Source organism: Mustela erminea, chromosome 7 (assembly GCF_009829155.1).
Source record: "Mustela erminea isolate mMusErm1 chromosome 7, mMusErm1.Pri, whole genome shotgun sequence".
NCBI classification, from domain to species: domain Eukaryota; kingdom Metazoa; phylum Chordata; class Mammalia; order Carnivora; family Mustelidae; genus Mustela; species Mustela erminea.
The window spans coordinates 14,986,948-15,219,929 of record NC_045620.1 but is presented as its reverse complement, the minus strand read 5'-3'; the positions used below and the strand labels follow the sequence as shown (position 1 = coordinate 15,219,929).

At 45.5% G+C, this 232,982-nt stretch overlaps 5 protein-coding genes and 1 long non-coding RNA gene across 13 annotated transcripts; 4 read left to right on the top strand and 2 right to left on the bottom strand.

Annotated features, from left to right (window-relative positions):
• The first annotated feature begins 49,539 nt into the window (after window positions 1–49,539).
• YWHAB (tyrosine 3-monooxygenase/tryptophan 5-monooxygenase activation protein beta) lies at window positions 49,540–70,796 on the top strand. Its single transcript, XM_032350566.1, has 6 exons — window positions 49,540–49,666; window positions 63,731–64,033; window positions 66,203–66,326; window positions 67,211–67,374; window positions 68,519–68,614; window positions 68,927–70,796. Exons 2-6 carry the CDS (start codon window positions 63,740–63,742, stop codon window positions 68,981–68,983), a joined length of 735 nt encoding a protein of 244 aa, XP_032206457.1. The 5' UTR covers window positions 49,540–49,666; window positions 63,731–63,739; the 3' UTR covers window positions 68,984–70,796.
• A 1,041-nt stretch (window positions 70,797–71,837) lies between these two features.
• On the top strand, window positions 71,838–92,026 carry PABPC1L (poly(A) binding protein cytoplasmic 1 like). The gene is made up of 15 exons (XM_032350564.1): window positions 71,838–72,604; window positions 74,316–74,509; window positions 75,891–76,006; window positions 78,117–78,256; window positions 78,466–78,560; window positions 81,354–81,491; window positions 81,813–81,908; window positions 86,036–86,302; window positions 87,047–87,131; window positions 87,760–87,888; window positions 88,429–88,532; window positions 89,578–89,671; window positions 90,893–91,023; window positions 91,475–91,549; window positions 91,932–92,026. The coding sequence occupies exons 1-14, from the start codon at window positions 72,412–72,414 to the stop codon at window positions 91,541–91,543; spliced, it is 1,851 nt and encodes a 616-aa protein (XP_032206455.1). The 5' UTR covers window positions 71,838–72,411; the 3' UTR covers window positions 91,544–91,549; window positions 91,932–92,026.
• Window positions 92,027–93,851: 1,825 nt separating this feature from the next.
• Window positions 93,852–110,196, bottom strand: TOMM34 (translocase of outer mitochondrial membrane 34). The gene is made up of 7 exons (XM_032350565.1): window positions 109,923–110,196; window positions 106,158–106,257; window positions 104,902–105,054; window positions 101,640–101,809; window positions 98,684–98,831; window positions 94,977–95,103; window positions 93,852–94,751 (listed from the first exon to the last, which is right to left on the bottom strand). Exons 1-7 carry the CDS (start codon window positions 110,047–110,049, stop codon window positions 94,647–94,649), a joined length of 930 nt encoding a protein of 309 aa, XP_032206456.1. The 5' UTR covers window positions 110,050–110,196; the 3' UTR covers window positions 93,852–94,646.
• A 9,191-nt stretch (window positions 110,197–119,387) lies between these two features.
• On the top strand, window positions 119,388–214,791 carry STK4 (serine/threonine kinase 4). Of its 5 annotated transcripts, XM_032350559.1 has the most exons (13): window positions 119,388–119,518; window positions 125,314–125,394; window positions 131,592–131,720; window positions 134,426–134,540; window positions 139,572–139,736; window positions 143,546–143,713; window positions 145,246–145,383; window positions 147,871–147,999; window positions 149,606–149,792; window positions 170,864–171,017; window positions 182,500–182,511; window positions 196,854–196,865; window positions 198,924–198,999. In XM_032350559.1, exons 1-13 carry the CDS (start codon window positions 119,484–119,486, stop codon window positions 198,982–198,984), a joined length of 1,386 nt encoding a protein of 461 aa, XP_032206450.1. In that variant the 5' UTR covers window positions 119,388–119,483; the 3' UTR covers window positions 198,985–198,999. The 5 variants fall into 5 exon arrangements, with proteins under 5 accessions (XP_032206450.1, XP_032206451.1, XP_032206449.1 ...); XM_032350560.1 differs by lacking the exon at window positions 198,924–198,999 and having other exon boundaries at window positions 196,854–196,926; XM_032350561.1 differs by lacking the exons at window positions 119,388–119,518; window positions 182,500–182,511; window positions 196,854–196,865; window positions 198,924–198,999 and adding exons at window positions 126,622–126,847; window positions 127,540–127,607; window positions 210,708–214,791 and having other exon boundaries at window positions 125,313–125,394; window positions 170,864–171,021.
• LOC116594913 lies at window positions 161,102–163,101 on the top strand. The gene is made up of 2 exons (XR_004287459.1): window positions 161,102–161,628; window positions 161,846–163,101. It is a non-coding gene; the product is annotated as an uncharacterized LOC116594913 (long non-coding RNA).
• A 7,615-nt stretch (window positions 214,792–222,406) lies between the features above and the next one.
• KCNS1 (potassium voltage-gated channel modifier subfamily S member 1) lies at window positions 222,407–232,450 on the bottom strand. Of its 4 annotated transcripts, none has more exons than XM_032350554.1 (5): window positions 231,683–232,450; window positions 230,699–230,793; window positions 228,411–229,439; window positions 225,791–225,928; window positions 222,407–225,637 (listed from the first exon to the last, which is right to left on the bottom strand). In XM_032350554.1, exons 3-5 carry the CDS (start codon window positions 229,434–229,436, stop codon window positions 225,458–225,460), a joined length of 1,344 nt encoding a protein of 447 aa, XP_032206445.1. In that variant the 5' UTR covers window positions 229,437–229,439; window positions 230,699–230,793; window positions 231,683–232,450; the 3' UTR covers window positions 222,407–225,457. The 4 variants fall into 4 exon arrangements, with proteins under 4 accessions (XP_032206445.1, XP_032206443.1, XP_032206444.1 ...); XM_032350552.1 differs by having other exon boundaries at window positions 222,407–225,928; window positions 231,683–231,878; window positions 232,123–232,450; XM_032350553.1 differs by having other exon boundaries at window positions 222,407–225,928; window positions 231,683–231,878; window positions 232,227–232,450.
• Window positions 232,451–232,982: the final 532 nt, after the last annotated feature.

Genomic DNA, 232,982 nt, shown 5'->3' with positions numbered 1-232,982 from the left:
GGGGCCCCTCCTCACCGCCCCTAGCCCGGCAGGTGTGCGCGCCCCATGGGAGGAGCGGGCGGAGCGGGTTGCGCCCTGGTCCCCGGGCCGTGCTCCCAGCTCTGTCCCGACCCCACACTCAGCCCTCAGACTCGCCCCGGATGCAGGCGTCCAGGCACCGACCGAGACAGGCCTCACCCGGGGACGCAGACAGGCTTAGAAGGGACACCCTCAGAGCGATCGGCGCGCGGCACTCAGCCTCCCACACAGAGACCCTCAGATTCCACGTGAACCCTCAGGGCAGCTCAAACAGACTCCCACACGAGTGCATTCTCTCTGCGAGACACTCTCAGACTCACAACACCCAGAGAGATGCACCCACAAAGTCACTCACTCATAGAGACACTTGCTGAATCTGTCCCCTGACAGTCTCCAGAGACCCACACAGGTGCCTACACCTGTGGACACCCTCAGATTCTCACACAAGATCCACAGAGGTAGATACACCCACACACTCACTCTGACTCTCAAGGAGACCTGCAGAGGCACTCAGAGTGAAAACCAAGGACCCCCCACACACACACACTGCGCCTCTCCCTGCCATACAGGGAGACCTTCAGATCCCACACAAACCCACAGAGAAGTTCAAACAGGCACGCACACACTCAAGCACCCACACCATTCATAGACATCCTAAAATTCACACAGAGACACACTCACACACTCCGATGACGCACTCTGAGATCTGCACACAGAGACACTCAGTGCCCCTGACATTGACTCCCTGAGCACTGATTCACTCATACACACAAATGCTAGCAAACACTGGCCAACTCCTACATGGTTACCTTCAGACCCAGGCCGAGAGAGTCACTCAAACACACTTCAGTGGGCACATGTGCTCACACCCAGACACAGACATACAGCCTCGGTCATTCCCAGTGCAGATCCATTCCCTCAGACGCACACACAATGAGACACACTCTGCCAGGATCACATGCTCACACAGACACACCCACATATCTGCCTCCAGGACCCACAATCTTCACACACACACACACACACACACACACACACGGTTTCAGACACTCAAAGCCCCCAGGATGAACACAATCACAGTCAGAAATCCAAACTCCATTCTCTAACCTAGGGCCTGAGGTCCCCATCTAGCCAACCCTCAGATGTCTAACCTCTGCCAGCTGCTCTCACACACTCTTTACAAAGCAGCCTGGGGAGATGGCAAGATCCCAGAGTTTCAATCCCAGCTGTGACACTACCCTTCTGTGTGGCCTAGAGCAAAGCCCTTCACCTCACTGATGTGTTCTGTCATCTGTATGTTGGGGAGACCCTCTATTTGGGATGGCTGTGAGGATTAACATAACACGTGCATTAGTTTTCTGTTGTTGCATAACAAAGTAAGAGGCTTGACAACATCCGTGTATTAGTGGACAGTCATGTAGGTGAGAAATCTTAGCAGTTTTGACAGAGTTTTTTCCTTGGGGCCTCACAATGTATCAGCCAGATGGGCTCTTGTCTGGAGGCTTTGCAGAAGAATCTGCTTGTGGGGCACCCACGTGACTCAGTAGGTTAAAGCCTCAGGTCATGATCCCAGGGTCCTGGGATTGAGCCCCACATGGGTTCTCTGCTCAGCGGGGAGCCTGCTTCCTGCCCCCCCCCACACACCTTGCCTGCATCTCTGCCTACTTGTGATTTCTGTGTGTCAAAAAAATAAATAAAACATTTAGGAAAAAAAAAGAACCTGTAAGCTCACTACAATTGTAATGTAAGGTCAGTAGCAGCCTGCAGTTTCTTGTAGCTGTGGGAAAAGGCCCCTGTTTCCTTGCTGGCCTTTTGCTGGGGAGTTGCTCTAGAGTTGCCCTTAACTCCTAGAAATGGCCCTCTGGTTCTTGCTTACAGCCTCCTCTTTCTTCAAGGTCAGTATCAGGATGTCAAAAACGGAAATCAGAGGGGGCTGCTCCTTTGCCAAACACCCTTCCGTGGTCTCATTTCACTTAGGGGTAAAAGTCCAAATTGGACATGGTCCTAAGTCCTTTGGCTCTGCTCCCTCTCTGGCCTACCTCTTACTACTCCTCTGGCTCACTCAGCTCCAGACCCACTGTCCTGACCTTGCTGTTCCCTCTGGCTGGAACACTTTTCCCTCCAGAGAGCTGTGTGGCTCATTGTCTCAGACCTGTGCTCAAACATCACTTTCTTTATAAAGTCCTCCCTCACCATCCTTTGTAAAGTAGCGATACCCCCCCCCCTGAAATGCCTAGTCCTCCTTACTCTGCCTTATTTTTCTCTCTAGCCTTTATCACTATCTGACATATCGTATGTATATGGCATTATACATATATTTTTTCGTGCTTATTTGCTTATTGTGTCTCTCTCTCCTACCCAGAGCCTAGAAGAATGCCTAGCAAAAAGCAGGTGCTCAGTAGATCCTTGATTGGATGAATACCTTCCCACCAAGCTGACGGATGAAGAACAGAGACTTTCAGAGGAGAAATGACACACTCAAGGTGACAGAGAGCAGGGAATGCCAGTGCTCCAGCCACTGCCCTGCTGGCCACTAAGACTGTAGCAGAAGGAAGACAGGCCAGAGGGAGAGCAGCACTCCGAGGCCTAGAGAAGGGACAGGACAACAGAGAGGCCAGGAAAGGCTGGCCTGGAGCTGGAGAAGAAGTCTCAGGGACCCATGAGGCATGTCTGTTTGACCAGCAGTGAGACACCCAGAAAACACACCTAAATGTTGAAAGTAGACATGTGTGCTGGTTCAGCCTGCAGACCCCGCTTGGAGGCTTAGATTCTAGCTTTTCCACTTATCATCTGAGTCGCTGTGGTGGTTTTAAAGCCTGTGTGTTCATCCTTTGACCGCTCTCCCACTGGACAGTAGGGTCTTTGTCCCCTCCACTTAAGTCTGGGTCAACCTTAGTGACTGGGTTGGAACCAGTAGAATGCAGTGAGTGGCATGCATGACTTCCAAAGCTAGGTCAGAAAGTTTCCTGCAGGGGCACCTGGGTGGCTCAGTGAGTTAAAGCCTCTGCCTTTGGCTCAGGTCATGATTCCAGGGTCCTGGGATTGAGCCCCGCATCGGGCTCTCTGCTTAACAGGGAGCCTGCTTCCTCCTCTCTCTCTCTGCCTGCTTCTCTGCCTACTTGTGATCTCTGTCTGTCAAATAAATAAAATCTTTAAAAAAAAAAAGAAAGAAAGAAAGAAAGTTTCCTGCAGTTTCTTCCTGGCTCACTTGGGTTGCACACTCTGGGAGAGGCCAGCGTCCACATAAGGACCTTGACTACCCTGAGTCACGCTTGCTAGAGAGGCCTCGGTGGGTCCAGCTGAGCCCCCAGATGACAGCCAACAACAATCTCCCAGGCTTGTGAGTGAGTGATCTCTGGTGTCTAACTTTGATGCGGCCCCAACGGACATCCAATGGCAGCTGCATGACGGACACACAAGCAGGAGCTGCTCTGCTGAGCCCTTCCCAAATTCCTGGGCCACAGCATAAATGGTGGTCGTTTGACACCCTAAGTCCGGGGATAATATTGTAGGCCATGATAGAATCATGACCTTGAGCGAGCAAATGAACTTCTTCCGGGCCTGTTTCTTCAGTTGTAAAATGGGGACAATGCCTCCCAGTGTGAGTGTCATCACAGAGTGAGTTATAAATGTGGAGTTCTTAGAACAGTGCCCAAACACAGTGCGTGTTCTGCAAGTGTGAGCTTGGGATCGGACAGCCCCATCTGTTAGAGGCAGACGTCCAGAGCTGGGAGGAATCGGAAAGGTCATCCAGTGCGTCCCTCTGCTGGGAGAGAGGGAAACTGAGGCCCAGAAAGTGCAAGGGACTCCCTAAACTGCATAGCCCATGGGTGCAGAGCTGTTGCCACAACAGACGTGTCCTGAGCTGGCCCATTGCTCTTCCTGCTGTGCTCCAGGTTGTGTCTCACCCGGCAAGAGAGGCAGGGGGCCCCTGGGGTGAATGCAGACAAAGCTGGCAGTGTCAAGGAGGAGAGGCAGCCAACGGAAACAGACTTGGCCTCTGGCCAGCAATATAGGCAGTGGACTCCTGGTGTGAATTCTCCTTTCTTGGTTAGCTCATGCCTAAAATTCCCCCAGTAAGGTTTGGCCCTGTAAGTTTAAATCTTTGATCCCTTGTAAATAGATCATTTTTCCCACAGGAAATCTTAAGTTGTCCACTACTCGTACCTGAGTATGAATCATGTGTTCTAAGAACAAGTTTGATGGTGGGAAGGCTCGAGATGGTGGGTGGGGGAAGTGGTGAGTCTGGAACAGGGAACAGTGGGGAGTCAGGAACAAACTGGTGGTGTGGGCTTCACAGCCCAGGGAAAGGGAGGGTGCCGAGGGCCAGACAGCTCAGTAGATCGGAGCTGAAGAAGGACTGCCTGCCTTGAGTTTAAGTGCCTATCCTTAGTTTAGCTGTGTGACCTTGGGCAAGTCCCCTCAGGGTTCCCATCAAAAAATGAGCATAATTCGCATTCACTTTGCCAAGTCATGGTGAAGATGGGATGTAAATTTACTGCCAGGCAGATCGTAGGTACTTAATAGACACATACATTGAGTAATTTGCAGGGTCCACCCAGTCTCGTCATTGTACTCAGCCCTAAATGCACACGGAGGAATAAAACAAACCCGGTCCCTGAATTCATGGCGCTTATAAACTGGCAACATTAAACATATAATTATGCCAATAATTATTTAATTATAACATGATATACTCGCTTTATTGTAATAATAATTTCAATTACAATTGTGATGAGAGTGTCATACAAGATAGATATTTATGTGCTTTATAGCGCATGTGTGTGCGTGTCTGCACCTGCAAGTGTGTGAGGGGGTAGGGCAGATCTAATCCTGCCTGAGGGAATCTGGGAAGACTTCCCTGGGGAGGTGGTGTTTAAGCTGAGAATGGCACCTATTCTGTGCCCAGCACTGTTCTTGGCCCTGAGAAGATAGACATATTTATTTGTATTTATATTTATCAGTAAATAAAATAAAGCCACTGCCCATACATGTGCATGTTCAAATAACCTCTGGGGCTTCTCTGGAAGGAATAGATTGGAGTCAGTTCAGAGGGATGCCTTCCTCCTTCTGTTCAGATAAGTCCTACTTTGAACCAAAAGACCACTGACTCTTTCCTCCCCAGGAGAGGCTGGGGAGGCTGAGCTGTGGAAAGGTGAAGTGGAGGACGGAGGGGCCCCCCCGGGGTCCTAAGTCTCCGGGCATTGGCAGGAGGCAACAAAGGACAAGGCTGAGGAGGAGCCAGAAAGGCTAACCCTGAGGAAGTTCCAGAGATGACCTGAGCCAGACTAAGAGATGGACTGGACTAGTGAAGACCAGGAAGGAAAAGGAAAGACAAGGACACTGCCCAGCTTCAAAGCATCAAGAGAAAACCACTCATGTGGATGGAACATCTCCAGTTTAATAGTTCTCTAAGACAAAGCATTTGACGGATGAGGTCCCTAGATTTTGCATATTTATCAAGACCCAGGTGAGTGCCTTTCTAGAAAAAGGAGTAAGTGGCTAGAATATAGCTAAACCTGACACGGCCTGGTTTGCAGCTTTGTCAGAGAGAGACTGATCCTGTCTGTGTTGGGGTGTGTGTGTGCGTGTGCTTGTGCGTGTATGTGTGTGTGCAAAATATCTCTGTGGGTGTGTGGGTGTGCTGGTGCATGTGTGTGTAAAACGTGTCTGTCTATGTGTGCATATCCCAGAAGAGATGGGCATTTCTGCATATCTGTGTCCTTGTCTGTGAATGACCTTGTCCCTAAACATGTCCTTGCAAGGTGTGTGTTCTTGTGTGAAGTGAGTCCAGGCCGGTCTTAAAGGTACCATGCATCCTGGGGCATGTGTGTGTGTGTGTGTGTGTGTGTGTGTGTAACCAGGTTGTGTGAGTTATACTTGTATATCATTGTAAGATTCTGTTCTTGTGCACTTGTATCTGCCTCTCTGCATCCTGGTTGGTCTGAGTTTAGCCTTGACTGGGCGTGAATGCTGCTTGTCCATGCAGACTGGTAGCTTGAGAGAGAATTTAGTATTTCCTTGACTTACTCCTTGTCTTCAAGTGGCTAATACATGATTAAGCTGAGAGGCCTAGAGATATTAAAATCGTTTATGTTATAACTCCAAGTCCCTAACCAATGACCTAACCGTTATTTCATTCTTCGATCCATCCAGCCACCTACCTATTCATCTCAACTGCACTGACATTTACTAGCTGTGTGGTTTTCTCTCTTAGGCAATTTACCAAATTTCTGTGTATCTCGGTTTTCTCACCTATAAAATGGGGATGAGGGGCGCCTGGGTGGCTCAGTGGGTTAAGCCGCTGCCTTCGGCTCAGGTCATGATCTCAGGGTCCTGGGATCGAGTCCCGCATCGGGCTCTCTGCTCAGCAGGGAGCCTGCTTCCCTCTCTCTCTCTCTCTGCCTACTTGTGATCTCTGTCTATCAAATAAATAAATAAAATCTTTAAAAAAAAAATAAAAAAATAAAATAAAATAAAATGGGGATGATACAAGTATCTACCTGAAAGGGCTGGGAGGGATGGGGTGAATGAAATGAGCTATTGCATATAAACACTTAGCACACTGCCGAGCACATAGTAGGTTTACTATATTAACTATCATCATCATCATCACTGCAGTGGCCAGTATATTTCAGCCAGTTCACAATAACACTTTGCTAAGGGCCACCCCTGAGCTAGAAATTGGTGAGTCCTTCCCTATAGCAGAAGCCATTAAGTGCCTCTACCACCAACTTCCTGTGTGACCTTGGATACAGCTTGTGCCCTCCTTGGACCCATGGAACGGATAGAGCATCCTCAGCATAGAATCTGCCTTACGGAGATTCTGAGCACACCTGTAATTTAAAAACTGCCAAGAGCTCTGACAGTTAGGTAGGATGGCAGTCCTGGGTCATCTGGAGGGCCAGACAGAGCTGGGACAAAGCTGAGACTTGTTACCACTGCACGGCTCAGTCTCCTGCTTTCTGCTGCTTCCTTCCTATGACTTCCAGGCTCTGTTCTCCCTCTGGAGAAGCATCTGGTGTGCTCCAGGGAGCAAGTGTGTAGTGGGAACAGGGAGCAGAGGGAGCAGGTACACACCTTCTTCCCTTCTTCACAAAGAGTATCTTCAGTTACTAGTTGGTGAGGAGTATTAATGATTTAAAAAAAGAGAGAAAAAAAAAAACTGGGTGTGATTTCTGATCCAATAAACCACGACTTCAGACAAGAGACAGAGAAAAACAAGAACAAAGGGCAGAAAGAGACAGAGACTAGAAAAGAGAGAGGGACAGAGTAACAGAGAGACGCAAGAACCAAAGAGGTAGAGGCAGAAGCAAGAGAGAGGGAGGAGATTGTGGGAGCCAGGAAGATAATGGGACAAAGTTGGGCTTTATTGCAGACCCGGATGGGCTGCCCCCAAGCAAGGCTTCACCTGTAGCAGCCCCAGAATGAAGGTGCTGCTGTTTTTCATGGGTCACCCTCCATCAGCGCATGCGTGCGCACACACACACACACACACACACACACCGGCACTCTGACCCACATTGGGTTGGGATGTAAGCAAGAAATAAAATCGTATTGTCTGAAGTTGTTGAGATTTCAAACGTGTCTGTTACAGCATTCGCCTTCCCAGCGGAACGCCTTCCCTACTGGTTGTTTGTACTTCAATGGGAAGGAGACTGAAGTTGAGGGTAATAGAGCCTTGTCTGAGCCATGGATCATGGGAGTGAAGAAAGCCAGGCTGCCCAGAGAAGCAGGGGAGCGAAAAAGAAGTCTGTGCAAATGAACAGAGCAAATCAAGCTGTGGGAATAGGGAGCAGGCGACCTCGATGCCTGATACTTCAGGTCCCGGTTCCATTCCTACATGAGGTCACCTGAAACCTACATGGTAGGTTACTCACCCAAATCCATCTTCCTGCCCCTTAAGTCACCTTCCACGACAAACCCCACATCTCTCTTGGCCCATGTTTGGTGTACGCTTAGGACCCAGTTCTGACCATTGTGAATCGAGTGAAATTTTGGGGGCAAGCAGCTACTTGGAAAGGTGCCTGCACTCTTGAAAAATAGGCGCGAGAGAGAAACATCACCTTTTCCATGGCTGGACATATTCTAATTGCAACCAAGAGGGAAGCTAAATTAGGACAAAGCTGCAACAGTGGACGGCAGAACAGGTGAAAAAACCCAGATCCTTAATGATGTCATTGAGCCACTGAATTAACCAACCTTGGAGCTGCCCTACTTAGTGGGTTGGTGTAAGTGTTAGCACATACATCTCATTATTGTTTAATGCATTTTTCTTTGGGCTTTTGGTTTTGTTTTTTATTTTTTGTGTTTAGTGGGGTTTTTGTGTGTGTGTGCTGTTGTTGTTGTTTTGGGTCACCAAAAGCATCCCATGGATATACATATCTGACTCTATTTCCTGCCAGTGATTCTTTTACATTCTCCTGCATCTCTTCAATGTTTTATTGGATACCAAGTAATCCCAGACTCAGCCAGAGCTTGTCCAAGCCACATCTAATTGTTGATTTTCTTTTTTTTTTAAGATTGTATTTATTTATTTGACAGAGATCACAAGTAGGCAGAGAGGCAGGCAGAGAGAGAGGGGGAAGCAGGCTTCCGGCCGAGCAGAGAGCCGGATGCGGGTCTCAATCCCAGGACCCTGAGATCATGACCTGAGCCGAAGGCAGAGGCTTTCCCACTGAGCCACCCAGGCGCCCCTGAATGTTGATTTTCTTGGCAGGTGTCTTTGTTTCTGATTGGCGGGAAAAGAGGCAGACAGGAAGGATGAATATGAGTGCAGGTCTTGAACCATGGGGGAAACGTGCGGGAGAGGAGTAAGGTAATGACAGCCATCTCCCCAGCCTTGTACCTGTGAACCACATCACAAAGCCCTTGGAGAGGATTTACGGAGCACTCCCTTTGAGCCCGACACCATTCTATGTCCTGGGGAGTACAGAAAACAATTCTCAAACAGACAAAATTTTCTGTCCTCATGAAACTGATATTCTAATGTGGAGAAACAGAGAATAAAGAAGAGAAATAAGAAAAAAAAAAACTATAGCATTTGGATGGCAGTAAGTCCTATTGAAAAAACGTCTATGAAATAGAGAAGGATAATTGGGACTGTCCAGAGTGGAACTGATAATGTCATGCAGGATGGCCAGCGAAGACATCATGAGAAAGTGACATTTGAGGAAAGTCATGAAAGAGTGACTCGTGCAGACAACTGGAGAAAGATTGTTCCAGGCAGAGGGAACAGAAGGTGCAAAATCCCTGTGCTGGGGAGTGTGCCTGCTGGCCTGAGGAGAAGGCAAGGAGGCCAGGGTGGCCGATGTGAATGAATGACAAGGAAGGTGGAACACACGTGGTCACGCGGGTACTAATGGACAGGAGAAGCAGGTGGTACCGGCCGTCCAGATTTATGCAATGATCATCAGCCACAGACATGATTATTTTTCTGCTATTCCTTAAACTGACTTAATTTTTGTTTAAATGCATTTATTTGAGTTGAAAATTTCATAACACTATATAAATGAAGAACCCAGTATCACTTGCCATAAATAGAAAGTAACCAGATAAGTAAATGGGACAAAACTGAAGCAACATTTAGTTATAGGGAGATACTCTAGCCTGCAGAAGGGTTGGGTCCGAAGCCAGAGATGTCTTTGATAAAAGACAGGTTGACGGTCTTAGAGAAGTGGTAAGACACAGCATCGCCGAGTAAAGACTTTGTCCATGAAACAGAGACTCTCTACGTTAGGTAGTGTGACACTGCCTAACATCATTTGTGTCCTGCTAGGCGGGATGATCAACTGTTCTGGTTTCCCTGGGATAGAGGGGTTGCCCAGGATGTTTTTTCAGGGCTATAACTGAGATGGCTCTGGACATCCTGTCCCCAGGGACTCCCATCCCATTCCTTAATCTCACACCCTCTTGTTTCAGCTTGCTGTTCTCTGGGTTACCCTTTTCGTGGGTCGACTCCAAGATGATCCTCGCGCCCTGGATCCATGCCCATGCACCGAGTACCCACGAATACCCTTGAGTGTGGATGCAACCTGTGAATTGCTTCCGACCTGTAACAGGAGACCAAAGCGATGAGATGTCACACCCATGATTAGATCACGTTCAGTGTGACATCCACAGTGCTGACATTGCCCTTCTCTCTCTCTTGCCCTTCTCCATTTGCATGCTTGATGAGGCAAGGGGTCATGTCAGGCAGGTCCAAGGGCAACCTCTGGCTAACAGCCCACTAAGAACAAAGGCCCTCAATCCAAAAGCCCAGAGGAACCAAATGTTGCCAGCAACCATGTGAGCTTGGGGCAGATGCTTCTTTCCTTGAGTCTGCAGATGAGACCACAGTCCAGGCCAACACCTAGACTGCAGCCTCCCAAGAGACTCTGAAGCAGAAAATCCAGCAGACCCTTGCCCAGACTCCTGACCCACAGAAACTAATAAACGTGTGTGTGTGTGTGTGTGTGTAAATCCTTATGTACATGGTAATTTGATACTTAGCAATTCATGACTAAGACATTCTTTCTGTCCCGTTGCTTCTCCAGCTCCTGCCCATTCGGATGGCTCATTTATGTACCCTTTAGACTTGAGGCTATGACATGCGACCCAGCTGGCTGCACCTAGCTGAGGCTGATAGAAGCTTGAACTTCCCCGTGGCAAACAGAGCTCCATACTTGGGGGATCTTCACTCCCAGCCTGACAAACAGGACAGTGATGGAGGATCAAGGCTGAAAGATGATGGAGTCCTGGCCACTGGGCATCTGAAGCCTGGCAAGCCGGCTGCAAGAGGTAGGTCTGGGTCAGAGTTGAGACTCTGCCCCTTGACCGCTCTCTCTGGGCCAAGCCCCTAGGCTGCAAGGTCCCTATAAGACACTGCCAGACCCTCTATTCTCTAGACTTTCTCCTTGCCCTCCCTGCTTCTAAGCTTCTTGCCTGTCTCCTAGTTTCCCATCCTGATAGTTTTATGCCTCGTTCTCTCTTCTCAACCTAGTTCCTTCCATTTGACAAATCATCTGGGTAGCCTGCTCAATTTTCAAATCAAAATACATGAATTTTATCACAAAAATAATTTTTGCACCTTTCAGGAAATTGTGGGAAGAAAACAAGAACAAAGGCAAAATTGAAAATCATTTTCATCATGCTACGCAGAGACAGCCACTTTTTAACCTGATGTGTTTTCTCCTTTCCCCGCACCTTGACCGTGTTTCATATAAAGTGCCTTTTTAATGGTCTAGTACTGTAAGTAGTTTCATGGCCTGTGATCTGTTTTTTTCCACTTAGCTTCCTATCACGAACATTTTCCCACAACCGTAAATATACCTCTATGCCACTCTTTTAAATTACTGAATAACATTTCATATGATTTAATGTTTTCGCTCTCATGTTGAAATTCAAAGAAATGCTCTTTGCAGTTCAGCTGTTGGACATACACTTAATAGCTTCTCTAGACGTGGACGCACAGGTTGAAATGATGCATGTTTTGGAAGCTTGTAATAAGTATTGACAAATCTCCCGGAACAATATTGGCCCACTCTTCACTCTCCAGAAGCATATGACATACTTCCTCATTCTCTCAAATGAGCTATTCTCTTTGTGATTTTTTTTTTTTTTTTTTTTTTTTGTGTTTGTTTTCACAGTCCCATGACTGCATAGCTCCCACTCCCCACCACCACTGGGCACCCACTTCACATGTCAGACGTGTAAGCATGGATAATCCACCCTCAAAACCTTTGTTTATATATATGTGTGTGTATCCCCAAACAATATACAATATTGCTTTGAGAGGCCATTTATAAAATCTCATGTAAAGGCTACTGTGCTACGTATTACATTCTACTGCCCCTTTTTGTTCAATCAATACGAGTGTTTTGTTCTTGTTTTTGTTTTTTACTGAGATCTGTGCTAACTTAGGTAACTCAAAGTCATTTCTTTTAACAAAGTCATTTCTTTTAATTGTTGTCTTTATTTTTGAGATTCACCTGCAGACTGATGGAACTTGTTGCCATCATGTTGCTGTTATAAACAACGCTGTGATGAACATCTCCATACCTGTCTCTCTATCTCTGCTAGAGTTTCTAAGCACAAGTGGGATTGTTGGGTCCCAAAGACACAGGGCTAGCTGTGTCTTTCCAACTCTTTTGACTATGACACATTGTAAGAAATACATTTTTTACATCAGAATCTGGTAAGGGTCTCTCCATGAACACAATTGAAACAAAAGATTAGTGAAATAGTGCTTATCCTTATCATAAGAAAAACATAAGAAAAACATTATTGTGTGTTTTATTCTACTTAACTCAATTTCCTTTTTTAAACATTGATCACAACTTACTAATCTAATTTTGTAACCTGTTAATGGCCCATGACTCACAGTTTGAAAAATAATGGAGTAAAATGTATTCAGTTTCATGAAATACTTGGAAATGACACTTTAGAGTGGCTATGCTAATTTACAATGCATTAGGTTCTCATCGCCTTCCATCCTGGCCAGCACTTGATTTTTTTTTCTTGCCAGTCTGATGAATCTAAAGTAGAATGTCACTGTTTTTATTTTTCTTTCTCTGATTTCTAGTAAGTTGTTTTTCTTCATATGTTTATTCACTACTTGTGTTCCTCAGAAAGTGAGTTTGCCTGTAAGAAAACTTGAGTTCCTCAGAAAGTGAGTTTGCTACTAAGTTTCCCTTATAATTGAGATTTTAATTTTTTTTATCATCTGTTGTTGTACATATGCTGCAAGTGCCTTTTCCCAGACTGTTAATCATTCATTAACTTCATGATGTTATTTATTGAACAGAAATCCATCAGTTATTTCCTTTATGCTTTTGCATCTTATTTAAGAAATGCTTTCCTAACTCAATACCATAAAGACTTGCCTTTCAATTTTTTATAGCTTCTTAAGCTATCTGAAATTTGTCTTTACGTAGTATGAGATATGATGTTATTTTTTTTCCCATACAGTGGAGTCACTTTCCTAACACCATTAAAATAATCCATCCTTTCCCCACTGATCTATGTTGCCCCCTCTATCACATACCAAATATCAACATGCATGGGTCTCTTTCTGGATTCTTCTCTTCTGTTCCATTGGTCTGTACTGCTTACACCACAAAAAATTAGACTTTATACTATATCTTAATATCTGGTAGGGTAAGATCCCCATCTTTGCTCTTTTTTTGAGACTACTTTGTCTTAGCTACTCATGGAAACTTATTCTTCCATGCAAATTTTAGAATTGGTTTATCCAATTTCTCTCTCCAAATATTTGTTAGAATTATATGTGTTGACACCATGACAATGCTATGCCTTTCTTTTCACAAACATATCTCTATTTATCCAAGAAATAAACCTCTCCTTTAGTGAGCTTTCTCTGACATGCTTGGCTAAGTTAATTTCTAGATAATTCATTTCCTCTCCTCTCGCTCTCTTTTTTAACATTCTCCATTTTAATAGATGGGAATAGTATCTTCTTTCAGGACAGCCAAGTTTTTTAGACACTTCCCTTCATGACCCTGTATCCTGGATCACCTCTTTGGCAAGGAATGACCCCAAAGATGCCCCCTACCAGGATCTGGTAGAACCAGGAAAGCAATCATCAGATGGTCAGTTGACAAGAGTTCAAATCTGCCAAAAGTGCTGTGCATCTCTGAGGCTTTGAAACAACCTTGCCTACAAAATGAGATGGAAGGAATTGTACTGACCTGGATTCCTTTCAAGGATACCAGTATGCTCATTTGAAAGGGATACTTAAACTGCTTGGGTATTGGGGGAGGGAAAAGGTGATTTGCACTGTTAAACTGCCTTCTAAGGAAGATGGGTCTGCTCAACTACAGGCCGCTAATCTCATCAAGCCAGTCATGCAAGTTTGGGGCAGAGCTGAATTGCTTGTTGCCACAAGGATTCTTCCTTCCCAGCTCTTTTCTTATGCTTCAACCAGCCTCCCTTCTAAGCAAATGTTGAGCAAACATGCATTTAAAGGGAAAAAGAGACACTGGATTATTAGCTTCTCTGGGCACTATCCATCTCAGGCTGGCAACTTATGGGATAGTGAGAGAGAAATGGGTCCTGGCAAGAATGAAGCAGAAGCCCAAACCTAAAGGGACCAGGACATCAGGTAGACAACCAAGGTAGGAACTTGGGAATGAGGAGCAGGGCCAAAGACCCAGCACAGTAACTGCAGCCCATCAAGGAAGAATAGGACTTCTTAAACCAGGTAACAGTCCAATTATTGAAACATCAGCACATATCCCAAGAAAAAAATAGCCAAAGACCTGAGCAGGCAAATCTCCAAATGAAGAAAAACAAAGGGCCAATATAAGAAAAGAAAATGGTCAATCTCACTAGAAAACAAAACAACAATAAGGGATTTCCCACACACACACACCCCTATCTGATTGGCGAGGTTTCTTTTTTGCTTTCTCCTTCCCTTTGTTTTTGCTTGCTCACTCCCTCTCTTCTTTATGGTGATACTGATTGTTGAGAGACTGTGGTGGAAGGGTGCCGTCCTGCGCAGCTGGTGGTTCTGTGAATTGGCACAGCTTCTCTGGAGGGCAATTTGGCAGACTGTGTGAAAAACCCTAAAGACAAGCACTCTTTGATCCAGCAATTCTACTTCTAGGAATTTCTCCTAAGGAAATAATTGGAAGTGAACACAAAGATGAATAATAGCAGCTTAACATTTACTGGATGTTCACTCGGTGCCAGGCAATATGTTAAGGTCTTTACATTTACCTCAATTAGACCTTGCAGTTGCATCCAATGAGATGGCTATTGCCATGTCCATGTCCATTTTCAGGTGGGGAAACTGAGGCTCAACAAGGGCTTATAAATTGCACAAATTTGAGCCTGCCAAGCAAGTGATAAGCTGGGGCTCAACCCCCAATCTCTTTAATTCTGAAACCCATGCTCTGAGCCACCACACTATCCTGCCCTCCAGAAAGCTGTATAAAAATGGTGTGCCACATAGCACTGTTTCGAATGGCAAAAATTTGGAAATAAACTTAATCGTGCAAAAACAGAAGGATAATTAAGTAAATTGTGTAGAATCATATGATGAAATAGTAGCCATTAAAAAGAAGTTCTGAAAAAATTATGACAGGGAAATACTCAAGATATACTAACCAAAAAATATGTAGAACATCTATGTACCATTTTAACTTTTAAAATGCCTCTATGCCATTTTTGTGACGTTCAAAAGTAGGAAAGACTAGAGTGTGGTGATCAAGATTGTGGGGGGGGGGGGTTGCCAATTAGGAAGTCTGCTAGGGTGCTGGAAATGTTCTGGATTGATTTGGGTTGGGGTCACATTTGTCTGTTCATACATAATATTTAACCCAGTTGTATAATTAAAATCTGTGTGCTTTATATAAGTTTATATAATCTTTGTTCCTCTAAAAAAGAAAAAAAATAAGTAAATGCATAGAAAAAGTCCTGAAGGAAAGGAATAGTGGTGGTTGTTGCTAAATATAATTTTCATTTTATTCTTTGTAATGCTCTCTATAGTTGACCCTTGAACAACACAGGTTTGAAGTGCATGGATCCACTTATACACATTTTTTTTTCAATAAACATAGTCTAGTATTGTAAATGTATTTTTTCTTTTTTATGGTTTTCTTAACACTTTCTTGTCTCTAGCTCACTTTATTGTAAGAATACAGCATACAATACATATAGCATGCAAAATATGTGTTAATTAACTATTTATGTTATCAAAAGGCTTCTGGTCAACAGTAGGCTGTTCATAAGTTTTGGGGAGTCCAAAGTTATACGTGATTTTCAATTGCTTGGGGTCACCAATGTCCAAGAGTCAATGGGTACTTTCTTCCCGTTCTTTTTATTTTATTTTATTTTATTCTATTTTATTTAATTATTTTGAGAGAGCAAATGAGCAGGAGAGGAGGCAAAGATAGAGGGAGAGAAAGAATTCAAGCAGATGCCACGCTGAGCACAGAGCTCAAGGTGGGGCTAGATCTCATGACCTGAGCCAAAATCAAGAGTTGAACACCCAACTGACTGAGCCACCCAGGCACCCCCTTTCCTTCCTTCCTTTCTTTCTTTCTTTCTTTCTTTCTCTCTTTCTTTCTTTCTTTTTCAACAATGTCTATATTAGTTTTACATTAGAAAAAAATAATGTCAAGTTCATCAGGAAAGCGTGCACTTGAGATCCAGTTGTGCCCAGACCTGGCACTCTGGGTGTGATCTGGAGTCCAGTCTTGTAGGCAGGACACCACAGTTCCAAGGACAGAGAGAATGGAGGAAGGAAGCTCAGTGCCCAGCCCTGCTTGGTAGGTGATGCTGAGAGAGAGGCTCTGAAGAGCCTGGGATGGACTCAAAGGAATACCCTGAAGACAAATCACTGTAGCTTCCAAAGGCTGCTGTGGTAGGTGCTGCAGAGAACCGTCCCAGTCACTGCAATGGCTCCTAGCTCCTGGGCTCCTCATTCTGCTGCCAGTCAGAGGCCCTGTTGCTCACTGGCGATGAGATCAGACCTCCAGGGAGCATGCTGGCTGTCAATCAGAAGCCTTTCCTGGCAGCAGTAAGCCATCTCTGCCTCCTCTCTCTTTTAAAGGGATAGATTCTGCCTGGGTAAGGGAGCTGGGTTTGGGCTCCTGTGACTCTCTCTTTCCATTTAGAGTCTGATTCCAGGGCAGTGGAGAAATGAGAGGGGGTGCAAGGCAGGTTTTTGTGGCTGCTTCCTAAGCCTCAGCTCATCCCTGACAATGAAATCCTGCCAACCAAGAAGTGGATAAAAATAAAGAATTTAGGTATAAAGAAGATTTGGTATATAAGATTACCTGTAAATATTAAATCTGCTTAAATATAGAACAAGAAAAAATAACTGTGAGAATTAGCAGCTCTTCCTTCCTTGCTAAGAAATATCAATTTTATTAGGTCTGTCAAATGTGTTTAGTAAAAAAAAAAAAAAAAAAAAAAAAAAATCCCACGTTTCCTAGCTTCTTCTGCAGCCAGGGTTGGCATATAATGCACTTGTGGCCAATGAGATACAGGCTAGGGATTTGCGGAAAGTTTTCTTGATAGAATCATTTTCTCCTTCTTTTAGTGGAATAAGGACATGGTGGCTGGAGCTGCAACAGCTCTTTTGTAATCATGAGGAAAACCCCAAGAGACTTATAGAGACTGCAATCCTGACATCCTTGAGGCCCTGAACCAGCGGCAACAACAACCGTCTAACTCTTCAGTACTTGTTTTTTTAAGCTACTGTTTGGTTTACTGTAACCCATGGCTAAAAGCATTCTTTAACTGTTTCACCCAACAATGTAAATATAATAACAAAGCTATACAAAATGGGAAGTTTGGGGAGAAGAGATGGGGAAAAGCGTTAACAGTGCTAATGTTTCACTGCAGGTAGTCAACTGAAATTGAAACATTTATCTAAAAACAATGATGACTGCAACCTCCTGATATTTTCTGGAGGAATCTTTGATGAGCTAATACTGCTTTTGGTGGAGAAAGAGCTATCTAAAGTTCAGTCTTTCATTTACAAAAATTCTGTTAAATCCCAGTCAAATAAATGATGCAAATGATGAAAGATATTTGAAATGTCTTGCAAAATTGAGGAAGAGTATTGTAATATGAAATGATTCTGATAAAATTATTCCTGATTATCTGTGTACATGCCTTGAAAGATGCTTGCACGACTTTCAGTTCATTTGAATTATGCAAATTTCAGGCTTTTTAGTTGTTTTTGTTTTTAGACTTTTAAATTTGAAATGACTGTAGATTTGCAAAAGAGTTGCAAAGACAGTGCAGAAAGTCCCAACTCATTTATTCTTCACTCAACTTGCCCTGACATTAACATCCTTACATAAGCATGGTGCATTTATCAAAATGAAATTAACTTGGTGAGAGGTAAGATGTGATTAACTCACTACAGACTTCATTAGGATTGTCCAATTTTTCCACTGATGTCCTTTTTCTGTTCCAGTTTCCAAATCGGATACCATATTGCATTCAGATGTCATGTTTCCTCAGGCTCCTCTGGCCTGTGACAGTTTCTCCGTCTTTCCTTGTCTTTCATAGTCTTGACACTTTCGAAGAGGAGTGGTCAAATATTTTGTAGAATATCCTCCATTTCGGTGAGCTTCATGTTTTCTTATTCTTAGACTGAGGTTGTAGGTTTGGGGGGAGAGCGATGTACTCTTCTTACTACATCACAACAGGGGCACATAATATCACATTCGTGATGTTGACCTTCATCACTTGACTTTCTCACTTTTTTCTTTGTACTTTTCCATATTGCTTTACCTGCTATAATAAGTATGTGAAACCAGTGAATCTGAAAGTACTTCATAAGCCGAAGAACTCCAAAAATGTGAGGGTTAAATTTTTTATTTGAAAGAGAGAATTGATGTCCAAGCCTTGGTGGGAAGAAGGAACTGGAGATAAGTATAGCTACATCATCAATGTTTAATTGGTCTGGAGGCTAGCCAGAGTGGCAGGGAAAGATAGAAATGACTTTAGGATTTATGTAACTGCTAGCAGAACAGAGAATTAGGGCCTCATCCAGATATTTATAATATAATATATTTCCCTTTCCCCTGTATCCCTGGGTAAGAGTGGAGGCCACCCCACTAGCCCAGTTGGAAATAACCTAAGAGAGGAGAGCTGATTCTGCTGGAAAGCAAGTGGATGTGGGAACTCACGCTGACTAAGCACCATCTCTGGTCCAGGGGCTTCACCTTATTCATTTCATCCTCACAATGCTGCTAGCTAAGTATGATGGTCATCTCCACATCATAGATGGGCATCTGAATTTTCAGATTAAGAGAAGTGAAGCAACTTGCCCAAAGCCGCACTGCCAGTTAACCATCAAATGTCTCCCAGGTAATTTACAGAGTGGGGATGGGAAAGCTGCTGTTTGAGTCGCGATCTCCTGTGAGCCTCATGTTTTCTCATTCTTAGACTGCACTATCTCTCTTCCATTTCACACAACCTGCTGGTGGGCAAGACTTGTGGTCAAGTCCAGGAATTCCAATCATGGGGAAAGATGATGAGCTATGGAGACTATCCACTATCCATGAGATTTTTTTCATCTTCTTCATAATCCCTCTGTCTCCTCAATGATCAGAGTCATCTGGCATGAATTCCGGGTTCAGGACCCCATTACCCTTTGAATGCTTTGGATAGCTACTCTCTCAAGTCAGATGGAACCAATAGCACAGGGTAGCTGGGACAGCCTTTCCCTGTGATGCATCCAGCTGCAAAGAGAAACAAAGGGGAGAAGGGGAAAAGGAAAAGAAAGGGGCCGGGGGGTGGAGAGAGAGAGAGAGAGAGAGAGAGAGAATGAATTGATTGCTTGGTTTGGTATTCCAGACTCTTCTTCCTGTCTGCCCTAAAACCAGCCCTAGCTTTGTTCCTCCTAAGGATAGATTTGAGCTAAGGAAGAATCCTGTTTTATTGAAACTGATTCAAGTTTAGTTTCTGCAACTTGAAACCAAAGTGTCCTGACAAGCACATTTGCCTTACTCCGGTTTCTGTTCACTCCTAGTATCATTGTGCCTGTGGTTTTTGCCAATCTGGGCCTCCAGATCTGTTTCAGGAGTGGCTGTGGCTACAGACTCTGGAGTCAGAAAGACTGGGGGGTAAGTTCTTGCACCAAAAAGCTATGTGGCCTTAGGCAAGGACTTTACCTCCCTGAGCTTGTTCAATCTGATAAAATGGGGTGATAGCATTCCTACAAGGGGTATCATAAGACTTACGCAAGATAATACATGCAAAGGGCTTAGCACAACACATACTTAGCTTAGCATTCAATAAATGGCAACTATGCTTATTAGCATTATTCAATTCTCCTTGCCAACTGACCCCAACTTACTGATTTCCGCATTCCATGAGATACCTGCAGACCTAAGCCATTTTTTCTCACCACATAATTCAGATGCCACTAGAAGCCTATGGATAAGTCCCCCAGGGGTAGGAGTCTACCTCCGCCCCTTACATTACACCTCAGAGCTGGCATTTCCAACAAAGTTTTGGAATTGTTTGATCAACCTATGCCCAGTGCCATGCCAGTAAATATTTCACAACTAGCATTCCAAAATAAACAATAACAAAAAATGTTTTGGCCAATTTCCATTGCGTGAATCCTCCTGCCATGTCTGATTCCAAGCTATCAATGCGATGTTGTTTGACACAGAGATGGGAAGAATGAGTGCAACTGACCCTCATGAGCTAGAGCTGTCCAGTCTATGCCTGGTGGAATTTTTCCAAGAAGGGGGTATGGACAGGGAAAGCATGCCAAAAGATGTCTCCTAGAATAATGGTTCAAGTGGAGGTAGTGTGTCTTAGTCTGGGTTCTCTGGAAGCAAGGTCTGACACGGGATTCTTGCTCAAGTGATTTAGAGGGAACACCTAGGTGGAGCCTTTGAGGGGCTAAGGAAAGCAGAATAGGACAGGAAGAAAGATTGGCCAAATTTTTTAAAAAGTGGTTTCCGCTCAAGTCTTGCCTCTGTCTCATTTCAAAGAGAGCTCAAGGAGCATGAACACTGGCAGTGGGTTATCCCAGCCTGCAGCAAGGGGGCAGGGACTTACACATCCAGTGATCCAGTGAGTCAAGTCATGGGGTGCAGGCTACCTTCAGGGGCGCAACTCCCCAGGCATTTCCTGGCCAAGCAGTTCCACTGGCTGGGGGGTATTCTCAGAAGGGAGTAGCCATGACCTGTGAGCAACCAACTCTCACAGCAGCTGAGAGATGAGTGTACCAGGCTGGAAAAGGGCATCTGGGCGGGGTCCCAGTATCATCTACTATGTATTGATAAGCATGCTGATCATTTTTACAGTGATGATGATGGAGATGGAAATACTAGAAGTGGTACTGCAGCTGGGGGTGGGCTACTGCCACTGCTGGCAACACTAAGCTTGATTGGGATGGGGGTGATGGTACGGATGGCAGTTGGTAGCATGGTGGTGGTGGCAGTAATGATGTTGATATCACAGTAATAGCAGCGGCACCTGGTTGCTTAGTCGGTTGGGCATCTGACTTTTAGTTTCGTCTCAGATCATGATCTCAGGGTCATGAGATCAAGCCCAGCTTCTCTCTCTCTCTCTCTCTCTCTCTCTCTGCCCTTCCCCCTGCTTGCTGTCATTCTTTCTTTCTCTCTCAAATTAATAAATAAATCTTAAAATAAAAAGAGTAATGGTAAATAGTGGTGTTATGGGGATTGGTGACTTGGTGGGGATGGTGGTGGTGGCAGCCATGTCGGTAATTGCGGGCATCCTGATGGCCAAGCTCCTGCAGGTGACAATGAATAAGGCAGAGGTGCTGGTTATTGGAAGGGACCAAGTATACTCAAATCCGTATTTCTTCAAAGCTTGTCTCTTTCTTTCATGCTTTGTATTTCTACAGTGGCCCTGGGGAACACAACTACTCAGAATTTCGTCTTGTCGAGACTGGTGAATGAAAACAAGACTGAGAAAGTCGAAATGCATTCATTTCACCAGTGATGTCCTGCTGTGTGTGTGTTTTGTCTTGTTTTGTTTTTTGACAGCGCACACATTCTCCAGGGCTGTGATTTATTCCGTTTGCCACTCTGTGTCGTGGTTCACTGTGAAATGCAGGGGCGTGGTGACTGCAGACTTCCCAACCCATCAAACCTATCAGCAGAGTTTACCACGCCAACGTTATACCAGGACGTCCTGGAGATCGCTAGAATGAATCCATCCTGCACTCAACGTGGGATGGTGGTTTTCAGCCAAAGAGCCTCACTTGCGAGGACGAGGGCAGAGTGACTGATGTGAGTAAGCAGGTCAGCGTGCTGGTGGGGAGTGTGTCAGGGGAAGAGTCTGCAAAGTGGAGGTCCTTTCATCTACCTCAGTGGCTGCCTGGATTTCTCTTCCTTCTCCTCCCTCCCTGGAGGGAGGCGGTGAGGCAGGAGGAGGTGCTCACTTTCCACTCCAAGCACCTATCATGTTATAGTTCCAACAAAGTAGCTCCCTACATAAGAGGTATTCTGGGACAAAGGTAGAGTTCATTCGCTCATTCATTCAATAAATATGTTTTTAGCATCAGCTACAAGCCAGGCACTCAGGGAGGTGCTGGGGATAGAGCATTTTGAAGGGGGTGGTCGACAAAAGTCCTTACCCACAAGAGTTTGTATTCCGGTAGATTATATACATCTCATTCTCATCACACACAGAGATGAGGAAATTGAGGGTTAAGAGTTGAATTGGTTTAACCAAAGGTCAGAGCTAAGATTTGAGCTAAGGTCAGCCAGCTCCCAAATGTGATCCCTCTTGAACCATTCTTTACTTCTATATTACCTGCAGTGATCTTTTTTTTTTTTTTTTTCCTGGTTTGGCACCCAACATCCTCTTGTCTATCTTCTAATACTTGAACCCTCTGGTTGTTTCCGGAAAACCACTTTTTCCAACAGCATCTAGAAAGAAGGTTGGTCAGGGCACCCTGCCCTCCTTAACTGCGGAGTGGGCTCGTGACTCAAGCTATGTCATCCCAGTGCTGGTTTCTGCTATCTAGACCTTCCAGAACTCTGGTTCATTTTGTGTTCAAGTTGCTTCTCTAGATTCGCCTGAAATTCTGTGAGCCATCCCATACTCATCCCCCAAACTATTTTTTTCTTCTCCAGCTCGACAGAATCCTTTTCTGTTGCATGCAATCCAATAATCAGACTGACACATGGTCACTTCACCCTCTGAGCCTCAGTTTGGACCTCAGGCAAGTTTTGTCATCTGCTAAGTAGGAGGTCTAATACCCACCTTGCAGGAGGCAGGAGGGAAGTTCTTGCCAACATCCCTGTTTTCTAGCACCTTCTTCAGACTCTAACCTGCTGGGGAAAGCTTCCCCATTCTTCACTGGGGCTGCCAGACATGCAGATGCTGCATACTCAGCAGAAGCAGAGCCTGAGCTATATTTGAACTTCCCTGAGAATACACAGACACAGCCTCCTGTGCTCTGGCTGGCCAAGGAGAGTGTAATTAACAGACTCTTCTTCAGAGCATGGACTGAACAGGTGATGGTTCAGCAAGTTCAGAATCACAGCCACGGCCAATTTCTTCTCCCCCAGGCCTATTTTTGAGTCACCCTAGGTACTTATGAAGGCCAAATGTCAGGACTACAGGGCAGAGGGGAGACTTTTCTTAGAGAACCTGTCAATTAGGATTACATGAAGTTGACAGAACAGGAATCTGATCAAATAAAGCTCTATTTTTTCTCATGTAACAAGGGACCTGGAGGTAGGCAATCCAGGCCAGTATGGAGGACTGATTACAAAGAAATCGGTAAGCATTGAAGCTTCTTCTGTCTTCCTTCTGAGCTGTCCTCGGCATGTGCCTCTCACCCTCATAGTCACAAGACGGCTGCTCCACTTCCAGAAACCTCACCTACATTCCAGACAGGAATGAAAACAAAGGCAGTGAGGAAAAAGCTTGTGCCTGCTGACTTTCCCTACCCTTTAGTATGAAGAAGACAATAGATTCCCAAAAGCCCCATCCAAATGTCCACATACATCTTATTGGTCAGAACTGGGTCAGGGGACCACCCTTAGCTGCAAGGGAGTGCGGGCAGGTATTTCTTTTTAACCGAGTGCATTTTATTCAAACAAAATTACAATTTTGTTCCTAAGTAAAAAGAGGAGACCAGACATAGGTTCAGCAGCTAGGAGTGTCTGTCACAGAAGGGGAGATACGGAATGGCTGTTTGTGAAGAATGTCTCTGAGGGGCCAAGCCGGAGGTTCTCAGAAACACAGGAGATGGACCAGGTTCTAGAACCTTCGAGTGGGAGGACAGAGAGAGCCATCATCCTCACTGTGACATAGAAAAAACCAGGCACTGCATAAATACATTATGTAAAGACAGTCTTGACTCTGAAACATGTGAAAGGTAGAGGGGCTTATCTGAAAGAGCCAAGCGTCCTGGTTTTAAATCTCAGCTCTCCTGGATACCAACTCTGTGACCTTGGGCAGGTCATTTTATCTCTGGACCTCTCAGTTTTCTCAACTATAAAATGGGGGGGGGGGATACCTTGCACAGTTTTTGTGCAGCTCCCCACATGTATAATTGTACATTGTAGGCATCTGACAAATGGGAGTTATTATTGGTCTAACTCCCTCATTTTCTAGATGGTGAAAATGAAACCCAGAGAGGGGAAACAAGATGACCTAAGTCACACAGCCAGCCAGAGGTAGAGATGAGACCAGGGCCCAGCTTTCTGACTTCTGACCTGGGCTATGTTCCATTTCACCACCGCTTTCCCAGTTTAAAAAAAAAAAAAAAAAACTATGAATTTTCACCAAAGTTTGGAATTAGGCCTGAATAGTGGAACAAAGTAGCTGGTTCAGAATTCGTCTTCTTCTTCTTCTTTTTTTAACTGAACAAAGTGCTTTCAGATACTTCAGATGCCAAAAGAGAAGCGGAAAAGGAACAGACATCCTGATATACTGCTTCTGGTGAATTCTAGTCTTCATTATTTTTATCGTGATGCGCATTCACTGAGCACACTAACTGCATGTGACCTAAAGCCTGAGTCCATCCCTAATGGCAAGAGCTAACATTGACTGAGCACCGGGTTAGCCTTTCTATCGCTGCTGTAACAAATGACCACATACCCACATGTAGTTCATCACTGAAGTCTCTGTTCCTTCAGCTCCTGTCCCACTGTGTTTTGACAGAGATTTTCTTGGACACCAGGAACTGAAAACAAAACAAAACAAAACAAAGCACACCTCTCAGAACTGGTGATGGCCAGAGAGGAGAGGGCTTGGGCGATGGGCACAATGGGCAACAGGGGTAGGAGGTACAGCGTTCCAGTTACGGGATGAGTCAGTCACAGGGATGAAAGGCACAGAAGAAGGAATATAGCCGAGGGTAGTGTAATAGTGTGTGGGGACCGATGGTGGCTACCCTTGCGAGCACAGGTTGAATCACTGTGTTATACACCTGAAGCAAATATCACATTGTGTGTCAACTACACTTCAATCACACACACACACACACACACACACACACACACACACACACACCGCTCAGTATGCACAGACTGGCTCTGTGCTGGGATTCTCCTCAGACACTTAGCTGGGCTGTTCACAACTCTCCCTCCAATGATTCCCCTATTTGCATGGAGCTGTTTTTAAGTTGCCTTTTTCTTCAGTCAGCATTCACTTGGTTGCTCCAAACCTTGACCGTTTTCCAGAGTTCTAACAAAGTTGGTTTTCTGCTTGTTTTTTCAGTGTTTTTCTGGAGGAGCTCGGAGCACCTTGTCTTAGCAGTGGCTTGGACTGCTGTCACCGAAACACCATAGAATGGGGGACTTAAAAACAACAGGGCTTTATTTCTTATAGTCCTGCGGGCTGGAAGTCCAAGGTCAGGTTCACCAGCACAGTCAGGTTCTGGTGAGGGCCCCCTTCTAGGCTGCAGACTGCCACCTTCCTGTTCTTAAAGGGCTCCACCCCCATGACTTCATCTCATCCTCCCAAAGGCTCCACCCCCAATACCATCACCGGTAAGGGATGGGTAAAATTTCAACACACAAGTTTTGGGAGGACAGGAACATTCAGTTCATAATATGCTTACCCTGCATTTCTTTTTTAAAGATTTGATTTCCTTATTTGAGAGACAGGATGAGAGAGAAAGAGTACAAGTGGGGGGTGGGGAGAGGGGGGGACAAGCAGACTCTTCACAGAGCAGGAAACCCAACTCTGGTCTTGATCCCAGGACCCTGAGGCCATGACCTGAGCCGGAAGCCGATGCTTAGCCAACTGAGCCACCCAGGTGCCCCACCATTTTGTTTTTTAAAGGCTTCCCTGCTGATTCTAATGCGTAGCCAAGGTTGACATCTATTACTCTGGGATCCTTGGCATCACTACTTTCAACAAGCTCCTCAGATGATTCTGGTGTAACCCATCAGAGCTTCGGGATCCTAAGATTAAATACACTCTGGATTGACCTCAGGAAGTCTACTTTCTCTCCCCTTCCTCCAGTTCCTGGGAGCGAGACAGGATGAAGAGGTCAGCTTTTGTGTGCACGCCCTTCCATCTGCCCACTGTAGCACTTGGTGCCCATGGAGACATCCCGGAGTGAGTTGTTGCATTTGGGGTTAGTGTGAAGAATTGTTCCCATTTGCTTCCCAAAGGACTCAGAAGGGAAATAAAGAAAGGAACCCAGGATGTGCCAGATTCCTGCCTCCAAGTATGACAGTTCAACTGAAGCTTGTCAGCAGATCTCTGTTGGGACTTAGCATGTGGGTCACCTCTACCCAAGCGAGAATCCCCCGGAAATCACTAAGATTTCAGGTCACAAGCTTTCAGGTCAATGCAGCCGAGAAGACGAAGGTCTCTCAGACCAGCTGAACTCCAGGGTTTGCCTCCTCACAGACATGAGGTCCTTGAAGAGTAGTAAGTCATTCTGGGATGATCAAGAGACTCCCCCCTCTTTTCACCATGTGTGATCACAAACCAGGCTTCCACCATCTGAGTCTCCATTTCCTTGTGTGGATGGTGAAAAGAATGACCTCTCTCAGTTCTTATTACTGCTGTAGAAGATAAAGGCAGGGGAAGAAACACAATCATAGTAAATGTGTAGCAAAGAATGAAATAATGATAAATATGAACTTTGACCCTATTTTTGTTAAAATTTACATACGTCTCTCTCTTTTTTTTTTTTAAAGACTTTATTTATTTATTCGACAGACAGAGATCACAAGTAGGCAGAGAGGCAGGCGGGGGCGGGGGGAGGTGTGGCAGGCTCCCCGCCAAGCAGAGAGCCTGATGCGGGGCTCAATCCCAGAACCCCGAGATCATGACCTGAGCAGAAGGCAGAGGCTTAACCCACTGAGCCACCCAGGCCCCCTCTATATGTTTGTGTGGGTGTGTATGTATATTCACATGTGTATGCGTATGGTGCTGTCTAGAACAATGTTCACGGAATAGAGAGTGGGATAGGAGGTCATTTTTGTTGCCCTCTTTGTACTTTTCTAACTTGCTTATCATGTGCGTATACCTGTTCTTACAAAAGAAAACAGAGCTTTGGTTCAAGAGAGCAGATTGAGTTCCTCTCCTTCTCTCTCCTCTCTCCAAATATCCCACTGAAATGACACAATAAGCATGTTAAAGTACTAATGAAAGCTATCAAAATAATAATAATAATAATTACTCTTAGAATTATGAGGTTTAAAATCTGGCAAAGAGTGCCTGGCGATTACTGCCTCCAACCCCCACCCCCTTACAGCCCTAAAGATTAGAAGATTAATGCAGACCTTCTTAACCCTTCTTGTGTCCTGGCCCTGCCCCCCAGCCTAGTGAAGCCCATGGATCTTTCCTCAGTGTCATATGCTTAAATGAATAAACTTCCATGCCTGGGAATACAAAGGAAATCATCTCTATCAAAAGGCAGTGATCAAAATATTTAAAAAACAAATCTGTCATATAGTAACATATGTGCTTCTATATTAGATTTAACAGTGTGTCTAATAACTACCATCATCTCAAAGCTGTGACGAGCATAACTGGTATTTTGAGATGACTTCAACAATAGCATTAGGAGAGAAAAATATCTGTTTCTATGGGCGAGGAAGTCACCGGAAGTGTTGAGACGACCACGGTCTGTTGCTCATGTAGGTAAGGGAAGAAAAGGCTGCATTGAAATTGAGCTTTGGGAAAGTCAAGATCGTGCTTCTCCTCCAGCATCACAGATCTTCAAATTTAATAGAATAATGTGTTCCCAGAGATCTTTGCTTAGAACCATTCATCTGTCTGTCTGATCTCTTTCTCATTTACATTTTTCCTCAAATGGACGAGGGTCCTTGGCAGTCAGCCCATATGGAGGCAGGGGACCCAGACTACGGTCGACTGGACGCTGTGCGATTGACTATTAGGAAGGCCCCCGCGTTATCTTTCAGTGCTTCCTCCTGAGCTGGTCAAATTCCCCAGAGACAGTTCTTCTAGTTTCTTTTTAGGAGCGCATAATTCTCCCTGCCAGCATTCTGGAATCTAGGTCAGGAAAGAAGCCTGTTAAGGAGAAGACTGGGGAGGGCACGTCAACCTTCCATATGTGAACTTTCGCTTAATCTCTCTGCTTTCAGGATGAGGCCCCACCGTCCAGCACACATGGTGTTCCCCGCCCCAGATACCCTCCAGTCACAGCCCAGGACCCTGAGGTCCAATACAACCACTCCTGCCATGGGCCACAAGTTAAATTTAAATGCATTAAAATAAATGGAAAAAAAATGTTCTGGTCTTCAGTTGTACCCGTCACCTTTCGAGGGCTCAGTAACCCCACGGAGCAAGTGGCCAGCTACTACTCACTGTCTTGGACAGTGCATGACATCTCTGTCCTTGCAGAAAGTTCCATCAAACAGTGTTGCCCTGGAGCTGGGGTGGGCATTTTTTTTTTCCTGTAAAGGGCCAGATAGTAAATATTTTTGGCTTTGCACGCCATATGGTCTCCTTCGCACCTCCGTAACGATGTCATTGTAGCCCGAGAGCCGCCGTAGACAATACACGGAACATACATTGGAACACATGGCCGCGTTCCCACCAAACTTTATTTATGAACACTGAAATCTGACTTTCATAGCATTTTCACGTGTCACCAAATGTTATTCTTGTTTTGAATTTTTGTAACCATTTGCAAAGATAAAACTATTCTTAGTACGGGCTGTACCTAGACAGGCAAGCCAGCTAGATTTAGTTGATGGGCCCTAGTCGTTGAACTCTGTCTTTGTGTATTGCCTTCGAAAATTAAAAAAAAAAAAATTCCTATAACTGTTTTTTTTAGTCGGTTTAAGGAGAAAGCAGAAGCTAAGGTGTTCAGTCTTTTTTACCTAGAAGTCCCAGTACTGTTCAGGGCCTGTCTTCTCCCAGTACCTTAGGATCTGTGAGCACAGAGCCCTAGCTCTCTCATTCTCATGTCCATCTGTCTGTTTGGTGCCATCTCGTTCGCTATTCTCCACCTAGTGTCTGGCACAGTGTTGGACATGCTAGTGGGCTCCTCATCAGTTGAATGGAATGATCAAATGCTTACCAAGCCGTCTTCTTTGTATAATTTGGGTTTTCACTTTGATCTGCCTTCACGGAAGAATGTGCTGGTCGTGCTGATGAGACTATTCTAGTCTGCTTGGCAATTATATTTCCTGTTATCACCAAGTACAATGACGTTCTGATTTTCCACATCGGTCCCGTGAGCTTGGTAAATGTAATTCTACCTCGGAGAGGAGACATCAGTTTCTAAGCCCATGTAGAATCAAACAAATCTTGGTTCCAGGAGTGTAAGTCTTAACTGAATTTGATAAGAAGACTTGTGAAGAGAGGGGAAGTAATCTGGCAGACATAAGTACTGGGAGGTTTTAAATGCGGGGCTGAAATTGCCTTCTCAGCAAGATAAGGGAGAGGAGGTTGCAGAATGTTAACACCGCCAAGGCCGTTAGAGGACAATATGCCAAGGGCGGTGTCGGAAACCAACTGGATGGGGCAAAAGTCACAGGTTAGATTAAAATTATATGTATCCCAGACTCCTAGAAGATAACCAGAGAAAAACTTAGGTCTGGTGATGCCTTTTTAGATGTAACAGCAAAGCCACGATCCACAAAGAGATCCTTGGTTAGCTGGACTTCATTAAAGTTGAACAGAGATAATCTGAAGAGAATGAGAAGACAAGCAACAGGTTGGGAGAAAATATTTGCAAGACACGACCGACGAAGGACTGGGATCCAAAATATGCAAAGAATCCTTAAAACTGAACAATAAAACAAACAATCTGATTAAAAATGTCAAAGACCCTACCAGACACCTCACTAAAGTTGATATATACATGACAAATAAGCACATGCAAATATGTTCCACACGGTACCTCATTAGGAAAATGCAAAATAAATGCAAGGAGATGCCACTACGTGACCATGACAAGGGACAAACTCCACAGAGTAGCGATGACACCAGATGTTGGTGAGGATGTGGAACGACAGGAATTCTGATTCAGTGTCTGGAGAAAAAGCCTCCCTTCGTACTTAGTGGCCTTCCAACTCCCAGTCTGCCCGACATCAGATCCCAGAACCATAAGCTATCTGGTTAATTGACTATATTTTACCTGTTTTTATGCCCTAAGTCCAAGAGAGGTAAGATGAATATGTGAGAATGCTTTGGGGCACAATGGGTCTTATAGATTTAACCAACACATACTAGGCATCTGTAATCTAGCACAATCTTTCAGTTGCATCTTCACTCTCAGTTTATAGCTGAGGAAACATGTCTCCCTCACAAGCATGAATGACTGGCTCCATTTATATAAAGTTTCAAAAACAAAAGGAGCTAATTGACAGTGTTAGAAGTATAGATAATCTCTGGGGATAGGGGTAGGTAGTAATTGGGAAGAGCACGAGGGGACGACTGCTGGTAAGAATCTATTTCTTGACTCGATCTTGTTCTCTGGCTGTGATAATTCATCCATTTGTACTCTTATGATTCATGCTTTTTTTGTTTGATATAATTACATAAATATGTATTAAATTTCTCATACATGATTGCTAAAATGAAAACTGATAGATGGTTGAAAATCAAAATTGAAGAAAGTCCTCTAGACATAGAACAAAAAGATGGAGATGGAGGGGCGCCTGGGTGGCTCAGTGGGTTAAAGCCTCTGCCTTCAGCTCAGGTCATGATCTCAGGGTCCTGGGATCGAGCCCCACATTGGGCTCTTTCCTCAGCAGGGAGCCTGCTTCCCCCTCTCTCTCTGCCTGCCTTTCCACCTACTTGTGATCTCTCTCTCTCTGTGTCAAATAAATAAAATCTTAAAAAAAAAAAAAAAAGACAGAGATGGAAGAGACAGAGAGAGTGGCACCTGGGTGGCTCAGTCAGCTAAGCGTCTTACTCTTGGTTTCAGCTCAGGTTGTGATCTCAGGGTCATGACGTTGAGCCCCACATCCAGCTCTGCACTAAGCATGAGCCTAATTACGATTCTCTCTCTGTCTCTCCCTCTGCCTCTGCCCATCCTTGCACTGCTCATGCACTCTTTTTCTCTCTAAAAAAAAAAAGAAAGAAAACATGAGGGAAAAGTTAAGAGACTGTGTCATATACAATACATTTTAAAGACTCTAAAAGTTTTTCATGGATTAAAAATATATTCATCTATGAAGAAAAAAGAACTCATAGAGTATTAGATTTCCCGTCGGAATGGGGCACCTGGGTGGCTCAGTCAGTTAAGTGGCTGACTCTTGATCTCAGGTCAGGTCTTGATCTCAGGGTCATGAGTTGGAGCCCCATGTTGGGCTCCACACTGGGCATGGAGCCTACTTAAAAAGAAGAAAAAAAAAAAAGGATTTCTCATCAGAAATGAAAAGCCAAATGTCCATAATGTAGTATCTTAGAAGTTCTGAGATTCTTAACCTAGAATTCCATTCCGGGCTAAATGTAATCAAGTAGGAGGGTAAATTACGACATTTTCAGACTTGCCAGGACAGAGGAAGTTTGTCTTTTTCTGTAATCTGTTTGTTTAAGGTATGGACAAAACGTGGAAGTCTTGGTTGTGTTTACAGGACAGAATATAATAATGTTCACTGCATCAGTTAGGACATGCTTGGTTATGCTGCAGTAACAACTAACCCCCAAACTCTCCAAGGCTTAGGATGACAAAGATTTACAACTCCCTCATACTACACTTCATCCCTTGGTAGGGGTGCTGTGGTCTCCTGGGACCCAGAGGAACGGAGGCTCTTCCGTGTAGAATGTTGCTAAGCATAGTGGTAGGCAAGAAAGCATGCATGTCTTCATGAAGGGATGGAACCCCCACGGCCATTAGACGCTCCAGCCTATGGGGACAAAGATCACCCCCTCCTACAACCCATGGGCCAGCACGAGTCTCATGGTTACACACAACTAAAAGGTGTTGGGGATCTTTTGAAGCTGGCAAGGCTGACAAAAGGTTGAAAATAGAAGGAAGGAGGAAAGATGGAGAAAAAATATTGCTCACGCTTCCCCTTAGGAAGGGGTGTCAAAAAGGATTGCCCACATGATGGAAGAACAAAATAGAGGTTATGTTATTGAATTTATGGGAAGAAATGAGAGCTACCATAAGTATATAAATATGAACAGTAGGAGAAAGCAGGGAGGATAAGAAAACTTTCCAGACAACAAATATTGTCTAATTATTATTCATATTTAGGGAGATCATCACTAGAGAATCAAAATGAGTAAAAGAGGTTGCCCCAAGGGAGGTGGGAGATGGGCACCAGAGTTCACTTTTCATGGGAAAGGGTCCTATGGTGTTTGACATCATCATATGTACAAAAGTATTCACAGGGCTCTCTAGAGAACCAAGGCGATACGTGTATCTGTACCTGTGGGTGTATAAGAGAGAGAGAGAGATTTATTGCAGGCTCCCACGCACATGATCTGACATCTGCAGGCTAGGAACCAGGAAAGCCAGCGGTGTAAGAGTCCAAAGGCTTGGGAACCCAGAGAGCAGATGGTGGACATCCCGGCCTAAGTCTGGAGAGCTGAGAACAGGAATGCCAGTGTCCAAGGGCAGGAGAAGATGGATGGCCCAGCTCAGGCAAAGAGAACAATGCACCCTCCCCCTCTGCCTTTTTATTCTATTCAGGCCCTCAACAGATTGAGTGGTGTGTCTCCCCACCCCCCCCAACTCCCCACTGGCAGGGTTGATTTTCTTTGCTTAGTCTCTGGATTCAAATGCTAATCACCTCCAGAGCCGCCCTCACAGACACACCCAGAAAGAACATTTTACCAGCTCTCTGGCCATCCCTCAGCCCGGTCAGGTTGACACAGAGAACTCACCACCACCATGAATTCCATTTTGTTTCAAAGAACATAGTCTTTGAGGTCGCGCATACAAACTTCACCACATTGGGCCACCTTCCTAGACTTCAGCTTCCGACTTTATAAAGTGGGGTGAAGCTTTTGTGTGAATTACATGAAATCATGTGTGGCAAGATTCCGGCACAGCGCCTGACATGCAGCACACACAGGTTAGACGGGCGACACATCATAGACCTCAGGTCCAGGCTGGTCCTGTGCACAAGAGATCTAGGTCCCGGTCCTGATGGAGAAGGTTCTGGGAGACCGTCCAACCCACCTGCTTCGGCAGGTTGGGCACGAGTGGCCTGCTCGTACCCACAGCTATACGAGAAGTCGGTCCACAGAACCAAGACTAGAATGGGCTCCTGTTTTCCAGCCCAGAGCCCCACTGGCCTCTCCTATGGTCTCTGAATCAGAACTGCGTTTGGCTCTGGACATAGAGAAGCATTTGGGAGGAATGGAATCATTTCCTCCTGGCAAATTGTTTCTTTTTATGTTGGCAAGTCCAAGGTGTTCTGGCAAAGGTCAGAAGTATTTATTTTCTTTAATACTGTGGGGATCAGAGTGAGGCACCGATGGGGCAAGCCAAAGCCGGAAAGGGAGAAAAGAGGGGTATTGCCAACTTTGAGAACTGAAAGAGTATCTTATCACAGGAAATGGCTTTTTGGGGGGGCACAGACGCAACTTGTGGTTTTCTATCAAAAACAGCAGAAAATACAAGGAGGGAAAAACTAAGAAATTGTTGAAAACAGATGATGTAGTTAAGGCTATCCTGCATCTGGTCCTGCCCACCTCCCCAGCTTCTCAACCCCTGCTCCCCACCCCATCGGACACCCGAACTTTGCCTGGTCCAGGGGCTCCTGTACTCCCCTGTGCCATTCCCTCCGACTGGATCGCCAGCCCCAGTTTCCTGGCCAGTTGGGCTCTTCCTCTAAGACTCAGATCAGGCATCTTCTCCTCCTCAAAGACCACAGCCCCCTCCAGCTGTTCTTCTGTGCACCCACCACACCCCATCTTGCCATCTTTAAACTTAACAAACTGCGTCAAAACTGCCCATACACCCAACTGTCTTTCCAATTGGATTGGAGATCACACACTGGACCCTCAGGCTCAGATCTGGCATTCTGACAATTACGTTTTACTTGGCTTGCATTCATTGCCAAAAATTAAAAATTAAGAGAATGCACACAAAAATTCCAATTTCTGTCTTCTCTTGACAAATTGGAAATCCAATAAGATGGTTACAGCTCTCCACCCTTGCAGCAGCAGGCCCATTTGGAGACAGCATGTCTCTCCTACTGTCTACTGTCTCTCCTTTAAAGCCTCATATCAAAGCCATTTGTCACACAACTCTTGCAATACTGTATTTTTTTTTATAGTGGATTAAAGAAGAAAGTAAAATATTTATTTTACCCATGTTCCTTCTTCACACCTCATACACTTCCCTCATTTCCATCACCAGGCTAGACCCTGTAGGTACCCTGGCTTTCTACCCTTGCACTATGAGCTCCTTGAAAACACACAAGATTCTTGTTCAGCCCTGTGGCTCCAATAGTAAGCACAGACCTGGACTCAGAGTTGATCTCCATAAACACTTGTTGGAATCATGAATGTAACTCTTGCTGTTAGAAGAGAATCCCCCTTAGTTATCCATTCAACAGATTTTACTGAGTTCATCTGTGTGTCCCTTTCCCTGACTTGGTATTCCCTTCACCTTCAGGGTCCTGGATCCTCTTGTAACCCCCAAATAACCAAATCCCTCTGTAGATTGCCGTTTGGGGTACCGCTAATAAAACTTTGTTCTTAGCGATTATATCCGAGAATATCATAAGAACCATTGATTGGTGGTGGTAGTATTATTGTTAGTAATAAATAGTTATCATTTAGTGAGGGCTCCCCGTGTAACCAGCCCACTTGATACATTTCTTCAATCAAGATTTCCAACAACCCTAAACCCTACGTGATGACCTTCAGGAAATCTCATTCCCCCACAGTTCTGGAGTGGGTGGGAGAAGGCTGAGCTGGGCAGCCTCTCTTTCCCAACCACAGATACAGACCTCATGGTTTCCAGGAGTATCTGTTGGCCTGTCTGCCTGGCTGATGGACCCACAAAATGACTCCAGTCTGCAACTCCTGAACCCAGGCTTGCTAACCCTCACCTCCCAAGCACATAGATGCCCCCTTTATGGATTCTTTCTTCCCAGCTGGCACTTTTAACCAGGCCTGGGACCAGTTGTTCTGCCTTCAGATCAATAGCCCTTGGAAAGGCCTGTGGGGGGTATGCAGAATCCCCCCCGGGGGCCCTGAAGAGGGACCACCGCCTCCTGACTCTGTTTCAGCGCTATTCTTCTTCTGCTTTATGAAAGCTGGCACCAGCCCGATACCAGTGCCTAAAACTTCTTTATTTGTCTCACAATGCAGCTTTCCAACAGCGGCTGGGAATTTTATTTCTTTTTGTTGTTGTTTGTTAGTCATTACGATGTTTTAGAAGAGATTTAAAGCTGCCCTTTGGCTGGAGTAAGTGCTCAGTAAGCATTTGTTGGGAAGGGATGAAAGAATAAACGACAGAACAGTCAGCACTTGGTAAATGGCTGATGAAAGAGAATCAAATGAGCTAATGCTTGGGAAACTGATGCATAATCCGGGAGTAGCGGAAACTGTAACAGAGCGGGACAGCACTGAAGGCTTGTCCGCTGGCGCCATCTTCTGGAAACGAGGTAGCACAACAGGTCCGTTTCTGTTTTAGTGGGACGCGGGGACACGGGCTTCTGGAAATGCGGGCAAGGAGCTGAGTAAACAGGTGGGGGGATACATTTTAGCAAACTCTAACATGCTCCAGATACCGTGCTAAGTGCTTTATATGCATTATTTCTCCTCATCCTCCGCTGTCACTGGAAGAGGCGGATACTACTATTATTGCATCTTTGGAGATTAAAAATCTGAGACTTACAGAGGCTTACAATGGATTCATAACGTCTGAAGCCATATTGCTAGTGGGTAATTTGAGATGAGACTCAAGCCCGACTCTGTGGGACTTCAGAGCCCATTGAGGGTGAGGTTCCCTGGGAATCAGACTCTAATGCGGTGGTGTGCAGGTAGAAAGCTTCCTGCGGAGTGCTCCCCGGAGCACAGGTGGGAGGGACAAGTCAAACTGCAATGCAGCTTTAACGGAGGCCTCAGCTGATGCCCACCCTGGGGGCAGGGGGAGGAGCATGGAGTGGGACGGCAAGGAGGCTGGACCTCGGGACTCCCACTTCGTTCAGTCATTGGAGTACTCGAGCTAGGTTGCACTCTTCAGCCAAGGGCAAATCCCCAAGAGGGACTCAGTTGAGCACTGTCAGCCGCCAATGCTCCCAGCAGCCGGGGGATTAAGTGCCTCAGACCGGATCGGGGGTCTGGGCAGCATGCCACAATCTCTACTACAGAGCCGGGCACCTTTTTTATCTGCAGTGCTGCTCAAATAAGGGGAACAGCTGGTAGACAGACAACGTCATTGACATGCAGAGCGGGAAAGGGATTGAAAGCACAGAAGTTCTGCCCACCATTCATTCAGTGAACCTGTGGCTCAGGCCATGCCTGCCATCCAGCTGCAAAAACCGGTATATTTTGATATTCATACATATATTTTGTATATTCATACAGAAATAATATATAAATTATTTCATGGGTTCCAAGCCATAAACAAAGAAGTAAAATGCAATGTTTGGCTAGCTGGGCAAGTGATCGGCGAAACATTTCTTGACATCCTCAAATAAGGAACAGAAGGATCCAGGGCCACAAACTGAGTAATGCATTAGAGTACCTGATTTATCTTTTGTTTTTATTTTTTAAAGATTTTATTTATTTGACAAAGCAGAAGCAGGGGGAACAGCAGAGGGAGAGGGAGAAACAGACTGACTTCCCGCTGAGCAAGGAGTCTGATGCGGGGCTCAACCCCAGGGCCCTGGGATCATGACCTGAGCGAAAGGCAGACACTTAACTGACTGAGTCACCCAGGCACCCCAGAGTACCTGATTAAAAAAAATAATAATCTCTTTGTGTCAGGGTGCCTAGATGGCTCAGTCGGTTGAGCATCTGCTTTCAGTTCAGGTCATGATCCCAGGGTCCTGGGATCCAGCTCCCTGCTCAGCAGAGAGTCTGCTTCTCCTGCCTTCTCTCTTTTGGTCTCTCTCAAATCCATAAAATCTTTTAAATAAATAAATAATCAATTTGTGGTAAATCAAATTGTAAAAAATATTTCAGTCTTCCCCCTATACGACCACCTCCATAGAGGGAGAGAGTTTTTGATGCTGTAGGCTGGTGGGCTCGGCTGTGCTTCTGCTTTAGCTTGGTGCAGAGCCCTGCACTATTGGCTCCCCTGCCCACTGACACTGAGCGTGGCCTTGTGACTTGCTTTTCCCAATGGGGTGTTAGCAGTTTTGACACAGGCAGACGCTCGAAATGTGTTTGCATGGTTGACCTTGCCCTTTTGTGCTTCTGCAATCCCAGAGAACATGGCCTGGCTAGCCTGCTAATCTAAAGAAGATGAGAGACACCTAGAGCGGAACTTGACCTCGTCTAGGGCTTGGAGCCAAGCCCAGGTTGGCCCCGCTGAGCACAGCCTAGATTAGTCAACCTGCAAAAGAATATGTGAAAATAAATGATGGTTGTGTTTCTGTCACTGAGTTTGGGGGTAGCTCATGATGCAGCCACGGCTGATTGGTATACATTCACAGAGTTGTAGAAGATAACACACATGGATGCGTCAAGAATAATTTCAACTCTATATGATCTTTCCTTAAGAACAGTCATTAGACCTTGATCTCCATGCAGGTTGAGACTCGTGCACTCAAACATGGAAAAACTGGGGCCAGACATTTTTCTTAACATCTGTGGCAGAGACCATTAATGTCTCCTGATACATGCCTCCCTCTCTTCTACAAGGCAGTGAGAAGTTCCGGCGCTCTCAAACCATTGGGAAACAGGACTATGAAAATCTGGCCAGGCTCCCTGGAAGGTGACACTAGTGTCTATTAGATATGGCCTTGAGGATTCTGGATAAGGCAGAGTTTCCCTGAGGGAAGAGCCAGAGGTCATGGAGGTCAGAGGACAGAGACACGCTTCCTAGAAAGTGGGAACAACTCACCTGCCACAGGAAGATAAGTATCCAATTCCTGGAATCTGAATAGTATTTAGAGATCATCTCCCTTGTGCCTAGGTACATGGTCCCCCAAATGAATGCTCACCTTCCCAACTTCCCTTATTGTCACGTATGGCCATGTAGCTGAGCATTGCCCAATAGGATATAAATCAGATAATCACAAGGCAGGTTCTAGAATCTTCATTAAGAGACAGCTGTGTTGCTTCCAATACCTCCACCATTCCCCCTGGTCTCTTCCTCTTTGCTGTCTGGTTTGGATGCAGATGTAATGGCAGGAGTTGGAGCAGCTACTTTAGAACATGAGGCAAACCTGGAAATAGCAGCTATGTAGAATGAAGCAACAATATTAAAGGTGCCTAAGTCCCAGAAGACTTCATGGCACAAATCAATGCCAAATTTCTTGTCTCCCAACTTTACAAGAGAGGGGAAATAAAAACTTCTAACTTGTTAAAGTCACTGGTATTTGCCATCTCTTTTATTTACAGACAAACCTAACCCTTATTGATACAACATCCAACTATTGGCAGTTCATAGTCCTAACATTTAACTAGAAGGAAAAAGATCTTTTCTTTGTTATAACTGTTAGTAGAAACAACAGCATTCTAAAAATTTATATCTGGAAGTGGTTCAATGTGCTGGAAAAAAAGACTTGATTGGAGAAGATCCAAGTTTTAAACCCAGCATGGTTGTTGATGAACTGTGTAATCTTAATTTTTTTAAAGATTTTATTTATTTATTTGACATACAGAGATCACAAGCAGGCAGAGAAGCAGGCAGAGAGAGAGGAAGGGAAGCAGGCCCCCTGCTGAGCAGAGAGCCCGATGCGGAACTCGATCCCAGGACCCTGAGATCATGACCCGAGAGACAAAGGCAGCGGCTTAACCCACTGAGCCACCCAGGCGCCCTAATCTTTTTTTTTTTTTTTTAAGATTTTATGTATGTATGTATGTATTTATTTATTTATTTATGAGAGAGAACATGAGCAGTGAGTGGGAGAGTAGAAGGAGAGGGAGAAGCAGGTCTCCCGTTGAGGAGGAAGCCCAAAGCAAGGCTTGATCTCAGAACCCTGGGATCATTACCTAAGCCTCAGTCAGACACTTAATTAACTGAGCCACCCAGGAGGCCCGAACTGTGTGATCTTTGTCATATTTTTTTCCATTGCTACAGTGAGAACAGTTGAAGAAGAAGCAGAATCATCCATAAACATGGGAAAAGATGCTCACCTTCACTAGTAATAAGAGAAATGAAAATTAAGATAAGCAGATACAATTTCACACCAATCAAATTGGCAAAATCAAAAAGCCTAATAATTCCAGGTGTTGCTGTAGATATGGAGAAAACAGAGATTTTCATACAGTGCCGGTGGAACTGTAACTTGGTACCATCAATGTAAATCAATGATTTATGGTAAAGCTGAAAAATGTGCATATATTATGATGATGTAGCAGCTCAACTTTTAAATATATACTCTAGAGACACTTTTGTGTTGTCCCATGAGATCCTCTAGTATGTTCATTGCAGTATTGAGGAAACAACCTATAATTTCAATGTGTGTTATGGAAATAAATTAGGTAAGAACATTGTAGTATATTCAGGCAATGGAGTACTATCACAACAGCGAAAAAAAATTTTAACTTTTATTTATTTGACAGACAGAGCACAAGCAGGCAAAGCAGCAGGCACAGCGAGAGCAGGAGGTAGAAGCAGCCTCCCCACTGAGCAAGGGGCCCAATGCAGGACTTGATCCCAGGACCCTGAGATCATGACTGGAGCTGAAGCCAGACACTTAACTGAGTCACCCAGGTGCCCCCACAACAGTGAATATTAACAGTGATATTAACCATATCTGTGAGTATGAGTATGTTTAGGTCTTGAAACCCTAAAGCAGAATGGTAAAAGCAAAGTACACAATGTTACTTATAACAAGATGGCATTCATATGAAAAATTTTAAACCCAGAAAGCAGTTCTACATAGTTGATAGATATATATGTATGTGGTAAAACTATTAAAATATGGTAGGAAAAAAATATATTATCAATTCCTGATAGTGGTTTCCCTAGGGGAAATGAACAGAGGAAGGATACGAAAATGATTTAAACTTTATTTATGATGTTCAGTTTCTTTACTATTTAAAATTAGAAACAAAACTGACAAGAGATATGTCTCATTACTGCCTTATGATTTTGTATGTTTAAACATTTGAATATATAAATGAAAATAAAAGAATTGGAATAGAATGATGTCTAAGGTCTCATTCAACCTTAAATTTATATGCACAAAACATACACAAAGCAAGGTATAGTATATAAAGAATGGGGTCCAAATCTCAGATCAGTTGGAGGTCTTTCAGGTATGAGTGACCAACACACACACACATATCACACCAACAACAAAACTGTCTGAAATAAAAGGTAATTCACTGGCTCATGTTACCAAATTGTCATGGGCAGCCTCAGGTGAGGCTTGATCCAGGACTTGAAAGATGCCACCAGATCCATTTGTCAGATCTTCTTGTCCACTGGCCCAGATATGATTACACAATTCCTGAAGCACTATCCAGGGAAGACAAGACAATCTGTGTCCCCGAATTATCAGCAGAAGTCCTTGCTAATAATTAGAGCAATGCAAATTAAAAACCCACTTTCTAAAAAATTAAGTAGGCTGTATGCCCAGGATGGGGCTTGAACTCACAAACCTGAGATCAAGAGTCTCATGCTCTACCAACGGAACCAGCCACGTACCCCCAAAATAGACTCTTAAGTATTGCTTTTTGCTTTATGATTTGGCAATTATGTCATTTCCTGTCCTGTGGGTTGGAGAGTGGGGTGGATATCTTCTATTTGGTTCTCCAGTTTGGCTATCTATTCTCCCCTCCTCCTCCGTGTCCTAGGGTAGGGGGCAGGCCTGTGTGGACTACAGCAACAGACTCCTTGGCCCTCAGTCCTCTGGTTCAGGTCAAGCCAGCAGGAGACCAGAGGGGAAAAGAGTGATTTGAGCCATTCACTCCCTAGGCTCCTTCCCTGCGGGGCCGTACTGGGCTGGCTTCACCATCCCATTCCACATGACTCTCCTCCTTGTTCTACTCCCTGCTCTCTCACCTTGCTCCTTCTGGCCCAGAGCTGGTGATAACTCCACTGTTACCAGCCCCGGGGCACTGCACTATTCTTTGTAAACAGTCTTTATTAAACTCTCTTTGGAATTCTCGTGTGAGTGTGCCGTATTAAGATTCAGAGAGAAAATTGGCACAGAATGTTCATGAGCCATTCCACTTCTCTCTACCCACCCTAGAGAAACACTTGCACATATGCCTAAGGGGCAAGTGCGAGAATATTTGCTACACCCTTGTTTGCAATAATAAAAAATTAGAAACAATTTGAACGTCTTCAAGTAGGGAAATAGCTAAATAAACTGTGGTACATTCATATTATGGCATATTATGCAGCTGTTCAAAAAGGAGATGGATCTATTTGCATAACATAGAAAGACTTCAAAGATACATTTTTGCATGCAGAAAGTAAGATTCAGTACCATCATAAGTTATATTAAAATGAAACCTATTTCTGGGGCGCCTGGGTGGCTCAGTGGGTCAAGCCTCTACCTTCAGCTCAGGTCATGGTCTCAGGGTCCTGGGATTGAGCCCCACATCGGGGCGTCTCTGCTCAGTGGGGAGCCTGCTTCTCCCCCTCTCTTTGCCTGTTTCTCTGCCTACTTGTGATCTCTCTCTCTGTCAAATAAATAAATAAAATCTTTTAAAAATGATACCTATTTCTATAGCTTTATGAATTCTATAAAACTACGGGGAAATGTTCGCTGCCTTTTCCTGTGGAAGGATTATAAATTTCCACCCCTATTGAAGTGGGACTCGGCCATATGATTTGCTTTGACCAAGGAAATGTGAGTGAAAATGTCGTGAGACATTCTAAGCGGAAGCTTTAAAAAGCTTCCACCGTTCTTTCTTTCTTTCTTTAAATAAGATTTTACTTATTTATTTGACAGACAGAAATCACTAGTAGGCAGAGAGGCAGGCAGAGAGAGAGGAGAAAGCAGGCTCCCCGCTGAGCAGAAAGCCTGATGTGGGGCTCGATCCCAGGACCCTGGGATAATCACCTGAGCTGAAGGCAGAGGCTTTAACCCACTGAGCCACCCAGAACTCCAGGTTTCTACCATTCTTTCTTTTCCCTCTGCCATGAGATTAGCACATCTTGGCCACTCCTTCAACCTATGTCCAGAGAAACAGCTGCAGCCAACCCAAGACAAACATGTAAGGATCAAGAAATAAATCTTTGTTCTTGTGAGGCACTGAGATTTTGACAACTTTTGTTATTGCGGCATAACCCTGACCTACCATGACTAATGAGCTCTGCCCTATAATTGCTACTTGGTTACTTTCGGGGGAGAGGGGATGGTGTTGGGGAGCAGGGATCACAGGGGACTCTTATTTTTAATCTTTAATATTTTAGTTTTCTTACAATGAAAGTATATCCATGTATCCCCATGTAACAAAAATACATTATTTAAAATGAATACAGCAGGTGTTTTCTTACTTAAAATTAAATGGTAAAAAATATCATTCTTAAAATACACACACAAACACCCAACAAATTAATGGTTCTTTTTGCCCAGCTGGTACTCTGAAGAAACAGACTGGAGGCGGAGAGCTCTGCGAACTTTCCAGGGCTAGAGGAAGTACTGGAGCATGACAATGCGTTGCCACTTTCTCTGCAGGTAGAAATCGGCAAAACCTCGACACACTGTGAAACTTCTTTCCAGTTCAGCTATCATGAAACTGAAATATAGACTAATAATTTTTTTTTTAGGTTAATGATGTCTGCCTTCTCAATGACCTCATTTATATGAGAGCAAAAGTATGTGACCAAAATTCAATTCAGCGAGCTTGGAGAATTCTGGTTTCTGATCATACTGATTGATGTAAGTCAGGATTCCAGCCTTTGTTCCATTGAAACAAAAAGCCAAAATGGTTGGATGGATAGCAAAGACCTCACTGAGTTGACCTGTTGTAGTCTACCCCACAATTTTGACTTCTTATTCGAGCCAGAAAACAACTCTCACGTCTTTGAACTATACTTTTTTTTTTTTTTAAGATTTTATTTATTCACTTGACAGATAGAGATCACAAGTAGGCAGAGAAGCAGGCAGAGAGAGAGGAGGAAGCAGGCTCCCCGCCAAGCAGAGAGCCCAATGCGGGGCTCAATCCCGGATCATGACCTGAGCCGAAGGCAGAGGCTTTAACCCACTGAGCCACCCAGGCGCCCCTGAACTCTACTTTTGTACCAAATATCAGTGGCCACACTCTCTGATCCAGTGCCCAGTCCCCAACTTCACGGGGTTAGGAAGCTATGGTGGCAGCAGCAGGAATGACCTTAACAATTCAAACCTTTCCATGGTGACTTTGGAACAAGAGTTTTCCCTTCCTTCCCTCCCCGAGTTGGCAATGCTAACTCTCTCAACCAGTCTACAAGCACCTAATTTCCTATATTAAATTCCTTTCTGCTTAAAATATCTAGAGTGATTTCTGCTTCTGTCTCCTACACAGAACTCTGACTAAATACAGGTGGGAAGATGATATTCAGAAAAGAGACCCAAACACACACACACACACACACGAAACATAAAAGGAGAAGGGGAAAAAACAGTAATATTAGACAATCATTCCAAAAGCTCAGATATGTGAATAATTGGGAGTTCTAGAAAGTGAAGACATAGAAAATAGCGAGAAGTAGGAAAGATATCTTCAAAGGAAGAATTCACAAAAATATCTCAGAGCTGAAGGAAATGGGTTTTCAAATGGAAAAAGATCTTTGAGAAACAATTAGACATTATTATATGCCTCTGGTATGATGTCATAGGAAATACACCATCTCACCTGTAACATATTCTTGCCAAAAACTGAACTGGAATCTAATACAAGATATTCAAGTCATGGTGTCACATTTTAAAAACATCACAAGGGTCCAATCAGCCAAATTCAAACTGTGAGAAATTCTGTAGGGTAATTTACGCAGTTTTTTCAACAAATCAATCATATTAAAAAGAGGAGGAGTAATTGTTATAGATTAAATGAGAATTAGGAATTAAATACAATTGGTAGAACTCGAATCCTGACTCAAGTGGGCCAATACAAAAAAAAAGTCATTTTTGAGAAAATTAGGGAAAATCAAACATGGACTGTGTTTTAATTTCCTTAAGTGTGATCACAAAATTGCGGTTATATCATTATTAGTTTTTAAATTCTCATCTGTTAGAGCTATATACTAAGGTATTTACAAATACAATGATAAAGTATCTGGGATTTGCTGTAAAATCCTCTTGCAAAAATGGATGAAGCGGGACACCGTTCGTTAAGTGTCTGCCTTTGGCTCAGGTCATGATCCCAGGCCCCATTGGGCTTCCTGCTCAGCAGGGTGCCTGCTTCTTCCTCTCCCACTCCCCCTGCTTGCATTCCCTCTCTCACTGTATCTCTCTCACTGTCAAATAAATAAATAAAATCTTTTAAAAAGAATGGATGAAAGGGTGCCTGGGTGGCTCAGTGGTTTAAAGTTTCTGACTTTGGGTCAGGCCATGATCCCAGGGTCCTGGGATCAAGCCCTACATCGGGCTCTCTGCTCAGCATGGAGCCTGCTTCCTCCTCTCTGCCTCTCCTTGCCTGCCTCTCCACCTACTTGTGATCTCTGTCTGTCAAATAAATAAATAAAATCTTAAAAAAAAAAAAAGAATGGATGAAGGATAGGGGCGCCTAGGTGGCTCAGTCAGTTAAGAATCTGATGATCTCAGGGTCATGAGATCAAGTCCTACACTGGGTATGGAGCCTGCTTTAAATTCTCTCCCTCTCTCCCTCTCCATCTGCTCCTCCCTGTGCATGTGCTCTCTCTCTCTTTCTCTATCTCTCTCTCTCTCTCTCAAAAAAAAAAAAAAAAAAAAAAAGGAATGAAGGATACATCTAAAATTAAAATAAAGCCGGGTGATGGATATGTGGACTTTACTATTCTACTTTTGTGTTTGAAAATTGTTGTCATAAAAAAAGTGAAAGAAAGAAAGAAAGGAAGAGGGGCACTGGGTGGCTCAGTGGGTTAAGCCTCTGCCTTCGGCTCAGGTCAGGATCTCAGGGTCCTGGGATCAAGCCCCGCATCCAGCTCTCTGCTCAACAGGGAGCCTACTTCCTCCTCTCTCTCTCTCTCTCTCTCTCTCTGCCTGCCTCTCTGCCTACTTATGATCTCTGTATGTCAAATAAATAAAATCTTTTTTAAAAAAAGAAAGAAAGGACGGAAGGAAGGAGGGATGGAGGAAATAAGGAAAGAAAAGGAAGGGAGGGGAAGGAAGGGGAAGGAATGAAGGAAACAAGGAAGAAAGGAAGACCACTGGGTGTCTCAAGGTTATTAACCATGAAATTTCAGAATAACAGGAACAACAAAAAAAAAAACTTTTAGAGAAACAAACGAGGTTCTCACCTTACACATCTATGTAAGAATGGTTGAAATAAAAAACAAAACGAAAACAACAAGACCTGATCGCACCACATGCTGACATGATAGGACGCATCAGGCACTATCTTTTGCTGCTGGTGGAAATTCAAAATGGTCCAGCTGCTTTGGAAGACAATTGACAATATTTTACAAAGCTCAACATAGTTTTAACATGTGATTTAGCAGTCATGCTCCTAGGTCTTCACCCAAATGAGCTGAAAGCTTCTGTCCCTAGAAAAACCTGCACACGGAGGTTTATAGCAGTTTTATTCATAATTGTCAGAAATGGAATCAACATTAAAACAATGGAATTTATTCTCACAGTTCTACAAGCTCAAAGTCTGAAATCCAGGTGTCAGGAGATCCTTCTACCCCAAGACTCCAGGTAGAGTCCTTTCCTGCCTCTTCCTAGTTTCAGGTGGTGGTTATGGGTCCTGGGTACTCCTTGGCTTGCGGCTGCCTCTGTCATCACATGCAGTGGCTGTTTCCCTTTTTTTTTTTTTTTTTTTTTTTTTTTTTTATGAGGCCATCAATCACATTGGATTAGAATCCACCCTAATGACTTCATCTTACCTAGATTACATCTGCAAAGGCTTTTCCAAATAAGGCCACGCTCACAGGTACCAGGGACTAGGACTTCAACATATCTTCTTGGAAGACGTGAGTCAATCCGTAACAGCAGGTGAACAGACAAACGGTGGTGCGTTAGTACAATGGAATATTATTCAGTGATTAAAAGAAATGAGTTATCAAGCTATAAAAAGACCCGAAGGAACCTTGAATCATGCTGCTTAGTGAAAGAATTCAGTCAGTAAAGGCTGCAGACTGTATGATTCCAATTACTTGACATCTGGAAAAGGCAAAACTAAAGTCAGTATAAAAGAGAAATGATTGCCAAGGATTGGGGTGAGGGCAGGGGGTGAGGGTTGAATTATTGAAAAATTTTTGTGTGTGTTTTTTCTTAAGATTTTATCTATTTATTTGACAGAGAGAGATCACAAGTAGGCAGAGAGGCAGGCAGAGAGAGAGAGAGAGAGAAGTAGGCTCCCTGCTGAACAGAGAGCCGGATGCGGGGCTCGATCCCAGGACTCTGGGATCATGACCTGAGCCGAAGGCAGAGGCTCCAACCCACCAAGCCACCCAGGCGCCCCTATGGGTTTGTTTTTTTTTTTTTTTTTAATCTTTTATTTTTTTGCTTTTAGCCTTAATGTTATTTAGAGAGAGCACAGGCCCCCTCGGGACAGGATGGAGGAAAACAACAGTGTAATTCTGCCTCCTGTTCAGCATCTTCTCTCTTTGCCCCACGAGATGGAAGGCACAGGGGAGATTTAAGACTGTGAAACTGTTCTGTATGATACTGTAATGGGAGATCCCGGACAGTATGCATTTGTCAAAATCCAATGAACTGTACAACAGAAAGAATGAATCCTGGGGCACCTGGGTTGCTGGGCAGGTTAAGCCTCTGATGATTTCGGCTCAGGTCATGATCTCAGGGTTGTGAGATCGAGCCCTGGGTTGGGCTCCACACTGAGTGGAACCTGCTTAAGAGTCTCTCTCTCTCTTTCATGCCCCCTCCTCACCCCCGCTCCTGCTCTCTTTAAAAAAAAGGGACCTAATATAAACTTGAGTTTAGTTTATAATAACGTATCAATATTGGTGCATCAATTCTGACTAATGTACAACACTAAACTAAGATGTTAATATTAAGGGAATCTCTGGGTGGGCAGAGATTAGGTATATGGGAACTCTCTGTTCTATCTCTTTAATTTTTCTATGAATCTAAAACTGCTTTAAAAAGCAGTCTCTTAATTTAAAACAAGCCCTTTATGGAATCTAAGGCTCAAGCATCTTCCCTTTCAGAAAGTCTTTCCTGCTCTCCCACCACATTCCCAAGATGGGTTGGGGCCCTTCCCCCAGGCTCCCATGATATATATTCTTATGTAGTATATATACATATATAATATATATATTCTTATGAATATATATATGGCACATATATTCTAATGGATGTGTCTGTAACATTGTATTTTAATATCTGTTTGTGTCTGTCAATTCATAGCTGTGGTTTGCTGACCTCTGGCCTAGAATACAGAGATGGCGAAAGCAGGTCATCGATGCAACCCGTTAGCAGACGCTCAGAGATGCCTGGCAAAGGGCACTTCTGTTCCCTCATTGTACTGATGCCATCATTTGGGTGTAATTATCATGAGCCCTCTGACCCACCAAGGCATTTTCTGGATGGGGACAAAAGGCACAGTCCAATTATGTTCAGTCTTTTTTTTTTTTTAAGATTTTATTTATTTATTTGACAGACAGAGATCACAAGTAGGCAAGAGACAGGCAGAGAGAGGGGGAAGCAGGCTCCCTGCTGAGCAGAGAGCCCAAGCTGATCCCAGGACCCTGAGATCATGACTTGAGTTGAAGACAGAGGCTTAACACACTGAGCCACCCAGGTGCCCCTGATTACATTTATGTCTTATTTCAACCTATGCAATCTCTAGTATTGATCTTTTGGTTTGCCAAAAATGGATCCCCATGGAGAAGTTTTTGCACTGGAAACCTCTGGGGTTCAAATCCTGTGGTTTTAATGTCAAATCCATGCTGTTTACGTTACACAACATTCTCTTTCACTCTTGCTTAAGTTAAGAGTGTAGGGGTCATTGGCACAAATGCCTATATGGCAGATAACTTGAAAAGCAGACTCAGGTCAGGAGGGGACCCTGGCACTTTACCAATCTGTGCCTGACCTAGAGTGGGCAGCCACTCCTTGGCTTCAGCCAGTTGTTGCCACACAGAAATGTGGACACAGTGTTGCCTGACAAGGCACTGATGCAGATTTCTGTTCACACAGAAATCGTTTGGTCTTTAAAAAGATGTTGGCAATGAACACAAATGGCTTAGAAATACTGGAGATGGCAGAGTGGGAGGGTAAGGCATCATCCAATGGAAATGGGGTTTTGTGATGGAGGGGAAATAGTAGGGAAAGGCAGAAGGAAGGTTAAGGGCAGCTTCTGGAGAACGTGGACTGTCCCACTCAGGGAGCTTATCACTTGTCTCCCAGGTCTGAGTAATCACCAAAGGATTTAAGCAAGAAAGGGAAGATAAGAATGACGTTTTTTTAAAGATCGCCTCGGCAGTTGATGGGGGGCAGGGCTAAGGGTAGGGTGATGACTTAGAAGTCTATCATTCAGCTAAGTAAGGGTAAAGGAGAGATGACAAAGGCCTGTTTACTTGATCTTTCTCCTACTAGATTACAAGGTCCAGGACAGCAGTGCCTTGTGCTTGCTGCGTCTCCAACACTATGCACAAATCCTGCTCCATAAATATCTGCTTAAAGAATGAAAGGGAGGGAGAGGAGATGAGAGACATTCTGGAAAACTGGGTGAGGGGCTGTAGAGGCCGGTTTCCGTTCCTTAAGCTTCCCCTAGGAGCCCTGGGAAGGGCGTGTCTCAAGGAAGGCACCAGAGACATAGGCTAAAAAAAAAAAAACAAAAAAATACTGACTTGGCTGGTTCGATTCCTGGCACTTCATGGGGCCTATCCTGTCCACAAAAGGAGAAAATGATGAGTGCCTCGAAGGGCTGAAGGGAAGATTAAGCAAAAACTGAAGGATGAGCAATTTCTGTGCTTCCCTAGGTCCAGTATTCCCAAAGCACACAGCCAAAGGGGATTGACCTCAGCCTCCGACCCGGTGGCGATTCCTTTTTGGGTGGGGAAGGAACCGATGACCCCGGCGTCTGTGGGGCCGGCCCTGTAGGGTTCTGAGCCCAAGCTGGGAGCGCAGCACCGGGGGCTCGGGCCGGCCCAAGCCCTCCCCTCGCCCAGTACCCCCGGTTCCCACACTCCCCCCCCAGCTCCACCCACTTTTCTCCCACAGCCTCTTTCCGCCCCCGCGCCCCCATTTCCGTCCCCCTCCGCCCGCCCCCTCCTCGCTCCCCGTCCGCAACGACCAGGTCTCCCCGCTCTTCCTCCTCCCTCCGTCAGCGCCCCTCTCGGGCGGCCGGGGCAACCCCGTGTCCCGCTCGTCCAATGAGGAGTCGGCGCAGGGGCGGGGCGGGGCCCGGGCCGGAGCGGAAGTGGTGACCGGAGCGGAAGTGGAGTTGCCGCCACCGCCGCCGCCGATTCCGGAGCCGGGGTAGCTGCTGCCGTCGCCGCCAGTGCAGCCGCCGCCGCTGCCGCCTGAGGAGTGGGCTTGGGAAGGAAGCGGTCACCGCGCTCGGAGCTTCGCTCACAAGCGTCTTTTCCTCCTGTTGCCCTCCCCCGGTGAGTGCGGCACGGGGTCCGCCCGGGGCCCCTGGGGGCCCAAGCGCGAAGCTTCCCCCAACCCCCATCGGCGGCGTCCGCCGTGGCGAAGCGGGCGACCCTGCGGGTGGAACCCGGGAGGTGGCGGCGCGCAGCTTCCTCGGCTCCGCGCGGCCGCCTGCGGCGCGGGCCCGGCCTGGCCGCGGCCCCTCCCTGTTTCCGGGGCCGGGCCCCTTAGCTCACGGAAAGGCCCAGGCAGCCCTTGCCGCCTGCGGCCCTTCCTTGCGGGCGGGGTGCGGCTCCCTAGGGGGCCGGAAGGGACCTTCAGCCGCGGACCCCCGACCCTCTCTCCCGACCTACCTTCGTGGCCCGCGCGACCCCTCCCTGCTCCTCGGGAGGCGAAAACCGACCCTTTAAGCTTTGTCACCCCTGCTCCTTGTTTTCTGGTTTCCAAAAATTAAAATTTAACCAAATACGGGCGAGTTTTCGAACCGCAGGGCTTCTGTTGACTCCCTCTGGATGGGTAAGGGGTTTAACCTTGGGAGAGAGCAGAGGGAAAACCCCCTCCCACTTTGCAGTAAAGCCATTTCATCATCGTTCCCTGGTTTGGGAGCCTAGCAGGACCCGAGATGCCTTGAGGAGCACAGGGTTGAGGTTTGAGTCAAGAAAATGCATTTGTTGGACCCGGTTACGGAGTCAGGCCCGATCCTCAGGAAAAACAGATCAGAGGCTGCAAATCGGGAGTGTTCTTCCACGGTATTTACCGTCATTTAATGCCTTTCTTTTGTGTCCTCACCCCAGCTCCCCCCATACTGTGTGTTAGCACGTTTTTAGGACTGAAATTTGCCTGGTGGCCTCCCTGGTGGTGGGGAAGGGATAGGATTGATTCGGGCCCTTTTTCTTCGGAGGATTGAGTACATCTTTGTCTGTTGCAAATGGAGAACTGCATGTAATTGGATTTTCGAAGGTGGCAGTATTGGTAAGACCATTTGCCAACCTTTCTGTAAAAATGCATGTCTCTTGTCCTTGTCTTCACTCCTTTTCTTGTTAGTAAGGCTAGATAGCATCTGACTCGGATTTTACTTGCCCTGAGTGGGAGACCGGATTTGGCAGGATAATGTTAGGAACATACAAAAATCAGGCGGCCACAGGATCCAAAAAGAAAGATGAAGCACTCTCAAGAATATGAAAATTGTCTCCATTTCTCACTGTGTCTCAGTTGTTCCTTTGAAACCACACATACAGGCAGTTTATAGAACTGGACACGTGGCTACCCAGCTTTTTGCATTTTCTCTTTGGAAATGTGTATGTATAAATAATGTTTGATATCCGATTTCCAGTGTCCCCTCTTTCCCAGTTAGGAATATCTCAGTCACCTCAGCCCTCATTTTTTAGGATCTGTTTCCTTAGCAGCATGCAGGAAGGGGGAAGGTGAAACCTGTCAGTTTTACTAGACCCAACTTAGAATTTTAGGTGTGGTCTTCCAAGTGGAAGAGTAATAATCCAGTAGCAACTGCTGAGTGATTTTCCTAACCTCCCTAACCTCAGTGAGATAAGAAACCATTCACCCACATTACAGATGAAGTCTTTATGAGAAATGAGGTAATTTGGCCTAGACCACACGCCTAGTTTTTAGATTGAATATCCTCATTCATCAGGAGCAAATATTTCTGGACTGTCAGCCCCTGGAGTATGGCTCCTACCCTATAATCTTCTGTACATTTCCCATCATGCAGTGCTTGTGTTACGTTGAAGCCATTTTAGAATTGGAGCTCTATAGATCAGGGAGGCAGCCTCCATAAAACCAGGCTGAGCAAATTCCCATGATGCTAGTTCCGGAGGCAGAGTCTCCAGAGATTTGAGCCACTGCGAAGAAAAGTGCCTTTTGCCCATTTGGCTGTGGATACAGAAACAAAGAGCACTGGACCTGGAGTCAGATAAATTTGATTCATTTCTTACCTGCAACGTTTTCTAACTGTGGGATATTTAGTATGTTACTTAGTCTCTGGTTCTTAGTTTCTCTATCTCCAGAGTTGTTTTGGGGGCCTTTTTACAAAGGGTAAACTGTTAAATGTAAGCTTTTGGTTTTGTTTTTTTAATCACAGAATTCACTATTAATGGCTTTCTTTTTTCCTCCAGCTGCATTCTGATGAGACCCATCCCTGCTTTGTATACATGTTGTTTTCAAAAACTGATATGTTATTGTAGAACTTTATTTTGTGTACCCCATGTCCAGTCTTTCTGAGCCTCTTTTCTCATCTGTACAATCCAGGTGGTAATAGTCTTTGTTGTGTTCTTCTGATAAACTGAAAAATCAAAATAAGCATTTGGGATATAGTAGGTGTTTAATATATGTTATTTGACCATATCCGTGAATATACAGAAAGACTAGGTACAGCATATATGCTATATAGTATAGACACATAGAATCTGTCTCTGTGATTTATTCACCAACTGAAGAGGTAGCATCAGGACAGTTAGTCTGTAATAATAGTAATAGCTATCACATTATCTGCTGTGTGTGAAGCTTTGTTCTCAGCCCTTTACACATACTAAAGCCTTCTTAACAGCCAGTGATAGGTAAGTACCGTTAGCCCCGTTTTACAGATGAGGAAACTGAGGCACAGAAGAGTTAAATAATTTTCCCAGGGGTACACACACCCACACACACACGTACACAGCACAAGGTATGTAAGTGCTGGAGCCAGGAATCAAACCCAGCAGTCTGGCTCTGGTGATAAGTTTCTACCGGTGGTGGAGCGTTTTTCTTGTGAACCCCATTTCGTCCTTAATTTTTCTTTACGTGTCTCCTATCAAAGTAAATGTGTTTCGACAGGGATTTTAGCTGTTTTTGAAGATATATATGTAATTTATTGAAGGAACTATATTCATTCTGGCCTGTGGGGATGATACTGCTGGTGTACATCAGGAAGCAAGCTGGTGAAAAACCCAGTGTTCTCACATTTACTTCATGTCAGGGAAACAGGTCATCAGTTACTTTGTGGCATTTTGATTTGTCTGATACTTGGTTCTTCATCTAACAGAATTTGATCAGGACTCCCATGACTAATTTTGGTTTATCATACTACTTTTTCTGTAGATTTTTAGATTTTCCATATTTTGTTGGGGAGGAAGAGAAGAGGAACTAGTAAATTAAAATTGTAAATTATAATGTCCTATTAGGGTACTTCTTCTTTCAATGGTATCAGACTGGGCCATTTTCCTTTAAGGAGTAAGGATACCCCAGAATGAACTAAGGTTTACTTGTAAAGGGACTTCCCATTCCTTGATTCCTACATATTTCTAGAGAGAAATACACCGTAGCAAGGGAACAAGAAATTCATTGGATAGAAGCAACTTTTAAGTATTACAACCATCTTGGTCTCTACATGAATATGGTTCTGGTCGTCATCTTTGTGTCATGAGGGAGAAACTCAACAGTTGGAGCTGGATTCTAAGGGAATTTTTCGAAGGGGAATACTTAAGGAAGAAAAAGACTAAAGTACTTTCTATTTTGGGATACATGTGCTAAAAGCCAAGTAAAGCTTACTGCTTTTTGGGCTAAAAGATCTTCTAATATAGGCACACTTACGTGTTTCTAATGTGTGCTTATAATGAGATGAGACTGATTGATGGTCTCAAGAAAACAAGTCATTCCCAGCAGGCTGTAGGTTAGAGAGATGACTTTTTTTTTTTTTTTTTTTTTTTGATACGGCCAGTCCTCTCTTATGTAAGTTTCTTCCTGTTAGTTTTATTTCATTGTTTTCCCCAAAAGACCCAGGAGTAAAAGTTACTTCTGAATGGCCTTGACCTGGACAGAGGTGACAATAAAGTAGATATGAGTCCTGGCCATTGTTACTGTTTGCCCACAAACCTCACCTTAAAGCTTGTTTGACAGTCTTTTGAGCTTTTTGGCATATGCTGTTTTTAAGTTAATTTTATTTTGATTTTTAAAGCTAGATAAATTAAGGCTGATCCCTGAAACCTCACTGTAATAACTCTGTATGGGTTTTGTTTTGTGGTGGTTTTTTTTTGAAAAATTGTCCATTCTCCCTTTTCCAAAAGTAAGCATTGAGAATCGTAGGTGATCTTTAGGAGTTAGTGCCACATAGAGGAAAGCATGTGTGCTCATTTTACCTATGGGACCCTGGGCAAGTTACTCTTGGAATCTATAAAAGGGCAGGGGTACCTACTTCATAGGATGTTTAGGATTAAAGGAGTTGATATTAAAGCCCTAGTGCTTTACATGTTTGGGTAAACTATAAATGATGAGTATTTTTATTACATTTACCAAGCCAGTTAGCTGATACCGTCTTTTGAACAAAAGAGGAGATGGACAGACAGTACTTCAAGGGCTTGTTGAAACTCTTTTTGAATCTCTAAATATAAAAATGGGTAGCTGAGAAACATTAGTCAAAAAGCATAGTGTTGTTTCCTGACTGGAGCTGGGGTGGCTCTATTCTAAAGTAGACTAAGGCAGAGGATAAATATAGTCTGTACTTTATAGGTCAGGTGTGGTCTACTTACTCTGTCCACATAGGAAATAACAGCCTTGTTCCCTTCTTTTAAAAAAAAAAGTGCACTGAGTGATCGAATAGTTATACTCAGCATGGCACCCATTGTGCCACACATTGGGTGCCCAAAGATAAAAGTCTGGGTTCCTACCATAAGCTCACAATCCAATGTGAGAGTCAATAAAGACATTTACAGTAAATTATGCTAAGTGCTACTTTAGAAATAGGCATAGGTAAGTTAACATGGGCCTTTTCTTCTACAAGTCTTTAAAGAAATCCATCTGGATTTAAAAGAAATGAGGTGTGTTGGAAGTGTCCTTTCAAGCCTGGCTGACGGCGTTTGTTAGACTTCGGTGTGGCTACTATTTGAGTGCTTACATTGTGTAGACACTGAAGTATTTTGCATCATGAACTAAGCTACTCTTTCCAAGAACCATATTAAATGAATGCCTATTTTGTGCATGAGAAAACAGACTCTCAGAGATCAGGTAGCCTGTGGCATTGGTGTGTGGTACTGGTAAATTGGGCTGGGTCACTCCATTGTATTGATGGGCTCCAAACTTTTGAACCCTATTCCCAAAATGGACCAGTGGAGCTGCGTTTATGGATCCGAACTAATGGATTGTCTGGGATTGATCATCAGATGCGAAGAGGTTAATTTATTGTCTTATCTGCTGTTGATTCACAGTGCGTGACCTTGGCATATCATTCAGTACCTCCATTTTTTAAAGTTTAATTTTGGCCAGTTGGACCTAAATTACAGTGATCCTCAGCAACTGACGTGGAAGAGGGAAGAGATTTTGAAATGAAACTGAACTTGCCCTCCACAGTTATGTGTTTGCTGGACATCAGCACTAACGATTTTGTATTTAGGACATGCTGTGTTTCATTTTCTATCAGAGACAGGCAAATGTTTGAATGGAGTTCAGTTTATGACAGGACTATGAAATTTGTGTGTAGAATGGCACACAGACATTTTTTAGAATGGGTGTTTTTCAGTGAGGAGATTTCTTTAAGAGCCAGGAGTACTTCACTTTTTCTGGGTAACACCCCCTAACCACCTGGCCCCACTGACATTCTCAGGTCCTTCCTGCTGTACCTCAGCATCTGTTTTTCCTTCAGCAGAGTGACTCCGGAACTCTAACTTTGGCCTTGTGGTGCTGTGAGTCCTCTGACTGAAATGGTACAACTGAACGCTAGTCAGAATTTACTGTCAGTTCCTTACCCCATGGAAGCTTGTAAAGATGCTCCAGTCAGTTTTCCCTCCAGATTCAGAACTCTGCTCATCTCTTTATTTACTTTGGCCTTTGATCTCTTCAGTTTCATCTAGAAAAACATAATGTGCTCTTTATTCATACATCGGTGTTTCTTGTCCCTACCTGGGGTATCGTTTTCCTCTCCTGGCAGAACCCCTGCAGCCCAGAAAACCAGTGAGGACCCAGCCACTTTTACACTAAACCCCTTCCCTCTAATTCTGGCTGGTTTCTTCAAGAAACTTTATAACCCTTGAGTATGTGCCGTCTCCAACTGGGGGAGTGTGAGCGCTCAGAGACAAGGACCACACTGTTCTAATTGTATTTCTTTTGAATTCCAAGAAAAGTCCCTGGACATACTGGTAGTGTGTTCATTTACAGTGATTTCAACACACATTAAATTATATGCATTACATTTTAATGAAGTAGTAAGTGTGTTGGAGCGCCTAGATGGCTCAATCAGTTGGGTGTCCTCTTGATTTCCGTTCAAGTCCTGGTTTCAGGGTCGTGAGATCCGGCCCTGTGTCAGGCTCCACACACTGAGCATGGAGTCCGCTTCAGATTGTCTCTCCCTGTCACCCCCCCGCACCCCTCCCCAAAACCCAAACCAAAACAAAAAGAGTAAGACTATGTCTACTGAGCCTTAACTCTGACCAGCACCACATTGCCATTTTTTTGTACATCCTCAATAGCTGCTAATGTTTCCTTTTAACATTTAAGGAAACTGAGGTTCAGAGAAGTTACTGTAAAAAAAAAAATGGCTTAATTTCTCTTTAGAAGCTGAGGTATGTATTATGTAGGGCTTTCCTAGAAACAAATTCCACTCCTGTGTGTTTCATAATAGAGGTTTAGTAATCCTCACACAGGATAGACAATGGAATCCTCAATTTTAAATTCCTAGGAAATTATCAAATTCAATTAAAGCTCAGTATTTCATAACTGAGCATGGGGCGCCTGGCTGGCTCAGTCAGCAGAGCATGCAACTTTTGATCTCAGGGTTGTGAGTTCAAACCCCACATTGGGTGTGGAGCCTACTTTAAAAAAAAAAAAAAACAAAAAGAACAAACAAACAAAAAGAATTAAGCCTCTTCTTTTCCTTGAAAACAAAACAGAGCTGAGAGTTCAGTACTTCTAAAGGCCACATTTCAGAAGGTCATTCTCTTACATTGCAAGGCTTCTTTTTTTTTTTTTTTTTTAAATATGGTTTAACAGTGGGTAGTCATTTCTATTTTTATTTTTTCCCTCTTATACTGGGTGTCTGCTTCTGGCCTCTATGAGATGACCTCTCAGTATCCTGAATCTGGATAAGAGAAATCCCTTGGGCAAAGAATTTTGGACTAGAGGGCCTTGGTGGATTCATACATACTCTTACTCTTGTTTCAGCTTTCACTGTCAGATTTGAGGTTTCATGTATTTGTAGGAAATCCTGTTATTTCAAGGGCACCCTTGGAATTACTTCTCATAATACTCTTTGGAGTGCTTTACGAAAATGAAATACTTTTGTACGTCTTTTTCTAATTCTTCCTGTTACATGTGTCTCATCAGCAGATCCATGATATTAAATCCCTTCTTTTGACAACCATGTAGTCTTGGCCCAGCGGTCCCTCTTTTTAACCCCTCCGTTATTAGATACTTAGATTGTTCCCAGTTTTTCACTCAGCAGTGCTGGTTTATTCCACACCTGCTTCCCGTTCTTCTAAAGGGCTGCATCCAGTGGCCTCGAGCAGACAGACACATGTTGTCACCCTGCAGCTGTGCTTGAGAGCTGTGCGGAGACCTGTCCTTGTCTTCCCGATCTGAGCCCAGCATGGGAACAAGTGGGCTCTGGTGTCTCTGTGCAGTTAGTGCCTGGCCTGATGGTGAAGCTGCTAGTCTCTTAAGGTTTTTGAGGAGGCAAATAAAAGCTCTCTTGCTGAGGTATTTTTGTGGTAGGACCATGGGTTGAAAGTCTTAGAAGAAAAGTAGGTCCTGATTATAAACCATCATTTCTTAATATTCAATTCAAGAAAATTCAGTTAGGAACTAATGGATAAAAGTGTTACAGTTACCATGGGTGTCAGGTTTGAGGCTGTTGAAGGGTGGAGTCTTATCTAGGAATGTTAACACTGTAACATTTTCACTTCCTGTAGGAGATGAATCTTGACCGCTTTCCTTCTCATGGGTTGTATACTAAATAAATAAGAATCCAAGCTCACATTGTGGATTGAAACAGTGATGTGGAGGTCCTGTGAGAGGAATAATAGTACTTCCATTTGGTTTGCACTGTGCATTTTTAAAAAAGATTTCCTTTAATTTTTAAAAAAGATTTCCTTTAATTTCTTGCATCTCCTCTTCCGAGCATGTCTCCTGAGGAGGATGCTGTATCGCCAGTGTACAGATTGGAAAGCTGAGGCTGAACAAGTTCACGTAGCTTTGTAGTTCACAACCCACTCTTAGACCTAGCCCTGCTGCCTTTTTTCCACCCCACTTACAGCTGCCCTGGCTTCTCTCTGCCCTCTCAGGACAGATTTGCTGAAAAAATTTACAGCCACTTGCCTGAGCATTAGTTTTATGCTTGGCCCAGGGTGAGACCTTAAATGAGAAACAAACGTGAAGGTTTCCTTTGAGGACATATCCACGTGGAACTGCCTGTAAAGGGACACTGCTCCTCATCTGTACCAGAAAACTGACGTGGTGTAGGCCCTGGACGGTGTGACAGGCTGCAATTGGGTTTGGGGCTCACAGGCCGGAACCTCAGTGGAGACTGGGGTAGCCCAGGAAGACTTTAGCCAGTTGGTTGGATAGAGTTTGCTTAGGCAGGAAGTAAATGGGAGAGCATTCTAAATGAAGGATCTAGAAAAGCAATTTCAGGGGTGTTTGAGCGTGCCACTTACGGAGTATTCAAGGATGTCCAGCCAGAGAGAAAGGTACCTTTAGGAGAGTGGCTGATGATAAAGCCTGACAGGTGTGGAGGAGCCAAAATCCTGTAGAAGGACTTTGAGGGCCAGGCAGAGTTTAGATGGAGCTGCCAAAAGAGAGTCATTCAAAGGGACGGAGTGAGGGTAAAGGCAGAACCAAGAGCCACTTTGTTTTTCTTGTTATTTTTTTTTAATTGAAGTATAGTTGATACACAATGGTAACATTAGTTACCATGCATATCATGGTAATCACAGTAACATGATTCATCAAGTCTGTGTTAATTTGTGCTCACCCAACTGTATCCCCAGCACTGTACTCTCCCACTGCCACTAACAGCAGTCCCTATGCTGTGCCTTTGACTGCGTAATTTTGATGTAGGGTGCAGGAGTACAAGGAATAAGGTGCAAACATGAGGATTTAATGTGCTTGTGAAAAAGAGGTGCTTTGAATTATTTGAGCAGAAAGAAGACGCTGCCAGATTTGCAGTTTTATTCTTTCATTTGGGGATCTGTTCATTCATTGAGCAGATGCTTGTTCATACTAATTATGTGCAAGGCACTGTGGGAGATCTGCCCTAAAGAGTTGATGGGGTGGGGCGCCTGGGTGGCTCAGTGGGTTAAGCCGCTGCCTTCGGCTCAGGTCATGATCTCAGGGTCCTGGGATCGAGTTCCGCATCGGGCTCTCTGCTCAGCAGGGAGCCTGCTTCCTCCTCTCTCTCTCTGCCTCTCTGCCTACTTGTAATCTCTCTCTGTCAAATAAATAAATAAAATCTTTAAAAAAAAAAAAGAGTTGATGGAGTGGCAAGGGACTTCAAGATATATACAGATAATTTTAGTACTGGAGAAATGTGATAGGACATTAAGAGAGGTATAGATGAAATGCTTCGTTGAGAGTACTCTCAGCTTGGAGCAGTGCTGTCCAATAGAAACAGCACAAACCGTGTGTAATGTAAAATTTTCTACATTTATTTTTTTTTTAATTTTCTACATTTAAAAAGTACAACGAAACAAGTGAAATTTATTTTATTTAATCGTTTTTTAAAAAACTTAACTCCATATATCCGAAATACTAAAGTTTCCACGTGTCACTATCTACATGTGACTGGTGGCTGTTAAATTAGACATCTCCAGCTTAGCGGTTTAAGAAGTCTTCATGAAGGGGATGGCTCTTGAGCCCTGCTCTGAAGAATTTTGTATGCTGAGTAAATGGGAGAGGACATTCCAGGCAGAGGGAGTGGCTTGGTGAGCAAAGACAAGGAGACAGAAAAGCAGACTCTTTAAGAAAACCATTTTGGCAAAAGCACAAATTGTGTGGAAGGCATGTTTGGGTGAAAGTCTAGGAAGATAGGGAAAATCTTGCAGGGAATCTGACTACTATCAGCAGGAGAGAACTTAAAAGAATTTTGAGCAGGAAGTGACTCGATCAGAGTTTTAAGAATGGGTCTGATCATAAAGACATGAAGGGGACTACAGGTAGTGGGTCTGGGAGAGAGTGAATGGGAGATTTCTTGCAGATGTAGAACTAGGAACAATTCCAGATGTCCCTTGTCTCCTGCCTTCCTCCAAACTGCTGGGTGTTGTGTAACCCATTTCCTGTTGAAATTGGTCTAGCTGCTTCAAAATCCGTGTTACATAAGTCAAAAGTTATGTAAGCAGGAGGCATCAGGACATTTAGCTGTGGATTTTGTTTGTTGTAGTTGTTTTGTGTGTGTGAGTGTGGAATTAATTATTTTTTAAACAGATGAATACATTTTTTAAGGCATGCATTTGGTCTTCCCATATCATGATGGCTCTCAGTGTCCAAGGGCTCTTTCCGTGATCTTGAAGAAGCTTAAAATAGTTGGCTCCCCAAACAGGTCACATTTGATTTTGAGAGAGATAGGGCATGTACCTTTGGGAGCTCCCAGGGAGTAGTAAGGATTCTTCAGAGAGGTGTGATTTAACTTGGAGCGTTTGGGAGGGGAGCTTAATCGGGGGCTGGGCTGGTAAGGCCAAAGAATTTCCGTGGCATCTTTAGCAGTGTTGATCCTTTATATTTCTCTGTTACTCTTTTATAATCCTGTATGGGATGGCTTAGTTCCGAATTTATTTTTGGCCAGGATTTTACTAATTGGAAGCTTTCCTGGTATAGTTGCACAGGTGCTGTTTGATGAACTTTGGAGTGGGCCACTGAGTGACTGTAACTTTGGATTTGTCTGCAGACCGGAACATTTTTGAAGTGAATTAAAGTTGACTTCTGCCTACTTCTCACTTTGAGGAACAGTGAAATAGGATTATCTGCTGGTGGAGGTTGTATCCTGACTGAAAGACTTGCAGTCAAGAAACTTAGACGTAGGGGTGCCTGGGTGGCTCAGTGGGTTAAGCCTCCGCCTTAGGCTCAGGACGTGATTTCAAGGTCCTGGGATCCAGCCCCACGTCTGGCTCTCTGTTCAGCTCTGCCTGTGTCTGCCTACTTGTGATCTCTCTCTCTCTCTTTCTCTCTCTCTCTCTGTCAAATAAATAAATAAAATCTTTTTTTTTTTTTTTAAGATTTTTTATTTTATTTTATTTTATTTGACGGAGAGATCACAAGTAGGCAGAGAGGCAGGCAGTGGGGGGCGGGAAGTAGGTTCCCTGCTGAGCAGAGAGCCCCATGTGGGGCTCGATCCCAGGACCCTGAGATCATGACCTGAGCCAAAGGGCCAAAGGCAGAGGCTTAACCCACTGAACCACCCAGATGCCCTAAATAAATAAAATCTTAAAAAAAAGAAGAAGAAGAAGAAGAAGAAGCAGAAACTTAGACATAAACTGAGAAGGTATAATTTGAAGCTGAAGAATGGTGTCCTTTTGATGTACCTTTTTTTTTTCTTTTTTTTTAAGATTTACTTTTTGATTTGCCAGAGAGAAAGAGAGCACAAGCAGGGGGAACAGCAGGCAGAGGGAGAAGCAGTCTCCCCCCATGAGCAAGGAGCCTGATGCAGGACTTGATCCCAGGACTCTGGGATCATGGCCTGAGCTGGAAGCAGACAGTTAATTGACTGAGCCACCCAGATGTCCCTTTTGGTATACTTTTATCAGTAGACTAGGAAGTGGTGTGGCAGCTAACAGCACCAACATCTCAGTAACTTCACCTCAACATTTCTTTTTTATACTGCCATGTCCAGTGCCACCCTGTAGGAGTCAGTGTAAACAGTCACTCGGGGACTCGGGCTGCAGGCCCTAGCACATCATCCGAGAGCACAGGGCCTTCTAGACAGCTGATGACGAAGAAGAGAGCCCGCGAATGACATACAGGCTTTGCAGTTTTCACCTGGAAGTGGCATCATTTCTGCTGTCTCATGAGACAGAACTCACCCTGGGATCCATCCTGGTTGCCTGGGGGCTGCCGGGAAACGTAGGAGAGCAAGTGGAATGTTTCGTCAGGATTATTATCTCTGTTACAGTCTCATTCCAATGACATGGTGAGGAAGGCGGGCAGATCAGGTAAGACTCACTTCACTGAGCGGAAGCTCAGAATTAGTGAGTCTTATGTAGAACACAGCTGGAGTAGGACTTAGATAATAAACTGTGGGAAGAAAAATAGTAGTTCTGAACTTAGGGAACCAGCTCCTTCTCAATTGTTTAAGTTGGGAGGGGCGGATCTTACCATTATGCTCCATTTAATAAAACATTTTCATGTGGTAGTGCCGTGTCTGTAGGATTCCACACTTGAAAATACAGAAATAACTTGAGGTAAAACACCATTTTGTGAGGAGGAGACAGTAAGTACTTCTTTTGCTATTTTAAAATTATTGTTTTCAGAGTTCTAAATTGTGATGCTGTGTATATTATAATGAAAGAATTTGGCTTTTTTGTTTTATTTTAAAATTTTATTTTTAAGTAATCTCTACACCCAACATGGGGCTCAAACTCATGACCCTGAGATCAAGAGTTATATGCACTGACTGATCCAGCCAGGTGCCCCTGTAAGAATTTGTTCTAAAAATACTGATACTTCTAGGGGCACCTGGGTGGCTCAGTGAGTTAAAGCCTCTGCCTTCGGCTCAGGTCACGATCCCAGGGTCCTGGGATTGAGCCCAGCATCGGGCTTTCTGCCCAGCGGGGAGCCTGCTTCCTCCTCTCTCTCTCTCTGCCTGCCTCTCTGACAACTTGTGATCTCTCTCTGTCAAATAAATAAATCTTTAAAAATAAAAATACTGATACTTCTAGTAGTATTTAACCTTATTACAGTTTAAGATAGTATGGTATTTTTACGCTGTGGCACAGATGGACATACCAAAATTTAAATGAACAGTCTATTGAACTTACTGGTTAACAAATTTTTTTAGTTACATTTTATCCAAAAATTACTGCATTCTCTGTAAATGGGGATTATTATAGTGGGGAACTGACTAAGGTGAGGTGAATAAGGAGTGTTTACTGATAGGTGTATAGAGGATTTGGTGAACTGAGGTTACTAAAATTTTTACTATTTCAGAAAAGATTGTAAATGAACTCAGTTATGGTTTGTAGTTCTGTTGCGCGTCTTGAACACACTCCCAGCTCTTGTGGCCTATACCATATAGATGATTAGCATCGGATAATTTGTACTTAATGCTCTAAACTTCTCAACACACCTTCACGTAGATTAGGTCATTTGTTCTCACCTCAGCCCCACGGAGAGTAGGTCATGTTCTTTCTTTCTTTCCAGTAAGGAAATTGAAGCTCTCAGAGGTTAAGTGATGTGACCACTTGTCAGTAGCAGAGCTGCGGCTAGAAAGAGCCAGATCTCCTTCCCTTCAGTTGATGCTCTTGTCTACAGGGTATCCTGCAAGTTAGCAAAATGCAGAAGATAGGACAAAAATGGCTTCTGCTTTTCAGGTTCCTACTGCTTGATGGGCACTGCCAGATGTAACATTTAAAGTCCTGTCTTTGCTTTAAGATTGAGGCAGTCCTCAGACTTGAGGTGTTTTTCCCAATACCGTGGGGGGAAAACTAGATTTGGTCAAAACCAGACAATTCTCGAAAGAAGTTAAGGAAGTGTATTTAGCATAAGCTTCTAGAGAGATAGTTCTCCAGCAGCCCGCGTGTGATGGGGAGGCCGATCAGACTCGCGGGGACAGGGAGGCTGGAGTCTGCGGTCTCTGAGCAGCGCTGCCGGACACGTCACTTGCCTTCTCTGAACTTCCACTTCTTCTCCTCCAGAAAGGGGGGAAGGGATTGTTGTGAACACATCTGCTCTTCAGGACTGTTGGGAAAATTAATTGGCAAAAAATTCAGCAAGGGACTGAGCCCTCTGAGTGCTCGTGTTCAGTACGGTGGAGTGTGTTTGCAAGTACACGTTTCGTATTTACATATGATTCTTGCCCGACGGGTTGGGAAAAGGTTCACACATGCATTTCCGGGGCCCTGAAGCCTGACACTTGCTTTCTCTCTCTCTCCTCCCGCTCACTCCTGTCCTAGGGAACGACCATGGATAAAAGTGAGCTGGTACAGAAGGCCAAACTTGCTGAGCAGGCCGAGCGCTATGACGACATGGCCGCAGCCATGAAGGCCGTCACAGAACAGGGGCACGAACTCTCCAACGAGGAGAGAAATCTGCTCTCTGTCGCCTACAAGAACGTGGTGGGCGCCCGCCGCTCCTCCTGGCGCGTCATCTCCAGCATTGAGCAGAAAACAGAGAGGAATGAGAAGAAGCAGCAGATGGGCAAAGAGTACCGGGAGAAGATCGAGGCCGAGCTGCAGGACATCTGCAATGACGTTCTGGTAAGAGGCCGGGGTTTCGGTTTCAAACAGCGATTTGCGAACAGTATTAATGTAACGCTCAAACGCAAACTCTCAAGCGGCTCATGAGAGAAAGGTGTCGGAATATGCTGGAAAGCTGCAATCAGTCGGAGCTGATTTGTAAGCCTGTGATGTGATGTGATTTTCCTCACTTCCTGTTTAATCAGAGGTTGCTCATCACGAATGGGGTGTTTTTCCTCTCCCTTCACAAAGACCTGTGACAAACAGGAGCATCCCTCCCTCTTTTCTTTAGAAATTCAGTCCACATTGGCAGGATCTCAGGTAGGTGCCGCCACAGATGGGCTGTTCTGTGTCTGAGCGGTGATGTCACCTCCAGCCGGGGAGGTGGGAGCCAAAAGCCCCGCTCTCATTCCCCCTCTCCCAGTCCTGTCCACACAGCGTAAGGTCCTGAAAGTTAGCCACATCTGTCCGTTGGGCCTGTGTCCGAAGCCAAATCAAAAATGGTTTGGGGATTGTCCTCTCCTGGGTTTTATACAAGCCTTAGTCAGATGATTGAGTCATAACTATTCTGCTCTGGCCACAGTCTGGGGTTGGACGGGAGGGGTGTGTATCCTAGAGCAAATCATGATCATATTGTCTTTCCCTCACATCCTGAGCCCACTGGGAACTTTCTTTTTCTTCCAGGTGAAATCAGGTAAAAATGAACGGTGAGGGCTGCTTTGAAGGGAAAAGGAATTCACACTTGTGGATCTACCTCCTCCCCTGCTGGCTGCCTCTCCGAGTTACTACCCATGACACCTTTCTTTTGAAAACCAGTACAAAGCTTGTCAGCCATCAGGCAGTATTCCTCCTCCCTAACCCATAAGGAGTTACACCCTGGCTGTCTGCAGAGAGTATTAAAATGACCACCGCCCCATGCGTCTTCTCACATCGGTTGACTAAGTCCCCTTCCAGCTAAGCTTTTGCATTGAGCTGCTCTTGTTAGACTCATGGTGTAAGAGTGTCATGGCTAAGTCTGTTGCCTGTCGGTAATTTGGGGGTTTGTTAATGGTGCACTAATTCCTGAATGTTAGGTACATCTGGTATTCAGATGAAGTATGGCATGCATTCCAAGGGCAAGAAAATTCCATAATTCCTGAAATGTAGACCAGCTTTTAAGAGCATCTGAAAGAATGTGAAGAAAAGCATGGTACTTACTGCCTCTTAACCAGTTTTTCAGGATGCCACATTCTAAAACAACTCTTCGAAAATATTGCTCTGTATACGAAGCTTGGACTCCTTCAGAACTGCTTTTGTTGTAAGCATAAATGTTTAAAGGAATTTATTCTTAATAATAGTATTAGCTACTTTTTGAGTGCTTACTGCGTGCCAGGCATCGTGTTAAGCACTTTATGTACTCTAGCTCATTTGTCCTCATACCCTAGAAGATGGCTATTGTGCTTCCCCATTGTATAGCTGGGAAAACTGAGGCTCAGGATGCTTAGAAATCATTTGTCCAGGGGCACAGATGGTAAGCAGCAGAGGAGGGACTTCTACCCAGGTCTGATTGATTTTCAACTTAGTTTTTGGCAGTTTTGCTCTGTTATTCACCTTTTTCCTCCCAAAAGGGAAAGATTGTTTTCTCTTTTTTTAAATTACAGAAGTAATACAGGTTCATTGTTTTTTTTTTTTTTTTTTTAAGGGGGGGTGACCAGGTAGAAGAGTATAAATCAGAAAGTAAAATTCATTTCTAATCCTGTCATGTAGATAATCATTATTAACATACCGATAAATATTCCTCAAGAGTTTTCCCTTATGTGTTTGTGTGTACACGTACATAGTTTAATACTAAAATAGGATTCATGTGGTACTTACGATCTTTTTGTTTCACTCAGACTTCTTTTGAGAATCTTTCCGTGTTATTGGTATAGTTCTGCATCATCATTTTTAAGGCCTTACGTGGCATCCCATTGTATGGCTGTACTTTAATCAACCCCTTGTGGATGGTCAAAAGTGATTTTTAACCGAAGAATACAGACATGTGCTGTTAGGACCTGGGCTAAAAACCACTTAAAAGCTTTGGATGCAAATTATGTTTTTTTTAATCGTCAAAATTATTTAGAAGTGGTAGTGTGTTGAATCTCAAACATAGTTTTAACATCTTATAAATAATATTTCCAGATTCTTAACAGAATGTGAATCATTTTTTAGGAGCTGTTGGACAAATATCTTATTCCCAATGCTACACAACCGGAAAGCAAGGTGTTCTACTTGAAAATGAAAGGCGATTATTTTAGATATCTTTCTGAGGTGGCATCTGGAGATAATAAACAAAGTAAGTAACTTTTTTTTTTTTTTTTAAAGGAATTTGACCAATAGTGGAGCCAGTCCTCCTCCTCAGTAATTTTAAACAGTTTTTACTTTGTTTACCATAGACACAAACATCATGGTACTGAGAATCTAAAAGACCACTAACATTATGCTGACCTGTGATGAGCAGGTCAGCATAAGGGGGGTTGACAAATCAATATATGTAAGGGGAAAGTGCAGAGGACATTAAAAGTGTGATGCAGTAGTCCATTTAAAGAAATCTTTTTCTTAAAAAAAAATAATAATAATAACCTTGAGGATTATTTGGTGTCTGTTCTTAGAAGTAAAACTTTAATATGTCTAATGGTATAAAACCACCATAGTAAATAGTGTTTTGTTTCTTTTGTCACATATGTGTTTTGTGATGGTGAGAACTACAGCTCTGCTTTACTAAGTACCTACTATGTGCCAAGTATTTTAGAGTCTCATTTATTCCTTATACAACTCTAGGAGTTCCAATGGGGATCTGCCTGTTATTCTAATGGGGAAACCAAGGCTCACAGAGGTTTTCACTTACTCTAAGCCCCACGTTTAGAGAGTAAGAGTTGGGAGTTCAGGTTTGAGTCTTCTGACTCTATATATAAAGTCCATAATTCCTCTACTGGAGCATATTGTTTCCTGTGTTCTGTCTCGTTAAAGGTTATTTCTGCTTTTCTCCAAAGCATTTAATGTGGTACTTGGCTTAGAGTAAACGTGTAACAAATGGTTGTTAATCAGATGGTGGAGACACTGACCCCTTGCTTGGTCGCTCCTCATTCCTGCTCGGTGGGGTGAATAACTGGATGGGGGTCCGGCATGTGATGCACCTGGGAGAGAACCTCGCCTTTAATGTCCTTATCTTTCTTGTAGCCACTGTGTCGAACTCCCAGCAGGCTTACCAGGAAGCGTTTGAAATTAGTAAGAAAGAAATGCAGCCTACACACCCAATTCGACTTGGCCTGGCACTGAATTTCTCAGTCTTCTACTATGAGATTCTAAACTCTCCTGAAAAGGCTTGCAGCCTGGCAAAAACGGTGAGAAAGTCCTTGTATGGTTTTTGATTGTAGTATAACACTGCCTGTGTGTGTGTGTGTGTGTGTGTGTGTGTGTGTGTGTGTGTACACGTACGTCTTTTTATTGCCTAAATGTAACAACTCACTGTGCTAGTCCTTCTGAAGATGTTCTGGAGATGGGAGTAGATCTTTTGTGACATAAATACAGACCTTTCACTTTTTGATTTCTTCTCAGCACCTCCTGCTGATTTTTGTTTTCGTTGTGTAATTACTGGCTTGGGCAGGTGGTTGTAGAAAATTCAGGGGGAAGGTAGTGTGTTGTTCCTTGTCAGGCTATGGGCTTTGTCAGCCTCTGTTACGTATTAAATTCCTTGTACCAAGATTTGAAGTTACAGCTGTGTTTATGAAAGAAAGCAGACCAGGTTTTCTTTGTGTGCTGGGCTACCTCTTGTCTTCTGTTAGTAACTCAGCCGCCTTTTCTACGTATTTTTTAGTCTTTCAACATGCACACTGTTACTTAAAATTCTTTTAATTTGGAAAAAGTACATGAAATGAATTATTTAAGGTCCATCACTTAATTGAATCAGATTTAGTGGTGTGAATGTCTGTTCTCTCTTTATTCCTTGTATCAGACCTTTTGAGTTTTAGTAAAGAAAGGAAAGGATTACTGGCAGGTAGGTTTGGCAATTAAAAAATAATATGGGGGCGCCTGGGTGGCTCAGTTGGTTAAAGCCTCTGCCTTTGGCGCAGGTCATGATCCCAGGGTCCTGGGATTGAGCCCCACATCGGGCTCTCTGCTCAGTGGGGAGCCTGCTTCCCTTCCTCTCTTTGCCCAGTTGTGATCTCTGTTTTTCAAATAAATAAAATCTTTAAAATAATAATAATAATAATAATAATATGGATTTGTGCTGGGTTGACAGTAATACCTGCTGTGTTACCACATGCAGTGAAGTTCTCGGGATTTTTTGTCTTTTTTGGTTGGTGCCTTACAACCATGCATTATCTGTTTGCGGAAACTATCAAACAAGGTCATTAATAATAGCCTCAGCTCCCCTAGAGCACTGTACAGGAAAAGAAAGTATGTACATTTGTTAACAGGGAAAAAATTGCGCTAAACTAGCTCCAGAGAACCTGTGACAACTCTGCTGATGGCTCTTTGTTGCAGGCATTCGATGAAGCAATTGCTGAGTTGGATACGCTGAACGAGGAGTCTTACAAAGATAGCACCCTGATCATGCAGCTGCTTAGGGACAATCTCACTGTAAGTACTGCTGGTTAACGATCCTGCTCTTGGAGGGCTTAGAGTCTTGTTCCTATCACCGAGCGAAGAATTCACTGTTGCCCAAGACTCCCTGAGGGGATTTGTACCCTGTAAGTAGAGTGAAATGTACTAAATTGTTAAGTTGGTTGTAAATGACTGCTAAAGTTTTGGCCTCTGCAGTCCTCATAGTCTGCAGTAATACAGTGATAATTTGAAGCAGTTAAGTGAGATAAGTTGGTCCAGACTGGGTCTACTTCTCTGAGTGAATTTTAGGAGCCTTGTTTTGATTAGAGCTCTGTTTTTCTCTTGCAGCTGTGGACGTCGGAAAACCAGGGAGATGAAGGAGATGCTGGGGAGGGAGAGAACTAATGTCTGTTGTGCTTCGTGATCTGTTCAGTGTCACTCTGTACCCTCCACATATATCCCTTTGTGCGATAAAAAAAAAAAAAAAAAAAAAAAGTCGTACGTCGACTTTCAATTTTTCACAGCCTCAGCCTAGCAAAATGGTCCATGGGATAAACAGCTGGTGTGTGTATCTAAAACTCAGATTGGTCACATAAATGCCACGGCATTCTGAAGTTTTGATTTTGATTAACATTGACAGGATTACTGTGTGCTGAATTTTTTTTTAAACTGAACACTGTGATTATGGGGTTTTGTAACTTAGCAGAACTCTTACTGGTAGAAAAACTAGACCTAAATTATGTGTAACTTTTTGGAAAGTTTAAACTGATAATCAAACTAGTCACGGAAATAACAGTTCCATTGTAAAGTTGTACAGAAAGTTATAGAGATTATATTGTGACGCTAGGACGCAGAGTGAGAGCCCTGTCCTGTGACAGCAACTCACAGTAGTTCTGCCTGTTTTGGGGGGAGTACAGACACTTGGCCAGTTTGAGCTGTTGCCACTCAAAAGTTCATGACTGCAGATGTCCACAGTGTCTTTCTCTCCGTAAACTCGAAGCCTAAAATGGAAACTCTTTGTGGCAGATAATTGGGTTTTGACACCGTGAAAAGGCCCAGTGCTCCTAGACCCCGTGACTAACACCCCTTTCCCACAGCCATCTTACTGATTTGCAACTTGGGCTCCAGTAGTGGAATCTGTTTTCCTTGTAACTAAGACCTAAAGAAGAGAAAAGCCGTGTATCTTATGAATGGCCTTATCTGTTTCCTGGGTAATACCTTTCAGAGTCATGTTCTGTAGTGATTGCCTTTCACTTAAGAAGTACTCAAGTCTTTGGGTGCTTCCTAGCTTGGGGCTTTTAAATTTTGAAATTGAGACATTCTTCCCACTGTCCTTTTTGACTGTTGACCTTGGTTTTTCTTTTCCCTCTTGAAGTGTCTGTCCTGCTTCTTTACATTTTTTTTCCTTTTCAGTTCTGTTGCTGTCTTCTGTTTGTTGTTGAACACCGTAGGGGCAGGGCGGGGGCCTGGAGGGGGTGAGCGAAGATGGCAAGCACTTTGGTCCGCAGGCCTCACTTCAGGGGAGTTGAGAAGAGCCAGCACATAGCTCTGGCTTCCTCTGATTTCTCAGCACGCTCGTTGCTCTTCAGTCAGACTGAGATCTGAGTCAAAAAAGTGTTTTTAAATACCCATGATTTCTCCCTGTGTTGCAGCCAGCCCTGATAATGCTTGTTAGTACCTGTCACCAGCTCTCCCAAGTGTGCTCCTTCAGCCAAGTTCACAGACCTGTTTGAACAAGACCCTATAATGCAGGGAAGTTGCATGAACACCACAGTGGGGAGAGTCCAGAATAGCCAGGCCTACCAGTCTCACAGTACCCCCTCTCCCTTGAACATTCCATGTAGCCATAGTGTCCGCCTGTTTGTCCATCTGCTGAAATGAGAAAAGAAACATTCATGCACTGATTTAAAACCCAAAAAAAGGAAAAAAAAAAAAAGAGAAAAAAGAAAAAAACGAAACAAAAAAAAACCCTCCCCCCTTTCTAGCTGAACAAAAATGTGCAGTTAATACTTGGCGCTTGAAAATGCAGTAGTGAATGTGGAACGAGCCTGTCTGTATATCTGGTAGCTCTTTCTTGCTTCGTTTTTCCTTACCAGTATTCTGCCTCACGTTTGCTTCTGTGACGGTTATATTGCCTAGCAAGCACTCCTGTGGTTGTGAAAATAGTATAGCAAAAAAAAAAAAAAAAAGAAAAGAAAAAAGAAAAATCCCCGGTTATTGATGTACTAGATTTGTGTATGTCTTTTAAACAGTTCTAGTTTCCACCTTAACACGGAATAATCAGGAAAAGTGTAAAAATTCAAAAGTGAAATAAAAAATTTTATCAGTTGCCTGTGAACTGATGTATGGCGCCATCTCTCTCACTACCAGAACTAGCTACCTCTTCTGGTCACACCCCCTCGTAGCTCTGCTCTAAAAGTAGGGAACATCTTTATTTCTCACCCTGTTTAGAACCAGAAGTCAGGGTGTTGTAAAGGAGGAGAAATTTAATAAAGAGCCACTCTCTGCCTATTACGGGACGCTTCTCCACCCTCCACGACAAACCATCCATGTGTTAGGTCCTCTTTTGTAGCTTCTAAGATTTGCTATGAAGTTATTTTACATCCCATTCAAAAAACACACACATACCCCCTTTTTTAAACCCTGAGGTGTAGCAAAGCCTGTGAGATGCTTGCGTAAGGCTGGGTCATTCCCAGGGTTCTACCAGACTATCCTCTGCCCTAACACTTTCTGAGTGCCTGCAGCACTGTTTGCTCATGGCATTTGCCCCTTTTCTAAAAACTTGCACCTCCCATTAGGAGAGGGGGAAAATGAGGGTATTTTTCAGCCCAAGATTACTCAGTCTGTGCCTGCTTGCTACTGTGCTGCACAACCAGACCCGTTCAGAGCTCTTCCGCCTGCCGAAACCACACTCAAGCAAAGGTCAGTGGGAACCAGGACAGTCCCTGTGAGGGGCAAGGGGAAATATGGCCCACAGAGCATCAGAGTTTTCTTTTAAATGCCCCCTCACCATGGGTAGGTTGAGGCCGCAAGCACAGCTTCAGGCCACTGTCTTGGCCTTGCACTGTCAGGTGCCTCCTGTCCCCGTAGAGTAACTGAGGCTTCCCGATGGAATTCTGGTGGAAGGGCTTAGTCAAAAGAAAGCTGGGGTGGGCTGGGTATGTCCTCTCCGGTCATGATCTCAGAGTTGTGGGATCGAGCCCTGCACTGGGCTCCACACACACTGGATCCTGCTTAGGATTCTCTCACTCCTTGCATCACTCTCAAAAAAAAAAAACAAAAAAATGGTGGGCCAGGAATATCCGGGAAGATGTTGGTGATATGAGAGTCCGTGTCAAGGAAGGCCTTGGTCACAAATTCTCAAGTGGAGCCTTCAGTCCCGTCATAAGGCTGGTTCCAGAGCGGGTGCTGGATTCTGGCTATCTTGAAAAGACGACTTTGAGGAGGCAAGGAACACAAGCTTTGAAAGTAGGTGTCTGGCCCGGGGTTCTCGTCTGTGAGACGCACAGAATTGCATCAGGTCCCTTCCAATCCCTGAGAAGAGTGCCGTCCGGGTTTTACTGAGAAGGGAAGTGGACCCAGAGACCCAGAAGGCAATGACCTTCGGGACTGGAACAAGCCCGGGTTGGGCTCTGACCCGCGTCCCTGCAGCCCGCCCACAGGCCTGGTGGAGGACGCGCTCCACCTGCAGAGGCGGGGTCCCAGAGCCCTCACCTGGGGCTATTGGGAGTGCTGAGGGGTCCCAGGTGGGACACGGGGCGGGGCGGGGCGAGGGCTAAAGGGAGGGGTGGCCACTCGGAGGAGAGGCCCACCGTGGCGCCTTGGCCAACGCCATGAACGCCAGCGGCCCTGGCTACCCGCTCGCCTCACTCTACGTGGGCGACCTGCACCCCGACGTGACCGAAGCCATGCTGTACGAGAAGTTCTCGCCTGCCGGCCCCATCCTGTCCATCCGCGTGTGCCGCGACGTGGCCACCCGCCGCTCGCTGGGCTATGCCTACATCAACTTCCAGCAGCCGGCCGACGGTGAGCCCCGGGGCAGGGGGGACAGACAGAGGCACAGACGCCGGGCCGACCAGCAGCAGCTCGGGCCCACGCTGGCAAATCTGGCTGCTCCCACGGCTCTTACTTTGCAGCCAGGGAAACGGAGGCCCAGAGATCCAGGGCGTTGGAAGGGGTGCTGCCCCTGAGACAGGAACAGGCAATCAGTGTGCGCCTACTGTGTGTCTTACTGGTGCTCCGTCTTACAGGGGACAAATATTAAGGCCGAATGAAAACAGCCAAGGGCTCTGGGGTTGGGCCGACCACGGACTGGAAAGCCCGCAGCTGTGTGACTTTGAGCAATCACTCAGCCATTCTGAGATTCGGTTGTCTGGGGAATGGGGATGGTACCTGCCTTTCCGCAGTGGTGGGGGGGATGAGAAAATCAAAGCACCTGGTGAGTTTGCAGGTGATGAGTGGGGAAGGCAGGAGCGCTGGGGCTTGGGCTCGCACCTTTCTCAGCTGCCCAGATCTGGTCTCCACTCCAGGCCCCAGACTGGATGTCTCAGAGCTGCGAGCACTGATTGGTTTGTTGGGCGGTTAGGACCGCACCGTTTGACGGTGGAGAGGATGAAGAGCGAGAGCACCAAGTTTTGCCAAAGTTCGGTCACCAGGGTGTGAACTTGAACAAGAGTTTACACTCCCCACCTCTCCATCTGTGAAAAGGGGTGATGGTTTATTCCCCAACAGCACAGAAGGAATGCACTGTGTCTGTGAATATTTCCAGTATCCTTTGGTGCGTGGTAAAAAACCCTAGGTGGGTGGGAAGGGTTCCTAAACGAGGGTTTGCTGGGGTGGTTCTGCCTGTTTCCCAGCAGGTGACTAAACTGGATTCCAGAGCGCCTTCTCCTTTGCTCTGCTTTCCCCACCCCTGCCTCTAACCTCTTCCTCCAAGCCCTGCGCGTTCTGGCCTTTCTGCCAGACTTCACAGATGAGCTAAATGGAGCTCTAGGGAAGAGAAAGGATGTTGCCTCTTTGCTGGGAGGGAACGGGCTGTCGTAGGGGTGGGATGATGGGCAGAGGCTGCTGTTTGCAGACACACTACCACTCCCCGAACTCCTGTTTTGGGCCAGGCCGAAAGTGTAAGGCCCCTGGCGTATCTTCTTCAATTTTCAACCTGTCCCAACTCCCTGGAGGCAGCTAGTGCCATCTCCCTTTGTTCGATGTGGGAAAAGGGTCATCATCTCATCATCCCCACTTTGCAGGTGAAGAAACCACCTCAGAGAGGTGTTCTCCCCCAGAGCCCTACGTCTCAGGATTGAGTCTCAGCTCTGCCCCTCCGTACCTCTGAGCTTTGGTTTCCCCTAACTGCTGCCAGTCTTTGTCTTATGGGCCCTCCTTTGCATTTTCATCTACTCCGTGTGCTTTTGAACACCGCGGTAGACCTTGCCCCACCACTGACCCTTCCCCTTTCTGAGCCTCAGTTTTCCCCTCTGTGAAGTGGGGCCAGGGATCCCGGCTCACGTGAGGAGCCGAACGAGACCCCAGCAGGAAGGGGGAGGAGCGCTGCGCACATTAATTCTTTCCGCGTATCTCCCTTCTTTCAAGTGAGACCCAGACAGTGATTCTTTTTTTTTGGTTTTTTTGGTTTTTTGTTTTTTCCTTTTTTGCTTCCAATGAAGTACCTTAGGGCTCAGGGAAAGAAATACCCTTACTTGCCCCCTTTTCTCCTCCTCCTCCCCCCACCCCCGTCCAGCGGAGCGGGCACTGGACACAATGAACTTTGAAGTGATCAAAGGCCAGCCCGTCCGCATCATGTGGTCGCAGCGAGACCCCGGACTCCGCAAGTCCGGCGTGGGCAACATCTTCATCAAGAACCTGGAGGACTCCATTGACAACAAAGCCTTATATGACACGTTCTCCACCTTTGGGAACATCCTCTCTTGCAAGGTGGGTGTGCGTCCTTCCAGGGGAGGGTCTGTCAAATACCCGTGTGGCAGAGGGATCCCAAGCAGTGCCCCCGCTTCACACCTTGCCGAGCTGTCAGCAACCGCCGTTCCTTTAGCTCGTAATTCTGCAGCTGGTGGTCTGGGCAGTTCTGCTCTTGGCCGGCTCCCTCACAGGCCCCCTGGAGGCTGACTGGCTCGGTCCTCCTTCCTGCCATCTTTCCTCCCCCAGCGGGCTAGCTCAGGCCATGCCTATGACAAGGGCGGCGTCTCCTGGCACACTGCGCAAAGCTCGCCAGGCCTCTTGAGATGTAAGCTTGGGACTGGCCCCCCTTTCCTTCCACTTCATTCTGTGGGCCAAAGCAAGTCACGAGACAAGTTCAAATGCAGAGAGTGAGGACAGTAGACTCGACAGGATGAAGGGCGTGGATACTGGAAGGCTGCTCCCTGAGGCCATCAGGGCGGTCAAGACTTGAGGCTTCCTCTGGGCTACAGAGGATTGGACAGAAAGCTGGATGGGACCTGGGCGAGTGTCTGAGGCCCAACAAGGACCCGTGGTGGCTGTGGACCAGGTTAGATGCAAGGCACACAGGGTGGGGCCTACACCAGGAGCTCGCAGGCTGGTTGGAGACGGTGAGACTTGTAGGAAAGCTGGAGATTGGGCTCTGTGGGGGAAAAGCACAGTGAGCCCTGCAGTCAGAGGCTGAGGCTAGAAACCCATACTACGTGGCTGCCCGGGAAAGGTTTCTGGAGCACGGCGGGAAGAGCACTAGACCCGTGTAGTCGGCCAGCTGCTGAGAAGCTAGCACAACATAGTCGGTCAGATCTTGGACTTCGGTGCTGTCTGGGGTTCAAAATCCAGCCTTTTCCACTTCCTGCCAATGTGACCTTGGGCCAGCTGTGTGACCTCTCCATACCTCGACTTCCTCTAAAAGAGGGCCTTAGTAGAACCTACCTCATAGGCTTGTCATGCACGTATTTTAAGTCTGATAATCTTCACGACATTGAAAGGACCCTGACGCCCTGTTCCCCATCTAAGTGGTAGCTCTCAAAATCAGAAACTTGGCCGCCTGGTGACCTTGGACTAGTCCTTCATTCCCATCTTCCCCAGTCAGGCAGAGGGGGCTCAGAGGTTAAGAATTGCCTGGAGGGGCTCTTAGAGCCAATAGGATAAGAGAAGCCTGTGATCCCCTTAGCAAGTGCTTAGCCCAGAGTGGGGCCCTGGTCTAAATGATTAAATCTGGAGGGAAGAGCAGGGGGCTGGAGTGGAACATGGAGGGACCCCGCCTGGGGCACAGAGCAAACACACAGGTAGTGGTTATTCGTTACCTTTGCCATTCTCTGTGGGGTGCCCCCCAACCCCATCCATCTCCTCTGTGGCCCAGGTAGTATGTGACGATCACGGCTCCCGAGGCTTTGGCTTTGTCCACTTTGAGACCCATGAGGCAGCGCAACAGGCCATCGCCACCATGAACGGGATGCTACTGAATGACCGCAAAGTGTGAGTGCTGGGATGTGGGGGACCGGAGGCTGCCCGTCACCGCCTCAGGGCACCGGACACTGAGCCGCAGCCAGAACTCTGCTGGCGGGGTGACCGCGGAAGGGTCCAGTCCCTCAGGAGCTCCCTCTCCCCAGGGAAGAACAGGGCTGCAGATGTTCCTAGAGGATTGCGCTGAATCCTAAGTGAGGGGATTTTGAAATTTCGGCGAGAACAGCTAATGGCCAGATCACCACTGGATTCAGTGATGTCTGGTTTCCAGCCTGCTCGGCATGGCTGTGAATTTTTTTTCTTAAAACGTCTGTGTTGTTTCATGGGGTTTTTGGACAGGAAGGGAGGTAGGCCCTTAGCGTGCCATCTTCTTACATGTCGGTTTGCCATCCTCCCATCCCCCGCCCTGCACCGCTGCCGTGGTGGCAGACCCCCAGCCTCACGGTGGGCAGGGCAGAGGGGAAGACGCTGGAGCGCATCTCCTTCCCTGGCTTGGATCCTGCCCACAGGACAACCAGCCCCACGCTCAGTGCCGTGGAGGGAAGCAGGCTCTGAGCTGGAAGATGCACTGAGTGTGGCTTTGTCCAGAGCGTCTGAGGGAGGCTCCCATCAGTGAAACCGAGCCTGGCGGGCTTTCCCCGGTTCTCAGAAGGACATGATCTTTGTTAGCTCCTGTTTGCCCAGGTTCACCTACTCTGTGTTCTGTAAGTTTTAATGCCAGCTACCATTTGGTTTGTGCTAAGTGTGCTATAGATGCCATGGAATTTTCTTACATTTTCTTTTTTTAAAAGATTTTATTTATTTATTTGTCAGAGAGCACAAGCAGTGGGGAGAGCGAGAAGCAGGCTCCCCTCTGAGCAAGGAGCCCGATGCGGGGCTCGATCCCAGGACCCTGGGATAGTGACCTGAGCCGCAGGCAGATATTTAACCCAATGAGCCACCCAGGCACCCCTCTTATGTCTTCTTCTTAACCTAGAATACTTTTCTGGAAGTGTTTTTACATGAACTTGGAAATTATAATTTTGAAAGTTAATATTTTCAGGGGTGCCTGGGTGGTTCAGTGGGTTAAAGCCTCTGCCTTCGGCTCAGGTCATGATCCTGGGGTCCTGGGATCAAGCCCCACATTGGGCTCTCCGCTCAGCAGGGAGCCTGCTTCCCCCTCTCTCTCTGCCTGCCATTCTACCTACTTGTGATCTCTGTCAAATGAATAAAATCTTAAAAAAAAAAGAAAATTAATATTTTCAGTCCGCCTCAATAGTAACCATGGCATGACCCATGTCTAGTTCTCTCACCACTGCTTCCCTAGTGCATCCGGTACCTGTTATATGAACAAATGCCTGTGACAAACAAATGCCTGTGATCGGAGCTTCATGCCAAGTTTTTTTTCTATTTTGTGTGGTTTTTAAAAAATATTTTATTTATTTCAGTGAGAGAGTGAAAGTGCACACAAGCAGTGGGGAGGGGGAGAGGGAGAGGGAGAAGCAGACTCCTTGCTGAGCAGGGAGCCTGACCTGGGAGTCAGTCCCAGGACCCTGGGTTCATGACCTGAGCCAAAGGCAGACGCTTAACCAACAGAGCCACCCAGGAGCCCTTGTTTGTTTGTTTGTTTTTAAAGTAATCTCTACACCCAACACGGGGCTCGAACTTACAGCCCTGAGACCAAGAGTCGCATGCTCCACGGACTGAGCCAGCCAGGCGCCCTTTATGCCCAGTGTTATAAAAGTGCATGCTGAGGCTCAGAGAGGTTGAGTAACTTGTCCAGGGTCACACCGCTAGGCAACTGCAGAGTGAGGATTGAGGTGCTCATCTGTTTGACTCTCCAGTTCACACTTGTTCTTCTCTCCCGCACACTCAGCTGCTTGGTGTATGGGAGGAGTTCCCTGTGCATTTGCCCCAAGAATGAACCCTTCTTAACCATATGCTAGAACGTTAATCTTGGCTGTTGGAAGTGGTCCAGCCTTGGCTGTAGTCCGTCTAAAGAGTATTGCCCTGCCCAGCCTCCTGAGGAGGGATATGGGGGCCTTGGACCTGGCAGCAATTGACGCAAGTGACCCAGGGTTGGTGGATTGAGGGGGTGGTGACTGAGGGCGGGCAGCTGCCTACCCCGTCAGTGTGTCCGCAGCTTCGTCGGCCACTTCAAGTCCCGACGGGAGCGGGAAGCAGAGCTGGGAGCGCGGGCCATGGAGTTCACCAACATTTATGTGAAGAACCTCCATGTGGATCTGGACGAGCAGGGCCTGCAAGACCTCTTCTCCCAGTTTGGTGGGCGTGTTCCCCAAGGGCATCAGGGATCACTTTGTCCTCTGTCCCCAGGTTGGGCTGGGAGGAGGGGCCTTTCCGGAGGCTTCCTGAGGAGTTGTGGGGGGTGCGGACGGCACTGAGTAGTCCAAAGCCACAAGGGGGGTGGGAAAGGGAGGGGAACATCCTGGGGCTTCCCAAACTCCCCTCTGAGCCAGGCTGGCCCTTCCCAGGGAAGATGCTGAGTGTGAAGGTGATGAAGGATGAGAGCGGCCACTCCCGAGGCTTCGGTTTTGTCAACTTTGAGAAGCATGAGGAAGCCCAGAAGGTAGGAGCCTCCCTGTGGCTCTGTTTCATGGAGGAGGCACCAAGCCAGCACTAGGAAGGAAGGAGATCAGGTACAGGGGGCTCCAGCTGCTGCGAAGGAGAAGGAAGTCCCTCCTCAGTCTGGACCCACAGCAGTCAGGGCTCTTCCTGCCTGTGACAAAGGCTGAAGGTTGTAGCCTCCTTTGGGTGCTTCCAAACCCTAAGGCCGACTGCTTTTCATAGGTTCTTGCCCACATGGGAGGTGGAGGGGCCTCTGAGATAGCCACTGCCCTCTTCTTGAATTGATGGTGGGACTGAGGCTGGGGAGGGGAAGTGCTAGGTGATTCCTTGCTCCCAGGTCTCTGCAAATGTGTTTCTCAAAATGTTTCCCTTCTCCTGCTCTTTCCGTTAGGGCTGTCCAGTAGAAATAGAATGGGGGCCACAAGTGAGATTTGAAATTTCCCAGCAGCCACATTTAAAAGGATAAAACAAACGAACAACAAATTGATTTTAATAATGTCCCCTTCAACTTAATATATTGAAATTATCACTCCAGTATATATTCAATATAAAAATTGAGATATTTTATGTTCCCCTTGTTTTGTATTTGTTCTTTGAAATCTGGTCCTCCCGGAAGGTGTGAACTCAGACTAGCCACAGTTCCAGTGCTCAGTAGCCACCTGTGGCTACTGACCGCCATATTGGACAGAGTGGCTTTAGACTACTCAATGCTTACTCTGTGGGTTTCTGCTTATTCTTTGCCTCCTCTGAGAAGCCTCTTCTATCCTTATGCTTCTGGTGAGGGGCCCCTTCTTCCTCTCTCCATCAATAACCCAGATCTCCATGTATAGAACTGTGGGTAGAGACTGAACCTTGTTTCACAGCGAAAACTCTGGCATTGCGCCTGCCAGTAAGTACCAGATACCCACAGGCTGAGCAAGTGAATGGAATGAGGTCACACCATGACAATGTTTTCCTATCTGGCTTCCCACCCTAACGCTCTTTCCCAGGCTGCTGCCTCATTAAGACCATTGGACATGGGGATCTCAGCTCATTGTGGATTCTGGCTAGAGAGATCAGGCCCAGTGCCATCTTGATGGCAGCCGTCTTTCCCTGAGCACTTACCATGGGCTGGGCACTGTGCTAAAGGCTGCATACACTCTCCTCTCTGCTCTACCGGCGTGGGTTCAACGGTTGCCACAAGGGTGTAGCTGGTGAGAGGCACCACTGGGATTAGAACGCGCCCCTCTGACTCTGAAGCTTTGTTCTTAAGTGAATGGCTCCTTTCAAAAGGGACCTCTTGTGCGTCCTTGTATAAACCCCTCCCTCTCTCTAGGCTTTGATTTTCTCAACTGTAAAAATGACACGTTGGAGCTTCAAGGATCCATAGACTCCAAAATCTTAGAGACTTTGGCAATGACTTTTGTACATTTTCTGTAGGCGTAAATTGTTTTGTTTTGTTTTTTTTTAACAGTGTTCATTTCAGGTGTGCAATATAGTTATTCAACAATTCCATACACACCATGATGTTTATAGTCACATTATCTACAATAGCCAAATTATGGAATCAGCCCAAGTGACCATCAGCTGACATGGATAAAAAAAGATGTGTGGGGTGTGTGTGTGTGTGTGTGTGTGTGTGTGTGTGTGTACTTATACACACTTAAAGACACAGTGGAATATTACCCATAAAAAATGAACTATTGTTCAATAGGTGATGGGAATCGAGGATTGCACCTGTATGGAAGTGTTGAATCACCATATGGTAGACCTGAAACTAATACTACACTGTGTTAACAGACCTATTTCACCCATTCTCCCCACCCTCTCATCTCTGCTAACCATCAGTTCTCTACAGTGAAGAGTCTGTTTCTTGGTTTGCCTCCCTCTTTTTTCCCCCTTGCTCATTTGTCTGGTTTCTTAAATTCCACATGAGTGAAATAATACGGTATTTGTCTTTCTCTGACTATTTTGCTTAGCATTATACTCTCTAGCTCCATCCGTGTCCTGGAAATGGCAAGCTTTCATTCTTTTTTATGGCTGAATAATATTCCAAAACTGTGGTCCTCAAAATAGTATAGTATTGGCACAAAAATAGAAGCACAGATCGATGGAACAGATTAGAAAACCCAGGTACTGACCTTTTAAGACTGATGTGGAACTAGCTGTTCTTGGGGCCTGAGAGTATGTTTACAAGGATTTGCATATTTGGGTGGGGAAGCAAAAGTCACTGTTGTGTGAAAATATTTTTTTTAAGGACTTTGTGTGTATAAGAGAGAGAGAGGGAGCACAAATGGAGAACAGGGGCAGAGGGAGAAGCAGACCCCCTGCTAAGCAGAGAGCCCAATATGGGGCTCGATCCCAGGACCCTGAGATCATGACCCAAGCCAAAGGCAGAGGCTTAACCCACGGAGCCACCAAGGCACCCCTATTTTTATTTATTTATATTTTTTCAAGATTTTATTTGCCAGAGAGAGTGAGAGCACAAGCAGGGGGAGCAACAGGTAGGGGGATAAGCAGGCTCCCTGCTGAGCAAGGAGGCCGATGAGGGACTCGATCCCAGGACCCTGGGATCATGACCCGAACTGAAGGCAGACACTTAACCGACTGAGACACCCAGGCACCCCCCAATTTTTAAAATCTATGTTTTCAAAAAGTGGATTCACTTTAAATGGCCTTTATCATGGTTCTACTAATTCTCAGCCAGCAAGGCTGGCCCAGCTGACAGGTGGCCCCCTTCAGGCCCAGATGCTGGGCCTGGAGGCAGGGCCTCATGGGGGTGGTTACCAGTTCCTCTGGCCCCTTCCCCGGCCAGGCAGTGATGGACATGAATGGGAAGGAGGTGAGCGGGCGGCTGCTGTACGTGGGCCGGGCCCAGAAGCGGCTGGAACGGCAGAATGAGCTGAAGCGCCGGTTTGAGCAGATGAAGCAGGACCGGCTGACCCGTTACCAGGTGACAGCCCCCTGGTGGCAGCTGCTGCTATGTGAGCGTGTCTGTGTGTGGAGGGCCCTGAATGGGAAGCCTTCCTCCAGCAATCCCGTGTCTGGGAACTGGGCTTCAGTGGTGGGGCGGGGGTGGGGGGTGGGGTAGCTGTAGCTTCCAGGGGATTGGCGTTCTTAGTGATTGGGGGGCATGGATGCCATGCAGGACTGGAAACAGGAGGCTGGGTGGCCAGGGCTTCTAGGCCCCCCATGGCTTATATTGGCCTCTGACACAGAGCAACCCGAGGCTTGGAGGGGAAGGGACACCCCCAGCAGTAACCTTTCTTTCTAGGGCGTGAATCTGTACGTTAAAAACCTGGATGACTCCATTGATGATGAGAAGCTGAGAAAAGAGTTCTCTCCCTATGGAGTGATCACCAGTGCTAAGGTGAGGACTGGGGGCACCTATAGGGGATGGAGAGCCTTCCCCTCCTGTCCTCCTGCTGCTTGCACACCCCTCCCTCCCTTGTGACTTCCAAGGAGTTGGTGCTGAGCCATTCCTTTTAGAGTTTGGGGGGCTATGTCTGATCCCCATTGGAGCTTGGTGGCCCTCTGCAACCTTGTCTTCTCTGGAGGGGAAGAGGATGTGAGTCCAGTCCCAGTCACATAGCTGGACTTATTGGGGTTCCCTGTAACCTTGGTTCATTCAAAAAGCATTAATTGAGTGCCTGCTATATGCCAGATTCTAGAAATTCACGTTTCAGAATTTCCATAGACTTTTGTTGTCTTCTGGATCTCAGTTTCCCCATTTGGAAAATGAGAGGGTTGGGCTACTTCATTCATCATTCATTGTTCCCCATTTACGGAGCACTTACCATGAGCCCAGCCCATTTAGCACCTGATATGTGATGACTGGCCATTCTACTCAGTAGCTCTGTGACCATGGGCTGATGTTTTCTGAACTTCATCTACACCATGAGACTGCTGGGTTCATTGGATGTTTCTGACCCCTGGCTTATTAAGCCCCCCTGGGGAGCTCTTACAGACAGACACCTGAGTCAGACAAATGGAAAGAAGATTTCACAGTAGGGCCTGGGCATCTTATTTTAAAGCTCCTCAGAGGACTTTGGATAACCCAGTGTTCATTCCTTCCATATTCCTCCTGTCTCACCAGGGCCTCTGGGAAGCCTGTAGTAATGAGTTCGATGTGATTCTTGCCCTTGAGTAGCTTCCAGTCAAGGGGGAAGTCAGATGCATCACCAACTCGCATCTCTTATAAGGTGTTTGTGGTGTGGGCTGGGAGTATTGGAGGCAGAGCTGTGGTACCTCAGGGGACCAGGAAGGAGGGCTTCCTCCTTCTGACAGTGGCAGAAGCATTTGGCTTGGCTGTAAGGAGGTAGGGACCTGCAGGGGGGAAGGAGGAACTTTCCAAAGACATCAGTGTGAGTGGTGAGGCTGGAGACCCACATATGTGATATGATGGTTGGGTTCTTGGGAAGTGGTCTAGAAGGTCTTTTGTCTGTTGAATCCAATTTCAATTTTTGAATTTTTTTTATTTTTAAAAAAGATTTTATTTGTCAGAGAGAGAGAGAGTACAAACAGGGGGAGGGGCAGGCAGAGGGAGAAGCAGGCTTCTGGGATCACGACCTGAGCCAAAGGCAGACGCTTGTTTAACTGACTGAGCCACCCAGGCATCCCCGTTGAATACAATTTTAAATGTCCTTCAGGAAGTCTGGTGTTTAGGGCAGAGGTTCTAAGAATTTTTGAGTTAAGGATCTTTGAAAAAATGTCAGAGCTATGAGACGTGTAAGTTAAGCATCAGTAAATTTGCTTACACATTATAAAAAAGCTATCTGCCCTCTTTCCCAGCAAACATGTACTTTGTGTAGTATGGTCTTTGAAAACTGGGATGTTCAAGTTAGTTAGAACTAGGTCTAAATCCCAGTCCTACGTTAACTAGCTGTAGAATCTGAGGGAAGTGACTCTGCCTTTTGGACTCTGTTTACCCATCTGTCAAATAGGAGCAACATTCCCTACCTCTCAAGGTGTCCTGAGCACTGAAGAGTCTGAGTGCAGAGCACCTGCCCCCAGTAAGCTGTGAAATAACGATCTGATTATTCACATGTCGTGTCTAATTTCCGGAGAATCACCGACCTCCGTGAGGACTTGCCGAGGGAAGGGATTTGTTTTTTGTTTTGTTTTGTTTTAAATGTCAATCCAGGCAAAGCTTTTTCTGCCTACAGTTTGAAGCCTACGTGGTGACATTTTTTTTTTAATATTTTATTTATTTGACAGACAGAAATCACAAGTAGGCAGAGAGGCAGGCAGAGAGAGAGAGGGGGAAGCAGGCTCCCCACTGAGCAGAGAGCCCGATGCGGGGCTCGATCCCAGGACCCTGGGATCATGACTGGAGCCGAAGGCAGTGGCTTAACCCACTGAGCCACCCAGGCGCTCCCCGAGGGAAGGGAATTGTAAAAATTTGGGCTGCTCCGAGTTGCGGCACTATCTTGTTCATTGACCCACTAGGTTAATAAAGTGGGGATTTTATGGACGTTTACATATTTCCATGATTTCGATTGTATATAAAATGCAATGATTATGAAAAGGAATTAAGGCCTGTAAAGTGCTAATGACACTACCACGTTTATAGTAAGCTGCATAAATGTATTTTATCATTCTTTACTATCTAACAGAAGTTCTTATTAACTTGTTAAGTGATACTTTTGTGCCAAGAAAATCTGGGTGATGAAAGCCTATGGATCCCTTCCGAGAATACCTTTTAGTGCATAAAAGAAAATTCAGAGCATTGCGGAAAACCAATTATATTGAAACAAAATTATCAAAACACGAAGGTGACCGTAGTAGGCGCTTTGTTATTGTACCCAACTATAAGATCTAGGGAGGCAACAGTTAGCATAGATGATATTTGAGGGCAGCAGCGATTAACAGGTTATGAAAATATTTTCTTTCTCTTTCTGACAAAATTCCAAGCACAGCCAAGGCTCCCCTATTTTTGTTGTCTGTATTCACAATAGGAGGGAACCCTAATGTGAGAAAGGAGAGGCCATTTTTTCCCCCCATCCGAGTTCACAGATCCCCCGGACTTCTGTCCATTGGCCTCCCTGGGCAGGGGGAGCGTCTGTGAACCCTCAGGCTCAGGCCCCCGTGTGGTTGGGTAGCGAAGTGCAGTTCGAACACCCATGATCTAGAACATACAGAACATGGACTCTAATAGAGAAGCAGATTTTAAAAGTATATCAGTTCAAGTCCAAATGTGTGAGCCAGGCCTGTGGTTTGACTCCAAAAAACATTACAAACCATACATGCAATGTGGATTGGATCCTGGAAGAGAAAAATAATATTTATTAGAAAAACTAGTGAAAGATGAATGAGATCCGCAGATCAGTTAATAGCATTGTGGTTAATAATTAATAGTACCATCCCAACGTTAACCTACACATGTACCCTGTTCACATCGGGGCAAGCTGGCTGAAAGATCGCCACTCCGTACTATTTTTGCAATTTTTCTGTGCATCTGAAGTTATTCCAAAACGTAAAAAAGTTATTTTAGTAACAAAGCTAAGAACCTCTTCCCCAGATTCCTAAAGAACTTGACTCAGTGCCTTGCAGAGGCAATGAACAATGATCAGAACGCTGCATTGGGTTTGAGTCCTGGATGATGTGTGTCCACAGGCTGGGTGACTCTGGATAAGTCACTCTCTTTTTTAAACTGTAATAAGGACTTTTATTTCTACCACAAAGAAAATAGAATAAGGCATCAAAAATACAGATCACTTTTGGGACGCCTGGGTGGCTCAGTTGGCTAAGCATCGGTCAGGTCATGATCCGAGGGTCCTGGGATCGAGCTGCACATAAAAAAAATATATATATATATATATATATATATATATATATAAAACTTTTATATTCCATACAAATCTGATTTTATTGGCCTTTCTAGGAAACTCTTAAGAACGTTTTATTCTTTCCCTGATTCCCACATGAACCAAAGAATTGTATGGGTCGTTTAAAAAAACCAAAGAGTAAGTTGAAAGGCAGATTTTCATCACAGGGGCATCTCACGACGTGTTTAAGATTGTGGCTCTGGCTAAAGAACCCTGTGCCCTGTTCTTAGATTTTTAAGCAATCCTCTTCCTTCATGGTAGCCCGTGTAATGTAAGTAGATTCCGTTTAAAGCAGCTTTCCTGCACAGCTTAGGAAGACCATTTCAAAAAGAAAATGTACAAATCCTGAAATGCGGCAGTTCCCACAGACTCTGGGGAGTGTCCTGTTAAACAGCGAGCAGCCCCCCATTAGCAAGTGACCTGGTCTCCGCCAAGTCACTCTCAAGCCCCACTTGGTCCCCTGTGAAGTGGGAGTGGAGGTCCCCTCCTCATCAGGTGCGGTACATGTGACCTGAGAAGGCACTTCCAGGATCTGGCATGTCATGGGCCTCAGTCAATGTCAGGGGGACAATTTCTCCTGGGCCCCTGGGGTGGGGGGAAGGAGAGGAGCGCAGCCTTCCGGAGTCTTCCTTCCCCAACCCCAGTAGACCTTGTCTTGTCTTGCTTTTAGGTGATGACAGAGGGTGGCCACAGCAAGGGGTTTGGCTTTGTGTGTTTTTCCTCTCCAGAAGAGGCGACCAAGGCCGTGACAGAGATGAACGGGCGCATCGTGGGCACCAAGCCGCTATACGTGGCACTGGCCCAGCGCAAAGAGGAGCGGAAAGCCATCCTCACCAACCAGTACATGCAGCGTCTCTCCACGGTGCGGGCCCTGGGCGGCCCCCTCCTGGGCTCCTTCCAGCAGCCCGCCAGCTACTTCCTGCCGGCCATGCCCCAGGTGACGACCTGCCCGCACCCCTTCCCTGACAGCCAGGTACAGCAGGAGGGCAGCTTCCCAGCTAGATGCGGGCTGTCCATGTGTTTTCTGCTGGAAACTCGGCAGGCAGGCTGTTCTAACCCCATCTGTGAGGGGTGGGTAAGCATGTTGCTGTCGAGCGGTTCTTCCCACCCACCCAGGGAGAGATTTGGGTTCTGCTCAGAGAGACTCTCTCTGGGCAACGAAGTTTGAGAAACAGTGCATTAAATAGAAAGGACCTAGCCTTCTATGCTGTACGACCCTGTACTATACACCTTACTCTCCCACTTAGCCTTTCCCCAGCTTAGCCGGTCCTGTCTCCCAGGCCACCCAGCAGCCTCTGCTGGAGGTGTGTGCTAAGGAGGGAGCTCACGGGACTTAGAGGAAGTGGAAATGTGCTGGCCGTTAGCAGCTACCAGGATGACATTCCAGCTCCTTATAGCAGTAGGTTTGGCTGGCACAGGTCCGAGGGGGTGTGTGACCATCTCATGCCATCCTTTGGGCCACCAGCTCTGGTCAGGGGCAAGGAGCGAACCTGACACCTTGCCCCGGAGGGTTCAGGGCTCACGGACAGCCTGAGCTGGGCAGCAGAGACATCGTCCCAGCTCGTGACTCCTCACTAGCCAGTCCCTGGATGGGGGCAGTGAAGTCCCTACAGGGGTGTCTGGGAGGGATGTGGTTTCTCACCTGCTGCCGACCCCTGACTGCCAGGCTTCTCCCTCACAGCCTCCAGCTCAGGCTGCGTACTACGCCTCCGGCCCCCCCATGCAGCCCTCCCCCAGGTGGACAGCCCAGCCTCCGAGACCGTCCTGTGAGTGACTCAGCCCCTGGTACCCTCAGCCAGGCCCGCAGGGGTGGGTCCTGTAGGGCAGTGTGGAACCCAGGGCTACAAACACAGGCTTTGGGGGCAAGCCTGGCTCTGCTACTCCCCCAGGTGTTAATTCGGTGGGTAATTCACTTCTAGTTTCCTCTTCTGAACAAGGCCTATATAAAGCACCATGCAGTGCTGAACTTGTAAATGACTTAGGGGTGTAGCCATCCTCTTCAATTAGCTCCCAAGAACGGTCTGATTTAGGGCCGTCACAGTGAACTCCTGGGGCTGTGTGGCTGATGGGTGGCCCCTCCCTAGGAGGGGAGCTCACCCTGATTTGACAGTGTCTTAGGGGCCCCATGGGTGTGATCATGATGGCTATGCCTCCTGGGGCCACTGGGGCCTCTGGGTAGAAACAAGATGGCTTTGTCATTGTAGATTTCCACACACACCCCTCCCCCGGAGTTCTGGGTCTGCCTGACTCAGTGAATTCACTCATCCTTTTGCTGAGAACGTTCTGGTTCCCCCTTCCCATTCTCTTCCTCACCCTGGAATCTTCAGGGTGCAGTGGGCCACTCGGATTGTCCTGCCCCGTCAACCTTTCTCTCCATGTTTTCTATGCCACAAGCCATCTACCCTCCAGGTGCCTCTGTGGTCCGGCCACCAGCCATGTTGCGGCGCCCCCCGGCCCAGGTCAGCGGTGTCAGGCAGGTCTCTACCCAGGTGCCACCCCTGGTGCCCCACGCCCAAAGAGTGGGTGAGTGTGGGCAGGGCCAATAGGAATGGGAGTGTGTGGAGGGCGGGGCAGGGGCTTGGTGCCAGGTTGGCACAGGTGGGGAGTCAGCACTGGCCTCCACGGCGACCTTGGCTGTGACACTGCCCTCTCCGAGAGTAGAGCTGACTTTGGAGGCTGTGCAGCGTAGGAGTTTGCGTGGGCCTTAGAATCCCACAGACCCAGGTCCTGGGGCCAGCTCACTCTGTGGCCTTGCTCGCTCTGGTTACCACCTCTTTAAAATAGGGATGAAAATAGCCCTTCCGGTTGGTCGCATGGGTCAATGAGATCACACAGGCCAGGGCTTAGCCTCAGATCAGAACGTTAGCAAGCATGCAGCAGCCGTGAACAAGGTTGTAGATGTGGGCTGTAAGGTGAGCCCCTCCGTTCCTTCATTCGGCAAATGTGTGTATATCTATGTGGCAGCCTCCTGGCAGACACGGGGCTACTACATGAACTTGTGTCTTTAGGCTTTGTGGCTTTAGATGGCTGTGAGGGCCTAACGCACCTGCTTATTCCTCATAGCCCACATTGGTACCCAGACCACAGGAGCCGGCGGGGCAGGATATTCTACGCCAAGTGGGTCTCTCCTGACACACAAATACTCTGCAGCAACACACAACCCTTGGGTAAGGCTGGCCTGTTTGCTCTCTTAGTTGGGGCTCCAGTGGGGGTTGGCTCAGAACCTTGGCTAAGGCATTGGAGGCATTGGCCCTCTCTGGGCCTTGATTTTTGTTTTTTGTTTTTTGTTTTCTTTTCTTGAATTGTGAAGTTTCATTTGCTAATGTGTATAAGAAACAGTCCCCCTGGGGCGCCTGGGTGGCTCAGTAAGTTGAAGCCTCTGCCTTTAGCTCAGGTCTTGGTCCCAGGGTCCTGGGATCGAGCCCCGCATTGGGCTCTCTCCTTGGCAGGGAGCCTGCCTCCCCCTCTCTCTCTGCCTGCCTCTCTGCCTATTTGTGATCTCTGTCTGTCAAATAAATAAATAATCTTAAAAAAAAAAAAAAGAAAGAAAGAAACACTCCCCCTTACTAACAGAAGGAGGAAAAGGTCCAAGATCACATTTGGTGTATTAATTATGATTTTCTCTGCCTGGGTTATTAGCCAAATTAACTTGGATTTCATTAATATTCAGTGTGGAGCAATAAGGAAAGCTCTTCTATAAATGGGATGTGATTAATCTACAGTATAACTGAATATATCTATTGTCATTGACTTAAAGAGCTGTGTGTATTTATCTCCCAAGTCCCAGACTTGGCATTAGCCTATCCTGTCTAGAATTTCAGTGTGTAGATATCGAAGTCTCTCTTGCAAAATGAACAGGTGTACTCTTTAAGTGGCAGAATGCTTTCAAAGTTGCCATGGTATGGGAGGATCAGGCGTATGCTGGGGATGTGGCTATGAAGCTGGGTGATAGTAAGTGTGTCATTTGGCACAAAGTGAATAGTCACGCTTTCCTTTGGCCTTCACAGGTTCCTGGCACTAAGGCATGCAAATTGGGGTGTGTCTGGCTCACTGTGCCCTTGTTAGGGACACTATCCCACCCAATGGTCCCTACTTTGCCACTTGCCCCCCAATCCAGAGCATTCCTGGAGGCCTGTGCTCCCAACAGTGTAAGTGCCATGAGGTCTTGCGCTCTGCGGTGGTTAAGGGACGTGTCCCCGGCACTGTGTTCAGGTGGAGGAGCCCGCTGTGCGCATCCTGGGACAGGAGCCCCTGACGGCATCCATGTTGGCCGCAGCACCGCTGCACGAGCAAAAGCAGATGATTGGTGAGTGGCTGGTCCCCCTACCCTGGAGGGGAAACAGCGGCCGAGGGGTGGCCAGCCTGTTGGGAAAAGCCCTGAGTGGAGGTCAGATGTGTAGACAAGGTCCAGTGTAGCTGCAGACCCCCCTGCTGGGTGACCTTGCTCAGGTCGCTTCTGTTCTCTCGGCCTCCCTGCTTTCTTGTCTCAAAACACGGGTCTAGGTTTCTTCAGCACCAGGCCCACAATGGGCTGGAGAGAGCCCAGCTGAGGGCAGATCAGGGGCCAGGAGCCCCAGGGTATGGTCTTGGGTTTCTGCTGGTGGGTGTCACAGCGCCTCACCTCTTCTGATTGGGAAGAGGCTGTGCCCACATGTCCGGCTCCCAGTGACCACTGCGGGGAGGCGGGAAATAAGTGTGCACGGGGCAAACACCTGTTCGCTGCTGGGCTGTGAGTTCCCTGTGCAGATCGTCCCCAGCCCACTGTCTGTGACAAGCCCTGCCAAAGGATGCCACTTGCTGTCGAACGAATGACCAGCTTGCTACTTACTGGGTGTCAGGTTCTTTCCTCCGTGGCCACCAAGATGTCCAGAACCTCTCTGAAGGCCCCCTTTGCCACCATCCTGTTGTTTGCTCAGCTCACCTGGGGTTCTGCCACTTCCCACTGGTCAAAGGAAATCCTCCACGGGCTTCATGGAGGCAGGAAGCTGTTAGCCGTTCCCTGTAGACCTCTTCACTTCCCTGGTGGGAAAACCTCTCCCACCCTAGCACCGCAGCACCCCAGCATAGCTAGACCCTCCACGCATTGCTGAGAGGGGTGCCTCACCACTAGTCCTGGGTCCTGTCACTAGGAGTGTCTGATGGTGGAAGGTGAATTTTTCTTGTGCATGTGGTCCCCCCTGTGCCCCCAAAAGTCCAGTCTGGCATTAGCATATCTTGTCTAGGATTTCAGTGTGTATACAGGAACTATTTCTTGCAAGATGAACAAGAGTAGTCTTTAAAGCCCAAGTCTGTGTCCAACCCTGTGTAGATGACTTCACCTAGAATATAAAATTTGATTCTTCAAATTAGCCTCCGAAGCAGGGTTTGCTCCGCATGCTTTAGAGTTGGAAAAGAGGCTCCCAGTGGGGCTAAGGGACGGGACGAGCCCCCAGATGCCTCACTGCTCTGTTCCACAATACCCACACCTCCCCCACCGCGCACCCCCCGCTCTTGGGCTGCCGGGATATCAGCCAGCTGTTCTGTACAGGTGAGCGTCTGTACCCCCTTATCTACGATACCCACACCCAGCTGGCCGGCAAGATCACGGGCATGCTACTGGAGATCGACAACTCGGAGCTGCTGCTCATGCTGGAGTCCCCAGAGTCCCTCAATGCCAAGGTGGTCTGGGCCCTGGGTGGCAGGGTGCCCTCCGAGGGCAGGAGGAGAGCTTATGACAAAGACTTCTCCTAGAAGAGCTAGCTACCAGGCGGGGGCTGGGACGGTTTCCCTTTTTGCTACTGCCAGCTTGCACTTGCTGAATCTTTGAGCAGGCAGGGAAAAGGGCTTAAGGGTTTGCTATTCCAGCTCTTGCCCATTAATTCTCTGCAGCTCCATGTGCGAGGTCTTGCAAGGTCTTGTGAGGTCTTGGTACAGAGAGCAGTGTTCTGACAGTCTTGGGTCACACACCTGTTTTGAGAAGGTGACCGTGGGTTTCCGCTTGCAAGCCCCAACGCTAGGAAGGCGGGGACTTCCAGTATCTAGCATGCTTGGGCACTGGGAGGCCAGGGCTCTCCCAGGACCCTGCTGGGCAGCTGCACTAACTGCCATCCCCCCGTCTCGTGTCCCATAGGTAGAAGAGGCTTTGGCAGTGCTGCAGGCACACCAGGCCACAGAGCTGACGACTGTGAATGTGCTCTGAGACCAGGTGGGTAGCTGGGGTGGGACAGACGGAGTCAGAAGCAGCTGAGCCCAAGAGAAGCTGGGAAAAACCAGTCAGGGATTGACTTGCAGAAGCTGTGTGGCTGGCTTTCTCTGAGGCACCGAGGAGTTTGGGGGAAGCTGTGATGATCAAAGCAAGAGGACAGACGGTGTGATATGAATGACTGTTGACCACTGGGCAAAAAGTACAGATGTCCTCTTGCCCGCTGTCCTGCCTGGCCTCCCTGGGAAGAGGCCGGGCTGTCCCTGGGCGTTGCCTGGCTTCACGCTCCTTGCTGGAAGGCCTGGCTTGGCCCGCTACCTTCTTAGTTGAAGGCCAGGAGTCTGCCAAATGTGAGAAACATTTATTCCTATCCTCTCATCCCCAGGAAATGGAATCCTGCCTCCCCCGGCTGACGAGAGAATGGCGTTCCCTGCTCTTGGCTCTCCGTCTCACTGAACCATAACTTCTTTTTTCTCCCTGGGGCTGTATGGGTACTTGAGCTCTGTATGTGGAATGAAGGCTGGACACCCCGCCAGCCTATCACTTTTTGCTTTGTGCATTAAAAGTGCTGCAAACTCTGTCTTGTCTAGAATAATGTTACACAATCCCTCAGTCAGCGGGAGGCCAGCGGCAGTTGGTGCTTCGGGAGGGTGGGGGGAACCTGCACTGCCAGGCACTCAGCCAAGTATCCGGAAACCTCCATGTGCGTCAGACGTGGGCACCTGCAGCTTGAATTCCTTGTCTCGGTGCTGTGTGAGGGCCGCAGCTGGGTGCGTTTTGAGTTGCTTCCAGATGGTCCTGCTCTGCCCCTGCCCCTTCTCTGGTGTACACACCTTCTCCTCCAGCACTTCGGGTGTCTGTTCCTTTCAGCCAATCCCAGCCCGGTCAAGCCCCCACGCTTTGCTCTGCCCCACCTCACTCAGGCACAAGGAGGCCTCCTGTGCCCACGTCTGGGCACATTATCATTATCACATACCATTATTCTAGAAAAAGCCCCCACAGAATTGCTTTTAGATACCTTCCCAAGTCCTGATTTTATCTTCTGTGTGTCCATTAGTAAACCAAGGTGCTTGCCTTCTAGACCCTGAGAAGAAAAAGTCAGTCACTTGTGAGGGGATGTTACCACTAAACCTGCCTCCCATCAGTTAAGATTCTTGCCTGAGAGGTGACAATAAAAGGGGCACAGCTCCCCGCTCTGGCCCCTTGGCCATGCGGCATATGGGTCTGTGACCCCTAGAATCTGCTTAGCTCAGAGGGCTGTGGCAGCTCACAGAGCTCCTCCTTCAGAGCTCAGAAGCAGTGTGCTACCAGCTGAATGGCACTCGGCACTCCTGTGACAGGAGCAAAGGGACAACGGTTTCCCTCTGCTCTTAGGGTCCTCAGACTCCGTGCTGCTCCATTAAGGGGAAAACACAGTGGGTGCCTGGGTGGCTCGGATGGTTGAGTTTGCCTTTGGGGGCGCTTGGGTGGCTCAGTGGGTTAAAGCCTCTGCCTTCAGCTCAGGTCATGATCCTAGGGTCCTGGGATCAAGCCCCACATGGGCTTTCTGCTCAGCAGGGAGTCTGCTTCCCTTCCTGTCTCTCTGTCTGCCTCTCTGCCTACTTGTGATCTCTGTCAAGTAAATAAATAATAAAAATCTTAAAAAAAAAAAAAAAAAAAGAGTTTGCCTTCGGCTCAAGTCATGATCTAGGATCCTGAGATGGAGTCTCACGTCATGTCAGGCTCCCTGCTCTCTGGGGAGTCTGCATCTCCCTCTGCCCTTCCTCCCACTTGTTCTCTCAAAATCTTAAAAAAAAAAAAAAAAAAAAAAAAGGCAGGGGGAACAATTTGACTAGGACACAGACTAGGAAAGTACTTTCTGGGCCCTGTCCTCGCCCTCTCCTCCCAGCTGGGGCCTATACAAATGTCTGTGGTGTCTGCTTGGCCTGCCTTACTGCTCTCCTCACCAGTTAAACTCCCACGTTAGAACTCAGTGCAAGCTTTACTTCCTCAGGGACCCCTTTCCCTCCCCAGGGTCTGGCGGGGAAAGTGCCAAGTGACGGTTCTAGAGCGCTTGCCTGGCTACAGTTTGTTCTGGGGATCTCTGGTGACGACTGTCCCTGCCCACCGGAGCCTCAGCCCTCTGAGAGTAGGGACATGGCTGGTCACTGATCTCCCCAGCACTGTACACAGAGCCTGACCCGTGCAGACACTCCAGGAAGTCTGTTCAACAAGTGTGCAAATGCTCAACACGCTATAGCTCTTTATTACTGCAAAGGTGCAGGCACAAAGCTGAAAAAGCACAAACATGAATACAGTAGGCATCTATGTACCAGAAAGATGTTTAATGCAATAGCTTGAATACGCAGTTCAACAAAATCAGTAGTTATGTTCAAATTAACTTCACGTTACAAAGAACCTAGAAGCTTGGAGGGGGCCACTGTTGAGGTCAAAAGAAGTCCCTGCCCAGAGTGGAAGGACCCGGACTTCAAGAAGGCCTTTCTCTCCATCCCACCTTCAGGAGCGGCCACACCTCCGGACTCTTAAAACCGCTTGGGCACCTCCCCGCAGGAGGCCGCGGCGCAGAGCTACGGACAAGGCCATCCGAGGGTCAGGATTCCGCGTCCTCACCAAAGCAGGGCCCAGCCAAAAGGCACTGGAGCTCAGAACACAGGGAACTCTGCCCGGGACAGGGCGGGGACGGCAGCCCTGGAGAACCAGCTCAACAGGCTGCTCTGGGTTCTAGTTTATCCCTCCTGCCACCACCCCCACCCTCCAACCCCCGAGCTCAGTTTGCTCAGATGAACCACAGTGAGACGGGTCTGGTGCAGCTAGAAGGGCAGCCGTGGGGAGCACGGCTGGGGCAGGGACAGAGCCAAGTGCTCTGCCAACTGTCCAAGGCAGGCGGGGAGTAGGGACCGTTCCAGCAAAACAACAACATCTGGGGTTTGTTTTTTTGTTTTACTACTCTGAGCTTAATTTGAACAAGCAAAGCCTCTTAAGGGGTGGGAAGCCGTCACCTCTGAGTCACATCCGAGCTCACTTGGGGGTATGCTGGGTCCCAGGAGCAGGCCTGGAGGAGGGAGCTCGGGCAGAGGTTTCCCGCTAACCTTCTGGGTCTTTAGTTTAAGCTCTGGTTAACTTCCTGCTGCAACTTCTGGGCAGGGCCGTTTCTCGGCTCAAGCTGCAGAAGACTGTTGATGTCTTCAAAGCTGGATTTGTAGTCCTGAGAGGAGAGAGCAGGGGGCGAGGACGGAGGCCCGACCGAGGCGGGCCGGAGCGGCCAGGGCGGAGGGTCTTGAACCCCAGCCTGAGGGCCTGCCCGGAGCCACCAGGGCTTCCCTGGATGGGGAGGGACGTGGCCCCCTCCCCCTCGCCCAGCCTACGCTCTGGAAGGGCCAACCCAGGCACTGGCGCCTCAGCGGGTGCCTTTCAGTCAGGCTTTTCTTACCTTGAGTGCCTTGTAGGCTTGCGCTCGTCTGTAGAAGGCCTTCACGTTCTTTCCATCCAGCCTGAGGGCTTCTGTGCAGTCCCTCACTGCTTCCTTGTACTGCTTCAGGGCCAAATGGCAGAGCGCTCTGATGGGAAAGGCCGACGGAGGTCTCAGCCCCTGCTTAGCACCCCCACCCCCAGCCGTAAGGTGGTCAGAGGGGTGATCTTGGAGTTGACGAACGGGGCTCTGAGCCGGTGGCCGCACAGCTTCCTCACCCTTGGGGGGAGGCTGGCCCCTCTCCATAGCGGGAACCCGCGGGTGCAGCGCGGGGTGGGATGGGGGTGGGGAGAGGCCCCCTGGGGAGCCCGGCTTGCGGCCCTCCGCGTCCTGACCGTGTGGCTCTACCCCTCAGGCCACCTCACGCTCCCAGCCTGTTTTCTTTTGCTCCTGAAACCTCCCCCTTGATGGATTAAAGAGTCATCCAGGGCACTGGACCCTGAGGATGCACACGTGGGCACGTTAGCGGGAAGGTGGAAGAGGTCTGCGGCGCACGCTGAAATGCGCCCCAACTAGGAGGCGCCAGTCAACGGCTCCACAGCGATAGGGCAAACGGAGCAAAGCGTTAATGGGGAATTTAGATGGTAGGTGGTTCAAAGCACAATTCTTCCAACTTATAGCGAGAATTTTCATAATCATGGGGAAAAAACCAGCTGCAGACGTCCATAGGACGAAACGTTCTGCATCTACGGGCGGAAAAGGTCTGTACACCTTCCCCATTCTTTTCTCCAAAGATGGCCGCTAAGAACAGGTGTGCTGGCGCTCCCTCTGGGCCTCCCTCCATCCCGCTCAGCATCTCCAGCGGGAGCAGTATTCACTTGGTCGGGTGAACCATAACTTATTCTACCAATTCCTTATCTGGAGACAGTTTTCACTGCTTTCAGTCTGTGAACAAGACGCTGCCATCAGCGTCCTTGTGCATAAACCTCAGAGGCCTGCTGGGAGCGGACCGCGGGTCAGCGGATACGGGCGCTTAGAATCTCGACTGCTGGGCGCCTGGGTGGCTCAGTGGGTTAAAGCCTCTGCCTGCGGCTCAGGTCATGATCTCAGGGTCCTGGGATCGAGTCCCGCGTCGGGCTCTCTGCTCTGCAGAGAAGAGAGCCTGCTTCCTCCACCTCTCTCTCTCTCTGCCTGCCTCTCTGCCTACTTGTGATCTCTGTCAAATAAATAAGTGAAATCTTTAAAAAAAAAAAAAAAAAAAAAAGAATCTCGACTGCTGTTGCCAAAATGCTCTGCGAAGGAGCTGCTCTCTGAGGCACCATCAATAACTTTCTATTTTCCTGTAACTGTACCAACCCTGGGTGTCAATCTTTAATTTCAATCAATAATGGAAGAAAACAAGGTCCGTTTTAATGTAATTGCTCAGTATTTTTACATAAGGGTTTTTAACCTTGTGAAGTCGGACTTACCTTTCCTTTAATGACCGCTCTCGTTCCTATCCCCCACCCCACAACAACTCCATTTTAATAGATTTCCCACTGCAAGATAATTAATCTGTGCATTCTTCTAGAACTTAATGGTTTTACTTTCCACATTTGAAACTGTGATCCACTTAGAATTTCCTTTAAAATATGGAGTGAGATAGGGATTCAGGTTTATTTTTTAATTTTAAATGAGACTCTTCTGAAGGTCCATTTAGGGCAAGCTGTACGTGCGGGGCACCCGAGTGATATTAACTGCACAGAGAGAACGGGAGGAAGCCAAAGGCGATGCCCCGGTGCACAGAGCTTCAGACACACAAGGCAGAGCATTTCAGTGGCATCCAGGATATATAATTTCAGCCACAATGGAGGGAAAATGCAGTTTTGTGTCAAGTTATCAGTCCTCGAAATTAAATTTATAAATTCAGGGGCGCCTGGGTGGCTCAGTGGGTTAAAGCCTCTGCCTTTGACTCAGGTCATGATCTCCGGGTCCTGGGATCGAGCCCCGCATTGGGCTCTCTGCTCAGCAGGGAGTCTGCTTCCCCCTCTCTCTCTGCCTGCTTCTCTGCCTGCCTCTCTGCCTGTCGAATAAATAAATAATAAAAATTTTCCAAAAAAAAATTTATAAATTCAATGTAACCATAACTAAAAGCCCACCAAGACACTTTTTGGAGTCTGTCAAAAAGATCCTACTAGGTTTAGCTAGAAAAACAAACCTGGGAAAAGAGCCAGTGATGCTCTGATTAAGAACAAGGAGAAAACCACTCCTACAAGAGAGTATAAAGCACTAATAATTAAAACAGTGTGGCACAAACATACTTGCGTGAAAAATCGTATTTAAACAAAACACTGTCTTGAATACAGTAAAAATTCAGGAAACTAGACTATTAGAGGACTCTCGCAGTATGAGACAAGTGAGTCCAGCAGGCCCAGAAATAGGGTTATTAAAATGCTGCTGCAGAAACCTAGAACAGATGGGCAGCAGCCCTTCCTTCTGGTGAGCCTGACAGACTGAGGGATCCCTGGTCTAATCAGCCAGTAAAACCACAGGTTCCAAATGCCAAAATCCACACTTTAAAATGAAAAGTTCTCTCTTGAACTTATTTGACAGCAAAACCTGACCTGCACAGGCCTGCGGTTACTTAGTCTGAACACTGCCCCACATGAACATGGACTGTCCCTGTGTTTCAGGCAGAAATGTTAACAGTGAACTTCAGCCACTGCCCCAGAGCCTGTGGGAGTATTGTGTGGTCCCATGTATGAACCATATGACCTTACTCAGATCTGGAACACGTTTTTATCCCAAGAATTTTGGATAGAAAATGGTGAGACTATAGTAAATCCAAGATTTTTTAACTAAAGAGTAATAGTATGTATATGTTAGCAGGACAGGAGAAACAATTGATAACGTTTTTATGGTAAATCTTTTATAAGCAAGATTTGGCTCAGAGATGGTCCCTAGGTCAGTGTTCCAAGCTTCTGACAGTAAAACTAGTAGATCTCATCTGAGCCAGGTTGCAAGTCTGTCTCCACCATTTACTGGCCAGGTGAGCGGAGGTGAAGACCTTCCAGCTCTGAGCTTCTGATTTCTTGATTTGCAAAGGGGAAGGCCACGGACCAATCAGTACGCCTGAGTGTGTGTAAAACCGTGATTCCCACCCAGTAAAGGGACGGTGCCCCCCGCCGTCGGTAGAAAGAACCAGCAGCCATGGCCACAGCCCGTGGTGCGGGTTGTTCAACTGGGCCACAGGTCACACCCTTCAGGCTAGGCGAGACCATCTCTCTTGCTTCCAGGCCAGGTGACAGGGAGTCCACACCCTGGGTTCTGTCTCCGTGCTGCGACAGGGCCAACCCTCCCGACGGGAGGGTCTGGGGAAGCCGTGGGGCTAGGCCAGGGGGAGGGCTACGAGACACGTGCTGAGGCCATGTTTGTGTGGCAAGCACACTGCTGTCACTCACAGAGTGTGCACAGCTGGACGGTTCGCGAAAGCCTGAAGAGGAGGGAGGAGGACAGAGCCCAGGCCCCATGGGGGCATCGCTCAGTTCCTATTCCTTTAAGAGAGTGAATGCCACTGGCTACGCCTGCCTCCCGGTGACCAAAACAACCAGGTACACCTACTCTGAGGTGCGACACACTGAGTCCATGAGAGGAATGAAGAGGCCACCCCAGTCCGCAAGCAGACCGGGGCGGGGGGGCGACAGCCAGCATCCCGCGAGCCCCCAGGGCAGCAACTGCGCGGAACATACCTGTTGCTGTATGTGGCGGACTCTATGTCACTGAAGGACAGGCTTTCACTGTACTTCTCAATAGCTTTCTTATGGTTCCCCTTCTTTACAAGCTCATTGCCTTCTTCCTTCAGAATTCTGGCTCTCTCCACATCCCCAGCAGAAGACACTAGATGCAAATTCAGAAGAGGAAAGAGCCATGGAGCAGGTGCCTGAGGGCCATGAGGCCTCACTGTCAGCGACCCTCTCCCACGCCCCCTCCCCAGACTCCCTACACTGCTCTAAAGCAGCGTCCCCAAGGAAGGAGTCCCCCACGTGGCTTCTGGGAAATTAAACAGGTTCTCAGTCGGAGGCTGGGGACTCCCAACAGAAACACACACAGACACACACCTCAGCCAGATATGCGGTAAAGGGCACGCTGAGGTCTAGTCCCGGCAGTGGCCCTCAGCAGCCGGGGACCTCGGGTGACCTGCCTATGTCTTGGGGACCTCAGTTCGTCTGTACACTGGGGCGCTAGCAACCCGACCCGGGGCCAGAGTCAGGACAAAACCTGAGTGTGCCACAAAGTGCAGAGCACCCTATCAACTTAAAGCAGGAGAGAAGTAAGTATTTAAATAAGCATCTGAGAAAGAAAGGGTGTCGCTCCCCAGCTCTCTGAAGACGGCCGAGGAGCCCACTGTTCCTCCCCTCTCTTTTTCTGAGCCTGGACCTTCCCTCACCTGCCCCACGCAGCTGGGCCCCAGTGCAGGACAGAGACACGAGGCGAAACCCGGGCTGCTGGCCTGGCCCTCGGCCCTTCACTGCGCAGCAGCGACCACGCTCCAGCCCCAGCTCCCAGATCACCGGGTTTCTTTAATTTTTAAAAACTATCTTTATAAAATCCTGAATCTTTACGACATCGGTAAGGTTTCAGGAACAAAACTAACACCCTTACACTCAACCCTCACCTTCAGAAACAGAACAGTTACTGAGACTTTTAAAGCCCCACGGGGCCCCCTCCCCAAATCAACCCACCCCTGGAGGAAACCGTGATCCCCAACCCTGTGCTTTCTTCCCCCTTTTTCCCTGGGTAGCTTAACTACATACGATAGTTCCTATAAACCATTTGCCGTTTTTTTTTTTTTTAATTTCATATAAAAGAATAAATGATTCTAAGTATTCCTATTCCTCTGTGACTTGGCTTTACTCCTTCCCCTCAGCACTGTGTTCCTCAGACTCCGCTGTACTGACACGTATCCCTGTAGCTTGGGCTCACTGCTCATTCATCCCTTCTGCTTGGAGATCTGCGCCATTTCCAGTTCTGTTGTTTGTGGTTGCAAACATCCTGCTGTGAACCTTCCTGCCCTCTCCTGGGTGGGCTGCAGCGTCCATACCCCTTCAGCTTTCCTCAGGCTCCCCAATTCCACACAGCAGGCCTGGGGCCTCCCGCGGCTCCCCAGCGAGAGCCACGCACCGCATCCTCTAGCTCTTTCTACTGACTGTAAGACATTCCCTTCCCTTCCCCACCTGAAGAACACCCCCGTCAGTCCCCCTCAGCATCTAGCTCAACTGGTCACCTCCTCCGGGAGGCTTTCTCTGACTCCTCCAAGCGCACATGTGTCAGTTCCTGTCTCGAACTCCACTAATACTAAAGGCTCTAAAGCATGTGTCCTTTCTCCTGTATTTGGAAATGCTGTTTAGGTGTCTCCGTCTCTTCTTATACTGAGGGCTTCCTGAAGGCCAAGACTGCCTGTCCTCTCTGTGTCACACTGGAAATACATGGCACAGAGCTGGAAAATACATGGGCCAGTGACTCTGAAAGAATGAAATACTTAGTAGGTGCCCTGAAGCCATCTAGTTCGTTAGCACCCCACATTTCCATTCTGGAGAAGAGTGGGGGACACTTAGCAGGTTCCCACAAACCAGAGTGAATGCTACCCATGGCCAGACCCATTCCCTTGCGGGTGGGCAGGGGAGTGACCCCGCCTTGCACTGCCACCACGGCGAGCCTGGAGCGCTCACCCGCTGCACCTACTCTCCTCAATGCCTAGACTCACTGGGCCCAGCTCATTCCCCGGGCGCTGCTGAACCGAGGCTTGAAGAATGGCCCTTCCTTTTTACATGCTTGAGGTCAACAGCCCCTGTTTTGGGGCTCCCTGGCTTGGATCTCCCCTCCCTATTCCATCTCCAGGGTCCCGCGTGGTGTGTGTGTTCCTGGGGAAGCGGCACCCTCTCACTATGAAGGTGGAGGCAGATGGCTTAGGGCCACAAAATCTCCCTGGCCCCAGTGATCAGTTCCTAGAGAATGGCCTGTGACCAAACAGGCCAGAATACACTGAGACAGTGTATTTAAAGGGATTTAAAGGAAAGAAACCCTCTCTTAGGGAGCTCTTGGAAGAAAACCCACCTTTTTCTTTTCCTCTGGGCCACAAGGCATGGCATATGGGGACGAGGCCAGGAACTACTTTATGGCTATTTTACCCCTGGGAGGGAAGACTACCCCACAACAAAGCAGACACACCAGAGAAGAATGCTGAGATGAGTTTCAAGGAATGGAGTCCAAGTCTGCTAATGTCGTGAGCTCCTGGAGCAAACCTAGCCTGAATCTGAACTCGTAACTTTTAGTTACATGAGCCAGTATGTTCTCTTTGTTATTTTTACCACGTTGAGTTTTCTGTTCTTGCCACCAAAAACATCCTGGAGATCATCCATCCCCAGTGCTGCCAGAGGAAAGAGAAGGGAACTAACGCTGTATACCTATGCGCCAGGCCGAGCGTCCAATGTGCCTTTTCTGACTCTGAATTGGGACAGCAGTGGGCGGGCTTTCTCACTGCCTTCAGGATTGAACTGAGAAGACAGTCTCTAAAAGGTAAAGACTTTTTGTTTCCTGGATAACTTTTATAGCTTGGCTTTAAGCAAGGTCAGTTTTTACAGGATTACTCTGAAGGTGGTGGCCAAGGGGAGATTATAACACTCTGGGCAGGAAGTCACAGCTTACCTCTGCCCTTGGTGGTTGTGGCTTCTCTGAATTTGCCCTTAGCGTTCTCTTTGTGGTACTCCGAAGGTGAGGAATCCCACCTCTTCTGAGCTGTGACAGGCACCAAGGGGATAGAGGGCAGCTTCAGACGCCACTCGGGCCCCAGTGAGTCCATGAGAGCTCTGGTCATTCTGGAAAGGCAGAGAAAATGACAAGGAGGTTTCTGACTGGGTCAAGAAGATACCCCTCCTCTCAGAAATCCAGAGGGGATGTGTGAGAGCCACCATCCTTTTACAGCCTTGTGACGCACAGCAGGAAAGGGACACAAGTCTGCACCATGACACGTCCACCCTGCCTGGCCCAGACTTGGCCACACTCTGTTAACTTCAAGGCAGTGACGGCTGCTTGTTAAGGGTACTCAAACCTGGGGCACCTGGATAGCTCAGTGGGTTAAGTTTCTGCCTTCGGCTCAGGTCATGATCTCAGGGTCCCGGGCTTGAAGCCCGCATCGGGTTCTCTGCTCACAGGGAGCCTGCTTTCCTCTTCCCCGCTGCCTGCCTCTGCCTACTTGTGATTTCTCTGTGTCAAATAAATAAAATCTTAAAAAAAAAAAAAAAAGCAACTTATTTAAAAAAAAAAAAAAAAGGGTACTCAAACCTCACCCCCAAAGGACCACACATGCCCCCAAGAAAGGATCACATGTCTTATATTTTGTCAGTGGATCTATTACAAGGCCATGCATGCACCTGATGCATGACTAACGCTCAGAGATTTTTATAAAACACAAATCTTAGGTTATTTTCAAATTTTGAGATCCTCTAGTGCTTCCCACTTCCCTAGGCTGACAGGACCCGAGATCTGGTCCCCTGCTCCTCCCCACTTCTACCGTGTGCCGCATTCCCTCTTGATCCATCTGTTCGAGCCTCTGCCCACGCTTTTCCCTCTACCTGGAATGATGTCTTCACTTTCCACCCCCACCCCCACCCCGCCTTCTGGGCCCAGATTCCTTCCTTCAGATGCTGCTCCGGGATCACGTCCCTTTGGTTAAGAGATCTCCAGCCCGTAGCACATCACACGACATCCACCCGGGCCCCAGTGTTTTCCCAGTGCTCCCTCAGTGAATAAAGCCAACCGTATGCTTTCTCTGCTCCCACGACTGTGCTCCCGTGTGACTAGAAGGACGGTGTCCCAGATGGCAGTCACTACCAACTCACGGTCTCTGACTAAGGCCCTCCAGCTGTCTTCCTGACTAGCACAGCTATGTCGAACCTCTACCCTCCTCAGCCCGGCTCCCTTACCCGCCCCTCCTTTTTCAGGGCAAAGTTCCAGGTCTCACAAACGCAAACCCACCCGTGTGGGCACTGAATCCTTCCTAGTTCTCTCCTGTCGCACGTGAAGAAGTGACAAGGCCAGGCACTCCCCCTCAGCTCTGGGTCTTACCTGGCCCTGCCCCCGTCAGCGACCGCAGCCGCAGCTCTCCTCTAGCGCCCTCCCCTCCACCCACTCCACCAGGCCGCATCTCACTGTTTGCTCACTTCTGCCTCCTGGAGACCCCACCCTGCCGTTGCTGCTGGACTCCTCTGCCTCTTCACGGCCGGGCTTCTGACCCGCCGCATGCTTCCATATAACAACAGTGACTCTCCTTCTTAAACCCACAAGTCCACTTCACTCATTGGAACACCTGATGGGAAGGAGGTTTTCATCCTTCTGGAAATACTTCTTCCCTAAGTGCTCCGAGTTTCCTCCACCCCTCCAGTTGCTGTCCCCCTGAAGTCCCTCAAATGTTGCAATTTTCAAAACGCAACCCTCTTCCCCAGGCTCACTTGCTGTGGGGGTCTCTTTTTCTCCCACAACTTCAACCCATCTCTATGCTGATGACCTCGAATCCATAGTCTGCCTTATATTTGTCTCTTTTGCTCCAAAGCCCATGTTGATACCAACCACTGTCCTCACACCTCTCATCTCACGGTCCCCTGCGACCTACCGTGTCACCCACCAGGACGTTTCTTCTATTCCTCTCTTCTCACTAACCCCTCCAAATTCAGTGAACTACTACCCAACTGTCCCCAAAGCTGGCCCCACTGTCCTGTTTCCGCTATCTCCACCATCGGACTTACCGCCTAACCCTTCTGACTCCGCTCTCCTTCACGTCATCCAGCAACACGCGAGCCAGTGAGCTTTTTCTCTCAAATCTGCTCAAGTTGCTCCTGTGCTCAAGACCCTTTCACAAAACCTCACTGTGCCTGGATTAGGTCCGGGCTCACCTCACACATCTGAGCTGAGCTCCTCACCAGCAGTGCCAAGTGACATGGGACTTCTCAAAATTCCTAAACACATCATCCCGGCTCACCCTGGCAGTTGCCCTTCCTGCTGCCCTGGCCCCAGGTCTCTTCGTTTCTCAGCCTCAGCTCACCTCCTCTGCAAAATCCTGACTGGCTTCCTCCTTCCTCCAGGGAAGGTTAGGTGCCCCTTTCTGTCCCCTCAGCCCCCTGGGCCTCCTCCTACCACACCACTCACCACACAGTGGTGTGTGTGGCTATGACTGACTGGGGTTCCCCAAGAGACCGGGGGTTCCATTAGGGCAGGAAAAGCTATGTGTCAGACATCAGCCCAGGACCTACTGCAAAGCTGGGGACACAGAAGTGCCAGATTCTGTTGAATGACTGAATGAAGGAGACAGAAAACAAGTCAAGCTAACAATGATACACTTAACACATGCCACGAAGTCCTGTGAAGGGTTTGCTGCGAGTGTGGTGGTTGGCTCTCTAGCAGCCCATGCAAAGAGGAGAAACATGACCAGTTACACAAATGAAGGTAGCCACGAGGCAGAAACAAACCACCACTTAGAAGCCCAGAACAAAATGGTGCCCAATGGGCCTCGAGGGGGCATCACAGTACCAAAGGCCAACCTAACTCTGCAAATACCACCCTATAAGCCTCGTGTCCTGGCTGCCTGCACCTGTATCCTACTCTCCCCACTCTAGTTAGGTCTGTGAAGCAAGCGGGGTCTTCCCCAGGGCACCTGGCACAATCCCTTACACAGAGCTCCAGAACCTGTTCCCACGTGAATGAACCTGAGCAGCCGGGCCACTGAGCCATCCATCCTCTCACTCTGACCCCGCAGGGCCCTGCTAACCATGACTGAGGACTCTCCTTCAGCAGCACTTTCACCACGTGCTCAGCAGGTCTCAGGGGACCCCCAGGAGCTGACCAAAGCCACGGTCCCGAGTGAATCCAGGAGGCCAGGGAGTTCTGGAGAAACCACCTGAGGTGTCAGGCTCACCTGTTGAGGCCTTCCACGGCTGACGCCACACTGTCATCGATCTGCAGCACGGTCTTGTAGTCCACATAGGCCAGGGGGTACTTCTCCAGGGCCTCGTAGGCCGAGGCCCGCCGCAGGAGGGGCTTCATGCTGAAGGGAATCAGGGCCAGCGCTCTAGAGCAGGAGGCAGAAATGTCATCCGGCTGCTGAGGCACCAGGGCTCCCCCCACAGGTCCTTCTACGCAAGGTCATCTGTGACATTCAGCGTACAGGAGGTCACAGCTGGCACAGAAATGTAGCTAAAAAAGTCAAGCCTTAGCAGAGGGACTTACCAACTTAGACTTGAAGTGAAGAAGGGAGGAAGGGTAGAAAACCATTAAGGCTGTGAAATCCAGTTTTCTGAGTCACAGTCCCCCCAGATCAAGAACAAGCACCTGTGGCTTGTACTCTCCCACGTGTTCCTATAGAGTCCGACCCGGGGGGAGAAAGAGGCTTCGCCGTCAGCTGGAGTGGTGTCTGAATTCCACCTCTGCCACCGGCCACAGAACGCCAGGCAGATCACCTTACGGCCTCAGTCCGCTGCAACCCACTTCGAGCCTGGGCGGGACAGTCAACTTACCCCGCAGAGCAGTCATGAGCCCTCCGGGAAGGAAACCTAGCACGGGCCGGTACGGAGCACCCGAGCACACGCCCCGGGAGCACACTCGCCTCTCCTCCTCCCTCAGCTATCACCAGGGCATGACCCCAAGGCGATGCCACAGGAGAGCAGGTCTGAGAACACACGCGTGTTGCCAGTTCAGGGACGAGAAGAGCAGGCAGGGTCAGACTGGCCGCAGGAGAAAGTAGTACGACAAACTGCTCAACATCCTTTACACCTCGCGATCGACGGACGCCTTCTTCTCCTCGCTTCTTTTGAGGCGATTCAACTAACCTCTGTCCCTCTTCCTTTCCCTCCCGCACATATCCACCCCAGAAAACACCAGGGCGAGCCAGTCACAAGCCTGCACCTCACCCTCATCGTCAGGTCCCCGATCTCACAAGGCCCATAAGGCCCACCTCTAAGTCCCCACCTAAGCCCACCCTCTAAGACTCCTACTCTGTTGGCAGACTCCAAAGACACCAGTGAGTGGCCGCAGGCACCACGTGGAGCCTCCTATCCTCGGTGACCTGGTGACACTCGGGGACACTTCCTCCGCTGGGATCGACCCCAAGAAGAGAACAGGCCCGATGAACGCAGCCTCCTGTCCTGAGACCCTGGGGCAGCCCCGCCCACTTACGAAGTGCAGTCCTTGATGCAGTCCCTGCAGTTGCCATCCTTCAAGTGGCACGCTGCGCGGTTGGAGAAGAGGATGCTTTCTTCTTCCGGGTTCGAGCAGCCTGCCCAAGGGGAAGAGAAAGCACGAAATTAACAAGAGTGGGAAATGGACGCCCTGGGACTCTGGGGTGTATTTCAAACCGGGAGCTCTCTGGGCTTCCTGATGGTGCTTGTTGGTCTGAGGGGCTGCCAGCAAGCTTCCTGCCACTCACAGGGAACCAATCAACTTCTCTTTCGCTCACTCCAGCACGCAAGTCAGGACCAGGCAAAGGACAAAACATGAACCAGCTGGCTTCTGCTCAAGGATATCCATGCCGTAACTACACGTGTGTGTGAATTTTGTTACAAAAAGCACGTAAACCCAATGAGAGGGGTTTTTGAAAAAGGAAAAGAAAAATGTGATAAAAAGACTGAACAGGTCAGACAGAGACAAATCCTACCTGGTCAAATCAGAGAGGACTTTCCCAAAGAAGAGTCCTCTGGGTCTGGCAGGAATATGCAGAACTTAATCAGGGAACAGATTCGAGCGACCCAGTATGGAAGAGAATTACCAGACACCTTCCTAAAGGTAATCCCTATCCTCAGGAATCTCAGAAGCCCATGTCTTTTACTCTGTGGCCACAGAGACTTTCAATTTTAAAAAATAATTTTTGGGGGTGCCCGGGTTCAGTTGGTTAGGCGTCTGCCTTGGGCTTAGGTTATGATCCCAGAGTCCCGGGAACATGCCCTGCATTGGGCTCCCTGCTTACTGGGGAGCCTGTTCCTCCCTCTGACCCTCCCCCTCTTGTGCTTTCCTACTCTAACTCTCTCAAATAAATAAATAAAATCTTTAAAAAAATAATTTTCAACCACTTCATACCCCCTAGCACAAGCCATCATGGAAAGCAAACAAACGAAAAACTCCAAAAATTATTAGATGTTGACTCAGTAATTCTACTCCTGAGTATATACCCCAAAGAAGTAAAATAAACTCTTTCCTGAAAGTTACAAAACATCCAGAAAACAGTGAAACAGATACTTGACATCCATCCCTGGACGGGGCAATACATTGTATTTGTTTCTAACCTCTTTCATTTTTGAGATGGCTAAAGCTCCATTCATCCTCACCCTTTTCTCTTTGCTTCCTCCCCAGACCCCCAGAGGTCAGCACAGTTCTCAAGTTGGTAGGTAACACCCTCCTGTAGTCATGCTTGCCTTCTTCTATTACCTTCGAATTCACAGGGAAGAGCATATTCCATTTTATAGCTTTCAAAGATTTTTGAAATTAAGTGGCACCCCACTGCTTATCCTTCCACAACTTACTTTTTTTAAACTAAGTATGTCACCATACTGAGGCACGACAGCTTTCATTCAATAGCAACAGTAACAAACCAATAAAATCAGAACGTCCCCCCTTATTTTGCCAGGCTCTGAGTGAGACAGCAAAGTACAAGAAAAAGTAGAATATATCCTTGCTCTTGAAGAATAAGCACAAGGACTCAAAACTCATAGTTATTTCAAGGCGCTAGAGCACGGATGCACAGAAGCAGCAGGGGTGCGGTGGGAAGAGCAGCAGAGGAGCTGAGGATCCTGCCCCTGAGCCCTCATGAGTCACTCAATCCCTCTGATCGCATGTGATCCCCTATCGCATGAACACACCACTTTACAGACTTGCTGGAAGGGTTCATTTTGTTCGCTTACTCCCTGCTGTCCTTTGAAGATTAGCAGAGCTGATCCGAGAAATCAACGGATTTGCCCAGATACTACCGGGAAAATCAATAGCAAGATCGGAACCAAATGCTGATCCCCAACTAAATCTACACCAGGCAGCCCTTCTAAGGATCCAGAATAAATCCACTCAAAAGCACATGCTTTTGCAGACCAGCTGGGGTAGAATAAAAGAAAAAGGTAGAAAATCAATACCTCAGATTCATCAGTGACTTCATCAAATGAGGCTGAGATAAGGAAGTGGGCCTAAAGAGGAGTGTTCTAGAAAAACAAGAGGGGGCCAGAGGGGGGCTTGAAATTACAAAAGGTCAAACAAGACAGATTGGACTTTGGAGAGGATTTGGGGAGAAGCCTGGAAAAATGATTCAAAACCTGGACTTGCAGATCAGACAGACCTGTTTTCAAATCCTGCCTCTGATGTCCTCATTGTATAACCCAGGGTAGACAGATTTAACTCTTCTGGACTCCTCATCTATAAGATATCTTATCCTTGGTTTGTATGTAGACAAAAAGGAATGAAGTCTGTAGTGTCTACCACATGGTAAAGCACTCAACAAATGAAGGAAGGCAAAAGGAAATAGGTACTACACGAAATGAGGGCTCATGGGTAAGGCACTTTGGAGGAGAGGTTTGGGCCAATGGGCTATGGTTGGTTAGAATGAGGCTTAACTCTTCTCCAAAGTGTCTTACCCATGTGCTGGAGGCTGGGAGAACTGGTAAAGGACATGCTGCTCCTCTGTTTAAAACAAAACTTGGGGTGCCTAGGTAGCTCAGTGGGTTAAGCCTCTACCTTTGGCTCAGGTCTTAGTGTCCTGGGATCGAGCCCTGCATCGGGCTCTCTGCTCGGTGGGGAGCCTGCTTCCCCCTCTCTCTCTGCCTGCCTCTCTGCCTACTTGCGATCTCTCTCTGTCAAATAAATAAATAAAATCTTAAAAAAACAAAAAACCCAAAACTCCCCAGTTGTCTATCATCATGGAATAAAATCCAAACTCCTTACCACAGCCTACTGTATAAAATGCCTACACAATACGGCTCTATCTAACTGACCTCAATATTTACTATTCCTCCACTGGCTACTATGCTCTGGTTCCTGCAACCCACTATGCTTAGCCTGTCTGGGGGCCTTTGGAATGAACAGTTCCCTCCACCTGGAATACTCATCACCCACAACTATGCACTTGGCTTCTTCTCATCATTCAGACATCACTTGAAAGGTCACTTCCTCAAAGCTGTCCTTGACCTTCCATTCCAAAAGAGCTCCCCAGTCACCTCTCTTACCAAATCACTGTGTCTGTCTTCTTTGCAGCCCTTATGGTTATCAGACAGGCCTAGTTTACATCTGGGTAAATTAAATGTGGTATGTCCATACAATGGAAAATTATGCAGCCTTTAAAAGGAGGAAACCATCTGTCACATTGCTACAACATGGATTATAATGTCCTTGGGGCCATTAAGGTAAGCAAACTAAGTCAGTCACAAAACACAAATACTGTATGAATGGACTCATAGGAAGTTAAACTGATCAAAATCATAGCTACCAAAAGTAGAAAGGTGGAAACAAAGGGCTGCGGGGAGAGAAGGAAGATTAGTGTTTTAGTGGGTTCAGAGTTTTCACTGCTGCTGCGATCTGTTGCACAACAATCTGAATGTACTTAATACTCCACTTAAAGACGGTTAAGAAGGTAAATTTAATGCTGTTTTTTACTGCACTAAAAAAAATAGTGATAAAACACCCACTGATATGGAAATGTTTGGGATGAATCCGTAAGTGAAAAAGAACCAGTAATAAAACCGTATTACAATTAAAAAAAAAAAATAGCAGAAAGAGCCAAGGAAGTTTCTCGTAGGATGTCGAAGCGGGGAATGGGCGGGAAGGGTGCCCGATGGGCCTGATGAGCCTGCTGGCCCTGGGGAAAGCAAGCCGCAGGCACCCTGGGCAGGAGCGAGGTCTGGGCGGCCGCGGCGGGGGACGCCGCGGGCAGAGGCCGGCCTGGTGGGGAAACCGGGGCCAGGGTCGTACCTTGCGCCTGCAGCGTCCGCAGCGCGCGGCTGTAGAGCACGGTGGCTTCGGCGAACTGGCCGTTGCGGAAACTCTGGTTGCCGGCGGCGCGGAGCGCCTCCACGGAGTCTGCGAGCTTGGGGCCCATCCCCGGGGCCGGGCCGGCGCACCGGGCGGCGCGTCCGTTACCGCGCTGAGGCGTGCGCAACAGCGTCCCGCCGGGAGCACCGGCCGGCGAAGATGCGACTGCGTCCGCCAACCTGCCCGGGAGGGGGCGGGACGCGCGGGGCGGGGCCAGAGCTGCGCGCGCCAGGGGCCTTCTGCGCATGCTCCAGTCGGGACTTACCTAGCGGAACGCTCTGTAAGGTCCCGGTAGGGAGGATGAGAGCCTAAGGAGGTCAAAACTCTGGGTAAAACCATGAAAGAGGCCAGGTCCCTGCGGGCGGGAAGCTTACTTTCTCGTGGGAACCGACAGGCTATTAACTCTTGAGCAAACGAAGATGATAATCTCATAATGTGATTAATGCTAGAAGGAAAACAAAACTGTGGTGTAGGGGAAAGTGACCACGTGGGGACTATTTTAGATAAGGGGGGTGGTGGGATGGGGTAGGCGTCTCTGAGGGACTAACGAGCTGAAGAAGCCTGAGAAGATTTAGGGAGTGCTGGTCCAGACACATAGCAAGTGCAAAGGCACTGAGGCTGGAAACTAACTGGTACCTAGTGCTCTGTAGATGTTGATTTAATAAATGAAGGCACTGATAGGTCCGTGAGGATCTTTCGCTGAGAGCAACTTGAGCTTATCTTCAGCGTCCTTTGACATAACTGTATGTCCCACTTGATGGGCCAGTGTTTTTAACTGCTTGTTGACCCTTGTGCACATGAAGCTGTTTCTCTTGCTTTCTAGCCTTCGCTTATGTGCCCCCATCCTGCAGTTGTTTTCCAAACACTTCCTGTTACCGGATTCTCACTCCACCGATAATCATCCTTTCTGAAAGTTTTTCTTGACGCCTCACATCTTGCCCCTGGTCCCTCCTCTGCTCCAATTGCTCCCAGAGTTTTTATCTCAGTTAACACTCTGTGATTGTCAGTTTACAGTTTTTCTCAAAGACTGTGAAGCCTTAAAAGGCAGGAAGTAGGTCTATTTATTTTTATCTCCACAAGACCTAATCAAATCTGGCCCCAAACATGTAGTTATAAAGGTCTATTGGCAAACATGTGGTCTCTGCCCTCAGACATTTAGTTATAATTATTTGTGTAAACCCAACTCACCCAGACTATAAGCTTTCTGAGGGTTGAGTGGCTGTTCCATCTGAATCCACGCAGTCCAGCGCAGGCCCCACACAAGGAAAGAATGAATTTAGTGTGGCGGGGAAACCGACCATGCACATACACTGCTGGTTATTTACTCAACAGCTTCCATCTTTGCTTCCAGAAGTCTGAATTCTTCCGCTCCAGGGAATAAATCAGGATTTTGTTAACCCAATCACAGTAATCTCACTCCCTTTTGCCAATGATTGGTCAGGTGTGGACATACCCCTGATTTGCTCAGCAAGTTACAGGAAGTCTGCTGGGTCCTTATGGGAAAGCTTTTCCTCCCAGATAAGAGATACAGAATTGCAAAATAACTTTTTTTCCTCTCTCTCTTTATGCTTTGGTTACTGTTGGGTTAAGGATATATACCTGGACATGTGGTGGTCATTTTGCAATTGTGAGGCAATAAGCACAGCTATGAAAAACCCATGTGCTGAGGAGGGCAGGAGGAGAAAGATGAAATTGACATTGGTGAGCCATTGAACCAACCCCGGAAGGACTGACTTCTGGACTATTTAATGAACAACAAATGCCATGGTGCCTTAAGCTGCCATTTAGATTTTTTCCCCCCAGTTACTTGGAGATGGATATATTGTAAATGGTATAGCAGACAAGTACACCTGTGTCAAGCTCTATTTTCCAAAAATGACCAAACCAATAATTTCCAGTTCTCTGCCCTCTTCCAGAATCTGGCCACTCCCCCATCCAGAGAGAGAATCTATTTTAGCGCTCTTTGAAATTGCACAGGACTTTGGGGTCCCCTCAACAGTGGAAATAACATTATCTACCTTCCAAGACTATGCCATTAAAAGGCACTAAAGCGTCTTCCCAGCTCGCCCTCACAAATATCCTTCAGCACCTAGCCTTTATCCCGAGACTAAAAAAACCAAACAAACCAAAATGAGAATTCCCCTCTACCCTCAGTGCTAAGTGAACTCCCAGCCAACAGCGGGCACCAACTTATCAGACATGTGAATGAGGCATTTTGGATAAGAATACATCCAGGGGCACCTGGGTGGTTCAGTCGTTAAAGCGTCTGCCTTCAACTTGGGTCATGATCCCAGGGTCCTGGGATTGAGAGACCCGCATCCGGCTCCCTGCTCAGTGGAAAGACTGCTTCTCCCATTCCCCCTGCTCATGTTCCCTCTCTGGCTGTTTCTCTGTCAAATAAAGAAAATCTTTAAAAACAAACAAAAAAGAATACATCCAAATGGTGACTGACCCCGACTGACACCATGGAAAAAGAGATGAACCTTACCTGTGGAACCATGCTCAAATTGTAGATTTATGGGGGGGAGAGAAAGAAATACTGTTGTTTTATGCCACTAAGTTCTGGGAATGGTTTCTTACACAGCAACTGATAAATGGTAATCCCTTCCTACAATGCTTCCCATAAATGCAGGGCCGATAAAAGCAGAACTGAAAGAATTTAGGGGAGGGAGATATTGGGGAGTAGGGGCATAGTGAAAGTCTTTTGGGAGGTGACTTTTTTAAAAACAATTGTATTGAGAAATAATTCACTAGCATATAATTCACCCATTTAAAGTTATGTACAGTTCAGTGTTTTTTATTATGTTCAGAGTTATATAATCATCACCACAATTTTAGAATATTGTCATTATCAAAATGAAACCCCACATCTTTTAGTCATCATACCCAATTCTCCTACTCCATCTCCCCCATCCCCAAGCCCAAGCCCAAAGCAACCACTAATCTACCTTCTGATATATTTGCCTGTTTTGGACTTTTCATGTAAATGGAATCATATGATACACGATCCTCTGTGATTGGCCTCTCACACACAGCTGTGTTTTCCCGTGTCACCCATGGTGTACCATGTAACAGAACTTCATCCCTTTTTATTGCTGAGTAATAGTCCATTGTATACATTTTGGGTGTATTTATAATAAACACATTACATGTATTTATTTATATTATTTATTATAAATACAAATTATAAGTATTATATATTTATATAAATTATAAATATAAATAATTTATATTATTTATTATAAATAAATAAATTTAGTGTATTTATTATAAATACATTACATGTATTTATTTATACATTTGTCAGCTGATGGACATTTGAGTTCTATTTTTTGGACAGGAAGTAACTTTTTTTTTAGGAAGTAACTTTTTGATATTTATTAAGACTTCATCTCTCTGAGTTAACCATCTCATCAAAGACGTATTTAATATGTATGCAGCTTTAATGGGGGAAGGAATAGATATTACAGCTGTAGTCTCCTGAATGAGGTAATATGCACAGACATGATTATTGGACATTCATTTTTTGTTTGTTTAAACATTTCTTTTCAGGGTTAACTGGTAGTTTCTTTTAAATAATATCTCTGCCTTAGTTGGTTGAGATACACTGGTGAGTAAAGTCGTGTTAGAATCAGGACAATCTTATATTTCATTGAACTGAGCCAGGCATAGCCAATACTTTTATATGCTGCTTCCAAATAATGACCCAGTTGGTCTTGGGGAAAGAAATACAGACAGCATCATAATTTGTCAATTTCCAGTTCTGGATGCTTTTCAGTTCAGGTGTATCAGTCATGACCTTATCTGAAAACATACTCCGAGTAAGATGGCTTATGGAAGGGATTTGAAATAAGAAGTTAATTCAGGGAATTGGTTTCAGAGGTGATGGAAGAGCCAAGATGCCAACACGGAACACTGAGGGATCCCAAAGGCCAGCAGCAGCAGGAATACTATGCCCAGGACTTGAATATAAAAAGGAAATGGTGATGATGTGGCTTGGAGTATTGGGGTTGGGGAGCCAATGGCCAAGAAAGAATGCTTGATACATCTTTGGTGCAAAAAGGTGGTTTTATTAAAGCATGGAGATAGGACCCAGGGGTAGAAAGAGCTGCACTGGGGTTATGAGGAGTGACTAATTAAAGACTTTTTTTTGAAGATTTTATTTATTTATTTGACAGAGAGATCACAAGTAGGCAGAGAGGCAGGCAGGGAGAGAGGAAGGGGAAGTAGGCTCCCCGCTGAGCAGAGAGCCCGATGTGGGGCTCAATCCCAGAACCCTGGGATCATGACATGAGCCGAAGGCAGAGGCTTAACCCACTGAGCCACCCAGGCACCCCTAATTAATGATTTTCTGTCTTATGGAAGGGAGAGTGATGTTAGGGCTCCAGGAAACTGAGTTTATAGGTTTCTGGAAATTGTTTTTCTCTCTCTTTTTAAAAGATTTTATGTTTTATTTGACAGAGACAGGAGAGAGGGAACACAAACAGGGGGAGAGAGAGGGAGAAGCAGGCTTCCCGCTGGGCAGGCAGCCCAATGGGATCATTGTGAGCTGAAGACAACACTTAACAGCTGAGCCACCCAGGTGCCCCAGAAATTGCTTTTTTCTTATAAATCATTAAGACAGTTGCAAACTGAAGAAGACTGTATCTTGTATCCTGCATGACTGTGATCTCCATCAGTTAACCATTTTTTCTTCCTTTCCTTTGTTCTAGGGCAGCCGGGATGCCAGAGGAATGTCACACATATCCCACGGGGTGAGGGGTGTGGAGGGGGAGTTGAGGAGTGTTAGCTTGTGCTTTGCCTTCAGTTTGCCTCTGCTCTTTCAGAAGCTGCAGCAGAGTAGGAGCTGGAGCCACGTCAGGATGCTCTAGGAGGAGCTGAAGACAAAATTACTGTTGGATACTTGATCAGAAGCAAAGAAGAGAGAGAAAGACTGGCTTCTCTCTTAGTTTTCTGTCTTTGGTCTCCTGACAGTGAACCCAGCAGAAGTCAGCTGACATGGGAACTTGAGAAGTGAGCTTACAAGGACTGGTCTTTTCCCCCAGGACTTCTTAGAAATGACATCAAAAGTATGAGTCGTAAAAGAAAAAAGTGGATAAACTATACTTAAAAATTAAAGTTTCTGTTCTTTAAAAATGAGGCTGTTGAGAGAATGAAAATACAAACTCCAGAAAATGTTTGTAAATCACATGATAAAGGACATGCCTCTAGAATATTAAAAAAACAACACTAAAAACTCAATAATAAGAGAAGGCAATTTTAAGAAGGACAAAAGACTTGGAAAATACACAGATGACAAGTTCTTGAAAAGATGCTCAACATCATTAGTCACTAGAGAAATACCAATTAGAAACACAGTGAGGGGGCGCCTGGGTGGCTCAGCGGGTTAAGCATCTGTCTTCAGCTCAGGTTGTGATGGAGGCCCCCACTAGACTTCGTGCTTATCAGGGAGTCTGCTTCTCCCTTTCCCTCTGCCCCTCACCACTCCTGCTTGTGCCCTCTCTCTCTCAAATAAATAAGTAAAATCTTAAAACAACACAAAATGAAACACAGTGAGACCCCTACACACCTATTAGATTGGCTAAAATTGCAAAGATCAATCATATGAAGTATAGATGATATAGAGATATTGAAATTCCCATACACTGTTGGTGGAAATATAGTATAATCACCTTGAAAAACAGTTTCTTAAAACAAACTGAGAGTTGCTGGGGGTGGGGAGATAGGGAGAGGGTGGTGGGTTATGGACATTGGGGAGGGTATGTGCTATGGTGAGTGCTGTGAAGTGTGTAAACCTGGTGATTCACAAACCTGTACCCCTGAGGCTAATAATACATTATATGTTAAAAAATAATAATAATTAAAAAAAGAAAAAAAAGTTTCTTAATACATTAACCCAGCTATTTCTCACCTGTTTGTTTACTCAAAAGAAATGAAATGTATGTATGTCCATACAAGCATCTACATAAACGATTTTAAGTTTTATTTGTAGTAACCAAAAGCTGGAAAATGATTACTTTGAGACCATTAGGCTTTGGGGTGGTTTTTTACATAGTGATAGTTAACTAGTACATTGAACTAACTTGCAGTCTTTTTGCTTCTTTACATTGCCCATGTTCAGTGTGACTCTGGCCACAGCTCCTACCTCATCTCCTACCTTTCCTTCTTTATTCTGCTCCAAACACGCCAACTTCTGGCTGCTCTTCCAACATAAGCCTTTGCCTTTTCCCTTGCTGTTCCCTCTGCCTTAAATACTCTTTTAAAAAATATTAGTGTCGGGGCACCTGGGTGGCTTAGTGGGTTAAAGCCTCTGCCTTCGGCTCAGGTCATGGTCTCAGGGTCCTGGGATCGAGTCCCGCATCGAGCTCTCTGCTCCGCAGGGAGTCTGCTTCCTCTTCTCTCTCTGCCTGCTGCTCTGCCTACTTGTGATCTCTGCCTGTCAAATAAATAAATAAAATCTTAAAAAAAAAAAAAATATATATATATATATACTAGTGTGATTTAGTCTCTCATTTCAGTCACATACTGTTTCTTTGTCTATTTGGTTTTGTTGTTTTATTGCCTTTCCCACTTGAATGGAAGATCCACGAGGGAAGAAACTTTATTTTCCTCACTGCCTTGCAGGTAATGCTGTGCTTGGCTCAGAGCAGATACTAGATATGTATTTGCTGAATGAATGAATGAATGAATGACTATTCTGGCCTTCTCAGAGTTCTCCTGATCCTACCAGCTTTGGTTAGGGTCTCATATTATAGTTTTATGTAATTTATCACCACATTAATTACCTGCCTAGCAACTGTATCTTCTACACTGTAAACTACAAAAAAGCTAGAACTCATCTATGTCTTGAGTACTGTTACCCAGCCAGAGCCGACTAGGCATATGGAGCTCAGTAAGCATGGAATGAAGTATGAGTAACCTGTTCATTGGTTCTCTATTTTTTTAAGATTTTATTTATTTATTATTATTATTTTTTAAGATTTTTATTTATTTGACAGAGAGAGAGAGAGATCATAAGTAGGCAGAGAGGCAGGCAGAAAAGAGGGGAAAGCAGGCTCCCCACCAAGTAGAGTCCGATACAGGCCTCGATCCCAGGAACCTGAGATCATGACCTGAGCTGAAGGCAGAGGCCTAACCCACTGAGCCACCCAGGCGCCACAGGATTTTATTTTAGAGCGAGAGAAAGAGAAAATGTGTGCACACGTGGGGAGAGGCGCAGAGGGAAAGGGAGAAAGAACCTCAAGCAGACTCCCCACTGGGCACAGAGCCTGATACAGGATCTCACAACCCTGAGATCATGACCCGAGTCAAAAATCACAAGTCAGATGCTCAACGGACTGAGCCACCCAGGTGCCCCACTGGTTTTTTCTCTTAAGCTATTATCATATTATGGTTCAGGCTGAGGTTTTCTACTTACTTATTTTTTAAAAATTTTATTTATTTATTTGAGAGAGAGATAAGAATGAGTTGGGGGGAGAGGCAGAGGGAGAGGGAGAACCAGAATCCCTGCTAACCAGGGAGTCGGATTTGGGACTCAATCCCATAATCCTAGGATTATGGCCTGAGCCAAAGGCAGCCACTTAACCCACTGAGCCACCCAGGCACCCGAGGTTTGTTGTTTAAATGTTGTATTAAATATAATTTAAAATTCAGTTTGTCAGTCATATTACCCACATTTAAAGTGCTCAACAGCCACATGTGTCTACTGGCACTGGTTTTGGACAGCATATAAATAGAACATTTCCACCATCCCAGAAATTTCTATGGGGCAATGCTGGACTGGACATTCTGTTTAAAGAGAGGGCAATCCTGATGTCAGTCTATCTTTTGGAAAAATCCCAGAAAGGGGATAAAGGAGGGATGTTTGACACTGTGTACCGGTAAACTGATATTTATTTTAAAAAAAGGTTTTCTGAGTACCTACTCTTTTATAGGCACATGTGTGTGGGCAGTGCGGCCTGAACATGAGGTCAAATGAAGAGTGTGCTTTAGGAGAAGTACAGGAAAAGTACCAGGGGATTTCAGAGGTTAGAGGACTGACTTTTTGCAATAGGGACCTGTGACGGCTTCCTGAACTTTGTACAAACTTTTTATCTTTACTCCCTCAGGGCTCCTACTACCATTTGTACAGATTTCTAGTAGGACAAAGTAGCAAATAAAACATGGATTCGTGGAGGCCAGCCCCTCTTGGGTTAAAAACTTTTCTTTCACTAGCTGTGTTTATGAGTCTCCGCTTCCTCACCAGTAAAATGTGGATGGATAGTAACTTCTACCTCATAGGGTTGTTTGAGGATTAAGAGACAGCATAGGATTGTGCCTGACACATATATTCTCTGCAAATGTGGTCCACCCCGTAAGGGGAATGGATCCATTATCCCTATTTTACCATATGGGGTGCCACACCTGGGTGACCCTTAAAGGCGGTTGCTTAGCTGTTAACTTCATGGATGGCATACCTTTGGGAAAAGCAGGACAATTAAAAACTGAAGTTTTCTCATGGAACTTACCCCCCGGGTAAACTGGGTGGAATATGCTTTTCTCAACACTCACTGCGATGGTGGGGGGCAACTGAAGGTTTACCGACCGCCATAGCTGGAACTGAAGCTCTTAGGGGAGAGGGAGCCCGACTCCCACGCCCAAACAGAGGGTATAAATCAGAGGTTGTCCGGTTTGGTGGTGCAGGCTGTGGACAGACTGACCTGTATCTAAATCTCCAAATCTCTATTTTTAGCTATGTGATCTTCACCTCTCTGGCCTTAAAAAAGGAGAGTAATAGTGCTTACCTTGTAGGGTTATTAGGAGTATTAAATGAATTAGTTCTAGTAAAGCACTGAGCATCAAATAATACATAAAATTGGGGATAACGTTATAGGCTTCCTAAGAGGATTAAACGCGAATACAGTTAAGTAAGCACAGGGCAAGCGCTTAATCACGATTAGCTATCTTTATGCCGGCCAGCCGACTCAAAGGTAAGAAGCCCTTAAGAAAGGCGGGTGAGCAATATACAGCCTGATGCTCTGAGACATCCGAGGGCGGTTCGGCCTCCTTATGGAACAAGAATCCAACCGGCACGGAGCGGTAGGAACCCACGAATACCTCCAGGAGTCCCCGGGGCAACGCTTCCCAGAAATCGCGGAGAACCTGGTCGCTTCCCAAGAAGCCTCAGTATCTCGGTCGGAGGAACAAGGGCCGGGCCGCAGCGGAGACGGGATCCCGGCCCGAGACCCGCAAGGAGTACCACGCGGCACCGAAACCGCGCTGCAGAGGGACCACAGTCCGACCGCGGGCGTTCCGCCTTCTGAGGCCGCGCCCCGCGCGCCACGTGACTCAGGCTCCGCGTCACGTGGTCCAGATCCTCGCAGTCCCGCCCCGCTCGCGCGCTGCGCGCCGCTTCCGGTGGGGGCGGAAAGCGGAAGTGTGGGAGGGTCTGCGGGGCGGGCTCGGGGAGGTCCCGGGGGAGGATGGAGCAGTGAGCGGGTCTGGGCGGCTGCCGGCAGCGCCATGGAGACGGTGCAGCTGAGGAACCCGCCGCGCCGGTGAGGGGCCGCTGGATGAGAGGCAGGGGGTGGGGAGAGGGAAAGGCGGGAACTGGCGGAGGAGAGGCACCGGGTGAGCCCCCGGAGGGATGGACGTGCGGGGCCAAGCGATCCTGGCACCTGCTGAGTGGGGGAATCTCCGCCAGAAGGGCGTCCGGCAGAGGGGAGCACGCACCCCGGGGGATAAACGGACTGGTTGGGGAGAGCCCTTGCTGTGTGGGGGGGGATATCCTGGCGGACGGGGGCATTGCTGAAGGGAGCAGCTGCTGAGGGACGTGGGGACAAGTTAGGGAGAGCACCTGCTGATGGCAGGGGCGCCTGGGGGGAGGCCGTGCTAGGATCGATTCATTGAGGTAGGGGGGATGCTGGAGCAGGATGAGAACCCAGAGGGGTCAAAGATACGGGTCAGGAACAAGCAGAGGAAGACTGGGTGGACTTTCTAAGGGATGGTGTCCCACTTGAGGGGTACAGTGGGGAAGATCTGTCGAGGGCAAAAGCTTTACGCCTAAGGGTGAAGGTGTGCCGAGAAAGGTTGAAGGTCCGACAAGGGAGGGCTTCGTGCAGGATAGCATTTAGGAAAATTTTCCGGGTAGTGTCCCCACTCTTGGATGAGGATGACATCTTTCATTCCTGATGCCCCCTGCTTTCCTACTTTTCCTTACCTCCTCCTCAGTTTTTCAAACCTGACAGTGGGAGGTGGATAAGGAGATAAGAGGATATTTTCAAGAAGGGCCAATTGAGGCCCAGAAGAGTTGAGACACAGTCCTGTGTATTTCCTTCTTTGCTGTAGGTCTGGGTCACGACCTGACCAGTCTGGGCCCTTTTTGGGCCTCTATTGTTTTGCATCAGCTCCAGATCCTGCTGCTACCTGGAATTGTTTTAAGTCAAGATCAGGGAGGTGGCTGATCCTAGAAAGTCTGAACTCTGGTGTTGGTTTGAGTTAGATCGTTGATTCGTGCTGTGGACACCAGGGTCTTGTGTCGCTCCTCCACATCTGGAGAAAAAATAGCAGAGATCAACTGAGTCCAGCTTCTCTGGGGTGGCCTTGTAATTAGCTTCTATTTCACAGAGACCTCTGACTTCCTGCAGCAGAATGAGCACTAAAGTAGGAAGTGTTCAGTGTGTGGGAGTGTGGGGCAAAGGAGAGGTGAAGGGAAGGGATCCGCAGCCTGGGCTGCACACTCGGGGTTTGTTTGAAGTACACAAACATGGCAGAAGGCAAATAGCTGGTTGGGATGGACTCATAATTCACCCTAGTGTAGTGTGCTGGGAGGAAATGATAATGATTCTTACACATATGGCACTTTCTGGGTGCCTGGAACCGTTCTCAGTGCTTTCCCTGTCTCCTGGTGAACCACATGTAAATGACCTATAAAAATGGTAATTTCGTGTGGTTCAGCTTATTATGACTCTTTCGATCCTCACAACAATCTTATGATACGAGGTGGTTGTCTCTATAGCTCTATTTTATGGGTGATAAAACTGAGGCACAAAGAGTTTCAAGTGATTTGCGGGAGGCTCCACAGTCAGTCAGTGGCAGAGCTGGGAGTTTAAATCAGGCGGTCTGGTCCAAAGTCCATGCTTTTAACTGTTTCCTCTGTTGCCCTCTCGAAGCACCCCTGTTTCACCGAGCCTGTGAATGTTAGCAGGTATTTGCTACAGCACCATAATGACCCAGTTATAAATGTACACTGGTTATATTTCTTTCTGAAATGTATTTGCTGTTTCTCTGAGGCCTTGGTTTAATTGAAAAAGGGATTAGGAATCTGAGTTTTGTTTCTACCTTTGCCATGTGTTCTATAATCTTGGCCAAAAGCGTAAACCTTTTTGTTTTTTTTGACACACTCATTCCTACACCTTTTGGATTTTAAGAACTTTATTGAGGGTGCAAGAGAAGAGCGTTGCAGGGCTGAATTCTTGAATGACTGGTGCTTTCCTGCTCATCATAACTAGTGAAGTACCTAATCTGGATCAAATTAACTTTGTTACTTGCATTTATTAGGACTTTCATGTCAGTTTCACAAACGGTGATTTTAATAACAGAGATGTATTTTCTTCTAGTTTTCTGGAGGCTAGAAGTCTAAGATCAGGGTGTCAGCAGGATTGTTTCTTTGAGGCCTCTCTCCTTGACTTGTACATGGCTCTCTCCTTCCTCTGTCTTCACATGGTCTTCCCTCTGTACCTGTCTGTCCTTATCTTCTATAAGGACACCAGTCATATTGATTTAGGGCTCACCTCTATGACCTTATTTTACCTTAATTACCTCTTTAAAGGCACTGTCTCCAAATAAAGTCACATTCTGAGGTCCTGGGGCTTAGGACTTCAACATAGGAATTTGGGGAGAGACAAGATATTCATTTTATTATCATTAAAAAAGTCATCAATTTATCTTATATGTTTGTTGTAACCATATCAAATTCTGAATGGAAGGAGTGGTAAGTATACCTAAATAAAATGAGATAAAACAAGAGTTCTGAGATGGGAGAAAGAGGCTTGAGAATTAGCCAAATCTATGAGTAACTGCTTCATAAATACCCTCATTTGTGTTTGGAGCGATAAACTTGTCTTTTCAGAGATGCAGTTGGCATGTGTTTCCAGCAAGGGAAGGGATGGCAGTCTCAATGCAGGAAATGCTCTTTGCGTTCATGAGCTTGACATTTGTGTGTGACTGAGTGGTTCAGGTTGATGGCTTATGTAGGTGATTATGATTTTTAAAAGTGAGCTGGCGTTAGATAATAGTAGTGTGCTGGAGGATGTAGAGGGCATTTCTGGAATGCTTGACTGTCCATGTGGCCTTCTGACTTAGGAGAGGAGCATCTGCTGGTGTTTGGTCCAAGGAGGCTGTGTTGGGCAGACCTCTTTTATGAGCAAGCAATGAAACTACCTAAGGCCTGGGCGAAGTCCCAGCTCAGAGCTGAATCATCAGTCAGGCTGTTCTGTGCTTCTTCCATGAAGACTTACGGTATAAAGTATTACTGAGAAATCCCTTAGCAGAGGATTTTCCGTAGGAATCTTATTTGTTGAGAATCTGGTAATGCTTTTTAGGGTGGAATTCTGTTCTTTTGGAAACTCACAAGGATTGCTGATAGAAGTTTAGGATTCCCATCATTACATTCATTAATCCATATAGGAAATGTTTATTGACCCCCTCTGGGTTATCAGGCAGCAGAGAGAGAAAGATCTGTTAAGCCTGGATCAAAAGCAAACAAAAAACTGGGGCACCCGGGTGGCTAAGTCAGTTGAATGTCTGCCTTCGGCTCTCTCAAATAAATAAATAAATAAATAATCTCAACACACACACACACACACACACACACACACACACACGCCAAGTAGATTGTTGGAGAGAAGTCTGAGCAGGTACACAATTTGTCAGAGGATTATCAGGGGCTCGCAGCTGTTTCTGTCATGCCAGGCGCAGTTTCCTTTGTTATGTTGTGGTCTCAGGGTAGTTGAAACAGTGAGTTTTGCTTTTTGTAAACCACAAAGTCAACACTTCAAAGGAACACATTTGATCTTCCTTTATATAAGCTGTTTGATTATACTTGAGAAATGAGGTATTGTCCATTGTTTATACAGTTATGAATTCAGCGCTTCACAAAAACCCACCCCCCCACCCCAGTTCGGACGATTTTCTTTCTAATGTCTGAGTTCATAGACATTTCACTTCTGAAGTTTAAGAGGAGTTTCACTTCACCCCTTTTTGTTTTGAAGCTAGGTTTTATGATGTCACTGGAATTTAATTTTTAGGACCTTTTGAGTTTCAAAGGTCACTGCGGTCATTTTGTTAATTTTCAAGTTGTCACAATTACTGACTTGGAGCATTTTTCTGTTTCTTTAGTGTGTAGTCTTCGACCTTTACAGAATTATGTGAGATTTTCTTTTAGAGATCCATGTTCATAGGTGGATACACTCGATGTTTTCTCAAGTTTCTTTCTGTCTTTTCTTCTGATTTGACTATTTGCTCCAGGAAGGGGTGTGTGTGTATGCAGTTCAAGTCTTCTCCATGTAATTCTGGTCTTCTCTTGTAAAAATTGGTATTGTCCAGCTAGTTTAAACCTTTTCTCTACAAATAAGTCTTCAGTGTTACTACTTCCATAATTTCACCATTTCCTGAGCTCTCTTTTTTTGTTGTTCTTTGTAGTTTCAGGAAACTATTGTGTAGAAGATACACACACACACACACACACACACGCACACACACGGACACGCACACACAAATATTCTTTGGCAAGCTTCTTAAGCTCATTAATAATTTTTAGACTTTTCAGTTTTAAAAAAATATTGTTAATTTATAACCTCCATGTTTGTTATTTACTACCTCTAGCATAGTCAGAAAAATCTGAATTATCAGGAAATCATAAGCAGCCATGTATCTTTGATTTTGGGGACTTTTTGGAGGTACACAGCTGCTCATGGAAGAGTCTCTCTGAGTCTGTTTGAAATTCCTAGCTGCATAGTTATTTTTCACTTTTGATCATGTGTAAGTGTATACCTTCCACTTTCTGTTTCTGTGATACCTATAGAATCCCTGTGTTTTGGCCAAATTACCAAAATCTTGCTAAGGGAGAACAAAAGTCTCTATGTCTTCCTTGGCCTCCAGTCTGAGACCATTTTCAATTTATAGTTAACCTTACATTAAACATCTCCTCTGAAGAGATGGTTTTGCCATTTTAATTCGTGAAATCTCAAGCTTTACATGGTTTTTAAAGGTTCTATCAAAGCTTAAATCCACTCTGTAGCATTTCAGCCAAATGATGATTCATTTTCTGTTTAAGTTCTCTAGTGATGGGGAACTAGGGACTTCTTAAGGCAGTCTAAACCATTTCAGAGCAACTTTTGTTGTTAGAAATTTTTTTTTCTTTTTAAAATTTTATTTGAGAGAGAGAGAGAGAGAGAGTGCGTGCTCGTGTGAGAGCATAGCAGGGGGAGGGACAGAGGGAGAGGTAGAAGCAGACTCCCAGCTGAGCAGGGAGCCCAGTGCTGGGGAGGGAGGGGCTCAGTCCCAGAACTCGGAGATCATGACCTGAGCCAAAGGTAGACACTTAACTGACTGAGCCACCCAGGTGGCCTGGAAAATTTCTTAGACCTGTTGAACTGAAGTCCGACTCTTGGTAGTTCTCTATCTTCTGGTCCTGGTTATGCTCACCAGAGGGACCCAGGACACATGTAATACTGACACAGACAGCCCTTAAGTCTCTTAGGTTGGGCCTGGGTGGTTCAGTCAGAAATATGTGCAACTCTTGATATCAGGGTCATGAGTTCAAGGTTCTACAATGGGTGTAGAGATTACTTAATAACAAACAAACAAATAAATAAAAATACTTAAATAAATAAATTAATAATAAATAAATAATACTTAAATTAAAAAAAAACTTAATATAAATTAAAAACTTAAAATAAAAATGTCTGTTATCAATCATGAGAGACAATGGACTCTGGGAAACAACCTGAGGGTTTAGAAGGGAAGGGGGTGGGGGATGGGGTAGGCTGTGATGGGTATTAAGGAGGGCACGAACTGCATGGAGCACTGGGTGTTATATGCAAACAACGAATGATGGAACACTACATTAAAAACTAATGTAAGTTTGGTGTATGTAAGTATAAGTATGGGACTAACATAACATAATTGTAAACATAATACTAAAAAAAAAGTCTCTTACCTTGCCTCTGTTGTTTATTAGTAAAGACTTTGTAGAGCAATTCCCAAGATGCTAATTGTAACATAAATGTATTTTGTGGTCTAATTGCTAGCAAGTAAAATGTATTTTATGTTTTTATTTCTTCATTCACAGGCAGCTGAAAAAGTTGGATGAAGATAGTTTGACTAAACAACCTGAAGAAGTGTTTGATGTCTTAGAGAAACTTGGAGAAGGGTGAGTGTACAGAAAATACAGGTAGACCAGTAGGTCCCAGTCTTTTTCTTCCCCAACACCAGAAGGAGCTGAACCTTTCTTATGTCAATAATTCACAAACCTAAGGAGAAGGAAGAGGAATGTTGCATATAGCACTGCTCCGAGTGGGCTGGGCGGGAGATGTACAGCTTGAGATGCTCTTTCCCTCTTTCCCCCAGTCACCATTATAGACAGATTTAGTGATGCCTGGTCCCTTCAACACCAAGGGCATCTATTGTTTTCTGTCTCATAGAATCCATAGTTTACATGATTTCATGTATGTAACAGCACTAACTAGCCTATACTTCATTTAACAATTTTTATTAGTCATACATTTTTATTTGCTGTCATAGTTACTGATCAATATGCAGTAACTATTATTTTCTTTTTTTTTTAAAAGATTTTATTTATTTATTTGACAGAGATCACAAGTAGGCAGAGAGGCAGGCAGAGAGAGAGGAGGAAGCAGGCTCCCTGCTGAGCAGAGAGCCCGATGTGGGACTCGATCCCAGGACCCTGAGATCATGACCTGAGCCGAAGGCAGCGGCTTAACCCACTGAGCCACCCAGGCGCCCAGTAACTATTATTTTCATAAAATGGAATTCAGCATTTTAGTTAGTGCAGCTTTGTGAGATACAGTAAATACCTCAAGGACTGTCACTACCTTTACAACTTCCAAGAGATGAAAATCCCAGGTCGGGAACCAGGGTACTTCTTGAAACCCAGATTTGTGAATGAGTGTATAAAATACTGCTGAGATGGTATTCAGTAATAGTGGTTTTTTGTATATCATTCAGTGATAGTTTCTGCATTAATAAGCAGAAGTGTGTGTGTGTGTGTGTGTGTTTAGTCTCTCAAGAGTACTTCTTATTCAAGAGAAGACCTGAAATATTAACTTTTAAAAACTTCTATTGTTTAAGTGCTGTGTGCTCCTTGAAATTAAGTCTTTTTTTAAAAAAAAGATTTTATTTATTTATTGGACAGAGAGGGAGAGATCACAAGTAGGCAGGGCAGCAGGCAGAGGGAGAGGGAGAAGCAGGCTCTCCGCTGAGCAGGGAGTCCAGTGTGGGGCTTGATCTCATAACACTGGGATCATGACCTCAGCCAAAGGCAGATGCTTAACCGACTGAGCCACCCAGGTGCCCCTGAAATCAAGTCTTACGTGTCATTAGTTATTTTGGGGTTTAATGTTATTTATGTCTAATGTAGGTCAGGAATAATGTTAAACCCGATCCTGGATTACATGGCATAGGTTTTCATGGATTGCCTCCTTGTAAAAAACATTAGTCATCTTTTTCTAAGTTGGAAAAATACTCTCTGGAACCAAGCAAGACATCAAGCAGAGATGGGAAATAAAAGAGGACACCAGCTGTGCTGTTAGAAGACAAGTACAAGATGATTCTGAAGACTGCAAGTTGACTTGGCATCCTTAAAGGTATGGGAAAACGACAGTCCCTCCACATCTCTCGCCTGTCCTTTGCAGCTCTAGCTTGGCCTCCTTGCTGTTTTCCCTCAAGGCAGTGAGTCCAACGCCCTTCATCTAACAGTGCTCACAGGTCCTCCTTTGAATAAGATAAAGCGTGGTGGGCATAATTGAATATGTAACTAACTTGTTTCTTTCATTTTTAAGAGAACTGTGTTATGGTAGTACGGGCGTAGACTCTGAAGTTAGACCTGCGTTAAAGCCCTTGCTCTACTGTTGTATGAGTCACAATAAACAAGTGGGCTTGAGCAGATTGCTTAATATTTTGAAGCTTCATAAACCTCCGCTATGAAGCATAGATATTCATATCTCCCTCATCTGGGTTATGCCAAGTATTACCTGGGGTAACAGGGGTATGGTACTGAGTACAGTGCCTGTCACGTAGTGTGTGCTCAGTCAGTGGCAGCCATGATCCTTTTATTTTTACGCCTACCAACTGAAGCATTTTTCAGACCTTATCATGTCAAATCAAAGTTAGATCTTAAATCTTCAGTATATTTAGGCATTCCTAAAAGGAGCGCTGTTTGCATTCATTGGGTGTGGGGAACACCAAAAGAAAACTACAGACAAAATATATTCCTGATATTCTGATTATATGGGAGGGGGAACTAAGCTAATTATGATTATTTTTAATTGTCTTTTAGATCTATGCATGTCTTCATCAAAGAAGTTGGAAATTTCCTTACAAAGATAAAACCAGCAAAAAATCGAAGTAAAGCTTCCGCTCTCTCTCCTTGTGTTATCACCATAGTGCTCTTTTTAGTGATACCACAGATGTTTGGATTTCTGTCATCATGGCTGAATGATCCCGAATGAGTTTCATTTAACTAACAGAATCCTGAAGGAAGACCTTAACTCCACCTCGCTATCTAAACACAAACTGCCATGCCATCCTTAAATTGTTCTGACTTGTGACCACTCACTAACTTGTGTCTTATGACATGATTTCTGGCCGATGGACCATATTGGATTCTCTGGAGGCCAAATTGTTCTGTGTCTGGAGGAGATCCTGTGGATCTGTGACAGAGTAGAGCCAGCACACCAGACCTCAACGAGTGGCTCATGCTTGGGAAGTGTTTTGCATGAGAGCCCAGCACTTTTTTCTTTCCATTATACTTAGAAGTTTTACACCTTGACTCACTAAAGTTTGTATCATAGGATAATAAAAAACATCTTGCCCCTGGTTGCATAGGTAGTAAGTGGTATTGTTAAGACTTTTATATCTAGTTGATATGACTCCAGATACTGTATTATTTCTGTTTTCCCAAATTGATCCTTACTTTGTTGGCGTGTGTGAAACCTCTACCTCAACACCATTTTTATTCTCTGCCAATCAGAATTCATCGAGTCACTGTAGTTTTTGTTATAGGGAATCAGGTCTTAGTGGGATTTGCCTAAAAGCGAGCACAGTTGCTGAAGCCTTCTAAATTCTCTTCAGATTACTGTAAGTGCAGTATGTGGAATCATGAATTTTAATTGTTCATACAAGCTGTTGGAGCATTCCTTGCTCTCAGGATGGCATAGAGAAGCATGGAGAGTGTTCTGGTTAAGATTGCTGAGGGAGTATGTGCAGAGACCTCTCTTTACATTTTAATAGATTAAACTAATGAGTGAAAATTGAATTTTTATTTATTTTGTTTAAGATTTTATTTACTTGACAGAGAGTACACCTAGGCAGGGGGAGTGACAGGCAAAGAGGAGGGAGAGGCAGAGAAGCAGGCTCCCTGCTGAGCAGAGAGCCCAACATGGGGCCTGATCCCAGATTCCAGGACCCTGGGATCATGATCTGACCCGAAGGCAGACACTTAACTGACTGAGCCACCCAGGCACTGCGGAAATTAAATTTTTAAATAAAAGGACACGTGGCCAGCTATGGAGCAGGGATGGAAAAGATATGTAATAGTAAGAGGAGAGTAGGGCTTGCCCTGTCCTTGTCAGGAGATGGCAGGTGAGCTTCTACATGAAGTTGTGGGAAAGATGAGGCCCCCCCATCTATGAACCAAAGCTGAAATAAATTTGCCTGATCACTGCTAGAAAGTATCATTTGCCTGTGGCCTGGGGAAAAAATGGAGATACTGGTTTGATAATAAGTGAGCCTGGACTACATTCAGGTATGGGATCTGGAGAGGCAGAAACCTCCAAGTCCTAACACAAGACCAAGTTTAAGTTGTACAGTCTAGATGACAGGCTGAGAGAACCATGGAACCATCATGACCTGAAATGCTTGTGACAGCATTGTGTAGGGGGAAATCATTCAAGATAAAAGGAAACCCAGACAAGGAATCTACTGCCATGGGATAATGAGCAGAGCAAATGGGAGAAATCACATCCAAGGACATAGAAACAATGGAGGAATCTCAAAGGGGATTTAACATGTTTGTTTATTATTTTCAAAAATATGAAAGGAGGAAATAATCAGGTTATGAACACCAGGTTATGAACACGAACAGATGGGCTCCAGGAAAAATTAAAGTTGGGAATCTTGACAACGGTTGAACTTCTAGAAGCCCAATAAGTTGTAAAAACAGTGAACTAGGCAAGCTGAAAGAATTTTTGAATTAAAAGAAATGAGACTGATCATGAAGTGCGGGACAGAGAAGTACAGTCTTAGAAATCAGGAGGATGGCATGGATTGAGGAGGTACTCAATATGGGTCCAGTAGGAATTCTACAAGGAGATAGTAGAAAAGATAGAGAAGAAAAAGATAATGCTGAGAATTTCCGGACTTGAAGAAAAACATGCCTTCAGATGGAAGAAGCTTATGAAATGCCAAATGAATCAACCCCTAATGACATTACAGTAAAATTGTGGAACGTTAAGGGTAAAGAAGAATCTGTGAAAGTTGATAATCCGATGATAGCTGATAGAAGCTGGAAAACTGCAGAAAAGGTGCTGAGGGAAAGCTTTTGTCCAAGAACTCTATATCGAGCACAACCGATTCCAACGAGAACGTGAAATACTGACATCTTCACACATATGGGACGTAGTGTATCAAGAATAACTTTGGAAGTAACAGAATATCCAACTAGCAATGGCTAACCAATAAGGGCATTTAATAACTAAGTAATAATAGAGGGGGTGGAAGATTCCAGAATGGTTAGTTGGCTTGATAATGGTTTAGTATTTGTGTATTTCTCTTTCTGAAGATGGCTGCCTTAGTTTCACGCATCATGCCTTACGTAACAGTAACCAAAGTAGGAAAGGAAATGGCAGATAAAAGTGGGCCTTCTTGTGTGTTTCTCTCTCATCAGGAAAGAAAGCCTCTCTCAGGATCCCTTCAGCAGAATTCCCCTCAAATTTCATTGGCCAGATCTAGGTCCTGTGCTTACTACTAGTTCAATCACTGGCAGAAGGAATAGGAAGGCTGACTTCCTGGACTGCTGTGTTTTATCCCCTAGAACCAAGCCATTGCTACCCCAACGAATCAGAGGCTTATCTTCATAAGGTGGAAGGGGCAGCAGGCAGGCCTTCCACACATGGCCAGCAATTGCCTTTCTCCGGGTAAAAAAAAAATTACGTAACTTTTAAGGATTGTTATACTAGTTTTGCCAACATAAGAGATTCTGATGGGATGAAAATTTTTTTTATGTGTTTTGCATAACTTTTTTAGTTTTATGTTACTTTCACATTGAAATGGTCTGGAGCATCATTTTGGCAGCTAGAGCACTCATCTACTTTGACGTATCAGGGGGCACTGTTCTGTTAATGTATTTTTTGCCAGGACAGTATGAAGAAATACGTGGGTTTGGGAAATAAGAAAGATGGCTTACTCACCGTGTTTTCACCGACAGCTGTCATGGTTTCCACTGAAAGTGTAATCAGTGTAGGGTGATGATGGTATCTCATTTGACCATCACAACTGTCTTGTAGTTTGTATTGTCATTTTACAGGTGAGAAAATTGAGGCACAATATGTATGTAAATGATGACTGTTATGTCATGAGGGTAGGACTCAAATCATCAGTCTCTTGATTCTAAATCTCATGCTCTTCTAGGCCCAAATTGAATGGACACATAAATTTTTAAATTTATTTTATTAGATGGGAAAATGGGGTAAAAGGCTTTCTATGTGCTATGTTCACCTGATACTAGCATTTAAAGGGGCTTAGATTTTTGATTAGTTGCCATAATGTTTTAAGTATTATTGCAAGTAAGAGGAGCAGGGATGGAAGGACCTCGTACTGGAGTGAACACAAGAACACATAGCCCTCCACTGTTTGCACGCCAGCTCAGGTAGATGTGGGGAGCACATAAGCCTTGTGTTCAGACACACCTGGATTCACTTCCCAGCCTGACCACTTAATTTTCATCTCTGTGACATTGGGCAAGTCCTGTACCCTCTGAGCTTTCACACATTTTCCTATAAAATGGGGATCATGACCTTTTTTTTTTTTTTTGGTAAAATGAATTGGGATGATGCAGTTTCTAGCAGACATCAGGCACGCAATGCACGGTTGCTACTATAATAGTGATTATTTTGTATAAATCCATCTGCAAAGGTTAAATGTGAAATTAACAGGTTTTTTCCAAAGTACTTCATTTAGCTCTTCCAGTTTTGCAGCTGTAGATAAGTATAAGTGTATTAGGCCTTTAGGGATATCAATTAGAACTGTGAGTTGCTTTTTATTTTTTTAACCATTTTTTAATCTCTGGACTTGCTCTGCCTTTGTGAATGTTCTCTTCCCCCCCACTTACAGGTCCTATGGCAGCGTGTACAAAGCTATTCACAAAGAGACCGGTCAGATTGTTGCGATTAAGCAAGTTCCTGTGGAATCAGACCTGCAGGAGATAATCAAAGAAATCTCTATCATGCAACAATGTGACAGGTAAAGGCACGTGGGGAAAACATAGTTCTGAATTAGCTGTGACTCTAGAGTTTAACATGTATGGATGCATTTACTTAGAGGTTTTGCGGAAGAGAGCGTTCAGGTGGAAAAAATCTGATGCAAAAAATGTGTGTTTTAATAGCTAGACTTTTATAGTTTCTATTATGCATAGATTTTTTTCTTTTTTTTCAGTAAGCCCATTTCAAAACCAGGAAGAAGAGGCTGAGAGGCAGAAGGTGGTGGTGCTGACTTTTTTTTTCCCTCCTGATAATGATCTCTCTTACTTCCTATTGTGAAAACATTACTGCAGAGATAGCTAAGAAGAGATAATCCAAATACTTTTAGCTCCAGAAACGTTAGAATGTCAGCTAGATCTAAAAAAGAGAACATTTTTTAATGTATTACTCTTCTTCCTACATTTAAAAAAGATTTCTTCAAGCTCAGAGTAGTTAAGAATTTTATATTTTGAGGAACTAAGATTCGTCAAATGTGTAAGCAGGAAGTCAGGCCACCAGGCGACCACAGAAAAGCACGTGGTTTGCTCTGAAATTCCGTCACAACATGAGCTGGTCGCCTTGGTGGAGCAGGCTTCCCCACTACTGTTTAAATTTGAGAGATGCACAAGTTCAGGGGCAACGCCAGCTCTAGGGAGCTGAAAGGAGAATGAGAACGTGTTGCATCTGAGGCCGCATCCTTCCTCCTGAAGCTCTCTGGTCCGCAGAAAGAGCTTTGTAAAGCTTTGGCATTGGGGCGGGTGGAGCTGCCTACTGGGAAATTTGCTTAGGAGCCCTTAGATCTCACAGGCTTGTGAATATAGTTATTTCTCTTCTCCCTTCCTCCCTTTCTTTTACTCTTTACACTCTTGCGGTTACTCTCTGTTAGACAAAACCCTCGTATTTCTTTACCAGATTGCCCAGAGTTAGGTAGACAGTTTCCTTTTCCTCTGCTATGAGTTTTAGTATGGAAGATCTTCCAGTAGGCACATTGTGACTATGTCACTGCTTTTTTTTAAAGTTGATTGATTGAGTTTAGAGAGAGAGCGAGACAACCAGTGAGCACTGGGGGAGGGCAGAGAGAGAGGAAGAGAGAATCTCAAGCAGACTCCCCACTGAGCATGGAGTCTGACATAGGGCCCCATCTCATGACCCCAAGATCATGACCCTACTGAAATCAAGAGTGGATGCTTAACTGACTGAGCCACCCAGGCACCCCAAGGGACTTTGCCACTTCTGATGTGCTACATAAGAGCTGTGTTTCAAACAGAGTATGCAAATATCTCTAATTAAGGAAGAATTATTTCCAAGAGCCTCCTCTGTGCTAAGCATGGTGAAGAGTACAGAGAAATACTGGGCAGAGTTGTTATCCTCTGGGAGTTCATAGACAAATTGGACTGGCCAGGCATATATGTGTACAAGAAAATCTAGCCAACGATAAAGGACTATATCGAACATGTTCCAGCAATAAGTAGCTGAGATTACTTGCCTTATAAAGGCAGTAAATAACTGCGGGAATTTAAGGAAGGGAGAGCAGAGAGTTACTCATCCATGTCTCCATTAATTGTGTGTGTCTGTGTTTCCTGCTGTCCTTGTCATTGGCATGTTTCCCAGGGGTGAAGCGGCATTTGAAATTCTGAGCATTACTGAAGCTGAGTAGGAATTTAGCATCTCCGATTGTTATGCAACGTTATTTAGCCCTGATAACAATCTAACCCATTAAAGCTGGTAGCTCTCAGTGGGCAGATTATTTCATTTTAATAGGATGTTTGACTTTTCTCTTTAATCTGATTTGGTATCTCTCTTTAAGCTTGAGACCCAAAATTCCAGGTCTGATACTGAATATTTTTCTTTTAAAAATATTTTTTAAAGATTATTTTAGAGAGAGGGAGGGAGAGAGCACAGTTGCACACGAGCAGTGGGGAGGAGCAGGACAGGGAGACAAGCAGACTTCTTGCTGAGCGGGAAGCCAGACAAAGGGCTTGATCCCAGGACTCTGAGATCATGACCCGAGCTGAAATCAAGAGCTGGACAGTCAACTGACTGAGCCACCCAGGCGCACCCTGAATATTTTCTTTTTATAATAGATTGTGGTGTGATTTTTTTTGTTATTACAAAGTACATATGACTTCTTGGAAAAATGCAAATAAAAAGAAGATAACATCATTTTCCCCTTTGGAGAGATAATCATTGTTAAATGCTCTTTGGTATACATTTCCTTCCATATCTCTTTTTGGAGTTTCTCCATGCTTACAATTATGTAATCTGTACTCTTTCTTTCTTTCTTTCTTTCTTTCTTATAAGCAGGATCTCTTCTCATGTTATCAAATATTCTTCTATGTTTCTTGGATTCATGGTTATTCCATTATATGTCTGTATCATTATTTCTTAATTAAACTCCCTCATGTTGGACACTTAGATGGTATCTAAGTTTTCATTGTTAAAATAGTACTGTGATGCTAAACTATTTCTTTTTGAATAGCTGTAGTTCTTTTCCTTGGATGAACTGTATATCTAGAAATGCAACTTAAAGGACCCATATATTTTCTCACTTTGGTTATTTATTATTTAGAAAAATATTATTTATTATTTACATTTTTATCAAGAGTGTGTCTATTTTAACCTTAAATATGAATAATTGGTCTTTTGAGCAGAGAAGTTCTCATGTATTGAAGGTTATTCCTCTAATCTGTATTATTATTTTCTCTTTAGCCCTCATGTAGTCAAATATTATGGCAGTTATTTTAAGAACACAGACTTGTGGATCGTTATGGAGTACTGTGGGGCTGGTTCCGTGTCTGATATCATTCGATTACGAAATAAAACGGTAAGTTTACCTTTTAGAACAAAGGGCTTGGGCTGGTCCCTGGCCTTGTATTTGTGGGCACTCCTCTACTGCCCTATCCAGAGATGACTGTCAGATTTCCCCTTTCCCATGATTCTTTCCCCCTCTGCTTTCTGATGTCTCCTGAAAGTGGTGTTTTTGACACCAGCCCAAGCCAATGATATTTAGCATGTTTTGGGAGAGAAAACAATGACTATCAACTCTTGGTGAAGCAATGAATTTTAAATGTTTAAATTTAGATTTGGTTTTCTCCCCCTACCCAGCATGTTCACAGATTAATTTTCTCTACATTCTATGTTTATTTTTAATTTTTTTTATTTGAGAAAGAGAGAGAGTGAGAGGGGGAGCATGAGAGTGGGGTGAAGGGCAGAGGGAGAAGCAGGCTCCCTAGCAGCCTGCTGCGGGGACTCGATCCTGGGACTCATGACTTGAGATCATGACTTGAGCCAAAGGCAGACGCTTAAGCAACTGAGCCACCCAGGTGCCCTTCTGCTTTCTTTTAATCAGAGAATAACCTCTGTGTAAGATTATTTGCCCTTACTGTGATCACTGGGATAAAAGCTAAGAGTCAAGCGTTCTAATTCAGGTTCAGTTGCTTATTCAGGAAATATTTCTAGAATTTGGTTCTAAGCCCTAGGGATAGTAAAGAAGACAACAACCCTGCTTTTGTGCTTGTACATTTTCTAGTAGGGCAACCACAAAGCCAACTGTTGGTAACGAGAAAAGAAATACCAGATAGTGATCATTTCTTTGAAGAAACGGACTGGCAGAGAGTGCTCAGTGAGCTACCTGAAAGTGGACGGCTGAGAAAGGCCACTCAGGGGGGTAACATTTAAAGTAAAACTTGAATGACAAGATGGAGCTTTGACTTCTAAAAGACATTCCAGGTAGGGCAATAAGCAGTGCAAGGATCCTGAGGCTAGAACAGGTTTGGCGCAAAGAAGGCCACTGTGAGGAGAGGGGAGAGGCGAGAGGACCTGTACAGGAGGTGAGGTGAGACGGGAGCAGGCCCGGATTCTGTTGGTATTGTGGGCCACGGTAATGAGTTTGCCTTTTATTCTGACTATAATAGGAAGCCACTGCCACGTTCTAAGTGTGTCAGGAGATATTTGATTATGTACAATTTAGAAGATAAACTGTGGTTTCTGTGATAAACTGTGGCTTCTATGTGGACTGTGAATGGATAAAAGTAGAAGCTAGAGACATCTTAGCCTTTAGTTTTTTTTGTTTGTTTGTTTTAATGAGAAAAATAGGAATAATACCTATGTTAAATATTTGTAGACTTGTGAAAATTAATTTAAATATGGAAAAGTACTTTGTACTTTGTGAGGCACTCTAGGAATTTAAGGTGAGAATATTTTAAAACTCAGTTGTATCCTCAAAAAAATTAAAAATAGAACTACCCTAGGATCTAGTAATCACACGGTATTTTCCCAAAGAATACAAAAGCTGATTCTAAGGCATATATGCATGCCCGTGTTTATTGTAGCATTATTCACAGTAGCCAGATTCTGGAAGCAGCCCAAGTGTCTATTGGTAGATGGATGGATAAAGAACACGTTGGGGGTGTGTGTGTGTGTGTGTGTGTGCGTGTGCGTGTGTGTGTGTCTGTTTATAAATATTATTCAGCCATAAAAAAGAATGAAAGAATCTAATGCTAAGCAAAATAAGCCAGAGAAAGACGAATGTCATATGATTTCATTCGCATGTGGAGTTTAAGAAACAAAGCAAATGAACAAAGGGAAAAAAAAGAGACAAACCAAAAAAACAGGCTCTTAACTGTAGGGAGCAAACAGATGGTTACCAGAGGGGAGATGGTTGGGGGATGGGTGAAATAGGGGCTGGGGATTCAGAGTACACTTATGGTGAGCACTGAGTAATATACCCAATTGTTGAGTCACTGTATTTTACACCTGAAACTAATAGAATGCTATATGTTAACTATACTGGAATTAAAATAATAATAATTTAAAAATAAGAAAACTCAGTTGTAACTTTTGGGTTATCTATATGACTATATCCTTTTCTTAATTTACATTATTCAGAGTTAGTATGCTTTTCTAATCAAATAGCAAGTTCTTTAGCTTGGAATTATATCTTACCATAAGTTATATTTAAAGAAGTCCCAAAGCTTGAATAATTTATTGAATTAAAAATTGGGCTCCAGGGGCATCTAGGTGGCTCAGTTGGTTGAGTCCAACTCTTAATCTCAGCTCAGGTCTGGATCTCAGGCCCCAGGAAGTTCAAGTCCCGCCTTGTGCTCTGTGTTGGGCAGGGAGCCCACTTAAAAAAAAAAAAAAAAAAAATTCTGTTCCAGGCCTTCTTATGTGCAGCATTAAGTTACTTTGTTTCAGGTATCTTGAAGCAATCCAAAACTAATTTTAATGGTGCATTTCATGTTTTAATATTTCAAGTATCTTGAAGCAATCCAAAACTAATTTTAATGGTGCATTTCATGTTTTAATATTAGTTTATTGTATTTATCTACTTTTTAGCTATCAAGTGCTGGTCTTTAATTATTACACATTATTTTGTAAAATATCTTAATTCCGTCTCATCTAGCATGATAGTCACTAGCTACGTGTGGTTACTGAGGACTTTAAATGTGGCTAGTCCGAATTGAGTTGTGCTATAAGTATAAAATACCAGATTTTGAAGAATTATTACAAGAAGAAAAAAAAACTTTACATTTTTTATATATTGATCACATGTTGAAATGATAATATATTGGATAAATATGGTTAAAATATATTATCAGAATTAATTTAGAGGTGCCTGGCTGGCTCAGTTGGAGGAGTGTGAACTCTTGGTCTTGGGATCATGAGTTCGGGCCCCACGTTGGGAGATGACTAAAAAAAAAAAAAATGTAAATAAATTTTGCTTTTTTTTAAAAAATGTGGCTCCTAGAAAATTAAAAGTTCTGTTTGTGGCTCACATTATATTTCTATGGGCAGTGCTCCCTTAACTGATTAGCTTAACTGGTTAGAATAAGGCGTCAGTAAGTCAGTCACATGAACGTTGTTCTCTTAGGCCACAGAAGTACCCACCCTGCAGCTTGCAACCTTGCCAGTAGTGTTTGCTTGGCCTGCAGAGAAGTGCTGTCATTTGTAAGCACAAATTACTTGTTGTGCTTCAGCTTCATTTTCTGTAAAATGGTGATGATAATAGTATTTATTTCATGTGATTTTTGTAAGGATTTAATGAGATTGCAAAAATAGTGCCTACCATAGAATAAATGCTTAATAATTAGCTCTCTTTAATTTTATTGGCAGAGTGTCTAGCTCATAGTTGATGCTTATTAACTATTTATTGATTGTTAGCATGGTAGTTATTAAGCCATGTGCATTCTTATACTCCTTATATCATTTGATTTTCATGACATTCTTGAAGAAAGCTGGTAGTCCTGTTTTATTGGTCCTATTTATTGAGAAACTGAGACCAAGAGAAGTTTGACGTAGGTTCCACAGCTAGAACGTAGAGCCAAGGGTAAAAACTAGGTCTTTCTAATCCCTGATCCCTTGTTTTTTGCACCACAGCATGCTCTCTTCTAAATGTGAATTGTTGGTCAGAAGGGAGGCTGAGAGTTAGTTGATGGATTGCATTTGTATTCTCACTGGAGTCGGGTCTACAGGAAATCAGCGTGGGCTGAGCACGTATTCTGGTCGATCAGCAGTCTTCTTTTCATTTATTCATCATCATTCAACAAACATTTTTTTGGGACCTGCTACGTGTCAGATGGCTTTTTGGGGGCTAGGGATACAATAGTAAACACGCCAAAGACATTTTATTTTTTATTTATTTTTAATAAGTTTGAAGATTTATGTATTTATCTGAGAGAGAAAGAGAATGCACACATGCTTGTGTGCCTGTGTGGGGAGGGGCAGAGGGAGAGAATCTTCAAGCAGACCCCCCCACCCCTGACCACGGAGCCTGACATGGAGCTTGATCTAATGATCCTGAGATCATGACCCAAGCTGACACCAAGAGCTGGATGTCCTTACCCAACTTAGCCACCCAGATACCCCCAAAGACATTTTTAAAATGGGGCTATGTTCATAATAGGGAAGGTAACACATAATAGGTGTACAAATATCATATAATATGTCAGATGGGGATAATACTGCATTTACCAATAAGATAGGATAAAGGGTAGAGAATGATCTAGGAATGGAAGGAACTGGGGAAGGCCTCTCTGACTTTCTGGATGAAGACCATTGTAGACAGAGAGTACGTGAGGTGAAAAGGCCCAGAAGTGCAAGGGTGCTTTGAGTGTTCGAGAAACAGTAAGGAAGGCTATAAGGCTGAAACAGAATGAGCAAGGTAGAAAGTGTAGAGGAGGAAGGTAGCTGGAGAGCAGATCATGTAAGACTCTGGTGAGGACTGGTTTTCATTTTGAGTGGCTTAGGAAGCCGTTGACTGGAGGGTTTTGAGCAGCTCTGGCTTGCATTTTCAAAGGTTGATTATAACAGGCTTCCACGTGGGAAATACACTGCCCAGGGTCAAGGGCAAAAGCAGCGAGACCAATTAGGCAATTATTAGAATAGTTTAGGCAGGACATGCTGGTGGCTTGGACTAGAGTGATTAATGATTACAGAGGACGTATTTGGATATATTTTGAAGTTAGGGAAGAGCCAGGGATGATTTCAAGGTGTTTGGCCAGGGCAACTGAAACTGCCTTGCCCTGAGGAAGAAGATGGTGGGAAGAACAGAGGTGGGGTGAGGTGGCGGTAGAAGTACAGAACTTGATTTTGATGTGTTCTGCTTATGATGCTTGTTAGGTTTGCAGCTGGAGATGCTGTGTAGGCAGGTACATGAATCTAATGTTTGGGGAGAGATGGGACAGGACATGTAACTTTGGAAGGGGTTAATGGAGTGGTGGTATAAGCTGTCAAATGCTGCCACAGGTTGAAGACCTTACATTCTAGGAGGGGAGCTTGGACGTGATTTTTTTCCCTTTATTGAATGTAAAATGCTATAAGCTAATGGAATTTTAATCTTTCATTCTTTTTATAGTTAACAGAAGATGAGATAGCTACAATATTACAATCAACGCTTAAGGGACTGGAATACCTTCATTTTATGAGAAAAATACACCGAGATATCAAGGCAGGAAATATTTTGCTAAATACAGAAGGACATGCAAAACTTGCAGATTTTGGGGTAGCAGGTCAACTTACAGTAAGTAAAAATGTTACTTTTCTTGATAACTTTCAGTTCTGTCTGGAGAAGGAATTCCTTTCATTTAGTCATTTTTTTTTTCAATAAAATACTCAATTTCATTATATTTGTAAAAAGGTAATGGAAGGTACCATTAAGTTACAGAAGAGCTCCTGGGTTATTTTAGATCTTTTCCTGGGGTTTAGGTCCCGTGGTTTAACTTTGATAAAAATAAAAGCTAAAACAAGAATGCAGGGTAGAAGTTGAAATTCTATTCATCGTGTTTGCAAAAGGAAGAAAAATTCAGTCCCAACTGCTTTTCTTTTTTCTTTTTTAAAGATTTTATTTATTTATCAGAGAGAGAGGGGGGGAGAGAGCGAGCACAGGCAGACAGAATGGCAGGCAGAGGCAGAGGGAGAAGCAGGCTCCCTGCTGAGCAAGGAGCCCGATGTGGGACTCGATCCCAGGACGCTGGAATCATGACCTGAGCCGAAGGCAGCTGCTTAACCAACTGAGCCACCCAGGTGTCTCCCAACTGCTTTTCTTGAATAAGACCTAACACCATCTCAACCGGGTAGCAGTTGGCAGTTACTTTACTGAAAACACTCCTCGTCTGGTTCCCGGATACAGTCTTTTGACTCTCCTCCTACCTCACCAGTGTATGGCAATGACAAAAACCACGTTTTCAAAACAGGGAATACAGAATTACCTGATTTTGAAGAATACCTAAGTATATATGACATAAATGTAGAAACATAGAAACAGTTCTGGACAGATACATAAAAAAATTCACAACAGTTTTCTTGGATGGTAGCAAGAATATTTTTTGTTTGTTTAGGGCTGGTATTAGGTAGATTTTTTTTTTGTTTTGTTTTTATTTTAAAATCTGCCTGGATTATGTTAGGGAGTTTAATAAAGTATTGCAATGGCACAAAAATTGCTTTGATGTTTAAAAAAGAAAATCTGAAATTTATTCCATTTTGTGATTACCAGGTCTTTAAAAAGATTTTGTTATTAACACATAAAGTGCTTTGAGGGAAACATTTATGCTTCCAATTATAGTATATAAATAAATATAAATATAAAATAAATATAAATATAAATAAATCCATTTTTGGGGTGCCTGTCTGGCTTAGTAGAGAGTGTGAACTTTGATCCCAGGGTTGTGAGTTCAAGCCCCACACTGGGTGTGGCCTCCTTAAAATGAATAAATCAAATAATTAATTAAAAAAAAGATTGTACCCATTTTCCCTTAATTTGCCAATACCAAATGAGCAATAAATTGTATTTTTTAAATCATTTTGAAACAATATCTTTATATTTGATTATTGGCCATTTATAATTCTTCTTTTGTAACTTAACTGTTCATCTTAATTTTGCTAATTGTGTTGGACTTTTTAAAAAAAAATTATTTGCTGAAAAAGATAAACCAAAACTTAAAAAAATTATATGTTAAAATTGTTAGTCCTTTGTTATGTATGTTGAAACGTCTTTTTGTAGTTTGCTAGTTATCTTTTTACTTTGATTATGGTTTTTCTTTAAATACCGAAGGTTCTAAATTCTAGGTATCCCTTTTATATTATGGTTTCTGCCTTCACTGTCACCTATAAAAGTCCTTTTCTGCTCCAACATTGTATAACTGTTCATCTATACTTCCTTTAGTACTTTGTGGATTTCGTTCTTTGTATTTAAATTTTCAACCTATTTGAACTTCCTTTGGTAGAAATGTAAGTTAGGAAATTAAGTATAGAATTTTGCAAATGACCAGCCAGATGCCCAGCACTTTTTTGTCTTTTGCTTATAATTTGGAATGACATTTTAATCATATCTTCAAGCTGTGTGTGTGTGTGTGTGTGTGTGTGGGTGGGTGGGTGGGTGTATGCACACATATAAATACACATACAATGCCATTGTCTTTTTCTGGATTTAATATTTTCCCACCAATATAACTTTGTCATACAGATCAAGGTAGGTTAGTATCTACTCATTATTCTCAGTTTTCAAAAAATTTCTAGATACATAAATACTCCTTTCTAAATAATGAGTGTTTTAAGGCTATAATTCTTGAAAACATCTTTTGAGTAGCCCCATTTGAAAACTGCAAATTTAAGTTTCGGAGCAAAGGAAATGACTAAGCGATAAGTTAGTTCCTGTGCTAGTTTTTACATAGGACCAACTAAGTAAGATCGATTTAAAAATATTACCTATCATTTGCTTCTGACTGGCCTAGCCTAACTGAAGCCATAGGCATTTCAGAAGGAACAGGAGTGATGGCAAGTCCTGTTGCATATTTAGTTCTGTTTAAAATCCTCTTCCCAAAATACAAGAGCTCTAGAAAGGTTCTCTTTCATTAAGGCCATACTGTTCTGGGGAAGTAGGCAAATAGTTATTTGCCTATGTGAGCTAGATTCATACATTTTTCTCTAAGACCCAAACTAAGACTTTCTCTATGTATACATGCTATTTTATAGAATATATTCTATAATGAAAAGAAAAATTATGTGTGTACATAGATGTACACAAATATGATTTTTCTTTTTTAAATTTTTGGATAGCACATTTACTATATATTCATGTAACTCATCAGAGTGTTATAGGAGTATATGGGATGGAAAGTGAAAGTCCTTCGTGATTCCATCTTCTAGATACAACTGTTGTTAATAGTTCGGTGGGTATGGAGATTTTTCTTTTGCTATCCATGTAACAACAATACTTGTTATTATTGGTTGCTCTTTTGTCATATATACATAATATATATGACAATATAATTATCTATAACTTTGCAACCTGATTTTCTCTTTATAATATGCCTTGTACATTTTTCCATGCCAGGAAAATGAATCTATCTCTTTTTAAAAAAAAATATATGGTGGATGGGGCACTTGGGTGTTTCAGTTGGTCTGACTCCTGATTTCAGGTCAGGTCATGAGATCAGGGCTGTGGGACCAAGCCCCACATCAGGTCGCATGCTTAGCAGGGAGTCTGCTTGAGATTCTCTCTCTCCCTCTATCTCCTCCTGCCCCTCCCCCACTTGCATGTACCCTCTCTTGAAAATAAATAAATCTTTAAAAAAAAAAATTTGAGAGAGAGCACATGTGTGAGTAGGGGTCGAGGAGATGGGGGGACAGAGGGAGAGGGAGAGAAACAGACTCTCTGCCTAGCGGGGAGCCGGACTTGGGTCTTGATCCCCAGAGCCTGAGATCATGACCTGAGCCAAAAATCAAGAGCTGGATGCTCAGCTGACTAAGCCACCCAGGCAGCCCTAAATAAATCATTAAAAAAAAAAAATACAGTGGATATTTATTGTATTTAATTTACCCCTTTACATGGTCATTTGAGTTGTTTCCTTTTTGTTTTTCCTGTCTCTACTACAGATGTTTCTCCAATACCTTTGCATGTATATTCGGGCATCTGCACATAAGTTACATTTCTAGAAAAAGATTTGGATCAAAGGATATGCACATTTAAAGTTTATAAATATTGCCAAATTGCCCACAAAAATTGTACCAATTTATACTTTAGTAACGTTATTCCAGTGCCTGACTTTCTGTGCTGTTGTTAGCACTCGTTATTATTAACCTTTTAAGTTTTTGTCAACCTCATTTTAGTGTTTGTTATTTTTTGCAGGTTTTTTAATGTGTGTGTTTTAAGAATTGAGAGTCTTTTACGTTTTTAGGTCATTTGAATTTCTTTTGTGACCTGCTCAGTTGTGCATTGACTGTGGTCTTTATATGTATTCCCAAGTATAAGATGCTTCTTATTGTTGGAAAAGTCTCTTTTCCTCACTAGTTTTAATGCTTAGTGTTGATCTTTACTTTTCTCTGTTTTAGGATACCATGGCCAAAAGAAACACAGTGATAGGAACACCATTTTGGATGGCTCCAGAAGTGATTCAGGAAATTGGATACAACTGTGTAGCGGATATCTGGTCATTGGGAATAACTGCCATAGAAATGGCTGAGGGAAAGCCGCCGTATGCCGATATCCATCCAATGAGGGTAAGGAAACCAGTAGAGTGGTTAGCTCCTGGTGGTCATTAGAAAGCTGGTGACTTACTTGATTTAGGTACCAAACAGCAAATGAATTAATTGTATATGATCGGTAAGTGTCAGTCTAGACTCCTAGTTGTCGTCACTGTTCAATTCAAGTGTGATCTACCACCTCCATGTCAGGGGTTGTGTGTTGCTAGCCATCTGACAGGACACAGGGCACAGAAATGCTTGGTTTGGCTTGTGCAATCTATATATTTTTAATAATTTAGGTGCTCACATTTTAACATAACATTAACTGGAGCTGGGCAGTGGTTCCCTCCTTTATACAGGGCACTGGCTTTCCATTTTATCAGTCTCCAAGATTCCCCAATCACCAAGTATCCCTTGTCACTTATCACAGTGTTTTCTGTACTGTTTTTCTCATGCCAGTGTTAAGAGGAAAGCAAACTATTTTCTTGAACTCATGTCACTAACACCCAGCCCGATTTGTTTGTTATCTTTTTCCTGCCTTGCCCTCAGAGGTATTTACATGGGTAGGTTCTGCTTCCTAGATTCTCTAGACTCTCCTCGTCTGGAGGCTTTGTACTTTGCAGCCTCCATGGATTTCCAGAATAGTGAGGGCCTATCGGTCCAGTCTCCACTGAAGCTATCACTGTGACACCCTAAGGGGCTTGTAAACTGTACCCACCCCAGACCTCTCATCACAGCACTGTTAAAAAGCCTCGGCCCTTCCTTCCTCGGTGCCTGCATAGTCCTTCATACCTCCCAGCCCAGCTCCTCCGCTTTTATTAATTAGTTCTTCCATTAAAAGGCTTAACACTTTTTAAAAAAGTATTTATGTGCTCAAAGATAAGTCCCCTCTTTTTGGGGGGCAGAAATGGGGAAGGGGGTGGGAGGATTTATTAGTAGATTTAAAGAATATAGTTTAAGCTGCTTATTACAGAGCTTTTTTTTTTTAATTTACCTCTTCTTTTATTGGACAGTAAATGATAGTTTTAATTTTTTGAAATAGAAGAATTTAACTGCATTGTGGTGTTCTGGTTTTTGTTTTTGTTTTTTTCAAATACATTAAATTGCCTCGGCCTGGATGTTAATGAATCTGTTGTGATTTGAGGGACTTTCCTGTTTATGATCTCCTCCCATTCACTGCTCACATCTAGTGGTGATGGTGACTCTTATGGGGAGGGAAATTTGACCACTGTGGGCTGAGATGATCTTCAGGCTATCAGTGCTCTCGGGTCTTGCCTTTTCACTTTGAAGGCAGTGTACTGTGGTTAGCAAAAACCAAAATAAACTTGCTAGATACTGTGAGGTTGAGGGAACAAAAATACATATGAAAGAAGGAGAAAGAGAACTCTAACAACTTCTCTAATTGTCATACTTTCTACTGTGAGATACTTAAGACTTTTGTTGGCATTTGGGTGGGCTGATCAGTGGATAAGAGGAAAATAATTTTTTTAAACTTCAAAGGTATCTCTTGTGTGTTCATTGGTGCATCACTTTTATTTTACCCTCCCCACAAATTTCTTTTTAACTAGGCTATCTTCATGATTCCCACCAACCCTCCCCCCACGTTTCGAAAGCCAGAACTGTGGTCTGATAACTTCATGGATTTTGTGAAGCAGTGTCTTGTAAAGAGCCCTGAGCAGAGAGCCACGGCCACTCAACTCCTACAGGTATGAATCTCCCCAGGATGCTGCCTGTTTCATTCACATACTGGCCAAAAGATGCTGGCAACCCACCTGTAGGGAGATGGTAAAGAAGTAGAAGACATTTCCTGCCTCTAGGGAGCTTTGACTCTGAGTAGAAAAGAATGTTAAATCACTGAACAAGACAATAATGCAAGAAGATGGAGGGCTCTGTGGGATCAGAGATTGGGAATTGACATTTAGTGAGCACCTGCTGTGTGCTGGGTGCCATTTAGTCATCACAGACACCCTGGGAGGGATGGCTATTACTGCAGTTTTATAGGGGTAAAAAATGGAAGCTTAGAAAGGTTAACTCATTTAGAGTCAAACAGCTGAGAAACAGCAGAGCGAAGACTAGAACCTAGGTCTTCTTGGTTCCAAAGCAGGAGCGCCCACAACTCTATCCAGTTCTGATGAGGAATTGAGATTAGTGGTAGGTGCTCTTGTAGTGCATAATGGGAGGAGGCCGCTTTGGACAGGTGGTACTGGGACCACTGTCCTGGAGCAGGGAACCTCGGTGCGTGGGCCTGGAAGCATGGGAGGGGTATGTAGGCGGTCTGCTCAGTGGTTAGGAGGTTGGATTCAGGAGTCATACTGTCCAGGTTTGAATCCTGGCCTCCTGTTTATTAACTTTGTGACTTTGGGCAAATAACACAACCTCTCTGTTGTTTTAGTTTTCTTATCTATAATTAGAGACCAAGTACCTTCATATGTCGTGAAGTTTAAGTGATATAATAGTGTAACTTTACATAATGTTTCACACATACTAAAAGTAGTATGTTGTGGATTTGACAAGCATCTGTGGTTGTTACTGGGCTAGGCCAATGGTTTTCAGCCATGTCAGACCCAGTGCCCCCCTTTTTAACTAGTATGTATGTTTGTAATACTCTCACTGCTGTTCTGGATTGAAATTCTTAGACAATAAGATCTGTTTATGGCCATAATTTAAAAAGAGTATAATGTGTATGACATAATGAAGGCATAAAGATTTATAATAAAGTGTGTGTCAGTATAGAGAGAGGGGCTCTAGCTTGACTCAACTTGCAGACATAATGAGGTAGTTATATACCTCTACCTAGAACCATAAATGAGTTTAGAGTTAAAAACAGTAAGAACAGAAACCATTCCATTCAAACAGTATAGGACAGCAAGTGGATGGACACTGGCATAGAAGTGATGTTAAATAATAACAGACAAGGCTTATTTGTATGTGATAAGAGGAGGGAAATGATCTTACAGATTTTCCAAGAGAGAACAAGGAAATACGATTTTCTTGCAAATGAGCCTGGGTTGGTCTTATTTCTAAGTGTATTGACAGAGTCCTTTCCTGCCGGGAGGGGTTACTGATGAAGTTTTATGGAAAATAAATCTCTTTTGCAATCCCACCATGTGCTGGGGCATACTTCTAATCTCCTGAGTACTTACAGAGACCTTAGAGACCATATTTCCTCTGGTGGGTGCTGGGGAATAGAGAACAGGTTGCAAAGAGAAACACTGGGGGGAAAATGTCAGAATCAGTTGGGAAGACCGCAAAAGAAATTCCAGACGTAACTTCCCAACTGTGTGAATTTCTTATTGTACTACCAACACAAATAACAAAAATGTACAGTGGTATTAATATTAAAAAATTCAAGCATTTTTTGTATTCATTTACATTCCATTATTTTTATTATTTATATATTTATTATTTATATATTTATTATTTATTTCATCATTCCACACTATCCCTGTGTTTCGAGTGTCTTCGCTGATTGATATTTGGGTCTACATCTCTTATATATTTGTGACCAGTTTTAGTATTTCTGCGGTAACTACAATTTTGCACTAAAACCCTTTTTATTTACCTAAATTTGTAGTTGGCAATGCTAGGTAGCACATTGTATAGGAAGAATAAGCAGGGTGAGTAAATTTTTCGGTGTTATTTAAACAATATCTTTATGACATTTAAGCCTTACCCTCTAAAATCATCTCTTAAATTACTGGACTTTTTGTTTATCTCTTGAAAAAAATATGTACTGAAGCATATCTATACTCTTCGAATTTGAAAGATGCACAGAATGTGCCACAGTTCACTGTCATGTGGGACCGTTCCACACCTTGAAGGCTTGCTGGTGTCCCTGGCTCCCCTGACATGCCCTCGATGTTCTTCAAACACGGTGACCACTACCAGCTCCCAGCATGTTTAGCAAACTTCCTCTAGGGGGCGATACCACCCTGTTGAGAATCTCTAGATTCGGCAGTGAGAAAACAGAGGAGACTTTGGCAGCCAGGCTGAAAAAGATGGGCAAAGCCCGAATGTGCGTCTGGTCAGAGTTATAAAGTGAGTGTGGCACATGGCGCTCACCCAAAAGAGAAAGAGAAAGAAGAGATTTGTGGACTGAGCAGATGGTATCCAGTCCCTCCAGTGCGCCAGGCGCTGGGTGGGCACTGGTGCCCTCGATACCATCTCCAGTGTCGTCGTCTTTCTCATTGAAGCACCCGTTCGTCAAGAGCGCCAAGGGGGTGTCGATCCTGCGGGACCTAATTAACGAGGCCATGGATGTGAAGCTGAAACGCCAGGAAGCCCAGCAGCGGGAGGTGGACCAGGACGACGACGAGAACTCCGTGAGTGGCAGGCCCCGCTGTGGGCCTCGGGCATTCGTGCGTGTTATTTCCTGATTGCCGGCTCAGGGGAGATGAGTGGGGGCAACAGGTCGGCCTGGGGCTGGGGATGCTCCTTGCATGATTACGGTCTGCCCGGGACACTGCTAAGGGCTTGCTGAGGCCGTGCTCATTCTCACAGTGCTTCCTAAGACACTTCCAAATTTTACTCTCTGGCCCCCTTATCATTTCTTCCATTTACCTTTTTTTTTTCTCATTTTTTTTAAATTTGGAAAAGCAAATGTTCAGGTCTGAATCTTGGTTTTTCATGCCCTTTGGGGGAATCAAGGATCAGTACTAAAATGTACATTTTATACCTGCAGACTCCCTCATAAGCCTGAGATTCCAAGGGTGTGCACCTCTATGTTGTAAAACTATTATTTTAAAAAAGATTTTATTTATTTATTTGACAGACAGAGATCACAAGTAGGCAGAGAGAGAGAGAGAGGAGGAGGCAGGCTTCCCACTGAGCAGAGAGCCCGATGTGGGGCTCGATCCCAGGACCCTGGGATCATAACCTGAGCCGAAGGCAGAGGCTTTAACCCACTGAACCACCCAGGTGCCCCTGTTGTAAAACTATTTAAAAAAAAAAACAGGGCAGGGCGCCTGGGTGGCTCAGTGGATTAAGCCTCTGCCTTCGGCTCAGGTCATGATCCCAGGGGCCTGGGATCGAGTCCCGCATAGGGCTCTCTGCTCAGCAGGGAGCCTGCTTCTCCTCATCTCTCTCTCCGTCTGTCTCTCTGCCTATTTGTGATCTCTCTCTCTCTGTCAAATAAATAAATAAAATCTTTAAAAAACAAAAACAGGGCGTCTGGGTGGCTCAGTGGGTTAAGCCGCTGCCTTCGGCTCGGGTCATGATCTCAGGGTCCTGGGATCGAGTCCCGCATCGGGCTCTCTGCTCGGCAGGGAGCCTGCTTCCTTCTCTCTCTCTCTGCCTGCCTCTCAGTGTACTTGTGATTTCTCTTTGTCAAATAAATAAAAAATAAAATCTTTAAAAAACAACAAAAAAAAAACAAAAAAAACAACAACAACAAACAAACCCAGGGGTGCCTGGGTGGCTCAAATGGTTGAGCTTCTACCTTCGGCTCGGGTTGTGATCCCGGGGTTCTGGGATCGAGTTCCGCATCGGGCTCCCTGCTTGGCGGGGAGACTGCTTCTCCCTCTCCCTCTGCTGCTCCCCCTGCTTGTGCCTTCTATTAAATTAATGGGTAAAATCTTTAAAAAAAAAATGGCTGTACTCACAGGGGCTTACACTCATGACCCTGAGATCAAGAGCCATGGGCTCCTCTGACTGAGCCAGCCAGGCACCCCTCTGTGGTGAAACTCTTATGAAGGAGAGAGGAAGGGGAGAGGGAGAGGGTCCTCCCGGGTTAGATATGCCACTCTTGCCTGGCTGCCTTTATGATCTTCTTTGGTTAAGTAAGAGTGCTCTCACTTCTCAGAGGTATGGGTCTAGCACCCCTGTTGGCATCAAATCCTGAAATGCTTGCACTGAGATCAATAATAGTAATTCCAAGGACTCAGGCCTTTCGATCCAGTCGGGCCTGACTTGAGGTTTTGCCCTTCACAGGAGGAGGATGAGATGGACTCCGGCACCATGGTTCGAGCAGCAGGTGATGAGATGGGTACTGTCCGGGTAGCCAGCGCCGCGAGTGACGGAGCCAGCACTATGATCGAGCATGGGGACACATTGCCGTCGCAGCTGGGCACCATGGTGATCAACGCAGAGGATGAGGAAGAGGAAGGGACCATGAAAAGTAAGGCTCTGCTTAAATGTACTCTCTCCTCAGACAACCCTTACGCATTGCAGAGAAAACAGGCTCTTGTGGTCCACACGGGCTCAGGCTGGAGTCATTTTCTGGTTGTGCAGGGTGAGGGCAGGGCGGAGTGCAGGAGAGGAGAGTTGGCCTGAGACAGCAGAGGCAAGAACGCCTCAGCAGCGAGGAAGGGCCTTCTTTGGAACCAGAGCGGCCCCTCTCGTTGAACGTTGTGCTTTTCTCCTCCTTCGCTCCGCGGAGGCAAGCCCGTCTGTTGTTCTGATGCATAATTCAAAGTGTGTTGAGACTCTGAACTATTTACTGTAGATGTCTTCAGTCCATTTTCTGTTTTCTGATAGTCAGTAGTTAGGATGACTGTCCAGCTTTGAAAGTCCAGTCGCGTCCCTTCTAGTTGAATCTCTGCTGCACTTCTTAGCCTGCTCATCCTTTTTGGCCTGTGGCCGCGGCCTGACACTAGGGCTTGGCTCCCATCTCCGGCTGCTGTCATCTCCTCTGATCTTCTGTGTTCCCCGTTCCTTACTCTGCATCACAGACCAACTCACAGAGGAAAGGAATTTGGAATACAAATGGAAATAATTGAGTTCTGGACGCACATTTGAGCCCGAGACTTTCATAGCCTTAAGTCTTTATGATCTTTTCATTATCTTTCCTCCCTGACTTTTTAAAGTTTAAAGGTCCTTCCTTTAAACCAGGGAGCAGCAACCTGTGGTTCACAGGCCAAATCCAGCCCGGCACCTGGTTTTGGCAGTAAACTTTTATCAGAACATAGCCGTGTCCATTCATTTACATATTGTCTGTGACTGCTTTTGTGCCACCGAAGCAGAGTGAGTGGTTGTTGCAGAGACCGTGTGGCCTGCAAAGCCTGAAATGTTTGTTCTCTAGTTCTTTACAGAAAAAGTTCTCTAACCCCTGCTCTAGACTCCCTGCTTTGGGATGAACTCATTTATGAATTTTTCTTCAGTGCTGTCTCCCAGGGACTTTGCCAGGTGCTGAAGAAACAGTCCTTTCCCCAAAGGAACTCATTGTCTCGTGTAGTGGGCAGACCATTAATTAATTACACTTTAGCATGTGAAACAAGTTCTAAAATAGAGGTAATCTAGGTGCTTGTCAAAGCAGAGTGGAAAAGTATTCAGTCTGCATTGGGGATTACTGAAGAATTCTGGAGGAAAATCAGGAGGGTTGGCAGTGAGTAGGGCAGGCGGAGGTGTTCCAGCAGAGGGAGCGGTGTACCCACAGTCGCAGCAGGCGAGAGGAGGGTGGGCCAGTGCAAGGGGCCTGCGGCTGCTTTCTTGTGACCTGAGTGAGCAGATCTAGGCTCTGGGCCCCAGGCAGCACCCTCTGCTTTTCACCTTTCAGGTCTGTGTATCTATAATCAGCCCTTTGTTTATGAAGAGAAAGGGTTTTCTTTTTTACCTTTTTCTCTTGAGAGGCCAGGGCTCATCATCTGTGTTTGGATTCTGGTCAGAAGGATACAGGTGGTGGGAGAGTAATAGTAGTGGTGATGGATGTGTAAATTGGTATAACTTTTCTGGAATGCGGTATGCATCAAGAGTTTAAAAGGTTCAGACCTTGGACCCGGTACATTCCACTTCTAGGAATCGGGTCCAAGAAAATAATCGAAGATTGAGACAAATTATATTCAAGAATTTTTCCAAACATGTTGCTTATAATTGTAAAAAAAGAAAAATCTGGATTAATTTAAATGTTTAGTAGCAGATGGTTGGTCAAATAAATTTATGGTACATCCTTAAGTGGGACTCTTATACCATACAGAAATAATAAAAATCCTGTTTGGGGGGGAAATTATTTTTTTTAAAGATTTTATTTGACAGAGATCACAAGCAGGTAGAGAGGCAGGCAGAGGGAGAGGAGGAAGCAGGCTCCCCGCTGAGCAGAGACTCCCCCTTCCCGCATTCGGGGCTTGATCCCAGGACCCTGAGATCATGACCTGAGCTGAAGGCAGAGACTTTAACCCACTGAGCCACCCAGGTGCCCCCTGGGGGTAAGTATTTAGTGAGTTAGGGAAGTACTTATGATATATTGTTAAGTGAGGAAAGAAAGAAGCAAAATTATAGCAGTTTTATAAAAGTTAGAAGATAATTATTTTAAAAAATACCAGTTTTATAAAAGTAAGAAGATAAATTACACATAATGTATACATAGAAAAAAAACTGAAAGAAAACCCCGAAAGGTTGGAGGTAAACAAATCAGTTATTAAAAGTAGTTATCGGTAGTAGGATTATATATATTTTATTTTATTTTTTACTATTTATTTATTTTAAAAAATTTTATTTATTTATTTGACAGAGAGAGAGAGCGCAAGTAGGCAGAGGGAGAGGGAGAAGCAGGCTCTCTACCAAGCAGGGAGCCAGATGCGGGGCTCAATCCCAGGCCCCTGGGATCATGACCTGAGCCGAAGGCAGCTGCTTAACTGACTGAGTCACCCAGATGCCCTTTATTTTATTTTTTAGATTTTATTTATTAACTTCACAGAGAGAGGGGTCATGGGCATGAGGGCAACCTTAAAAAAATGGATATTTATAAGAGTTTATAAAAGCATTGTCATCCTGCTAGTCCCTTTAAATTCTTACCTCATTCAGAGTTCTTGGATATGTTTCATTCCCTACTCTCCAGATCGAAGCACTCTAGAAATGTGTTGTCTGTTACATAAATAATCAAGTGAATGCTATTTACTAAATTTAGTGTTTTTTGTTTTGTTTTTAAGTAGCCAGTGTGATTTGTTAGGAAGGTTTTGCAGTAAGGAGAGGTGCTGACCTCTAGTCTTTTCATTGATTCTGAGTGCTTTATCTTCTACTTGTTTTAAGGGCTTTAATCATACAGATGATTTTAATCACTGTGTAGTGTAGCGAGGCGGGTTCATTAACATCTGTTGTGCATGCGCATGTTATGGAAAATCTGCCCTTTTTTTAATTTAAAGAATTAATTTTGTTCCAAATGTAATTTTCCAAATGTATTTAAAGTGCTAATTCATTCAGTGGGTTGTTTGTTCAATTTCTGAGCTTGGGTAGTTTCGCGTGTCTAATGAGAAACATGCATCTTTTATTACAGTCATGATGGAAAACCGTTTAAAAACCTCAGCAATCACAGCTGAATGACATTAAATAAACTCAGGTCACCAGTCATCTGCTACACGTCTGGTAATTCTGATTTTGGGCCACAGGTTTGACAGATTTGCCACTTATTTTGAGATCTCAACCACTTACTATTTTAGATATTATTTAAACTTTTTCATCATGAGAAATTAAAATGTGCATAATTGCACAGAATAATACCATGACTGACCCCAGTGGACCTATAATCCAGTTTCAAACCTGATTAACTCACTGCCCGTCATACCTCAGGCTCCCCCAAAGAAAATAAACTCAGTTAATTTAAAGCAAATCTCAGAGATCATACCATTTCTTCAGAATTAGTTTCAAACATTTAAAGACTGTCTGACCAAGATTGGCTCAGAGGCTAGCTCTCTGTGTTGTTTTGGAGAAGTCACTTTCCTTGTACAGGCCTCCGTGCTTTAGTCAGTAAAATTAAAGAATTATTAAATTTATGTACTTTCCTTTTCTCTTAGAGCGCAAATAGTCCACACATCTATAAGGATTGTATAACTCGTGACTAATATAGAACTGAAGTTTCTAGAAGTTGAAATTTGTGAAAATAAATAGGCTTTCATCTAGTGTCTTCTTTGACCTGTGAAATGTTTAATTCTCGAACATTGTAACTATTACCCTTGATAAACTCAACAAAAAAGACCTATCCCTATAGCTGTTTGCATTAGTTTCAGAGAACCTCATTTTCCTTTCTAGTTTTAAAGAAACAGTAACAAGAAAATTGGAAGGCTCACATACATAATTTGTGTAAGACATCTAGGTCAGACACTTTTCTGAAATTTTTGGTACACTTTTTGACAATTGACTATATTTTACAGATCTTTGTAAAAACTTATTCCTTGTCTTTGAGAAGTTAATTTAATTTGCTCCTATTCTCATTTACTATATTAAAAATTATTATACCAACATTATTACAGCAGTATGAATCGACTGTTAGAGTAGTTTACCCTTTCACTCCAATAAAGAATGCCTGTTTTTGACTGTGCACCTATATGATTCCTATGCGGTAATAATTTGCCTAGATACTCTATTTTCTGATTATTTTCCACTCAGTAAGTGTATGCATTTTCCAAGGTGCTGCAAAACCCTTTTTTTATATTTATCACACTTAACAAGGTTTTTAAATCATTTATCCGTTGCTAGACATTTTGGTTGTTCATAATTTTTCACCAGGGGGATCTTCTTACATAAATGTTGCTTTTCCTGACAAAGTTTTCAGAAGTATTTGAATAGTTTCATGTGTAATTGCGTCACATTGTGACGCTGCTGTATCGCCCTCTGAAGTTTGTACCACTTTACATTCTGTCAGGGGAATAGGTATCAGAGGACTTGGTTTCTCCCTTTGTATCCACTTCTTTTTATTTCCCATGTTTTAAGTCTCTATGCCACTTTCTGGGTGTTTTCTCTGGATTTATTTCTAATTCTATCATTCCTTTTTTAGCCGCGTCAAATCAACAGTTTGACCCAGACATGGAGTTTATTTCATAGAAAAATTTTTTGCTTCCTAGAAGTTTTTTTTTTCTTTAATATTTTATTTATTTATTTGAGAGAGAGAGAGAACAAGCACAAGCAGGGGAGGGGCAGAGGGAGAAGCAGGCTCCCTGCTGAGCAGTGAGCCCAATGTCGGGGTTTGACCCCAGAACTCTGGAATCATGACCTAAGCCAAAGGCAGATGCTTAGCTGACTGAGCGACCCAAGGTGCCCTGCTTCCTAGAAGTTTTAATTAGTTATTATTTTTTTTAATTTTTAAAATTTTTTAATTTTTTTAAAGATTTCATTTACTTTTTTGACACACAGAGAGAGATCACAAGTAGGTAGAGAGGCAGGCAGAGAGAGAGGGGGAAGCAGATTCCCTGCTGAGCAGAGAGCCCAATTCGGGGCTCGATCCCAGGACCCCAGGACCCTAGGACCCTGAGATCATGACCCGAGCCGAAGGCAGAGGCCTCAACCACTAAGCTACCCAGGCGCCCCATATTTTTTAATTTTTTTAAAGGATTTTAATTCATTTATTTGACAGACAGAGATCACAAAAAGGTAGAGAAGCAGGCAGAGAGAGAGGAGGAAGCAGGCTCCCCACTGAGCAGAGACCCTGATGTGGGGCTCGATCCCAGGACTCCGGGATCATGACCTGAGCGGAAGGCAGAGGCTTTAACCCACTGGGCCACCCAGGTGCCCCTAATTAGTTATTTTTACATCTGGTTTTCTTTTGTAGTGTTCTAGTCTTATGTTACAAATGTTATTCCTTTATCTCTTTGAATATTATTTTAAGTTTTTTTTTAAAATTAATATTTTTTGAGAGAGAGAGAAAGAACAGAGAACGGGGGTGAGGATGGGGGGCAGAGGGAAAGATAAGAGAGAATCCCAAGCAGGCTCAGTGCTCAGCTCAGCAAGCCCTTTTAACTACCCCCACCCACCACGTGGGGCTTGATCCACAACCTCAGGATCATGACCCAAGCCGGAACGAAGAAATGGACACTTAACTGACTAAGCCACCCAGGTGCTCATCAGGTATTTTTTAGATCAGTCTATTATCTTGAGTTTCTTGGGTCTAATTTCTGCTGTTTATTGTGTCTGCTATTTCTCATGCTGTTAGATTTCTTCTTACACTTTGTGATTTTTGTTTGTGGGCTTATCTTCATTGGGAAGCATCTTCTTCGGAGGTCTCTTATGTTCCTTGAGTTGCATGGGTGTCCCTTTGGGGCCCTAAGGGTATTTCATTCCAGGAGTCTTAGATTATTTCTTGTTTCTGTAGTGTGCTTGTGGTACAGCCAAGGGAATTACATTTCTAGAAGTTGACTCTTCCACCCCTCACACAGGCAGAAGCCATTCCTAAGCCATGTCCTTGAGCTCGTGAGTAGTTTGTCCTAGCTTCTTCCTTTGTGCTAGGAATTGAGTTCTAGCTTCCTTTGTATAGACGTATGTTGGCTCCTGTCTTTATCCCGGTTCCTGTTCCCACATCAGGCTTAAAACTAGTCTCTTTGGGGCGCCTGGGTGGCTCAGTGGGTTAAGCTGCTGCCTTCGGCTCAGGTCATGATCTCAGGGTCCTGGGATCGAGTCCCACGTCGGGCTCTCTGCTCAGCAGGGAGCCTGCTTCTCTCTCTCTCTCTGCCTGCCTCTCTGTCTACTTGTGATCTCTCTCTGTCAAATAAATAAATAAAATCTTTAAAAAAAAAAAAAAAAAACTAGTCTCTTTGGTTTGGTTTTCCCAGAGGGCCATTCACTTCAGTGCTTTGGGTTCCTCTGTTGCTTTTGCCATTCGTAGAGTTTCCTGTTCTCGTTTTGAGCACTACAATGTTTCTGTTTTGTTAAGCCTTGAATTTTCAAGTGTTTAGAGAAGCAGGGGCCTCTAGTGCTTCCGCCCATTCAGTCGTCTTGGACTGTCTATAGTGAGGCTAGGTCTCTACTTTCTCCACCAGGGAAGACTTGATAGAGAGATTGTTATTTGCTCGTGGTCACATGGCAAGTAAGAGCCAGTGCTGGTAATCTGAAATCTAGAGTCTGTGCTCCTTTCCTTCTGCTGAACTTCTAGTTTGTTTGGAAGCCCACTCTTAACATGAGTGGTCATTAGAGCTAATACAAAGCTCATCAAAATTCATGATTCAGACGGGGCCTGGCTTCTGAGGAGATTCCAGAGATAATCTTTTTCTTTTTCCTAGAACCAATTATGTATTATATATAAACTCTTTGTCTATTCTACTCAGGAAGATAAGCATTATAACCGTTAATAGCCATTAATGATTAAGCCCTTAATATGTATCAGGCATTGTGCTTAATCCTTTGCAGCGTTTCCCGTATTAATCATTAGTATCATGCTGTGCGGTAAATATAGCCACCTCTCATTTTATAGCAGCAGAAATGAAATTGCGAAGAGATTAAGTAACTTGCTCGTGATCACACAGTGAGTAACAGAAGAGCGGCGGCTTCAAGCCAGATAATGTTTGATTTCAAAGCTTATTATGTTATATTTCCACTTTGGCAGAGCCTTTTTATTAAGTGGTTGAGGCTCATGTTACAGATTATATGTTGGTGAGCTCCAGCCTGCAGGAATGTACCTCTGCTTTGCTGGTTGTGTGAATAACTGGCCACTCTACAAGTTTCCCCAGCAGTTCCAGTAGCGAAGGACAGGTGGTTCTCCAAGGGAGCCTGCCTGTGATGGTAGGCTTAACAGTGGATTCTGTGTCAGGGAGCAGGCTGTGGTTGTGTATATCTGAATCGACAAGAAAGAATCCATTTGCAGCTAGAGGGGGAGGATCAGAGTGGGGTGAGACCTGGCCGTCTTAACAAGAGACCTCGGGAACTTCTAAGAACCGTGGAACGCGGTCTGCGTGCAGTACTTTGAAAACTTGTGTCTGGATAAAATATCAGTTTGGGGATTTGGGAAGATGTCTTCTATTTGTGTACTTAAGTGTGGGGTTTTTTGTTTTTGTTTTTGTTTTTGGTAAGAGCTATACAGGAACTTTGCCCCAAAGATATAAAGACAAGAACTTTGCTCCAAAGATCTGAACTCACAGGAGAGGTTGTAGTCAGTGTAAGGATTGTTGTTCTTTCTCTGGACCAGCAGAGGGAGCTCTGTAACAGGTCATGGTTAGAATGGTGTGTTCCCCTTGTCCCCCACCCCCTGCCCCCACCTACGTTCACAAATCCCCTTTCTGTAGTAGGCTTTATTCTCCCTCAAGACTGTCGTTTATTTATTTAAAAATCTATTTTAAGTAAGTGCAGCAACACTAGGACAGTGTCTTTATTTTATTTAGGTAGGAAATTGGATACCTCATACTTGGCGAAGTTCAAATAAAACTGAAGTCTGCCAAAACGTCTCAAAATAGTTTAAACTTTTCCTCTCTCTTCCCGGATTTCTCAGTAGACCTTCACCAGAACTGACGCTTTCTTTCTGTACCACAGTGCCGTGGATGTAGTTTTGCAATCATCATCAGCTAAAAAGGAATTAAATAAAAATTTTACATAAAACTTAAAATTCTGGTACAGAGCTGACTTGGGGAACGTTATTTGTGTATCAAAGTATATTAACAATGGCAACTTATAGTTTTGTTGCCTCTTTAGTTTTCACCTAATCTGTTCCATATTGACTCTACAGAAGTCAATCTTACTACTTTCTTTTGATCCTTATATATTTTTCTTTCTTACCAAGACCTCCAGTACAGTGTTGAATAGTAGAGGTGGCAGTGGGCATTCTAGTTTAAAAGGGTTGAATCCGTGGCATCAATCTTTCCGTCTTCCAGGGACACCTGGGTGAATCAGTTGGTTAAGCATCTGTCTTCAGCTTTGGTCATGATCCCAGGGTCCTGGGATCCAGTCCCACATTGGGCTCCTTGCTCAGTGGGGAGCCTGCTTCTCCCTCTCCCTCTGTCCCTCCCCCAGCCTGCGCATGCACATGTGCACACGCTTCTCTTTGTCAAAATAAATAAATAAAATCTTAAAAAAAGAAACTTTCATCTTCCAGTGTCCAAGTTCTGACTTAAGCCTTTTAAATTAGACTCGTGAAAGGGAGTAAGTAGGTGATTTCTATTTAAAACTTGCACACCATTGAGAAATTTCCAATTTTTATTCTAGAGCAATGGCCAAATTAATCTCTTGGAAATAGAATATTAAAGCGAGTGGCATACTTATGTTAGGACAACTCAGGAGCACAGTTTGGGCAAATTCCTGTGATAGTATTACGTGGTGAAAATACTGTGTATTTGTAGTTCTCCAGAAATTCCTAAGTCTCATGAAGGCCCCTATTGTAGCCATAAGTTTCCTCATGTCAAAACGAAAGCCCAGGCTCCTGTTGAAATGATTTTATTTCAACACCATCCATCAGATACTACTTTCAGTGCTGCAGAGGATGGAAATTCTTGACTCAAAGCCTATTTTCTTGACACCTGGAGGGGATCGTTAAAACGCTGTGTCCCTTGTGTGTTCTCGGTCTCATTCTCCCTGACTCCAGTGATAGCATTTTGCAAGGATGGTAAATAGGACATAAGTACTGCAGGTATTTTAACCCTTCTTTTGCCACAGTAGTTTTAGTGTCCCAATTTCTGATCTCCTCAGGATGTTTAAAACTGTCGCCGGAGAATATTAAGTGTCCGTGTGTGTCTTTGCCACTCACAGCAGTGTCTGAGAGTTTCACATGCATTGGTATAGTTACACATGCATTGGTAAAGCTAAAACGTAAAACAGTTCATTTTGTTAGAAATGTATCTCTTAATAAGGGTAGGAGACAGTAAAAGGGATTATGGGAAGAACATTGATTTTTGGAGTCAGAATCTTTGCTCTGAAACTTGCTCAGAATCTTGGGGCTTCTGGGTGGCTCAGTCATTACGCGTCTGCCTTCGGCTCAAGTCATGATTCCAGGTTCCTGGGATTGAGCCCTGTATTGGGATCCCTGCTCAGTGGGAAGCCTGCTTCTCCCTTTGCCACTCCTCCTGCTTTTGTTCCCTCTCTCGCTGTGTCTTGCTCTATCTCTGTCAAATAAATAAATAAAATCTTAAAAAAAAAAAAAAAAAACTTGCTCAGAATCTTATAAACAACTTTGTTCTGCCTTGGCAAGTTACTTCCTTTTCTTTGAGCCTCAGTTTCCTTGCCTGAAAAAATGGGCCGTAAAAGTTCCTACTTTGTAGTGCTGTTAAGATGATATGAATTAACGTATATAAAATACTGAGCCTGTAAATGCTTGAAAATGGTAAGTAATATAAGTTCATGGGTATTTTAATGAATGGCAGTGGCTTTTTAATTGGGCCTACATGTTCCTTCGACCAAAGGTGCTTTTCTCATCCTAATTCGTTTTCTCTTGCTAGTTATGTTTTTATGTATTTTTATGTTTTCATACTTCATTCTAATTGTGTTTTGTAAGTGCTGCCTCTTTGCCTGTGCAACTTGCATGAAAGTGGTTGAACTGGTATGCCTGGGTGGCTCAGTTGGTTAAAGTGTCTGCCTTCAGCTTGGGGATGATCATGGGGCCCTGGGATCAAGTCCCACATCAGGCTACTTGCTCAGCGGGGAGCCTGCTTCTCCCTCTGCCTGCCGCTCCCCCTGCTTGTACGAACCCTCTTTCTCCCTCTTTCTCTCTGGCAAATAAATAAATCAAATCTTAAAAAAAGTAAAAGAAAAAGAAAATGGTCGAACTAAAGGACGGTTACCTGTCAGTTTCAGTAATGGTTTAGAAATGTGCCGCGATGAGAGCAAGTGAGTGGGTGTTTGAGTATGTGCGTGTGTGTCACATTTCTTGGCAATAAGATATAGGTGTTTTGAGAATCTGTTAAGTAGCTCAAAATACAAGATGTCAGATTTTAAAAAAGGCTAGACTTTGGATCCACCTGAGCCTTCCTTTGTTAAGTTTCAAACTGTTATCTTAATACTGTGGCATTTCTTACTGCCTGGATTTTTTTCTCTCCCTGAAAGATAATCGCTGCAGTTCACCGTGCATTTATCAGCGGCTTTCTGCTGGGTGGGATTTACAGGAGAAGAGTGGGGTCTTGGCCCTTAGACTTTTCTCACAATTGCACAAATAGTTCAAGGTTATCTTGCCAGAGTGGAGACTAAATCCTAATTGTTTGTGCAGTTTTCCTAATTGTGTCCAGATGCTGGGGCTCAGTTTTATCGTTGGAAACCATTAACATTCTTGATTCTTTTGGGATGAGCCAAAAAGCACAGACACGTGGTGCCTGAAAATTCATTCGAAACACCCTGCCAGACCACATATTAGGATATGAAAGTAGCAAATCTCAGTGTGACTTGGGCGAAGGGCTCAAGGCCTATATTTTTGGGAAGATAAGGTGCTACATTATAGTTAAATTGGTGAAAGGAGAGCCAAGAATAGCCATGGGGGAACTGTATTTTCCAAGACAGAGAGCAGTAGCATGAAAGTAATGAAGAACAAGGGAAAATGAGTCCTAAAAGATGTGCTTTGGCTCTTATGCCTAAGAGGCAGACAAATCAGTTGTGACTGGTTAAGGGAATATATTTCTCTGGTGCTCTAAGCTGTTCTGACCTGCCTGTTCTTGTTCAGCAAAGGAATGGAGATCCATTTTTTATTTTTAAAGATTTTATTTATTTATTTGACAGACAGAGATCACAAGTAGGCAGAGAGGCAGGCAGAGAGAGGGGGAAGCGGGCTCCCTGCTGAGCAGAGAGCCCGATGTGGGGCTCCATCCCAGGGCCCTGGGATTATGACCTGAGCCGAAGACAGAGGCTTTAACCCACTGAGCCATCCAGACGCCCCTGGAGATGCATTTTGTTCAACTTAAATGGCTCTACGTAGAAAAAGGTGATTCTCAAGTGTCTATGCTGTAAAAAGTAGCAAGTTGGAATCTGTATTTGTTAACAATAAATATGTAATGCCAAACAAAAAGTATTTATTAGGTCATCACTTGTGTTATTACTGTATAGTGTACAAAAACCAAATGAGGCATTTGCTGCTGACCAGGAGTTAGGTTTAAAGGGGTTTAAAATAGGTTAAAATAGGTTTAAAGGGGAAGATGATATTTGTCATTATCATGATCTAGTATTTATGGAATGTCTGTTACACTGTAACTAGTCATTGTAATTCCTTATACGTCTGGGATATTACTCTGGATGCTTTACATAGTAGTATTTGATGATGATAACTTGGTTGGGAGTATAGGATCTTTGTATATGGAAGGAATATAATTGTAGGCTAAATGCTGGGTAAGTGGTACAGACAAGTATTAAAGGTTTTGTGAGAAGGATGGGGCGCCTGGGTGGCTCAGTGGGTTAAGCCGCTGCCTTCGGCTCGGGTCATGATCTCAGGGCCCTGGGATCGAGTCCCGCGTCGGGCTCTCTGCTCGGCAGGGAGCCTGCTTCCTCCTTCTCTCTGCCTGTCTCTCTGCCTACTTGTGATCTCTCTCTGTCAAATAAATAAATAAAATCTTTAAAAAAAAAAAAAAAAAGGTTTTGTGAGAAGGAAAGCAAGGACCCAGATGTGCAGAAGGGCTGGGGGAGGTTTTAGCAGGTGCAGTCAGGAACATAAACATATATATTAAATATTCAATTTGGCTGAAGTGGGTTTTGACCGGCTATGGAAGGACCTTGAATGCCACACTAAGTTTGAACTTGCTTCTCTTGGTCATAGGGTAATATAAAGACATTTTTATCAGAAATGATAGAACAAAGTGGTTTTTTAGGAGAGTCAGTGGGATGATGTGGAGTTCGAAAAAGCCGGAAAAGAGAAGACCAATTAGGAAATGTTTGCAGTACATTTCCTAATTGGTCTTCCCTTTTTATTTTCACTTGTCAACCTCCTGTATCTTTTTAGATATGCTGCCTCTATTGCTCTAGTTAGTAACCCTTTGAAGTTTGGATTTAGATCACTTTGAATCGATACGTGGCAGCTCACCAGACTTAAAGAAGTGAGCGCCACAGCCCAGAAGTCCTGTCGATTTACATAGAGGCAATTGTCAAAATTGGTTAACTGGAAGAGTTATTCTAGTTGGCCTCCAGGGAATCCTATAACTTACGATTCCAGCAGTTCTCAGTGGTTTCAAAGAACATTCAAAGGAATATTTATGACCAGACATAGATACTTGGATAGTCACTTATGTAATGAAATGAGTTACTATGCAGAAAGCACTTAGGTGCCCAGTAACAAAAACAAAAACAAAAACCACACAAAAAACAAAGTCTAATAAAGGTTAGGTTAAAAATCAAGACAGACAACCCTCTGATAAGGCACAAAATTCCAGGCCAGAAGGAGACATTTGAGGGATTACTCGAGTTTTTTCTTGCAGATGCTCATAGGTGAAACAGAAGAAAATGCAGGCTTTGCCTACTGTTCTAATTTCAAACAAAACTAAGGTAGAAAAGGGTTATTATTGTGGCCATTAAGGACAGAGTAGTGACCATTATGGTTTACTTAGTGACAGTCTTATAAAAATGAGTGTAAACATGAAAGGGCATGAAGTTGAACATCCAGCAGATGGTCACTCCAAAGGAAAAGACGGGCTTCAGTCTTTGGTCAAGCTCTTTCCCAGTTATGACTACCCTGGCATTGTGCCATAGCATATGTGAATCCAGAAACCAAAGTGGATTGTAGAGGAAAGGGGTCCTTCCTCTTTTTTTAAAAAATTGAATTACTGATCTATAACTCACATACCATGTAAAATTGACCCATTTAAAGTATACAGTTCACCCCTGGGGCTAATAACACATTATATGTTTATAAAAAAATTAAAAAAATTTTTTTAAAAGTATACAATTCAATGCATTTTAGTATGTTTACAGAGTTCTGGAACCATCACCGCAATCTGGTTTTTATAAATGTATTTTTAATTGAGATGTAATTCACAAAAAGGTGAGCTGTAATTCACCTGTCATAAAATTCACCATTTTAAAGTAATACAGTTCTGAGGAGTTTTAGTATATTAGCAAGGTTGTGTAGCCATAGTCACTGTCAAATTCCAGACATTTTCTTCACACTCCCAAGAAACCCACAGTCCTGGTAGCAGTCACTTCTTGTTACCCCCATGTCCCTCTCTCCAGGCGACCATTCATCTGCTTTCTGTCTCTGGATTTGTGTGTTTTCGAATCATACAGAATGTGGCCTTTGTGTTGGCTTCTTCCACTTCATGTTTTCAAGGTTTGTCCATGTAGTGACTGAATAATTCCATTGTATGGATAATACCCTATTTTGCTGACACTCTAACTTTAGAGAATTCTGGTCACCACCAGAAGAAACTCCATATGCATTAGCAGTGACTTGCCATCTCCTGCTTTCTGTCCTAACCTGCTTTTTGTCTCTACAGATTTGCCTATTCTGAACATAGAATATACGGTGTTTTGTGACTGGCTCTTTGCACTTAGCGTAATACTTTTAGGGTTCATCCGTGTTGTAGCCCATGTGACTGTGTGTGAGTACTTCATTCCTTTTCATCATGGAATAATACTCCATTGTGTGTCTATACCGCATTTTATTTATCTATTCTTCAGCTGATGGACATTGGGTGGTTGGGTCCTTCTGTTTTTATACAGCATTTTTCAGAGAAAAGTGAATATGGAATTCATTTGCTTATGACTTCACCCCCGATCTGTGAGCTTAGACAGATTGTCCATTGAGCTTGCCTAATGCTGCTTGCAAAGAAAAATGGGTCATTCATAGTACAGGAATTCATGCATTTCCTGCGTTAGATAAAAGAATCAGAGCAAGAGATGGCTGTTTGGGAAATTTGACTTTTCTGCTCAGTCCATTCTCCCCTGGGCTTCAGGTTTCTGGCATTATCTTTCAGCTGAACGTCTTCTTTTCCTGGGATACATCTGAAAAAATACCCCAGCTCACTTTGAAACAAAAAGCCCACCAGCCAGTCGAAGCCCCAGGGACAGTGTTGCCTTTAATCAGCTTGGACTGATTCTCTTAGGCTTTTCAGTACGGACAGGCTGTTGTCCAGCACACTTGATCATCTAGCTCAGCAGCGCTAAAAGAAAAGTTCAAAGATAAGGTTCCTGGGAAAATTCCGTTCCCCCACTCTTTCTACACTCAATTTAATGGCAGTTCTGACATGTCAGGAGAGTTTTCATTTTGATTTTGGAGAATTTGCAGTATGAGATGCAGCTCCCGAGTCTTAAAATCTGATGATCAGGGTTCACGTCCTATCCTTGTTGGTAACTAGCTGCATAATCGTAGGCAGATTTCTCATCTGTAAGGTGGAAGTAATAATACATACCTCTAAAGATTTGAGGACTAAGTGAAATGGTACATTGTCTAATACTTGTGTGCCTAGTAAGGGCAGGTCCTCCTCCCTCCCTCCTTCATTTACATGGTGTTCATGAAGTTTGGATGGCAGTATCACGCAAAAGTACCTCATCAAAAGCATGGAACTTAGAAAGTATTCAGTAAACCTTAGTTGACTTTGAACTCGCGTTCTCAAAGACTAACTCCTTTTGTAGATACAGAGCCGTGTGTATGTGTATATGTATGTGTGAGGGACAGAGAGAGAGAGACAGCATCTCAGTTAGTTTTTACTGTGTAACAAACCATTTCAAACCTAGTGGTCTTTCTTTGCAGCACTGGTGCTCTAGTGAGGAACGCAGCTGCCTTCCCGGGCTTAGTGCCAGCTGCTGTGATGGCGGCCGGGGCTGGCTGACACATGAAGACCTAAGATAGTCTGTCGACTGAGGCCTCACGCCACATGGTATTTTGCCATACCACATGGTATTTTGCCATCCAGCAGGCTCACTCACTTTTTTTTATGTGGTAGTAGGATGGGGAAGCACTTCTCAAGACCCTGCTTACAAGGTTTTTGCTGTTGTTTCAATGGCCAAAGTGTGTCACATGGCCAGACCCACAGTCCATGTGGGAGAGCAACAGGTGAGGATACTGGGCAGAAACGATCATGGTCATTTTTTGCAAACATCCTATTTAAGATATTCATTATTACAGTAATGCAGATATTGTTATTGAAAATTCTTTTCAGTCTATAAACTCAAGAGTGAGAACAGGTGCTATAACTCAATTACAATGTTAGCGAGAAGATGTTGGTCACAGCAGGAGCTCTGACTGCTCCATATAAACTTAATCCGAGAAGCACTCTAACACGTAAAGAATATTGTGGTGCAGGCAGTTAATTTCTGGAATGACTAGATACAGGAATCACAAATACACCTTTTTTTTTTTAGAATGCATGCTGATTCTTGCCAGTTGAGTTGGCTTCCCTTACTGGTTGATTCATTCATGTCTTCGGCTTTAGTGATAGAAAACATTTTTATGACCAGCGTCTCTAGGTGATATCTTTATTACAATTTGGGCCAAGAAAAATGTGGTTACTTCTTCCATCTGTTTTAAGAAAGGCTTCCCTGCTCCTTCCCTCCCTCCAGAATAAGCCATTAACAACAACAACAAAACTCAGAATCAGAGACAGTCTTGTCACAAGTATTTTAAGTCCTAACTTTTTGGTTTGGTCATGTCTTTGGTTTATGCCCATACACATCTCAGTTGTGGCATATTTTATTTATTAATGGTTTTATTTACTTACCTGAGAGAGAGAGAGCATGTGTGAGCGAGAGGAGGAGCAGAGAAAGAGGGACAGGCAGACTCTGTGCTGAGCATGGAAGCCTAACGTGGGGCTTGATATGGGACTTGAACCCAGGACCCTAAGATCATGACCTGAGCTGAAACTCAATTCAGATGCTTACCTGACTGAGCCACCCAGGTGCTCCTGGGCACATTTTAGATAGAGGTTATCAAGTGTCATGATCTCTCTGGAGATAAGAACTGTTTTTCAGTGGTTATTGGTAACTGAGCATAAATATATTTTCATGAGCTACTTGCCAACTCCTAGAATTATGACATTTTCAGAGCTGCAAAGGGACATAAGAAGTAATGGTCCAGTGACCTCTTTTTGTAACTTGGAACCTGTGGTTTTCCCAGATCTTACAGTGAGACCAAAATCTAGATCTTTGAACCCCAGGATAGGGATTTTTTAGTGCTGTCTCCAAAATCAACTTTAGCTTTTTTGTAATCTGATACATGTGAGCTTAATTATTTGACTATAATTACATTTTGTGAATTTACGTGTGAATTTTACTTCCAGCTCATGTCTGAATGTGCGATTAGATCAGAACTCTGTTATTGCAAAATCTTGTCTAGTTTTTAGAACTTTGGTCTCTAGTAAATATTGGGTATAATCAAGTCCCTGGTTATCAGTATCAAAAGGTGAAAGCAAAGATGTTTTAGATAGTTTTTATTTCTGACCCCTTAGTTGTTGAAAGTGACAAATAATAGTTGGTGATTTACCGTCAAAAATACTAGAAAGTTTCAACTGACCTGGGAAGGGCTATCTTCATCAAATAAGAGAAAAAACTGAAATACAAAGAAAGCAAGTATTTTGTTTTCTCATTTAAACAGTGATAGAAATTAGACAAGTGATTATACTCTGACTTAACAAACATTCCTTTCATTTTTATGTTACGGTTTAGAATTAGACCACAGAAAGGTTATCTTTAATGTTTCATCCCTGATTTAGAGACCTGAATTTCTAAGATCCACCTGTACTGCAACTGAAAGGAACAAATGAAAAATCATAGAAATACAGAGTAACAGTTATATAGTTTTTACTGTTGGATACGCTGCTTTAAGAAAATAATGCCTTTGTGGGTTTTGTAACAATTCCACAGGAGAACATATTTTAAATTACCTGTTATTTGTATCCAGAGTTGCCATTTTTATTGATGAATTCAATTCAGTCATTTTTTTGCATATATAAAGATGAAGGGGTAAACAGATATGAAATGACAGAAGTAATGAGGGGTTAGTGTGTGGTATATACAGCTTACTCTCGAACAGTCTGTATTTTCTAAGAAAGGAGATAATCTGTGTGTATTTCTTTAAAAAGAGGATATTTTATTCTGATAATACAGTTGTCAAGTGGTATCATCTCTTGACAACACCTTTCTCAAACCTCTTCACTGTTCGATTATTACTCTGAGCTCTTAGATTCCTTGTCAGTGAAATCTTTCTGGTGCTGAAAGTGTCCCAGAACTTACCAGTGGGAGCCCCTCAAGGTGGCTCCTGTTTCCTGTTGGTATGTACCCATTAGTTTTTGAGTAACTGTTTGCTTTTTATGGCACAAAAGATGTTCCAGGCCGACTTGGTACTTTTCCTGCCCTAAACCAGGAGTCAGCTGTTTTCCGTAAGAAGCCTTAGTTCCTTTGAGTGGGAGATGGTATTTGCATACCAAGATCTGAGCACCAGGTGTGCTCATTGATAATGAGGTGTTATTGTTTTAAGGCTTCTTAATGAAAGATGCTTGGAATTTTTTTTTAAATTATGAACTCGTGTTCATACGTGCAGTTCAAATACAGTACACCCAGATTCTTTGTTCGTTCCCCTGTTTCATACTTTGGTGTTCAGCTATTGCCAGATCCCCTTTGTAGAGCCTGTACTATTTTGCGTGCTAGTTCTGCAGTGGATGAGTGTGCCTGTGTCCCCACAGCCTTCCCAGCAGGTCAGCTATTGTCAGGCTTTTCAATGTCCTTTTGAAGTGTAAGAAATCTCATCTCTCAATAGTTTTGATTTGAGTTTCTCTTACTGTGTGTGACCCTAAGCATTTTGTTTCATGTGTAAGGACTAATTGGATTACTTTGTATATATACAGTTGAACAACAAGAGTTTGAACAGAAACAGAGTTTGAACTCTGTGGGTCCACTTAACGCAGTTTTGGGTTTTTTTTTTTTTATAAATACAATATAGTACTGTAAGTGTATTTTCTTCTCCTTTTCCTTCTCTCCTTTTCCTTCCTTATGATTTTCTTAATAACTTTTTATTTAGCTTCCTTTATTATAAAAATACAGTATGTAACACTTAAAACACACAAAATGTAAGTTCATCGACTATTGATGTTATCAGTAAGGCTTCAGTCAACAGTAGGCTATTAGTAGTTAAGTTTTGGGGGAGTCAGAAGGTATACATGATTTTCAACTGCGTGGGGGTCGGTGCCCTAACCCCTGCTTTGTTCAAAAGTCAACTTTGTTCAAAAGCCCACTTTTCTACCTTGTTTGGTCTTCTTTTGGTAGATTTTTAGGAATTGTGTGTGTGTGTGTGTGTGTGTGTGTGTGTGTGTGTAGGAACTTATCTGCCTAATACCAAGAACTCTCAAATTTTTTTAAAGAAGATTCTTTAAAAAAAAAATATGGTACTTGTTGCAAATATTTTCATCCAGTTCGCCAGTTGTCTTTTGTCTTGGCTTGTGTGTGTGCTTACTCATTTTTAAAAATGTATGGTGTTTTCTTCACACAAAAGGTTTTTATTTATCCATTTTTCATTGCATCTGGATTTCTGTCATCGTCAGAAACCACACCCAGTTTCAAGTGCATCCACACAAGTTTTCTTGCAGTGTTTATGGTTCCTGTTCTTAAAATCAGAGCCTTTACCCATGTGGAGTTTTCCTGATTTAGGGTGTGAGGTGTGGACCCAATTCAGTCTTTTTCTAACTAACTAGCTCTTTGAAAAGCCGTTTGGGCTCTCTGTTTTGTTTCAGGACTTTCTGTTCCGTTTGTCCGGTTGGCCTGTCTAGCGGGAGATTCCATCCAAGAGAGCATTGTTTGCCGTCTGCAGGGGGAAGTCGGCACACCACTGCCTTAGTGTGCATGCAGGAGGCTCCCTAGGTTCTCTCGCTGTATGTGAAGGCCTGTGTGTCGGCTTGCTGCAGGGTTGGTGCTGGGCCCAGAGGAGCGGACTGAACAAAAGGACTGGACAGTAAATCCAAAACACCTTCACTTGGACAAGTTTTATTTTGGTGTGGTTCCTTCAGAATTAGATTATGAAATAATACCTTAAATTTAACTTAAAAACAAATGAGCATGAGCACCTGGGTGACTTAGTGGGTTAAAGCCTCTGCCTTCGGCTCAGGTCATGATTTCTGGGTCCTGGGATTGAGCCCCACATCGGACTCTCTGCTCAGCAGGGAGCCTGCTTCCTCCTCTCTCTCTGCCTGCCTCTCTGCCTACTTGTGATCTGTCAAATAAATAAGTAAAATCTTTAAAAAAATAAAAAATTAAAGAGCCTGAAAAGCACTTAATATTATTGGACCTAGAACAAACAAAACAACACACATTCAGTCGTATTCATTGACTGGTCTTAGTAAACACTGTGTTTCATCACTAATAAGTGAGGAGGCAACAGTGAAGTAAAGTAGGCTTCTTGCAGCATTTGGAAGTGGGCAAGTCTGGGATTGGCTGCTCTTGAACTTGGCAGCGGTCAAAGTGAGATGACAAATGTCTGAGAGGCAGTCAGGATGCCGGCCTGAAGCTGGACAGGGCAGACGTCGGGAGATAAGAGTGCACAGAACAAGGATGTCTGGAGAGAAGCGCATGCTGGCTTTTATCTTCTAGACCCCTCCCCATCCACTTCTTAGAGCTCTGCACCTTTTTGGTCTTTTTTCCTGGTTACTGGGGAAGAAGGCAGTATAAACCTACATGTTCATGGAAAGCCCTGGAAAAAACTTCCGTACTTTCTAATATTAGAATACTAATCAGAAGCAGAACTTCTGTGAAGTGGGTACATTCAGCTAGCTAGGCTGTTAAGGCGTGCCAGGTAAAATTATTCTTTTCGCCACCAGTTACTAACCATTAACTGCTGTATTCTGCTCCGTTTTCCAGCTGCTGCTAATAACTGTTGATCCTTTCCTCAGGGAGGTTTGGAGCCCAACCTAAGCACCCTTTACCAGTCTTCCTTGACCACCCCAGCTTACAAGATCTCCCCGTGAGATCTTGAGATCCACTGTGAGAGACAAATCCTGTTAACATTTTGGTACATTTTCCTCCACTCTTTTTTCTCCTATGTATATGATTTTTCAGAGTTGAGATTATACTCTGTATATAATACTGTATCCTATCTTCAACTTCTAGCCTTATTGTAAGTCATTTGTAAATAGGGTTTTAAAAGTTACATAATATTTTCTGGAGTGGATGCAGTATGATTTACTTATATTTGCTTTTTTATGCAAATATTAGTCCAACTGGAGCATGAGAATATCCAAGGGAAGTCACCCTACTGTATTATTCCCCTTCCCTACTCCGTTAGCTATGGAAAATGTTGTGTCTCTAGATGATAAGTCCATATCTTTGCTCGCTTCTCTGTTTGCAGTCTAAATATCATAGGAACTTTTTTTTTTGCTCGAGGAGACCCACAAAGTACTATTTGCAGCTTACTCAGAGTTGTTACATCACCCAAATCTCTCCACCCAGAAAAAGGGGGCATTTGCATTTTAGGGGCCCATGAATCCTCTGAAATTCCACAAGAAGCATTTGGAGTGAGCATTTGTGCATTTCCCTGCAGTTTTCACTAGATTCTCATAGACGTGTTACCCAACAAAAAACCACCGACACAGAGGCTAAAGCCCATCTGGAGACAGACATATTTATTAAACTTCTCTGAAATAATGATACCATTTTTCATCTTCTACTCTTCTTGGTTTTCAGGAAGGGATGAGACCATGCAGCCTGCCAGACCATCTTTCCTTGAATACTTCGAACAAAAAGAAAAGGAAAATCAGATCAACAGCTTCGGCCAGAGTGTACCTGCTCCCCTGAGGAACTCCTCTGACTGGAAAGTGCCACAGGATGGAGACTATGAGTTTGTAAGTAGTGCTGGAAGTGGACGGTGCTGTCTGCTGGGGAAGGTTCTTTGCCGCCTCGCACACCCACTTCTGTCACTTCACCGAAAGGGTCAGAGCATCTTCTAGTGCAGTGCAGGCCCCTGGCCATGCTGGCAGCAGCCCTGGCCTGAGGGCCTCATGAGTTTGAGACGACATTTTGATGGACACTTGAGCACTTCTGGGGCTCCTGATTGGTGGCATCTTCTTTGCTTTAAAAATCCTTTATTCACTTGCCATTTTTCTTTTTGTCGAGATTGGAATTGTTATTGGTCAAAGAAATACTCACCGAGTGTGTACACACCATCTTTCATCATTTGTTTGGGATTGTGACTTTCTATTTAAGAGTTCGACCGGCGGGCAGTTCATGCTGGTTTGTAGCGTCTTGGCTGTTCTGGTAATCATTTTCCTAATTTTAGGGTCTCTGAGAGGATTACTCTGAATTTTGCCTGAGGATGAATATTAAGTTGTTCCACAGTTTCTTATGAAAAACTGGATGTGTTTTTCCTTTCTCTGCAGTGGAACATTCTCCCTCAACCACAGCCACTTGTTAGTGTTCACAGAGATTTAATGAGTAGAGGCAATAAGAAATGGGGGGGAAAGTAAGCTAAGGAGTCTGCATTCCTTTTCTGAATATTTTTGGAAAAGAATCTTCTCTTTAGGGATTTTTAACTTTTATACTCTTAAGTTCTGTCATGGTTCTGTTGGTGTTTATAAAAGAACTCAGATTGGGCATCATCACCGGATTCTGGGAGGCCTTTCTAGGCCTGGCTTTCCATTCTCCTACTCCCTGGCCTCAAGGGCATGACGTCGTCCTTCCATAACATAATGTCTAGTGTCGTCCAGCAGCAGGAATGCCACAGCGGATACTGCTAGCGATGGAGAGCGTTTGAGGACCGGAATAAGTCACCTGAGGCCAGGACACTGATGGTCACTAAAGCCACGGCAGAGCCCAGCTTCATTTGCTTTACCACGTGTGCCTTCATTTACTTGTTCAGCATCACCTGTTACTGTCAACTCTTTGTTCAGTCCGTTATTAGTCGAGTCGTGAAATTTGAATCATTTTTGCTGTTCTCTGTTGCCCACATAGTTGTCTTCGGCATATTTGTAAGGACTTACTCAGTTTAGTGAGTCTCTAGGCAAAGATGAAAGAACTTCTGGAAAGCAGATACCATTGTACCATCATTGTGACGGAAAGCCTCAGAATCCTGAAATCTGTATTCCTAGCTATAGTTTCCTTTCTCTCTCTCTCTCTCTTAATGTTATAGTAGTTAGAGATCCTGAAAGTCCAGCCATTCTAATCATTGCTTTCATTTATCTATTTGTCAGAGGGGGAACTGCAGGCAGAGGAAGAAGCAGATCCCCCCACTGAGCAGGGAGCCCGATGCTGGACTCGATCCCAGGACCCTGAGATCATGACCTGAGCCAAAGGCAGAGGCTTAACTGACTGAGCCACCCAGGCTCCCTAATCATTGCTTTCAGATCCGTAGTCCCAGTGTTTGAAGAATCACTTCTCTCTGCTGTAGTTTTCTTGACTAGGATCACTGGCAGAGAACTTATTTTCCTGACTAGGATCACCGGCAGAGAACTTATTTGCAAGGTACTTGTGCAGAGGGCTTTCGTGGGTCTTTTGAGAGCATAGCATGCTTCCCATTCTGGAAGGAGGTGACTGCTGGAGGGAGTGGCCCTGAGCACCAGGAGTGGGTGAGCACATTGCCCAGCCTGGGTAATGCCTGGCCAGTGTGGGAGGAGGTCCTGAGGGCACCCTGTACACCAGCGCTTACAAACTAGCAGCATCCAGCCCACAGGCCTTCTTGTGTGCTCTGTGTAGTGCTCCCAAATCTCTCAGTAGCTGCCTGTATATAAAAATTGAGAGCTTTTAAATAAAATGTTGGCTCTCTGGCTCATTTTGCAAACTTGGAAGACCTGCCCATAATAAACCTGCATGGTCGGAGGAGGGTTGTCTGTTGCTGAGCAAGAGCTGCCCTCCTTAGGGCCGGTTCTTCTCGATGTCTGGCCTGCTTCATTTGTATTAACTGGCCTGTCCGGCATTTAGGGGCATTCGACACTGGGATTCTTGCTGTAAACCCTCTGGCTATGTCTATATCCACATTGGGCCTGAACCAACCCCATCCTCCCATATAAAATTTTATTCTGTTTTTACTGTCAAAATTTCAACAGAATTAATTTATAATTTTTCTTTTAAGAGAATCGCAAACTAAGCAGTGAAAGAAAGTTTAGGTGGGGTGTACCTGAGCTGCTATTCCAAAAAATACCAAAGATCAAGTGAAAATTATTTTATTCTAAGATTTTATTTATTTATTTGAGACAGGGGGAGAGAGAGAGAGAGAGAGCATGCTTGAGCATGCCCAAACGGGGTGGGGTGGGGGTCAGAGGGAGAGGGAGAAGCAGACTCCCTGCTGAGCAGAAGGCCCAATGTGGAGCTCCATGCCAGGACCCTGGGATTGTGACCTGAGCCAAAGGCAGACGCTTCACCAACTGAGCCGCTCAGGAGCCCCTGAAAAGGATTTTGATGCCATGGTATTCTTGCTAGATAGCACTTACCTTAACGTGAAATCAAGCATTTGAAATAACAGCTGCAGACAGTTTCTTTCTTTCTTTTTTTTTTTTTTTTTAAGATTTTTAAAAATTTATTTGACAGACAGAGATCATAAGTAGGCAGAGAGGCAGGCAGAGAGAGAGGAGGAAGCAGGTTCCCCGCTGAGCAGAGAGCCCCATGTGGGGCTCAATCCCAGGACCCTGGGATCATGACCTGAGCTGAAGGCAGAGGCTTTAACCCACTGAGCCACCCAGGCACTTCTGCAGACAGTTTCTTAAAGTGTCATCCCCAGACCAGCAGTGTCAGCATCACCTGGAAACTTGTTAGAAATGCAGACTCTCAGGCCCATCCCAGACTCAACTGCATCAGAGTCTCTGAGGTCAGCACTGAGTAATCTCTGTGTTCTAACCTACCTTATGTGTGATTCTACCTTGCTAAATTCTGGTCTACGTGGTTTTTAGAGTGTAGCATATTTTTATATAAGTTTCGTCTTTCTTTCCTAGTAGGAACTATTGAAACTCAGAGATAAGGACGTATTCGTGTTTAATAGCATTGAATGGTTTTTTAGTTTCCTTTTTACTCTCCCTTTGTGTCTTCTGTACTCCTGTTGAAGGCATCAAAGAAAAATAAAATAAGGAAAAAGTCCTTTGGTAAGTGACATTTGGCAAAGAAAGAGCCGAACTGTTGAATAAAGAAAGTATTCTAAATAATTTCACCTAGTTTGTAGAAGGTTGTATATAAGATTGGCCAACACATCTCCCCCAGAAAGCTCTTAGAGACTCTCTGATTTCCCAATAGGCATTTAACAGTATTTAGTTATGAAATGTAATACATTTAACAGATTTTAATTATGAAAAAGATTTTCTTCCTATGAAGGGAATTGCTATTTTGAAATGAACTTTTTGCCCAAAATGGCAAATAGGAAGTAATTTCGTCAGGAATGGTAGAATTCAACACTGACAAAAACCTTCATATTTTCATCTGAAATTGAGTACTTCTGCATTTTTGAAATTGAATTACTTTATTTGCCATGTTGGAAAAGCAAAAGTTTCCTTTAACGTTTAATATGTATTGTGGCAAAAGTATAAATGCGTGAAAATGCAATATTCACTAAAGTTGGTATCTGATAGTCCATAAACAGATTGCAGGTAGTGAATTCTAGGAGAGTTCAGAGCCTCCCACTTTGTCATTCTTAAAGCCACAAAAGGCTGTAAACTTAAATCCAGTTTGGCTCATGAATCCTCCAGAAATACAGTTTCAGTCTTTCAATACACCTTTTAATCTAAGGTGGTGGAGTGCCAGGATGGGGGTCAGTTGGGGGGATGGTTAGTGGGGGGTGGGGTGGGGGTGTTGAATGGGAGAGATGAGGCTGCCCTGCCCATGAGCTTATGGGGTGTGGGGTTTGGGGGGGGATGGGCAGAGGTGAGGGAAAGACTTTAGGTCAGGTAGTCTATGTGCTCAGGTAATAATGCTATATAAAGAAAAAAAGAGCCACAGTAAAGGGATAATATGAGATAGTATGCCTTTCAGCATGAGGAGACATTCAGTTAAGACTTGAATGAAGAGGGAGGGGCAGCAAGTACAAAGGCCCCCAAGCAGGATGTGGTAGGTGTGGCTGGAGCAGAGTGACCCTGAGGACAGCAGCCCTAATGTAAACACTTCATTGATCACAGTACCTGTGAGCAAATTAAAATCCCCTTGAGGGGTGCCTGGGTGGTTCAGTCGGTTGATCGTCTGCCTTCAGCTCAGTTCATGATCCTAGGGTCCTGGCATGGAGCCCCACATCAGGCTTCAAGCAAGGAACCTGCTTCTCCTTCTCCCTCCTCGTGTGTGCGCGCTCTCTCTCTCTCAAATAAATAAAAATCTTTTTTAAAAATCACCCTGATGCCAAAATTACAGTCAAAATCCAGCTAAATCTTGTTTATAAGAGATATAACTAAAATAAAATATCACTGAAAAGTTTAAAATAGAAGATGGGAGAAATGCGCACTGGGAAAAATCCTCCCTAAAAGGAAGTAGGTGAAACAATATTAATATCCAGTAAAATTGAATCCAAAACAAAGGACTATTACATGGGGAAAGATACATTTTATATTGCTGGAAGGGGTACTTGACTGGAAGACCTAAGTTGTGAACTTTTGTAAGCATGTGGACTTCTCCCAAACTGCAAGGAATAAAAGCAGTAAAGAGAAAATGGCAGTCATAGATGAAGGCTTAGTGTTCTCTCAAAAATGGACATTCCAGTTAGATTTAAAAAGAAAGTTACCACAATTAACAAGATCGATAAAACAGAAAATAGAAACATTTTTCAAGTATCCATGACACTTTTAAAACATATATGGAATATTTGCAAAATCTGACTATGTTTTAGAATGCTCAGAAAGAAGTCTCATACAGAAATCACACAGGCCACATTCACTGACTGTCACACAAGAGAAGTAGAAATTAGTAATAAAGTGGCTAAAACCACTTTGTTCCACTTGGAAGTGTAAGAGTATATCTCCAAGTATTTGTTCACAAGATAAAATAGAAATTGTAAACTATTTAGAAATGAATTACAAGTACCCCACAGAATTCAGATTTCTGTAAATTAAACTTACCCCTAAGTTGCAGCAACAGTGGTACTCAGAGGAAGAGTTATAGCCTTAAATGTATTTTCTTTTTAGAATGCAAGAAGGATTGTAGATGAGACACAATAGGATAAAGATAAACACAATTCAGTGAATTAGAAAAAAACAACAAAGTTGATGAGTAAAACTAAACATTGCTTCTTATAAAGGAACCTGACTTTTGGCAGAGTCGATCAAGTTGAAAAGAAGTTCCCAAAAAACTGAAGAGCAAAGGGGAGGGAGTGTTACTAAAGATAGAGGAATGTTTGAGCCGTAAGAGAATATTATTTATGATTTGACATCTCTATGCTTCTATGCTTGAAAACCTAGATACATAGATATCGAAACATTGTGCCATTGTTACTTCCTATATGGAAAGATAAAGTATCCAAGATGTTTTTGAACAAAAACAGTGAGGTTGGACATATACCACCAGATGTCAAAGTGTACAAAACCACAACACTGAATACACAGATAATTGGCACAAGAATAGAACACAGATTAGTGGTATAGAGAACAGTCGAGAAACATACTTGTGTATATATTGGAAACTGTGTAGTAACAATAAAATGCAAAGTGATGCAAACTCTGATATCATTTCTATAAAATTTTAATAACCACAAAACACACTACATATTTCTGTATATATGTACACATGCAACTGCAGAGATAAAACACAGCTTATGAAATTATTTGATGAGTCATTACCTTTGAGGAGAACTTTAGTTTTAACTTGATACAGTGAGAATATATTATTTGCTTAAAAATTTTTAAAAAGCACAATGAGATGTGTTAAAAATTCTACATAGATTTTCTTGGTTTTCGTCTAAATAGAGTTAGAGCTTCTGCAGAGCTAGGTGATTAGTACTTTTCAATCTTAATAACTTTGCAAGTATAGTTGATTATTAGCTCTTGGGATATATTAGCTTTAAGAGTAAGTTTCCTGTTTATTCAAATGAAGTTATTTCCAGATTTCTTATGACTCATTCTGTAAACAGAATTGATAGCAGCAGACCCCCAGGAGCTCAGTCCATTCACTGAAGTCCTCATGTATACCTTGTGTCAACAGGCAAGATTCCAAGGTCCTTGACAGCCAGGGCTTGACTTAACTCATCTTTGTATTCCTAACACCCAGCAGTTGCCTGGCTTAAAGTTAGCACACTATTTTTGATTAAACACTGATCTAGTCTCTGAATTAATTCAACAAATAGTAACTACCCTGAGAGAGTTGGTAGTGTGGCAGAAAAGACAGATAATCGAATAACTTTGATACATTTTGCTAATAATAATTTACATTTATTGAGAATTTATGATACCAATAGCAGGCATTGGACTAAGTCCTTTATATGTATTAGCTCAGTCCTTATAACCATCCCAGAAGGCAGGTAATATTGTTGCCATTTTACGGATAAGCAAACTGGGGCTCAAAGGGAGAAGGTAATGGACTACAGTTGCACGGATAGGAAGTGGCACAATTGGGTCCTCCTTTTTTTAAAAATTATGTTAGTCACCGAACAGTACATCATTAGTTTTTTTTTTTTTAAGATTTTATTTATTTATTTATTTGACAGATCAGAAGTAGGCAGAGAGGCAGGCAGAGAGAGAGAGAGAGAGTGGGGGAAGCAGGCTCCCTGCTGAGCAGAGAGCCCGATGCGGGGCTTGATCCCAGGACCCTGGGATCATGACCTGAGCCGAAGGCAGAGGCTTTAACCCACTGAGCCACCCAGGTGCCCCACATCATTAGTTTTTGATGTAGTGTTCCATGATTCATTGTTTGCGTGTAACACCCAGTGCTCCATGCAGTGCGTGCCCTCCTTAATAACCACCACCAGGCTCACCCGGCCCCCCACCCGCCTCCCCGCTAAAACCCTCAGTTTATTTCTCAGAGTGCACGGTGTCTCGTGGTTCATCTCCCCCTCTGATTCCCTCCCACCTTCATTTTTCCCTTCTTTCTCCTAAAGTCCTCCATGCTATTCCTTATGTTCCACAAATAAGTGAAACCATATGATAATTGACTTTCTCTCCTTTGACTTATTTCACTCAGCATCATCTCCTCCAGTCCCATCCATGTTGGTGTAAAAGTTGGGTATCATCCTTTCTGATGGCTGAGTAATATTCCATTGTGTAGATGGACCACATCTTCTTTATCTATTTGTCTGTTGAAGCCCATCCTCTTAACCACCTTCTCTAGGCTATTGTGGTCAATTCTCTTAATAAAGTGCATATAAAAATTGCTGTAGGAGCCCAGAAGAGGGAGCAAGAACCCCAGCAGGAACCCCAGGGAAGGAAAGCATCAGGAAGTCTCATTTGAAGTGTGTTTTTGAAAGACAATAGGAATTCCTGAGCTAGAGGAGGGAGAGGGCCTTAGACTGGGCAGTGTGTGTGTGGAGGCCTTGAGGAATGTGGGATACCAGGAAGTACAAAGAGAGTGTATTTCAGGCCCAGAGGGTGGGGGGGTGTGTGCAGAGAGGTGTGGACTGAAGGCCAGCTCTTCAATGAAGTAAATCATGCCCACTGTGCCCTTCTCTTTTGGGAAGTATTTAGTACTCTTTTAGATTTTTTCTGAGTGTATCAGAGAAATTAAAAATAGATTCCTAATGCAGCCCAAAGAGCTAAGCATTAATACCTCTCTGAAGTTGTGTGATAATGGGCCCAATAAGAATATAAAACCATTGAACTGTCAATTCAAAATTAATATGATAAAAGTAACAGAACCTGAACGAGATTGATTGTCTGGATTCCCCGGGTAGTTAAAGCCATTCACATGGCTCTTTGTGGGAGGGGAGGATGAATTTTAGCCCTGAGGTTTCCCTGGGAGGGTGACAACAGCTTATGATTTCATGAGACTTCATCTTAACCCTTCTTTCCTAGATCAGAGCTCCAAATACGATTGTGGAATAGAGATTTCTGTGGGTTTTTATAAAGAAGCTTTATGAAGCTGTCAGGACATAGTTGATCGCTCATTGTTTACGAAGCTGTACTTTTTGCTTTTGGTTATACATTTTAGAAATTAGAGATTTGGTGGGAGGTGGGAATTACTATTACTATATTTGTGGTTTAAAATCGTGATCAGGGGCACCTGGGTGGCTCAGCGGGTTAAGCCTCTGCCTTCGGCTCAGGTCATTATCTCAGGGTTCTGGGATCGAGCCCCAAGTGGGACTGTCTGCTCAGCAGGGAGCCTGCTTCCTCCTCTCTCTGCTTGCCTCTCTGCCTCCTGATCTCTGTCTGTCAAATAAATGAATGAAAATCTTAAAAGAAAAAAAATATCATGATCAGTATGGTACCAAAGATGTTTTATTTACTCCTGTTTAAATGAATGGATCTTGATATTTTCTGGGAACTTCAAACTTTATTTGCCATTTTATAGAAACAAAAGGACTCCCCAAATACTTTTTGAATTTATTATCCATTTGCTTTGAAAAGCATTTTAAAAGACTAGTGCACATCCTTAAATTTCCCAGCCTCCATTGACAGGATAAAACCTCAGTGTCTAAAAGTTTGAATTTTATCATTGGCAAAAAACACTCTCTGGTGTTTCTCCTGATAACAGTCCTCGCTTTGCTCATTGTTGAGAAAATGGCTTCCAGGCACCCAAGTCCAAAAAACCGATTTGTCATTCTTTCAAGTAAACATGGTTCCATGAGGAAAGCGGCTAGTTTAGACCATGGCTTATTTGCACTAGCGCTTTGCTTCAAGATGACCATCAGAGTCCAGTGCAAACTTCCCATTTTATCACGGATAATATTAAAAAGACATACATATACTCAAAGGTTGAACTTAAATAAAATTGATACTTTTTACTCCTTCACCAAGGACATTCTTCAGGGGATTGTTTTTTGATTGGTTGGTTGGTGGTTGGTTTTTCAGCTGGAGCCTGTGGTCCTGAAGAACGTAATAGCTGCTAGGGCCCTTTGGTCCCACTTGATTCCTACAGAGCGACTGGCAGTTTCACTCCATGTTGCCTTTGTATCGTCAGTGCAAATGCCAACACAGTAGAAAAGGCAAATAATATCTCAATATTCATAGGAAAATAGTTGGATCTCTTAGTTCCTTAAGAGGGTGTGCAGGGCTTCCCGGGGTCTGCAGTCTACTCTCAGAGAACTGCTGATCTAGAACGTTGCTCAGATTAAACTCAGTTCCTTTTGGCAAGGATAGTTCATAGATGGCACGTGTACTTCCATCAGGAGGTTCAGAATATACCCGGATATATGCTCATCTCTGTTTTTCTCTTGTATCAGCCTCGGAGGGCCATTGCCTGGATGCATTATTTCATCTGTGGTTGCAAAGTGGTGACATTTGATCATTCCTTTGCCATTTGCCAACTGAAATATTTCTGTAGTGAAGTGCATCATTAATTATGTAATCTCAGCTATAATTTATATAGGAAAAATAACAAAATGGATTTAAAATATTTGGTGTGTTTCAATCCTTGAAGCTATTATTTTTTTATGTTTAAATTCTTCCATCTTGATGTGATCCCAGGAGTTTGTTCTTTAAAAAAAAAAAAAATCCAGTTTAACGATGTCTGTACCCCCGTAGTTTTTCTCATGGCTTCCTTTCTTTCTAGTATGATGAAGCTCATAGCCACAGTTTTTAAGGTTTATCGAGACATTATGAGCAGAGAACATATGTTAAATTGAAGATGTACAGCATGGTGATTTGATACACATATGTATGTATTGTGAAATGATTACCACAATCAGTTTAGTTATACTCTTATCCCTGCATGTAATTACCTTCGTTTGTGTGTGTGTTGATAAGCTTTACGATCTATTCCCTTAACAGCTTTCAAGTGTGTGAAACAGTATTGTTAATTATAGTCACCATGTCATACATCAGATCACCAGAACTTACTCATCTTATTATTGGAAGCTTTGTACCCTTTGACCAACATCTTTCCTTTTCCCCTCCCCCGCAGCCCCTAGCAACCACCATTCTACCCTCTTTCTTTTTTTAAGTTCTTGGAAGCAGCCATTTTTTGAGGGAACTTTATGTTTCCTTTTAGTGGGAAATGGTATTTAGAGACCAGAGTCTGGGTACAAGGTGTGCTCATTGCAGTTAGGTCATTTTTTTCCTAGGCCTTTTCAGTGGATAAAACCAGAAAGTACGTTTATTACAAACTCATGAGTTCTTTTGCTATTTCTAGTACAAGTTCCATACCACAGGGCTTGCACTTATGACCACACTGATCCTACATCTGTAACTCATTCCCTCATGCTAAACATCTCACTTCCCATCAGCAAGAGTATAACTGTTTATCTGCTTTATGTCCCACAATACACAAGCTGTCCCCAGAATCACAATACCAACAGTTCCACCAACAATAATCACTGGAAACAATTTAACATTTGTATTGCAGTTCTCTTTGTCCTTGGGCCATATCCCAGCTGAGATGCAGTCAAATCACTATATTTTAAAGTCACTTGCAATAATTTCTGTCTACACCGTTATGCTACAGACACAATAGGCAGATAGATTTGTTGTTTTGTTTTCTATTTTTAAATATTACTTTTTATTACTTCAGTTTGTAATTATATAAACTATTCAGTTCCAACGGTATATCTACAAAACAGACTTATTTGCACTTAGCTTCCATCCCTAAACCTTCTACTATTTCCTCCCTTTTTTGTTGTTACATTTTGATTATATATATTTACAAATACATGTATATTTACTCCCATTCTTAGATAAGCAGTTTACACACTTTCACCTACCTGATTTCAGTTAACTATATAACCTAGAAATTACTCCATAGCATTGTATAGAGATGGTCCTCATTCCTTTTTTTCTGATGCTTATAATTCTGTTGTATGGGTGAATGATAGTTTATTCAGCCAGTCCTCTCTGTCAATAGACATTTAAGTTGTTTGCAAGGAATTTTAAAGTTGATCACTTCATAAACCTATTCATAAGCAGAGAATTAAACTTATTCTAATAGGTGTCACTTTTGTAAGGTCATGCTTTAGCCTTTCAATTTTAAGAAGCAAGTCACATACTTTGAGCCTTTTTTATACCTTTTTTTTGGTACTTAATGTTTTTTTTTTTTTTTTTTTTTTTTTAAAGATTTTATTTATTTATTTGACAGAGAGAAATCACAAGTAGGCAGAGAGGCAGGCAGAGAGAGAGAGAGGAGGAAGCAGACTCCCTGCTGAGCAGAGAGCCCGATGCGGGACTCGATCCCAGGACCCCGAGATCATGACCTGAGCCGAAGGCAGCGGCTTAACCCACTGAGCCACCCAGGCGCCCCGGTACTTAATGTTTTTGTTTGTTTTCTGTTTTATTAGTAACAAGCAGGTTTCTTCAGAGGTGTCTCTCTGCCACAGTCTGGGGCTGTTTATATAAACTAATTAGGCTCTGATATAGATATAACCCCTGTATAATGGAAGGTGAGTAATCAGTCTCCTGGCAAACATTATTAGACGCTGGAGGTATCAGAATGTTCCTGGGTTGGTATTAACAAGTGAAGAGGTTCCTGGAGGACTGGATTTCCTAATCGCTGTAATCGGAACCTGAAAATTCTTAAGTATCAATCTCCTTACAACCAAAGCTAGGTTTGGTTTAGTTCCTTTAATTTTGCTAAAAATTTGAAGTTTGAAAAGAAAAAGTTTAGTATTATTTATTCTTCATCAGTTAGAAGGTTTCAGAGACTTTTTAAGTGTATTTTTAGTGTATTTTAGTGTATTATAATGTATTTTTAATGTAAATTAATTATTAGTCTAGAAGGCAAGAGCTTGAAGTTCTTAGCCAAGGGGATTGTAAATTATTTTTCTTACTGCTGACTCCACATCTATGACTTTGAAATTGTGATCTCATTCACCAAATGCATCTTTGTTCACTCTTCTTTGAGCTTCAGAGATACTTTCCCAGTCTTCCTTCTCAGCTTCATCTTCCATTTTGTTCTGACATGGGCTCTTGACGCTTCAGTAATCTGTATTCCTGGGACATGCAGTGTTGAGACAAGGAGATTTATGCCAGTTTTCTCACCCTCATCTGAAAAAGGATCTCTTTTAGAATTCTGAAAGCAGTATTTGCTCATACAGCCTCATGCCTTTAAAGGAAAAACCATGATGTGGAATTTTTTCATTACCTGAGATATATTCCTTGTATCAGTCCCTCTCCCGACGTGAGCACAGGTACTTAAAAATCCCGATGCTCTGCCACTCAAATGAAACAGAACAGAATCCAGCATCTTTTGTCTTTGATGACGTTTACCCCCAGTAGCACTAACTCGGAATGGGAGGTGTGTCTCTTTTCCTTTCTCGTCTTACTGTTGGCATTCAGTGCTGTTGTGACTGAGATTTTGAGGTGACAATGTAGGGAACAATAGGTGTGGAGAAGAGTATTCAGACAGGAGGAACGGCGGGTGGTAATTTATTGACATGCTACTGAGAAAGAAATAGCTCATTGGGTGTTTTGGTCATTCTGTACATCCTAGTTTTTAGACCAGAAAATATTATAATTCACACTTGTTCGGAAGGTCTCACAGGGTTGCATTGGGTCCATATGTACCTGTACCTAAGTGACCTCTGTTTTGGCTGAGGCAGTACGGCTGGTACATAACATCTCCATGGTCGACCTTTATAGTTCCAGTTGTGATGGCATCGCTTTACTGGGTATCATTGTGGGCTAGTTTCTTTTCCTCTGTGCCTCAGTTTCCTTGTCTGCCACATGGAGGTATTGCTAGCCCCTGTCAGATGGATTTGGTGTGTGCAGGAGAATTAAGTGTGGGGGTGCATATAAAGTGCCTTCAACATAAAGCATGTGATGGACATGAACTTCCTCCTCCTTTCCGCCCCTCCCCTGCCTTTCCTCAAACATTGCCCTTGGATTAAACTGCAGGAAACCCCTTTCCCTCGTGATTTGACACCGACTTCCATGTATTTATTTATATTTTTAAAATTTTATTTTAGTTTTTCTGCGTTCCAAGATTCATTGTTTATGCATCACACCCAGTGTTCCATGCAATACGTGCCCTCCACAGTACCTACCACCAGGCTCACCCATCCACCACCCCGCAAAACCCTCAGTTTGTTTCTCAGAGTGCACAGTCTCTCATGGTTCATCTCCCCCTCCGATATCCCCCAACTTACTTTTCCTTTCCTTCTCCCAATATCCTCCGTGTTATTCCTTATGCTCCACAATTAAGTGAAACCATATGATAATTGACTCTCTCTGCTTGACTTATTTCACTCAGCATAATCTCTTCCAATCCCGTCCATGTTGATACAAAAGTTGGGTATTCATCCTTTCTGATGGAAGCATAATACTCCATAGTATATATGGACCATATCTTCTTTATCCATTCGTCCGTTGAAGGGCATCTTGGTTATTTCCACAGTTTGGCAGCTGTGGCCATTGCTGCTATAAAGGGGTACAGATGGCCCTTCTTTTCACTACTTTCACTACATCTCTGTCTTTGGGGTAATTACCCAGTAGTGCAATTGCAGGGTCATAGGGAAGCTCTATTTTTGATTTCTTAAGGAATCTCCTCACTGTTTTCCAAAGTGGCTGTGCCAACTTGCATTCCCACCAATTACTGTCTTAATTTTGGCCATTCTGACTGGTGTAAGGTGGTATCTCAATATGGTGTTTTTTTTTTTTTTTAAGATTTTATTTATTTATCTGACAGAGAGAGAGATCACAAGTAGACAGAGAGGCAGGCAGAGGGAGAGGGAGAAGCAGGCTCCCTGCTGGGCAGAGATCCCAGGGCTCAATCCCAGGACCCTGAGACCATGACCTGAGCCGAAGGCAGAGGCTTAACCCACTAAGCCACCCAGGCATCCTCAATGTGGTTTTGATTTGAATCTCCCTGATGGCTAATGATGATGAGCATTTTTTCATGTGTCTGTTATCCATTTGTATGTCTTCATTGGAGAAGTGTCTGTTCATGTCTTCTGCCCATTTTTTGACGTGATTATCTGTTTTTTGAGTGTTGAGTTTGAGGAGTTCTTTATAGATCTTGGATATCAGCCCTTTGTCTGTAGTGTCATTGGCGAATATCTTCTCTCATTCCGTGGATTGCCTCTTTGTTTTGTTGACTGTTTCCTTTGCTATGCAGAAGATTTTGATCTTGATAAAGTCCCAAAAGTTCATTTTCGCTTTTGTTTCCTTTGCCTTTGGAGACATGTCTTGAAAGAAGTTGCTGTGGCCGATGTCGAAGAGGTTACTGCCTATGTTCTGCCCTAGGATTTTGATAGATTCCTGCCTCACATTGCTGTCTGTTATCCATTCCGAGTTTATCTTTGTGTATGGTGTAAGAGAATGGTTGAATTTCATTCTATATATAGCTAACTCTATGATCAAATAATCTTAGACAAAGCAGGAAAAAATATCCAGTAGAAAAAAGACAGTCTCTTCAATAAATGGTGCTGGGAAAACTGGACAGTTATGTATAGAAGAATCAAACTGACTTCCATTTAAAATCAGAAATACATTCCCAGAGAAAGCGGGCTCCCAAAGGGATGGATGGAAAGCTGCCCTAACTCTGACCCGTTGGAAATGGATCGCCCACAGTGGTCAGGGCTATCGGTTTCAGAGCTTCCCAGAGCTTGCTGGCTTTCCCTTACCTCTCTGGTCCCCAGAGTTTTTCTTTGCACCCACCCCTCATTTCATAAATTGTTAACACACTGGTGGGGACTTCCCAATCTTGCCGCTCACAGTTTCTGTTGCAGCACACGTTTGCTGCCACTAGAGGCCGCCCTCTGACTTCTCGAGTGCGGCACTTCCTCATGGCCCCGAGAGGGCTGTGCCCTTTGTGTGATAAAACTAGTTCATCTTGAAAGTTGGACGTTGTGTGAAGTGAGTCGAGTGGATGTTCACTCATTCCAGAAGATGGCTGGATGACTCTGGCACCGTGAAAACTCTTCTGTTGAGTTTTCAGATTGGTGGTCTGGAAAAGCTTAAAACCACCTGTCCTGTTTTTCCCACGGAGCTAGGGGAAGGATCAAATGAAATGAGTTTTGGAGTCATTTGAACCAAGTTTATCTTTAGGACTGTGGTAGGATTCTAGCAGAGAATTGTAAGACTGTTCATATGTTTGTTTTGTTTCAATATAATTCACATTATATTATTTCTTATTAGTACTCCACTTTTTAGTTTGCTTTAGTAAAATAGATAGATAGATAGATAGATGGATAATGATAGATATCTTTGAACAGTAGCAAATAATTCAAACATAGGAGAAGGCCAAGGGAATAGGTAAGCCCAGACTAATGGTCTGCTTTTGTTTGCTAATGTTATCATAACATCAGTAATGTTATCACCACATTGGGTCAGGATAGCATTTATATAGTTATTATTTATATAGTTAAGGGTAGTACATACATACTTTCCTCCTTAGTTTGGTGATGCTTACAGTGTTCCTGTGAAGGAGGCAAGGTGAGTTTTCTTCTGCTTTTCATCCTTTGAGGATCTGAAGTCCAGAGATAGTAAAAGGCAGCTTTCCTACTTAATGCCAGAGTGAGGCAGAGAACCCCAATCCCCAGTTTCCTTCCTGTCTCTGTTAATCCCTGGGTGCTTTCCTTACATGGGAAAAAAACAAAACAAGACAAACTATGACCTCCAGGTACATACTAGGTACTCAGTTAAAGTTACAAAGCTGTAAAGGAATCATCTTTCAGATAATGTGTTGGAGACTGTAGTCACGAGGAAGAATGGTTTCAGCTTTAGTTTGTATTACTGGAAATTTTGTGATATTAGAGGAGTATTTACAGTTGACTCAGATGGGTTTTTTTTTTTCATGCTTATTCAGAACATGCTATAGATTGACAGACTGCATTTCATTAATTATTTATGTAAATATTTTCCCTCGTTGGAACGATTTCATTTTTACCTTCTTCTGCTGTCACTATTTACTTTGTAACTATGGGTTACACAGTCACTATGCTGTTGTTCAGGAAATGTCGTGCTAACCAAAAAGGCATTATGATTTTCAGAAAACTTTCAGTTTGACCAAATATAACCTCTTTTTCACCTTTGCGAAAACAAAGGTGTCTTTTGTGGAGGAGTCGTGCTGACCCTGGCAAACATTCGATCCTCTCTCCGAGGGTCATATCTCTGTCCCTGAGTGCCTGTCAGTCCCCACTTTCTCCTCTCTCAGACTCTGTCATCTATTCAATATTAGCTTTTCTGTAAATTTACTCTTCTTACCTTAGTGGTACATCTTGGACATTTAGTCCTCTTCATGTTGGTTGCTTATCATCTTGTCTTTTCCTCGTGCGCTCTTTATCATTATTATTGCTGTTGTGTCAGGAATACTTAACGTAAGATCTACCTTCTTGGCAAGTGTTTCAGGGTACGGTACAGGCACGATGTGGTCCAATAGATCTCTTGTCCTCTTGTCTACGTGAAGCTTTGTGCCCTTTGACTAATATCTCCTGTTTTGTCTTTGTCTTGTCATACTTTAAATTTTATTGGCAGGGACACTTGCTCTCCTAAGGTTGTAGAATTTGAGGAGATGATGAAAGTAGCAGTTATTGAAGATGTGCTGTGTGTGGTCGGTCCCTGTGAATGTTTTCCCCCCTTTGTCTCCCACAGAATCCTCATGCAGTTGATTTTAGCCCCACACATGGGACAGTGAGACTCAGAGACTCTAGGTGAATAAGTGATGGTGTTAGGTTTCTTAAATCCAGATTTTCTGAAGACAAGACCGTTGTTTTTCTCCGCACAACGCAACTTATGTGAGCAGTGTTGTGCCTGCACGGGTGGTAAGCATTTGTCTAATTCAGAGGCTCCGTATTTTCTTTCTCTCACGTGCCCAGCACTAGCCATGGCACACAGGTGCTCTCAACGTGTTCTTTGATTATGTTGTTTGAAACCATGTGTGTTATTTAAAAAGCTTTCCAAATCTTTTCCTTTTTTCCTTTCTTTTTTTTTTTTTTTTTGGTAATAGCCATTCATCTATGTGTATGAGAACATGTTAGTTAGCTTATAAATTGGATTGATGGGCAATTTCAATTTTTTCCACTTCGGCAAAATGTTGGTAGAAAACATTGGTAGGAGCTGCAGTGTTGGGAATCCCCTAGATCAGAGTTGGATAAAGCATGAAAGGCATTTAGCAAAGGGCCTGGCAGTCCTATTCTACTCTATTATTTATATGTTGGTTCTTCTCAGAGCAACAACTTCGATGTGGTTAAAGGGAGCCATGCATTGAGAATCAGATCTCGGCTCTGACAGTAACTAGCCTTGTGTCCTTACGCGAGCCACCTGCTCTTTCTGGGGCTCTTGTTTCTTCATGTGCTAAATAAAGGTGAGATTGAAAGTCTTCAAGGGCCCTCAAACTCTCTCAGTCTTGGTTAATCTTTAAAATGGAGATAACGCTAATGGTTATTTGAGCCTGAAAGAGAAAGCCTGTGTCAAGCATATAAAAGATGCTCAGCATATGCAGGGAGGGAGGTGCCCGGGGAGCCCTGGGGACCAAAGCGGGCAGAGACGGCAGTGTGACACACTGACCGAGAGCCAATAGACCTGAATTCAGGGCCGGCCGCGCTGTTCGTGAGCTACATAACTCTAGGCAAGTCACTTAACCTAGAAGCAAGATACTCATCATATTTATGTCTGGGTTATTGGGAGGATTAAATTAGAAAATGCTTTTAGGGGCGCCTGGGTGGCTCAGTGGATTAAAGCCTCTGCCTTCGGCTCAGGTCATGATCCCAGGGTCCTGGGATTGAGCCCCACATCAGGCTCTCTGCTCAGCGGGGAGTCTGCTTCCTCCTCCTCTCTCTGACTGCCTCTCTGCCTACTTGTGATCTCTGTCTGTCAAATAAATAAAATCTTAAAAAAAGAAAAAATGCTTTTAAAGTGCTTAGCAGAGTACCTGCCACACAGCAGGCATTCAGTAAATCTGACTTACATGTGTAATGCTCAGGTGGGAGAGATGAGCCACCAGCGGAAGAGCTGAAGGCAATGACGCGAGCTGCCCAAAACAGAGAGGTGGGGGCCACACCCCCAATTTACTTCATGGATTTGTTGTTGAGGGCCCCGGTGTAGCGGCTCCCACTTCCTGGTTCAGTGTTGTCTGCCTTGTCGTGTTTATTTCGTACCTCAAATGAGCCTAATTCTGTTGTGACTTTCCTAGTCACAGGGTTTAAATATCAAACGCACTGATTCAGATAGACCCTTTTGTGTGTTCTCTCATCAGATTGCTTCCCTTCTGTGCCTGCCTGGAAGCTGTAAGACCTGGAAAGTTCCCACACTGATGGTCTTTTTCAAAACAGTTTCAATCCTGATGGTGCCCTTGTTAACGTGAAATAGCTCGAGTGTGTGTGTGTGTGTGTGTGTGTGTGTGTGTGTGTGTGTAAGAGAGAAGAAGAGAGGATCAGAGAAAAAGAGAGACCCACAGAGAGACACAGAGAGCTGCAGCTGGGACCTCACACCTGGGAGTGCTGTTCGCACTGCACAGATGCAGGCACAGAAGGTGGCCAGCTGTTGGAGGGGGGCAGCCTCCTCCCCTTCACCGACCCACCAGTCCCTTCCATTTGCTCTTTATTTAGGAAAATCCTATTACATATTAAATACTATTCTAGGATTTTGTAGCCTTCAGGCATGGATGTGCCTTTTAAAAAATCTTATTTATGTTCCTTATTTGTGTTACTTTTTACATTGTGAGATAATTGCAGGTTCCCATGCAGTTACAAGAGATAGCACGTCCAGGTCCTTTGTACAGTGCCGTTTCCGCGCTGGTGATGTCTTGTGGAATTAGTGCACTGCCACAACCAGGATGTTGACATGAACGCATCTGGATAAGGAACACTTCCCTCACCACAAGGTGCACTCCCGCCGGCTTTGATAGTCACACCGGCCACCGTGCCTTTCCTGACTTTTGGCAACTGCTCATCTCTTCTCCATTTGATGTGTCTCTTTTGGAGTTTAAAGAATCTTCAGGGAGTGGCGTTTCAGGTGAAGTCAGGGAATCGGCCGTCCTCTCCCGGAGGCTCTCGTTCCCAGTCTGGCAGGACCAAGCACAAAGCATCCTCACACACCGTGAAGAGATGTACCATTGCAGATCCTCGAGGTGCTTTTCCACTTGTGAGGTGCGGCTGTCATGATAAAGTACGGCCATTCTGGGATCTGTTTAAACCGGTTCCTGGCCTGAGTCCAGATCTGGTGATAAAATCCCATATGCCGCCCGTCACTCTGTCCGTGGCGACTGTGCCCTGTGCCAGCGTGGCTGATGAAGGCAGCCGCTGCCCCGAGGCTTATTGGTGAAGCAGTGTCTGACAGTGGTCCCCTGAACCCCGCACTTCGTGCGAGCATTTTCGGAAGCAGCGCTCGTTCCCCCTGTGAGAGATCCCGCGGTGGCATTTACGTACCTTACCTGAGAAGGAACGTGCTGCGCCTGTGCCCGCCTGTGCGCTCACCACCTCTCCTTCCATCTCCGTTTGGTTCCCGTGGAAGATGAAGACCTCACAGAAGGCCTCGTCTTTACTCCCTGACTGCTGCCCCCTCCTCCCCGTCCCCTTATTTCCTTCCCCTTCCCTTCTCTGTGCTCTGGGCCCCGGCCTGTTGGACAAGGCTGGGTGGCTCGTCACCCCGAGGAAAGCTCAGTGTGACCGCAGAGGCCTTGTCAGGTTTCTGGTGGGCACGATGGTCTCCGGGACCTCTCGGAGCTGCTCTGGTGCCGTAGGTGCCTTTCCAGGAAGGGGAGCCTCCCCGGCTGCCCTCACAGCAGCCCTGAGCAGCCGTGCTCACCCCTGGCCGTGGTTCCCAGCCAGCCCTGGCCAGGTGGGGGGTCCAAGCGAGGGAGAGCCAGTGTGGCCCTGCGCAGATGTGTTTACCGTTGGAATTAGGGACACAGGCGGGAGCGCTCTGGTCCGCCACAGAACATACCACTTCCTGTTTGCTGTTTCATACCTGGCCTGCCGAGCTTATTTTTATCACCTCTGCCATTCCTTGAAAACATTTGCTTTTGTGACCTCCAATTTAACTAATCCCCAAATCATGGACAGTTAGATGGCCTCCAGCTTTTTAATATCAAACGTTGCTTTAGTAAACATCTTCCCATGATATGCACGGCCGTATAATTAATTCCTGCAAGTAGAATGCTTGGGCCAAACTCTATAAATTTGAAATTATGATACATATTGTTAGATTTCCCTGTTGTTTTTGGTGCCTGAAGTGCCAGTTTGTGTTATTTATGTAATTACTAATGGCATTCTTGTTTTCCTTATTAATTTCAAAGTAAGGTTATGGGCCTTGTATATAGGTTATGGGCCTATATATAAAGATACTTTCCTTGTTTTCTTTTTTCTTTCTCCAGATTTTTATTTAAATTCCAGTTAACATACAGTGTAATATTAGTTTCAGGTATAGAAATTTAGGGATTCATCACTTCCGTATAGCAGGTAGTGGTCAGGACAGGGGCCCTCTTTAATTCCTGTCAACTGTTTCCCCCACCTGCCACCTTCCTTGCAGTAACCCTCAGTTTGTTCCCTATAGTTAAGTGTCTGTTTCTTGGCTTGCCTTTCCCTTTTCTTTTTTTCATGTTCATTTGTTTTCTTTCTTAAATTACACATAGGAGTGAAAGCATATGGTATTTTTCTTTCTCTGACTTATTTTCTTAACATAGTATAGTCTGACTCCATCCATGTGGCTGGAAATGGCGAGATTTCTGTTTTTTTCATGCCTAAGTAATATTCCACTGTGTGTGTGTATATTATATGTATATATACATATATGTAAAATTTGGTGTGTTTTGATTTAGCAGCTTTTCCTTTGTGGCTTCTGGAATTTTATGTCGTGTTTAGAAGTTCCTCACATCCATCCCAGGCTTATTAAAATGGTAACCCTTACTTTGTTTTAGAATGTGTACTTTTTTTCTTTTTCCCTATTTATGGTTTGCAAGCGTAGGGTAGCAATCCACCTGCATATTTTTCTAATCTGCTAGCCAGTTTTCCCAACAACCAACAATTTTTAATATACATGGTGAATTTGGAATTACTAAATCTTAATGGCTTCCATCTAAAAGTGTTTGTTTTTACAGATAGACATTTTCCCTTTAAAACTCTGAGTTTCAGTATTTTTCTGCTGTGAAAACCTCTAGGAAGGAGCTGTGAACAGAACACCATATTGGTTTTGGCATTCACTTTAATGCATCCGAAATAAGCTGATTCTACAGAATTTGATCCAGAGTACTTCTGTGTCCTGTTGTTTTTTGCCAAGCAAAATTGATTATTTCTACCCACAAGGCCTTCAGTGTTGGACTGAGGAAAGAGTCAGGGGTCCTCCTGAGCTGGTTGTGGTTATATAATTTGGCATCAAGTATACAATGCTTATTTTTCTCGTAAGTTTCTATTCTCTAGCCTCCACTGATCAATGCCTCTTATTGCTGAGGAGGTTTTTGGAAGGAAGGGCAAATTCAGATCCTGTTTATTCAAGCTCTACTAATTGTATCTTTCAGATGCTTTTTTTTTTTTTTCTCTCCTTGGCAGTTTGATGACTAGATATCAGAAGTCTTTCTTTGACAGTTAGCCCTAGCTCTCTCTTGTACTGTGGGCTTTAGCTGTAGGTTGGACTTGTTGTGCTGGTGTATTTCGCCTACAGTGATGGGTCACTCTGTCACATAGATTTTCCTCATGGCTTTCATTAGAGGTGCTTTCAGTAGTTTAAGAATTTACTTGAGTGTCTGAGTAACTGACCAGATTCCTCTTTTGTAGTCATATTCTCCTAAATTATTGTAATTTCTCTTTTTAAAATTTCTTTATTTTTTATTATTTTTTATTTTTTAAATATTTTATTTATTTTTTTGACAGAGGGAGACATATTGAGAGAGGGAACCCAAGCAGGGAGAGTGGCAGAGGGAGAAGCAGGCTTCCCGCTGAGCAGAGAGCCTGATGCTGGGCTTGATCCCAGGACTCTGGGATCATGACCTGAGCCGAAGGCAGATACTTAACAACTGAGCCACCCAGGCGCCTCTGTAATTTCTTTTAGAGAAGATTTTATCGTCGATGCTTGGTTTTAGGTTCAGATTGCAGGCAGGGAGGCAGAGGCTGTGACTGTGGTTGACAGGCGGTATACATAAGTGATTGAAACCACCAGAGTCAGTCATTCAGGCTTCATAGCCCATCTTTGCACCTGTTATGTCCCTCGGCTAACTCAATTTCCGTACCTTCAAAAATGGATAAAAGTCACACCTGTCTCTGTTGTGGGACTGTTGTGAATATCATGTGAGATAATACGTACAAAGCATTTAGGACGGTACCAGGCCCACAGGAAGCACTCAATAAATGTTATTTTTTTGTCATCTGTTCGAGTGTTGCTCTGTCCTCCTGAGATGTTGCAATGCTCTTTTTCTCCCCCCTCGTAGTGTAAAAAGAATACATGCCTATTACAGAGAGTTTAGAAATTGAAGAAAGGCTTAGGGAAGACAATTTCTCCTGTGGTTCCACAATGCCCGGTAAGGATCAGTTTACATTTTAACCTCACTGCTCCCGGGCTTTTATACTTGCATATTGTTTTTCGTAGCTGAGATCGTTCTCTATGTGTAATATGGTATTTGTTTTTTTTTTCTCTTAACTATTTTTTCTCTCATCATTAAAAACATTTATGAAATCATCACTTTTTTTTCCCCAAAGATTTTTTTTTTTTACTTTGACAGACAGAGATCACAAGTAGGCAGAGAGAGAGGGGGAAGCAGGCTCCCTGCTGAGCAGAGAGCCCAACAAGGGGCTCGATCCCAGGACCCTGAGATCATGACCTGAGCCAGAGGCAGAGGCTTTAACCCACTGAGCCACCCAGGTGCCCCTGAAATCATCACTTTTGATGATTACATGATATTCCCTTACAGTGTATTATTTTGTTGAGTAAATCATTCTCTGTTTATTTGGCATTTGGTATTTGCAACTTTTTTGGTTAGAATTAGGTTGCTTTTAGGCCATTCTACCTTGTGAAGCCTCGGGTTCTTGCTGTCAGTGACAGGTTTAGGAGTTGGGGCTTTGTGTTTGCTTCTGTTGTTTTGTCTATTGGCTGTGTGAGTTCAGGCAGCATTTGAAACATGAGACCTTGTGCCCTCAGACTCTTGCCTTTCTGTTCTGGAGTATTTCCATATTTGTTTGCTTTTTAATTTTTTTGTGTGTGTGTGTGAGTTTCTTTCAATAATCATGTGCAGAAGAAAAGATGAATGGAGACCATGGTTAGTATTGTGGCCTCTGTCTACATTACTGTGTGGCTATCCCGGAGCTAGCCAGGATAAACACCAGTTGCATGTTAATGGATCTTTACTGGGTAATCATACTGAGCAGTTTCTAGTAATAAGACTATCCTAAATCGTTCTTGACAAGGTATACTATTTTTGTTTCAAATTTCTCATTTTTCTTGTAAAGCTGGATTTAAAGTATGTTAAGGCTGAATTCATTTGTACTTGGGAATATAATGAGATCTTGTACTTTCTACTTTCAGAAAACCAGCCAAGAACAGCAGTCTGAGAAAGAAGTATGCATCCAGCATTGCCAGGGAAACCTGCTGTTTAGATATGCTTTCTGAGAAAGCACATGGCAAATGAATGTCGTCTTTGTCTCAAGTCACAGCAGCCTGGTTCTGCTGGTGACTCTCACCGGCTGATTTGAGCTTAGTCGGTCACTGAGCACAAGACCTAAATGTTGGTTTTGTGACCCCAGGAGGCTGCTTCAACAGTATCAGCCAGTGTGACCTTGACACTGTTTTTCATTTCCTTTGTTTGGCCTTGAGGCTGCTTGATCTGTGACCTCTAGGCAGCTTGCTTCTTTTAAAGCTCATCCTTCATGACCATTTCTTTTCAGCTGTTAAAATATAGGACGATTTTTATCTCAACCCATGGTGAGCCAGAGTGCAGACCGCGGCTGTTGCGAGTTTTGGTAGTGGTAGTATGAACAGTGAAAAGAAAGACTTGAGATGGAAGTAGCTTGGTGGCGGGAGATCAGAAATGGATCCTAAGGTCCACATAGTCTCCTGGCCCCTTCAACCCTGAGCTCGCTTCCCTGTGGCTTCACTAGAAGCAAGGTGACAGGCGGTCTCCGCCTCCGAGTCATCGTCTCTCAAAAAGCTGTTCTGACGCAGCCTTAGTTGAGAATGATGGGTTATCTGAGGCAAGCGGGTCCTTTCAGGGCACGTGTGCCAGCTCCTGCCAACAAGAGGCACCGTCCGGCCTTTTCTCGACCAGGTCCAGTCATTTCTGAGAGGAGGGGGGTTCCACAATTGGGATGTAGTCCAGATGACTGCTCCAAAGCTCTGCCTGAAGATACTGTGTTTTTTTAAATTTTGCCCAAGATCTCTCCCCAGGGAACCTCTACCCATGTGTTTATTTTGATTGTTTCTCACAGAGACTGACAGTTGGGATTATCTTGGCTGTTTCCATCTTACAGGTAGAGAGAGTAAGAAAGTCTCTTGCTTTTAACCACTTAGTATTATGGTGACTCGACTTGAGAAAACCTTGCCAGTCTTATGCTGACTCATTATTTCCAAGGCCAGTGAGGGAATCTTGGGTGTTCTCTGTATTCAGTGTTGCTTTGATGATAGCTGTGTGCTTTGTTCTCTCTCTAATCCAGACTGTGATGGGAAAAGGACCTGCCCAATAGCAGATATTGGGTGATGCTCCATTAAGAGTACAGCCTAGCATCCGACAGAACCAGATTCTGTTTCGGTCTCTGCCCCTTACTGACTTAATTAATGTCAAATTATGGAATTCTGCAAGCATCAAATTCCCCATCTATAGAACGGGTCAATAATTATAGCTGTAGACTTAGTTACGATCAAATGAGATTGTAATATGGAAAGAGTGATTAATGTAATGACCAGCTAATAACAGTTAGTAAATATGTTTTCAAATGCTAACTTGAATTACTGTTGCGTTATTGTTACCGTGGTCACTATGCAGCAAGGTCCTAAATCCCGCACTGTCCACCAGGTGGCGCTGTCGGGGCTGCTGCTGCTGCTGCTGCTGCTGCTGCTGCTGCTGCTGCTGCTGCTGCTCCCTGCCCTGCCCTACCTTCCCTGATGCTCTCTTGGCTCACTGGGAAGAGCAGTGTTAGCATTCTGAGGAAGGGAGGTAGGCATACAAACAGTATCTCTGGCCCCTGGAGGGCTCCCCTTCTTTCCTAGGAGAAGTCTTGGGAAGCACCTCTGTGGTTGCCTTGTGGCCAGAACTGCAAGTTCTGGGAACGAGCGTGTTTGTCCTGCACATAGGGAAGCACCTTGGTGCAGGAATGGCGCCGTTGGGTCTGTTTGTAAAGACTGTTTCATCTTCGGTGGCTCTTCCATTTCTATGTACGTGGTGAGCAGTCCGGCTCCTCCTACTCTGTCCCTGCAGTCCAGATTGCTTAGTCGATGGTCCTTATGGTTTTATTCCAGATAAATCTAGTTGCTGTTTTTTTCCTCCTAGAAATCTTCATTTCATCTAAGTTTTAAAATTTTTTGGCATAAAGTTTTGGAAGTTAAAATTTGCAGTATCTGTAATTCCAACTTGCTTTTCCTTCCCAGATTTGTTTCTCCTTCTTTTTTAGAAATCAGACTCATCAGAGGTTTTCTTTGTTGTTGTTGTTGTTGTTAGTCATTTGAAAGGACCACCTTTTGGTTTTATTGATCCTTGCCATTGCGCATTGGCTTTAGAATTCATGAATTTATGTTCTTACCTTTATCTGCTTTCTGTGGGTTTATTCTGGGTGTTTTTTCTTCGTTAGTTGGACAGTTAAGTTTGTCAATTGTCGGTCATCTCTCTCTTCTAATATCTGCATATAAGGCTATAAAATCCCCGTTAGGTATTACTTTAAATACCTTCCACAGTTTTTGATGTGTAGTTTTTTGTTTTGTAAAGGCAGGTTTATTGAGGTTTCACTTACATACCACAGAATTTGCTCCTTTTTAAGTGTACAGTTAGATGAGTTTTAACAGATGGATACAGTTGTAAAAACATCAACATAATGAAGATCTAGAACATTTCTATCACCTTGAAAAGTTCCCCCAAGCTTCGGGTTTTGTCCCAGCAATCTCCTTTCCTATGACGCCATGTGAATGGAATCATACAGAGTATCACCTTTTGTGTTTGGCCCTGCCATTTAGCATGTTGTTGTGAGGTCCATCCGTGTTGTTGGTGTATATGGACTGGTGCCTTCTGATTGCAGCGGGGTTGTCATTGTGTAGCTGTACCACACTGTGTCTTTCTGTTCACCAGTAATGTGGTTTTCAGGGGGAGCCAGTCAGAGTATTTTAATTCTGCACTCAGGCTGTAAATACACCAGACTATTCTGGATTTGAGGTTGTCTGGGCATTTTTTACATTTAAATTTTTATTTGGGGTTTGGCATTTTGGAAGTTTTTCCATTAGTGGGCAAGCATGTGCTCATGTGTACTCACTTCTGCCCTTCCTCCCTGTAGCAGTCTGGGGCCAGTCGGGAGACAGAAACCACAAAGTGAGTTAAACAAGGGCAGTTTAATACAGGGACTTGCTGCCTACGATAAAAGGGTAACTGTAAGATCTAGGGAAACTGTGTGCTTCCCTGGGGCTGAGGGAGCATGCCCAAGGGAGGATGAACGACCAGAGGTTCCGGGTTCTGTAGAGAAAGCTGACTTCAGCCCATGGCGTAACAGAGAGTCCGGGTTCTGTAGAGAAAGCTGACTTCAGCCCATGGCGTAACAGAGAGTCCGGGTTCTGTAGAGAAAGCTGACTTCAGCCCATGGCGTAACAGAGGTTCCGGGTTCTGTAGAGAAAGCTGACTTCAGCCCATGACGTAACAGAGAGTCCGGGTTCTGTAGAGAAAGCTGACTTCAGCCCATGGCGTAACAGAGAGTCCGGGTTCTGTAGAGAAAGCTGACTTCAGCCCATGACGTAACAGAGAGTCCGGGTTCTGTAGAGAAAGCTGACTTCAGCCCATGGCGTAACAGAGAGTCCGGGTTCTGTAGAGAAAGCTGACTTCAGCCCATGACGTAACAGAGAGTCCGAGTTCTGTAGAGAAAGCTGACTTCAGCCCATGACGTAACAGAGAGTCCGGGTTCTGTAGAGAAAGCTGACTTCAGCCCATGGCGTAACAGAGAGTCCGGGTTCTGTAGAGAAAGCTGACTTCAGCCCATGGCGTAACAGAGAGTCCGGGTTCTGTAGAGAAAGCTGACTTCAGCCCATGGCGTAACAGAGAGTCCGGGTTCTGTAGAGAAAGCTGACTTCAGCCCATGGCGTAACAGAGAGTCCGGGTTCTGTAGAGAAAGCTGACTTCAGCCCATGGCGTAACAGAGAGTCCGGGTTCTGTAGAGAAAGCTGACTTCAGCCCATGACGTAACAGAGGTTCCGGGTTCTGTAGAGAAAGCTGACTTCAGCCCATGACGTAACAGAGGTTCCGGGTTCTGTAGAGAAAGCTGACTTCAGCCCATGACGTAACAGAGAGTCCGGGTTCTGTAGAGAAAGCTGACTTCAGCCCATGGCGTAACAGAGAGTCCGGGTTCTGTAGAGAAAGCTGACTTCAGCCCATGACGTAACAGAGAGTCCGGGTTCTGTAGAGAAAGCTGACTTCAGCCCATGGCGTAACAGAGAGTCCGGGTTCTGTAGAGAAAGCTGACTTCAGCCCATGGCGTAACAGAGAGTCCAGGTCCTGTAGAGAAAGCTGACTTCAGCCCATGGCGTAACAGAGAGGCTAGACCAGAGCCGGCCCGGGAGTTCTGGGCCAGCCGTAGACTTCCCTCTGCAGGTCAGGTGAGGAGGAGCAGATCTGGAGCCAGTAACATGGGTGAGCAAAGGAGGTGTGGGTGCTGGTCGGGGGCAAGAGACCTTCAGAGCCTGGGAGCCAAGCTGGGGCTCTGGTGTCCATGTCAACATGGCTGCTGAAAGGTTAGGGCCAAGCCAAGGCTTCGAGTCTCAGAGAAACTAGGTTCTGGGCTGTCACTGGGCCACACTTCACCAGCTGTCCTCACATCCATACTACCAGCCCCTGTGCCCGAGACTCAAGGGAGCCTCTTCCTCCCTGCACGGTCCCTCCAGCCTCTCTGCTGAGAAAACTGAATGTCACACATCCTTCAGAGAACTGCCTCAAGTGCCATCATTCACCTCAGAGCGTTTATCATAGAGAAAGTGCATTCGGAGCCGAGAGGCAGTAAATTGGGGACCGATGACCTCCCTCTGTTCTTTCTCCGAGAAATGCCCTCAGATCAAAAGCGGTACTACCCGCGAGCTCGTGCTGTCCACAGACACTTCATGAGGGGACAGGGATTTATGAAAATCAGAACTTACAAAGAATAGGTTTGTAGACACATGCAAATCTCACATTCATCATGATCTGTTGCCACACACGTCATGCTGCCGTCCCTGTCCCCACCGTTCCTGCTCAGGAGAGACTTGACTGTTCTGTCAGACCTCGGGGTGGAGGCAGTTTCTTTCTTCATGCTGCTTGCTCAGTATAGAAAACATTTAGGATACAAATTTCGAAGAAAGTTTCATACCAGAAAAGCTAAGTGTTGTTTTGTTGTTGTTGTTGTTGTTTTTAAAGCTAAGTGTTTTTAACTCTCAGCTTAGATGAGCTAATACTAGGAATTTGGTGCTCATCCTTTCTGAAACAAAAAACTAGGACACGTGGTCTTTACAAAGAATTTTTTCTGGTTTGTGAATTTTCACACATGTGAAAAATATTATCATGGCATAAATTAAAGCACATTTGATTATCCATACCCAACTAAACACTTGTTGAAAAGAATAAAGGGCCGTCTCACAATACCAAGAACATACACATACTAATGCTTTTATAGCATAAGGAATAAAGCCATCTTTTGTAGATAGTCTTAAATCAGAAAAATAAAAGAAAAAATGATAAAAATTCCTATTTAGCAGTTATGTGTTTTTGCATAATTGAAAGTCTTACGGGCACCCCCCACACACACACACACACCCCCACAGCTCTGACCTTATGTTTCTGACACTGCAGGGGGCTCAGTTTCCCAAGACTTGATGGTCATTACAGAAGGATTGGGACATGCTTTGCAGGTAGAACTAGTCTGCTTTTCTTACAGAATTCTTTTTTCCCCTGCGAAGGATATTGAGAGACTCTTTCTTTGTGGGTATTTAGGTTGTAAATCTCTGACACTTCATTACGTGGGAATACCCAGCAGTAGGGCTCGCAGAGGTTTTATATACTTTCCAGAAATTAAGCACTGTTCCCTTACAAGTTTGCCCACATCAGAAAGTCCAAATTGTAAAAATTCAGGCCTGCAAAATAGCTTACTCAGAGAGCTTTGCTGCATTCTCGACTAGTTTTCTGTAAACATTTCATTCTTTAGGTGTATTTAAATTGGACCTTCTTTAGTCTGAGATACCTTTCAAGACTGCCTTTATTAAATGAAGTGAGATCAATTTGTATTTTAGCTTTTATTTTGCTTGGGATTCTTTGGGCTTCTTTCATTTGGCAAGATGAGAGAAAGAGGCCTGGCCTGTTTGTTATCTTGGAAATTTCCAGCCCATGAAAGCATACAGAGGCCCAGCTTGCCGGGATTCTTAGGTGACTAGCTAGCTCTTTTCCTGAATTATTAAGCTACCTTAAAACAGCAGCTTGGCGCAGTTTGTGTTTTAGGTTTTCATATCTTTTGAAAGATTAATATCCTCACAAGAATGATGATAGGTTGGATGTCTCCTTTCAGTGCTTTCTGGTGGCAGGAGCATCACACTCTGCTCTATTCTTGTACTCCACCTTCTTTAGACAGCTTCCATTATTCCAGATTTGGTGTTCACTAACTTCCTGAAAGCTTTCCTCCCACAATTTAGCTTCCTTCAGTGTGAAATTTATAAACCAACATAGAGCTGCTCTTAAAAGAATTTTTCTTAAAAAGCTATCATAGGCAACCAAGAGTAGAGTTCATTTTTATGTCCATTTTTCCTTGTAGATTTTTTGCAGTCATAACACTGGATATGCTGTTCCTTTTGGTTTTGGCATGCATGGGTCAGTTTGGAGTGATTGACCCTCATCTTATTTAACAATCATATATTATACTCTTAGGTTTATTTTTTGATTACGTATTTCCAAAGCTTCTTGAGGGAACTGGAAAAAAGTATCATTTTCAAATAAAGATTAGGGATATGTTTCTTTATTAAATATTTATTGAGAACTCTTTTCTGCTGGCCTGACTCTCTGAAAAGATATTAGAGGTGCTTCTTGCTCTTAAATAGCTCCCACTTTAGGGAAAGGAAAAGGTAATTGGTGAGAGGAAGAATTAGAGCGTGTGCTGGACCAGAAGGTTGAACGGGCATTCCCTAAACTGAGGACAGGATTATATTCAGCAGATGCCTGGAGTTGTGAAAAAATACGGCGCTTGAGGAATTTTGAGTAGCCAGTAGTAATACTGACAGATGAACCCCTAAGGCCTCTCATGTACTCATTTTATTAGTCTCCGGTATCTCAGGTGCACTAGATACTTGAAATAACAAGATTTGCAGGTCATTCAGAAAAAATTCTACAATTCTGTCTTCGTTCTGAATTAGAGTGAGTGCTCCTTCTTTTAATATACTGTAAATATATATTAAAAAAGGGCAAGATCTTCCTCCCAGAGATGACCACAAGGTTTCTTCCTTCCCTCAATTCCTGTAGCGCACGCTTCCTCCACATGAGGGTGGCTCACGCTTTGCAGTCGGACGTGCTGGGACTCATAGCCTAATCCCAGCACTTACACTTACTGGCCTTGGGACCATGAGCAAATTCCCATATTTCTCTAAGCCTCAGTTTCCGCCTCTCTCAAGAGGGATATACTCCCACTCATTTCGTGGACCATTCTGCAGATTATGCGCAATAATGCACGCAAAGTGCTGAGCCGGTAGCACTCAACTCAGGGTGGCTCCGATCACAGTCGTGAGTCATGGGACACTGTGGCTTAGCTTGTTTCGTGACTTAACCAGCCTCGTTTAGCTCCCCATGTATTGTACAGGATCCTGCTCTATACTTTCTGCGCCATCCACAGTTGTACTCACCCCCCACCTCCGCCGACCCGCCCCCTGCCCCAGCCAGGCCTGGCAGGGGTGTCTGACAGCGAGCAGGTACTCCCTACGTCTTTGTAACTAAAGATGCAATGCCAGGTAGCAGCCATGCAGTGCCTCTTAAGATCCATTATACTTCAGTATTTGGGGTATGAAAGTTCCTTATGGGTTCTTGCTGTGGAAAGCTAAAGGCATGATGGTAGGGAAAAAATCTGATTCTGGTCAAAACTTTTTTTACCTTTGACCAAAGACTGTTATAAAACTCACAGAACAAAAACAAAACAACAAAATCAGGAGCATTATGATTTTCAGAGTGAGTTGTGAAAGTTCATGCCTGAGCAGAGTTGGAGTAAATTCTAGGCATTTTGTAAAAGCCCTACTTCAGAAATTAATTTTGTCATGTAAATCAAGGGATTATTTTTGATAAATCACAAAAAACTAACAATAGGCAAGTAATAAACTTTATATTATACTGAAACCCCATCATTAAAAAAAGCACTTTGCCTTTTGGGCTTTTGTGTGTGCCATTTATCAGATGGCATCCATCGTACGCAGACACACGTGTGGTGGGCGCTGCGCCTCTGGGCGAGGGGCTCCCTGGGTGCAGCCTTCAGGCTGTTGGAAGCCAGTCTCGTGGCCCACGTCAGAGCTTGTGTCATTCCATCAGGAGCCTGCCTCGAGCCAAATTTCTTTGTCTTACCCCGGCTTACGGACTGTGTTTCATTCCAGTCTTCTTGGTTAATATCTGCAGCCCTGCTTTCTTTGGTTGGAATTCCGAGAACAGGTCCATGGATTGATTTGAAGTCCTCATAAGCGCAAAGTGGGATTGAAGTAATCATTGGTACTAGGTTTTGCGTCAGGAAGATTTTACGAGGGGCTGGTAGAAGCGTAATTCGGCGTGACCATAATTTGAATCAGAGGAAATTTCCCGTTAAACTTCTCACAGGATTCATTTAAGCAGCAGGATGTGTTGAAATCGAACGGCCTTATACCGACCTCGCCCACACGGCTTTACGTGGCTGTCCGCTTGCTTGCTTGACTACCTTCTCACTCATCTGCTGGGAGATGACTGCAGCCCCTGAGAATCTGATTCGAGTCACCTCTCCACAGTCTCGGATCCACTCCTGGGTAGAGACAGGTTCACATCAAGAAAGGAGAAGTATTTCTTTCTTCCTTCCTTCCTTTCTTTCTTTCTTTTTCTTCCTTTCTTTCTTTCTTTAAGATTTTATTTATTTATTTGACAGACAGAGACCACAAGTAGGTAGAGAGGCAGGCAGGGCGGGGGGGGGGGGGAGCAGGCTCCCCGCTGAGCGGAGAGCCTGATGCGGGGCTCGATCCAGGACCCTGAGATCATGACCTGAGCCAAAGGCAGAGGCTTAACCCACTGAGCCACCCAGGCGCCCCAAGAAGAAGTATTTCTGATGGAGCCAAATCAGTGCCCTGGATGCTTCTGACTGACCCTGGTCTGTCTTCTCTTGCACCTTTGCTGAGCCTCTAGTGGCTGGCGTCGAAGGTACGGGATGGCATGTTGGTGGCATCCTTCGACTATCAAGCTTCCTTGTCATCTTGCCAGATTCCAAAGGCGTGTGTGCTTTCCTCGTTCTGGGCCACCGTAAAACCATCACCTGTGACAGGGCACCAGCCTGACTCACCTGTCCAGAAGGGATGATGTGTCTGAGAAATCCGGTTGTGATACTGGATGCAGAATTATAAGTACGCAAGGGTAGTGTGTGCAGAATTGAAGCTTGTCCTTAAACACTTTGACAAGTCTCTCAGGTGGTTTTCTGGGGATACTGCATGACTCTGTTTATATAGTAGACTTCTCAGGTGAGTTTCCAGCGGCAAAGGAGCAGAACTTTGAACCCTGTACCCAGATACGGGCCAGACCCATTTGTTCACGATGGGCCTTGTTACTGGGGTGGGATGAAACTCTGCTCTACATTTTAATGTGTTTAGTTCAGCTTAACTCTGCTCGTGCAAGACAGGCTGTCACTCTGATTCCCTTGAGTTATCGCATGCTTAAGCCAGATCTCGGCTGTTCTCTAGGCTGGTTGACACAGTGTAATTCAGAGTTTCAGAGTTGCTAAGGCTATTTGAGAAGAAAGCAGTTTCCATCAGCCTTCTCTATGCATGTATCCATGTATTTATAACGCTGGGAATCTGAGGATTTTGCTCTGGTCTGGCCTGGAGGAAACAAGCCAGATGCATCGGATTTGGGGTATCTCCAACAGAGCTCACTAGAGGCCCCTCTGTGTGTGTCCTGCACCATATTGAGAGCTTATCAGGTCAGTTCTTAGAGCAACAGAGCTACTGTTTATATTACTTGCACATTTTCCCCAAAAGGGTTTATTTATTTATTTTTTAAAGATTTTATTTATTTGACAGAGAGAAACACAGTGAGGGGGGAACACAAGCAGGGGGAGTGGGAGAGGGAGAAGCCCACTTCCTGTTGAACAGGGAGCCCGATGCAGGGCTCAATCTCAGGAACCTGGGATCAAGACCTGAGCCCAAAGCAGACGCTTAACGACTGAGTTTCCACCCAGGCACCCCTGTATTACTTACGCATTTCCCCCATTTTCCAAAAAAGAACTTAATGTGGTAGCTCCCAAGGGCAGAGCTCCCATGGGACCCGGGCCCACATGACCCAGAGCCAGCACTCTTACCCTGAAACTTCACTGCTTCCTCGGCACATGCTGCCTTTTACATTCGTGTTGCCCAGCTGCGTTCCTGGCCCAGTAGAGCTGCCGGGAAGGTTGGTTGATTCAATCTGAATGCTGTCCGGCAGCCTTGGATGGGGTCACCGCCCCTCAGCAGCGGTGCCTGGCACCTAGTTGGCCCTTGCATAGTTTTACTTGAGGAAAGGTAGTGAGGGAGACAGTGTTATTCCCATTTTATGGTTGAGAAAACCTGATCCCAGAGAAGTCAGGCGACTTGCCTGAAGTCACCCATCATCACTAGTGGTGGCACTTTTGAAATCAAGGGCCATCTGATGTATTTAATGTCAGCCAAATTTGTAATTCTTCTGGTCTTCCTGTGTGTTTCACTAACATGGGCCTATTTCCAGAAACCCCTGGGGGTCGTGCTTACGGTTTTTCCAGTTCTTTGCTGTATCAACTTTGGGCAGATTGCTTGCCTACTCTGCTCCTCGTTGACCTCATTTGTAAAAGGAGGAATATCAGGTGGGTTAATCTGTGCAGACACCTGCTTAGCTCAGTGCCGAGCGCATGCGTACGCTCAGGTAATGAACGTTTGGCCCCGTGTCTAAGTGTAGAATCCGGTAGTAGGACAGCGTCGTATCCAGTGCAACAGGGTGAGGCTGGGGTTCAGACTAAGCTAGTGCCCACCTGAGGATACAGTGCGTGTCCAGAGAGCACAGCCTTGAAGAGGACACTCGCCTGCACGTGCGCCGTTGCCTTTGCGTGCTCAGACAGCAGACGGGGTGCAGGGTGATGGTGAGCGGAGTCGAGGTGTTCGTGAGACAGTGGTGAGGCGCATCCAGATTCCGGGCCTGTCCGTGTCCGTTTAGTCCAGACTGATGTGTTTATTAGCGTCTGAGTGGCCAGCGGATTCTAAATAACCATGGTTAAGAGGCTTATTTTAGTTTCTCCTCCCTTCTGTGACCTCTCTTAGGAAGAGCACAGAAAATCGCCGGGCTTGGTCCGTTCTCTTCGGCCCAGCGCACCTTCTTTAAGGAGCCTATAGCTCTGGACTTGGCCTTTGTCTTGTCCAGAAGGATCACGTCGTCTTCTTTTGATCATCTCGTTCTTTCCAGAGTAGTAGTTCTCTTTCATTGCAACAAAAAATCAAAGTGGACGTGCCTGGGAGGGATGACTAAGCTGGGGTCGGAGACCTGCTCCTTACCAGTCAGTATCAAACACAGAAATGGGAATCGAGGGAGAAGAGACTTCCTTTGATTTCAGGAGAATGTTGAGAGGAATAGAAACTCTCTGAGGGCAGGACTCACTTCCTGGGTCCCCTCTGCATCTCACCCGGAGCCCTGTTGCACGCGGTGGTGCTCAGGAAGCTTGCTCCTTGGTTTCCGTGGCTTCCATTATTATTTGGCTGGGAACAAAGGGCGGTTTATTCTTTCCCTCAACCAGTTTAACACATAGTGTAGTGAACAAGACAAAGTCACTGCCCTCGTAGAACTTTCGTCCTAGTAAGAGACACAGCAAGTAAAAGAAAAGTCAAAATGATTGATTACAAGGTGCTGCGATCATTTTGAAGGAAGTAGACTAGGGGCTGAGAGAACAAGGCATGGAGGGGAGGCGACCTTTCTAGAGAAGATGCTCAGGGAGGGCTTGCTCAGATTCTCTGAGGAGCTGCCCTGTGAACTAAGTCCTAAAGGATAAGGAAGAACTGGGGACGAACCATCCAGGCAAGGATCATCACTGTGTAGCCACTAAAGCCAGAAAGAGTGGTGTGTTTGAGGATTTGAAGTAAAGGGTGGCTACAGGGTCCTGAGCAAAGGGGACAGTGGCAGGTGATGAAGTTCGTGGGGACAGTGGGACCAGAGATGGAGGGCCTCCGTAGCCCTGCTACATTATTGGATTTTAGTCTAAGTGCAGCAGGAAACAGGGGGATGTGATCTGGTTCGTTTCTGTATTTTTAATTATGCTTGTGGCTGTGAGATGCTGGCAGCCTGGACTGAAGGGTTGGATTCGAGTTATGTCCATGTTTTAGAGATGTGGGCAGGGGTGGTGAGGGGAAGGAAGAATCAGGGATGATTCTGGGCACCTGGTGGAATGGCGGTACCCCTCCTGAGATGGGGCAGACTGGATGTGAGAACTGGTTTGGGGGTGAGGGAATGGATTAAGGTGCTGGATTTCCATGAGCTGATCCAGGGCCCCCGTGTGCAGTAGGATCTGCCCCTGGATGTATGAGCCTGGTGTGCAGAGGAGAATGCTGCTCTGGAGCTATACTGTGTGGGAGTCGTGGCACAGAGAGGATGTGTAAATGCCCGGGGGCAGATAAGGTCCTGAAAGGTGGTACTTCCTGCTGCCACCGTAAACAGCTCAACTCCCTGCACATTTGCTCCTTCAGAAAGCTGGCTCGCAGAACCGGAGCACCCCAGGTGCTCCACTGCAAGGTAACCATTTGAAATATATTTATGCTCCCAAGGACCAGGAAGGTGAGATGCTACTTTTAGCACCACAGAACCATTCTCTGAGCTTGTTTACAGAAAAATCCATATCTGGAGTGTGACCGACGCATTAGCGGTGACTGGCTGTGTCCTAATGGGCCAGGTGTAACATAAGCCCAGAGCCTTAGAGCAAGTAAAGTAGTTTGAAGGTGGCGGAGGTACAGCAAGGCTGCTCGTTGTTGCCTCCAGATTAGATCAAGGGCGGAAGGGCTGCAAGGAAATTGGACACCTAGAAGCCTACCGGAGACAGGCAGCAATTACTTTATGAGAGTTTGGCTGTGAGGAAAACAAGGAGGTTGTAGAATGATGGTCATCAGACTTGAGGAATTACAAGAAACACTCGAGTAGCTTCTTTAGCAAGCAGAATCCTCACCTCCCGAAGAGTGAGTGTGAGTGAGTCGCTCGTGACTTCTAACCTTTAACTGGTGATTCCGATGCTCACGATCCATGGGTCCTACAGAGAGAAACACTGGGTCTCAGAAGACCTGAGGTCATCTTGGCAGCCCGCTAAGGGTGGCAGCCGGAGGTGGGGGTGGGGATGGGCGCGGAGGCCTGGCGGGCAGGGGGGGCTTGTCTGAAGCTGCAGAACAAGCCCGAGAGCCAGGGCCGCTCCCCTGCCCTTGATGTCTTCATCTTGCAGTGACGCTTCGTCCCGATGGAAGGTGAAGGGGCCTCCCAACTCCCAGCTCCCCTCCCTTCGCTGGGGTTTTCTTTCCTTTCCCCGGCACCCTCTCCTGTAAGAGTAACCTTCTGATTTACCGAGTTCATTCTCCGGTGTCTGTCTCGCCTCCTAAAATGCAAGCTTCACAAGGGCAGTGATATTTGGTTTTTGGTTCTCTCATCCTGGGTGCCTTAGGCAGCGCCTGGCCCATGGTAGGTGTTCAGTGCATATTTGACGGGTGTGCGGATGAAAAATATTTTGTTAAACTATAAATAAGTTAACAGATGTTGTAGGAAAATGCCGGCCCTTACACATTGTTAGCCCAAAATAGAGTAGAGTATTTTCTTTTTTACTTGTGTGATTCTGGCTTGGATCAGAACAGTATGTTTATGGGAGATTCATTAGAGACTTTTCAAAATATTAATAATAACAGCAGTAGTAATGACAGCAACAATAGCAGGTATTAGTAACTGTGGTGGTGAGTCCGGCTTATGGAATACTTACTGTCTGCGAAATGCATACCCCATGAAGTTCTGCGCTGAAAACATCACACCCGTTACCCCACCTGGTCCTCGTGAGAGCCGAGAATGGCGGAACCAGGGTCTCTTCTCCAGAGGAGGACACGAGGCTCAGAGGTGAAGTCACTCATCCAGGGTCGCACAGCCACTAGAGACATACCATCTGGGATCTTAAAGATTAATACCTCAACTCCCAGTAACACTCGGTGTTAGGTTTGGGGCAATTTCTTTTTGGAGGAGGAACTGAAAAGGCTAAAAATGAGGCGAGCATTGCTCTTTGGAGAGTTCCCAGCCCAGAACACCCTCCAGCTGGTCTGAAACCCAGGCTGGAAAGGAGATGTGGTTTTACGGGTGCAGCTTTCCAGCATCCCACCCCCTCGGCTCTGCATTCCCACATCACAAAGAGCCTTTCGTCTTGAACTGTTGGGCTTTTCTTGCTTCTCAGACCACCTCCCTGAAGCAGGCCAAGGCAAATTCCTGCGGCGGCGACGGGGCACTGAACCATCCCTGGGGAGGCCACAGTAGCCCTTCCCCTCGGTCGCACCCCGCCCTGGAGAGGAAGGGCAGACAGAGGCTCCTTCACCCGCTTCCCACACCACTTCCCTGCTGAGGCCTCAGGAAGGGGCCGGGGGACACAGTGACTCCATAAATGTCTCTCCAAAGATGTGAGTGGGCCTTTGAGTTCTTGGAACACTGCACCTATTAGACTGGTTTAAGCTCACAGAGTTAATCACCACCTGCCGTGGACAAGGGCGGCTTTCATTCCCACCCCTGCCAGCCAGGACGGGCCTTGCTCGGACTCAGTGACACTCCATACATGGCGGCGAAACCCCTCGCCCCACAGCAGCAGTCACTGGGTGAACACAAGCACACCCCTGGGCTCTGGTAAAGAGAGAGGCTCGTGACCTGCGCTGCCATCTTTCAGCACACGCTGCAGCAGGCGTGTGCCAGCATCTCGATGGCCACGATCTCATTTAATTCTCATGATGAGCCCCGAGAGGCAGGGTTGTCGCACTTCCATAGTGGAGGACAGCCTGAAGAGACGGGTGACTTGCCAGAGTCTCCTAGCGCTTGCAAGAGGCAGAGCCGTGTTTTCATTACAGATTGAGTCGGTTCTCAAACCTGGGCTTTGCGCGTCTGCTCGTCTGTGATTCCAGTTAGGGGCAAGAACTCTGGAGCCTCACCACCTGGGTCTGAACAGTGATCCTGCCACTTTCTAGCCAGGAGACACTGGGCAGGTTACTTCCCCGCCCTCTTCCTTGTTCCTCTGAAACAGAGATAATAATATATACAAATCATAGGGTTGTTGCCAGGATTAAATGGATGGATGTGTGTAGAGCATAGAGTATCCGGCACACAGAAAGCACTGTGTAAGTGCTGGCTCTTAGTTTATGCATCATGTCCTGCTGTTCCCCCTGGATGATGGAAACTTAATCGCAGAGGTTTCCAACTGTCCCTCCCACTCCCCACCCAAGGCTTATGTCTCGTTCTCGAGATGCTTGTGTAGGTAACGCGTACAAGCACTTCCGGGGTGCCTGGTGTATGGTTAGCACCTGGAAAGTGTTAGTGATGACCAATGTTGCCATACCTAAGTCACTGGGGTCGGTGCGGGGGGGGACAGCATCTGATCCTCAGTGAGCATCCACTCTCCCTGGCGTGGGACCCAGACAGAGATACGGTCACCATCCAGAGGCTCGTCTCCCGGGTAGGACAAGAACTAGGGGCAAGCATTATTTTGCGTACACCAAGAGGCTGTTACTTTTTTAAAAAATATTTTGTTTATTTATTTGACAGAGAGAGATCACAAGTAGGCAGAGAGGCAGGCAGAGAGAGAGAGAGGAGGAAGCAGGCTCCCTGCGGAGCAGAGAGCCCAATGTAGGACTCGATCTTGGGATCCTGAGATCACGACCTCAGCCGAAGGCAGAGGCCAAACGTACTAAGCCACCCAGGCGCCCCATGGCTGTTACTTTAATGCCCTAACAATGCATTGATAACGTAATTCACTGAAAGGGTAGGAGAGATGAAAATATTACTGGTTAAGTTCTTGGTCAAGGTAGAGTAAATCAGAGAAATTAGCGCTTAGAACTTGTCCAGGGATAAATTGTGTCCAAAGAGCTTGGGGCGTACCATTTGCGAATGAATTGTCACTTTCCAACCGCCGCCAGCCCAGGCTCTGGGAAGACCCTTCCCTTCCGGGTGCCCAGACAGCTTGAGCTTCTCGGCTGTTCTGTGCTGACCTGGGCTTTGTCGTGACCATCCTTTCCACTTCTTCTAGCTTAAGAGTTGGACAGTGGAGGACCTTCAGAAGAGGCTCCTGGCCCTCGACCCCATGATGGAGCAAGAGATTGAAGAGATCCGACAGAAGTACCAGTCCAAGAGGCAGCCTATCCTGGACGCCATTGAGGCTAAGAAACGGCGGCAACAAAACTTCTGAGGGAGGGAGGCCCGGCATGCCTGCCCGCACCCCAGCTTCGGTGACCTCGGGCCGCTCGCCGCTCGGGCTCGCCCGCCGACGCTTCTGCCCCGTCCCTCCACAGCACCTTCACCTTCGTGAACTCAGGACGTGCGCCGGTGGGAAGGGCTGTCTGCCGTCAGCGTGCTGCCTCGCGTATGTATTTAAATTGGTCAGTTAGAGTATCTCAAAGGATTTGTATCGGCGCTTTTAAACTCAGAGTTTTAAACCCCAGGAACAGAGACTCCAGGATGTGATAGTGGGGAAAGTGTTACATGTGGTCTTGACTTTCTTCTCCCAATAGCTTTCAATTGTTCTTTCTGGAAGACTTTTTAAAAATATATAAATATGCACATATATATAAATTATAACTGGATTCCCCACCGAGTGTGGTGGCATCTCTGTACAGGTACAGTTTTAAACAGTTGGCCTCTTTTCTGTAAGATTATGGTACTGTGGGACAGGAGGGCAGGGGACGCCGGGAGGCTGTCGGGGTCACTCCGCTCCCAGGACCCACGCTCACCCTTCTGCAGGGCTGCATTTAAAAATTTAGGTTTAGGCCAGTTCTTCCCCAGGATTTCAGCCTTGTGTGGGTCATCTCTCGCTTCTGGAGCTGTGGACCACGTCCAAGGGACAGCCTTGAGAGTCTGTGTTTACTTCTTGAGTCCCAGGAGAAGCCTGGCATCCTCTTTGCAAACGGCCCCTTGTGGCTTCAATGCCTTTCATCCATCTGCACTCTCCCGACCGCCTCGAGCCACAGCACAGATACTGCCCAGTGCCTTAAGAGGAGACGTGACCCAGTGCGGGGACGGGCCTGCCAGGACCTCTCCACACACACGGGGCTGTGTGCAGTCCGCAGAGGGGAAGTTGTGTCCAGAGTCCTCGCTGTTCATGCGAAGATCGCACGGGGCACCTTGCTCCACGTTCCTCACAGACAGGGGTAGGGGGCATTGTTTTTGTGACCACATTCCAGTATGCGACTGTTTTCCTTTTTATTTTATTGCTGAGGGGTCTGGAAAGGATACATGAATATCAGACTGAGACCTGTTCCCCAGGAGAGCTCTGTCCGGGCCCATGTAATGCCAGGGCTGGACGGACCCCAGGCATCGTCTGGCCTGACTGAGGCTCGGAGAGGGGAAGTGACAGGGTGACCAGATCACAAAGCAAATTGAAGTAAGAGGTGGGATGAGACCATCGCTCCTCACTCCTGGGCCACTGATCCAAGCGTTCCCTTTCCCAGGGGGAGAAACCGGTGTCAGTTTGGGTTAAGTTGTCCCGGGGCACCCTACCAAGGGCGACTTGCTCGTACTTGGTCTCAGCAGTGGGTGACTGGCTAAGATGGGCCCCCAGGGAAAGCCAGGCGGTTCGGGCTCGACCAGTCCGTGACTCTGCAGCCTCTGCCGGACAGCAGTCTGCACCACGCAGGTGATCTGGGCCTCGAGCAGATCAGAGGGCTTCACAAAAACACAGCACTGAGCCATCCCTCTGTAGCACTGGCTCGAGGCCACGTGGCGTGTAGTCACACGGCAAAGAGGAGACAGCAAAGAAAGGCTTATGTCTGCTTATTTTTTAATGTCTCTTCGCCTCAGGTGGGGAGCTCTGACTGGGCTGCACCTAAAGATAGTGTAATTTGACTCCATAATTGCTTTTGCTTCCCAAACCTAGGAATCAATGGAATGGCAGGGAATGCTCCTCTCTCTCCGCTGGCCAGATCCTGGTCTTTGCAATTAAAGCCAGTTTTTAAAAATGTAAGAGGCCGTGGTTGGTCCGCAGGGTTTGGCCAGTTAGGCAGTTATGTGGCAGCTACAGAGAACAGAGGATCCCACTAGAAGGATCGACGGCAGCTAGCATTCACTGACCACTTAGTATATGCCCGGCACTGAGCTGGGTCGGTGCGCTTTTTATAGATGTCCGATCCAAACCTCACCACAACTCCGTAAGCTAAGTACTTGATCTCCGCCCCACAGGTGAAGGAGTAAGTTCAGAGAGAAAAAGGCAATGTGTCCCCCGGAGCTGTAGGGCTAGTGAGTGGCAGAATCAGGATTCATGGCATCACCATGTGCGGCCAGTATTTACAGGGAAGAGGAAAATCACAAATCCTTAAAATGAAGTGACTACCTTTTCTTGCACAGAAGAGAGAACTCCAACTGGCAGTTTTAGGTTGGGAAATGGCTGAGTTAGTTGTCAAGTCTGACAGCCAAGTGAGTCCCACCAACCTCAGCACGGAGCGAGTATTCCCCCACACCATCTGCTGTGCTCGCGAGCAGGCCTGCCTCAGCCTCTTCCATTTTAGAAAGGACTTTGCACTTGGCCAGACAGGATGGGAAGTGCCCATTTCTTCCTTCCTAAGCTAGAGCCAAGTAAAAGTTTTTCCCCCGTAAATATTCTTGGGTCATGAATCTTGATCCGGACTTGATTCTGTTCCAGGCCTGTGTGCGCCCGCCCATGCGGGCCCAGCACAGAACACCGCTCCCCAGTCTCACTGGACAGGGCCTCTGGCCAGGAGTCCATTTCTTTGGCGCAGGTCCATTTCCTGACACAGTGCCTTTGCGTCCTGGTGATGGACAAGCAGAGGGGCGAGTCTCGTTGTCTTTCCCGGGAGCACTGGCTTCCGGAGAAGTCCGAGAGCTCTCCTTGAGCCTTGAGCTTCAGCATCTGCGACTTGAGCTCCCGGGGAACCCTGTGGCCCTCACCTCTTCTCTCCTTCTAAGAAACAATGACCCACACCTAATTGTGTCTTTTAAAAAATCTCAGATTCTCTAAGGATATCTTGATTGCTTCCTCATCAGTAATTCCGAAGCAGATTTCTATTTTTCTTTTTCCTTTGTCCTTTCTCCCAAGCACCAGCTGGATGGATGGACAGATAGATGGATGGATGGATGGATGGATGGATGTTTGGCTGGCTGGCTGGCTGGCTAGACAGACAGATGGATAGATAGGACCAGTACACTGAAGTGATTTAAGAGCTATAGCTTTGAGTCCTTGACACTGTATATTCTGACCCAGGAAACAATTCTTTAGCAGCTGCCAGATGCCAGAGACTTATTGTACCACTAAATTTCAATAGCTCTTACCAATAGCAGAAATGAGAGCAGTGACATCACTCTAGCTCCTACAGATATTAAAAGGCTAAGAACAATGTCATGAAGAACTCTGTGCTAATAAATTGAGCAACTTAAACAAAATGGACAGATTCCCTGAAAGATACAAAACACCAAAGTTCACTCCATAGATAATTTGAATCTCCCTCTATTCAAACTTAATAGCTCTGGGACATCTAGGTATTATGGTCCTCCTTTTACAGAGAAGGAAACTGAGGCTCAGAGAGGCGAAGTCTGTTGCTCAAGGTCGTGCAGCTAAAATACGGCAGAGCTTGGATTCCAGGGCAGGTCTTCTGATTCTGATGCTAGTGCCCTTCCCAGCAGATACCACGTTGCCTCTTAAGATCGCAGCTCCTCAGCCTCCCACCCCGTCCTTCCTTACACACTGTGTGTTTTCATCAGGGTTATATTCACTGTATTTAGATTCTGTGTTCTTTTTTGTGTTTGGGGAAAAAAAAAATCTCTTCCACCAGCTTGCACTCGAACCAACTTGGAAAAAGCTTAAATGCTATTGCTGATGTACAACTTAAAAATGTGAAGTTTGTAGCTTTAACTTTTTGTAATGAAAACTAATAACACTGGCTGAAGTGCTGACTTGAAATGCTATTTTATAAAGTTTGGATGTAAATAATCCATCAAGGTCAGCAGTTTGTATATGTCTGAGAGATGGCTTCCTCCCTGCACCCCCCCCCCCCTTTTTTAAATCCGAGGTGCTTCCGGTGTGCTTTTATGTTAGAATTTGTTGTTCTCCCTACTTCGTACACATTGCCACCTTTGTTTTAAATAAACTGTCCTTTGGAACACAAGACTTTCTTCTTTTTAAAAACGAGATCCCCATCTGTAGCCTGGATCATGGTGTTGTGAACCTTTGTGAACCTCTGTGGTGTGTTCATTCCAGAATCCAAAGCTGGGGGCGCAGAGGGTAGGGTAGGGAGAAGACTTTTGTTGGATGCCTGCTGGGTGCCAGGTCCTGAGCCGGTTGGCAGGGATGTAAAGATGAACCAGGCGCAGTTCTTGCAGACCAGACCGGGCATTGGTCCAGCACATGAGCGCCCATGGGTGCCCACAGAGACGCCACGGTAGACGGAAGTGCACCGAGTGTGGAACACAGGAGGGGGAGTGACAATGAATTCTGCCCGGGTGTCCCCCAAAGCTTTTCTGGAGGAGGTAATACATCCTGAACTTAAAAATGAGCCAGAGATGGCCAGGACAAGAAAGGGCAAGAATTGAGAGCGAGCAGCCTCTGCTAAGGTCTGGTGTGAGGGTCCGGGCGCAGGGCCATCTGGGCTCCCTTCACCCGGGTCCGTTGTGGCCTGGACCTGGGCCCTGTGCAGCCCCGCGTTCCGAGGGAAGCTGCCCTCGTAGGGCCGATCCTTGTCCAGAAATACTTTCCTCTCCTGACCCTGGGTCCTCCCAAAGTTCGCTCCAGAGCAGCAAGAAATAGAGTGACACCGAAAATTAAGTGCGAGTCTCTTGAGTCACATCGCTCTTCCGTACTTGATGTAATAGTCTATTTGCGTATCTGTCACGCTGTTCTGTCCGCCTCTCTGGGAGTGGGGGGATGTGTGCTTTTGTCGCCTAGTTTACTCCCCGGTGGCCAGCATCGATGACAGATGTTCCCCGTTGCTCAGACTGAGAACCTGGGGCCCAAAGGAGGGGAGGAGAGACGAAGTCAGTGCGCATTGCCTGAGCGCTTCCTGCGTGGCGGACACATGCCAGAGCCTTTCCGATGGTTTCATCTTTCTGCGCAGACCCTGAAGCATCCCAGAGATCGTGATTCTAATAGCGCGCAGGACGGCCCGCTGGGAGTGTTCTGGAGACGTGGCAGGACGGTTTCCTGGTGACCATGATCGCCGGGTCCCCTCAGCGTTGAGCACACGGGTGCTCGGTGTGCTGCGGTGCGTTTGGGGACAGCTCTGCCCCTGCTCAGCCCCACAGTCGAATCCCACGGGACGGTTACATTGGTGAAAGCTTGTTTATTAACCTCTTATGCTAAACCAGAGCTCACTTACATCTGAACACAAAGTACTTTGTACAGATTTTGCTCTTAGTTTTCCAAGAATGAATGCTGTGGAATGGAGGGACACTCGGGGTTTGCTTTGGGGCTTTCCCAAGAGCTGCCAGCCATGCGTGGGAGCGCTGGTGACATTCAAGCCACTGATGCAAGATGACACACTGAGATCCGTTTAGATTTGTAGCTGTCCCACAGCCAGTCTGTGTCACGTGTCACACTCACAGCAAATGTGTGTCCTGTGTCACACGGTGAGTCTGTGTCTTGTGTCACACTTAGGGCGAGTTTGTGTCACGTGTCACATGGCGAGTCTGTCACATGTCACACTCACAGTGATTCTGTCACATTCACACGGCGAGTCTCACGTGTCACACTCAGGGCGAGTCTGTGTCACGTGTCACATGGCGAGTCTGTCACATGTCACACTCATAGCCAGTCTGTCTCGTGTAATGAATAAACAATCATTTCAGAGGCAGATGAAGGGCCACAAAGAAAATAAAACAGGAATGAGACTGAGCAATATGTCCATGTGTGCCATGTGTGTGAGTGCGTGTGTGTGTTCAGGTACACACGTGTGCACACATGCACAGGCAGAGGCACCTTTCCATAGTGATCCAGGCAGGTCTCTGAAGGGATGGCTTTGGAGGTGGGACCTGAATGACATGAAGGAGCCAGACAGGCAGAACACGAGGACAGTGCACAGCCCAGGCTGGAGGCACAGCAAGAACAAAGGCCCTGAGGCAAGGACAGACGTTCGGTCTGTTAGAAGGAGGGCTTCCGGGCCTGGAATGCAGCGCACAGAGGAGACAGCAGGTGGCAGTGAGAGGGAGGGGTAAGTGAAGATGAGTGTGCGGAGACTTGTGGTTGCTGGGGAGGGGTTCGAGTGACATTCCTGATGAGACAGAATCATCAGAGGGACCCCCCATCACCCTGTGCCCTGTAAGGGGCGCCCACTCTCAGCCAGCATGTGGCCTTACAGACAGTGCAGCCGAGGACCAAGGTCTGATATGTCCAGTCTGAGCTCAAACCCAGACCTCTTGACCCCGCCATTCATGCCGAGACCCCAACTGTGGCCCCAAGTACAAGAGTGAAGGTTTGTGATCTCCACCCGTGCGGACCACTTCCCGCCTCCGCTCAGAGTTGCTTTCCCATTCCCAAAGAGAACCAGAGCTCTGCTGGTCTCTGTTTCCTTCCTGTGCATTTCCAGTGTCCTTCCTAGCATTTATTATGGCAGGCATTTTCACATACGTTACCTCACTTGAACTTGGAATCAACACTGCGAGGTATAGGTGTCGTTCTATCAAGACAAGTGAAGAAACGGGCTCAGAGACGCAAAGAAACCCAACCAAGACCACGCAGCTTGTAAGTAGCTGGATTCGAGCACAAGTCCATCTGCCTCAGGGCCCATAGTCTTTCTTTTACACCACGCCATATTGCTCATGTTCTCCTATCCGATTCAAATAATTGTAGTAACTCCCGGCTCGAGAGTCCCTCCTGGTGACCTCCGTTGAACGCCAGGTCCATGGTGTTGGGTTTCTGTCGATGGTAACCGAAGGAGTCCTTACCCATCCAAGAAGGTAGAACAAGATGGGGGTGGGGGAGGCTTTGGATACCAGCCTGAGCAGAGGATGGAGGTCGACCTTGAGACGTGGTTCTTGGAGATCAAAGGTCCAACCCAGGATCAGGCACTGGGTAAGTAGCAGGGCCAATGTTGAGGTGTGTGCTGCTCCCGCCCTTGAACTCGTGAATTTCCTGAAGCTTCTGAACCCACTCCTTTTCAGCAGGTTAATCACCGGTCTACATCTGCCCTTGTCCTCCTCTTCTTTTCTAACAGAAAAGATTCTGGAAGACACTGCCCCTTTCATCTCAAAAGCTCCTGCCTTACAAGGTTAGCTTCTCAACTTACTTATTAAACTTCCTGGAGAATTCTTCCCACGCTCAGGCTCAGGTCCTGGCTGGCCTGGAATAGGAGGTCCGGTAGTCACCAAGGACCATCCCAAGGAGCCAGCACCTGAGGGCCGTGTCCAGAACATGAGGAGAAATTCATAATAGGACCCCCACTTCAAAGCCATGCCTGGGGAGTTCAGTTTGTCACACAGAGTGGGAACAGTGGGATGTGGTGCCCGGGGAGCATAGCCCCGTATCAGGAGGCTCGAATCCCTGATGCGCCACTTTCTGGTCATCCCACTGTGAGCCACAGTGTCCTCAGCTGTCCAGAAATGATAATTATATTTCATTGTTGCTATTGTGAGAAGTATATGAGATAATGGGCGTGAAATCACGCTATAAACTGAGCGCCACACGCGTGTGAAAGGTGGTTATTAGCTGATAGGTCATCTTCACTCTGGGGAGCCTCAAGAAGTACCTCAGGAGGCAACCAGATTCCCTTCCACCCCCATTCTGCTATGACACCACTCTACTTGGCCCTTATTTAAGCTAAAAAGCTCTTCTCTAAACAGAGAAACTCAGGTATGACCTTGGACCTCCCTGCGTCTCCATGTTTTGATCTACAATGTGGGGTTGGGAAGGGAGAAGATCTTACATTGGAGGAACGTGTCTCACTTACCAGGAAGTCTAGAAAATGCTCGATTCTTACATCAGCCAGTTCACATGATGGCTGCCATGTTCTCATAGACCCAACCCTCTGTCACAGTGGGATGATCCAGCACCTCATCCGGAACTGGGCCAGTCAGCATCTCTGACGCATGTTTTGGCCTGGAACTGGGAAGGAGTTCTGTGGTGGAGGCGCCACAAGATAGGGAGTTGGGAGATGCTCTCTGCCCTGTGACAGAGTTAGCCAGTGTCTGTCTGTCTCTTTCCTGGTTTCTGCTGCTGCCAAAGCCAAGCTGCCCGCCTCCCACTCCCACTGAGTAGTATTATAATAGATATTTGTTGGTTTTGCCCACCCAGGATCCCCTGCCCTCATTTTAATGAAGGCACCCCACTTTTTCTTCAGGAAACTACGCCTCCACTGTCTGTGTCCTGGGGAGACCATCTGTGGGAGTTCCTCTGTCCTTCCCCCAGCCTTGGAGTGGGCACATGACCCAAACTAGTCCAGCTAGACTCCATTCTCTGGGAATTTTTAGCTAGAGAAGTGTTGTCACTCAGGCATTTTAGCTGCAGGGCCCCTAACAAGGTGATCTGTGGGCTCTGAGCACCTCCATCCCCATGTTGCCTTCATTCCTTTCTCAAACCTGGTTGTTTAATTTGACTTTGACCTGATCTAGTATCTCTCCAATGCAGCCATTTTTTTTTGCTCAAGTTTTCCAGAATTGGACTCTCTGTTTTGTAACCAAAGTCTCCTAACTCATAGACAAATTGGAAGCAGAATGGAGTTCTACTCCACAGCCTCCAGGAAGTGTGGGGTATTAAAAAAACAATTGGGCTTTCCTGGGGCGAAACAGTGAAGTTGCGGCTGTGCCCCGGACCTGGAGAGCAGCCCGTGGGATGCAGCAGCGGAGGGCTGTTCCCCGCATTGCTTGGTGTCATCTGACCACCGAGAATGAGGCTCTCAAAGAAAGGGCAGCTTCTGCCACAGTTCAATTTTAAGGAGATGAGGAATGCCCTGGCTGTGGGATAGAATGTTTTGTTTCAACTGCATAGAGTTATATAAAGAGGGAGTCAACAAAACAAGCCCAAACATCGGCACATGCATGTGTCGCAGGGGAGACACAGGATGAACCGTACAGCGTGTCTGTGACTGCGGTGAAGGAACCTCACGACTTGCAGCAGGGCTGAGATCTCCAAAAACCAAAGCTGGTAACTGACTGTTCAGGGTGCTGTGTGGCTTCTGAGCAGGGGGACGGCCATACAGGGGATGTGGGAGAAACCCAGGGTGATCTCCAACACCGAGTGGAAAAATCCTGGACCCATACACAGCTACAGATACTGTTCGTTGATACCAGCCAAAATCTGGGGAATATTTGTGGGAAAGGATTTTTGCGGTGCCTGATGAAGGAAGGGGAAATGTAACGTTGGACCAGACTGATCTGGATACTGATGTGTGGATCGGGGAGTCTGCATTCTCGGCGCTAGCTCCGGAAGCTGGCTGGGTTCTGACCATTACTGGGTTGACTAAAGCAAACTTGGACCAAATGCTGGCCTGTGTGAAATGAAAATTTAAAGGCCCCAAATCCCTTGACATCATAGAGAGAAAGGGATTCAGAGATTTCTGAAGATAGGAATGCTGGATTGGATTTACTTTGTGCGTCCTTCCCTCTGTGTGCCTCCCTGGACCCAGAAACGTCACCTTTGCGTTGAGGAAAGTCATCAGGTGGGCTTGGTGAAGGGTTCCCTGACCTCCCAGGGAAGGAAGAATGCAGAGTGTGGGAGGCCAGGTGTTGGCATTTAGGTGCCTCAGAAATGAAGTGAAAATGGTCATCATCATATTCGGCAGGTTCTGAATGAGGTAGGATCTCTGCTGTAGGACCCTGAGAAGGTAAAACTGACCACCATTCTGACTTAATTGTATAACCAGTAAAACACAAGAAACAAAGCAAAACAAAGCAAAGCAAAGCAAAGCAAAACAAAAATGGATCATCACCTAACACCTAGGCTTGAATTCATTTGTTGATCTAAAGTCCCTCGAATGAAGGATACACGACTTGCTCTTGGGGAAGGTTTCTGCTATGCTACTACCCGAGTGTAATGTAAACATTTTTCTTGCCTTCTCCAAAAGGCCCCGTGGCCATTTACCATGCTAACTGGGTACTGAAGAGAGGGAAACATCCAGACTTTTCAGGGAGCACTGGATAAAGAACTTTGAGCTAATACCTATTTCTTGGGTCTGAGAGTCCCACCATACATCCACCAACCCTGTGAAAAACAGTATTTTGGCCTTTGTCCCTACCACAGAGAGCTAGATCTCCTATCTCTGGGTGATAGTTGGAAAAGATCCCCACATTGGCTCCCTGACCCACGGAGGCACAATATAAAAGACCAACATATCCAACTGAACGACTGTTCCGAAACAGAAAATTCAAAGCAGTACCACAGCTTTGGGGAGCCTGCAGAGACAACCAAAGACCCTGGAGGGCGAGGACTCCCATCAAAACACCATTTGCTTCCCCATTTGGCCGGGGCAAAATCGGCTGGTCCTGGAGGATGGCAGTAGGCTGCTGTAATCAAACGGCAATTCTAACTTCCAAATGGCAATACACCCCTCGGTACAGTCCCTGGAGTTCAGAGGCATCCATTGGCTTCATGTTCCATTCCAAGAAGCAGAAACCGCTGGAAGCATTTTGCTATTTGTTGGAAGGGATAACAGTTTTCCCTTACTAGTCAACTCAGAAACACCTTAGCCTGTCAGACCTGCCCTGTCAAGACTTCGATGGTGTTTTTCCACAAGATAGCGGCCTGATCCACTCCACTGATCCAATCACGTTAACGGGGCCTGGAGCGCACCAAGGATGCTTTGGGTCGTGTACATGATAGGTTCCTGATGTTAGAAACATTTTTCTCAACCGTGTGTCTGAAGGAGCGAGTGTGAAGTGTGTTGGGCGGCCAAGGGTGGGAATGCAGGGGACATCTGCCAGTTTGCCTAACAACCCTCCCCTTAATTTTGGTGATGTCACATGACCTCTTTGGGTCACTACCGGTCTTCCCTCCCATGTGGTCTGCAGCAGGTGTCAATCCAGGGGCCCTGAGGAAGAGGCACGTGCCCCAAGCTACGCAAATCAAGCTCTCCCCTGGGATTGGGAACCGTGAGCAGAATGACACAGGGGAGGAAGGTGACGGAAGGCTGAGCATTTAGCTGGCAGTGTCCCCAACAAAGGATTCATGAGCCCTACACAGAGGTCACCAGAGCTCCTCTCCTTCCTACATGTCCTGAGACCGGCTCAGTCCGCTTTTTCTTCGACTGGGTGAACTCCACTGACACCCTTCTGTGGTGGGCTCAATGGTGGTCCCAATGTTATGTCCACACCCTAATCTCTGGAACCTGTAAATGTTACCTTATTTGGAAAAAGGGTCTTTTTTGCAGACGTGATTACTTTAAGGGTCTGGAGATGAGGTCAGCTTGGATCCGCTGCGTGGGCCCCCCATGTCATCACTCGGGTCCTTCTGAGAGAAAAGCCCTGGGAGACTGGTGCACACAGGGGACAAGGGGACATCATGACCGAGGCAGAGAATGGAGAGACATGGCCATAAGCCAAGAACACTGGCAGCCACCGGAAGCTGGAACAGGCAAGATGATTCACCCCTGGAACCTCCGGAGGGAGTGTGGCCCTCCTGACGCTTTGATTTTGGATTTCTGGCCTCCGGAACAGTCAGAGAAGAAATTCCTACTGTTCTAAGCCATCAGGCTTATGGCACTGCCTTATGGCAGCCGCGGGAAACACATACACCTTCCAGGAAATTCTTTCTTTTTCCATAAGACAGTTTCTTTTTTAAAAGAATTTTTTTTTTTTAAGATTTATTTATTCACTTTAGAGAGACAGAGTGAGAGCACAAGCAGGGGGAGGGGGAGAGGGACAGGGAGACAGAAACCTCAGGAGACTCTTCACTGAGCCCAGAGCCCAACACAGGGCTCCATCTCACGACTCTGACATCACGACCTGAGCTGAAACCAAGAGTAGGATGTCCAAGAGCTGTGCCCCCCAGGGGTCCCAGAGTCCCCTTCTCTTGCTTGTAACCAAAGACCCTCATGGTAGCAGTTGCTCGTCACTTCAGTCATCTAATGAATTACTCCTTTTGACCCGGTTAGTTCCAGCTGGATTCCTCTCCCTCCCAACCTGTGCCAAACCCACCGCTGGACCAAGAGAATGCGGACTCGGAGTCCCTCTACGTATCCCTTACCCTCCCCGTTCACCGGGAAAGCCCGCCCGGCAGTCAGCTCCGGTACAACCAGAAACAGGTCCCTGGGCCCGGCCTCTTTAGCTGCATAACAGTTTTCTTCCATACCTGGGAGTGGGAGCGAGTGGTGGCCTTTCTGCCAGGACAGCCCATGACCTGGTGAGGGATGCAGACCAGGTGAATCTCACCTGAGCTCGCCCTCCACTAGCTTCAGAGCCTTGTCTGTGGGGTCAGAAAGTCTGGAAGCTATCTGGCTCCTTGGTATGTTGTTCAGCTGTTTGGCAAGGGTGGTATGGGGGGTAGCCATCCCCACTCAGTGCCCCGACCTGGGTGGAGCAGGGCCTGGACGTTACACGGGGAGCGTGCGGGAGGGCCGGTGTGTACACGGGGAGTCCCGAGCGGCCCCTCGGCTCCAGCCTCTGCTCAGTGTGGAGAGACTCAGATTCCTCTGCACACAGGGGCCTGCACATGCCGTGCCCTCTGCCTGAAAATGCTTCCCGGGGCCCCTATTGTGTAATTAACTGTTCATCCATGTGATGGCCGCTGAAATTGAGAAAGTCTCCGAGAAAGTCTTCGAGACTTTTGTGCCCTGCCCTCGAGAAAGTCTTCTCTGATCCCCGTTCATGGTCCCTGCTACGTGATGTGCTTCTGGCTCCCTGCACCTAGTACAGCTCACTATTACATATTCATGGGATCACTGGATTTAAATCCACCTCCCTTCCTCGTCTGGAAGCCTCACGGATATAGAGATCTGTATTTTGTTCCCCACTGTAGCTTGTGAACTTAGCGAGCAGTCCGTGAATCAGAGGCAGGTGTGTCAAGACTATCTGAGAAGTGGTGGTAGGGTGTGTGTGTGTGTGTGTGTGTGTGTGTGTGTGTGTGTCTCGGGGGCACACTATGGGAAATGGAGAGAATGTGCCTCACCGAAAGGCATTTGAATTAAAAAAAATATACTAAGGGGCCCCTGCCTGGCTCTGTCAGTAGAACATGTGACTCTTGATCTCAGGGTTGTGAGTTCAAAGCCCCACGTTGGGTGTAGAGATTATTTCAAAATAAAATCTTAAAACAACAACAACAACAACAACAACAACAAAAATATATAGAGAGAGACACTGTTCAGCTAAATAAAACACGTCTGCAGGCCACAGGGGGAAGCCCCAGCTTGTGAATCTTCCAAGAGATATTTGCTGAATGAATAAAATAAGGAGGGAAGGGTCGAAAGAACCGGAAGAGTCTTCTGCTCAGTCTTGTCTACACCTCCTCAAGGGCAAGACCTCTGTCTGGTCATTTCCCCTTCCTCACCAGGCCCGGCACGCCGTGTGCTATGCGAACCAGCTGATCTGTGAGTAGCGTTTCAGGGAATACCTTCCCCTCACGAGCCTGGGTTCAACCAGATACTGTCTTCCATGTTGAAGCTCTGCCCGGCGGCACAGACGCGCGCGGCCAGGTGACGACGGGACGCAAATGGGTGTTTTAGGAACAGGATGTGAACGGGGCTGGGGAAGCCTTCCCTCCCAAATTTCTCAGCAAGTAGCGGGATTCAGCAGGTGAGCGTACGATGCCCCCGGCAGGGATGAGGGGGCTGGAGCTGGCTAAAAGGGGAGGAGGTCTCAGGAGTTACCCTGGGTGGTAAGTCAAGGCAGGGCTGGAGCCTGCGCGGTGGGAAGAAGAGAGATGCCAAAGTCAGTCTGGGGGTGCCCGGGGGTCACAGGCGTCCCTGCATTGCGGCCCCTTGCCGCCAACACTTCAGAGCTGAGCTGGCTTTACGCCAGTGACCCCCGCCCACTGCCTTTCACTTTCCTCTGGGGCACGGACTGTGACCACCGGACAGATGGGCCAAGGTCTGAGGGTGGGGCGGGGGGGGGTGTCCTCTTCACACATCACGTCCTAGGATGGGACAGGCCAGGACGCCCTCAGAGTCTGCACCTCAAGCCCGCCCTGGAGGAAGCTGCAGGACACTGCGGGACAAAGCTTACCCGCCAGCTAAGGAGGCCGCTCCGCCCCCTTCCAGCGCTCATCTTTGAGAGCTGACTCTCCTTGGAAGCTCCTGGAAGAGAACCACAGCTGAGGGGCAGCACTCCTCCACCGGAATCCCCGGTCTGGTCCTTCCCTTAGCCCGGACAGAGGGTTTCAGCCCGGCGAATCAACTCTGGAGATCCGTGGACCCCGGAGAAGGACATGCGAACTCCGTGAGGGCAGAGGAAAGACGGCGTGCGAGGAACGTTGGTCTTGGCAGAGCAGTGAGCCTGGAGTCCAAACTTGGCTCCACCACCACTAGTTCGGGGACACTTGGGTAAGCCCTGACACCTGGCTGGGCGTCAGTGTCGTCATTCTCCGACACGGGGCCAAGTAGGCTAGGGCCGACGGGCGGTAGGTGCTCAGGAACCGCCAGCAGCCTTCCAGCTTTCTCTTTGGCGCATGCCTGCTTCACGGGGTGCTGCGAGGTCCAGGCATGGGGCTCTCTGGGCTGTTCTCCAGGCTCAAGAACCCAGGGCAACACGATCCTGGCCCGGGCCTTTGGGAGGAACGGAGCTGGCTTCTGGGAGTCACTCCTCACGGTGGGTGAGCAGCCCTGAGCCATCAGGCCGCCACGATGCCATAAGCAGGGAGGGATCGCTGCTGGTTCAGCTGACTGTAGGGCGTGGGACGGGGGACACTAAGCCTTGGCTCTAGCAAACCTGAGAGTCTGTTGGCCCACGGGGGGCCTGGGCCTCCAGGTCTGTAGACCTTCCCTCCTGGGAGGTCTCACGGGACGTCTCCAGAGACACCTCGGACACCCCGTCGACACTGCTCTGCAAGTCCTCAAACTCCCGGGGGTCGCTGTTGCGCACGGCGGCCTCCAGAGCCTTCTGGCGGCGGTAGAAGTGAGAGAACTTGTTGAAGATGATGGTGATGGGGAGCGCCACCACCAGGATGCCCCCCAGGATGCAGCCTGAGGCTGCCAGCTTGCCAGCCACTGTCACGGGAACCACGTCCCCGTAGCCCACGGTGGTCATGCTCACCGTGCCCCACCACCAGCAGGCGGGGATGGTGTCAAAGCCCACGTCCTCCTCCTTCTCAGCTGTGTAGGCCACACCGGAGAACACGGACACCCCCACGGCCAGATACAGCAGTAAGATGCCCACCTCGCGGTAGCTGTGCTGGAAGAGAGTATAGGAAGCCAAGTCAGAGGTGGGTGGGCCCACAGACCTGCTCTCGAGCATATGGGGGAAACTGAGGCCCAGAGAGGAGAAGGGGCAGGTCCAAAATCAAAGAGCAAAGTAGAGCTGGTGCCAAGACCCAGGTCCCTCGACTCCAAGCTAAGTTCTTTCAACCACAAGAGGAGGCCAGCTCCCTGGGAGTGAGCGCGGAACTAACGTCTATAGTCCAGGATGCTGGCTAAGCCACAGTGGTTTCTTCTACTGCAGGGGGCACCGGTGGCACCAGCCAGTTAATAACAAGCTTGTGATTTCTACACCATAACAGAACCAACGGAGAACCACAATCTGTATTCCGCAGACGCAAAGGGTTGGTTTCATGCGCTTTTGGCTGGTCTACCTCCTTTCTGACAAGTACAAAAATACACTCTGCCTCTCAAGAATGCTGACAGGATATATGTTCCCTGGACCACCCACTGCACGCATCTGCCTGTGGATATATCCACAGACGTGTGCTCTGCCCCTGAAGCCACGCAGCGATCCTCAAACAGGGCAATCTGCTCTCCAGGGGACATATGGCAATACCTTTTTTTTTTTTTTTTTTAAGATTTTATTTATTTATTTGGTGGAAAGAGAGTACAAGTGCAGGGGAGGGGCAGAGGGAGAAAGGAGCCTAACGTGGGACTCGATCCCGGGACCCCAGGATCATGACCTGAGCTGAAGGCTGATGTTCAACCAACTGAGCCACCCAAGTGCCCCAACATATGGCAATGTCACAGCTGGGACAGCTGGGCTGCCAGTGTCCACTGGGAGGAGGCCAGCAATGCCTCCAAACGTCCTACAATGCACAGGACAGTCTCCCCCACCTCCGGACACACAGCCAAGAAGTCTCTCTCCCCAAATGTCCATTGTGCTGGGGCTGAAACCCCTGGTCTAGAATTGTAGTCTCCTAGTCCCAAACCGTAATGTGTGGAGGAATCATGCTGGGGTCTTGTTTAAAAGGCAGAACTCAGTTGAGTGGGTCGAGGGTAGACCCAGAAATTCTGCACTTCTAGCAGCTTCCAGGTACTGAGAAAGTAGCTGCTGGTCAGGGGCCTCATTTTGAGTAGCCAGGAGGAGTCTGACACCTGAGTCTTGGACCCTGGCAGCCTCAATCAATGCTCTTCTCGCTCCTTGCAGAAAAAGCTGGTGGCACCGGGCCCTGGCTCCCTGCATGGCTGGAGGCAAGGCAGAGCTCGGGGGCCAAGGGATCTTCCCTGGAGAGATACTGAGTTCAGGGATGTGGCTAATGGAAGTCCTTGTTCCTGCCCACTGCCCCCCAGATTCTCCTCACATCAGCCTGCCTGTACCAGCATCCTGCCTGCCTTGCCCTGAGGGCATGAAAAAGGATTTACAAAGTCAGGGGGGAGAGGGGTTTCCTCGAGATCCTTAGAGGGGCTGCCTAGAGTTGTAGGAGAAGGAGCAGGAGGCACTGGAGTCAGGCACAGCTGGATTCTTCTCTGGGCTCTGCAACTTACTGAGGGATCTCTGACAAGTCCTGTCACCTCCCAGAGCCTCAGTTTCCACATCTGCTATGTGGTGACAATAATCCTGGCCCCAGCTGGAACCCCTCCTATTACCCAGGGACAAAGTTCAAAATCCTGCTCCAAGAGTTCCACGGTCCCTCAGTACCCCGTCCCACGCACCTCTTCCACCTCATCAATGGGCGCCCCTCCTCCGTGTCCCCTCCCAGTGACCATCCTTTCGCTCTCCAGGCCTCTGTCCAAACTGTTCAAATTTCCTCTGTCCCCACACCAGGCTGAGTTCACCCCTTCAAGGTTAAGCTGGCCAGAGCAGTGACGCACCCCCCAGGGCAGGGCCTGGCACCAGAAGGGTGCTCAGTAAATTGCAACCAGGTTTTAGAAAGCCAACTTTCCGACCTCAGGTTCTTCTGCTCCTGGAAGGAATAAATAACCACGTCTTCCTGAGGAAGTTGTCCTGAGAACGACACCGACAGTGGATGTAAAACTGGCACGGAATTAGCACTCAGTGTTAGTTCTGGGGCTGCTGCTGGACTTGGCCTGTCAAGGGTGACCTACCATATCTGTGCCCCCGGAAAAGGCCAGAAGAAAGGCTCAGCAGAGAAGCCAGTTAGCATCCTGCTTTGCAAATTTCTGCACTATGTATTATCTGATGTCTGACAGACCAAAAGTGACCTCTGTCTAGTGTTTTTTTTTTTTTTTTTTTTCTTTTTAAAAAAAGAAAAGCAAAGCTCTGCCTTGGCTTTCAGTTTTCACCCCCTGGGAAAGAGCTGTTGGGAAGGGCACAGGGTTTGGGAAATGTACACCTGACGTCCAGCCCTGTGCCTGGCACAGAGGGTGTCCCCTGGGTTCACTGTGTGCCTGGACACCGCGCACTTCGAAGTACCTGCTAACCTGCCCTTTGGTCACCCTCGGGTCCCCCTGCCCCGCAGCCCCGCCCTGCTCTCCAGCTCCAGGGGCCCTACCTTGAGCGTGGCGCCCAGCGAGCGCAACCCGGTGGAGTGGCGCGCCAGCTTGAGCACGCGGAAGATGCGCATGAGGCGGAACACCTGCACCACCTTGCCCAGGTCACCGAGGTCCTCGCCGCTCGCGCCGCGCTGGTTGCCGAGTGCCACGCCGGCCAGCAGCGTGAGATAGAAGGGCAGCACCGACACGATGTCAATGAGGTTGAGCGGGTGGCAGAAGAAGTTGCGCGTGCTGGGCGCCAGCAGCAGCCGCGACGACACCTCGAAGCTGAACCAGGCGATGCAGAAGTACTCGAGGTGCCGCAGCACCGGGTCGTCGCGCACGCCGTCCGGGCCCTGACCCGCGGCCACCGCGGCCACGGCGGCCGCCGCCTCGCGGGCCTGGTACTCGGGCAGGCTGTGGATGCACATGGCGGCGATGGAGGCCAGCACCACGCCGATGGAGACGCAGCTGAAGAGCTTGCTGGGCAGGGAGTAGCCGGGGTTCTCCATGGTGAGCCACAGGCGGCGGCGCAGGCGGCCGCAGCGCGCGGCCCCATAGCGCGCCAGCTCGCGCTGCACGTCGGAGATCTCGTCGGGGCACGGGTCCACGCTGCTCGGCGTGTCGCTGTCCTCGTCCCAGTCGCGCGGCCGCGCCACGCGCCGCTCCAGGTAGCGCGCGCGACAGCAGGCGGCCAGCGCGCTCTCGCCCAGGCCCCAGTAGTCGGCCTCCTGACCGAAGGCGAAGACGCACAGCTCGTCGAGCACGTGCAGGCGGCCGGTGCGGTAGAAGTGCAGCAGGCCCAGGAAGAAGCCCGGGTGCCGGTCGAAGTAGAACTCGCGTGCCGCCGCGTCGTAGTCGTCGCACAGGCGCCGCGCCTGCTCCTCGGATGCCGCCGCCTGCAGGCGGCCCAGCCGCGTGCCCGGGAAGCGCGCCAGTGCCCGTGCGCTCAGCCGCCGCCGCAAGCCGCCCACGTTCACGCGCAGCGCCTCGTCGCTCCGCCGCCAGGGCACGCGGGCGCCGGGCCCCGGGGACTCGCTCACCATGGCCTGCGGACACCGGGACAGGGGTGCTACGGGGGGGGGGGGCGGGCCTGCCTTCCCGGAGGCCGGGGCTAAACCCCCTGTCCCCTCCACCGCTCTGGTGTGTGGCAGGCGCACAGGAGGCGTCAAGTACCCTCTGCTCTCAAAATTCAGGCTTGGGTTTGACTGCCCCTTACTGCCCAACCGAGGGTCTTTGGCCAAATCATGGAGTCTTCCCACCCCCATTTCATTTGCACAGAAAAAATGCTGAGATCTATCTTGGGGGAGGGGATTATAAAAATGACTGAATGGTAGGGTATCCTGGCACCCCACTAGGGGACGGTGCTCATATAGGATTCTCTCTCTTTCCCAAACTTGGATTTTCGTATGCCAGGGGTTTCCTGTGGGCTCTTGGACACACCAGCACTCTGATCCTCAGTTTTCTCCTCTGCAAAATGAGGGTAGTAATGCTGACCACCCAGGGGGTGTTGGGAGCACCAGTAGAGACCCGTTATTCTTAAAGTGTGTCCCCTCCACTGGCAGCATCACGCCACCTGGGAATTTGTCAAAGATGCAAATTCTCAGCTGGCTCTAGACTTAGTGAATCCGAAACTCAGGATGGAGTTCTGCAGTCTGTGTTTTAACAAGTGTGGAGGGTTGACTCTGATGCATGGTCAAATTTGAGAGCCATGGGCTTAGACCATTTAAGGCATCCGTGGAGTCAATCAGATGGAACCCTGACTTTCTTCTGTGACCAAAGGCAAGTCATGTCACCTCCCTGAACTTCTGTCAAGTCGAGATAAATATAGCCACCTTCAAGTGTGGTTAAAAGATTAAACGAACTATTGTGTTTATGGGGCCTGAAGGGGTTCAGTAAATTATCCATCTGTTTCACTGTTACCCTGAGTCAGCCAAACCCGGGATTTATCTCCACCCCCTGATGCACCTAGGGCCTCCAGGAAGGTGTTTTTCTCCAGGTCTTGGTTTCCTACACAATGCACACTGCAGACAAAAGCACCTACCCCCAAGGCAGGCTGGAGGACTAAAGGAGCTTGTGGAAAGTGCTCCGCCTTTCTGATACCAGAAAATGTTAGATCCTTCCACTGCCCACGTCTCCAAGCTCTGGCGGAGCTGAGGGCTAGTGACTCACTTCCTGATCCTGGGTAATCCCATCTGCACCATCCCGTCAGTGATGCCTGCTTCCCAGGGTGGACAGGGGATTGGATGTACATCAAGCGGCTGGCCCCGTGCCTGGCAGCAAGTCAGGTGAGGTGCCCTTCACTTACCCTAGGCTTGGAGTTAAGCTGGTCAGTGTCCTCAGCTCTGTCACTTCTGTGTCCTCAGGCCAGACTCCTCCCACTCTGAGTTTTAGCTCTTCTATCTATAGAACAGGGAGAACAGCACTTGGGGTGGAAGGTTACTGTGAGTGTGTGTGTGAAGCCCCTAGAACACAGTAGGTGCTCAATAAATGTCAGTCCTTTGCACTTTCTTCTGGTCAGAGCTGGGTTCAAATTCTGAGTCTGCCACTTACTGTGGACCCTGAGGGGACCCATTCTGAGCTTCAGTTTCCCCATCTTTAAACTGGGGGACGTCACACTTTCCTTGAGAGGGCATGAGGATTAACTAGGCTGGGATGTTTATGGGCAGGACAGTTGCTCCTGGTACAGAATCCGTGCACAGTGAGTACCTGGGACATGGACGGGGATGCAGCTCCGCCCCCACCTCCTCCACTGCACCTGGCGTCAAAAGATGAAACTTCCGAGCCAGTTGCACCACCCATTAGCGGCATGACTGTGGACCCTTTCTCTTTCTGGATCTCACCCTCCTGCTCTATTGGGGTAATTAATTCAACAAACCTTCCCCAACAAGAATCTGAATATCAGTGAGAAAGATTAAATGAGCTGCCCAGCGTCACCCACCTAGTCCAGGGCACAGTTTAGGTTGGAAACTAGGCTTTCCCATTCAAGGCTCTCTCCACACACGTCCTTGGAGCACCTACTATGTGCTGGTCCCCTCGCGCGGCTCCGTACACACTTTACTAGGGTTAATGCCTAGACCAACCCTGCCCGGGAGGTTTTCTAATCCCAGTTAGCGGATGAACCAACAGGACGGACCTCAGAGCTTGGCCGCTCCACAGGGCTCCCGCCTGGGTGTGGGAGGGGTGGTCTCCCCAAGGGGGCGCAGGACGGGAACCCCCGCGGCCCCCTCCGCCCACTCTGCAGCCCCCGCCCCTTCCCGGGCCACGCCCCCTCCCGGGGGAGGTTCCTTACCTGCGAGGCCCCTCCCGGCCGCACCGGCCGGGCGCGTCTGTTCGGAAAGCGAAGCAGCTGAGGCCGGGGGGTCCGCTGGGCGGCCGAGATCGTCTCTGCTCCTGCTGCCCCGCGGAGCGTCGCTGCTGCCGGAGGCCCCGCCGCCCCGTCCTTCCCTGTCTTCCTCTGTCCCCCGCAGCGGAGGCCACATCGATCGCTGCCGGGGGAGAGAGGGAGGGAGACCGCGGGCTGCCGGAGGCGGTGATTTCTATTCCTGACTCGATTGGGTGGGGGTGGTGTCTGGAGACTGGGCCGAAGAGCCAGGACATCCTCCCCAGTCAGGGACCAGGGGAGGTGGGGTCATTTAGAGGAAAGGGATCCCGCGAGGGAGGGAGTTCAGTCCGGAGAGTCGCGGAGCATCGCTGACAACGGAAGAAAACCAACAACGGCAGTAATAACACCTTCCGTAAAACTGCGTCCTTGCAATGTGCCAGGTACTCTGCTTCAGGTCACTTATCCCTTGACAGGGACAGATGAGGCTCAGTCACCTGTGCAGGTCACTTACTTTGGCTTTGTGGATTTGGGATTGGAACTCGTGTCTCCCAGGACTGCAAGTGGAAATCTGCATCCGGGAGTCGGAGGAGGTGGCCTCATTCCCCCAGAGTCCCCTGGGCTGTGAAGCTTGGAGCAGATATTTTGCTCCCCTCAAAGTTCTGTCTCCCCGCCTGGCCATGGGTCCCCCGATTTCTGCCTTCCAAGTGGGTTGGGATGGTGAGGGAGAACTGTGCCAAAGAGCTTTGACAAGGTTACGTAATCCCTGGAGCCTGGCTGGCTCAGTGGGTGGAGCGTGTAATCTCCGGGTTGTGAGTTCCAGCCCCATGTTGGGTGTAGAGATTACTTAAAAATAAAATTTAAAAAAAAGGTTATATAATCCACAAGCATTTATTGAGTGTCTCCTCTGTGTCAGGCTGGAGAGAGGTGCTGGAGACTAGGACCTGGATACAAGCAAGGATTCCCACTTCACAGATATTGTTATTAATAATAATAATAATAATAATAATAATAATTTATTGAGACCTTGCCTTGGGGCTAGTATCCTACAAGTCTCATCTCACTTATGCTGCCAGTATTCTGTGGATAGCTGCTATTATTCCAATCTCAAAGACAAGAAATGCAAGGCTTCCACCCAAGGTCATACAGCTGACTTTTGAGACCTCTAGAACAGAACTGTCCCCTAGACAGAGTTTGAGCCACATATATGATTTTAAATTTTCGGATAACATTAAACCATAACATAAAAAGAAACAGATGAAATTCATTT

Excerpts from the sequence above, each read along its gene's own strand:
- YWHAB (XM_032350566.1), top strand. The coding sequence starts at position 63,740 with ATGGATAAAAGTGAGCTGGTACAGAAGGCCAAACTTGCTGAGCAGGCC. Across the intron at positions 66,327-67,210 it reads ATCTGGAGATAATAAACAAA|CCACTGTGTCGAACTCCCAG; the intron begins GTAAGTAACTTT and ends TCTTTCTTGTAG. Across the intron at positions 68,615-68,926 it reads TGCTTAGGGACAATCTCACT|CTGTGGACGTCGGAAAACCA; the intron begins GTAAGTACTGCT and ends TTTCTCTTGCAG.
- PABPC1L (XM_032350564.1), top strand. The coding sequence starts at position 72,412 with ATGAACGCCAGCGGCCCTGGCTACCCGCTCGCCTCACTCTACGTGGGC. Across the intron at positions 78,561-81,353 it reads AGCATGAGGAAGCCCAGAAG|GCAGTGATGGACATGAATGG; the intron begins GTAGGAGCCTCC and ends TTCCCCGGCCAG. Across the intron at positions 88,533-89,577 it reads CAGCAACACACAACCCTTGG|GTGGAGGAGCCCGCTGTGCG; the intron begins GTAAGGCTGGCC and ends CACTGTGTTCAG.
- TOMM34 (XM_032350565.1), bottom strand. The coding sequence starts at position 110,049 with ATGGGCCCCAAGCTCGCAGACTCCGTGGAGGCGCTCCGCGCCGCCGGC. Across the intron at positions 106,258-109,922 it reads GCGGACGCTGCAGGCGCAAG|GCTGCTCGAACCCGGAAGAA; the intron begins GTACGACCCTGG and ends CCCCTTGGGCAG. Across the intron at positions 98,832-101,639 it reads CACAACCACCAAGGGCAGAG|TGTCTTCTGCTGGGGATGTG; the intron begins GTAAGCTGTGAC and ends ATTTGCATCTAG.
- STK4 (XM_032350558.1), top strand. The coding sequence starts at position 119,484 with ATGGAGACGGTGCAGCTGAGGAACCCGCCGCGCCG. Across the intron at positions 131,721-134,425 it reads ATCATGCAACAATGTGACAG|CCCTCATGTAGTCAAATATT; the intron begins GTAAAGGCACGT and ends TTTTCTCTTTAG. Across the intron at positions 134,541-139,571 it reads TTCGATTACGAAATAAAACG|TTAACAGAAGATGAGATAGC; the intron begins GTAAGTTTACCT and ends TTCTTTTTATAG.
- KCNS1 (XM_032350556.1), bottom strand. The coding sequence starts at position 229,958 with ATGCTGCCAGTGGAGGGGACACACTTTAAGAATAACGGGTCTCTACTG. Across the intron at positions 225,929-228,410 it reads CGCTGGGCGCCACGCTCAAG|CACAGCTACCGCGAGGTGGG; the intron begins GTAGGGCCCCTG and ends ACTCTCTTCCAG.